We start from the raw sequence: 222,182 nt of genomic DNA on the forward strand, positions 1-222,182 counted from the left end.
ACTGTCTTTCATTCCCACCACAGTCCTGGGAGAGAGACGTTCTTATGTCTGTTTTATAGATGGGCATTTAACCCCAGCTTCCCAGCGCTAAATGACCTGTCTGAATGTCACAGTGAACAAGTTAGAATGGGAGACGTGGTCCAGACCTTTTCCAGCCATATCATGGCCAATTCCTTAATCTTTAGAGATTGGAAAGATTGGTAGGTATGCCTGGGAACAGATGTAAAACACGTCTGTAGCTTCCAGACCTTCAAAATTAGAAAGTGTGGTAGGGTTTTGGTTGAAGAATGGTATCCCTTTGACATATAATTTTTTGTCCATTTATATATTCTGGTATTTTTAACATGTATTTTTTTTAAAATACAAAGAAGCCCTCACTCTTTTGATGTTCTAGCAGGAGCAGGTTAGATCTGTAAACATTCCTTCTTTTGCCCAAAGAACCTTCACCTTTGAAATAATTGCCGGTGGCTCTGGTTTGGTCTGATGGTGGCCCAGGGCTACTGGGAGGAGTCACAGTCTTTAAAATTCTACTCATTTTGGCCATTTGGTGGCGAGAAGAGCTTAGTTTACCACTAGTGACTACCCTCCAGACCACTGCTCTGAGCCAGGGCTCAGTGTCCTGTAGGTGGTTTTGTGGCCATTTGTTTTCCTCCTGTTAGCGAGGAGCAACATGACCAGCCCCTCCTAAGTTGGCAGAGCCCCCCGTCAGTGTTTAGCATCTGTGCTGTCCTCGAGGTGCATTGTTTCAGCAGTTTGGACCGGGAGTCGGTCCGGGCCTGCGCCCAGCTCTCCATCTGTTCTAGAATTTGGGAAACCGCACAATTCACAATGAGAAAGGGTGAGGGAAGAGACTGCAGTAAATGCTGGGAGAAAACCCTAAGGAGAGCACCCCCCGGCGGAGTCTCTATGGGGTGTGGCCCACGGGCGCCTAACCTGTGGGGCACTGGCACGTTGGCCCTGGTGCACCTGCAAAACGCGGCCCAGGGCCTTTGCTGGTCACACAGACGGTGCAGTTGCTTGGCAAGGGGGTGTGTAAAGCAGCTTGTGCTTCAGGGATTATATCAGGCCTCCGCTACCCAGGAGAAAGAAACGCAGGGCAAACCTCACAGTCCTGGCCACGTTCCTCTGGGGAACGTCCCCTAGGAGGGAAGCAGGAAGGGAGGCTGGCGCAGTCTGTTGCCTTCCACTTGGAAGTTCTGATCAGGGGCTTTGCTGCAGAGAGAGTGTTTCCCCAGTGTCCCGCCTCCCACAGCCTCCTCCCCTGCAATGTGCAACCGGCAGAATGCCTTAAAATCAGAGAGAACAAGTGTGGCCTGTCCTTGCGTGTCATGTGGCCCTGATGGCGGCTTTGTTTTGTAACCCCTAGGTCCCGAAGATGGCATGGTCATAAAAGCACCTTCTGATGATTGTGAGCATCTTTACCCGCGGGTGCCAGCCCAGGCCATTGGATTCGTGTTGAGCCGAAGGAACTTGTCGACTGCTTTCCCGAAAACCTCTTTCTCTCCTAATTCATGAGCCAGCAGGATGCGGTCGCTGCGCTTTCTGAACGCCTTCTCATAGCTGCGTACAAAGGCCAAACAGAGAATGTGGTTCAACTCATCAACAAGGGTGCCAAGGTAGCGGTTACCAAGGTAACGAGAAAAAAAAAAAAAACCGCTGCAGCCATTCCCTGGGAACTAGCCTACCTCTTAACCATTGTCCGCAGAACTGTTGTGTTTGGTTTGAAGCTTTCAAAGAACTGGCTTTTCTTCTAGTGATGGAGGTTTGGGGAGAAGGAGGGAGGATTAAGAATGCTTTCATTGCCATCTTTTCAAATGGAGTAACTTGTAATTAGCATTTGACAGTCTTTCAAATCACAGTGTGGCTTTTCCCACCTATTTCTCTAACCAAATGGACAGGAGATCTCTTGGGAGAAGTTGGGACACAAAAGCTTACTGAGCAGTGTGTTTGTGCAGTAGTTAGGTTAGACGGGCCTCCTAGGGACGTGGACCAGCTTGTGGTCAGGGCAGCCCCCTCACAGCACGGAGTCTCCTGGTCCGCATCTGCACGGTGACTGGTGGCCTGGAGCAGATGACCACCACAGCCCCTGCAGGCCTTGATTTCACGGGGGTCAGTGCAAATGTGGGGAGGACACTGCTTACCCTTCACCCACAGATAGTACCGTGGTAGAGGAGAGACCATACTGGCCAAAGACTGTTTGTAGCAAAGCTGAGAAAAGGCAGGCTCTGCACAGTTAGATGACAGATTTAACTACACCAAAGTAACGCCAATGGCAAACCTCTAGAAGAGGTTCTCTTTTCATCCCCACTTTGGAGATGAGGAAACTGAGGCACAGAAAGACTTAACTAACTTGCCCAGGGTCCCTCAGCTGCTGAGTGGCAGGAGTGCAACTTGTACCTACAGAGTCTGGCTCCTCAGCCCACCTTCCAGACCTTCCCAGAGCGAGCTGTGAAGAGGGACAAAGTGTAATTGGCAGATAGTAATGTCTGTTAACTTCTGACCCCCTGTGGCAAAGATGGGCCAGCTGACATTTTCACAGTTACTCGTATGCGGTCTTTATATTCCGTGCCCATCTCTGGAGAGATCTTCAGCTGCTTGTAGGTGGCCCATGGAGCCTAACAGTGGTCTGCACATAAATGGTGACAGGGTTGTCCAGAATTGAGCCTGAAGGTGGCCTTAACCCAGGCCTTGTGTGATCTGCCCATAGCACTCTTCAGGGCTCAGACAATCACAGGGAAGAAGGTGCGAGGTGAGGTGCGTGAACTCTGTTTTAGGGCCCACAGATTTTAACTCTGCTTTGTTTGCTAATTGTGCAAGTTGCTTAACTTCTTTGAGCCTTGGTTTCCTTATTTGTAAAACAGGGATAATAATACCAACTTTTCAGGGTTGTTATAAAAACAATAACATTTAAAGTACTTAGCACAAGTCTGCAAGTTTTCTTTTACAAATGGACGTCATTGTTTACTTTTTCAAAAGCAGCTTTATTCTACATCTCTAACAGAACATAAAAAAATAAAAAATAAACAAAAAGAGCAGCTTTATTATGGTATAATTTACATGCATAAAATTCACCCATTTTCATTATACAATTCAATAATTTGTAGAGTACTTACAGAGTTGTGCAACCATCACCACTACTGTGGACTAACTAGTTTTTCCCCCAGATTCATATATTGAAACCCTACCCAATGCCCAATGTGATACTATTTGGAGATAGGGCCTTTGGGAGGCAATTAGGTTTAGCTGAGCTCATTGGGGTAGGGCCTTGGTGAAGGCATTAGTGCCTGTAGAAGAAGAAACACCAGAGCTCACACTCTCTCTCCCTCCCTGCCGTGTGAGGGCACAGTGAGAAAGTGGCCATCAGCAAGCTAGGAAGAGGGCCCTGACCAGAACCTGACCATGCTGGCACCCTGAACTTGGACTTTCTGGCCTCCAGAACTGTGAGAAATAAATCTGTTATTCTGGAGGCCTGAGCAGACTAATAACAACCAAGTTCTAATTTTAGAACATTTCCATCACCCCAATAAAAAGGTTCATACGTATCAGCTGTCACTCGCCATCCCCACCTCCAGCTCCTGGCAGCCATTAATCTATTAATACTTTTGTCTATAAATTTATCCTTTCTAGACATTTCATATAAATAGAATTATATAGTATGTGGTCTTTGGTGTCTGACTTCTCTCACTTGGCACTTTCAAGGTTTGTCTGTGTTGTAGCATGTATCAACACTTCATTCCTCTTTATGGCTGAATAATCCATTGTATGCATATATCATATTTTATTTATCCCTTTATCAGTTAATGGACATTTTGGGTTGTTTCCAGTTTGGGGCCATTATGAGTAATGCTATTTTGAACACTTGTACACAAGTTTTTATGTGGACATACATTTTCATTTCTCTTGGGTATATACCTAGGAGCAGGATTGTTGGTCATATGGTAAATCTAAGTTTAACGTTTTAACAAACATACCAAATTATTTTCCAAAGTGGTTGCACCATTTTACATTTCCCCCAGCAATGTATTAAGGGTTCTAATTTCTCTACCTTCTTGCCAATGCTTGTTATAGTCTATCTTTTTTACATCAGTTGCTTTTTATAGTTATCTTTATCAAAGTAGTACATGCACATTGGAATTTTAATACTGTTAGTTCAAATACTGCTGGAAGGCTTTTAACAAAAACATCTGCCCCCTGACCCATCCCCATTTGCTCCTCTGAAGAAACAATTTTCAAATATTCTAGTTCTTTTTCTGGTATTTATCTTCATATTTCTAATGAATATGCATGTACAACTAATTGATTCATCAGTTTAATTTGTTTACATTTTAAATTTTTAATTATGGGTACATAATAGTTATATATCTTTATAGGGTACATGTGATGTTTTGATACAGGCATACAGTGTGAATTACTCAAATCAGGGTAACTGAGGTATCCATCACTTCAGGCATTTATTATTTCTTTGTGTTAGGAACATTCCAATTCTACTCTTGTAGTTATTTTAAAGTATACCCTAACTTATTGTTGATTATAGTCACTTTGTTGTGCTTTCAAATATTGTTCATTCTATCTAACTATATTTTTGTACCCACTAACCATCCCCACTGTATCCCCCCCACCTGCTTGCTACCCTTCCTAGCCTCTGATAACCATCGTTCTCTGTCTCTGTGAAATGGATTGTTTTAATGTTTTGCTCCCACATATGAGTGAGAACATGTGAGATCTATCTTTCTGTGGTTGGCTTATTTCACATATAATGTTCTCCAGTTCCGTCCATGTTGTTGCAAATGGTAGGATTTCATTCTTTCTTATGACGGTTTAATTTTTTTAAATGAAGTCAAATTTACTAATTTGTGTTTTGTTCTTTTTTATATCTTTAAAATTTATTTATTGTGTTAAAAGATCCATAAAAAAATTACTACTTCAACCATTTTTAAGTGTATAGTTCAGTGGTATTAAATACATTCACATCATTGTGCAACCATTACCACCATCTGCCTCCAGAAATTTTTCATCTCCCCCAGCTGGAACTTTATACCTATTAAATACTAACTCGTCGTTTCCTCCTCTCAGTCCTTGGCATTGACCATTCTACTCCCTGTTTCTGTGAATTCAACTACTCTAGGTACCTCAAGTGAGTGGAATCATACCATACTGTCCTTTTGTGATTGGCTTATTTCACTTAGCATAATGTTTTCAAGGTTCATTCATGTTTTAGCATGTAGCAGAATTTTATTCCTTGTTAAGGCTGAATAATGGCCGGGCGCGGTGGCCATACAGGTGTGAGCCTGTAATCCTAGTACTCTGGGAGGCCGAGGCAGGAGGATCGCTCAAGGTCAGGAGTTTGAGACCAGCCTGAGCAAGAGCGAGACCCCGTCTCTACTAAAAATAGAAAGAAATTATCTGGACAACTAAAAATATGTATAGAAAAAAATTAGCCAGGCATGGTGGTGCATGCCTGTAGTCCCAGCTACTCGGGAGGCTGAGGCAGAAGGATTGTTTAAGCCCAGGAGTTTGAGGTTGCTGTGAGCTTGGGTGACACCATGGCACTCTAGCCAGGGCAACAGAACAAGACTGTCTCAAAAAAAAAAAAAAAAATTAAAAAAAAAAAAGCTGAATAATATTCCATTTTATGTATATAACACATTTATCCATTCATCTGCTGATGGACAGTTGGGTTGCTTCCACCTTTGGCTATTGTGTATAACGCTGTATTGACATGGATGTACATGGATATGGAGTCCTTGCTTTCATATCTTTTGGGTATATACTCAGAAGTGGAATTGCTGGATCATATCATAGTTCTATTTTTAATTTTTTGAGTAACTTCTACATGCAGTGCGCCACTTTACAATCCTACCAACAGTGTATAGGTGTTCCCATTTCCCCACATCCTTACTAACACTTGTTATTTTCTGTTTCTTTGATACTAACCTTCCTAATGAGTGCAAAGTGATAATCTCATTATGGTTTGGATTTGCATTTCTTTGATGACTAGTGATGTCGAGCACCTTTTCATATACTTGTTGGCTATTTGTATATCATCTTTGGAGAAATGTCTATTCAAGTCCTTTGCCCATTTAAGCGGGTTATTTGATTTTTTGTTGAATTGTAAGAGTTCTGTATATATTCTGGATATTAATCCCATATCAGATATATGATTTGCAATATTTTTTTTTCCCCATTCTGTGGTTTGCATTTTTAAAAGACTGTTTCCTGGAGAAGGTTCACAACAAAATTGAGAGGAAGGTACAGAGATTTCACACATACTCCCTGTCCCCACACATGCATAGCTTACCGCATTATCAACATACCCAACCAGAATGGTACTTTTGTTATAGTTGATGAACCTATCCATTCACGTACTGAAGGACATCTTGATTGCTTCCAACTTTTGGCAATTATGAATAATATAGTTTGGATATTTGTTCCCTCCAGATCTCATATTGAAATTTGGGCCCCAATGTTGGAGGTGGGGCTGAGTAGGAGGTGTTTGGGTCATGGGGACAGATCCCTGATGCATGGCTTGGTGCCCTCCCTATAGTAATGACTGAATTCTTGCTCTATTAGTTTGTGCAAGAGCTAATTGTTTTTTGTGTTTTTATTTTGTTTTGTTTTTTCTCTCAGAGAAAGGGGTCTTTCTGTGTCACCCAGGCTGGAGTGCAGTGGTGTGATCATAGCTCACTGAAATCTTGAACTCCTGGGCTCAGCTAATCTTCTTGCCTCCGCCTCCCAAGTAGCTGGGACTACAGGCACATGCCACCATGCCTGGCTAATTTTTTTATTTTTTGTAGTGACAGGGTCTCCCTTTGTAGCCCAGGCTGATCTCAAACTCCTGACCTCATGCAATCCTTCTGCCTCAGCCTCCCAAAGTGCTGGGATTACAGGTGTGAGCCGCCGGGCCCAGCCAAGAGCTGGTTGTTTAAAAAAGCATGGGCACCCCCATTCTCTCTCATGCTCCCTCTCGTGCCGTGTGACATGCCTGCTCCCCTTTGCCTTCTGCCTTGATTTGGAAGCTCCTTGAAGCCCTCACCAGAAGCAGATGCGGGCACCATGTTTCTTGTACAGTCTGCAGAACTGTGAGCCAAGTAAATCTGTTTTCTTTATATAATAAAGTACCCAGCCTCAGGCATTTTCCTTATAGCAATGCAAAACTAAGACAATGAATAAAGCTGCTATAAACACTCATGTTCAGGTTTTTAGGTGGACATGAGATTTCAGTTCCTATGGTTAGATACCAAGGAGTTCAATTGCTGGATCATATGGTAAGAGTATGCTTAGTTTTGTAAGAAATGGCCAAACTGTTTTCCAAAGTGGCTGTACCATTTGTGCGTTCCCATCAGCAGTGATGAGAGTTCCTGTAGTGCACATTCTCACCAGCATTTGCTGTCGTCAGTGTTCTGGATTTTGGCCATTCCGATCAGTGTGTAGTGGTATCTCATGTTTGTAAGTTGTCTTTTTACTCTGTCGATTGTATCCTTTTATGTACAAAAGTTTTTAAGCTTGCTGTAGTCCCATTTGTCTATTTTTGCTTTTGTTGCCCATGTTTTTGGTGTTATATCCAAGAAATCATTGGCAAATCCAATGTCATGGAGCTTTCCCCCTTTCTTCACAAAACTTTATAGCTTTGGATCTTAGGTTTAGGTCTTTATTCCATTTTGAGTTAATTTTTATATGTAGTGTAAGGTAAGAGTCCGTCTTCATTCTTTTGCATGAGGGTATCAGCTTGCCCAGCACTGCTTGTTGAGCAGACTGTCCTTTTCCCATTGAATGGTCTTGGTTCTTTGTTGAAGATAATTTGACCATATACATGCAGGTTTATTTCTAGGCTTTCTATTCTGTTTCGTTGGTCTATAAGTCTGTCTTTAGGCCAGTACCACACTGTTTTTTTTTAACTGTAGCTTTTGTAACATGTTTTAAAGTTAGAAAGTGAGTCCTTCAACTTTGTTCTTTTCAAAATTGTCTTGGCTATATCACATAATTTTCATCAGATAATCACACATAATTAGTGCATTTATACAAATCCTGCTCAGTGGTGAGCAAGAATGATTACATTTCCATTTTTTATATAGCTTAATGGTTTTCCTGGAGTTAATTTTTCATTTATTTAATTTGATTTAAACTTACTGTTAAATGTTTCCTCTACTATCCAATAACTGTGTAAAACAGTTCTTAGTACAATTTGAAACCTATTACATATTTACCATTCTTATTCTTTTCCTGGAGATTATCCTTCTATTCTGGTTCGATCTGGGTTGCTGTCTAGTTATGCTGCACAGAGTCCTCCTGAGAACTCGTTTCACCTCTCCCCTCCATTAGACTCCCTGTTTGCAGGAACCCTGTCCCTCTCACTTTGGTAGGGCATATTCTTTGGTACCTTCCTAAGAAAGGGATTATGGGAGATACATTTTTGAGAGTCTGCATGTCTGAAAATCCTTATTCTGCCCTCTTAGTTAGTTGACAAATTGGTATAGAAACCTAGGCAGAGAATTATTTTGCCTTAGGACTTTGAAGGCAATGACTTGTGATCTTTGTGATTACGGTGTTGCTATTGGAAAACTCAGCCTATAGAGTCTTCCTTGCAGCTGCCTCCTGAAAGGCCTTTGGCATTCACTTTGCCCCGTGAAGACCTGCCTATCTGAAACTCTGCTCAGGAGCTACCACCAATGTGAAGTCCACCCAGAGTGTGGCACCCTGCATGGAACTTGCTTGTCTCTCACCTGGTATTACCTTGTTCTCTGTGCACCCTGTGCCCTTCACTGCACACTGTGGGTGCTCAGAACTCCCCGCCACGTCATCACTCTGACCTGGCTCATGGTTTCTCTCTTACGTTTCTCTGCTCTTGACACAGCAGAAAAGCACCAGATTTGGGATCCAAAGGCCTTGGTAGAGGCACATGCTCCACTGCTTATTAACTGCTTGTTAATATGTAGCCAGGGTTTCTCAACCTCAGCGCCATGGACACTGTGGGCCAGATGACTCTTTGTTGTGAGGGCTGTCCTGTGCATTGTAGGACGTTCAGCAGCACCTCTGGCTTCTACCAGTAGATTCCAGTAGTGTACTCCCTTGTCCTGGGTTGTGACAACCAAAACTGTCTCTAGACATTACCAAACATCCCCCTGGGGGACAAAGTGACCCCTGGCTCGGAACCAGTGGTAACGCAAATGTCTTCACTTGGGGAGTCTCAGTTTCTTCACACACCTTCACACACTTAAGTGGGCACAGAATATTGGGTATTTTTTTAACCCTTCCAGTGCCTGGCACAGTACTCAGTACTCACATCATAGGCCCCAATGTGTGCTGAATGAGGGGAATAATGTTATTGCTTGTAAATTTCTTACACTTTGATAGTGATTGCCAGGTATCGGGTACTGAGCGCTACAATAATTAAATCTTTTAAACCTCATGACTATATGACCCTCATTTTACAGATGAGGAAACTGAGGCAAGGAGTGGTATGGTAACTCACCCTAAATTTCAGTTAGAAAGTGTCAGAACTGAGACTCAAACCCAGGCCATCTGGTTCCAGAGTCCTTGCTCTTAACCACCGTGTTTCCACTATGTGGTTTATAACTTTGGACTGTGAACTTCCTGCAGGCTGCTTATTAGAGTATTTTCCTTGGCATGTTACACACAGTAGATATAATCTGCAAATGTCTATTGTCTGGGAACTCATATGCCCAGGTACTTTAATAGAGCAATGTCCCAATAATGGGATTGTACATGTACATAACATTTTATACTTTCCAAGTCATTGTGACATATATGTTGCTCATCCCTAAAACCCTGTAAGGTATATGTATATAAATAATTTTCTTTTAGAACTGAGAAGAAGTAGCAGTTATAGCAGGAAAGGGACTTGTACAAGCTAGGACATGCCAGAGCTGAGACCAGAACCAGGATCTCCTGGCTCCCATGCAGATATCCTCTCTGTTATAGACAAAGGGAGTCTCTTCTGTCCTCATGGGAATTTTACTTAGCAGCTGATAGGGGATGGTTCCAATACTTTATCCACCAAGTAGGGATAGGGGTGAGGTTGCCATGCACAGGACAAGTGTTCAGAACAGTGGGGTTGGGAGCTGGGCATTGCTATAGGAACTACATGTAAGGATTTTTTTTTTTTTTTTTTCTGCGACAGGGTCTTGCTCTGTCACCCAGGCTAGAGTGTAGTGGCATCATCATAGCTCACTGCAACCCCCAACTCCTGGGCACCAGTGATCCTCCTGCCTCAGCCTCCCGAGTAGTTGGGATTACAGATGTGCACCACCACAATGGGCTAATTTTTCTTTTTCTTTCTTTTTTTTTTTTTTTTTGTAGAGATGGGGGTCTCATGCTCAGACTGGTCTCGAACTCGTGGCCTCAAGCAATTCTCCCTCCTCAGCCTTCCGAAGTGCTAGGATTACAGGCACAAGTCACGGTGCCCAGCCTATATGTAAGAATTTAAAACTCATGTTTTAAGAGAAAGGCTCACCGAGAACTATGATTTTTCCATTTGTACAACTTTTGTATTGAGACCAATTATATCTCATTGTATTGACCAACACATTTTCAGTTGGAACAGGTCATCTGACAGATGCGCCAGGTATCTTGCAAAACCCGACATATCCCTGGAGCAAATTGCCTGGATGTTAGAGATAACAACTCGGGGTCTCCCAGTGGTTTGGCGCTTGACTCCCTCACTTTTCTGCCACTGTTCTCACCAAGGTCACCTGTTCCTTCCCTCATCCGGCTGATATTTTTTGATCATCTGCTTTGTACCAGTGAACAATACAGAATAAGAAAAGCCTTGGCCCTTGGTGGAGCTTACATCCCATTGGTGGTACAGGCTAGAATGTGAGGTCGTTGCCTGTGCTCCTCTGCTCACAGCTCCCCTTGGCGCTGCCTCCTGGTTTTCCTCCCCAAGGTGCCTTCTCCATCTCCTTTTGCTCTTCCTGCCTCTAAAGCTGACTGTCCCCGGGGCCTTCAGCGCTCGTCTGCTCCCCTCTGGACAGCCACCTCGGCTTTGCCAGCTCTAGGCTGGCCACCATGTCTCCCTCTCTGCCCGGCCCTGTGTTCTGGCCCCATGTCCAGCTGCCCTCAGGCCACCTTGCCATGCATGATCCACAGGCGCTTCCACCCTAAATGTCCAGGTGGGAACCTGCCCCTCCGGTGCCCGGCGCGCGTCCCACGGCCTCTTTGTGGGTGGACGGCAGCCCCTCCCGCAGAAGCCCAAAGCCACCCTTTCCCCTTTTGGGTCCTTGACAGCCAGCCATTTGTACTCCTCCCAGTGCCCCAGTGCGGCTTGTCCTGCTCCTGATTTTTGCTCTTGACTTTGTGCCTTTTAGTTGACCCCACTGACACTGCTTAAGATGTATGATATTAAAACAGAAAAAATGAGATTTTTTTTCTTTGCAAGAAAGCCTTGGTTTTATAAATGAACATATTCTCTCCCCAGTTCCCTTATATCTTAGTTAAATATTTTCACATAGAGCTTAGTTTTGTTGCCTCAATGTCACCTGGATAAACCCTTTGTTTTGCTTCTTAATGCTAAGTATTGACCATAGAGTTAGAATTGGAAGCCTCTAGAAATCCTCAGGCAGAGTATCTTTCTCTAAAACTGTTAGGACTGGTCCTTGGGATGTTTCACTGCAGTTTTTGTTTTCTCCAACAGTAACCAGACAAAGGTTATTTGATAACAACTTTGGTTAAAAAAAAAACAAACGTAGTTTCATTCATAAAATTAATGTTTATCAAATCTGTTTGATTCCTACCCCTACCCCTGAGTACTGAAGTGGGGATTTAGATGATTAAGGAGTACAAACCACGGCCTCCAGGAGCGTGTTCATAGAGAGCCAGCCCTGAGCTCTCTGCAGAAAGCGCAGGAGTAGCAACGCGAGCGCGGGGAGAGGGGAGAGGGCGCCGAGGTTCCGGTTAGGGCTCCCAGCCTGATGGAGGGCGTCTTAAAGAAAGAAAGCGCCACAGTGTGGGGATTTGTGTCTTTTCACTGTCAAAAGTAGCATGGCGGGTGATCCAAAATCCACGTGATTATAAAAAGGAGTAAGTAGATATGCAACAGGAAGGAACATAGCATGGAGGTAGGAGGTGCCAGCTTTGAGGCTGACAGCCGGGGTTTGGATCCTTGGTCCAGTTGCAGCAGTGTGGACTCTACAAGTTGTTTGAGCTCACATTTCCTGGTGTCACATCTGTAGAGCAGGGATAATAGTACATGCCACACGGAGTTGGGAGGGGTTAGAAAGCCTTTAGAATAATGCCCGATAGATCAGCAGTCAGTTTGCCTTTGATAAAATTAAAAAGGATAATAGCAAGTGATAGGTACAGTATGATCTATTCTGGTTAAAAGAAAAAACAAATCTACTTCTCTGCAAAGGTGTGCTTGTATTTATGTGAGCCAAGAGAACCACGTGGAACACACGAGACTGCTAATGTTGGCTACCCAGCAGGGAAGATGATTAGCTTTGCTTTTATAGGTTTTTCCATTGTATTGTTTCACTTATTAAACTAAGCATATGTTAATTTTGTAACTTGCCAAAGATAAAATCAAGTTTAAATTTGTATTGAGTGCCTGCACCGGCACTGGGCCAGGTGCTTCGTGTATAGTATCTGCTTGAAATCCTCAGAACAGCTCTGAGAAGCTGGCACTCTGATCTCTGCAGTGCCAACGAGGAAAGGGAGGTGCCAGGCAGAAAGTGACTTGACCGTGACCAAATGACAGGTAGGTAGTAGACCTGGGGGAGAACCTGCTTTGTCTGGCTCTGAGACCCACGCGTGGGATACTTACCAGTATTTACAGCACCTCCACAGTCACCGGGCCCCCTTCCTGCTCCTCCTCCCCTGTCCTTGCCTCATGCATACCATTCCCAGAGTTTCGTAGCAAGTGCAGGATTTCCTGATGGAAGTCAGTGTAATGTAGAGGGTACGAACACGAATGTAGAACCAGACTGCCCTGGGTTCAAATGCCAGTGCTGTTTACCAGCTCTGTGATCTTGGGGACGTTACTTAATCTCTCTGTGCATCATATTGTCACCTCTAAAATGAAGGATTTAATAATAGTAGCTACCTCATTAGGTTGTTTAAGCACTAACTGAACCACTATATGCAAACTAGAATAGTGCTTAGCACATACTAAGTGTCAAAGGTGGTAGCCATGGTGAGGAGATTCTGAGGATGCAGCAGTGACCATCTTATGGCCTGAGAGCTGAGTCTGAGCACCAGGCAGGGAGTCCTGAGCGGAGGACACAAGGCCATTCAGTGTCCTCATCTGAAAAATGGGGATAATCCCACCTATGCCGGTTGCCGTGAAGACTAAATGAGATGACAAGTAAAGTGTTTAGCTCAATGTCCAGCATTTAATAAATGAAAACTATCAGCTTTTTTTGGTAGAAGTTGAGAACCTGATTCGAAATTTATGAAAATGCAAGTAGACCTAGAATAGCTAAAGCAATGTTGAAGAACAAAGTTGGAGGACTTTTGCTTCTTGATTTTTAGACTTATTATAAAGCTATTAAGACAGGGTGGTATTGGTGTAAAGACAGACAAATAGATCAAAGGAACAGAATAGGGAATCCAGAAACAGAATTACACAGATGTGGTCAATTGATTTTTGACAAAGGTACCAAGGCAATTCAATGGGAAAAGAACATTGTCTTTTTAGCAAATGGTGCCGGAACAATTGGACATCTGTATGCAAAATAAACCTTAACCATTACTTTGTACCACATATATATTAAAATAGATCACAGACCTAAATGGAGAAACTAAAACTATGAAAATTCTAGAAGAAAACAGGATAAAATCTTCATGATCCTCTGTGATGGTTAATTTTATGTGTCAACTTGGCTACAGTACTCAAATGTTTGGTCAAACATTCTAGACGTTTCTGTAAAGGTAGTTTTTAGATGAGATTAATATTTAAATCAGTAGACTGTGAGTAAAGCAGATTACACCCCCCATAATGTGAGTAGGCCTCATCCAATCTGTTGAAGGCCTTCAAATAAAAAGGACTGACCTTCCTTGAGCAAGAAGGAATTCCGCCAGCAGACTGCCTTCGGGCTCACACTGCAGCTCTTCCCTGGGATTCTAGCCTGCCGTCTACCCTGTAGGCTTTGGACTTGCCAAGCCTTTACAATTTTGTGAGCCAGTTCCTTGAGTCAATTAATTAATTAATTTCTCTCTCTCTCTCCCCCCCCTTCCCTCCTTCCCTCCCCTATATATACACACACACATTAAGTTCTCATTTAACATCATTGTCAGGTTCTTGGAAACTGCAACTTTAGGCAAAACAACATATAGTAAATAGGTCCTCAAATAATGTTTCATTCAACGTAGTTTGGTTATAAGGTTGATGAGAAAAAAAATTGCTTCATTTCGTTTAAAGTCACAGTTTCTAAGAACTTATCGATGACTTTAAGTGAGGGGAGATATATATATGTGTGTGTGTGTGTGTGTGTGTGTATATGTATGTTTCTTTGGAGAACACTGATTAATACACTCTAGATTAAGCAATGACTTCTCAAATAGGGCATGAAAACACAAATCATAAAGAAAAATTGAAATATTGAACTTCACCAAAATTACAAATTTTTTCAAAGACATTGTTGAGGTTACTAAAAGACAAGCCACAAAAACTGGGAGAAAATATTTATAAAACATATATCTGATAAGTGAGTTGTATTTTGAATATATAAAGAGCTCTGAAAATTCAATAAGATGACAAACAGCTCAGTTTTACAAATGAACCAATGATTCAAACAAACATACAAACAAATGTATGGATAGCAAATAAACCCATGAAAAGATACTCATCATTATTAGTCATTTGAGAAAAGTAAATTAAAACCACACATTCACTAGTATGCTAAGGTTAAAAAGACTAATAGTAATAAGGACGTAGTAAGCAACTAGAACTCTTGTACAGTATTGGTTGCAATGCAAAATTGTATAGCCAAAATATACACTTACCATATGACCCAGCAATTCTACTCCTAGGTGTCTATCCAAGAGAAACAAAGAGTTTGGACATCTGTCATATATGGCAAAGAAAAAAAGATGAACTTTTTCAAACAAAAACTTGAACACACCAAGATTTGGACATGAATGTTCATAATAGCTTTATTCAGAAATGTGAAAAAAAGTGGAAACAATCCAAATATCCATGAACTGCTGAATCGATAAATTATGGAACGCTATTCAACAGTAAAAAGCAATGAGATATAAAGATAGAAAACAACACGAATGAAGCTCAAAAGCATTGTGCATTTGAAGCCAGACACAAAGGGCTACATACAGTACATGATCCCATTTATAAGACATTCTAGAAGAGTCAAAACTTACAGGGACAAAAAATAGATGGAGATGGTGAGAGGCGATTGACTACAGAGGACCAGAAGGGGATTTTAGGAGAGGTAATGAAAATTATATATTTTGCTTGTGACGGTAGTTATATACATTTCTGAAAACACATCAAACTGAATACTTTAAAAGAGTGAATTTTATTGAATGTAAATTATACCTCAAGAAACTTAATTTTAAAAAAATAACTTCTGAATATAATAATTGTTACAGATAAGGAAACAGAAGCTTAAAGAAGCTAAGTGACTTTGCACAAGTTGTGTCCAGGTGGTTTGTGGTTCCCGTGGGGCTTTTGCACCGAGTTGTTTCCCATACTGGTGAATACTGTACTCCAATGCAAACTAAACTTTTAGAAAGAAAAATGCAGAGTTTGTAGCAAATTGACTTTCCCAACCATAAGCACTTGAGGGTGTTTGCAGAAATGAAGAAGATGCCAGACTGGTAGGTATTTTCTGGCAGCCAGTCCTAACAGAAGGCTGGAAATCAATCAATGATGAACATCCCTGGCCTCAAGAAACGCAGCAAGAACAGGCTCTGCACGGAGTGTCTTTCCTGCCGCTGCTTCCTGGGCTTCCTGCTTTTAAACCTGTTTCCAATTTGGGTAGAACCTCCAGGAGGGGTTTGCGATGCCGGCTTCCCAGGGTAGAGGGGAGTAGTGGAAACCTAGTATCTTTTTTATTACTGTTCATATGCTTTGATTCTTTGGTTTGCGTTTAATATTAGGACTTATTGGAATGGTGTGGGTCTGAACTCGTGCTTGCCAGTCTAATGGTTTGTACTCATTGCCTTTAAGCTCCCATTCCCTAGGAGGATAGGAGGTGGGAGAAAGGGATGCTTACAAGGTTGTTGGTCAGGTGAAAGAGAGAATGTATTGCATATAGCATGCCTATTCCAGAGGACTCCATATGCTAATTTAAAAAGACATGAAATTTTTCTTTCTTTCTTTCTTTTTTTTGAGATGGAGTCTTGCCCTGTCACCTGGGCTCTAGTGCCGTGGCATCAGCCTAGCTCATATCAACCTCAGACTCCTGAGATCAAGCGATCCTCCTGCCTAAGCCTCCTGAGTAGCTGGGACTACAAGCGCTCACCACTGTGCCCGGCTGATTTTTCTATTTTTAGTAGAGACGGGGTCTTGCTCATGCTCAGGTTGGTCTCGAACTCCTGAGCTCAAGCGATCCTTTCCCTCAGTCTCCCAGATTGCTAGGATTACAGGTGTGAGCCACCACGCCCGGCCAAAGATGAAATTTCTAAAAATGTTGGTTAGGTAATGATTCCAGCACAGAAGGCACAAAGTTTGACTAGTCTTTCTCCCATGCTGTCTCCCCGCCACTCAGTGTTTCCCTCTCTGAGGGCAACCTGTGTTACCTGTTTCTTACATTTTTCTCCCTGAAATATTTCATGCATATACACACAGGTAGATATATCTCTGCCCTTCCCCTTTTTATACAGATTTTTTAATACAGATCGTAGAATATTATACATATCCTTCTTCACTTTGCAATACTGTATGGACGAACCTTAATTGGCTTAACCAATCCCCTATTGATGGACATTTAGATTATGTTAATCTTCCACTCTTACAAATTACGCTGCAGGGACTTTGTTCTGAGGTCTTACTGCGCAGCATGATTATATTTGTGCGATAGATTCTCTGAGTGGTACTTCTGGGTCAGAGTGTGTGTGCCTTTGAAATTTTGACAGCTAGAGCCAAACTGCTCTGCAGAGAGGTGGTGCCAATTTATCCTCCATCCACCAGCAATGTGAGAGAGGCTTGTTAGGATTCATCTTTAAACACTGTGACCAGCTGGGCGTGGTGGATCACTCCTGTAATCCCAGCGCTTTGAGAGCTGAGGAGGGAGGATCGCTTGGGCCCAGGAGTTCAAGGCTGCAGTGAGCTGTGATCAGACTACTGCACCCCAGGCTGGGTGACAGAGTGAGTCTCTCTCTCTCTCTCTCTCTCTCTGTGACTGACACACACACCCCCATTGGTATACTGGCTGCTCTCTTCCTGACTGCTCCATCCTCCCTCTTCTCCTGGCCCCTCACTCTCTGAACTCTTCTTACCTTTCCATCACTCTCTGCGGAAGCTCTGGCCTCTGTTTGGCCTTTGTTCCTCTTCACTTCAGCGTGGGTTCCATAGAATTTTCTCTGGGTCCTGTCTAGGGCCAGCTGCCTGGGAATCGGAGGGAAAGCAAGGGAGTGGCTGACGGGAGGGATCCCCACTCCTCTCCTCCCCTTCCCTGCCCTCTGTTCACAACTGGAAAGTGGGTCCCCTCCCAGATAGCCTGGGACTTTTGGTCCCACACTGAGTACCGCGGTGCGCTCTCACATGCAGAGTGAGGGCACGGGCAGCTCCCTGGCCCTGGCCCTGCCCCGGGCTGGTGCACCACACGCTCCGGAGCAGGCGTGTTCTCTTTGAAATGAACAGGGCATGGAGGGTATATAGTTATGTGTCAGGTCAAACAGAAAACCCGCTTTTTGTGCTGCAACAGCTAGAAGCATCGCCCTGTGGGAAGCAAATCTCAACTGGGAAAACTTAGGTTTTTATAGTTTGTCATCAGAAATCACTGGGGAAATTGACACGTGGTGGTAATTCTGAGCAACAGTTATAAAATGAACAGGGGTTAAGATTTTGTTTAACTCATTAGTTAAAGAGGGAATCGGTAAGATGTTACAAGTGCTTCAAAGGAGAATTCAAAAATGACAAATGTGTAGGCCATCGGGAAAGGGAAATAAACCTGCCTGTTAGATGTAAAACTGGCCAGTATCCACTGAATCTCCCCTGGACACAGTACTGTGTTTGAATCCTCATCCATGTTCTATAACACACAGAGTTGTAAAACAGCTCAGAGATGATGAAAACAAGGAGATAATCTGGAGGTGCACTAGACAGGATACTTAGTTATATCTCACCCGTTTTTAATTCTAATTTTAATTTAAAAAATTGTGATAAAATATATGTAACATAAAATTCACCATTTTAACCGTTTTTAAGTATTCAATTCAGTGGCAGTACGTACATTCACGCTGCACTATCCATTTCCAGAACTTTTTTCATCTGCCCAAGCTGTAACTCTGTACCTATTAAACGCTAACTCCCATTTCCCCCTTACCCGCAGCCCCTGGCAACCACCCTTCCACGTTCTGTCTCTGTGAATTTGTTACTCCTTCTAGAGTCTGTCACAATTTTTCCTTCCTAAGAGTAGAGGCAGCGAATCCTTTGACCATCTCTGTGACCCTGGCCAGGTTACTAGCCGCCTTGAGCTTTCGTTTCCTGGCTGTGAAATCGGCATAGCAACACCTACCTCGGGGACTTGTGAGGATGAAATGAGGTAATCCTAGTGCCATGTAATTAAGGATGAGAAGGAGCTTGGTGGATGGTAGTTGCTGTTATTATAAAGACTGTTTCCCCACTTGAGTCAGTTGTCCTCAGGCACAGAATTTCCTTTGGGTCTGTGGTTCTCAGTATTAACTGCCTGTGTGAGCACCTGGAGAGCCTTAAATACTGATGCCCAGGCCCAGGGGCCCTGATTTGATTGGTGCAGGGTGTGGGCTGGGCTTGGGGATTTCTCAGAGCAGCCAGGGGGATATTTCCTCCTGATAGCTCGTAGTCTTCCACGTGGGGTAGGACAACACTGTCTGTTGAGCACTGGGCCAAGCCGGTCGTCAGACCTCTGGAAGCTGTGATGCTCTTTGTAAACTGCCATGAAATATTGATATTCTAAATGCCGTCACTCAAACTAAAAACAAGCCTACTAGCAGGAAATAACCTGGGGAATGCAAAGGCATGCTGTGAATTGTGTGGCTACTATGAGAAATTACTGAGACAGTAACAGGAAGGTCTCCATAAGAGTCGACGTACTATGAGAAAGATGTTAATGAGGCAGGCACCACGGGGACCCACGTTCCTAGCAAAGGCAGGTAGGTGCCCCCAGGAGACACTCTTTGGGGAAGGCGAGGGGGCCCCTCGGATTGAGAGGGGTGATGGAGGAACCAGTGTGGTGGGTCCGGCATGAGCCCTGCCGGGCCCGTGGGGAGACATGCTGCAGCTGAGGAGAACAAGCCTCAGAACTTCAGGGCTGGACCCCAAAGCTGACTCAAGCATCTCAGGAGAGGCTGCTAAGGCTGCTGCTAAAGAGTCTAGGAGTCAGCCCTGAGTTTATTAGATGTCCTCTCCTGTCCCCTCACTGCCAATGGGGAAGTCCTGGGAGTGTTGCCTTGCTCTGCAGTACCTGTTCTTGTCCCCTCTGCCCTCTGTAGAGGCCCAGCTTGTCTACACTGTGCTCAGTGGAGGAGCAGGCAGGCCCTGTTTGCCCTCCCCTCTTTCCTCAGCCCTGGGCTGGCGTGGGGGGTACTGGCCCGGAGGCCCAGCGGCACCTGAGTGTGCCGTCAGCAAGCCGCCCCGCACGCCCTGCTGCACGGTCTGTCTGTGCTGTCGTGTCTCGTCTGCGCTTAAAAGCAAAGTCTCTAACTACACAGCTGAGAGTTTTATAACTCAGATTAATGTGCCAGTAAAACTCCCTAAAACCATAAATTTAGTAGGTCTTAACCACTCTAGATGAGACATTACATGTTGTGGCACAGCTGGGTGTCATCATTTAAAAATCCTCCCAAAAAAAAAAAAAATCCTCCCTAAATACCTATATCTTTCCTGACCAAAATGCGCTGGAGGATTCCTGGTTTCCAGGCCAGTAATCAGCATGTTATAAGACTTCCAGAGCATCGATGCTTCTCTGCACGCACACTCTGGGAGTGCTGTGGAAGGGGGAAGCCAAGCAGGAAAGGAGCGCCGGGGGCTGCTGAGTTGCCCACTGGGGCCTCTGCTCAGTGCAGGTGCTCTGTTGCTAAGTCCTCTGAGTCCCTCTTCGTGGTTTCCTTCTTTTTTCTTTCTCTTAAGCTCTAATGACTTAGGTCTCTGAAAATAAATTAAGCCAGGAGCTTGTTTGGATGCTGTAAATTCTTTCTCGGCAGGCCTGTTGGTTTGTTTGCAGTGAGAGTTGGCTGCTATATGTTTAGATTGTTCTAAACCAATGATTTAGGGTGCAGGAGTGAGTAGGTAGCAATTACCCCATGTTTTCAATGAGTTGAGCAATGTTTAAGAAGAATTATACACCATGATCATAGGAAATTTATTCCAAGTATGCAAGGCTGGTTCAACATTAACGGTGTAATCCACCATATCAACAAGTGTCTCAGCTCAGGCTACTAAAACAAAATACCACATACTGGGTGGCTTAAACCACAGACATTTATTGCTCACAGTTCTGGGGGTGAGAAGACCAAAGGTCAAGGAGTCAGCAGAGTTGGTTCCCGGTGAGGGCTCTCTTCCTGGTTTGCAGATGTTCTCTCTGTTCTCACCCGACAGACAGAGAAATGAGGCTCTAGTCTCTCTTCTTCTTTACGAGTACACTAATCCCATCATGAGGGCCCCACCCTCATTTCCTCATCTAAACCTAATTACCTCCCAAAGGCCCCCATCTCCAAATACCATCACATTGTGGGTTGAGGATTCAACGTATGAAATTTGGAGAGAGACAAACATTTAGTCCATAGCAGGCTAAACAAAAAAATTTACATGATCATATTAACAGATGCAAGAAAAAGAATTTGACAAAATCCAGCTCTCATTAGTGATAAGAACTCTCAGCAAAGCAGAAATTGAGGGGAACTTTTTCAACATGATCAGAAGCATCTACAAAAAACCTACCACTGACATCATGCTTAATGGTGAGAGACTGAACACTTCGCTGCTGAGATGGGAGCAAGGCAGGGAGGTCTGCTCTTACCACTCTCATTCAGTATAGTACTGGACATTCTAGCCACTGCAATAAGGCAAGAAGAAGAATGAAAAGGTATTGAATCCAAAAAATGTTCTAGGGATGGATGGTGGTGATGGTTGTACAACAGTATGAACATACTTAATGTTGCTGAATTGTACACTTAAAAATGGTTAAAATTGTAAATTTTATGTATATTTTACCACAATAAAAAAATTGACCCAAAAAGAAGCAGAAAATTTAAATAGTCTACCATAGAAAATATTGGAAACATGATTAAAGATGCAACCTTTAAAGAAGCACTAGGACCAAAAGGTTTCCCGTCCTTGTTTTATGTTTTAACAACAACAGTAACAAAATTTCAATGTTGTTTAAACTATTGTAAAGCATAGAACAAAATGCAAGGCTGTATTTGTTTTATGAAGCCAGCACAACCTTAATACCAAAACCAGATACATATAAACACAAGAGAAAGAACAAGAACCATAGACTGATCTCAATGATGAATATTGATACAAACATTCTTAATAACATTACCTAATAGAATACAGCATTTATCAGAAGAAAAACACAGTGTGACCAAGTGGGTTTGTTCCAGGAATACAAGGATGGTTCCATAATTTGTTATACCAACAAATTACGGGAGAAAAAGCTCATGATTATGTTAATAGTTGCTGAAAAGGCAGTGATTCTTATTTTCTGGTTTTTATTAGAAACTAGGAAATAAGAGGACGTTCCTTATCTTCCAACCATAGTTCATGATGCCTTGGGCTACCATGGGTTCTGTCAGTTTGTCCACCCATTGAAAATGTAGTCTAAGCAGCTCCCTGTGGGGGGTGTGGGGGCTGTCAACTGATGCCTTGTCACTTAGGGGCAGTGCACTGTAGGAGCAGCTGATTAAGCTGCTTGAAGTATTTTGCTCCTTGTTGCTGGTGAACCTTTCTGGAAGCAGGCCCAGCCGTGGCAGTTACTGGGTCACCTCAAAAGAAATTCTCTTATTAGTCAAACTTCATTGTTAAGAATAATTAATTTCTAACAACACACATTTCAAATCACCTCTCCAAATTATTTGTGATTATTGCTATTTTATAGGCCCATCCCTTTTGCCCCATCCTTGTATTGATCAGACTGTTGGCCCCAGTGTAGGAATTACCGTCTGCCCCTTTGCATTTCGTCTTTTTAAAATCAGCCCATTTTTCCAATCTGAGGTTGTGTTGGATCCTGATTTTTGTCGGCCAAAGAATTTACTCCCTTGCTGCTGCTTGTCACCTATTGTCTGATTAAAATGCTAGTAGCAAAGCACATTTCCAACAAGGAAAGAAAGCTCTGAAAGCTTTTTAAACCATATATTATTTTTAAATGTAAAGTTTTATTTTCTTATTTTCCTTTGATTGATGGCATTTTTTCTTCCCCAGTTTTTTTCCTGAATGTCTTCATAACTTTGTCTTCATTGAATCCTAAGCCTGAGAAGGACTTAAAGTTTTCTGACCCAAATCCACACCAGTCCGGGCCTTTGATGCTGTTAAGGAATACTGTCTATGAGAAGAGGCTCCTTGGGGGGCCTGGGAAAGTTGGTGGGGGTCTTCTACCATTTAAAACCTAAACAAGAGGCCAAGCCACCTAGAGTCCAGCAACTGCAGCTCCTCCACAAACAAGATTTGAGCTCTTGAGAAATCATTTCATCTGTAAGCCTTATTATCTTCTTCCAAATTAAATTCTCAAAGACCCGTTTCAATCTGAATATTATTTTTTAAAAATATGTGCCACTCTTACTTTACTAGCATTATAAATTGCTGGCCTCTGACTACCTCTGTCTTAATGCAACAGATAACAGAGAGAGGCATTACTTGCCTCATAAAAGCCTGCAAGACCCTGATCTATTGTATTTCTCACAGTCTCCTGAAGAAAGGAAGCTTTGTCATTATGAAATCCCTGCACTAATTTACCCTGAATTCTTCCTGTTACACCATTTCCCTTTGTGTAGATCACTTCTACTCACCTGCCCTCCTTGTTACAACCCCCAGTTGAGATGGTTAAATTGTTTGTTTCTTCCAGTTAATGAAGAATCCAACCTCCCCCAACCCCTTCCTTCAGAGTTTCTGCCCTTTTATTCCTTTGGCTTCTGTGCGGGGTCTCTCTGTGACCCTGTCATGAGAATATCATTGAACAAGGATGGCATTTCAGGAGGAGCTCAGCCCAGCACCCTTCCTTCTCGCTTCCAGGTGCACTCTGTTTGACCTGTCATTCACGGGGCGGGTATTGTGGGTCTGAAAGGCCTGCCCTTCAGTAAGTGGGATGCAAGATACCGGAGCATTAGGGAGGAGCTGTGACCTGGCTTCTGGCCGGGTTGGAATTGTGAGGGCTGGAATTGTGAGGGCGCAGGCTCCAGGCCCCATAGAGTCTGCCGGGGGCAGAGTCATCCTGGCTTGTTTCTGTAGGTTGTGGTTCTCAAATGACCCCTGAGCCCCCTCCCTGGAGCCTGGCCCCTGCTAACGAGGTCTCTCTAATGTAAACACCTTGGTCTTCCCAGAAAGAGTCCAACAAGCAGGGTAAGCCTGTATCTGAACACATGCTAAATACCTCCACTTCCTTTCAAAGTTTATTTTAAGCTGATTACCTTTGTCTGGGCTCCCTTGTCATCCTCTTTGGTGGGAGATCGTTATCTTAACAGGGATCCTCCTCCTGGAATGCTCCCACCCTCTACCTGGGAGTTGGCCTCTTCAAAACACGTAGCAGGGACTGTTTAGTTCCGTGCATCGTTTATGATCACCTGTTAGTGTAATTTAGTGTAATTTATGGGTTGCCTGTTCGGATGGGAGTCTCTCTGATGTTCCCATGTGGCAGTTCTGCTGCAGTCTGGACCCACAGGGCTCAACCTGCCTGAACAAATCATCATCCCAGGCCAGTGCTCCAGAGTTGTTGGCAGTGGGGCCACTTCTTTGTGGTTGTTGCTTGGCAACATCTCAAGGCCCTTTCAGTTCCCTGGAAGTGAACCAGGCCCTGAGTCTCTGCGTCTCCCTGGTTGGATCAAAGGGAAATGCAAGGGAAGGAGGGGAGGCACTGCAGATGGCACCGCCTGATACCAGGGCCACTTGGAGGAACCAGCACCTGCAAAGGGTCCAAGGCAGTGGTCCATAACCTCTGGCTGCGCATTAGGGTCACCTGGAACTTTACAAACACACACATCAGACCCATCCTAGAATGATGGAATCCAACCCTTTGGGGGTAAAGTTGGGAATGGGTTTTTGTTTAGTTTTTTAAAAAAATTTTTTTTAGGTGACTTTAATGTACACTAGGCTAGAAAATCAGGGGTTTCAGTCAGTATCTCTTAAAGTGCAGTCCCCTAGCAGTATCCCTCTCCTAGGAGCTTGTTAGAAATGCAGATTCTTAGGCTCCACCCTTGACCGAATCAGAAACTCTGGAAATGGGGCCCAGCAATCTGTCTTTAACAAGCTCTCCTTACATTCTGCTGCCCAATAAAGTTTAAGAACCATTGGCGTAAGGCACAATATTGTTGCAAAAAAGCAAGATGTTTTTATGTTACCTGTGAATATAACTGTGCAAAAGCATCAATAGAGGAAATGCACTGAAAAAGATTAGATAAAAATGATGATGGTTGTATTGGGTTGTGGAATCATAGATGATTTTCTTTTACTTTCCAGGTGTTTAGTGATGTCACTATATTACTTATATATATTCTTTACAGGTATGGGAAGCTCTGGGTTGTTGGCAATGCAGTGTTTTAGGTGTTTTGTACTGACAGGTGGGGGGGAGAGCATCATGAAGAATGTAGCAAGAGGCATGGCTCTTGCCAGGGCAGGCCCAGAGGGGCGGGTTTACCCTGAGGGCCTGTAGCTGCTGGGGGAGGGGCTGGCCCGGCCCCTCCTCATCTCCTCTCATCTCATCCTGTGGTTCTCAGCCCAGCCACACATTGGGGTTACCTAGGAGGTTCTATAAAAACCGACACCTGGGCCCCACCACAGAGAGTTGATCAGAGAGGCTCAGGCATCAGTACAGATAGACAAACAGACCAACCTCCCTAGGCAATTCAGATGTACAGAGAAAATAGAAAACTTCTCCGTCCTTGAGATTTTAAGGAAACCAGATTATTTTTAAGCAACCCCAGAGATCAGTGGCCGGGCTGGTGTACAACACCCAAGAACTCCGAAGCTTCCTGTGAAAGTAAGACACAAAATATCTGCTGCCAGGGGAGACCCTCACCCCACAGCACAACCAGGGCAGGGTCAGTTGGCTTTAGGGGTAAATCCAGACTCCAGTTGCCTGTATGACAAGTGACAGAGTCTCTCCATGCCTCAGTTTCTCCATCTACAAAATGGGCTTAATAATAGTATCTACCTTGTAGAGTGGTTGGGAGGATAGAATGAGCTAATACATGTACAATTCTTTTGTTGTTGTTGTTGAATACAGGGACTTGCTCTGTCACCCAGGTTCAAGTACAGTGGCTTCATCATAGCTCACTACAGCCTTCAACTCCTGGGCTCAAGTGATCCTCCCGTCTCAGTCTCCCGAGTAGCTGGGACCACAGGCGCACACCGCCGTGCCCAGCTAATTTTTAAAATTTTTTGTAGAGATGGGATCTCCCCATGTTACCTAAGCTGGTCTCAAACTCCTGGGCTCAAGCAATCCTCCCACCTCAGCCTCCCAAAGTGCTGGGACTACAAGTGTGAGCCACCGTGCTGGCCTTTACATGTGCAGTTCTTAAGATAGCGCCTCCCATGCAGTCAATGGACCGAGCACCCAGTAAATGTCAGCTGCTATTGTCCCTCACTGTTGTCGTTATTATTGGTCTCCCTGGGCCCACTAGGGCCTGGGGTTGAGTTGGGCTGAACTGGTCTTTGAGGATAACTGGGGTAGAACTCAGGACAAATTGATGCTTCAAAACCTTTTCCTCTCATCATACACAATACATAGTCTTTTCTCCTGTTCCTATTTCTTCCACTGGCCCGTCCTAGGGGACATGGCGATGAGAACGGCTGCATCCTTAAGTCTAAGTCATTCAAAGGTGCCTCCCAGGGTCAGTTTTTATTTGCTCCCTCACACTTAGGGGCCTTTCAGGCTTCCCCATAAGTCAGGCATGACCTGGGGGTGTCCTTGTGTGCTGGGTGGGGGGCAGCCTCTCTTCTGAAGGGCTCTACTTTTGTTGCTTTTCACTGCAGAATGTTCTGGAAATCCAAGTACATTTCTGCTTCTGTCTTATTTTTCTGCTTTGGCAGGGGTGTGTGTGTGTGTGTGTGTGTGTGTGTGTGTATAAAAGAGGGTTGGTCTTATGCTAGGAAAGCCCAGGGACAGGAGTGGACAGCTTCAGGTTGTGTAGGAAACATAGCCTTTGCCATTGCTGTACTTCTACCAGATGCCAAAAAAGGAGCCAAGCATGTGAGGGGGACACAGGCTCTCCTCAGAGAAGCCCTATGTCACTGTTGTAGCTCCTCAAGCCCCCAGGATGTCTGCACCCCACGCTCTCCATTTATTTCCCTGAGAACAAGCCCGGGACTGTGGAATTTGCTCCAGGGTTCCTGTCCTGTGCTTGAGGAACACTGGAGCCTCTTTGATAGGCCCTCCTGCCCCCCCAGAGTCAACTCGATTCGTCATTTATGGAGTCTCCTGCCCTCAAGGAGATCATGGTCTCATCGGAAGAAGCCAGTGCCCAAGGTGACACTCAAACAGAATGTAGCAGGTTGTTTAACAGGGAGCCGGAGTGCTGTTGGGAGTGGGGAAGACGTGTCAGGAGCACTTTTTGGAGGATTAGACAAGACATAGTTTGGAGAAGGGGGTTGCTGGTGGGGAAGGCCCTTCCAAGCAGAGACACAGAGGTTGGGAACCCCAGACTGCTTTTCCAAAACGGCAGTGGACAAGCAGATCCGGACTGGCTGGGAGGAAGCCTGACCCTCCAGCCAGAGCCCCTCTGGCTGCCTGCATGATCTGAGATCCGACTCTTCACCCAGATCCATTGGATGTTGAAAATAGCTCCCTGGTCTTTGCTAAGGCACAGGTGTGGGGGTGTCCTCAAGGGTGGGGGCTAAGGACAGCTGGAGGGAAAGGAAACCCATGTTAGATGGTGGACATTACCTCAAACCCTTATTTGGAGCCTGTGAAGTGGGTAGTGGAGGCTGCTCCTGTTTACCGTGAGAAAGCAGGCTTAGCTTAGGCGGCTAAGCACCAAGTCACACAGGTGTGATCAGTCAGAGCCGGGATTTGAACTAGGCCCATCCGGCTCCAATACCTCTGGCATTTCATTTCTCCACAGAGGGACTCTTTGCTGATTTTGGATTAGAAAGGTGCCTAATTTATAGTTTCTAAAGTGCCCTCCCAGATGTGATCCAGTTTGAACGTGTCTTAGTGCATTTGGGCTTCTCTAGCAAGATACCGTCGACTGGGTAGCTTGAACAGCCATTTGTTTCTCACTGTTCTGGAAGCTGGGAATCCCGCGGTCAGAGTGCCAGGAGATCGGGTGTCTGGTGAGGGCCGCTTCCTGGTTCGCAGACGGTTACCTTCTTGCCGTGTCCTCACAGTGGAAAGAAGAAGTAAGCTCTCTCGTGTCTCTCCTTACGAGGGCACTGATCCCATACGAGGGCTCCCCTCTCATGATCTAGTCACCTCCCAAAGGCCCTGCCTCCAAATACCATCACCTTGAGGACCAGGCCTTCAGCATATGAATTTGGGGGGACACAAACACTTGGTCCACAGCAGCATTTCCTCCCCTGCTTCCCGACTATTTGTGTCACTTGGACAAACTGCTCCGCCTTCTTGGGCCTCAACTTCCTTACTAGTAATACCTGGTTGCTGACGAGACTGTTCCCCAGGGCTCCCCTGACCCCAGCACCCAGTGGCTTCTTGGTCTGCGGCCCCCTTTCCAGCAACTTCTCCCCACCACGGTCTATATTTTCCAGTTGCTCAGAAGCATTCGTGTCCCAACGCACTGTGACCTTCCTCGTGGCACACACATCTGTCTCCTCACACCTGTGATGGACTCTCCTGTGTTTCAGAATGCCCTAGAAAACTTTGTGAAGGTCGTTTATTCGATGTCAAGGCGTGAGGTCCTTGACAAGGACATGTGGTGACAGAACTGGGGACCAGGCTCAGCGAGTGGAATCTGGTTGGGTTGCGCTTTGTGATCAGCTGTGGACATTTCATTTACGCAGTCAAGGTTGAGGAGCTCAAGGCTGAGCATCGTCACCAGCAAAGAAAGGTCACTCCTCGTCTCCTCTCAGACTCTGCCTTTTTTATGAAGGCTTTTTATAGCCCACGTTCTCGGGAGTAACTTTGTCCTTAATTAAGAATTCTAATTTTAAAGTGAGCTCTGTCCTCTTTTTTTCCAGAATCCTTCTAGTGCATTTCATGAGTAGAAATTAAGATCTTGAAAGCAGGACACGAGGTCAGGTGAGACGCTGATCCTTAGGGCTGTGCTTCAGCATGGGTGGGGCCGAGGTTAAAGGGTGTTCGGACATTCCTCCACAGTGCAACCTGTGGGAGGAAGCGAAGGGAACACGATGTCTCCTTTAGAATTTGGAGAATTAGGAATTTGGCAAGGCAGGTCTCTGGACAGAAGCTGATTTACACTAAAAAGCGTATTTCTTCTGGATGTCACCTTCAGTGTGGAACCTGGAGCCTGCAGGCTTAGGTCAGTGAGGAGAACGATCTTCTCTGCGACCCTACTCAGGTGTCGAGGACACGTACACACAAATGTGTGCTGCAGACCACTGGAAACAGCCCAGGTGCCCCTCGGCCAAAGAATGGGTAAATAATAAGTAAACTAGAACTACATGTGACAGTATGAAAAAGGTTTCAAAAATATGATGTTGGACAAAAAATGCCAAACAGGATTGAACAGGTTAATACTCTTTATGTAAGGTTTGAAATAAGCAAACAATGTTTATATGGTGCCTATGGCTGCAGACAGGTAGTACAAATATAACGAAAGGCAAAGGAATGATGAATGTTAAATTTGAGAGACGGGGCACTGCTGGGGAGGCAGGGGAGCTGAGACCCGAGTGGTGTTCACAAGGAATGTCAATGGTTTTTCGAATGTTTTCTTGAAATGGTTGGTGGGTATGTGCATTTTAAAATACTACTTATATTTCTGAATGGCTGAAATACTTTGTAATGCTAAAATTGGTTTTTTTAAGAAGAGGGAGAACCTTTCCTAATCAGTTTGATCAGCAGTTTTAGTTATAAGGAGTTACTACCTGGATTTTTCTGGGCCTGATGAACTTGACATTTTGCTCTTCTCCGACCTCTTGTCTACATTGATTGTGGTCACTTTATCGTCCCTTTGTATTAGCACCAGAGAGAAGGCATGAAACCCCTCACTTTGCTACTTGTTAGCTTGATGAGTGGGGAGAAGAGATTAGGCACTAATGGAAATCTTCACATTTTGAGCAAATTTTTGTCATTTATTACAATGTTAATAGCCAAGGTTAACAGAGACAAACTTGAATTCTGGGTAAATCCATAAAAGTCTCCCGCCAAACCAATGGGCAGGAGGGAGTGATCTTCCTAAAGCCACTGTGCAAGACTTGCTCTAGGCCCCCTGACCAAGAGAGTGGTTTTGATGTCTTGTTCTGAAATCAGTGTTTGCTTTGCATTAACAGCATGGCCGGACCCCCCTGCATCTTGCTGCCAATAAGGGCCATCTTTCTGTGGTCCAGATCTTGCTGAAGGCTGGCTGCGACCTCGATGTCCAAGATGATGTGAGTAGAAGCCATCATTCTGTCAGGGGATGGATGGCAGGGGAGCTTGTCTGGCCCGAGATCCACAGCACAAAGTGTGAGCCCCTATGAGGTGGGAGGTAGTAGATGCTCTCCCAGCACTTTTTAGCTGCATCTTGGTCTGTGTGGTGACAAGAACTTCCTCTTGAAGACCTGCCCTGAGACCCATTCTCCGTAGCAAGTTTGGGAGTAAGGGGTGGTTCTCCCATCGTGCCATCATGGTTCATTTTCTATCTATTATCATTCAAGTGCAGAGCCTCCAAGGGCATTTTGCCTGCGTCCTGTCTCAGTATAAAGGAACACACGCACTCCAGTGAGTGTGGGCAAGGCCTGCTAGAAATGTGTGTCAATGCTCAAATTTACCATTGGAGAAAAGGTGGGGCTTAAAAACTTAATTTTTTTCCTTTTCATGCCTTGATTTCTCTTTGTCAGTGTGCATGTAGTTGAAAAGGACCTATTCAAAAAAAAAAAAAAAAAAAAGAAAAAAAAGGACACAGATCTCATTGAATCCAAGAAAAAGGAAGCCTCCAGAAGGAGCTTACTCTGGCACTGTACTGTTATTGAAAGATGGCTACCAACCGACTCAGCCCTGTCCATTCAAATTATCCAGAGAGGGACTCTGATTGGCTCCTCTGGGGTCAATGGCCAATTCTGTGTCTGTTAGCAGTGGCTGGCGTGGGCCCACATAGTACATTGAGTTGCCCTATTGGGTCTTTGCAAAAGGTGAATTCTCTAAAAAGGGATCATATAAATTGTCCTCCAATGAGTTCTTAGGAAAAGGTCCTATGATAATGTGATTGGAAACTATTTTCAGAAATGGTCTCAACTTCTAATTAGTGTGATGTAAGACTCTAAGAAATAAGAACTTATGTGAGGAACTCAGAATCTTGGAGAGTTTGCACTTACCCTAACCTCTTCCAGATTCAACTTTAATAACTGTATATATAGAATGCTATTCAGAATTTCAGACTTTCAGATATACTTTGGGGTATAGTTTGCTAAAGTGCTTCCAGTTTTCTTTGGGTTTCTGTGTAATGTCCTAAAACTTGGCAAACACATTTAGAAGTAAGAAGGACAGCATTTGCAAAAAAAACCAACTAAATATGACATTGTTTTATGCATGTGCAGAAGGCCATCCAGTGTCTATCATAAATCTCTGGTTATCTGGAACCTGTTGGGTCATCTAAGATGTTATTTTCAAAAGATGCTGATTTAGCTTTAAGCTGTTGATTTCTACTTTGGGTCATAATATTTTATTTTTCTGCACTGTAGCCATCACAACTTTCCTCACTGTATCATAGCCTCAGATGACAGGAGCAAAAATACAAGGAGAGAGAAGAGATTCTGACTACAGAAAAGGCAGGACATTGAGTTGCTGGTGCAAACACTTTGGGATGCACCCGTTCTTCTCTTGGAGTAATTGAAACCCTTGCTTGCCACGGTGGCAAGGCCACCGTGTCAGGCATGCTAACCCATTCCAACCCAACACCCCTGCCTCAGGTCCTGAGTATCATTGTGTTCTCATGCAGCAAAAGCCACGCTACTTTCCTAGAACTGCTGCTGTTTACGTTAGGCAAGGCAGGAAGTAAAACAGGCAGGAGTTCTCACAAGGTAGCCAAGATGAGACGTGTTGGCAGAAGGAAAGCCAACTCTACTTTTAGACAGGAACACTTTTATTTATTGGAATTATTTATTTTCTTGCATCTTTTCCTTGCCCTGGACAGACAACACATACATTGCTTCTCCCAGATAAATTAAAACAAAACAAAAGAAGTGTAAAAACAGTTGGGAATAGAAAAGGTAGAACTGACTGTCACTGGTTCTGCATTTGCCCGTGTATGGTCCGGGCCTGGCTTCTGCGTATTTGCCATGCCTGCTGATGATCAGCTTGGAATACATGCAAGAATTTCAGGAAGGAAACTCTTTATGTGTGCTCTTCAAAGAAGCTGGGAGATTAAGTATTGGAAAAACATCATTCCAGAAGGAACCTCTCTTGGATGGTGGGTAGAAATGGAGAATGTTAATGTTGTGAAGAATTTACTCCTAACTTCATATTCTACAGATACTGATCTTTATGGCATGGTAAGGACTGAGAATTAGTTGAAGAATGACCTCCAGTGGCCTGGAGTGGGATTATTATGAATTTCAACCTGTGGAAACCAGTTCTTTAGAATATGCTACTCCAGGAGCAAATTCTCTCTCGCTTCCTGCCAATCCTGTCAACTCTCATTGGAGCGCTGATGCCGTCTCTGATTGGTTCATGAGCAATCACACAGCCCCCACCTCAGACATAGTCCAGGACGTTGTGTCCACAGTAAAAGACATGAAGGAAGAAAAAAATAAGAAAAAACACAGAAGAAAGCATAGGAAGGACCCTAGAAGATCAGAGAGAGAAAAAGAGGTCAGCAACTTGCTTTGCACACCTACCCTGTCTTGAGCTTCCTTACAGCATGTCTGCCTGTGCCACCGGGGGGTGATTCCTCCTGAAGAGGGCACACTCACCCTTGCATGACGGGGGTTTCTTCCACAAGCTTGGCCTTGGAATCTGCCAACACTATGCTCACTCTTTTTCACCATGTAGGAAAGAAAAATGACAGTATTTCCAAACTAAGATTTAGACTTCAGAGGTACCCAAGCTCTTAAAATCCCAACGTGAGAAACACTGATGTATCAGAAACACTGAGAACTGGCAGTTCATGTACTTTTGCAAATGGGTCAGCATGTTCTAAATCAGAGCGCCAAATTGCAAGGTTGGTGGCTCTTCAAGTTTCCAGCTACAGCATTTTTCCTTCTTCTTTGTAGTTAATCATTCAACAGATACTTCTTGGGTGCCTGGAGTGGCTAAGGCACTGTGCTAAGCACTTAGCGTGATGACGCCATAGAGAGGCAGCTTCTGCCCCACAGAGGCCCGTCTTCAGGTCAATTGGCTTCACGGGTTGGAAGCAGCTTGGATTGAGTACAAACAGCCTTGACCATTTGAATTCTGGCCCAACCATGCTACCCGTGAATTAGCTAGTTATCCTGTGCTAGTCTAATCAATATAAAGAGGGAATTAGATGTCATGACACTTGGTACATAGTAGGGGCACAATAAATATTCACTGAATAAATATTGAGTAAATGCTGTTGACAGAGCTCCACATTTCCCAGTATTTTCTTTTCAAAATTTCAGAACTTCAGCCTAGTGTGGTGGCCTCACACCTGTAATCCTAGCACTCTAGGAGGCCGAGGAAGGAGGATCGCTTGAGCTCAGGAGTTTGAGACCAGCCTGAGGAAGAGCAAGACCCCGTCTCTACTAAATATAGAAATATTAGCCAGGCGTAGTGGCTCGCATCTGTAGTCCCAGCTACTCGGGAGGCTGAGGCAGGAGGATCACTTGAGCCCAGGAGTTTGAGGTTGCTGTGAGCTACGATGACACCACAGCATTCTAGCCTGGGTGACAGAGTGAGACTCTGTCTCAAAAAAAAAAAAAAAAAAAGCAACAAACTCAGAATTTCATGGTTGATTTAGATCACATTGTAAGGCTTATGTTAAAGTTACTACTTGGGTCTGTTAGTATATATTGAGGACATATCTTGTTCTTTTCTGTGTCATATTTCAAAAAGGAAATGTTTCAACAGTAAGTTTTATAGGAAGAGTCAATTCACAGGTAACTGGACCCTATTTCAGCTGAGGGTCTCAAGGTGTTAAATTGTTTGTGTTGTGTTCCAGGGAAGATTACTTCTCAGATGATAACCTGAGGCAGCCCTTTGTTGATGTGTTTTGTGTCTCAGAGCCTTCAGTTCTTGCCTTGGTAACTTAGGTGGCTGGCAGGTTTTTAAAAGCCAGAGAAAGCGTATTGCTCAGTGCTCCAGGGCCCTTCCAGCTGGCATAAGTAAGCAAAGCTCATGGTCCGGCAAAGGATGGCTGCTCTGGTGGGGAAAGGCTGCATTCGGCCTGACAGCAGGGTTTATCCCATGAGGAGTCCGGGACCCAGGCCCAGAATGAGGTCTCTGGCTGCGGGGAGCACAGTTGGAGGGGGAGTGGTGGCCCAAAGGTGGGCAGTGTGGCCAGAGGTCCCCCCAGAGGGAGGGACATGCAGGAGACACCTGTGCCAGCAGCTTAGCACAATTTATGTTCTTACTGCAACCTCACAAAAGTCATTAGTTCCCTTTGAGTCTTGATAATCCATCCGGAAATTTTCTCCTGAGGTCTGAACTGAAAGTTAGATTTAGCTGCTTGCCTTGAGCTAAAGTTTCGCTAAAGGAAAGTATCTTGAGAGAAGCAAATATAGTAGATTGATGGTGAAAGCAAATAATAAATTATGGTGCCATGCTGGCTCCAAAGCTGCCTCAATCATGATTTAGTGGGCAGCTTGTGAAACTCGATAAAACATTTGACCTAGACCAAGGCTTAGGTTAGACTGTGCCCTAACCAGCGAAGGCCCTTCGTGCGATCATTTGTACAGCAAGAGTGTGCTCAGGGCTAACGGCTTGGGGCTCACACTTTATAAACAGCACACAAAGAATGGTAAGTTTTGTTATATAAAAAGATGGTTCTGATGGGTCCAAAGAATGCCAGTTAGAGCACCGGCAGTTTGTGCGAATATTAAATATTAATTAGAAATCTGACCAAGCTAGTACTACCCTGAAAGAGTGGGCTGCGATCCCACGGTGCTTGCTGAGAAGGGAGTGCCGTCTTTCTCAGCGGGTCAGTAATAATAAAGTGCACTTGAGGCCCATTTTTGGAAAATCATCACCATTTAGTAGGGAAATGGGATGTCTTGGAAGTCTTATGAAAGTGTTAAAAAGTTAAGACTTGGGGAGTCTCTCATATGATTGCTTGCTTGGGTATCAAGGGTACCTCATCCGGAACTGCTTCCTGAGAGGGCTGAAGTGGCGAACATAGTGCTCAGCCCACCTCCTGCGGCCACTGACCCGGTGGCCCTGTTCTTCTTTTGGCCTTAACAAGGGTCCTCTTTGAATAAGGGGTTGGGAAAGATGGATGGGAAGAAAACCAGTAAGAGGCTAATTTACAATGGGAAGAATAGTTTGAGATTCTGAAGGGAGGGTTGGTGGTGGCAGTGCTGAGGGCAGTGGATGCAATGGGGCTGCATGGCCCGACCCTGTCACTGCAGAAATCCCTGAAACTCTGCAAATGAGCAGTGAGAAAAGATTGAGTCATGACAGTTCCATTTCTAGTATGTCGTCACTGTTCAGACTTTTAATAAGTAGAGGTTTTTCCTGATGCTAAAAGTTATATGTGTTAAATATGAAAGGTTGGAAAATTTTAAAAAGTATAAGGGAGAAAAAAATCTACTTTTGTATTTTTTAAAAATTTATCTATTTATTTATTTTTGAGACAAAGTCTTGCTCTGTTGCCCAGGCTCAAGTGCAGTGGCATAATCAGCTCACTGCATCTTTAAACTCCTGGGCTCAGCCTCCTGAGTAGCTAGGACTACAGGCATGCACCACGCCCGGCTAATTTTTTTTTTTTTTTTTTTTTTTGAGACAGAGTGTCGCTTTGTTGCCCAGGCTAGAGTGAGTGCCGTGGCGTCAGCCTAGCTCACAGCAACCTCAAACGCCTGGGCTTAAGCGATCCTACTGCCTCAGCCTCCCGAGTAGCTGGGACTACAGGCATGCGCCACCATGCCCGGCTAATTTTTTTTTTTTATATATATATTTTAGTTGGCCAGATAATTTCTTTCTATTTTTAGTAGAGATGAGGTCTCGCTCATTGCTCAGGCTGGTCTCGAACTCCTGACCTTGAGCGATCCACCCGCCTCGGCCTCCCAGAGTGCTAGGATTACAGGCGTGAGCCACCGCGCCCGGCCCCGGCTAATTTTTTAAAAAATTTTTTATAGAGGTGGGGTCTTGCTCCGTTGCTCAGGCTGGTCTCAAACTTTTGGCCTCGAGTGATCCTCCCACCTTGACCTCCCAAATTGCTAGGATTACAGGTGTGAGCCACTACTCCCAGCCGCTTGTGGATTTTTAAAGGGAGACTTCTTTAGTTTTAAGAAAGTAAATTTGAGTTTTAATTAGGATTGTTTTTGTGTGTGTGTGATAAAACATACATGAAATTTACCATCTTAATCATATTTAAGTGGGTTCAGTAGCATTAGGTACATTCACATTGCTGGGCAACCATCACCACCATCCATCTTCAGAACTTTTTTTCAGATTAAATGATTTTAATGTGCATTGTTGTTTGTTATAGATCCCAGGGGGGTTAGTAAGTAGAAGCAGCGTGTCATTAAGGTTGTGCTAAGGTAGCAGTGCATCCCTCTTTAAACAACGTGTTTTCTGTCTTCTGTGGTTTCCCTTTCCTCTCTTGGGCTAAGGATCAGGGATGCCCTGGAGTGTCCCCCTGGGGTTCTACCAGGAAACTTCACTTATGCAAAACTCCTACCAACCAAACCATGGACTCTAAGAAGGGAGGGAGGGAGGGATCCTGGGGACCCTCAGCCCCTTCTTTCACAGGTGAGGAACCTGAGACCCAGCCAGGTGACAGGTCCCTCCTAAAGCAGTGCCTACCCCAGGCCTCCTGAACCCCTTGCCTGTGCTCGTTCCTCTCCACCAGAAAATGTCCCCACTCCTCACGATCTCCCCTTCCCAGCCTGGACCACGGGCTCAACTTGATTTGCCTCAACTTGCCGAGTCCGTGTCAGATCAAATGTGCTCAGAGACTTCAGAGCACTCTCTTGTTACAGTCTTGACCCTCTTACCTCTGGGAGTGTTTCGTCCTCCTCTCAACTGCAGTTAGGAAAAGAGTCAAGTTCCCTTTGGCGCCTAAAGGAGAAAACGGTCACTAGTCCTGGGAAATCTGATCACAGAGAGAAGGGGTCAGAATGCAGCGTAAATCAGTGAGGATGTTGTCATGAAATACCAGAAGAGGCTTCTTAGAAATAAGCAGTGATGGGCTGCGGGCTCTCAGTCCTCTGACGAAAGAGCAAAACCTTACATTGCTCTTGGGTAGCACAAGTCAATGAACAAGTTACATGCCTGTCATCAAATCATGAGTGCTACTAAGTGACATAGCTGGGTAGTGACTCTACAAGCCAGGAACTCAGGGCCTCCGTATGTAGTAAAGATTCCAGGCATTACTGGTTTAATTGCATAGCACTTGCAGTCTGGCCCTCAGACCTGCTCTTCATACCTGTGACAGTCACATCCCCTGGGGTGGCAGGAGAAGGCGTGAGATCATTCAGAGATCAGCTCTGTGGCTGAGGGCCACGTAGGTTTGTGAACAAGATTGCTTTGCTGGTGTGCATTGTCTACTAACAAGACCACAAAGCCCGCCTTGCCTGTGGTCACCAGGCCCTGCTGCGGATACCCTCCTACTCCACATGGGGACGAGAGGGGTCCTTGGGCTGATCACTATTTCTGCCTTTGTGCCACTTTGTAGGGAGACCAGACTGCCTTGCACCGAGCCACGGTGGTGGGGAACACGGAGATCATCGCGGCGCTCATCCAGGAGGGCTGTGCCCTGGACAGACAGGACAAGGTGAAGTGGGGCGCTCAGCTTGCTCACTGCCCAAGGCGAGGGATGCAGCCGGCCGGGAGGAGCTGGAGGACCCTGCTCCAAAAGCTTTTGAGTGCTCAATATGTGATCTTTTCTACGTCTTACCACTCGTGACTTAACATGATGATATTAAGTTTCCTTTGAAAGAGTATCTGGTATCCCAGACAATTATATTTTTAAAAAAAATTCTTTCCCCTGTTCTTTGGCACCAATAACAACCACATAAATCTAAATGATAAAGAAAAAACCGCTAGAAATAAGGACCTATGGAGCCTGGATGCGGGTGGAGAAGGGATGTGTCCTCAGACCTTCTGTTTTCTTTTTGGTTTAAGTGCAATTCAGCCTCTGCTTATATTTTTAAAACAACTTTTCATTAAAGTATAATATGCATACTGAAAAGTGCAAAATCATAAGCTTGCAGCTCGATGAGTGTCATTGGCTGAACACACCTGTGTGAGGACCCAGGGCAAGAAACAGCATATTCTCCACACCCAGAACCTCCCCGCACCTCACGCCCTCTTCTGGTCAGTCCCCCCTTCCCTGTTGCTTCCTGCTGCTGCCGTGGGTCTCTCTGCCCGGGCCACACATAGCTGATACCATTGCCAGCACCGCCCGGCCCCCTGACCTTTGGGACCCTCGACTTTCCCTTGAGGGTGTCAGCAGCATTAGGCCTTGTCTCTTCTGTGCATATTTCAAGCTCTTTCCAGAAGTACAGGTGTGGTTGAGTAAAAGCCGAAGCCAGAGCCTGGGTGCGCTTGCAGAATGCACCTACACTGGCCCCAGCTGACTGACCTCCCAGAACCCTGGCCTGGAACAGCGGGACGGCCGGGGGTGGGGGGGGGCTCTACCTCCCCTCGCCATGCTCCTCCCCCTCTGCCCCACCCCACTCAATTCATTGCATTTAATATTTCTTTTTAAAAAATAATAAGTTGAGCAAATATGAGCTGTATTTGTTAATTGGTCTTTATTAAAGAGCTACACTTTGAGGACATTTGTTTATCTTACTTCCAAATCATTGTTTCCTCAGTGCCTGCTCATTAGTTGTTTGAGGCCCTGAGCCTTTTGGATTAAGCTGGATGAGATTAAATTTTGATGAAAAAAGTCAGGGGAGAGCTAGCTATCGTGCCCTTGGAACTTGTGAGGCTGCCTTCTTCCTTTGCCCGGTCATGGCAGGGTTTCTCTGGTGCCAGGAGCAGCGCAGACCCTGAGGGGTGGGGGTGGGAAGGAACAGACAGCATGCTGTCCTGATGTCGCTTACTGTAAACAGGAGCTCACAGAAATGCGGGTGGGCCTTGGAGTCTTCCTCACCTGGGGTTCCCAGAGAGACTTAGCCCTAATGCCTAAGGCATCCATTGGACATCATGAATTCATTTTTCTTTTATGCATCTAGAATGAATCTTTTTATGTACCATTCCTGGGAGAATGGGGAAATGACCACTCAAATCATTTTCTGCGCTCCGTGGTCCAGATGAGGAACCCTGCTTGAGAAAGGCCCTGGGGTGTACCGTAAAAATCCCCTGTGATGCTCAGTTACTGATTACAACGAGAAGAATTAGGCCTGGGGTAATGTGCTTCTCCCTCCTGTGTCCCTTAGGACGGGAATACGGCCCTGCATGAAGCATCCTGGCACGGTTTCAGCCAGTCAGTCAAGCTGCTTGTTAAAGCGGGAGCCAACGTGCTTGCCAGGAACAAGGTGAGGCCCGGCAGGCACTAGAACGCCTCGTTCGCAGGTGAGGACGGCTGTGGGTTTCCCTCCCTGTGGGAGCCGCCTCTCCGTGAGCAGAGGGAGAGCACAGAGGGTCACGTGGAAGCTGGCAAGGTCGATTCTACCCAGAAGTTTGATTTGCAGAGAAGGCTAGAAGCAGATGGACGTTCTAGGTCAGGAACGAGCCTACCAATAGCACTAAAACCCCACTGGTGTGAGAGGCCACCCTGACTGCTGCTGGGAACCCACATCAGATTACCGTCCCCATCGTTTTGACACTACTGAAAAAGTACAGCACTAGGGAGTGGATTTTTTTAAATAGCAAAAGAACTTTTTTTTTTTTTTTTTTTTTTGAGACAGTCTCGCTCTGTTGCCCTGGCTAGAGTGCCATGGTGTCAGCCTAGCTCACAGCAACCTCAGACTCCTGGACTTAAGCAATCCTACTGCCTCAGCCTCCCGAGTAGCTGGGACTACAAGCATGTACCACCATGCCTGGCTAATTTTTTCTATGTATGTTTTTAGTTGTCCACATAATTTCTTTCTATTTTTAGTAGAGACAGGGGTCTCACTCTTGCTCAGGCTGGTCTCGAACTCCTGACCTCAAGTGATCCACCTGCCTTGGCCTCCCAGAGTGCTAGGATTACAGACGTGAGCCACCGCGCCCGGCCACCATTCTTTCTTATAGCTGAGTAGTACTCCATGGTATACATATGCCACATTTTATTAATCCATTCATGCTGAGGGTCTTTCTAATATCAATAACTTTTAGAACTTTTTCTCTCCTTTTTTTTATCTGAAAAATTGCCCACTAAAATGCTAAAACCCAATATTAGCAAGAGTGCGGGGAAGTGGGCTCACTCTCTGATACTGCTGGGAGAAGTGTGACAGGAACAACCACCTTTGGGAGGCAACTTGGCAAAACAAATCAAGAGCCTTAAAAATGGTCCTATCTTTTTGCCCAATAACTATCCTTCTTGGACTCTTCTAAAAAAGCAATAAAACATGTTTGTAAAAATTTACCCATAAGGATGTTCATGATAGCAGTAGTTATAACATTAAAAAAATGTGGGGAGGGGGATTTAAAATTGTTCATTCATTCATATAATAGTATATAATTAATATTAAAAGCATAATTTTGAAGATAATGCTCTTGATTTGTTAAAGAACATGACAAAGGGATATAAAATCATATATACTACATGTCCCAATGCCTAATATAAATGTATATATTATTATAAAAAATGTAAGCATGGAAGGATAGCACCAGAATGGTAACAGTGGTTATCTCTGGGGATCGAGGCTATGATTTATTTTTATTTTGTTTTTATTAGTTTTGCACCGTTCCCAAATTTTCCAAACGAATAGATTATTTCTTTTACAGTTAGGAGAAGAGGCATATTTTATGTTAAAAATAACAAAGCATTGTCAGTACCTGTGGGATGTTTGCAGTAGAGGTAGGAAGGGACTACGGAAGGGCTCTTTTCTGTCCTTGGATGGCCAGGCTGGGTCTGTAGCAAGGGATGGGCTGGACCCGAGGGTTTCCCACAATGCAGAGGGTTTCCCCACATTGCACCTGTGCAGTTGGCATCAGGGGGTGCAGGGGTGGCTTCATCTGGTAGTGGTGGGGTAGCGAATCAGCCATGCTAGAATGGGACTCTAGGAGGCAGCCGTAGTAGCCTCCCTAACACACACACACACACACACACACACACACTCGCGCGCGCGCACAGTGTGTACAATTTTGTGTCCAAGTCGGATCTGAAACAATGGCATCTCTAGCTTACAACACCTACGCACAAGATCTTCAATAGCAATGTCAGGCAAAAGATGTAATATTAAACAATCTATTAGAAATATGCTCCATCATGAAGTGACTTCTCTGGAGCTTGCACGCTGCAGAAAATAGAAATGAAAGCTTGAACCTCCTCAGTGAACGTAATCTGCATGGGGAGCAAGAGGACCCATGTCGGTGGCTTTGACCCCCTGTGAAATCTCCTGGCTCTCACTGCTTTTCCACTGGCTCATTGAAGAGTATGGTGAAGCCATCCCTGTGCTCATGGAGACAGGAAAAGAGTAATAATGTTTCTTTTCCTTCTCTTCCTGCCGTCTCCCCTCTCCAGTCCCTCATCACTTCTTAGGATGTTTCCTTCAAGTATGACCCTGTCCCTCTCTTTTCATGCTCATTCTTAAGTGTCCCTGGGTTATTTCAAAAGCCTCAACGTAGACTGACTGGCTGGAGTCTAGTCCCTTCTCTATCCTGCTCTTCCTCTGCTCAGGAACTTTCCAGTAAAGCCCCCCTGCCTGACGTCGTCTGGAGGCCTCTCCCAGCCCACACCAGAGCTCTTCCCTGCCCCTTTCTCAGCATGCGCCTCTGTCACTCTCAGAGTGGGGCTCACCATCTCCTCGTGCCCACGCTCTCAGGGGTAGCGTATTCCTCCTTTCTGCCCATGGACCCCAACCCAGGCCCCCAGGGCCTCTCGCTCCCTAAAGGAACATCATGTTGTTTCTGCAGCTCTCTCGGCGCTGCACGCAGCTTTGTGCTGTCATTTATGGGTTGTTTCTTATGGTTCCCTCATGGGCCAAAGCTTGGGGGAAAAAAGCAAGCTATGCGTCGTGATATTGCAGTAGTGCGCGGCTCACCGCTTGGCGGGCTGGCGACTGCTCCATTTCTTCAAAGTGCTACATGGTCTGGAACCTGAGTTGGTGTGTAATTACATTTTCTTTTTATACCAACTCTGAGAAATAAATGGTCCCAATGAATGGATAAGTGAGTTTAAGGTGGGAGCCAGTAGAATACTTGACTAAGACAGGATTCACGTGTGACACAATTAGGGCCATAAACTGGCCCAGCTCTGTCAGTTCCACCATCCTGCCTCCTGTCCCATGGAGGGCCCCAAAATATTGTGGATAAGCCTTGGGAAGGGCAGGTCAGGTAACTCGTGCCATCTCAGAAGAGAGACTTCTACGTCCTGCACCAGCCACAGCCTCTAGGGAAGCCTTTAGAAAGATCCTTCTTATTCAGCAAATGTAGCTGCTCCTGTCTGGGAAACGTGGATCCCTATTCAGAATAGGGAAAAAATGCCTGCTGCATTCATCTACCCTAGGTCACCTTTTTTAATGTTAGATTTTGAGTATAATTTACATGCATAAAGTTCATCTTTCTTACGTATGGAATCATATTCTATGAATTTTGACAAATGTATACAGTTGTGTAACCATCACCACCAGATACAGAATGTTTCCATCACCCCAAAAAGTTCTTTAGTCACCATCTCCCAGCACAGGCAACCACAAATCTATTTTGCCTTCTCAAAAATGCCATGTAAATCAGTGGTCTCCAACCTTTTTGGCACCAGGGACTGGTTTTATGGAAGACAGTTTTTCCACGATGGAGGGGTGGGGATGGGGAGGTGGAGCTCAGACCATGATGCGACCCCATTCCTAAGAGTCCACGGACTGGTACCGGTCCACAGCCCAGAGGTTGGGGACTGCAGATGTAAATGGAATCATACAGTATGTAGTCTTTTGTGTCTGACTTCTTTTACTTAACATAATGTTTTTAAGATCGGTTTGTGTTGCATATATGAATAGTTCGCTCCTTTTTATCGCTGAGTAGTATTCCCTTATATGGATCTACCACAATATGTTTATCCAAACTTGTGGTCTTCCACTTTCTTGATCCAAATGCTCTTCTACATAACTGATGTTTTCTTACTGGCAAAATCATCTTTGGTATCCTTCTAGGACCACCAGCTTTCTTTTATTTCACTCATTTATTCAGGACATATATAATGACTGCCACGAAGCCGACAACTTGGAGACCACTTGGGAACAGAGTGTTTGAAACGTGGGCAGATCTCTTGTTGGGAACTAAGCTAGCAGTGGCTCTCCACCTGGCTGCACGTCGCACTCTCCTGGAAGACTTTAAGCAAAAACACAAAAAAGAAAAGAAAGAAAAAGAATCACACTTAAGAAAAACCCTGAAGACCAGGCCTAGAGTGACTGCCTGTCCCGGTTTGCCCCGGGCTGAGGGGTTTTCGGGAATGTAGGACTTTCAGTGTTAAAACTGGGACAGCCCAGACCCCCACCCCCAAGACCAAGTGAATGCAGGGCCCTAGAAGGGCTGCAGCTGTGACTGATGTTTCTTAACAGCCCCCAGGCGATTCTAAGGTGCAGCCAACGGGTGAGAACCAGTGAGCTCACTAAACCCTCAGGCTTACAATCCTCCACAGTCCTGGAGGTAACAGTAGGAAAAAGATCCGCCCAGGCCAGTTAGAGCTAAGGTTATGAGAAGAGGTAAGTGAGCTGGCCACATGCGGTCTTCCTCCATTAAGAAAACAAAACACGTCATTTCTCTTATTGAAAGATGGAGAACCTAACACCCTGGAGTGTCTGCAGCCAGTGCTGTGAGAGGCGGCGGTGGGAGGGAACTAGGGGAGGGGAGAGCGGGAGCGGCTCTGAGCCCTGGCAGCTGCAGGCCCAGCAGCGTCGAGCTCTGCGGAACACACTGAGCTGTGCGTGTGACCTCAGTGCTTGCAGGCTCTCGGACAACGCGAGATCTCCTGTCATGCTGCCCCCTTTTCTTGTTACTTTTCTAGGGTTTATCAGTGGCCTTGCGGGCCCTACTCTCATAGACTCAAAAATTCTGTTCACATCATGCATTTTTCCTGCAAGATTGCTGTGGACGTTATTCTGACCCTTGGTTGTCGCCGTGACGTGGCATGTTGAAGGTAGAGGCCAAAAAGCAAAAGGGTCTCAATCCGTATGCTAAGTGACAGGTGCAACTGTGTTGCCTGCTAAGTGGGGCACCTTGTTCATGGTTCAATTTTTTTAATTTCAAAATATTAAGGGGGTACAAATGTGTTCGGTTACACGGATCATTTTGTAATGCTTGAGTCACGACTATAGGTGTGTCCGTCACACAAATAGTCTTCATTGTACCCATTAGGTAGGTCTTTGCCCCTACCCCTCCTCCCTATAGTTCACATTTTGATGTTTCAAGAAACATACAAGAATGGATTCGAAATAATCCTCCATTGCACAGGTAAGGAATTCAAAGCTGAGCATTTGAAGGGCCTTGCCCGGTGGCTTTCAACTAGTAAGTGGCAGAGCCAGGACTTGGAACCAAAGTTTTATGATATGCAGGACTCTTCTGCCTGTTTGGATTCCAAATTAAATGTTCTTGCCTCTGAAGCACCCCTGCTGGGACCGCTGATCAGGAGGCAGAGACCGTGAGCGTTGACTTTTTTCCTCCTGAGTAAGTATTGCCCTTCTGCAGGGTGTATAGGTTTGTGCAGAAGCGGGTTACTAACATGTCCTCCCTTCTCTCTGCCTATTTCCAAGGCGGGAAACACAGCTTTGCACCTGGCCTGCCAGAACAGCCACTCCCAGAGCACGCGCGTCCTCCTGCTGGGCGGGTCCCGTGCCGACCTCAAAAATAATGTGGGTGAACAAAACTGGCTTCCCTGTCCCCGTGTTCCCCTGTCCCCCTCTTCTCCATCTCCCCCTCTCCCTCTCTTTCTCATCACTCCAGATAACCCCCACAGCATATTTGAGTATTAACATCTATTATAGAATTTAAAATATAAAAAGTATTTGAGGACTATCTCTAAAGTATTCATTTTTTGCTAATTTCCTAAGGGGTCATTTAGGTGCATGAGAAGAGAAATCAAAAGACTTGGAAATACTGTTTTTCTCCCATCCTTTTCCCTTCGCTCCTCAACTTTGGTTCATTTTATCATTTCTTAACTGTGTGTGTCTGGCCAGTGGCAGTCTAGGAAGCCTGTTAAATGTTCTAAGAAAGTCTCTACCCATGTAGAGTGTTGTATTATTATTATCAGCAAAAATGGGGCGATGCCGTTTACAGGGGCGGTCCTGCGAGGCCCCCGCCCAGTGTCTGCAGAGGGCGGGCCCTATTGACGGCTGAGGCATCCTTGGCACGAGCTGACCCGAAGGGTGGCAGGAGTATCCCTCCTTCCTCCCCAGCAATCTGTATGTCCTCTGTAAATCCCATGCCTTAGCCACTTTGGCAAGAAAATCTGGGGCTTCTCTCAAAAGTGGCTTCAGCTGGGAGTCTCCCTGTTTGAGGACAGGCTCATCTAAGACTATTCTAGAATGTTCTAAACCTCAGCTTTAAGCTTGGCTCCTTCTTAATCCAGGGGAGAAAGTGGAGCTGAATCGTTGCCATTCTGTAGACAGAGCTAGAATGAAAACTTCAAGAGGACACTGAGGGACATCACCACTTTCTGTCTCCAGTTTTGTTGTGTCTCTGGGAGCAGAATTCCCTCCGTGCCTGCTATGGAAGGTGCTGGCCCTGACTTTCTCTGAATGCCCTTTTTTGCTCCCATGATTATTTCCTCATCAGCTTCCCAGGCTACTTTGCTTTCTATGGGATTTTGGAGTCCTACCGAAATGGGATGCTTTTGAATTTTGAGAGACACATGTGCTCTTAAAATTTGACAACTTGGCCTGCTGCCTGTCCTCTCAGCCACAGTGGATCTGTGGGGAGAGAGGCTCATTTCCAAAGCAGTGCTGTTGGCCTTAGTTCACATTACTCCAGGCCCTTCGGGTTGTAGGGGAGGCCAGGGCCAGTGGAGCCTTATAGGGTGCTGGGTAAGCAGATCTGCCCCCCTTACCCTTTCTGAAGGTCCGAGGGGACCAGACATCTAGTTTCATAACCATGAAAGCAGAAGAGTCTGTTTGGCCACGTGGTGGTTCTGCGCAGGCAGAAAACAAGCAGAGCCGCCCGCAGTAGCAAAGGACTGCAAGTCTGGGAGTGGAATGTCAATGTTAAAAGAGATGCTTATAATTCAGATCAACATCCCCTAAAGACTATATGATTGTCTGCCAGCTTTGAAATGATACTTTGTTTTTATTTTTCTGTTTTGTAACTGTTCAGACTGTGCTTAGAGTTTGATTTCTGTCCGCAGGCAGGCGACACCTGTTTGCACGTGGCTGCGCGCTATAATCACTTGTCCATCATTAGGCTGCTCCTCAGTGCTTTCTGTTCTGTCCATGAAAAGAACCAGGTCAGTGCATGTATCCTCCTCATGGCCGCCAGCACCCTCCCACAGGGCCACCTGACAGGTGTGTGAGCGCAAACGGGAGCAGAGGCTGCTGGGAAGTGCTGCCCTCTGACCCCTCTGGGACTCCGCCAGCGCTGGTCTTTGCATGGGTATCCCACTGAGCTCCAGTGGCCCCGGTTTATCTGGCCTCCTAGAGAAAGCACCCTTATCATTCCCGTGCATATCACCACATTTGCACGTTGAACATTTTGTGGAGATCCTCGGGCGGGTTTTGTTTTTAATATGATTTTAAAAAGGAAACCCGCAAGGAAGAGTGTGGCTTGGTAAAGAAGCAAGGGAATTAGGAGCTCACGACTCCCTGAGTTCTGCTCCTTGCACTGCCACTTACTTTTATTTGAGCCAGCAGAGTCTCATTTCTGTAAAATTAGGTACACGATCTGTAGCTGTGCCATGTAATGGGGTTTTGAAATAAAGCGGTGATTATTACAGTCTTCCATGGACACGTGCATGCTTTTCCGTAGTCATTTGGATTTAAAAAAATAGATTGTCTTGGGATATATTGATGTCTAAGTGGTACATCGTTTGGCTATTCTGAGTCGGGGTGCATAAATCTGAAATTTTTGAAAAAAATCAGATCATGATTCGGATAAAATATACGGTGGTCTCTGACCTGGCTGCACATGGAATTAAAAATACCACTCCTGGATCCTGCTCCAGTTTAAAAGCGCCAGAGCCTTTGGGGGTGAGGGCCAGCCATTTAAAAAAACAACTCTATCTTAGTGTGCAGCCGGGATTGAGGACCACTGACCTAATGAAACAGCCAAGTCTGTTATTCTACAGCCTTCCCAGGGGATTCCAGTTCATCAGGTTACCCCTGCACAGCCCACCAACCATGCTTCTCAACCTTGCCAGCATGTTACAATCTCCTGGGAGCTTTTAAAAACCACCATGCCCCACCCCACATGGCAGATCAGTAAAATCAGAATATCTGGGGGTGGGACCCAGCGATAGTACTTTTTATTTATTTATTTTATTATTTTTTTTTTAACAATAGTGCACTCCAGAGGGGATAGGAGTGGGCACACGTCCCACTGGACAGTGGCCGGGGTCAGTAATTTATAAAGCTCCCAGCTGACTTCACTATGCAGCCAAGATTGGGAACCAGTGCTGGAGAGCTTCCCCCCAACGCACACAGCTAAGTGCCTCAGAAATGAAATAAACGTTCTCCTCCTCCTTACAGAGATGGCTAAATTTTCATGCTGCCCAGGAAAAATAGTATCGGGCCACTTTTTCTGATCACCTGACAGGGGAGAGAATGAATTGTTTCACTTCTCTTGTATTTGTCTGGTTTACTTGTATCTTTCTGTTTGGGAAATGACAGCATTTGCGTCTGGAATTGGCCCACAGCTGTACTTGTCCGTATCCTCCTTTCATAGTTGATTATGTGAAAATGTCTTTTTTGTATAAAGAAAATACGAAAGCTTGTTTATAGGCTGTATGGCAAGAGGTAGAAAACAGTCTTCAGTGAACACTGATTCTTGGTGTCTTGTCCCTGAGCCAGCCTATGGATTGGGTTTTAATGGCCCCTGCAGCTCCACCTGTGGCGGCTGACGGTGGGGCTGCTCCCCCTCCAGTGTGCAGAAGTTGCCATCTTCACAGCTGCTTCTGTTCAGTCCAGCACCAGACACCAAGGAGTTCTCTGACCTCCGACCTCCCTGGGCAAAGGAACAGCTCAGTAGCTCCAGAATGACGGGGCTGCCCAGGCTTCCTGCCCGTCCTCCTGCCTCTGCGAGGCTTCAGGTCCCACCATTCTCAGCAACCCCAGCCTAGCATTACTTTGCCCCTAAGCATTACTTAGTCCTATTGTGTGATTTCTGGTATCTCCACTCAGAAAGGAATGTGATATTGGTGCCTAGGTCATTTAGTTCCAAGATCTTTTTCTATAGAACCACCTAAGACTTCAACAAAGGGCCCCAGGTCAGTCTAAGGCAAATCTTAGTTTGACTTTGAAGGGCCACCCCTAGGCCAGGGGATGAAAAGCTGGAGGGCTGGAGGCCATGAGCAGATGGGGTTTAGCAGGCTTTCTTCTGATTAATTTCAGGCTGGAGACACAGCACTTCATATTGCTGCTGCCCTAAATCACAAGAAGGTGGCTAAAATCTTACTGGAAGCTGGAGCAGATGGGACCATTGTTAATAATGTAAGTTGAGTGGCAATGGTGGTTTCTAAAGCCATTCCCACCCTTTCCAGAATGGGGTGTGTTGTTACCACCCAAACCCCTGCAGACTCCAAAGGGCCCAGCTGCTCTCTGGAAGAGCAGGGAGCTCCCTCCACTGAGCCCCGGGGGCTCTCCGAGAGGACCTGAGGGGACCCCTGCCCTGAGCAGCCCCAGGAGTTGACAAGCCCTGAGGGCCCACCCTTAGACTCCTGGCTGCTGTGAGCACAGTCTTGTAAAGGACGCTCAGAGGTGTCCACAGAAACCGATAAGTGGGTGTTACCTAAAGTGAGTTCCAGGCCTGTAAGTGCGTGTGGCCCTCAGGAAAATGGCCACATGGCCATCAGATTAGTCAGCCTCAAAACTCTCACTCCTTCCTCTTCCAAATCACCTTGTTGCCCCCCTTTCCTCCCTTTCCCCGCTTTCCCTCTCCCCCTGCATCCCCCAGATCCTACAGCAGGCACCAGCCCAGGACCCCGTTCTTCCTTGAGGCTGCCGCATGGTCTCTGCCTTCCTGAAAGGCTCAGAGGGGCCTGGGGTGGGACAGCTGTGTGGCACGTCTAGGGTGTCCGTGGCTGCTGCAGCTGACAAAAACCCCGGGCCTTCCTTGGCTCCTGCCTCTGGTTCCCCCTTCCTCCTCCTGCCTTCTCGTAGCTCTGGAACCCGTACAGGGCTGGGGTGGGGCACAGTCGCCTCTTCCGTGATGCCTTGAATCCCTTCCCCTTCCTTTGGATCCACTGTTATCCACTGTTGTTTTTTGGCTTAATCTCCGTGGAACGTATGCTGTGGCCATAGCTTCATAACTGTTTCTCACAGCCCGGCTCCTGAGACTCTGGCCAGGCCCTGACCTGTGTCTGCAGGCGTCTTCCCCACTGTTCTCCAGGGAAGAGTCCTCACTGGGCTGGATTTCCTGGTCCTTTGTTCCCTCCACTGAAATGTCCTACCTCGATCCTGTCTGAGTGTTCCCTTCCCTGCTCTCTTGCAGGAGGCTTTCCTTGGCCGTGCCCCAGGCCTTGCCTCTGAAGCACTTAACTCGGCCCGCACGTGCCCTCTGGTGCTGTGTATTTTCATCATCGTGCCCTGAGTGTGACTTGGCTCCCTCACTGGAGCGGGTGAGGGTGACAAGCAGGGCCACGTCGCATACGTGGCTGTATTTTGCTGAGCACGTGTAGGTGCCGGGGTGACTGAGTGCAGAATTGCCCACTCCTGGCGGGCGCCATGCCCGCGAGGCTGTCGTGTGCCGGGTTTCTGGCCCTTTCTCACCTGCCCTCCCTGTGCCTTTCCCAGGCAGGCCAGACTCCGCTGGAGACTGCCCGCTACCACAATAACCCAGAGGTCGCTCTTCTCCTCACTAAAGCTCCCCAGGTAGGATTTTCTGCACTTTGCGTTGTATCGATTACGTGGGGCTACAAAGTTGTTGGGACTCCCCTGGTTGCAGTCTACTGAAGCCAGATCAAACTGACTTAAATAGGGAATTTAACCAGGCAGTGGAGAACACGGGAGTCCACGTGGGCCTCCAGGGAGATGGAACCAAAGCTTTGAGTACAGCTGTTCATGTGAGGGCATCGTCGTCTTCCTGGGGCTGGGTCATTGTCACAACCAGCTTCCTGGGTCATGGCTTCCCAGCTACTGAGCCAGGGAAGAGGTTCCAGTTTAAAGCATTGCAAGAGAGGACCACGACTGAAGAGCTTGGGGCAAATGACCACTTCTGAGCCAGTGGGACAGGGGCTTTCAGATGAGAAGGGCATTTCCCAGAGAAAGGTAGGAGGGAGGGGGCCATTCTGGGCAGACAAAGCAGTCAATGTCCACCAGAGCCAGATAAGCACAGTCTACTTTTCTTTCTTATTGAATAACGGTATTTTGACCATCATTCAATTTTAAAAAACGGTGGCTGATACCATTTGAGTTGAGGTTGACATTATCTAAGTAATAATAAATTTAATAATAATTTATAAGCTATCCATAATTCTAGCACCGTGAAATAGCTGTTTTTGTTTCTTCATATTACCTTCCACAAACATAATTTTTATATAATTGTACTCACTCTGTATATACTATTTTGCATTCTTCCTTGTATCCTAACCATAATAGGACAGTGTTCTGCAGCCTTCATAATTATTCATTATAATGGAAGCATAATATTCTTTTTTGTTGCCATCAGTATTTTATTAAACCATTTCCTTAATGTTGGACATTTAGGTTATTTCCAGATTGGAGCTATTCTGTATCACATTACAGCAAACACTGATTGGTTTTCTGTCTTATTCTGGCTACTGTTGCAAGACGACGACAAGGTCTCAGAGAGTCGAAGGAAGATTTCCAGCCCCACCTTGCTGTCTCACAGCCCCCCACCAGCCGAGCCCAGAGTCTTGCACGGCCATTATTTTATTTGGGTTTTAAAAACATGCCTAGTATAACTTGTGGTTTCTGGAAATGGTTAATATTTTTATCTTTTGCAAAATTGATCACCCTCTTGAGCACAGAGCTGGTCCTACGCAGTGGTCTCCGAAAGTCCACAGACCTGCTGACAGGAGGGAGTCATGTAGGAGAAGCTGCTAGGGCTGGAAGGTTCCACCTCTCCAGCTATTTGTAAAGAACTATCAGCAGAATCACATCCATGAATCGCGATAGAAAAATGCTGCTCTCTCATGGATCAAAAAGTACAGGGTGTTATATACACGTCACAATTCATCACATTTACCTGGCATTTTAGCATGGGGCAGTTTAATGACAGGCAGCCCCGTCCCCAGCCATACAGACAGCATCAAGTCTTGTGGGGCTGGAGAGTCCCCCGGGCACGTAAAGACTGCTGTGTCTTTAATCCATCCGTCATTTGTCTTCCAGAGCCCAAGGATCTTCACTTACAGGGAAAAAGCTTTACTGTGGACCATTTCCTGTGCAGCTCTCCCCTTGTAGTTTCCGTTAAAAAAAACGATGCTTATATTGAGTAGTAAATAAGTTGGATGAGATGTTATGAAAGTTTGTATTACACATAATTGTACATACTAAACCTTATTCTCAACAAAAACAAGGAAGTTTAGGATATGCATAAAATGTTATACATATTGTTCTGATGGTCTGTGGTTACAGGAATAGCCTTACTGTTTGTCTGAAAAGAGACAGCCCCTTGCCTTAGGCCCTTAGTTGGACATGGGTTTTAATGGGCCACAGCAGTACTAAGAGGACACTTCTTTTGGAGCCCTCAAGGTCACTGTTCCAGCTTTCTGTGGACTGGAAGAGATTAATGGTGTTCCACTTGGTAGATGATGCGGTTTGCTGAGAAAGGCCGTCAGCCATGCACAGTTCTTTCACTGGCTAATGACACAGTGAATGGAGGGAATTTTGCTGATGATTATTTTGGTCTTGGGTGACCTCTGAGTGTCACTTGTCATTTTTCATTGATTTATTTCACAAATGCTCTGAAAGTGACTTTCAGGCTGATTCTGGTACTGTGTTCTGTCCTGAGGGTCCGTAACCAGGTGAGCGGCGGGTAGTGGTAACTTCCTTTCATCGTGCTTGACTTCTGGTGAGTCTGAGTGTAGCTTTAGAAGTGGTTTAGGGCAGTGGTTCTCGGACTTTTTGGCCTGACAACTTCTTTATACTCTTAAATGTTACGGGCCATCGGCTGAAGGTTTCCACCAGCTCAAAGATCTGTACTCTGTAGTTCTCCATCCTCTCCCAGTTGAGCAACCCGAAGGCAGGAAGGGAGACGCCTGCCAGTGACTTGTTCCTCTGTGTGCCAGCCACCTGCTTTTTCTTGGTTAATCCCAACAACTCCCCGTTTCTGCATTTGAGAATATTGAACACACAGAGGTCAAATCACTTGCCTGAAGACCCTACCACCGCTGCTGTTGGGTTCAAACCCGCATCTGTCTGACCCCACAAGCATTTCCTGTCTGTATCCACTCTGCTGGTCTGCCCTGTAAGGGGCAGACTAACTGTTTGCTTTGGGGGAAGAGATTCCTGCCCCACGCTTGGTACCGTGACTCGCAGATACACCTGAATAATGTTTGACTCAAATTGAATATGACTTGGACACAGTTTGGCCAAGAGAAAATCTGATGGGCTAGTTCAGGTCCTGTGTACCAAGATGGAGAGTGAGACTGTGCTTGGCACAGGGCTGCCACATTGCCGAACTCCAGGGGTCACCATCCTGGCCTGGTTTATGTGAATGGTGCTCCCTGGAGCACAGCCTGTACCTTGGTAGTCCTGGCTCCGCACATTAATGCTTGTTGTTATTATCATCATAGACTTCGAGCTGCTTGAGGTCAGGGACAATGTCCTACCCATGTCTGGGTCCCCGGAGTGTGTAGCACAAGACCTAGGAGGCACTGCAGGTGGCCCTGAGGTGGTTGATGTGAATGCTTGGTCGCTCCCGCTGGGCTGGAAGTGCCCGCAGGTCTGAGGAGCGTTCTCGCACGCTGATGCCGCGCACCAGTGGTTTGTAACGATGCCATTTGCCTCCCTCAGGTCTTGCGCTTCAGTCGTGGGCGAAGCCTGAGGAAAAAGAGAGAGAGGCTCAAGGAAGAGAGGAGAGCCCAGTCTGTGCCGAGAGATGAGGTGGCACAGAGCAAGGTGGGGGCAGTCCTCCCGCCCGCGCCCACCTCTGCCCGCCTGCGGAGGGTGGGAGGCTAGCTCCCCGCTTCGGCTGCGCCGGGCGGCCGCTGCCGTGCCCTCCTCGGCCCCTCCTTCCCGCCACGGTTCCTCAAAGTGTTGCCAGTCTTGTCCCTTCGGCTCCATGTCCTCCTCTCCTCCGAGGTTTCAGACCGTCTGCCTGTGTGGGTGTCGCCCGTTCCCCATGAGCACCCTGTGGGGCGTATCTGCTAGCCCCAGGTGGCTGTGGCCTTTGTCCCTGCCGTGTGGGCAGCACTGTCTCTCTGACACCTGCCCTTTCTTGCGTAGAGCCATGGTTCTCAAAGTGTGGTATTCGGTGTGTCACCTGGAACCTTGTTAGAAATGCAGATTCTTGGGCCTCACCTCAGACCTACTGGATCAGAAACTCTGGGGTGGGGCCCAGCAATCTGTGTTTGAAGGAGCCCTCCAGGTGATCCTGATGTGGACTCAAGTTTGAGACCCACTGGCATAGGTTGTTTCCTCTCTTTCCATTTAGGAAATAGACAAAGCTATGGTAGCCCACATGGCTCCCTTTTGCGAATTAAAAAAGATGACCCCTGGGTAGACCAGCCTGGCACAGGACACACATGGTAAATAGAGCCTGAATTGATTTCAGCTTTTCTCTTGCCTCAGTTACCCCACCAGCTAAGTGCCCTTGTGCAGTGAACAGCTTGCACAACTGTACATGGTAGCCCTGGAATGAACTGAGCCTATCAGCTTTCTCAGGAGAAAGATGACTAGGATATAGAGAACTTTTGGCACATAAAATGCATCACCAATTACTTGCTCTTCTATCTGCTTTGTCAAAATTAATCAATTTCTAGGATTAAGGCATTGTGATTATGATTAAGCTTATATGTGTGAATTGTACATAAAAGTTGTAAAAGTTCTTACAAGGACCCAGAAATATGATATTTTTTTCATTTTAGAGAGTTCTTAACTCTTCTAATTGGGGGGGGGCCAAGTTCAAAGAATGAGTCAGTTATGTTTTGGTGAAATGCAAAAGACCAACAGTCTCTAATGCTGAGGTGTTTTGTGTGTGGCAGGTTCCAAGTGTTCTAGAATATAGAATTAGACCCAAAGATATATTTAGCTTGTGACCTAATAAATAAAATGAAAGCCAAATATTCAACCAACCAGGAAAAGCATCATCTGTTTAGTTAAGACCACCAAGCAGTGTTCCATGTCTGAATTTATGTCGTTGGCAAAGATTCCCACGGGCCCCTTACTAGGTGAAGTCTTGCAAATAGAATTTCACCCTATTAGTGAAAAAGGCTGAAGGATTAAGTAGAACAGGCTTCTGGGCTTTTTTTCTTTGTAGGGCAGTGTCTCAGCAGGAGACACCCCCAGCAGTGAGCAGGCTGTGCTCAGAAAAGAGGAGACCAGAGAAGATTATCTGTCAGCCTCCCCAGAGCCCAAAGCAAAGGATGACAGGAGGAGAAAGTCAAGGCCCAAGGTCAGGAGGCACAAGAAAGCAGCCGAGAGGGTGGCTGGGAGGTAGGGTGGTGGAGGGCACTGGTATATCGATATCATCATGCCCAGCAGCTAAAAAGCCGCCTTGCTTGGCTTGCTGGTTTGCAGCCTGAGCACAGAAATTAAATCTAGCTAACATCAGACGAAAGGTTAGCATGCTGGTATATTTCTTTTGACATACGTTGCTTGGAGTGGAACACTGTGAGGCAAAGCAAGGTGGGATTCTTTGCCCAAAAGTGGGTGAGATGGGAGCCGTTGGCTGGTGTCACTCTTGCAGTTGTCACAGGGCTCAGGGGCGTCGTCTCTTCCTCCCCGACAGGTGTCAGCATTTTCTGACCCCACCCCACCAGCAGACCAACAGCCTGGACACCAGAAGAACTTGCACGCTCACAATCACCCTAAAAAGAGGACCAGGCATCGGTGTTCATCCCCGCCCCCACCCCATGAGTTCAGAGCCTACCAGCTCTACACGCTGTACCGGGGCAAGGACGGGAAGGTGATGCAGGTACCTGTCAGGAGATGGGAGCGCAGCCCTTCAGCAGGGCTGTCTGCTTCACGCTACTCCTGGGGGCTGTTAGCCACTTTAGGCATTAGCAAAGCACGGGCTTTGAGGGTAGGCCAGATGGCCTCCCCCCTGCCAAACGGTGCAGATGTGCTCCTGCTGCTAAGGCCAAGGCAAGCAGAGGTGTAGTCACAGAGCTCTCTGCACCATCCTTAGGTGACTAGATATCTTGAGGCCCCAGAGTGGATAAAAGCAGCTTAAGGATGGGGAACCTCTCTTACCCTCTGAATCTTATCGGTGCCTTGCCTGCTGCACCCAAAGCTTGGCCTCTAGGATGTTCCAAAGTTATGACAGGGATGAGTCTGTCTCCTCCATCGTCTGTATCCCCTGATATGCCGCCTGGCACATAGTAGGTGCTCGAAACATAATTGTCAAAGGAACGAACAAAGGATTGATTGCTTTTCTGTTTCCCTCTCAGGCCCCAATCAATGGCTGTAGATGTGAACCTCTGATCAACAAGCTGGAGAACCAGCTGGAGGCCACCGTGGAGGAGATAAAAGCAGAACTGGGGGCGGTTCAGGATAAAATGAATACAAAGCTGGGGCACATGGAGAACAAGACCCAGCACCAAGTGAGTGGTCAGTTGCAAGGTGTTCTGGCAGAGCGTGAGCTCGGGGGGAGACTGGCTCTCGCACACCCTTCCGCCCCGAGAGTGCCCAGTGGGCTGTCAGGGAAGAAGCCTGCTTATGTAGTTTCGTTAAAGTGTGTTTATTTTTTTTAAGAACATGTTTAAATTACTTCTGATTATAAAAGTAAGATATCCCCATTTTAAAAATTAAAAAAATTAAAAAGGAAAATAAATCACCTATAAGCCCACTGTGATGAAAAAGGACTATTAATATTGGGACATATTTTCTTACAGTCTTTTTATATGTTGATGTTCCCTACACCCCTTCCCCATGGCATATAAAATTAGAATAATCATGTCTATAGTTTTTTTCTTTTCCCAACTTTTTACTTTGTTAAACATATAGGATAAGGTAATGAGTGCTTGTATACGCTCACCTAGATTTAACCAGTTGTTAATATATTGCTATATTTGCTTTGTCTCGCCCCTCTTTTTTTCCTCTTGAACTGTTTGAGATTTAGTTGCAAACTGCTCTGACAGGGGACTTCTACGGAGTGCTTAGAATTAGAATAAGGACTTTCTCCTTTGTAACCACAATACCATTATCACACCTGAAAATTAATAATTGCATAATATCCAGCCCATATTCAGATTTTCTCAATTGTTTTAAAATGTTTTATTTTCTTTTGATGGCTGGTTTTTGTTTTTAATCTCAGTCTAGGATCCAGTGAAGGTTCACTTTTGTGCATTGGACTGTTAGGTTTTAAACTAGAACAGCCCTGAGTCTGGCTTCTGCCTTCACCCCCATTATATTAACTTTGTCCAGTTTTTGGTTTTTGAAGGTGGTTGTCTCGCTGTGTTGCCACAGGCTGACCTTGAACTCCCAGGCTCAAATGATTCTCCCTCCTCGGCCTCCCAAGTAGCTGGGACCATAGGCACACACTGCCATGCCTGGCTGATATAAACTTTTTAAAGCATCCAGGCCAGCTGTTTCATGTTTTATTCTAGATTTGTCTAGTAGGGTTTTTATGGTGTTATTTAACTTGTTCCTCTATCCTTGTGTTTGTGTAAACTGAAAGTTAAGTTAGGTCTAGAACTGTGATTCTCAAATCATGGTCCCTGGACCAGCAGCATCCAATCACCTGGGGACTTGTAGGGGGAAAAAAGGGCAAATTCGTGGGCCTTATTCCAGATCTACTGCATTTAATTTAATTTAACTGTGAATAAAACTTTGGGGATGGGGTCCATCAACCTGTGTTTTAAGAAGAGTTCTAGGTGATGCTGGTATGTGCTAAAGTTTGAAAACTACTGGCCTAGATGTGTATTTAGGTTCAGGTTAAATATTTCTGATAAGAATGTTTCATAGGCTGGACGTGGTGGCTCATGCCTGTAATCCTAGCACGTTGGGAGGCTGACACGGGAGGATCTCTTGAGGTCAGGAGTTCAAAACCAGCCTGGGCAATGTAGCTAGACCCTGTCTCTGCAGAAAAATTAAAAAATTAGCCGGATGTAGTGGCACGTCACTGTAGTCCTAGCTACTAAGGAGGCTGAGATGGGAGGATTGCTTGAGCCTGGGAGTTTGAGGCTGCAGTGAGCTGTGATTGTGCCATTGCACTCCAGCCTAGGTGATAGAGCCAGACTCTGTCTCTTCCACACAAACACACACACACACACACACACACACACAAATACTTCATAGTTAATGGTATAAACTTCAAATTATCTCACATCAGGAGGCACAGAATGTCTCATTAATGATGTTAAGTTTGATCATTTAGCTAAGTTGGTGACCACCATATTCCTCCATTATAAAGGTACATTTTTCCCTTTGTAATTAGTAATAAATGCGTGATTGATATAGATTTTTTTTTTTTTTTTTTGAGACAGAGTCTCACTCTATTGCCCAGGCTAGAGTGCCGTGGCGTCAGCCTAGCTCACAGCAACTTCAAACTCCTGGGCTCAAGCAATCCTCCTGCCTCAGACTCTCTAGTAGTTAGGACTACACATACACACACACACACACACACACCCCACCACGCCTGGCTAATTTTTAAAATTTTTTGTAGAGAAAAGATCTCACTATGTTGGCCGGTCTCAAACTCTTGGCCTCAAGCGATCCTCCCCGCTCAGCCTCCTAAAGTGCTGGGATTACAGGCGTGAGCCACTGTGCCAGCCTGTGTAATTTTTAATGGTGGTGTACTCTTCCTACATGTAGAGAATAGTATTTTGCTTCTGCTTTTTTACTTAATTTTATGTAATGAGTATTTTCCTAGGTCCTTGGCTTCATAATATTTCAGCAAATTAATACAACATAATTAATTCCTTTTTGTTAGAATTTTAAAGTTGCTTATAGTTTTTCACTCTTATAAATAATGCTATGATGAACATTTATATGCATAAACTTTTGACTCCTCAGAATTAGAATTGGTCCAAAGTTATACATTTAAGGCTCTTGATAAATACTGGCAAATTATATCCCAGCAGCAGTGTCTGAGTTTCTGTCTCAAACCTTGCCATCATTTAATATTATTATTTTTAAAAAGTTTTTGCCATATTGATTAAGGACATATTACTATTCAAGTTTTATTTCCTTGTTTACTAGTGAAGTTGAACTTTTTTTGTTTTGTTTTTTTGAGACAGAGTCTCACTCTGTCTCCCCAGCTAGAGTGCAGTGGTATCATCATAGCTCACTGCAACCCCACCCTTGGGCTCAAGTGATCCTCCTGCCTCAGCCTCCTGAGTAGCTGGGACTACAGGTGCTCGACACCACACCTGGTTAATTTTTCCATATTTTGTACAGACAGGAACTTGCTCTTGTTCAGGCGGTCTTGAACTCTTAAGCTCAAGTGACCCTCCTGCCTCGGCCTCCCAGAGTGCTAAGATTACAGGTGTGAGCCAGCATGCCCAGCAAAAGTGGAGCCTTTTTAAGGTTTATTTGCTATATCTGTATTTTGTAGAAAGCCCATTTTAAAAAATCTTTTCTTGGGTCCGTAATATATTAGTTAAGACTGTTTTGTGTATTAAAAATCCATTTCAGCTAGCCTAAGCCCAAGGAGGAATGTGTTAGATGAATGCTGGGATACCTCAAGAACCTTGCTTTAGTTCAAGGAAGGTAACAGATTGGGATGCAAAATCTTGGTCCTAATTCCAAGTTGCAGGGAAGGGACTCTGGCCCAGTCTGAGTCAGGTGCTCAAGCCTGAGCCGATCAACCTTGACCTGTGAACATGGCAACGTATACACGTGTCTCTTCCTGAAATAGCTACCTGTAGGAAGGATGAGGAGGTAGATGAGAAGGCCAGTCCTGAAAAACAGGAGGAAAGCAGTTCACAGAAAAACACAGGACTGGAGAGACGTAACAGGAGGTGCTCATCACATCTCCAGAACTGATGTTTCTTTTTTTAAACATGTTTTGAACATCTGGGTGTCAAATGCCATGTATGTCCCTGACAGGGGAGGAGCTCACCAGGGAGCCCTCATGGGCTGGCTCCCGCTAACAACAGTTCCTTTCTTTTCTCTGGACCTCGTCAAAGCAGTGAAAGTTTGGCCCTGCCAGGTGTGAGGGCCTTCCGGGAACTGTCAAGATGAGGGGGCCCCAGAAGGGCATGCGATTAAAAGGTGACAATCACTTGTTCTCTGAAACAATCCTTTAAACTCCTTCCGTGGTCTTTTCACACATGCTTTGACTACTTCCAATGACACACCAAAAATATTTGCTTACTGGAAAAGCTGGATAAGAGCCCGGAGTGTTCAGCTTGTTTCACTGCCTCGTGGGTGATAGCTAACAGTTTTTAAGGTGAGTGGTGGGGAGGGAAGAGCTCCATTCTTTCAGATAGTTTTTCCTTACAGAGTCTTAGAGAGAATGTTTCAAGGCCTATAAAAATTGTTTTTCCTACAAGGTCTGCACGGGCTCAAGCTGTCTATTTACTACATATTCATAGTCTCTTAGACTCACTTGGACTTTAACAAATGAGAAAGAAACGTTGGCCTCATAGAACCATGCTCAGGAATTCTGAAAAAACAGAGTTCTGTGAATACTGTGTGAAAACAGACTAGAACGAGGAGTTGAAGTCTGCTTGTTTTCTGGCCCCTGCTGGGTACCCCTGAAGCCCTCCTCAGGCGTTGAGAGACCAGGGCCTGTCCTTAGGTCATCTCAGTCACGTGCTCTGTTCCCCTTGAATCCCAGATGCGAGTCCTGGACAAGCTGATGGTTGAGCGGCTCTCCGCAGAGAGGACGGAGTGCCTAACCCGCCTACAGCAGCACTCAGACCTGGAGAAGCACGAGGGAGAGAAACGACAGGTACAGACCAGCAGCTGCCGGTCACCACACCAAGAACCCAAAGCTGAGACTCCCTAGAAGTATCTGCATTACATGGCATATCATTGCCACAACCCTGAAATGAGGGTAATAGAAAGGAACCTAGAGTTGTGTCTGTGGTTGTGGCTGAATACGCTGAGTAGGTGGAGACTGAACATGCCGGGGAAAATGTCATCTCCGTCTGGAACCAATTCTGAGTATTGCCCATTGGTTGAGTTCCTCCCTCGGGGAGTTACTGTCTAACCAGGACCATAGACATGGAATGAGTACTTGTGAGTGAGTGAGAACTCATGCTTCTAAGCAGCCAGAAGTGCTTGGTTTGGAAGATTTGGGTGGCTCTGGATGTAGTTGAGGTGTTAAGGTAGCTGTAAGTCACTTAATGAAGATTATAGATAACTCTCTGCTTGGGTGCCTGCTGTGGCCTATGGGAGGGTGGATAATCTACAACTTTGGGGTTTGTCAAGATATCCTCAACTATTGTAATGGAAAAGTCCATCTTTGATGCTTTAATTCACAAACCATCTATCAAATTCACTTGATTCTTTTGTGTACTAATTTGCGTGTGTGTTTTTAGATGTCTTTGGTGGATGAATTAAAAACCTGGTGCATGTTAAAGATTCAGAATCTGGAGCTGAAGCTTTCTGGAGATTCTAGGGCCTCCAGGGCTAAATCCACACCATCTACTTGCGAGTCCTCTACAGGTAACCCACATACAGAGAGAGCCCTTCCGTCCAAAGGTAACGTGACCCCCAGATCTTGTTCTCTCCTGTGTCTGAGGGCAGTCAGGATTGTAGAGTACACTCTGTCGGGCAAAGGACCATGTGTTGCTCACAACTATATACCCAGTCCCTATACCGTAATAAATCATTCTTATTTAAATGCCCATATATATATATTTGAATGAGTAAAAAAATTGTTGATCGGTGATAACCTTGCCTTAGTTACAGTGTTAATGGTATCAGTGTGGACCCCAAAGATGAGAGGTGATGAGTGACCATCTCTCTCAGTGGGGCTCTTTCCCTTGCCTTTTGTGCCTTTTACCCCTTTCTTCTCCCTAATCAGCCTTTTACCTTTGTCCAACTATACAAATCCTCATTAAACAGCAGTTCACTATTGAACATGCCACAGGTGCTACATAAGAAATGCTTCAGGCAAAGCATCTTTACATTAGCCACAGTGATTACACTTGATAATTTTGAGAACATTCAGAGCCTTGGTAATTAGGCTGCAATGGGGAATTTTGATATGTTAGGTGTTTTGTGTTACCACAGGCACAGGCTGTCTCTGGAACATGGTTTTATATTCTTTGTGCCAACAACATTGGGAAACTCCCTGGGCAGATTTCCATGCAGGGACTAGTCGTGCTCATCCTGGGGCTCTGGGTGTGAGCAATAGGACGTCCTTTCCAAATTGGAGCAGGGGTCAAGCCACTAGTACACTGAGGCTGTGGCATAGAATGGGCCCAGAGATTAGAGAATGGGGATGTTCATTCTCATAGATAAATGTCCAGTTCTGCTTTGAGACACGTGGTGAGCTGTGTCACCCGTAGGCATCAGGAAATGGGACCCAGAGCCTTCTCAGGTAGATTGTGGCAGGCTAAAGGAAAGGCTGGTGACTTTTTTGGCTTAGATGGCACCGGTGTGGCTAACACAGAATTCATGAAAGCCCCAATAAACCAAAATGATAATCAGGGGAGATGAAGTGGAAGGCGGGAGGCACAGAAAGGTGAGGAAAACCACAGAGGAGAAGTTGTATGTTGGGTGGTTGGGGATGCCGGTGATTTACTGGGTTCCCACAACTCTCAAACGCACGCCGACCCACAGCCACGAGACTGTGTGAATGTGGATTTGCTCTGATGCTTGTTTTCCTTCTGAAACCAGGTGTGGATCAGTCAGTGGTGACTGCGGGTCCAGCGGCGGCCTCTGACAGCTCTCCTCAGGTGGTTCGGCCCAAGGAAAAGGCTGTCAACGCCACCGCTACCCACAGACTCCAGCAGGAGCTGTCCTCCTCCGACTGCACAGGCTCCCGTCTGAGGAATGTCAAGGTCCAGACAGCCTCGCTACCCTTGAACGAGGCAGCCAAGTGTGACCAGGCTGGGCCCTGCGTCAACAGAGGCACCCAAACTAAGAAGTCTGGGAAGAGTGGGCAGACAAGGCATCGAGCCCAGCAGCCAGCCGCCAGCAGCGCCTGTGGGCAGCCGCCACCAGCAGCAGGCAGTGAGCAGACTGCCCCTCACACTCGAGACACCTCCCAGGCTCTGGAGCTTACCCAGTATTTTTTTGAGGCTGTTTCTACCCAGATGGAAAAGTGGTATGAAAGGAAGATTGAGGAAGCACGAAGCCAAGCCAGTCAGAAAGCCCAGCAAGACAAGGCTACGCTGAAGGAACACATTAAAAGTTTAGAAGAGGAACTTGCTAAACTGAGGACTAGGGTGCAGAAGGAAAATTAGCACCTGGAAAGTGGAAGAAAGGGTTCCTGAGGATTTCTGATTTTGCAACTGTAGAATAGTATGCCCACGGAGTCAATTATTGTGTACATAGCAGACTTGCCTGTAAAAAAATGGCTAATTTCTAAAACGTGCCAGATACATGCTTCCTAAGCCCTGAAGTTATGAAGACTTCAACGGTTAACTAGAACCAGGGGAAGCTTGCTTAGTTTCAGGTTTCATTACAAACTCTAAACTTCAGTCCAGGTTCATCTGAAGTTCAAAAGCTCAGATTAAGCAAACTGCTCTAAGAAACTGAATCATGTGTAAGCCTAAACCCCAAAATTCAGGATGTATGTAATAATATAAGTCAAAAGTAAGAAAAAAATCAACCCTTTGTGAACTCCAGTAGTCATTCATATAAATGTGAAGACACCTGCTGTGCCTAGACAAGAGTCTTTGTGTAAGAGAGCTGCTAACTCTGAGGTGTGCTAAACCCTCTTTCTCAAATTCATTTCTTAAAATGCTGACATTTTAACCAGGAGAAAACTTACCAGATTTTGAGGAGAAAGAGATTTTCATGATGTCATAAAATCCACTGTATCTTAAAATTTTTTGAAAAGTCAGCTTATTTAATGAATAATTTGCTCACAGCACTGGAAATGTTAATAATGAGCTCCAATGAGAAAGGTTCAAGTCCTTTGATCATCATTTTTATATTTTTAGCCAAAAATCATAGTTATTTTAAAGCAGATTAATTGGAAAAACATTCATGTAACAATTACCTGGAATAACCTATTCCTAATCAAACCCAATTATCTTAGAGTACCTTTCTGAATTTGAGATTATTCGAAGTTTTATAAAGAAATAAGGCTATTTCTTGAAAGAATTAAGTATTATGAGTTCTATCCCTGAAGAACCTCAAAAGCTTTCCACTGCTCTGCAGTGAGTGACTATGTCAAGATAAATTATTCAATAACTTGACTTGGGCCCCACTGTTCCCCAGCTTCATGAAGCCCGGAAGACTTGACTTTGCCCCATAATGAAATATAAACACAGAAACAAAGTTGTAAAAGTAGCCTGGATATGTTGAAACTTTGGACAAACATCTTGTCTCTTGGAATGTGGGATTATATTCATCTTCTCAAAAGCCCATGTGTGCATAGAAATTTCAATTCTATTTCTCTAAAGACAGGAACCTAGTAACTATTGTCCACAATTGCAAATGAAATGCTGCTCATTGAGCCAAAGAGAAAATAATGACTTCTTAACATGGGAACACCAAGAAAAACAATGTTTTAGTCCCTTTGTCAAGCTCGCAGTTTTAGGTTTTTTTAGAGTGACAATCCACGGATACAGACATCCCCCCCCAAAAAGTAATTCAGTAGACGTATGCCATTGTTACAGAACCTGAATATGGAATAAATTTGATGTTATGTCAAGTTGATTTTTGTGTATTTGTGAGCTTGTCTTGTTACTCAGCTACTAGGTAGGTAGACAGTCCTTTTCCCGGAGACACTCATTGGATTGCTAATACAGAGGCACTTTCCTCTTTTCATTTTCCTGTTTGTTCCCATTGCAGAATCACAGAATTGTAGAGCTGGGGACAGTACCTTCAGTTTTCTAAATCTGTTCCCAAACAGGGTATCACTAACCTCTTTAGAATCATTCTGCAATATACGTCAATGTAATGAGAACTGCCTAAAGCTCAAAGAAGAGATGAAATCTTGAGAACTTCAGTAAGTCGTCTTCCAAGCAGGACATATTTTCACTTATCAAAATATCTCCTGTTACCTCAAGGTATCCTTGACAAGAATGCTGAACATGAAAACAAACTTTAATTACCAAGTCTAGACCATAGAGTGCTTTTAGGAATATTTTGATTATACCTCATACCCATCAGAAGCAAGCAGCTTATCATTGTGAACTGGATACTTTTGTGAAAATTCACAGTTAGGCTTTGGGAGACTGAGGCAGGAGGATAGTTTGAGCCCAGGAGTTTGAGACCAACCTGGGCACTAGCAAGACCCTGTCTCTACAAAAAATAAATTAGCAGGGCATGGTCGTGCATGATGCCTGTAGTCCCAGCTACTTGGGAGGCTGAGGCAGGAGGATCCTGAGTTCAGGAGTTAGAGGCTGCAGCAAGCTATGATGATATCACTGCACTCTAGCCTGGGCAACAGAGCGAGACCTCATCTCCAAAAAATAAATAAAAATAAAAAGTCACAATTAATAGACCAGAGAGGAAATAAGAAAGGTTGAATGGACCTAGTCTGACCGACTACGTGAATCTTGTCTCTTGGAGGTCTGTCTTCTGAAGAGAAAACCAATAGAGACAAAGAAATGGGACAGGGTCAGCCTCCTAACCCAGAGAGGTGGCCACATCTGAATTAAGACCAATGTAATAGCTTTTTACTTTCAACAACTGTGTTTTTGCTACTTGTCATTGTCAAAACTTAGCTACAGGTCAGTGTTATATTTTTCCCTTTTAACTATCTGCTAAAATAAATAAATGCCACAATTGTACTTTTCCAAAGAAACAGACCCATTAACAATTTATAGCCTGTCATGTTTCAAACTGAAGCTGAAACTTTCAATAGCTGTGGGAAAAGATGATGTAAAACACACAAAAGTTGTATAAATATTGCAGTGGTGTTTTTTTTAATTGTTAGTGCATTATTGCATTGAGTATACTATGTGATAGATTGAATATATTAGTTCCAGTCTTTTGACTTTGGGACCCCAAAATAAGTGATGTTTTCATGTTATACCTTCTTTTTTGAGTCAAATGTTGATATACTTGAGAGGCATGTTGTCTTCTATGTAATATTTTTATCGCCTTGAATTCGTGTTTCCTCCAAGGACTAAACATTGTTTGTTCTCTATGGATCTTAAATTCCTTATTAAAAAAATGAAAGTGTGAATACCTTGTTTAGTCTATAATTTCATTTGTTGTGGTTGATCAAATTTTCTGGCCCCTGAAAGAGTGCCTTCACCCAGCTATACTTTACTTTGTGTCTATAAAAGTATAATTTGAAGTAAATATATTTGCTCTGAAGTCGAGATCAGGTGCACTGCAACAAAACTGCTGTAGTGTGGCAAGATTTCTTGGATCAAGCTTAAACAAATGTTTAAACTGTTTACCATATGGAAAATACTTGATAAAGGGGAAGGACAGAATGCCATTTGTAATAGTTAAATGATAGGCAAAAGCCAGGATAACATGATACTTTTAGACTAATAAATGATTGTGAAGTGTGGATTATAAAAGCCAATCGAGTAAGTAAGACTTAAAAGACAAAACCACTTAAACTAATGACCTTTTAGGATATCTTTTATGAATAAAACAATTTGTTAATTTGTAATTTTAAGGGGAAATATTCTTTGCCTTTAATATTAAGTCAAATAGATGTGAAGATATTAACTTAAATCCATGAGACACCAAAGTAAGACACAGTACAGTGCTTTAATACAAATAAGAGTGGGTAAAAAGTGTTTTACTCTCTTCAGTAAACAAAAATAGTAAATTTAATGTAATTTTGATATAATTTATCAAATGCCTGGCTCAAGCAAGGAAACAGCCTGTGGAGATTTCTAGTTTGGCAGAGTGGCAATTTGCTTTTGATCTTGTTTGGTCCTTATTCAACATAACCTAATTTGTTTTCAAAGTACAGGTAGGCTACTTCCCTTTGTTTTTACTAGCATTTTCCTTACTGAGTCCACTAACAGAGATGATTTAGGTAAGCATGGGTCTCTCTCTCTCTCCAAGTGTCCACTGGTATGACTAATACAAATAGGGAATATGTTCTGCTTTCCACAATTATCAGAAAACCACCTGTCTCCCTGCATGCACATCCATGGCAGTGCTTGTACCATGAATTTAAAAATTCCAACCTGATGGCACAGGGACAATTAATGTTATATAATGAATAGCTTTAGCCACTTCTCTTATGCTATAAAGCTTTTGTACTTAAACCTTATATAAAGATTGTTCAAATACATAAACTGAACATCTGAAAATTAAGCTTTAGGAACAAAAGTTTTAACATTCAAACAGGAGTAGTTTTCAGGGAATACCCAGGAAGGTAATTTGTTGTCTAATCCAGAATACTGATAATCACTTCATGATGAATAAAATGTTTCACCAGCAGCTTTATTCTGGCCAACATCTTAATGACTGTGGGTTCTACACCTTAGAAGCAATTGCTAACTAAATCTTCTCTTAGGCTAAACAAGACTTTAGAGGGGATAATCAAAGCATATAAGGGAACAAAACAAACTGTTCTTTAGAGAAGAAGGTAAAAGTATGTCTATCCATCACACTAATCTTAGCCTCTGGAAGATAATTCAATTTTTAGTGTTTTACCTGCTTTAAAAAAACAAAAAACAAACCCCAACTTAGGTTTTCTTAGAGTCTGTGATACCTGCATCTTGCAAATTCAAACCACATACGCTCTTTAAAACTCCTCTATGTACACCACGGTCAGGAACAACATCACTAAGTCACCAACTTCCACACTCATAAAAGGATGATTTTTTTTAAGATTTTAGATTTACTAAACACAGCCTATATTAGAGTGTATCAATTATGTCACACAAAAATATTTCCAGAGTCGTCTATGTTCAAGTAAATGCTTGTTATCATAGATCATTTTGCAATAGAAGTTGACTAATACATATAAAAACCTGAAAATTGGCTCATGCAAGCATTGTGAATTAGTACACTACCCTCATGGAAGAGTACTCAGAATTAGTCTTGGAGGCTCTGAGAGGTGGGGGTGGACCCTGGCAATCTAGGTCGGCAGCATATGCCACCATCAGTTTATGCCTCTCTGCTGGCACATAGCCCAGTACTGGATACCATTTTATCATTCTGCAAAGTTTTGTCTGTCTTTCAGGTGCTGGTCAGATTCTTAGATTAGCCTTTTAGTTCTGTTGATGAACAGACAACTTCAGTTTGAGGGATTGCTGATCCCAGCATCTTCCATAAGCTCTGCTAAATGAATTATGGTATAAATTTGGTTTCTTTCAAAAGTGTCTTGAAGTCAGCTTTGGTTGTGATGTATTTGTCTGTCATGTATTCAAGTTCTCTATTTTTTCCTGTCACCAGAGGAGAACCAAACGCACTGAGGATCTTCCTTAAGGATTTTTTTTTTTTTCTTCTTTCCACATGGATGTTAAGGTATTCACAAAAGTTTCATCGAAAAGTTGCTTAAAGTCTTCCTTCTTCTTTTTGGTAAGTGTATCAATGTGTTCATTAAGCTTTGTCTTTTCTTTTCCCAATGAAGAGTCACATTCCCTGTAATGATCTTTCTGGAGAGTCTTTTATCAAACCATGACACATCTGAAAAACATAACAACCCTGATAGTGCAGAAGGATTTTTCAAGAAAGTTCCAGGGTATCTCCTGGGGTCAGTATACCCTCCCTCAGTCATACATCTTAAAGTTTTTTCAATAAAGCTTTATTTAGATATAATTCATATGCCATACATTAAAAATGTTCAGTGGATTTGAGTATATTCATAGTTGTGCAACCACCACCACAATCTAACCATAGGATATTCTCATCACCCTGAAAAGAAACCGCACGCCCATTACTAGTTATTCTTCATTCCACCTACAGCCACTAATTTTTCTGCTTATTCTGGATCATACAAATGGAATCATACAATTTGTGATATTTTGTGACTGGCTCCTTTTAGTGTTTTCAGAATTCATCCATATGTAGCATGTGTCAGTCCTTTATTTCTTTTTATTGCCAAATGATGGTTATAGACCTAGTAGAATTGCTAAATCATACAGCAACTCTATGTTTAACCTTTTGAGGAAATAAGTCTGTTTTCCAAAGTGGCTGCACCATTTTATGTTCTCACCAGAATGTACAAAGCTTCCAATTTCTTCAACATTTGTTATTTTTTTAATTATAGCCATTTTAGTGGATGTGAAGTGATATCCCATTGTGGTTTTGGTTTTCATTTCCCTGATGATTAATTGTGTTGAGCATCTTTTCATGTGTTAACTGGCCATTGTTATAGTGGTTTATGCTTCTTTCAAAAACTGCTGTCGTGTCAAAAATTTTCAAAACTCAGGGTGTTTTTCAGTTCTAAGGCAATTAATTGTTCTGATGTGCTTTGCTGTGTCATACCATGCTCCATCTTCTGATATTTTGCCCAAATACTGTACATACAAACAGCAAGACTTGGCTTCAGGCTGCCCACTGTTAAGCCCAAGTCAACAAAATGCATGGAAACTTTAAAATCCTTCAAAATGTTACAGCTGAGGTTTTGCTAAAGCAAGTGTTTTTTCTAACTCCTTGAGCTGCATATTGCCTTGAGTAATCATCATCCGGATGGTGTCCTGTAGAAGAAAGTGAAATCTGGTTACTATCTTACCTAAACAAGCTCTACCATTTTATTTGTTAAAATCAAGAACCAATACTGGGAATTTGAAATGTTGCGTATTAGGAAAGCCAAAAGCTTTCCAAATACATATGAAACGTACAGCATAAAAGTCAGGCGATGTTGTAGAGTGTAGATACAGCAATATTAAATTTTAAAACATAGGTGAGTGGAAAATCAGTAATTTTACAAGCAACGATCAAGATACACCAGCTCAGTGACATTTATGTTCCGAGATGTCTGGTGAATTTTTTTTTTTTTTTTTTTTAAGTTTAGCAATCAATACAGAGAAGTCAGGGTCTGTCCTCACCATGATCTTGTTTCTCACCTCTTCGGTGGCACTTTTGTTCCTTTTGAATTCTTCCCTTGCCCAGTCCTTCAGGTATTTGCGATCAGAATCATTTGGAACTTGCCGAATTGCCTGCAAAATCCTTCTGTAGAGAATGAGAACTTGTTGCCTTCTCATGAACTGCACAGGGGAGGAGAAATGGCAGTTACAAACTGTACACTCACCAGCCCGGAAAAGCAAATCAAATTATAACCAGGCGACTTCTCTTGCGTCATCAATTTTCAAAAAGGTAAAGTAAAACTTTTTAAAAGAAAGCATCAAGAAGTTCATTTGGACTGTTTGCTTACTCCTGTGTCAAACCTAAGACCCAGTAAAATCAAAAGCTGACTACCAGGCAGAAAAGGGGCTGTTGGTCTTCTAGAAGTTGTAATCACAATAACAGCACTTTTTCCAAATTAACGCAGTTGTTCAGATGCTTTGATAATCTCGTTTGCCCTTTACCACAGCTCTGTAGAACAGAGCGGTCCTCACCGTGGCCTGCGGGCAGCTGGGGCGTCGGGCTGAGAAATTCAAGCCTCTCGCTCCCGCGCCAAGTGGAGGAAGCCGCGCGCGCTTCCCGTCTGCCCAGCCGCGGGAAGCCCCACCCCCAGGCCCGGGGCCAATCACAGAGGCAGGAGCCCACGAGCTGCTCCGGTCGCCCCCGAGACCCACTCTGTAGGGTGGAGAGAGAGGTGGTGAATCGAGCAGCTCAGACCTCGGTAAGCTTCTCCATAAGGCTGAGAGAACCGCTGGTACCTGCTTTAGCGTTAGCGCCGCGGGGGGTAAACGAGAAGCAGCCATATCCGCCAGCGTCCCTCCGGAGCCTCAGTGCGCAGAAGCGGAAGTCGGGGAGCACCCGGAGGGGGCGGGACGAGCTCGGTTTCCTGGGAGACTGCCTGCGGTTTGTGTGCTGACAGCCGGGCTTTGGGACCGAGGCTCGGGTTTGGAGCGAGTTGACTGAGCTATGAGCTACGTAGCTCTGGGCTGGGAGTTTCTCCTGACTGTCTTGTTTTCTCCTAGGTAAAATGTGGTAACAGTGCATCATAGGGCTGCTCTGATAACGAAATAAGAATGGTAAGGCAGCATAGTTCTTGGCCTGGCCCATGGTTAAGAGTTCATTAAATGGAAGCCAAGTGTTTTGGGGGGTAGGGAGAAAAACTTAGTGTTCTTTCGAGTCTTTTAAAATGTGTGTAGTTGAAAATACTAAAGTTTAAAATGTTATTTTAACACATGAACTGCCATATGAGTTGTATTTAACTCATGCTAGTTTTGAGCCCCTGGCCTCATTGAAGCTTATGGAACTCTCACATGTCTCTTCAGCTGGGAACCACATGGGGAGCTGCCCTACTGTAGCCTACATGTTACATGGGTGGCCCCCTGGGGAAAATCCTGCAGTTGGTTTGTGAAACTCTTGTTGAGGTTCTTATTAAAATTAATATTGACAGTTGCATATAACTCACGCACAGAAAATAAACACAGTGGCCCCAAGGAAAAAGGTTTTCTTTCTAATGTGGTGGTCAATGTGTTAAAATTTCCATTCTTCTCTTTTTTTTACCCCTTGTTTTCATCCTGTTCGTATCTGTCACAAGCATTTTCTCCCAGTGGCAGTCTTCATGATTGTCATTTGTGACAAGGCTGCCCCACTGTGGTTTTAAGCATTTTTCATCACTAATAACCAGGAACTGAACACCCCTATGCCTCAAGCTTTTATTTCTTCATAGTTGTTTTATCCTCCCCACAATTCACACCCTTAGATTATATTACTAGAAAGTGGGGTTAGTGAATCTTTGCCTATTACTTTTCCAAATAGTACTAAGATAGAACCAAAAACGCCCATTCAATACGTGTTTACTGAGCATTTGCTGGATTCCTTGCCTGTTTGAATCTTGATGCTCCCTGTTCCTGTGTTCTGGTTATTTAGCCTCTCCTGGCCCATTTCCTTAACTGCAAATTGAAATAATAGCATCTACCTCAGTTGTATGTAATGTACTGAGACCAGAACTGGGCACATGAGAACCTAACTCTTTTGAACTTTACCAGGCATTGTATGAGTGATGCTAACTCCACATTGTCAATGATATATTTTTCAAATTTTGTCTAGTAGATTAGCAGCAATTGATTTATTTTCCTAAACATGAGTGAAGTAAAATATCCCTTGTCATTCTTAATTACACTGATTTTTGTGAATTGTTTGTGACTTGGGTCCATTTATGATGAAAAGGACTTATTCTAGTTTTATATGGACTATTTGCTCTATTTAATTTTTTGTTTATTTATACATGTAGAAGTTTTAAGTCTCTATACAATTACTTGTATTTTTTGAGGCTTTTCATCTCTTGTAACCAACTTTGTTTTTACTGTTTAATTTTTAAAATACTCCATACAGAAGCATGATGTGGATCTAAGTTCTTTTCCAGTCACTAAGCTATAATTTCAATACCATTTATTAAATAATTCATTCCTTCTTTTGGGCTTTGTGATGACTTTTTCACCACTGGGTAAATTCTTTTAGGGGCTCAACTGTTTAGGATTGTTTCATCTTGGACTAGTTATGTTTTGAATTTGTCTATGTTTTATTATCTGGCAGGACTGTAGTTTTTTTGTAAAAATCTATGTAGTGTTCTATATGACCTTTAGAAATGTTTTATATTATTTCTCTCTAAATCATCTTACAATCCTTATTGGAATTTTGAAATAGTGTTGAATCTTATAAATTAGTATGTGAGAACAGACAATTTTACACTATTTCTTCTTCCCATCCAGAAACATTCACTCATGCTAAACAATGATAATGCTGTGATGAGTTATGTTCTCTGTCCTCTAAAACTCCTGCTTTGGACAAGAAAACCTGTAAGTTCAATGTAGTGTGATAACAGTGTCAAGGTTCATACCCAGGGAGCTCATTCTTTCTGGAGGGCTTTTCCAAGCTAGGTGTTTGTCAGAAAGGCTGAGTCAGTAAGAGGATTCAAGACAACATTTAGAACTCTGACAGATTCCAGGAACTATGGTTTGCTGTGATCAGGACAGTGGTGGGGATGCTGGGAGAGAAGAAAAGAGTCAGTGTGACCTACGAGCATGTTCCCTAAGAAGTTTGAATAGTACCCTACTCACAACAGGGAAGCTTTGAAGAGATTTCCAGCTAGGCAGATTTTATAAAGAACTTGGATATTGTGAGTAGGATGAAGCAAACCAAGCAAAGACTCAGCAATTAGTTTAGGGATATTACTGAAGATTAAAAGGGCCCTTAGCTGCAGTGGAATCAGATGGGAAGGGAAGACAGGATAAATGTCCAGAACTGAGACTGGATGATTAATTTGATTAGCGTTTACATGCAGAAGGAAGTAAAGCAGATGTTATAGGTTAAGCTCCAGGTTTCTAAACAGGGTGGCTGGTGGAATGTTGAAGGAACAGGTTTGGGGGGAGTTAGACTCTTCAAATGCATCATGTTCAAAATGTCACTGTTCTATCACTCAAGTACAGCTCCAGTAGACATCTGAGTATAATTGAGAATACCAAAGATACTTTCTAGATGCGTAGATAGAGATTTTTGCAGGCTTTTTGCTTATGACTGGAACTCCTACTGTCCCAGACTCCATGAGCTAACCCAGGCCCAAGGTAATCATTCTGGGCCTACCCGTTGGGAAGCTCCATCTTAGACCTCTCAAAGATAGATATGATAAACTGCACCACTGACGTAATGTTGTCTTTCCCTACCAGATTCAACCGTGCTGGAAGATTAAACTTCCTGCCCCGTAGAAGGCTTTAGCCAATTTGAGTCATTGCATGGTTCCCGGATCTCACCCTTTTCCCTTTGTGACAAAGCCAGCATGTTACAACTCACCCACCATGGACATAAACACAAGTAAGAAACTGAAGTTACAGGATCATGTTAGCACAACATAAACTCCTGAGAGCTGACTGATCTAGCAGAGATCAATTCCCTAGCATACCTTTTATAGTCCTGTTGCATTTCATTAAGAATGGTCACAAATTACATAAACGGTGGTATATGTTTTAATAATTTTTAGAATATAAGCTGCATAGCTTTTCAGAATAAAAATAATGATATAACTTCAAGTACATGCTTTAGGACACTTGTTTAAACAAGCAATCTGTGTCTTTGATGACCACCTCAAAAGGGTGGCAAACTTCACAGTGTAACTTGAGAACAGACGCAGGAAAAGATGATTACATCATGGCATGTAAGCACATTGCCTACAAAAGGACATTATATAGAACACGGCACACAGTTTCAAGTATTCAAGCACTGCTTTCTGGCCAAGGAAAAATTGCTTAAAAACCTTTGATGTATTCTGACTGTAAAAAATAAGATGTAGCCACTTAGCTCTGGACATAGCATTTCTTCTCCAGAATGAGACTGGCTCAGTCCAGCTTGAAAGCAGTGTGAGGAATGTTTCTTCCTCTTAACTGTTAAGAAAAAAAAAAATGAACTAAAGGAATAAATTACTACAACAACAGGAACTATGGCACTGAATGAAATAAAGGGAAAATTATCTTTTCATCATTGCATAGTCTCCCGAAGCAGCAAATGTGAAAGAGAACACTGAAAAGCCACTTCGTTTTTACACGGCCCAAGGATCATTTCTGCAGATTACTTGGGCTCCCATAATGTCCACTTGCTTTATGAGAACACGCACCCCCACATACTTCCTACCTTCCAAGAAAAGGTAGTTCCTTTCATGAAAACACATCTTCTGACTCTCTAGCAAATTGCAGCTGTCTCAGCCACTTGACAGCTTTTGGGCACACCCTACGCAAGGCAGAGCTTAAAGCAGGGACAAAACGGCAGTTCCCTTCTGTCCTTTGTCCAAAGGCCCGGAATAGTCCCATGTTCCTGGCAGCATCTTCTCAAGGTACAGGTGTCCAAGGCCCCCTCTTGGGCCAGGGCTTCCAAGATAGGGAGGAACAGGGGCTCTTTCTCAGTTCAGACACTTGCTGCTACTGTTCCTTCACTGCCCCAGGTTTGTTATAAAACCTTAGCCCGGGCAAAGCAGGGAGCCCGAGAGCTTTCTCTAGGCTCTGAGATCATGTTGTAAGATACATACATTACAATAAACTTTTTGTACCTGTTAGATGACTTTGTAAGCCAGATCTAAGTAAAGATAAAGAATTATATTTTAGAGCTTAAGTTCTAAAACAGTTGTCCAAAAGGGAGCACCGGGGCGTAGGACATTCTGACCATAGTTTAAAGTCACTTTGGATTGCTCTTTCTGTTCTACAGGTGGTCAGACGCTGTCACTAACTCAAACCACTGTCTGAGGGCATCGCTCAGTGTCTCAGGAAGCGCATTCACGTCTCGAAGGATGATATAGAATGGGAATGGGAACTCCTCCATGTAGGATCGGATTTCAGGCATCTCTCCAGGTCCTTTAAATATTGGTACTTTAATGTCCAAGATAGAATCCTGTCAACAAAAAGACATTTTGAAATAAAAGGAAAACTAAATCAATGTCCGGGGCGAGCCTTCTGTGTCTTATTCCTGCATATGAAACTAGCTTTTATTACTAAGTAAAAGAAAATTTTCAGAACTCTCATTAAGGGGAGGGGGCAGATCCCTTTCTAAGCGCCCCTTCCAGGAGAATGAAATTGAAATTAAAAGCAAGGAAAGGGGGCAGACAAGAAAATCTACTTCCTCTACCATGGTTTCTTCCATTCTCTACTTGGAATAATTCACATTAAATCTTCACCTTGCTGTCAAGGCTTAATGTGACCTGCAGAGATAATGCTTCCCCTAGAACAGAACTGCCCTGCAGGCATATTTCACTAAGCTGATTGATGCTTCCTGCTGAGATGTAAGTGTGGAAAGAGCTGGTCTCCATTTCAAAGTGGTCATGGCCCATTGTCAAGGCTGCAGTGCCCCTACTGACTTTGCATAGAGGGGAACATTCTGAATCTTGGCTCTCCCTCTCTCACTACCTATAAGCTGTGTTGCAGACAACCTTCACTATAAGGTGGGATAATGACCCCTGCCTTGCTGGCTTATTGTGAAGATTGATGAGTAGATACAAAGTGCCTAGAACAGTGCCTGACAGAATACCACGAATGCTGGAAATTGCCAGTATGATGGTGCAACCCAGGCTGTACATATTCAGATGGAAAAGGTTAAAGGGAACCTCTACTTTATCTCCAGAAAAGGTGGCTTTTAGTAGTCACTCACCCGTGAACTGGGATTGTCCAACACGACAAAAATTACAAAAATGTTAGCATTCTGGGCAGCCCGAACTGCTGCCAGGACTCTTTCTTTGCCCTCAAGGAAAAGGCCTCGTCCATCGGAGACTACCAGGAGGAGTTGTGCGGTTTCTGTAGAACATGAGAGAAAGCAAGGAATAAAATGAAAATACTTTTTTTTTGGAGTCAGAGTCTGGCTCTGTCGCCCAGGCTGAGTGCAGTGTTGCCATCATAGCTCACTGCAACCTCAAACCCCTGGGCTCATGCAGTCCTCCTGCCTCAGCCTCCTATAGGCAAGTGCCACCATGCCTGGCTAATTTTTCTATTTTTTTGTAGAGGCAGGGCCTCGATCCTGCTTAGGCTGATCCTCCCTTGGCCTCCAAAAGTGCTAGGATTATGGGTGTGAGCCACTGCGCCCAGCCGAAAATACATTTTTAACAACTCAAAAACTACCTAAAGTAGGTCAAATTTAATGTAAGCTTTCTCTATACTATTAAAACTAAACATTTCTGCAACTGAAAATTCTTGGACACAAAAGGAGCCTCTAATTAGATCTATTACTTAGGATGCCTGAGTCAGAGACAAGACATAAATAAGAAACAGTCAGTTTCTGTCAATATAGCAGAATTTCCCTATAGAGCTTCGGGAAATGTCAAATTTAGATCAACTTCAGATGTAGAGCAGTGTACTGTATGAGAGAATTAAAACACTTCTCTAGGGCTATAAACTATAAAATGATAGTGCTGAGCAGGCCATCAATTCCATCTGTTTATGTCTTTTCCTATAGAGCATACATTTTAAAATTTGGTGACAGGTACAGTGAGATGAAGCAAGCAGCTTTTGAATACAGAAAACAGGAAAGTGTTTTGTTAACAAATGAAAGAACGCAGCTCACCTGGACTGATGTTTTGTGAGAGCTGCTGTGCAGCAACAAACATGTTGGCAACAGACTCTAGAAACTGAACCAGAAACAGACAATTAGAAAACTATTTAAACTCTCTTCCCATTGTCAAAGGGTCTGAAATTACTTCTGACACTGAAGTGATTATTATAAGATAACCATCTCAGGTTTACAGGCCATCAACTGTCCCTTCCAGCCACCTGTAGTACAGGCCTTGTATTGCATGGCATTTACCCTTGGAAACAGGCATTCTCAAGCACAGATGAAACGAAACATGTCTCTGGTATACAGCCCACTAGAGTTCTAGAAGATACCCCAAAGGAAAAGAAATACTCCCCCTGGGAGATAAGAAGCCAATAACCCCCTCAAACCAAACATCTGCTTTCTTTCAAGGAAATAACTGAGTAAAAAAGCGGCAAGAAAACACAAAATGTCCAATGCAAACTAAGGAAAGGAGATTATATTAGAGCAGGAACTAGGAGAAATGTCCTATCCTCTTTTTTAACTTGTTATATCATCCTGAGCAAGTCACTGGCTTTATTTTACATCATTTCTTCTCTAGGCTAAATGAGGGAAAGAAATAGGTCTTGGCCCATCTATCTTATAAGGGTACTGGAAGATGAGTATGTTTTTGCAAAATGTTCCTACAGCTTAGAAAAAAGTGGAAGCCAGAAAATCAACGATACAAAGTCAAATGATCTTTGAGGAACTGAGAAAAAGAAGTCTACACCTTGTTTTATAATGGATACCAACTAAGCTTCTATTTCCAGTAGTACACAGGCTGAAGTTTAGAACTATTCTTTATTGTAAATTTTACCCGTCCTTACCATATTGAGGGAGAGAGAGAGAGTTCAAAAAATTTTTCTCTCCTATATCAGCTTAAGAATAACTGTGCAGACATTTGATTTCATCTACATACCTGAGCAATCTTGGTTTTCTTTTGTTGGAATGTGCAGAGCCGTAGAATCTGGGCCCCCGAGTAATCACTGAACTGCTCATGGAATGGGTGTAACAGCTTTACAGACTCCCCAAAACTTAGGGGAGAAAAACCAAATACAAAAGGAGTTATTGTCATGTGATCAAAATAAGTTGTGAAAAAGGTTTTCCCAATGGCACTAAAAGGCAGCCTTACCTGCACACTGCAATCTGACCTACTTCCAGGAGGGTTAGTGCATTTCCAATCACAGCCAAAGATTCAAATGCAAGCTATGAAATAGAAAGTTAAGGATTTAAGGAATCAGAATGTCCTCTAAATCAGTGCCTTTCAATCGTTTTTTAAATCAAGATTCCCACAGAAAATGCTATTTTTTTGTTTGGCAGGAGAACAACATCAGTAAGGCTATTATAGTTCACAACCAACCCAGAGGCTTTGGCAGCCAAAATGTTGAAACCTAAAATCCATTACACTGGTAGGAATGGTCTGCTCTAGACAACAGCTAATAAAATTGCCCTTAAGAAATATGGTTCATAAATTTAAATTTTTCTTTCCTTGACTACATAAAAAGTAATCTCTTACGGGTAAGAAATTTAAAAAATCAATTTAAAACATTAATATGTAGTAAAATCACACTGTAGAACCATATTAGAAAATGTCATTACCACTTGCATAAATGACAGCATAGTTTTAGAATTTAAACTCGTCTAAAAAACACCAAACTGAATGTTCTAAATATATTATTTCATTTAATCTTCATAACAATTCTGAGTATGAGGTTATAATTATTGTTATAAGTATATATGCATATAAGTATATGAAAGTTGTATTGTTATAATCCTCAGTTTTCAGAAGATGAAAAATGAGGGCACTTAAGAAGTTGCCCAAAATTGTGGTAATAAGTAGGGAGCTGGGATATAAACCCAACTTCAGAAGTTACATTCTAACTTTTGCCAGCAGAACATACACGTTTTAGGTCGCTCATTAGTTCACACTGTATAATGCAAAAACACACACTCTTCAGTGTATATAATGATGGCATTATAAGTAATCCTATTCAGGCTCCTAAACACTGTTAAAACTGATAGAACACTGACTCTGGATAATTTCAGACTTACATGTATTCTGAATACATTTAGAAAAAAAAAAACAACAACAAAAAAAACGAAGGTTTCAGATATAACTGTGTTGTGCATAGTCTTAACAGTTTAAGAGTACGTTGTAGGCAGGGATGGTGGCTCAGGCCTGTAATCCTAGCACTTGGGGGAGGCTGAGGCCAGGAGTTTAACAACAGCCTGACCAAGAGCGAGACCTCCAAAAATAATAGGAAAATTAGCCAGGCTTGGTAGTGTGCGCCTGTAGCCACTTGGGAGGCTGAAGCAGGAGAATTGCTTGAGCCCAAAAGTTCGAGGTTGCAGTGAGCTAGGATGAGGCCACTGAACTCCAGGCTGGGTGACAGAGCAAGACCCTGTTCTCAAAAAAGTGGGGGAAAAAAGGTAAAAAGGAAAAAAAGAAGAAAGGAAGAAACCACATTGTTGCATTTTCTAGAAAATAAACACTGTCAGACTTACTTATTTTGTAACTAGACAGTAGAATAGAAGGATTAAGAAACAAAACAATTTAAAAGACTTAGAGTAGTAAGGGACTAAAATATCTGAGACATCCTGAATTGCCTTTTGAACTGTAAACCTTAGGTCTTCTTAAAGATAGTTATCACAGTCTCACAACAGGTAAAGTGTTTTTTTGTCATATCATATTTAAAACATTCAGATGGCCCATGAAATATGGTTTGGTATTAATTTCCCATCAAATTGCCACTACATTTCTATTCCTTACCTGCTTGGTGTGGTTGTCTACCATACTAGAAGAGTCATCGATAGCCAAACATATCTGATACTGGCGTTTACTGGGCTTGGTCCTTCGAAGCCAAATCTTGTCTTTCCGAAATTGACTAGCAATGTATGGAATGACCTTCCGCATGTTTAGTCGCTTCCCTGTTCGATAGTCTCCTCTATTAAATTTATCCAGAAAAGGGCAGAGATTAGTTAGTGACTGCTAATTCCTCAGAATTTTCCCTAAGGACAAAAATCATATTAATAAAATCTTAAAACCAACAATACCAAATAACCTATGCAAGGAATGTGACACAATGAAGCATTGTCAACTGAGGACCACGGACCAGGATTTTCTTGACCACTAGCCAGAAAAACTGGACATATATGTAGCAATAATAATTAGGTCCTTCCAGAAAAGCTAAGATACATTTTGAAAAATCAGAAAAAATGTTTGCATCGAATATGAAGTTTTGGATTCTCTCTTTTCTGTTCTAAAACTATGGTTCTGGACACATCTTTGAAAAGATCTAGGTGAGTGACACCTATAGCAAGTGAGGAACACAGTATGTAGCAAGGTGAGCCACACATATACCCAAAGTCTCAGCCAATTTTTCCATCAAGTAGTAATAAACAAAAGAAACTGCATTCATACCAAAAGGCACAGAAACTTTTGTGGCAGAGACAACAATAGGAAATTGGAGGAAGAACACCATACTGGTGCCTACACAGCAGAAGTGGCAACCTAGAATCCAGTACCGTAAGTGGCTAAGGTGCTGAGCTCAAGAAAATTGATGATGCTGCCATCTTTCCAGGGCACTGTGAGGGCTTCCAGTGGGGAAGACTTACTTCAGCTTGGCTGCCTGGGTAGGCTCTAATATGAGACGAAGCTGTTCACACAACTGTTGTGAAAGAGGCGCAGTTAAGACCAGGTAAGTCTGCCACATCTCAGCTGCAGCCTTCTCCTGTGACGACAAAATTTAAGTCACCCTTACAATGTCAGAGCCAACCAAGTCATTATAGGGAGAAGAAAGCCTGAAGCAAAGTAGCAGAAAATCACCTGCATGAACTTTCTCAAGGGAAGCACTTTAAAGCTTCTCTCAGCAAAGTGCTATCTAATTCGTGTGATTAAAAATATCTCCCCTTCCACCAAACCATAACCCACACTTCTAAGCGAGAAAGAAGGAAACAAAGCAGTGCATTATTGGATTTCATGACCAAATCACTGCCTTACTCACATCACCTACAGAGAGTATAACCTGTACCCTTCATATGGGGAGGGAGATGTGAATGGGTAATTCTGGTGTCAGCAGATCCAGCTACTCATTCATGGGCTCTCAGAATCAAGTTTTAAAAGTAAATGTGACAAGTGAGTGCAAATCCCTCAAGTAACACATTCAGCAATGTGCTTATTTCCTAGACAAAAAGCCCCATAATTTTTCGGCCAACTACAGCAGAGCATTCGATGCATATATGTGGTGGGAATGATGAGGACAACAGACACAACAGAAGTTAAAGGAACTAAATTTACCAGTTTCTGTTTTAATTAAGATATAAAGCTAGGGGCAAAGCAGACAGAAAGCAATGGATAGACTAAGGCTTTAGGATTCTAATTATGTTTTCCTTATACCTGGGTCCCTTTTACAAAGGTTACTGGAATTAAGAACCTATTAAGTTTGCTGTATCTTAAAAAAACAAAACAAAAAAGTCAAGATATTTTAGGAAAAAATCCAGTGACTTACTTCTTCTGGGTTTCCAGATTCATGTGGCTGCCACGTTTCCAGCTGTCTCTCCAGCTCCTGTCTTAGCTCACTGACATCTTTTAAAAAGGGCTAAGAAGAAAAAACCACAGATAAGAGACAGCCCACGTTGGAACCCACATCGGAACTCCCAACTTATTACCACTGGCTGCCTTCCTCCCTGCAGCGTGGCCTCAAAGTAAATATTCAAATGCCCCTGAGACTCAAAACTGAAGCAATTCATAAGCAAATTCAGTGGCACAATAAGAAGATGCAAGACAACCATTCTTCTGCTGCTTCCCGTCTTAGACAATATGGACAAAGGAAACTTTTAACATTTGGGAATCCACTCTACTTAAACAAAAACACCCTTAAGTCATCAATAATTGAAACATTCTTTGATCAAGCCAGACTGCCAGTCAGTCAAACTATTAAGGAAAAGAACTCATGTTAAATGGCTCTTCCTGCATACAGGCATTAAACCAAAGATTTTTTTTTTACTTAACCATCATAAACTGCTAATTGTTCTAAAGGTTCCTTACACAAAGATGGTAAGCAGAGTAGGACATGAGAGCCAGAGGCCAAGGACCGGACCCGCCATTATGGACAGGTCACTCTAACCCTGGAATTAACTGCTGGAACAGTGTCATCTGCTTAAAGAACACCTGTCACACCAATAGCACACCTAAAAATTTTTCAAGAACATGATATACCAAAACAACCAGATGTTCCTTCTGAAGGCAAAGATTTAAAGGCAATTTAAAATTATATTTTGGGCCGGGCGCGGTGGCTCACGCCTGTAATCCTAGCACTCTGGGAGGCTGAGGTGAGCGGATTGTTTGAGCTCAGGAGTTTGAGACCAGCCTGAGCAAGAGCGAAACCCCGTCTCTACTAAAAATAAAAAGAAATTATATGGACAGCTAAAAAAAATATATATATATATATATACACACACATATACATATAGAAAAATTAGCTGGGCATGGTGGCACATGCCTGTAGTCCCAGCTACTCGGGAGGCTGAGGCAGGAGGATCACTTGAGCCCAGGAGTTTGAGGCTGCTGTGAGCTAGGCTGATGCCACGGCACTCTAGCCTGGCCAACAGAGTAAGACTCTGTCTCAAAAAATAAATAAATAAATAAAATTATATTTTGTCAATTTTTACAGCAGTAATTTGTGAGTTTTAGTACCTGGAAAATGGTGTCCATGAAGAACTGATGGGCTGTATGAATGGTTGAATCTCGGCTTCTCTCTGGTTTCTCATTCTCTGTCTCCTTATGGGATTTGTCTGTCCTGGAGTCTTGGTCTTTCTCTGTTTCAACAGTTTGGGTCTCCATCTCATCATGGCCTATTTTCATATAAGGACATAGTTTTACTTATAATAATAACATAATGGCTTAGCCTTCGCTGTTGCCCATCAGTCCTATTAATAATAATCAAACCACTCACTCATTCACTCTCCAACACATTCCCACATATTGATTCCAAATATTCTTTCTCCATGAGTCATTGCCAGTTCTTACTCCCTAATTTCCCCTCCTCCCCACCCTGACGGTAAAGGCAGATGTTAATATTTGAGACTGTAGTTTATCCTAACAAGGCTTGTAAAACCATGTGATTCTTGAAACTAAGTGCATGTAGAACTTTGAAAAAATAAAAACTAAAATAAATAAATATAGTTCCATTTTACAGATGAGGAAACCGACACAAAGAAAAGATAAATAATTTGCCTGGACCCGTGAAGTGAGTGAGAGGCAAAGCCTGGATTTGCATCCAGGAAAGTAACCACAGAGCTCTGCTTCTCTCACTGTCATGTGACAGCAGGGCAGACGACCTTGTCTAACAACGCTCAGAGGACAGGAATGAAGCAGAAGAAGAAAAGTCTTTGAGTTTGGCAATTCCTTTTGAATTTGCATTTATCCCATTGCTAATGAAGTTATTTTTTAATGTGCTAAATGCATGTCCTTTATTTAAAAAAAAATAAACTGCCTAATAATAGAACTTGACTAGCTATGAAATGGAAGCTTGTTGTTTTCTCACATGTATTTTCCTCTATTTAATATTTTACTGCATTTTATGCTAATATTGTGTACTTTTATGTAATTGGAAACATTTCTTTAATAATCAAGAATATACCTTCTCATCCCAGCTGCAGTAAATGTACTATTCTGTTTTCTTCGACACATTTTAAAAAGACCAATGGGATTTTGCTGGAAATTCAAGTTTCAGGGGTCTCCTTGATGGATGGTATCCTGCAACACCACCCCTATACCTGTCCACCTTTTTGCTCCCAAATAAAATACAGTGAAATTACTATAGGTAAATTATTCATCTAAGCCACAGACTAGGATGTGGGACAAAACACCAGACTGACTACAGTATGAGAGAACAGAGTGCTCAGGAAGGGTCTGCTTAGTCCAGGACTCACTGAAGGTTGCTGTGGTGCCCGACTTGATCTCCTCTGGCTTCAGCTGCTCCGTGTCTGCTGCTTTGAGCTCCTCCTGCTCCTCTGTGTCCATGAGGATAGCCTCTGTCCCCTCCTCTTCCTGATCCCTGCCAGCGTCTTTTGCAGACTGTTGCTGCTCCTTGCTGGCCACGTCTGCCAACAAAATGCACACACACACCCACACAGCTTAGGTCTTTGCAGAACAAAGTAATGAGTGGGCTATGGTTTCAGTCATTTCTAGCTTCCAAAATTCTACTAATGCGCGTTCTGCCACTGACCAGCTACGTGGTCTGGACACTTGTCTGCACGCCTAAGATTTCCTACTGACCCTGATGAAGTAAGTACCTGCTCCTCACCTCCTACAGAAGTTATGAGGATTCTAGTGTAACTAACTACACATGTGACCACAGGATGTTTGACTGAGTTCTTACTGCTATGCCCAGAAAATGATCCAGAATAGACGCTTGAGCATGTGACTCAAAGCAGCTAATGGAAATCATCCGCCATTACTGACTTGTGGGTAGATAAACTGTTAAGAGCTGACTCTATAACACTATAGAGTGACCATAATTAACAATTTATTGTACACTTTGAAATAGCTAGAATAGCAGATTTCTTAATGTCCCCAACGCAAAGAGTGATAAATGTTTGCGGTGACAGATATATATGCTAGTTATCCTGATTTGATCATTAAATACTGAGTATACATATTGAAATACCACACTGTACCCTCTAAGTTTTTATGTGTCAATTAAAAATAATAATTTAAAAAAAGATTATAATACAAGGCACAGAAAGACCAATATGGGAATGGGAATCCCAGCATTGTGATCTTGGATGAGTTCTGAAACTTCTTTGGCCTCAGTGCACTCACGTATTGGATGGAGACAGTCTAGGTCACAGGATTGATTATTTGAGGAAGTCCATGATCATGCAGAAAAAGCTCAGAAAAGTTTTTGGCACAAAGCAAAAGCTCAATACATGGTAGCTATTATAGTACTGCTTGCATTACTTTTGTTTTTCAGGTGGGGACAGGGAGAGAAAACGGTAATTCACTGCAGAGCAATCATTTTCGTACCATCCTCATAGGTATCATCAACGCTACTTTATGTGTTAGTAATGAAACAGTGAAAAGTCACCAAGAGAACCAACCAGAAGGGAAGACTGTCCAATGACTGACTACCTACCACCTTCTTGTGCTTAGACTTCCTTCCTCCCCTTTTCACTTTTGGGGAAAACACGTATTTCAAGTTCACAGTGGCATGTCATTGCAGGGACCTCTCTGAAGGTGTCTATGAAGAAATCTCCAGTACTAAGAAACCTTGAGATCAACACTTGGTTTAGATGTGGCCAACTGTTATCAAGGATATTTAAAAGGCTTATACTGAGCCCAGATGGCTGGGCATGGTGGCTCATGCCTGCAATCCCAGCACTTTGGGGAGGCTGAGGTGGGAGGATTGCTTGAGGCCAGGAGTTGGAAACCAGCCTGGGCAACACAGTGAGACTCCACCGCTACAAAAAAGAGGTGTGGTGGCATGCACCTGTAGTCCCAGCTACTCAGGAGGCTGAGGCAGGAGGATCAGTTGAGCCCCGGAATCAGAGGTTTAAGAGAGCTATGATCATGCCACTGCACTCCAGCCTAGGTGACAGAGCAAAACCTTGTCTCTAAAAAAGAAGGTTTATACTGAGCCCAGAACCTTGAGCATCTTCACATGGCTATGGATACCATTGTACCAAAACCAAACCACACTTCTTACAGTTTAAAAAGCCTCTTCTTCTCTCTGCTAATGTACTAATGAATTTGCACTAACATCTGGCAGGCACACAGTCACAAAGCATAAGCTCTCACAGCAAGTACAGTGAGCAAAAGGAGTTTTCCCTGTAACATACCATAGGTCTGTGCGTCATATGTGTCGCTGCCTTGTTTAATGTGCTCAAATTCATCTGCGTCCTCCGCCTGGGCCTGGGCCTGGGCCTGGGCTGGGCTCTGCTCGGCATGGCTGTCTGTATCCACAGTCCTCAGCCTTTTGTGTACATGCTCATTGTGATCACCCATGGAGCGTTCATTGTCAGCCTCTCCAGGTTTCCTCTTAAAACTCTGTGGAGAAAGTCCATAAATAACCATGAAGTCCAGGGGACAGGTTAAGTAAATTAAGTACAGCCATACAATAATAGAATTCAAAATAGCTATCAAAAAGAATGGGGCTTCTGTATACTCATATAGAACAATCTCTGTATCTAAAATAAAGGCAAGGAAGCAAAGAAACATACCCTCACACACATACATCCACATGTTATATATGCAGAAAACATCTCTGAAAGAAGAAAAAACTGGTAGCATCAATTTGATCTGAGGAGGTCCCTTGCATTGCGTGGGGACAGGGATAGAATATGGAGGCTTTTTAGGGGATTGGTTTTTATATACTTATTTTTATCATGTTCATAAATTATACCCTGCTAAGCAAATGAATTTTAAAAAGCAAAGACAAGGAACAGTGACAAGAGTAAGACTGGTTGGCACTGGGCAGCAGCACACAGCACCTGGCTCTTAGGCTCCGCAGCAGGAACAGGGAGAGGGTGCAGGGAAGAAGCCCCAGCGAAGGATTCCATCGGGAAAACCCCGTGGTCCTGGTCTGCTCACCAAGGCTGCCATCACTTTTGGTAGGGCAGCTCTTTTTTTTTTTTTTTTTTACCACTACATTTAAAGCATCTTTTCCTATATGCAACCTTCACCTAAGTTTAGTTAAGGAGTGACAGAAACCTGTGTGTTTTTCCTGGTGTGTTTCTGGGAGGCCAACCGGGCGATGAAGTTGGATTCATGGCCTTCTGCCTGGTTTGCATCTGCAGCTCCACTCCCATGTTCCTAGGAAATAGAAGCCATGAAAGAATGAGGCGGAGGGAGCTGTCACAAGCACCTGGTTACAGTGCTGCACGGAGCACAACGTCTCTCATCATTATTCTCATCGCAGAGTCATATGATCACTTCTGCCTACTCTGGAACTCACCCATGGCTAAGGCCTGGCCTATGAGCAGAAATGGGAACATCTAGAAGTATAACTATGTTACCCTCTCAGTGGCCTTCACTTTGCAAGTGTCATTAGTCCTCTGTCTATGAAAAGCATGTATCACCCGACAAGGCAGGATAGACCTCTATTAGAAACCAAGCTCCATCAACAGGCTGTGCACACTTGAGGTCATCATTTAACATTACTAAGGCTTATTTTCCTCAAACATATAATGGAGAAAATAGAACAATATCATCTATCCCATGGGATATCGTGGGATATTGAGGACATCTGCTACAGTAACAAAAATGTTCAGTACTTAATGGGTGCTCAGTGAATGACTGTGGTGGTATATAAAAAGTATAGCTCAGGCCGGGCGCGGTGGCTCACGCCTGTAATCCTAGCACTCTGGGAGGCCGAGGTGGGCGGATCGTTTGAGCTCAGGAGTTCGAGATCAGCCTGAGCAAGAGCGAGACCCCATCTCTACTAAAAATAGAAAGAAATTATATGGACAGCTAAAAATATATATAGAAAAAATTAGCCGGGCATGGTGGTGCATGCCTGTAGTCCCAGCTACTCGGGAGGCTGAGACAGGAGGATCGCTTGAGCTCAGGAGTTTGAGGTTGCTGTGAGCTAGGCTGACGCCACGGCACTCACTCTAGCCTGAGCAACAGAGTGAGACAGTCTCAAAAAAAAAAAAAAAAAAAAAGTATAGCTCAGAGAAGCTACAGGAGTTGTCCAGAATCACCCAGGTAGCCAGCAGGTCCTCTCTGACATTCTGCTCTTTCTTTAGCACCCAGCAACCTGAATTATGGCCATATCAGAACACATCACCACCAGGTCAGTGAAAAAGTGCTTTACTTTTTAAATTAAAACGTTTAGAAGCCTGGTAATGAGCAAGGAAAAGCAAAGCACCATTAGAGGCATACACTGCATGAAGTCTAAATTCAACCTTTTCTTCCTTGGGAGCTTTCTGAAAAACATGAACCTGATTCTCTCATCGAGAACTACCAGTCTGATAACATTTTCTTATTACGCACAACACTTAAATACAGCCTGTGGCAAATATTCTGGGGTTTGTCTTGGGAGGCATATAAAAATAGATACACAGTCATGCACCACATAATGATGTTTCAGTCAATAACGGACTACATATACTCTCATACAACAGCAGTCCCATGAGATTATAGTACCATATTTTGACTGTACCTTTTCTATGCTCAGATGTGTTTAGATACACAAATACTTTCCACCGTGTTACAACTGCCTACAGTGTTCAGTAATGTGCAGGTTTGTAGCCTAGGAGCAATAGGCTATACCACCTGGGTTTATGTAAACACACTCTGATGTTCCCACGATGACGAAACTGCCTAACAAAGCATTTTTAAGAATGTATTTCCATCATTAACACATGACTGTACAATCATTTTCTCAAAGAATGGAGTACAATCTAAAAGTCAACAACAACAAAACAAAAAATCAAACATAAACCAACTACTGCTCAACAGAACGTGATTTCAGACAGGGAGAAGATGGCTCCTAGGAGGCGGCCATCCACTGCAGTGAGGGCCCATCACCTCTTTCCCCTGCTCCTTCTCGGGTGCAGCCCCAGCCAGCTCCACGGCCTGCGTGCTCTGCACGTTCTCCACTCCGGTCTGCCCGCAGGAGGCATGCTCCTTCCTCTCTGTAGCCTCTGGCACCTGCTCCTCTGTGTCAGAGCATTCCCCTTCTTCCTGCTTCCGCAGAGAAATCAAACACAGCATTAAATGCTCTGAGGGACGTGCATAAGGGGGGGGTATCCCTGCAGCAAGCAGGCCCCCCACTCCTCACTGAGGGGAGTCTGCAGGGAGGGCATCAGCCAGAGAGAGTCTTGAAACAGAAACTTAAAATTCCTTGGCAGCACCACCTGGTGATAGAGAAGTATCCTAAAAGAGATTCTAGTGAGAATAAGCTGCATTTCTCCTCCTCCTCATTATTTTTAACATAAGAAAAGCCAGACATCCCATAATACCTGGGGTTGGAAACCCTGGTCAACAGGGCCATCACTCTCTCCACCTTCCTCATCAGCTCCCCTGTCCTCTTCCTCCAGAGACTGCTGCTGCTCCTCTGAGTTTTCCTCAGGAAGTTCAGCAGTGTCTTTGTCTTGGTTGTCAGCTCCTGTGTCCATCTCCTCCTCCCCTTCCATCTTGTCATCTTCACCGGGGACGTCCTCAGGCTCATGTGGACCTTGACTTTCACTCTGGTCAGCCTCGGTCTCTTCGTTTCTTTCCTCAGCTTCATGACCTGCTTCTTGTGAATCCACCGATTTTTCTTTTATCTCCAAAGGATTTTCCTCTGGATAGATAAAAGAAGAAAGAACAGAGAATTTTAAAAACTTACAATAAGCTAGGAGGTAGTTAGGCAAGTTGTTTGTTTTTTTTTTTTATTATTCTCTAAACTAGGGTTTGACAAACTGTGACCCACAGGCCAAATCTGGCCCTCCACATGTATCTGTAAATAAAGTTTTACTGGAACATAGCTAGATATATACTCTTACCCCATCCATTTGTACTGCCTATGGCTGCTTTCACACTATAGCAGTAGAACCGAGCTTATGGCTTACAAAGCCTGAAATATTTGTTATTTGAGACTTTACAGAGTTTGCTTAGTGTTGTTTTAACCCATATTCATATATCACATACAATTATTTCAATGGCACATTTCATTAAAAAATAGTAAGTAATCCACTTAAAAAAAAAAAAACATAAACCAAAAAAAAAGAAAACAAAAAACCCTGCAATTGGAAAATTTTAGCCCAAAGACAGGAAGTGACAGTTTAAAGCTCAGTTATCACGGTGAATGATAATTGGTAGACATCATTATTTATCACACACTGAAAATACAGCACACATTCAAATAGAAACAATCTTATTTGAAAAGGTTTTATTAAAAGAGCTCTTCTATACTTTAGACACTTTGGAAATCAGTTGTTTTATGAGTAAGGTCTTTTAAGGGCTTTGTTATTATTTTATTAGTAAATTATTTAAAATAATTGCTCCTTAGCATATACAATAGCCTAAATGAGTCTAGATATTTAAAGGCAGATAGTTTACTACACTCTCAGTGAATTTTAATTTTCTTAACTTTATGCTTGCTTGCTTGTTGACTTTAAGGTTGAAATCAGATACTAAAATTTCACTTTTACATAAATGGTACCTTTTATTCTTTTGTTAACTTGCTATTTTTGTTCTAATATGGCATTATAAAAAGATACACACAAATATAGATTTTCTACATGTGTAACTGATTCCATAATCAGAGTGAGGCCAGCCGATATCTGTCTGGTTAACCAGCACAAATGGAGGCATCTATTACAGGGGAACCTCATGCACAATGCTTTCAATCAATACCAGAGGGCACTCCCTGGATGAGTCATGAAGGTTCAGAAATGGGTGACAGAGACTCTAGATTAACTGTCGTGTGCAATATGATTTCTCTTGGGATTATTCAATTTCATTCTCCACTATAAACATACAACAATCAATAACTGAAACTGGCTAGGCTTGGTGGCTCACACTTGTAATCCTAGCACTCTGGGGGGCCGAGGTGAGAGGATTGCATAAGGTCAGGAGTTCAACACCAGCCCGAGCAAGAGCGAGACCCTATCTCTACTAAAAATAGAAAAAATTAGCCAGGCGTGGTGGCATGCACCTATAGTCCCCAGCTACTTGGGAGGCTGAGGCTGGAGGATCCCTTGAGCCCAGGAGTTTAAAGTTGCTGTGAGCTAGGCTGATGCCACGGCACTCTAGCCCAGGTGACAGAGTGAGACTCTGTCTCAAGAAAAACAAACAAACAAACAACAAAAAAAATCTGAAACCATAATTTCCCTAAGAAAGCTGTACCTGGGCTCCATGAGAGGCCTGGGTACATCCAGACTGCACACTGTTTACATCAACCCAGGAGATGGTACACACAGCAATGGCTGTGGAGAGACTGCACTACGTGTGAAGCACCACCCTGTGCACAGAAGTGCCAAAACACAGGACAGGAAGTGACAGCAGTGAGACATACCTATAGGCCTACTTGCATGAGAAACAGTGCTAAGGAAAAGCAAACAATTTTCTCAAACTGGGGCTGACCTAACCAAACACAATTTATGCTATGGCCATGACACCGGGCTAGCTCTCTGAAGAGAAATCAGTTACTGCTCATTTTCAATGAGTTCCAACTTGGTCCTTTTGGGTTTCTGGAAGACGCACCTTCTCCTTCTTCATTGTCTGTGTCCTCACCACCATTCTTGTCTTCACTATCAAGGTTCAAGTCATCTGGAAGGTCCAAGGCCTCAGGTTCTGGCAGCTTTTCCTGATTGCCATGGTAAGGGTCCACCTCATTCTCATCATATTCACTCTGGGGCAATGGAGAGAACAGGGGAAAAAATAAACTTTTAAAAGCAGAATTCACATAGCTCTAAGCATTTATACTATGCTGAGAGAATACAATGTCTCTTCCCTAAAGTTACAAGCACACATTAGTATTTTAATAATATTTTTAGACCTTTCATGTTGGAATTTCAAACTTCATTTTCTGTACAGGTTTTTTAATCTCAAAGAAACTTACAAGATGCTTATAAGAATAAAGTACCACAGGTTTTAGCTTCCAAACTGCAGCATGAGCCCACATAACATATAGACCACCTCATCAGTAATGAACAGTTAGATATTTTATGTCCTATTAACAGCCTCTGTCGCACTTTCTTTTATGAGGCAATGGGAGAGCAATCAATGAACAGGGGGAAAATGCCTTGAGACGCCCCAGGAACTAGGCAGTGCAGTGGCCCTGGCCTAGAGTCGGGAGAGCCAATCAGTTGCAAAGCCTCATTACCTCATCTATTTGTTCATTAATTTTGTCTGGGTCTTGTCCACCATCATCAGCCTCTGCTTCTTCCTTTTGTTCCTTCTTATCTTGTTGGTTTTTATCTTTGTTCGAATTCCTAGCATCCAAGTTGTCATCTTTAGCAACAAGTTCAGAATCTGCCTAAATGTCAGGGGAATAAAAAACACAAAGTTGTCACACTCAATCCAAGAAACTGCTTCCACATGGGCTGACTAGCTAATGAAGCTCCTAGACATGTATAATTTCTGCCTATGGGGCCTATCCCATGGACGTATCTGCCAACGGGGTGCCGTCTGTGACCTGGAGAGCAGTCCCAGTCTCCCAGACAGCAGCAGTAACAGCAGGTCATGAATGGCGGGGGGCTGATAATTAGATGCATCACACTGTGCTGCCTCAGTGTTACACTCAGCCCTGGTGCTCTCTGGAGAAATTCAGTGGTCAATAGGAAAATCAGCATAGAGAACCTACACTGAGTCTTCTTAACCTCCTTCCTGTGTAACACATGAGATGACTGGGGTCAGGCTACTCATTTATAGGTCTGAATACAATCAATGAGGTAGGATAAAAAAAAAAAGAAAAAAGATGGAAGAAAGAGAAGAAGAAAAGGATGGAAAAAGAGGATCAGTAAATGACAGGGAGTGGTAGATGGGGAAGATTACCTCTTCTCAGCTTGGGGACTTTGGGATAGGGGGAATCTTTTAATTACCTCATCCATTCCTGGTCCTGTTTCTTCAGTTTTACTGTCTTCTTCCTCCTCACCTTCCTCATCGTCGTCACCCCAAAGCCTCTCATCTAGTTTGTCAGCTTCCTCACCATTGAGATCGCCCATCTGTTTGTCCAGGTCTCCGCCCTCACTATCTGATTTCTCATCATCCTGTTCTGAAAGGGAAGGCACTGAGCTTAGTTAGGCAGATCTGCAAACCGACCCAGTCCTGTGCATGTAAGAGAGGCGTGGACGCACTTCCCCAGCAAGGGCCCACCTGGGATTTACTCCCAATTTCTACGGAACACCCTGTGGGCAGATGCCTTTAAATCTACTGAAGTAGTCCTACTGTGTTTTGCAAATTGTTTGGAGGAAGAATGAAGTCTATAATGTGTAAACAGATAGTAGATGGTAAAATAGCTGTCAGGATGTTTGGTTCTGGTGCTGGGGGAAATACCAATATATGGGACTCAGCAACACCTCCCTGGGCTTTAGTTTCATACTGGTGAAATGATGGGGTTGGACGAGGTGATCTCCAAGGGTCTTCTTCCCCCATCTCCAATGTACTGACTTCTATGATTTCATCCAACATTGAAAATCAGGTCTAGAACAATTAACCAGAATTTTCTTGCCTTTGTCTTTACTTGATGTCTACTTTGCTAAAGGTTAAGCAAGTGTACATTCTTCTCTAAGGTCAGCTTTCATTTCTGCAAGATCTTCACTGAGAATAAGATGCTGTAACTCAAATTAAACTTCGGACAGAAATGTAGGGCAAAAGCTGAATTATGGTACAAACATATGACAGATGATGATGTGCCATGAGAAATTATATTCTTAATTTTTAATGACAAAGGAAATGTTCATAAGATGTTAAATGAGAAAAGCAGACTACAGAACTGTGCATGGTCTCTGTGTGAATATGTATGCAATAAATAGAACTATACCAAAATTTATTAAGCGGTTTGGGTGGCAGGCCTAAGGGGGGATCTATTTCTTTCCTACATTTTTATTCCAAATAATCTGTTCCAAATAACTATTATATCTAGTTAGATATAACAAATATCTACTGTTTTTATAATTAGGGGGAAAAGTTATTTTTAAAAAATGACCCAGAACAATTTGCTCTTCGTTGAGAACCTAGTTCTGATAGAGATCATCACTTTGTTCTTTCAGGGTTCCCTCAAGGGCACCACTGAGCCCCTGCACCCAGCACAGGAGGCAGCAAGAACACCAGTCCGCGTCTCCATCTAGTCAGAGGAGAAGAACCGCTGTAACACATTATGGATTCTGCCTTGGTGCACATGGTGACAGCACACACAGCTGCTGAGGTTTTCATCTGCAGTTAAGCAGACTAACAAACTTGTTTCAAAAGATTACAATAGCTCCCTATTGGGAACATGTAATTTCCTAGATAAAGCCATTTATGTTTTTAAAAACAAGAATGAAGTGACGATTATAATCTCAAACCTTGTTCTTCAAGCTCCCCATCATGCATTTTTCCATCAAAGTCTTCTGACATCTCAATGGCATTATCTTCTCCCTTAATATCCGATTTTGAGTCAGGATCCTCTTTGTCTTTTTCCTGACCCTTCTGAAATGTGTCTTCCACCTATATCAAAACAGAAAATGTAAATGAATGTTATAACTTCACTAATGTTTACTTTTGCTCTGGAATATAAATGTCAAGGTTAATAGTGTAAAAATACTTCTTTCTGGGGACAAGAAAAAAGGAGAACTAACAGTGACAGCCACATGGAATAATTTATATAAGTTTGTTTTACATTTCTGCAGTTAATTCCCACTTTATTGCATTTGTAATCAGAGAATATGGAATTTTGTTCAGGTTTTTGAAATTCTTGGACACTGTAATAAAAAAATTTCCAGAGACATTTAAAAAGTATATTCTCTGTAGAATAAAAAATTCATCATCAATCTTATTATATTATCTAAATCTTTAATATCTACTTTTGTCACTATGATCTCTGAAAGACAGTGCCCCATTGTGAATCTAATTTTGCTCATTTGTCCTTAATTTATATATTTCTATATAATCAATGAAATATTTGGGGCAAAAAGATTCATTGTTATCTCTTTCGTTATGGTTGATTTTTGAAAGTCCTTTTTCTAAAATACGAAAGTACTAAAATCCCATTAAAAGAATCCTAAGCAAACATCAAGAGCGAGTTTCCCACAGCATTCTCATCTTCCAAAACTCCCATAGAAATGACCACCAGTGACATTCCAGTACATCTTTGACCTTTATCCATGAACACACCAACACATACTTAGTAATACAGAGGATATGTATCAATGTCTGCCTCCCAACATCCTTTTAAACAAAAAAAGATCATGCTTTTACACACTGTTATACAATCCCCTTTTCTTTAACTTAAAAAACATACCTTAGATATATTTCCATGTTGATACATACAAATCCATCTCATTCTATTTAATTACTATTATGGTATTGTTCTGTAGATGACATAATTTAAGTAATTTCTTTCTGATGAATATTTGGATTGTTTCATAATTTACACCATTAAAAATAATGCTGTAGTGACTATCCTTGTATAGATATACATATATCCTCACATACCTATTTATCTTTGACCCTTACTAGCATTTATATAAAACATGGCCAGGCATGGTGGCTCATGCCTGTAATCTCAACACTTTGAGAGGCAGAGGCAGGAGGCTCACTTGAGGCCAAGACTTCAAGATCAGCCTGGTAACATAGTGAGACTCTGTCTCTACAAAAATATTAAAAATTAGCTGTGCATGGTGACAGGTGCTTGTAGTTACAGCTACAAGATATGGAAGGCTGCAGTAAGCTATGATCACTGCCATTCAGCCTGGGTGACAAACTGAGACCCTGTCACAAAAAAATTATTTTTAGACTTGTTGGCAAATGAATATATATATAATTTAAAATTCAGCAGATACTGCCAAATTGTTCTAGTAGGTTTTTTATCCCACTTAATGTTTTATGTGTGGACTGTACTTTTCTATTAGGTTTTGCATGTTTTTTTTACTTTAATTTTTCTCCCCAATTAAAAAAAAAAAGAGTGTTAAGTTAAATTTGAGAAACACAAAGAGGCCAAAATAATAAAAAAGAAAATGACATAAACACTGGCATTACTCTTTGGTTTATTTCTTTCCAGTTTTCTCTGCCAGGAAAGAGAGAGACTTTGAACTGGTTTGCTCCTTTATTTTTAATAGCTATAAAATTACCTTAAATACAAATTTCTGATCTAACTTTGAATATAAGTGACAAAAAGAAATTCCACTACATTTTATTTCCTCAAGTCACAACTGATTAGTATAAATGACCAAGAGTAGTATGTACACACACACACACACACACACACACACACAAATCACTCCCAATGACAGGCATTTTAAAAAAAGCAATGCAACAACCTCAGCCCACAGCATCTGAATATTTCAAAAGCATTCTTGATTCCAACCAAAAAAGGATATACAGGAAAAAGAAAAAAAAATCTCAGTATGTGTTAAAGATATACAACAAAACCTATTAATAGCAAACTTTGGCATAACTGTTTAATGCAATCATCAATTAAATGCTAACAAAAAATACTCTGTAGAAAATCATCCAGTATCTCCTCATTTTAAAAAAATGGTAAAAATCATTGTGAGGTGCAAGGTGCCTTCCTGTGGTTTTTATTGGCACCCACTGCCCAAGCTGCAATATATCCAGGCTCTGTAGATCACAGTAACCTAATAAAAACCATCATACTGAAAAGAAAGGGAGTCAGCTTCTGTAAACCGTGTACCTATTTCACACATACATGAGAAAACATACCTGTTCTTCATTTTCTATCTGGTCACTCACATCCCTCATGCCCTCGCCTTCTCCAATTCCGCCTCCCTCATAGTCATGGAACTCAGTTGCTCCCTCTCCTGCTGAATCTTCCATGAATTCTTTGGGCAAGCAAAATCCCTTGGGGAAAAAAAAAAAAAAAAAAAAAAAGGAAGTGAACTGTTACACATGAAAGCAATTAAAAAAAAAAAAAAAAAGGATTTCCAATCCTGCCACAGGGGAAAAAAAGCAATTTAAATAAACACTTAATTCTTTTTCTAGCTTAGTACCTTAAGTCTGTTGGAATTACAGTAGATCTTTGAATTTATCTTCTAGATATGAAGCACCAGGCTTGCCTCCCACTTTTTAAAACTTTGCAGTATTTTAGACACTCAGAAAAAAGAACTCTTGAGTGTTTACAAGAAATTCAAACCCCATCAGTTTGTAAATTCATATCCTCCTCAAGTGCATCTCATCTGTATTATACTTAGATCTGGAGAAAATCTTAGTGTATCAAGGAAGAAACAAAACTTACAGACGCAAAGGAAGACGGTTTTCACAAAAATGCTAATGAGTATAGGCGGACGTCATTATGCAAATGTGGAAAACGAGGCTCAGAGAGGTTAAGTGATGGACTCAGAGTCCAAGAACTAAATACCCTCTATGACTAGACCTACCACACCATGTTGGATCTGCTAGATTTCACTTACTCTTCCTGCCCCTGAATTCCAAGGGCAGTGTCTACAATCTCTGCAACCTTAGTGCTTTTCACAGTAATGGGGACATGGCTGAATGAACAAATGACTTTCCTATGAAAGAAAAACTCTCCTTCTAATACTAAAAGCCCCATTATCATTTAATCATAATTAAATATAAATGGTTTAAAGGGAATTTAATAGCTTGAAGAGTTTATCTTACAAGTCCAGCTCAGGAGTTATCTATAGATTCCAAATTGGGGATGGGGAAGAAGAGTGTGTTAACAGAAAACAGCAACTGTGAGACAGCCTCTGGAGTGCAGGGAACTCATCAGTGGGGTGTCTGCCAATTTGCAGACTTTAGTGGAAACAGGGTTAGCAAAAGGGTGCCAGTCAAAGCCCTCAAGAATCCACAGGGAGAACAAATCACCTCCTGGTAGTTGTACAGTCCAAAATAAAAGCCCATCAAACCAAAGACTAATGGATGTGGAATATCTGGGTTCCTGTTGCCCCGCAGTCCTTCGTGTGAACAGTCCTTACCTTCTGGGCAAGCTCCGTAAAGACCTGGGCAAGCACAGAGAGCAGCTTCGCAGTACTACGGTGAGTTGCCAAAGACATGGTCAGGAAGAAGAGGATGAGGTCTGAGTAGCTGGAGAGCATGGGCACCAGGCGCACCAGCAAGCAGCAGGACTGGCTGAAGAACTGAGGGCGAAACGAAACAAAACAAAAAGCCTGCTCACACTGTTTAGTGGGTACCAGGTTTCCTTTGGGGTGATAGAAACATTCAGGAATTAGATAATGGCAATGGTTGTACAGTATCGTGAATGTGCTAAATGTCATTAATGGGAAGTTGTATGTGTTTTTACCAACCTCCACCCAACCCCAAGCCATATGCTCTGAGATTTCTTCATTCACACAAACCCTCACATAAGTGCACTTTAAATTCTCAGTTACTGAAATTCATTTAGCTAACAATTTGGTTTTTAAAATTAAAATGTTTATGAATAAATTCTACTGCCAATTCAAAGTTGGCACTGGAGGTGATGCTACAGAACATACAATGTCCTATCAAGTAAGTTGCTTCTCTGGAAACTTATTACAGAGACTACAACTTCCTATTCTGCTGGCTTATTGCGGAGGGAATGCTGTCAATAGAGAATGGCCTTTCAAGCCTCAGTTGACAGCAGTAACATCTATCACTAACATCAAATACTTGGGAGTATGTGATTAGAATATGAAAGAATCCTAAAGTAATGGATATCCTGGATTGTTAGCATTTTTGCACCTACACATCTTATCCCTGGAACCTGCAGCTAGCAAATGCTAAGCTTTTCATAGCTTCTCAATGACATTTACATACATAATGGATCAAACTCTTAGCAATTTGGCACTGAGGTCTGCGTTGGGACCCAATCACGTGGAATGAAGTGAAGCCCACTCTGCCTATGTTCAGCCCACTCTGAAGAGCAAGCAGCTTGTAAAAAACACTTGGTTTTCAGCTTTTAGATGTTTGTGGGGGGGAAAAAAAACCAGTTGGTTACCGTGTGCTTTGCTGCTGTGCCATCTTCACCATACGATTTCAGCCTCTCCAACAGCTCAGAAATGGCAGAAATTATTTTCTGCACATGCAAAGTGCTCACGTCGGCCCAAAAGTCATCCTCTAAGAGTTTTGTTAGATGTCCTGTTTGCAGTCTTTCGAAGCCGGCTACCTCTTTCATTCAAAGGAAATAACACCATTGTTGAGTACCAGAAAACCAATCCCTGCATCTCTATTCATGCAGTCACCTATTTCTGGTTTTTTTTTTTTTTTAAACTGAGACAGGGTCTCACTCTATTGCCCAGGCTAGAGTGCAACTGCCTCATTACAGCTCACAGCAACCTCAAACTCCTGGGCTCAAGTGATCCCTCTGCCTCAGCCTCCCAAGTAGCTGGGACTACAAGCACGTACCACCACACCCAGCTAATTTTTTTATTTTTTGTAGAGATGGAGTCTCGCTCTTGCTCAGGCTGGTCTGAACTCCTGGCCTCAAACGACTCTCCCAAAGTGTTAGGATTACAGGTATGAGCCAGCATGCCTGGCCAACAGTCACCTATTTCTAACATCTGTTCTTAACTATTCAGCCACAGTAATAAATCAAATACAAAAATTAAATCAGGTATGAAACTAATTTTTGCCTGATTTCAGACATACCATCCTCTTTTTGTGGTCTTGCTTGGTCAGTGTTCTCCTCTGCTTTTTTACTGTTTCTTTCTGCTAAGTTCTGGATGGCACAGAGGATGGCTCGGATGGCAGTTTCCATTTGCTCTGAAAAATCTTCCACAAACCTTTCATCCGACATTTGGTTTCCTAGTAAGTAACGTGGCAGAAAACAAATAAACAACAGACACCAATCGTTTGCTTCAGAGCATCTGAAAATCATTAACAATACTTGGCTGTAATTTTAACAAGTGGCCACCCATTAAGCACCCAGTATGGATGAACCACTGTGTCAACTTATGCTGGATACAAAGAAGACTAAGACAAATTCCTTTCCTGGATAAACCTACAACTTTATCACTTTGTATTAAAACACTTTCACTAAAAGAATGGCAAAAATATGAAAATAACAGTAAGAGGGTGTACAAAAACACCAACTTAGTCCAAATATCAGCCCCAAACTTCTCTGTCCCAGGGGAAACTTTAACAGCCTGTGCTGCCTTCCTAAGCGTGCTACAAAGTGTGTGACATGATGATGATCCACAGGCAAGGCATTCAAAGGAATGAGGCAAAAAAAAGTTAAGGAGCTGTGGATTCCAACTATACCTCCCTAGCTCAGAACCCTAGACAGGTAAATCTAGAACAAAATATAACGTGTCCTTAGGATAACTAGACTTACATCTACAGGACATCATTTCTACACTGGGCTTTTACTCTCTTACTGAACAACACTCCTTACCTCCTTGGCTGTCTGAAGTAAACAGATGTGTCTTCCAGGCGGTAAAGTCATTAGTGGCTTTATCGATTTCTCCTCTTACATATTCCAGGCTCTCAACTAATGCTATCTGTGGGTCTCTTTCCTCAACCTCCATCCCTGGAAGAATGAACAAGGACTCTAGGCCTTGTAAATGAACTGACACCTGGGACAGGCAACTCAGCGCAGAGGAACAAACTTCAAAATCTCTCCTGCAACAGAAATACCACAACGCTGAAAGGAAGGGGCTAAAAAACACACACAACCACTAAAATGTATGTGAGGCAAAACTCACTGTATCTGAAGGTTTACAGCTACACATATGCCACAAAATGCTATACAGGTCCACTGAAGAACAGAGGACTGAAACACAATTCTTTTTGTAATTGTATCCATTTAAACTCTGATAAGGACCCAAGCACACAGAGGAAGAGGAAAGACAGATACACTCACCAAGAATGAAAGAGAGTCTCACAAGACTGCTGTCTAATTTTGTCAATGTCTGCTTTCACCATTTTAATGTTTTTCAGCATCTCGGTTAATCTTGTAGTTGACTGTTGCCAAAGCTGGTCCTTTTTCCGCATTTGGTAACCAGACGGCAGCTGACTTCTAGGTACTGGAGATGGGTAGCTCAGATCGGAGGGAATCAGGTCCTGTACTGCTCCGGGAGGCTGTTCCTTGTTGAGTTCTTGTCCTTCTAGGTGGAGAGGAGGTGGCTGAACCTGTGCCTGGGCACCAGCGTGGCCTAGAGCTCTCCCCACACCAGGGCAGCACTGCAGGAACCAGGAGAGCTGCTCTAGCAGGATCTGGCTCTGCATGGCCAGGTGCTGCAGCCGCTCTGTCCACTGCTGCACGCCATCCTGAGGGGGGAAGGCCACAGGGTAGGCCAGGGGCCCTGCCAGCCTGCTGTGAATCTCTTGCAAACAGCTGAGGAGGTTCCTGAGCAGAAAAATGTGCAGGGAAAAACAATGACATCTTAAACCATGTCACCATATTGTTTTTAACAATAAATTTACTTGTGTTTCTCAACAAGTATGGGCTTTATTATGTAACCAAGAAGGAAGGATCCCTCAGATAGGTAAGAAGTCTGTTAAAATGCCTCCGCTCAAGGTACTTAGACATACCCTTACAGTCTTTTCAGAAGTATTGAAACTCCCTGCTTATCACCTGACCCTTAGAGCCCTCTCACTTCCAACACAATCATAGCACTGCAACGACTTCAACTATTACTACCTAGTAAAGGCACTGTACTTTCCTACATAAACCCCAATGAATGGAGCAGAAAATGGCTGAAGCCAAAGTGAATGCAATCTGGAAATACTATCTCTCAGCCAAGAATCAACTCAACAGATGATGACAGGCTTCCTAACTGTCCTCACCTTTTAATTCTGTTTTCACTGAGGAGTATCCACGTATGGCTCAGCAAATTGCCACTTTGGAATCCAAAAGCCTAACTAACAGAAGCAAACGCAAATCTGATCTACACCTAGAGATCAGGATGCCCCAATACCATGAACACAACCCCATCAGCCCACTTGGACTTTTGGCAATGATGTCTTCATTCCAGACCCAGGTACAGTTCACCCATGATAATTTTCATCATCAGCCTCCAAATCCCCCAGGCGCCATTCTCCAAGGACGCACAGTCCAAACACACAGGGAGAGGAGGACCAGAGGCATATCACCGAAAGCAAGGGGCAGAGCCCGGAGAAACCCCACCTGCCTCTCTGTGCTCCACTGGCCTCAAATGCATATTTACAATTGAGAGTAGGTCATATTCCTCTCCTCTCCCCATGTGTCAGCAAGTCTGAGCTGACTTACACAATTCTTCCTAATGTATGCCACACACCCAACTAGTCAGCTGATACCTGAGGATGATCCACTGCTCAGTCAGCACGGTCAGGGAGCGCCGCTGTCGGGTAAGCATCTTCATCAAATGTGCTGAGAATCCTTTACACCGCTCAATGTTGCCCATGCCCATCTCCTAGCAGAGGGAGAAGGAAAAAGCATGGTTAAGTGCTGCTAGCAAACACCACTCACAACGACTCTACTAGAGAGCTGTTTCATAAACGATACAGAAACTCTTTTCTGGGGAAGAGCCCTTGCTTGTATAAGCTTCAGATGTGCTGCATTCTAGAGGTGACACGTTCATCTTTTGGAGCGGTGGTTCTCAAATTATGCCTCCACAGAGTAATATGCCATCGATAGGAATTACAGTTAACATCAGAAATGGATGTTAATGGTCTTTTCTCAATTCACAAGGGGAAGAAAGATCTGAAGATGGCATTCTCAATTTGAAGTTGTTCTTCCGTAATTTCTTATACATCTGGTCCTCCTGGCAAGTGTGTGAAATGAAATTTATTATAGGCTGGGCGTTGTGGCTCATGACTATCTATAATTCTAGCACTTTGGGAGTCCAAGGCAGGAGGATCGCTTGAGGCCAAGAGTTCAAGACCAGCCTGGGCAACAGCAAGACCCCATCTCTACAAAAAGTAAAAGGCTGGGCATGATGGTGCATTCCTATAGCCCCAGCTACTCAGAAGGCTGAGGTAGGAAGATCGCCTGAGCCAGCAAGTTTGTGGTTGCAGTGAGCTATAGTGATGACAGGCAACACAGACCCTATCTCCAAAAAAAAAAAAAAAGTGTGTCTGTATGTATATATAAAGAAATAAGATGCGCTCTGATTTAGCACAAAATTATACTGATTTATATTTTAAATTTAAGGATGCTCTGGAAAAAGCTCAGTCACTTTCACTAACGAGCTATTATCACTTCAAAAGGTCTGAGAACACTGCCCTGGGATGAACAGAATAGGAGCTTTCCCTGGGCCCCTGCAATTCTCATGGTCTGTCATTGTACCTTGGTAGGAGTTGCTAGGGCTGCGTTAAGCCTGGCATGCCGTGCAAGGGAGCGATAAAAATACTTCTGGCACCCATCCCAAGAAGACGAGATTTCTGCAAGCAGCCTGGAAAAGATATCAACATGATTTACTCTTCATTAAAACCGCAATCTCCCATCCAACATCTTGAAGACTCAGATTGGTGTATCTGGCCACAGCCAAAAGCTAACAGACTTATTTCTATGAAGACTCATTCAGTCAGGCACTCATTAGTCCTTCATAGAAGGGGTGTATTATATACTCAGCACTGGAAGTCTCATGGAAAAATAAATTATGACAGTATGGCTTCCTCAATCAAATCGTTATAACTACCTTGGCAGTGGAGGCTGGGGGGTCATAAATTCTGATGCTTTCAAGGCAGGTAACATAAATGATTAAGGACAGCCAAGCACAAAATGACACACGGCAGTGACAGCTGACCTCAATGTGTGGGAGCAATAGGGTTGTTTAGGACTGAAGTAAACTGGAGAAAGCATGTGTCCTAAGGAGAGCCTCATAAAAAATAAAACTGAAAACTAAAACAAAAGAAGGAAGCCAGTACTAAGCTACAGCCAACTGTTGACCAAATGGGAATGCAAGGCCACTTGGCAAACTTTCCTGAAAAACCGAAAAACCAGAATGCTTATGTAAAACCCCCCTTGTTACAATGTTGTTCTGAATTCAAATTTAAAGTCCTAGGAGGGCCACTGAGCAAACAAAACACAAATGTGTACTGTACCCAGCTTGCGCGAATCTCATTTACAGCACCACTGCTGTGGGTCTTCACAAAGACGTGGTGCTTGCCGCAAGAGTTTATAGGCTCTCAAATTTAAAAATATATTAGAACTTATAAAGGGTGTATATATGGAGCAGCTAAAAATGTGGCCAATCTCTCCCAGATTTCCACCTGTATGTTCAAATCAAGTGAGCAGACCTCAGGAAAATCAAAGGATAAAAGAAGAAAAAAAGAAGAATGGAGAAGTGAATACAAAGAGGATAGAAAAAGAAGAAAAGTTACACCTATATTTGAACGTTCACCAGATGCCACAGCCTGACCCAGGCTAATCTTTACACCGACTGTGCCAGAGAGGTATTGCTATGCCCATTTTGGGAAATGAGGATGTGGAGTCTCAGATGACCTGCTCCTTTATAATTAAAAACAAAAACAAACCTAGAATCAGCCTCCTGAGTGCTGCTGACTATGGATAGTGCGCTCCGGAGATCTAACGGGTGAAGATGAAGCATCTCTTGAGGATTTTTTGAACGGGCCCAAGCAAGACCTTTACGATATGACAAACCTAGGAAATAAATGCATTCATTTAAGCAAAGAAACGGGGGTGAGAATGGATGTGTCCCCCTTTCCCCTACTACTCAAAGTCAGTCCTCTGAACAGTATGACCAGGATCGTGTCAGAAATGCAGTCTCTCACCCACACTGACTCCAGCAGGACCTGCACCTGCACTTTAACAAGATTCCCCAGGTGATTCGTGTGCTCATTCATGTTTGAAAAGCACTGCTCTCTATGCTACACTGTAAGGGTGGGTGTTGCATAGTATACTGTGATGAAAAGAAAAAATATGCATCCTGAGAAACTTCATTACAAAAATGAAAACATTTGGGAATCATAAATGGTTGATCGTAAGATTTTCCTGCAGGTGACTGGAACTCTTAGAATGACATTTCAAAACTTTGCCACCTGTTGTCCATCATCTTAGTTGTCTCTGGAGTTTCCCTAAAATCACCCATGTTGTTTTCCTTCCTAAAAGTTGGTGATTGTATTTCACCGGGTTTCAACAGAGAACCTTACCAGTTTTTGCAAGGTGTTTAAAGAGGTCCGATAAAGCACGCTGCTTTTGCATGAGAATGTGCTTGGCTTCTGACCGCTGCTTCTCCTTCTCTGCAGAAGGATCTACCTTTAAACTCTGCAGCTCACTCACAGAGGATATCACTTCACCTGTAGGGGAAAACAAGGGGGAAATGGAAATACAAAAATCCCACGGGCTTAGTAATGTGTTTAAATTACTCAATACCAGGAACTTCTAGGGGAACAAGGACCAGGAACCATTCATCTTTATGTCTTAGGTACTTAACAGTCCCTACCATTTGGTAAATTCTCATTAAGTGTTTGAACTAAAGTGGTCAATATGCAAGAAACAGAAAAATAAGAACACATGGATTTCTCATCTCTTGACAAACAACTAAAATAAAATGGTCATTCTTTTTTATTTAGGGGTTTGTAATCAAGCAAAAAGCAATTAATGAGCACCAACTACGTGCAGTGTATTCTATTAGGAATTTTTAATCACTTGAGAGCAATTTCTGATAAATACATTATATGTACTGGGTTCTTACACTGTAGCTGGTACTTCGTAAATGCTCTTTTAATCTGCACTTATTTGTAGCTCTATTTTCAGACTTTAGTAAACAAAGGCTCAGAGGGGTCTAGTGACCTTATAAAGGCCATTCCGTGGATGCTACCTGGCTACCTTCTTGAATACACACGAGTACCTGTAACACAAGGGTGCTGCCTACCTGCTACAGGCAGTGTCACAGGCTGAACTGTGTGTGCTTCCCACCCCCAAATCATGTTAAACTTCCAACCCCCAGTACCTCAGAATGTGACCATATTTGGAGACAGGGCCTTTAAAGAGGTAATTATGATAAAATGAGAGTGGACCCTAATCTAGTATGTCTGACGTCCTTAAAGAAGAGATTAGGTCACAGAGAACCCACAGATTGAAAAGTGATCATGTGAGGACACAGAAGGTGGCCATCTGTAAGCGAAGGAGAGAAGAAACCAACTTTGCTGACACTTTCACCTTGGACTTCTAGACTCTGGAACTGAGAGACAATAAATTTCTGTTGTTCAAGCCACCCAGTCTGGTACTTAATTAAGGTAGGCCCAACAGACAAATACAGGCCATCACCACGACTACAGGAGCACCACACACGGTATACTGACACTGTTGGAGAGTGAGAAGCATGTCCCCTTTCCAGGAGACGCACATGGATCTGTATTCCACTCACCCTCGTCCTCAGTCTCAGGACAAGTCACCTTGAGCAATGGACAGTATGCTATATTATCCTGACAAGTCTTAAAAATACAGAGTTCCCTGAGATCAGGCAGCAGCCTCATTAAAGGCAGGCCAGCCCCACACTCACTAGGGGTGGGGGTGAATAGGGAGGAAGATGGTAAAAAGCTGCCAAGGGCCCAAACTATTAAGCTCTAGATTCCCTTCTGCAGCTATTGCTCCATTATGCTATAGAGCAGATCTTGGCTCTCATCTTCCCTGAGCAAGGACAGCCAGAGAAATGAAACCACTACGCCACTGTGAATTGAAGAGGTGTAGTGAAGCAAGTCTGTGGATGAGCCTTCCCTTTCCTTTTACTTAAGGGAGACAACATTTTGAAAGGTGGGGACAGCTTGAAATTCAGGAAAACCCATCTCTGTGCCCCGTTACCCATACCCCCAACCAACAAGAACTGGTGTAGACAGGGCTCTTATAGAAAACGGCATGTAACATCACTGGTTTAACATGAAAGGATGACAAGATGACAGTCTGTGTGTTCTCAGTTGGCTCCTGTGTCTAGGCTCTGCTGGTTTTTAGTCTACTTGCTTCTTCAATTACTGTTCACTATATAAGATGTCAAAAAAGGGACATAGGTACCACATCCCCAGGCCTCCTGGGCCACTGGGGAAAACAGAGAGTAAGTCCCACCCTTGCTCCTGGCACCCACCAGTGAACTGATCAAGGCCCTCTACTATGTCAGGCAAAGGACTCTCCTTCATGAATGTCACGCATATCTTCTTCATTCGTTTCAAGAGCTTCGGCAAACGACACAGAAGCTCTCCTTCTAAGGGGAAAGGCGCAGCACCCTGATACTGTTCTGGAATCATGACCTGTGAGACAAAGCACAGATTACTCTCACTACCAAGAATGATAGAAATGGTTTTTTTTTTAACCTGCACGGGGACAAAATTTAACTGTTGCACACACACGTACACATACCCCTAGCTCAGCAAATATTATCACTATCTCTGCTAGTCTCATAAGCAGGGACAGCCAGATTAGCATCACTAATACTGATACAGATGTACTGTTTTACAGCACAGTAACAGAAGGACACCCCCCACCCCACCTCTATATCCAGCAGTGCTTTCTATACGAACTGCAAGGAAATTCCAGTTCTGATCTATGCATGGAGCCAAATGATTAATGTAACTGCTGCCCTTAAGTTGCTGAGCCATACTGTTTCTCTCAGATACAAACGCAAGGCAAAACTGGTCCACCAAATCCTTCTTCTATTACCATTTTCCTTACCCTCCAATCTCTGATTAACAGTTCAAATATCAGGAATACAGATACTACATAAAGGGAAGAGCTTTTATCTATCAGGGGCATATTTCAATCATTTTGTTTCCTGAAGAATCCCTGAAATTCCTATGCTGTCATCATTAGCAAATCAAACTCTTTTATCAGAATGACAGAAGCAGTGAGCTGACAAATACAATCAAAAGAAAATAAATTTGGCAGCCATATCTTGGCTATATGCTCAGTCCCCCCCCCACCCCCCCCCTTTTTAGAGATAGGGTCTCACTCTGTTTCCCAGGCTGGAGTGCAGTGACAGGATCACAGCTCATAGCAGCCATGAGCTCCTGGGGTTAAGCAATCCTCCTACCTCAGACTCTAAAGTAGCTAAGACTACAGGTGTGAGCCACCTTGCCCAGCTAGTTTTTCTTATTTCTTGAGGAAATGGGGGTCTCACTGTGTTACCCAGGCTGGTCTTAAACTCCTGGCCTCATGTAATCCTCCCACCTCAGCCTTCCAAAGTTCTGGGATTACAGTCATGAGCCAACATATCTGATCTATGCTCAGTTTCTAACATACGTTTTGACCTACTAAAATATTAAAAATAATTTGGACTTCCATTACTAACTCTATGAATCCCAGGTGGGAAGTACAGTAAGAAAGCAAAAGTAATTATTCTCTTGATGTGTGCTCCTCAAACCCAAGGACATGAAGCAGAAACACACATCCTATAATAGACCTGCTCACTCAAGATCTCTTCCACTGTTAAGCTTTCAGGAATTTTGCAACCCAAATCTTAACTGCTGGTGCTTGAAATGATGGGAGTATTTATACCACAGTAATCAGCAACCACTACAAACCAGCACACCACTGCATATATATTCATTCTTGTGTGGTAGCCCAGAGACAGCTTCAATGGCATATTCTTAAACCTATGCTTCAAATCTTCCCTCATAAGTAGATGAAATGTTCACAGGTGAATACAACAGTTATTTCCTACAGACTAATGTTAAACTTTTAGCAATAGTATCAACATTTTTTTGCCTTATTCAGCAGTGGTGTCGGGCAGATAAACAAATGCTATATGTGTCCAAACAACAAGATTTCAAAGGCACTTCCTTGTCTAGTACCCAGGGTACCCCTTGCACACAAAACATCTGTTACAAGCACTGTCCCAGAAGCTGTACCTGTCCAGCTGCTGGCTGGGCTAACAGAGCCTCTCTCAGTGCCCTGTTTAGACTCTGAAGGGGAGGTGCCTCACTCAAAGCTGTCTCTGTAGGCCTGGGAAAAAAGTCAAGCTTTTCCTCCTTGTCACTCTCCACCAGGGATGACCGGCAGGGTTCACTCAGAACAGCCTCAAATTTCTTCATGAATTTAAACAGGGTCCTGGCCCCAGGCAATGGCAGAGGTACGAAGAAAAAAATGGATTAAAAGTGAAGAAATATAAAAAACAGATTATAATGCATGCACATAACTTAATAACCTATACCTTTTGTATACAATTATCTACTTAGATAGTCATAGTCATTTTGTTTTTTTAAAGAGAAAAAGTATGGCAGGTATTAGCATCCCACTTTCTAGCAAAGAAAATGGAAGCCAGGAAGGGTGGGATTGCTTTGCTCAAGGTAAACAGCTAGAAGGAGGCAGAAGACTTGAGACACAGCCTGCTTTGCCTCAAGGCACACCAATTCTTCCTGCAGGGAAACTTTATTCTGGGTATCAGGGTGGTGTTGGAAAACCACATCAAAATAATCCAGTGGGTTGTTTTTTATTTTTCCCCTACAAGTTCAAGGCATTTGTATTAAGTCAGGCTACAGTAACTATGTAATTTCGCTCCCTACCATACAAAATTCTGAGATTTGGTCCCACCAGTTTTAAAAGATGAATTACCTGTGTGTCTTTTCCACAGATTGTTTAATGGACCAGAAGCTGACATCATTCCACTTGGATATCTTAACAAATTCCTGTAAGATAATTAAAGCCCAAGAAACAGCTCTACAAGGCTACTATCACTCTGTTTCTTTCTAGATTATATGTGTTTGCCAAAGACAAGAGCCCCCTCCATCCCAAACACAGGACTATGTGTCAGTGAACAAGTAAAACAAAAAAGAACCATGTGTTTGCTTCAAAGTGATAAAAAAGAGTGCTGCTACAATCAATGTCACTTGATATGTACTCCAGCTTAGATACCACCAAGTTAGTGGCATCTGTTGTACCAGGATTGGCTCCACAGCCCGTGAGAGTATCAAAAAGAGAGGGCCCTCCTTACCCCATGGCACGTCTGTGGTGCCTGGAACACCAGGGCACGGAGCACCTCTGAGGTGGAAGATGAGCCGGGTGAGACCAGGGGGCACAGACAAACAGACTTCTGTGCCAGTCCTCTGAGGAATCTGCAACACGGGCACTCCACTGACCCCTAGCACACTCGGCCAGGTCAGCAATGGAGCCAAAGCCACAAACCGTAAATCCTACCATCCTACTCAGAAGCTGCAACGCTTGCCTCTGTTCCCCTTAGACCCTGCCTCTTTATTAAATGGATGACAGAACAAAACTACAGAAAAAGAATTTGCCGATTTTGTTCTCCCAAGAGTGATCATGACAGCTGTTCATCTTACTTTAAGTTCTTTTTCTAGGGGGGAACGAAGTTCCACAATTTTGGCCTGGACCCGGTCAAAGAATTGCTTGTAATAATGGTACAAATTCCATAGAACACTGCAAAGTGAATCTGGAAGAAATGAAAAGGAAACAAAAAAACACCACACTTGCTGCATGTGCTACTGGTGCCACCTGTGGGCTTCACATTTCAGTGACGGTCCTTCCTCCTTACTCCATGCCGTGAGACTACAAGGCATCCCAGCGGCCGGTAATGTAGGGGTCCCTAGCTGGCTGTAGCAGTTCCTAGAGACGCAGGCTGTCAACACTCCCCTTTTTGTCATTTCTGCTTGTAAGAATGTGCTTTCTCTGCGCTACTGCTCTTGAAGATCATGTACTCAGAAGTCCTGCTAAAGTCACAATTTCAAACTCACTGAATCTTATTGTAAAATCAGCAGAAACTGAGCTTGTCCTCAGAGATGGCAAATTAAGCAGTTCACCTCAAATACTCAATCATGTACAATCTATACTCATTCTGCAGTGACATTTTTATCCCAACTGCTGTGGCCAGCGGTAGTAACTGGGAGCAGGCAGTTTTATGTGCAGTTCCTTGATATATGGTAGTGCTCTCACTAGATCAAAGCAGCTAATAATGGCCAGGATCAAGCGGCAGCTTAGCAGGACATTTACAGTGTCTAGACAGAGAGATGTGCTGCCGCAACACGCCAGTCCCCGACATCTTCATCTGGCAATTTACTTCTGCTAGAGTTCACTAGTCAATGCTTCATTTATAACCAGTCTGCACTTTACTTTGACATGTTCTTCTCTATAGCTAATGTGAATTAAACATTAAAGTTAAAGATGACTAAAAGTGTCTTGTTTAAAACCTGGTGTGTAACAAGATAACCTGTCTCATGTGGAGAATTCAAAGCCTAGCCCATTTAACAGTGTAGTGTGAAAGTAAAGAAAAAAAATTCCTCACCCTTTCCTTCAACTTGTGGCATCAGCAAGACATGACAGTGGAAAACCAGTAACATTTGAAGTCGCACATGGAATTCTCCCAGCGAGGATCCTTCAATAAATGCTTGTAATGTACTGACCAGCAACATCAAGGTCATCTGTTTGTCATCTTTAGAGATTCAAAGAAGAAAATATATATGTGTGCTTTCAACCATCCCTCCCCATTCCTAATGTAAATGCAATCTACTATGGGATACACTGAGGGATGGCCAACAGGTAGAGACCAAAATTGAAGCAGAGCTTTCAAGCAAGCACCGCAGCCAAATTCTAAGCTGACTTAAAAGTAATAGCTACGCACAGAGTATGTGTTAAATGTACTCAAAGCAAATTATGAAACCGAATTATAAGGTGCTTGTCGTAAGTATGAAATGAAACACTTAAGCATGTTAACTACAACCTACCAAAAAGGAAACTTTTATTTTGACTTGTTTCATGGACACAGGAACTAAGGAAACCTTATCATATGACTGGTTCTCTGGACTTTGGACAAGTCACTTAAACCTTTCTGACTTTTGTCATTAATATTATTCTCTCAGTAAGAAAAACACTACACAGCTTTTTTGCCTGACCTCCCAGAAATACCGAGAAGTTAAATGACATCTCCTACATAAAAGCAGTGGGGGTGCGGGGGAGTGGGAGCAGGTAGACCCCCACTGTGCAGCACGCCACTGAGCTGGGAGCCTCTCCGTGGGCACACAGTGCCCTGCCAGACGTTACCTTCCTGCTCCTCTGTTTGTTCCTGCATGTGCTTCTCAAGCATCTGATAGATGGAGAACCAGTGCTTGGTGGATTTCTCAGTGTGGCGCTTCATGGTATTATCCAAACTCATCGACCAGCAGCTGAAACATGAGAGAAGAAGCCAAGGAGGCATTTAATATGTTTGAAATACATAAAATGTATGTTTGAAATATGTGAAACCACAGAAAGAGAAGCTGAATGCTCCACATTCTCCCATCCTAAATGGAGATGGTGAAGCCACCCAGCGTGCTGCCTCAAGAATGTATGGTGTTGTCTGGCCTGCACTGAGGTCATTTCAATGTCTTGCTTTTAACTCTGTGATTAATGGCTGAAAAGCACATTCTCTAACTACCATACTACATAAACCCTGATGTAACTCAAAAGACAAAAGTCCTTACGACCTAAGTTCAGGAGAGGGAAGGAGTCACTTACTTCAGCTCCAGTTTTCGCCACCGAATGATCATCTGACTGACCAAATCGAGATGTTTTCGCAGAGACAAAGCTCGGCTTGCATTCTCCTCCCAATCCTAAAGAAATAAAGATAAAATTTATTATGGCCATTATTCAATCCCTTAATCACCTCCTCCCTCAAAAATATCTTAGACTTTTCTTGAGTGAAGACTACTGGGCCCTTAAACAACTTTTACCAATATCAGTCATGAATTTACAAATAGCATATCCAGCTTCAAGTTTTTTCTGGTCATATGACAGAATTCCAGCACAGCCAAGCTTAGAAGCTGGCAAAAAGCACAAGGTTTATAGGCTGGAGTCTGAATTCCTGCTGTTAGCCATGTGACCTTGATCAAAGTCATGTGGCTCCTTCTGTCATATGGCGAGGCACTAGCTACCTCAGAAGCTGTGAGGAGATTAAGGGGGATGACATGCATAAGCACTCAGCTGGACTGAAGGCCCGCCTGGAAGTCCTGAAGAGTGAGACCTCATTACTGGTGGACACTGTACCCCGCCCTGAAAAGGAGATAAGGCAACTCACCCCAGCCACCGGGACCAGCGCCTCACTTGCACTGATCTCACTCATGCCAGAAAAACCAAGGATGTTTATCTTTCTCCAACCTAAACTATGACTTTCTGTCCCTCTAATAACCAGCACAAGATAAATCTTTTGTCAACTGGCTAAAAACTAAAACAAGGAAGAGGGAATTTTCTTACCTGTGCCTTTGCCAGAAGGATCTCTAAGCCATTCAGAAACTTTGAGATGGGACTGGAAAGTGGGAAGCTACGAATTCTGTCCATTACAACCAGTAGCTACAAAAAACAAAACAAATAAATAAATAAATAAATAAGATATGGGTATCTCAGAAGAATACGGGTGACCCAAAGTCACAGGGTACTAAGGAGTTTCACCTAAATCTTCCATTTCAAAAGCACGTCTGAAAACTGTGGATGCAAACCTCCAGGGCAATTAATCCTGACCAAGATAAGCACTTTATCTGCTGCATTACTCTGGAAATAAGATTGAATTTGATAAGATAATTACTCTTACTACTCTCTAGTAAGAGTTATAAAATTGGCTGAAGACCACAGAGCAGAGCAATGTGTGAGTTAAAATTGCCAATCTTAAAAAAGTAAACCCTATTTCTAACACAGTTAAGAAAACCATGAAGCCTTGGTAGCATGTGTCTAAATAAACACAACATCATGGCAACATTTTAATATGTGGACAGTAACCCCTGAAAAACAAACACAATTAACAGAATCCCCAAACATCCTTCATACTACAGCAATATGAAACTGGCACGCTCATGCTGCAGTTAGCAAAGAGCATCTCACTGAATTGGGGTTCTGTAACCCTGTGTTTATACGTATAACTGTGCAAGTGAATGCCTCCAGGGATGACATGAGGCACAGCCTCAGTGCAGATTAAGTAACTTACGCAGCCCATCCCCTCCTCACCAGCTACCTTACCTGCTTAAGTGCTGGGTGGTCCGGCCAATCCTGCAGCAACTGACTGACAGCCTCTGAGAAACCCTGAAGCACGGGCTGACACTGTTGTGCTTCTGGAACATTGGGGTGCTGGTAGAAGTCATAGGGCCCGTCAGGCTTCACCATGAGGTCTGAGGTGGCCTCCCCAAAGAGAGTGTTATGGGAGAGGGTACAGGCCAAAAGCTGGCTGCCCAAGAGTTGATCATTCAGCTCAACTCCTGTGAAGTTAACAGTATCATGGTAAACTCAGTGAACTCAGTAAGTTATCTAACAACATGTTAGAAAGATGTCAAAACAATAAACTAACTAGGACTAATGAAGCATATGTTTCATTGCCATTCTCCATGAAAGCGACACTGGCCCAGAAGACTATGATCCTAATACCACCATTCTCAAGTTTCTGGGATACACAGAGGAAGTCAGATACTACCCTAGATATAAACAAGAAGGTGCAGGTTTAATTCGATGCATTCAATTTCCTAGTTTTTGTAATAATCATGGCTAAGTAGAAAGGAAATTTAAAGCCTCCTTTCTAATTGTATGGAATAATTCATGAAGTCATGTAGGAAACTACATCAAACCAACTGCTATCAAACCATATACTATGAGATTCATTTCTGAATTCCCAGGTTGCCCCTACGATTATATTATTTCATTTGAAAAGCATTGAGGCTATTAGAGGGAAAGCAGAAATAATGCTGAGGAAAAAAACCCAATTAAATTAAGTTTATATCCTTAATTTTTTAATCTCTTACCCCAAAGGATTCAAATAATGAAAATCCATCTTATTGCAGAGTTCTATTAATAAATCAATTTTTTTGCATTAGCTCCAAGTTCTTTAAGCTAAGGAAACGCCATCAATAAGGAATTCATTGGGGAATTCATGATTTCAATTATTCTAGAAGTAGTGATTGCATTTATTCACTTTGATTTCCCAAAGGCATAACAAAAGTAAACTACCATACCCATGAAGGGGTAGAAATCTGTCACAAGAGATGCGCCGGTCTGATAGCAAGACAGAAACAGGCTGAGGTAATGCTTTGCTTCATGTGGTGGCAGAGTCTGCTGGTACCAGAGGGATCGAGCAAAGTTGAGGCACAACTGCTGGTGTATCAGCATCACTGCTTGCATTGAACTCTGGGAGAGGAGCGCTGGGTTTGTGGCTGCTTCCTCTTCTTGTCCATCTGAAGTTTCTCTGTTCTCCTCCAGTGTTGGCTGTACCAAAATATCTGCAAAGTCCTAAAAATAGCAATAGAGCAATTAAAGTTTTAAAACTCAGAATCTGGGCTGAGCGTGGTGGTGAGCATCTGTAGTCCCTGCTACTCAGGAGGCTGAGGCAGGAGGTTGCGTGAGCCCAGGAGTTTCAGGCTGCAGTGAATTATGATGACGCCACTGCATTCTAGCCTGGGAAACAGACTGTCTTTAAAAAAAAAAAAAAATCAGAATCTGCTCATGGGTCAGGCACAGTGGCTCACATCTGTAATCCTAGCACTCTGGGAGGTCGAGGTGGGAAAATCACTTGAGCTCAGGAGTTCAAGACCAGCCTTAGCAAGAGTAAGACCCCGCCTCTATAAAAAAAATAAAAAATAAATAAATAAAAACAATCTGCTCCTGATCAGACTAAAGAGTAAAAAAGGAGTTTGAAAAATTGAGAAAATGAAGTAGAACTTATGTGTGCATTAAGATATATTAAGAAGACTATGTAGCCATTCAGAGGGAATGTGTGTGGCATCAAGGGAATTCATTTCAAAACAAACGCTTCCGCCACCGCTCTACCTTTTCATGCAGTGGGAACTGTTTTCTGAATTCCCGTTCTTCCTCCTCCTCCTCACTCAGGGCTGTCCTGGAGTTTCTGCTCCTGTATCGGTACAGGCTGCTTTCCTGCTCAGCCTTCTCTTGGGCTATGCGTTCCTGCTCGTCCCACTCATTGATGATTTCCTGAAAAGTCACACACACAGATGGAAGCTGATCTGCCTTTGCTGAGGCACTCGCAATGAACAAAGGCAAGATCTGCTCTTAGTTTTTCATGAAAACTAAAGTATCATGGCTGAAAAACAAATAAAAGCCAACATCCAAGAAACTAAATTGTAGGTAATAGAGAGCAAATGGGTTTTGTTTTCAAATAGTGTAAGTTTAGCAACCACAGTTTGCTAAATTCCCCCTTACTGTGTTATAATTTCAAAGGTGTGAAAACTTGCTACAGTACAGCTCTTGGGAACTTCCTGTCGTGAGCTAATGGTGCTTGGTACCAAGGACAAGCTCAGGAAGTGCTATGAGGAGGCTGTGACTCCCAGACTGCACTTCGCTGGCCCTCAAGGAGCTAGCCCAGGGGTTCAGTAAAGAAACACTCAGACCAGGAGCTGGGTGGTCAGAAGGCACCAATCAGGCAAAACTGGATTGTGTCTTCCCAGACACTGCCTGAATCCTCTGTTACCTCTAAGATTTTAAGTCCTTAAATTGGCAAAAACTGTAAATTAAAGAAACCATACAGTATTGCTAAGGGTTGGGGAAATAAGCATCCACCATCTAGGAAGGTAATTTGCATTAAAAGCCTAAAAAGTGTGTTTAATCATTGTCTTCGTAATTCTGATCTGCAAAAGTTGTACCTAGAGACAGTAAGACTGTAAGACAATTTACGAGGCATTGCCTTTTCCAAAATAGTAAAAAAATATATATATATGTATAAATGTAAATGTTCAATTACAGGAAATTTGTTAAATTACTTATGTATGACTCTAGCAGAGGATGGTTTCGATCCATCGACCTCTGGGTTATGGGCCCAGCATGCTTCCACTGCGCCACTCTGCCGGCACTAAATTACTTACGGCATAAACATAAAATAGAAAATTTGGCAGTCACTAAATATGATGCAGGTGAATACATAATAACGGGAAAATAATCACTATATGTTGAATTTAAAAAGCAAATTGGAAAACAGAATAAACTATATGTAGTGGTTTGTTATACATTTTGGAGAGCTCCAGCAGTTTCAGGACACGTCTCAGGGGACACAGAAGGGACTGGAATTGACCTCAACAGAGCAACTCTTTTTTCTGTTAAATGTTGGGTCACTATGGTAAAATCTGTATTTTTTAAAAGGTGCTGCTACTTTAAAAAAAAAAAAAAAAATCTGTAAACCATTAAAATGAATTACTTTAAAAAATTTAGAGTGTTAAACACATACATTGGGCAGATGTATATATACATGTACGTAAGCAAGCCTAAAATGGAATATACCAATATATTAACTGGGTTTATATAGCTTTAAGTGGTAGGATTATTAGAAATTGTTATTTATATTTATTCTCTTAATTATGAGAACAAATTATGCTAATAAGGGAAAAGAGTAGTACAAGTTGATTCAATTACAAGGCAAAAATCACCATAAACAAAGTCAAAAGATAACTGACAAACTCGGAGAAAATACTTGCAGTGTATATCACAAATGAAGGTCTAATTATCACTAATTTTTTTAATCTCTTAAAACTGAAGGACAGAGGCCCCAAAACCTCTGTTAAATGGGGGGAAAGAAGGAACAGAAAACAGACTTGCCACTCCCCAACCGCACTGGGTACTGCAAATGTCCTGCAGGCCACCCTGCCATGCTCCCAGAGACGGCTCACCTGACACACGTGTCTGAAGAGCTGCAGAGCCCTCTGGTCCAGCTCTCCCTTGCACAGCACGTGGGAGCGCAGGTAAAGGAGGGCGTTCAGCAGCAGCTGCTCCTGGGTGGGGCAGGGTCTCTGGCCCTTGCCTTCCAGCTCCTTTCCTCCTGATCGCTTGAGGATCAGCTTCCCAAGGCCTCGTAGAAGCTCCTCCGACTTCACTGAGCACAAAGCGTCTGCATGAGCAAAGTAGGTGGGGAAGGCGGGGCCCAATGATGGGAAAGCCAGCAAGGCTGTAGCCAGGGTCCCTAGCTCGTCTGCAGACACCATACTGCTGTGGAGGGAGGCATGGACCTCAGAGGCCACCAGCCTCATGCCATGCTGCAACTGCAAGATGGATGCCTGCAATGGGGTCACCAGGTCTGGATACAGGGCATACTCCTCTGCCAGTCGCTTCCTGAACTGGTGGTGTGACTGTTGCCAAGAGGCCTCCTCCTTCAGAAGGCTCTGGGCTACTTGGGCAGATCGAGGCCCATCCATATGGAGGGCCTGCAGGAGCCGTGAGAGCAGATCCTGAACAGCAGAGGCCTTGGCGATGCTGGTGACGTAGTGATGGATCTCCTGCACCAGGGACTCATAGGCAGGCAGCTGGGGTCTGAAGGCCTGCTTCTTCAACAGGCTGCAGATTAAATTCTCCAGCTGACCAATCCTTTGGCGAAGCGACCTAAAAGTAAATTAACACCATATACAGGTCGGGCGCAGTGGCTCACGCCTGTAATCCCAGCACTCCGGGAGGCCGAGGCGGGCGGATCGTTTGAGCTCAGGAGTTCGAGACCAGCCTGTGCAAGAGCGAGACCCCGTCTCTACTAAAAATAGAAAGAAATTAGCTGGACAACTAAAATATATACAAAAAATTAGCCAGGCATGGTGGCACATGCCTGTAGTCCCAGCTACTCGGGAGGCTGAGGCAGGAGGATCACTTGAGCCCAGGAGTTTGAGGTTGCTGTGAGCTAGGCTGACGCCACGACACTCTAGCCTGGGGAATAGAGTGAGACTCTGCCTCAAAAACAAAAACAAAAACAAAACAAAACAAAAAAACACCATATGCAAATTTTGTCAGAAGAACAATGAACCTAGATTGGCCCTCAGCTAGGAAAATAAAATGAAGACATACAGGCTGCTGAGAAATAGTGTGATAGTACTGACAATCATAATAAAGATGGATAACATTTATAGAGTACTTACTCTGTATCACACATGATACTGGTGCTTTAGACATATATCTTATCAAAGCCTCACTATGGCTTATTCAAGTAGGTAAGTACAATTATCCTCATACCAACATGGACGCTGAGGCTTAAAGTGATCGACCCAATGTCTAAATCTGAAGGTCAGGAAAAGGACTAGAACTCAACCTACGATATTATCCAGTCTGCGCATCTCAAATCCAAAAACCCAAAATCCAAAATGGTCCACGCTTTTTGAGTGCCAACATGACACTCAAATGAAATGCTCACTGAAGCACTGTGGATTTCAGATTTTCAGATTTGGGATGCTTAACTGGTATAATACTAACATTCCAAAATCCAAAAAACTTTCAGTCCCAAGTATTTCAGATAAGGGACCCTCAACCTATACAGTATTTCCTAAGGTAACAGACATTCTTCCACATTAAGAATAGGTTTTGGCTTCAACCACTTTGGCCCCATGTAGATTCACAACTTGAATATCCTCTCCCTCCTTTCAAAGCATATATTTTTCTGACTATAACCAAGGCTTTGGGATCTAATTGCTAATGTATTAATAATTCAGGTATATATTATTAATATTACTTCTATTAACACTATAGCTAAATCGCAAAGACCAACTTCATAATCTCTTTTTCAAAAGGAGAATAAATAACCCCAACACAAATAATCATTCTGCTGCATTACCTGACATGAGGATGAGAGTAACTGAGAATGACTTCATCTTCCAGATCTCTTCCAGTTTGTAGCTGGGAAAACAGGTTCCGGGTCTTCCACTCACATTGCAGTTGGTGTAACTAATGGAAAAGAGAGAAACTGGACTGCTGGGTCTCAGCTATGACCATGCATTTAATGAAAATGCCCTGGGGTGGGTAGAGCAACAAGACTGAAAGAACCCAGGTCCCTGAACAACCCAAGGACAGGTGGCTCTGATCCATTAACTTGGACCACTCACATCAGAGATGCTAGGTGAAATAAACTATTTACACCATTGAACTTTTGAGTCTCCTTGCTATAACAGCTTAGCCTTTACTCCAACTAATATAATTTTCCTTCTTTAAAATATAGTGCTAGTATATCACTATCTTAATGTATTCAGCTCCTGAATTTGGTTGGAAGTTCAAAGAGCAAGGGATACCACATTATCTGAATCTACTTGGTTCTTTTTTTTTTTCCTTTTTGATTCTTCAGTTTTAGACAACAAACACCAAAAGTTCAAAATTCCTAGAACATAGGGATACTATCCAAACTTCAGGCAGAGGGAGTCTAGAAAAATATCACAGTTTCCCTGACAATGCCTCAGGTATTCTACCTACTTGCCCTCTGCACCTATTGGCAGATAGGTCAGAACCTTAAAAAGGATCCCTCTCAAATCCTGAGTCTAGTCAGAGGAACACTTAGAAAAGAAAATGCCAGTCCTGGGAAATGACAAGGCAGCTCATGCCAAATCCCCCTATTGATAATTTGAGCACCCAAAAGGGAAAGTAAACGGAGTGATACATTAAGCCAATCCAGCGAGCCAGGGAAGGGGCCCATGCTCCAAGCTCTTGCTTCCCATACATACCTCTTCCTTGGCATACTTGAGCTCGTATTCCCTTTTCACAGCAGGGTCAAAACGTGCGTGGGGGAGCCACGTCTGTATCTGCAGCAAGCCAAGGCTCACCCAGAGGCTCCCACGCTGGGCTGGCTCAGGCAGGTTCCTCTTACTCTCCACTTCCCCAAAAAAGTGGTGCAGGGAGCTGAGCAAGAGGCAAAGCAGTTCCTTGGGTAGCACCTCCTGACCGGCCACGTCCTTAAGAACCTGGCCTACGTACTGGAAGGCCTGGCTGTTGCCAAGCAGCAGCTGCTCACAGTTCTGCATGTACTCCTGCTGCCGGGGCTCTGGGAGCAGCTCTGCTAGGCCTGTCAAGTGCCGACACAGTACCAGTCCCTGGAGCTGGGAATCCGTGCGCCTGTGGGGACAAAGTAGGAGCACTTAAGGGCTCCCATTGTAGCAACAGCATTCTTTTGTATACACTATCAGCATTCTGTCAAGAAATGATACTACAGAATGCACTGTCAGTACCTAGATGTAAATTTCTGTTCTCGTAACTTTTTTTTTTTTTTTTGAGACAGGGTCCTGCTCTGTCACCCAGGCTGGAATACAGTGGCATAATTATACCTTATGATAGCCTCAAATGCCTGGGCTCAAGAGATCCTGTTGCCAAAGCTACTGAGTAGGTGGGACAACAGGTGTGCACCACCATGACCAGCTAGTTTTTTTTATAGAGACGGGATCTTGCTGTGTTGCCCAGGCTGGTCTCCAACCCCTGGCCTCAAGCGATTCTCTCCCACCTTGGCCTCTCAAAGTGCTGGGATTACAGGTGTTGAGCCACCACACCCAGCCCTCATATTTTAAATGGTTTACTAAGCATCACCCTCTTGATCACAATACCCTAAAAACTGACAGAGGAACCAGCAAGCTCACAGTAACCTAAAAACATGCTAATCCAGGCCGAAAACACCTTTCACCCACCGGAACTGGCTACTACAGAAGCACACTCTGACTGGGTCCTTGCTGAATGCTCTGGAGAAAAGACAGGAGCTTTGGAGTCTGCTCTCAGGCGGAGAGAATACCTGAACTCGGCTACTGAAGGGACAGCCATGTTGGTCCAAAGCACCGAGCTGATGTCCTGGAGCTGCTGGGCTCTCTCAACCCATTCTCCCAGGGTGACATGGGAGGAGGACAGGATGGGGAGGCCACTCACATCCCAAGGACTTGCTCTGCAGCTGCTGGTCAAGACTTCAAAGCAGCACTTGGAGAATACGGGCCTACTGAGACTGCCAGGGCCCTGAGGGACAAAGAGAAGAGCCAAGTAATTCTTAGAAATTAACAAAAATGATTTCAACAAGTAGCATTAGGGCACTTAGAAAGAAGAAAGAGATAAGAAAAGGAGGTCCAGGTTTCTTGGAACAGGCAACCACCAGGCAGCGATGGGACCAGAAAAGCAGAATGGGTTGGGTGTTAGTATGTATTAAAGGAATGTAGATCCATTCTCTAGGAAATGAGGAGCAATGGGTGCTTTAATTATGCATGAGAAAATTCCTCAAACCTGGGAATCGGTGAGACCATTCTTACAGAAGAGAAAGCATCACACTGGAGGAGGATGAGAATTGGAGGTAGGGAAAGGAGAAGACAAATGTAAGAGCCAGGGGCAAAGTGTGACAAGCTTGTGTTCCTTGGCCTGTTAATCTGGGACACACTGTCCACAACAAAGGATTAGGTTACCAAATACATATGATTGCTAAGTTTGTATACCCCCTGGAACTCTTAGGGATCCACAAGTTTATCACTAAAGGCTTTGAGAGATGTTTTACAACAAAGAAAGCAATTTTGATAGAGCACCAGAACAGAGTCCAAATAAATCCATAAACACTTGTGGGAATAAGGTATATAAAGGGGGCATTTCAAGTAAGAGTTGAAAGCATGAATTCGTCACAACAGTATAAACCGTAATGCTTTTGGGTCTCCTATCTGTATAAAAGAAAAAATATGCATCCCTACCTTCACAAAACAAGATATATAGATGAAATTGATTTAAATGTAAAACGAAAAACATAGGAGAAAATATCAGGAAATAGTTTTTAACTCTTGGCGTGGTAAAGGAAGTCTTTTTTAAAAGCATGACACTAAAATTAGAAGGTAGAAGATACTGGCGTATCTTTTTTAAAAATTAAAAAACTGTGACATAAGAAAACAAATTTGGGAGACAACAGAAAACTAGAAATATGCTTCCAACCACATGTTGGGCAAAGGTTTAATATCCATAATATATAAAGAGATCTTTGATAATAAAATGATTCTCAACAACCAAATTTTATTTTATTTTATTTATTTTTTTTTAATTTAAGCCCCAAATTTTAAAAAATAGATAATGAACATGACTGGAAAATTCAGAGAACTAGAAAGGATCAATAAACATAGGAAAAGATGTTCAATCTTAAAAATAATCAAAGAAGTACAAATTAAAATGGTGGTTTTTAAATTGTATGACTGGCAACAATTAGAAATGTTGGTAACACCTAGTATGGCAAGCATATGGAGAACTAGGCCTTCATATATATATATATATATATAAGTGAAAATGCTTTGGTCCTAAACCTAAACCTTCCTGTGGTCATCCAGGGCTTTGGGACCTCCCTTTTAACTGGCTCCTGGCATGTTTAAAAAAGTAAAAACCAAAAACCATCTTTCTTGTCTAGTAATAGCAATAATATTTTTTTATGTGCAGAAACTTTGACCAAGAATTAAATTCTAATAAATTACCCACAGACAGATGGGCAAAGATTTATGCAAGGATAGTCAATGCAGCTATGCTTGTTACAAGAAGGCGGGGGAGGGAAAGGCAAGAAACCTTAACATTTATCACTAAGAAAGTGATTAAATAAGTTCTGCCACATCAGTACAATGGAATATCTTAAAAAGAATAAGCTAGAATGACACACATTTCCATGATACATTTGCATACTTATTTTTATTTATGTATGCATTTAATATAAAAATATATATAAACAGAAGGATACAAAAAGTGATTATTTCTAATGAATTCTATATTATACATACACACATATACTGTTTAAATATGCTGTAATTAGCAAAAATGTTTTAACTAGAAAAAAATTAAAGACCTTTTAAATGAAATATTTTTACTCATCTGATAAAGCATTGAACAATGGAACACCTTTATTAACAGTACACTTATTAATATCCTGCAAAAATTAAAGTATTGCAATAACCTATCTAGTCATCACTCTATGCTAGGAATAAATGTTTATTGTTAGATCCACTAAGAATTTTTTTTCCTACTGTCATCAAACATTTTTATGATTTTAGGCCAACAAACCTTCAACGTAGAGTCCAAAAGAGACTTGGGCATCTCCTTCTGCTGCGTATCAGGCAGAGGGTACCAAGTTAGCCAGTACTCTGGATTTGTGGTCACAGTACTGCTCCAGAAAGACATAAACATGGAATTAAATAGCTCGGACCACAAAGAAACAATTTCTTCAGTAGACACCTAGAGAGAAAGGAATAATTACATAAGAGAATATTTGAGAAAGACTCCATAAATCAAGTTATTAAATCTCTTTCTTCTAAGACTCATCTAAAACTAACATGGGTTTAAACGTATTAGTCTTAATTTTCCTGATTCTCTGTGACCTGGGTCAACGTCAAGGTACATAACCTGTTTATAATTTGATAAAACTATGAGATCTGCTTTTATGAGGTTGCATGAGAGTGTTAAGTAAAACAGTTCACACACTTACAATATCAGCAAAAGAGATAAATATTATTTAAAAATTTTAAAGTTGTATTCATGAAATTATATCAACCAAAGTTTAACAGTATCATATTCAATAGTTATTTAGGGGAAGAGTAAAAATACTCTCACAATGTATTTTTGACAAATTGGGCAATTTAAAAAAGCAAATATCTTTGCCTTATCTAAATAGAAACCAAATGAACACTCCTGTGATAAAAGTTGTAATATAATCTCATAATTACTGCAAAAGAACATTCAAAATTCTCCCCTTTAGGAGGTAATTCAAATAAGAATGGGGTTTGGGTCGGGCACAGTGGCTCATGCCTATAATCTTAGCACTCTGGGAGACCAAGGCCAGAGGATTACTTGAGCTCAGGAGTTCAAGATCAGCCTAAGTAACATAGCAAGACCCTATCTCAACCAGGAAAAAAAAAAAAAAAAATAGAAAAATCAGCCGGGCATGGTGATGTGCACCGGTAGTTCCAGCTACTCGGTAGGCTGAGACAGGAAGATTGCTTGAGCCCAGGAGTTTGAGGTTGCAGTGAGCTATGATGACGCCACGGCTCTAACCAGGGTGACAGAGTAAAACTCTGTCTTAAAACAAAAAAAACCTGGGGTTTGTAACATGGAATTTCGAGAATAACTAAAACATTCCACAACCAATCTGTCATAGAAAATCTAATCGACTCATAACGTAAAGGAGGCTTATCTCTCTTTTTGATTTTGGTTTTTACCTTGCGATGATGCAGCAAGGACCAAAGGTCTCGAAGCTCTTGAGGAGCAACTGGTGTGTGCTTAAGACAAAATGTGACATGATGACTTAGCTCTTCATCTATCTGGGGCTGTTGATTTTTGCTGGACCTGCTCCAAAAGTAAAGAGGGAGAAGGTGAGGTATTGATTATCAATGAACTGCTAGAAAATTGCTACACAAGGGAAGATGAAACACACAGAACTTATACAGTACATTTAAAAACGAACAACCCTAGTGATAAAACGTCTAGTGACTTTCAGGGTGCGGTCAAAACTGGCACAGAATCCTCAGGAAGTTTTGGCTTTCCACAGTGGCAAATGATCTCCTTCTGCTTCAGCAACCACTCCCCTCAAGTCTATGCCTTCTTTATACCCATAACATACAGAAAATAACAAGCAAAAAAGTTCCCACAAGAAAAATAAGTGAGAGAATGGCTTACCTTCTGAGACAAGCCTGTGTCATAAAATCAGCTGTCACTTTATACTGCCAAAGGATAGCCAGATACTCCATTGCAGGCCACAACTGAACACGCCTGGTAAGTTGGATTAAGGAGGTAAAGTCTGGCTGGGACAGGGAGGAAGCTTCACCATGCTTTTTCTCCAGAAAACCAAGTGAAAGTCCTTTGGCTTTTAGTTCTAAACACTGAGCATGCACAAGATTCTTTAATTCATCTGGACAAAATGACAAATACTGTATTAGAGCACAGTGGTAAAGAGTATAGGCTCTAGATTCTTAACAGCCGGCTATGTGACTGTGAGCTTAACCTGAGTTAAGCTACTTAACCTGGGCTTTGAGTTTTTTATTTGTTAAGTGATAATATCTGCATGATTCTAATTATGGAATTAAAATGTATGTAAAGTTTAGCCCTGTGCCCGATACTTATTTAATGGTATTTATACTACATCCAAAAAAAAGGAAAAACCTACTTGACTACAGGGGAGAGGATATTCTCAGAACATTTGTCTGCTAGACAAATGCTAGACTGTATTACCTAATTTGACATCTTCCAGCATATTAGCTCTGCGGATCAATCCCCAGGCCTGTAGGAGACTTTTCTTTAATGTCCATTCAGAAGCAGCCACTTGGAGACGACCAATATCTTCCTGCCATCCACTCTCCCCAACAGCAGGCATCCACTCCCTGATGGCAAGGACTTTGTTAAGGACCTTCAATTGTGAAAAGCAATCCACCACCACCTTGTCCTGAAAGAATAAAACCCAGGAGAGTCTACTATAGAGTAAAACTGTGGTTCTTTTTAGTGGCCTAAAAGAAATTTAATTTCCTTAATGCTTCTAGAAAACAAAGGCTTTGCTTACTCCTGTTGCTCTCAGGAAATTTTTACAGTAATGAAGTAAAAACTCTACCCAGCCTTAATAGTCTCACGAGTAAGTTAAATGATAACGCTTAACAAATTAGCTAACAGTATTCATGGAATACAGTATGCCCTCCACATCTGTGAGTCCCACATCCATGGATTCAATCCAAATGCAGATTAAAAATACATGGGGGAAAAAAATGTATGGTTGTGTCTGTACTGAACATGTACAGACTCTTTTCTTGTCATTATTACCTAAACAATACAGTATTAACAACTATTTACACAGAATTTACATTGTATTAGGTATTGCAAACAATCTAGAGATGGTTTAAGTATATGGCAGGATGTGCATGGGCTGTATGCAAACATTGTGCTGTTTTATATAAAAGTCTTGAGCGTCCTTGGACTTTGGAGTCTGAGGGGGGTCTTGGAACGAATCCCCCACAGATATCAAGGGAAAACTATATTTAAGAGTTGAAGTTCAGCTTTGCAGACAAGAATAAGACAAGAATGTCAGTTCCCAAGTTCAAGGAGAACTTCAGAAGTCGTCGTCAAATCGTTTTATTCACTGCATGCTTCCAGGCATACCTTAAAAGGAAATGGTCGTCCCAGGAACTTCTGCAACTTCTTTATACCAGTGAAGCCACCAGTCGGGCTCCCCAAATAATTCTGAATATGTTCTGATACGCTCTGAATCTCTTTGTAGTATCTTTAAAGGAGAACAAGGGCAGAGGGGAAATGATGGACAGTAAGAGAAGTCATCTACATTTTACATTTTATTTACATTCATGAGTATGCCAAGCGAATAAACCAAGAAGTACTTTTAATTCCAAACCCTCTCATCTTTAACATCATCTATCTGTACTTACTGACATTATTACTCTAAATATGAGCCTTACTTGTCTTCATGATTCACCAGGAGTTCGGGGATCTGACGGATCAAATGTTTTAAAACCCAGTGCCAATGGAGGGCAAGCAAGGCCAGCCCTGGGGCATCCACTGTTACCGTGTCGGCCACAGTCCACAACCGGTCCCGCCACCGCACGGAACCTAAGATCTAAAAACAAAGTAAACCAAGACTGCTCACAAACATCTCCCAGTAAAATACACATGACATAAACTTTAATTATTAATCAATACTCAACAGACATAATGAAAGGTCTAAGGCTAGACTGGAGTATTTGTAGGAACATTAAGGCAGATACCTTTTCTCCTAGTACTTGAAGTACAAAGTTATTAGAGAAAATGGAATTATTGGGTCACAAAATATATGTGTTATTTCATAAGAAACAGCCAACTGTCATACAAAGCAACTGTACTATTTTGTATTCCAACAAGAACTAGAGGAGAGTCCCAGGGGTCCATTTCTTTGCCAATACTTACAACTATTAGTGATTCTAATTTTAGCTATTCTGATCAGTGGCACCTCCCTGTGGTTTCAATTTACATCTCCTTGAGAACTAATGAGGTTGCAATTTTTCAAGTTATTACTGAACATTGACATTATCTTCTGAGAAGCATCTAGTCAAGTCTATTGCTCATTTTAAAAACTGGGTTGTTGGCTGGGGGTGGTAGCTCACACGTATAATCCCAGCACTTTGGGAGGCTGAGGTGGGAGGATTGCTTAAGGCAGGAGTTCAAGACCAGCCTGGACAATATACCAAGACTTCGTCTCTTAAAAAAAAAAAAAAAAAATTTTTTTTTTTTTTTTTTTTTTTTTTAAATAGCAGGGCAAAGTGGTGTGGCACCTATAGTCCCAGCTCCTAGGGAGGCTAAGGCAGAAGGACCACTTGAGCCCAAGAATTCAAGGCTGCAGTGAGCTATGACTGAGCCACTGTACTCCAAGCCTAGGCAACAGAGCGAGACCTTGTCTCTATTTAAAAAACAAAACATAAAACTAGGCTGTCTTATCATTATTAGCTAGTTTATGTGACTGAATGTATGCTTTATAAACAGTTTCTCCATTCTCCCAATGTGTTCATAAAGGTGACTATGAAGAATAGAAGTTTTTAATTTAGATGAAATCCAATGTGTCGGTTTTTTCCTTTTATGAAAAATCCTAAAAAATCTTTTCCTATCCTAAGATTGTAAAGATTTTCTCCTATTTTTTTTTTTAAAGTCAGTTCATAGTTTCAGCTTTTATATGTAGGTCTCATCCATTTTGAAACTAGAACTTGACCACTTCCCAGAACTTAAAGATGAGATTTGTGTGACTTTCACAAGTATGACTTTTTATTTATATTAAAGGATGAAATGTGCCCAGTCAGTGAACAACATTTTCCAAATCACTAATGCATGAGCTACAAACTCATGTAAAAAGTCCATTCAAAAAGTCCAAACTACACCAATGGATTTTAATGCATGACAACTTCAGTGATTTATTTCAGATTCCCCATTGCAAATAACCTTTACGAAACTACTTAACACATTTGTGGTGTGCCATCAAAGAAGAGTGTTCACAATTATATGAAATGGCTACTAAAATATTCCTCCCTTTTCCATCCTCATTAACTATAGGAAGCCAGTTTTTTGTTTTTTTTTTACAAACTTCCACCCAAACAACATACTGCAAGAGACTCAATATAGAAGCAGAATTAAAAGTCCAGCTTTCTTCTCTTAAGCCAGACATAAAAAGACTTACAGGAATGTAAAGCAGTTCTGTTCTTTTAATTTTTATTTTGGAAAATAGCTATTTTTTATTAAAAACATAATATTTGTACAGACCTTAAATGGACCTGCTACTGTATTTTTAAACAAATTTATAAATATTATTTATATTTCTCAGATTTAGGTCCTAATATGGCAAATATTATCAGGTATAACCACATAAACAAAAGCTTTTTTGGTCTTTGATAACTTGTAAGATTATAAAGAGGCCCTGAGACCAAAAACTTTGAGACAGGCTACACTATTTTACTACACTTACTAGAATAATTTAGATTGAAAACTCCATGTAACCCACACGTGACAATGATGTCTAAAAGGATGTAAGTAAATTAAAACATAACAACTGAAATCCACATGTCCATCAACAGGACAATGGATAGCAAACTGTAGAAGATCCATACAATGGAATATTCCTCAGCAAAAAGAAATTAACTACTGATACTTTAAACCACATGGATGCATCACAAAATAACTGTGCTAAGTGAAAGTAGACAAAAAAGTATATACTACATAATTCCATTTAGAGAAAATAAAACTGACCTATAGTAACAGAAAGCAGATCAACGGCTACTTGGTTAGGGATGGGAGGAGAGAAAAAGGTAAAACAAAAACAAAAAAGGAATGAAGTAACTTTTGGTGGTGATGGTTATGTTCACTATCTTGATTGTGATAATGGTTTCACAGGTATATCCATGTCAAAACTTACATTGTATACTTTAAATATATATGGTTTATACGTCAGTTATACCTCCACAAAGATTTTAAATAGGTATATATATTTAAAACCGTTAAAAACAGTTACATTTCTCAAATAATACTGGCCATGTCATAACACTGAAAGTTAGTCTTATCACTAAGAATCTTTGTGCCAAGCAAGACAAATCTTGCTTAAAATACAAACAGATACATTTCCTCACCTCATTCACAATGGCATCAGACGCTGTTACCTGGGAGGATTGTACCCAGAGCAGGATTAGTGCATCACAAAGTTCGAAAAATGCAGCAAGATTGACCACAATTTCATGGGGCAGGCTGTGATAGCTCTCTGGATCTTAGAGTTGACATAAATAAAGAATATTTTGTCAGATTTAAATTAGCATCTGAACATTTTCAAAATAAACTGTAATCTGGAACTTAACATTATCCCCATTACAAAGGTTAATTTTTAAAGGCCAAAATCAAAAGCAATTTGTTTGCCTGCTATAGGTTGAGTGTCCCTTATCTGAAATGATTGGGATCTGAAGTCTTTTGAATTTTGGGTTTTTTAATCAAATTTTGGAATCTTTGCATAGACATAATAAGACACCTTTGGGATGGGACCTACATCTAAATATGAAATTCGCTTACGTTTCATATACACCTTAAACACATAGCCCGAAAGTAATTTTATAAAATATTTTTAACAATTTTGCACACGAAGCTAAGTTTTGACTGCTTTTTGACCATGATTCATCACATGATGTCAGGTGTAAAATTTTGTACTTATGGCATCATGTCAGCATTCAAAGGCTTTAGATTTTAAAGCATTTCAGACTTCAAACTTCCAGATTAAGGATGCTCAACCTGTATCACAAAACCTGGCAAATGAGACATCTATGCCTATAGATGTAAAGAATGTCTTAATAAAAAATGCAAATTAGAGAGTATTTTATACAGGAGTTTAAGTACAAAATGAAAACTATATATATGTTTAGAGGACAGTTAACACAAAGATGAAAAGATACAAAAGAAACTACTAACAGTAGTTACTTCAAGGATGAACTTTCTCAACTTTTATCCTTTTACGGTTTGAATTTTTGCCAACAAGTACAACTATCTTTTTAATTAAACAAAATAAAGAATGGAGAAAGACATGCTCCCTCCTATAACAAGTACTTATGAATATGTATTTTTTGAGCCAATGACCTAGTTTTCAAGTTCTGGCTCTGCTACTTGCTAGAGATGCGACCTTGAGCACTCTCTCCCTTTCCTCATTCAATTTAAAAAAAATTTTTTTTCTTTTTAAAATTTTATAATTTTTTTATTTCAATAGATTTAAGGGGTACAAGTGGTTTTTTTGTTACATGGAGGAATTGTATACTGGCGAAATCAGCATTTTTAGTGTTCCCATCACCTAAATAATATACATTGTACCCGAGAGGTTATTTTTGATTCCTCACCACCTTCCCCCACGCCTTCTGAGTCTCCAAAGTCTATTACACCACCTCTGTGTGACCTTTCCTCATTCATAACATAGGGACCTATTTCACAAGGTTGCTATAAAAAGTAAATGAGATTAAGGACATGTACGAACCATTTAGGTAAGCACCTGACACGGAGTAAGTGCTCAGTAAATGTTAGTCATTGCTATTCAATAAGAGGACATGACTAAAATCAGGCCAGCAAATCAAAAGGAATCAATAAAAACAGCAGCTGCTGAATATATCTCTCAACTTTAGTAGTATTATGCAATCAAATTCATAATTAAATACAAAAGATACATGCTCTTACCTTTCTGGAATTCCAAGGACATTCTCAAAACACTGTTTCTTAGCTTTTTGCCACCAACAGAAATCAAATTTGCTTCAGTAAAAATCCGTTTTTCCCGGTCAAGATATATGATTGTCCTAGGATGAGATTCAAAAACATAACAAATAGTTTTATCAGTTAATATTACTTTTCAATAATATCCTCTATGTGCTGAATCCTGGAAACACCTGGAACATCAGTCTCCTTTATCCTGCCATTCTTCTCCTGTCTCTGCAAATTCTGGACTAGACAGATGGAGACGAAAGCGATGACTACTGAGGTGCGGGGACAAGGATGGATGGATGGAGACAGTTGGGTCAGTCTAGGCAGTCTGCCAGGCTTTGCTTTGTTGCTTTGCATGCTCTGACAAACTGCCCTGTGAATGCTTCAGAGTGGTCATCAACAAATTAATCTTTGGTGTCAGAAGTTACAGGGGAAGGGGGTGGCCCCCACAAGGCAACCTCTGAGGTACATACCACGTTAAGTTCACCAAAATCACATACTCATTATTGTTGTGCTTTTCTGTAATGAGTGCTATACTTCAATTATAAAATTATTTTTAAAAATTTGTTATACTCACGGCCAATGAAAGAATTCTATTGATCATTAAAGAATGAGGGAAGATAGGCTCATACATAAATTGTGTAAATTTATATGTGAGTGTGTACGTAAGTATGCAGGTGCTGTGTACATCTCCAACGTTTGAAGATGGGCAATGATGTGGACAGAGAGCTGAGGAAAGGATATGTGAGAATGAGTAAGGGGAAAATGGCAGGAGCTATTGGGAATCAAACAGAAAATAGCAAAAACATGACTATACTATGATAGAGGATTAACTTTAAAATAGTAAATCCCACCCATCAATGCTAAGATTGAGGGCAATCATGTCTAACATCCCCCACCACTTCTCAGGTTCACAAAATTAAACACACATATTTGACGGTTTTAGGAAAGGTATAATCTGTGAAGTTAGTGAGGCAAAAAGTGGCCACAGCACCAGGTTTCACCTACTTGTTTGCGACTGATTCTACAAGAGCAAAGAGCTGCTCAGGATGGTCTGTTTGCGGGTCGAAATCCATTGAATTTCTAATGATGTCCAGGGCCTGCATATTCCATCGGGGGTCCAAAGGGATCACAAATTCATCTAGTTTAAAAATAAAGCAAAAAATAGAATTTTGGAGTTAAACTCCTTGCCTGGCAAGTTTCAGTTGAATATTTTCATTGTTACTTTGATCGCGCTGAGTCCTGACAGAGAAGAGGAAAAAGAGGGAAATACTGTGAGTTTCAGCCCATGATAGTAGAAAAGCAGGGTTTGACAGCTTTTACACTATTTCCTTTCCAAATGCAATACCTCTACCAGTATATATGAATACATATACACTGACAATTAATCCCACTGCAGGATATAAATATAAGGCAATCTCTACTAGAACATAACATTCCAAACAATGAATTCGTTTCCTCAGATCTCACTACTGGTCTAAAAAGAATCCATGGGCTTAATTACCCCATCTGTCACCATCAGCTATTTAAAAAAAAAAAAAAAAAAAAAAAAATTTTAAATTTCATAGCAGAAAATGAATGAATACATTTCATCTCCTTTCAATAAGAAAACTAAAGATTATTTCACTTTAATTAAAAACAATTTCTCTACAACCATAGAGTATAGCTGCTGCTGCTGCTATTGCCTCACAATCCTTTGGCTCACACTTGCTACATCTGCTGTAAAGTAGCAGCGAGGAGACTCTGGCACTCTCTAGAGGTTGTGAAAACTCAAATAGGATAGGCAAGACACACCAAAGGGTAACATTCATTTGAAGGTGGCTAGCAGAGTGGTTCAGTTAAGTACTTTAAGTTTTAAAAGCATCCACCACATAGTAGAGTATCAAGGACATACTATGAACAGCAAGGTATATTAAGGAAACCCATATTCCAACACCCAAGAAGACAGGTTAAGATTACACAATTGAAAAAGAAAGTTAGAGCTAATTAAAGCTAATGTATTCCAACAGAAGACAAGCAGTATTTGCTGAAAACGGAACGTGCTACTCTATAACTATGTTCTTAAAGACTATAACCCTTTCATAATGGAAAGCCATGATTTAGTTCACCAGGGCCTGACTACTACTAGTTTTCTCTATTGTTTGATTTTTTTTTCCCCCCCAACATTCACTCCATGACCTTTAATGTACATAAGGTGACTGATTTTAGCACAAAAGCATCATGCATATTTTCCACAAACCAAATGGCCAAAGGTGTATTTTGATCAATACGAAATGAAGATAGAAATGGAAAAGAATCTGGTTTTTTGAAAATGCCCCTATTTTTCTTATTAATGCTTATATTCAATCAACTTTATATTATTCTGTTTCAAGAAATAACTTTGTACTCTCACTCCTTATTTAAAAAATCCTCTTGAATACTTTTACTAAAAAATTTCAAAATACTAAAGGGGGTACAAATGTTTTTGTTACATGGCCTCATTATATAATGTTGAAGTCAGAGCTTTTAGTGTGCCTATCACCAGTGTTCATGGTACCAGACAGGTAAGTTTTTATCCCCCACCCGCTTTCCCACTCTCCCTGCTTCTTGGTTTCCAATGTTATTTAAATCTCTTTGTGCCTATACGTACCCATCACTTAGCTCCCACTTATTAGTGAGAACATGTGGAGTTTGACTTTCCATTCCTGAGACCCATCACTTAGGATAATGGTCTCCAGTTCCATCTGAGTTGCTGAGAAAGACATTATTTCATGCCTTTTATGGCTAAGCAGTACTGCCTGGCGTGTGTGTGTGGTGTGTGTGTGCATGTGTTTGTGTGTATACATATATACACATACCACATTTTCTTTTTCCACTCATGAATTCTGAATACTTCCTTTGATTAGATAGCTTTGATGTCTATTTCTTTTATCATTGTGGTTTTTATAACTTTGTAATTAAGACTTATATTTTTTACCACTAAGATTTTATATTTTCTGAAGTAACTGATTCTGTGTAGCTTTCCCTTTAAAGGTCAAATATCTCATGGTTTGAAACTATTCCTACTAACAGTGCTAGCAAACAACACAATGTTAAAAATCGAGGGGACTTCACAGAAATAACAATTCCTCCAGTTTTCAAACATAGGTAGAGACGGTGAACGATGAGCTGAGAATCAACAAGCCAGTTTGTGGCAGAGTTGGGGCCAGAGTCCACTCTATGAACTCCAGGTTCTTTCCTCTACATTGTGTTTTCATCAGCCTCCTTCAGAAGCTGAAGGATAAATGGATACCTTAAACAAAGAAGCAGAATTTGCTCCTGCATATTGTGAGCCTTCGAAAAAAAATACTGCGTCTTCTTCCCATGAACTCAATAGACAAGATTACAAAACAATACTGTATTCTTTAATACAGTATTACAAAACAATACTGAGCTAGAAATCAAAAGTAAGTGCATACCTGTTATATTTGGTTGTAATATTTTGATAACATTACTGACCCCAGCTGGGAGGGAACTTGAGTAAAACTTCCTAAGAGATGTAGCACTGGCTTCCAAATGAATCTGTATTGCCTCTGTGGAAGGAGAAGCAAATGTTAGAATCTAAGACAGTGCTGTCTAAGAAAACTTTCTGCATTGCTGAAAATGTTCTATAGCTGCGTTGTCAGACAGAGAAGCCACTAATTACATGTGACAGAACTGGAAATGTGGCTAGTGCAACTAAAGGAAACTTTAGATTTTATTTAATTTTAACTAATTTATACTTGTATTTGTGTTTTAGTTCTCTGTGGCTGGCTAGTGGCTATCGTGCAGCACAACGCAGATACAAATATTTAGACAGACTAGCACATGTGTCACAGAATAATATACACATCCATTGGCTTATCTACAAGTTCTCATGGCATAGAAATAGTCTTATAAACTCAATTACTTTAGTTAATTTCCACCAACAAATTCCATGTCCTGTACTTTACAATCTAGGCAATGTTATTGTTGATTGCCCCCCTCTTACATGAAAAACATACAAAGAAAGTATAGTTGGCCCTCCATAACCAAGGACCATGTCAAAAATATACAAAAATTTAAAAACTAATTTAAAAAACAAAACAAAAATATTACAGTATAACAACTATCTACATAGCATTTACATTGCATTAGGTATTATAAGTAATCTAGAGATGATTTTAACACGTTGACTAGGAAAAAAAATTTTTGTTGGGGCCAGTGTTTTATCATGAAAATATAATAAAAATTTCAAAGACAAAATGATCCTTTTTAATGAAAAATTTGTTATTTTTTTTGTTTTCTGTGCATGAGTTATATGCAACTTAAAAAACAGTTCACATGGCTCCCAAGGTGAGTTACATGTTTCACAAGGCCCAGGGCTCAAAACTAGCATGAGTTAAATATAACTCACATGGCAGTTAACATGTTAAACATACAGGAGGATGTACATAGGTTATATGCAAATACTACGACATTTTATATGTGGGGTCTTAGCACCCAACTATGTTGGTATTCACAGGGGATACTGGAACCAATCCCTCCCAAGGATACCAACGGACAACTCTAAATATGACAACTTGGAGCACTGGAACTAAAATAAGATCAGAATCTTACGTACCTTTAGGGGAAATGAATTTATCAAAAGTAACACTTTTCCCAGACAGAATGGTTATAAAGCAAAAAAAAAAAGTTGTTCAAAACAAAAAAAATATAGTACACTTTCTTTTTGAATTTGATACAAAGGCGGACGGACATAACCCTAAAATGCTATGGATTATATGTGAATAAAAGTTTCTCGTGTGCTACATCTAAGGGCGGACTTACTCCTTAATTTTTTAACAGCTACACATACAGTAATGCTAGGTCACAAACTTCTTTCTAGGAGGCCTCCCAGCTGTAATTTCAACAGTGTATGCACAGAATAAAAAGCTGCTGAGCCACTTAAATGGGATAAGTATATATAAATCCCCCCATTGGACAAATTAAGCTTTCTACTCACCAAGCCCCTGAGGTATGTTCTTGGCTAAATGATAAAGCCATTTAACTCTGAGCATCCAATCTTGATTAGTTGCTCTTTCTATGAGCAATTTCACAGCCACGGTCAACACATCTGGTTCATCAATCCAGTTAGTATCCACTTCGACTGCACTGAATTTCAGGTTCTCAGGGCTGGAAGACTGCATAATTTTCCCTAAGTCTTGCCAAGTAAGAGGCTGACTCCTGAAATTCATTGGAATGGGCAAAGTTAATACTAACATAACCTTTTATTTCACATTTCAAAGAAGTGAGAAAACTATTTTATAAATATTGGACCAAAGATGGTAAGGAGGTAAAAGATGAGTCTCCCACAAAGGAAGATAATTAAAACACAGACCTAATAAATAATAGAGAGTGACATCACAATAAATAACAACATTATAACAGCTAGAGAATAAATGGCCATATAATGCTCTGATTGAATATGCTGTGTCCTGATCATTTCCACAAAAGGCAAAAACTAGTGAAGCAGCCAGACACACACACAAGTTGAACACTCCGCTGACCTTGCCCAGCTGCTGGTTTTCATGCTCATCCTATTGAGGCAATATGCTAAGATCTGTCCATCGATTCGGACTACAGAGAGGTGAGAATCTTCAGTAGCAAAGAGAACTGAGGGCACAGAATCTGGCCACAGTCCCATGGCAAGAATGGAGTTTCCCCAGGTTTCATGTGCTCGCAGAGTAGAAATATGTTTCTCCAGTAAAGCCTGCGCAATCTGGTAGGAGATTAAAAACACATGGTACAGAGGCACCAACATGTAAGTGCTACACTCAAAAAAACTAGTGAAGTGTTAACAGTTTTCTCGGATCCATGTGACCATCTCATAACAACTATCATGCACATTCTTCAATGCAAAATGCCACAAGTTAAATTCTACTTTTGCTGATGACATAAGTTGCAAGAAAGGAAACATTTACTCTATTTTCCAGAAAAGTATCTAGGTACCAGATCCTATTAGAACAGAACTACAATGGGCAACTCTTTCAGATCATTAAGATTACCACCTTTAAATAATTCCCTCCTACTCAATAACATAGGGCGTTACAACTTAGAAACTGTGTGAAACACTTCATAGTACCTTCTGGTTTGTTGGTGAATGCTGGGAGCGGACATACACTTCCCAACATGCTTCAGAAAAGGCTCTGTCTAAACTCAGCCCTCGCTGCAGGTACTGGACAATGAGTACGACTGTCTGGATCAGAGTTGACACTGAAGACGTTGGAGAACCTATAAAAAACATTGCCACCTATGAGCAATAGATTCTTCAAAATCTCTGATGAAAACAGATAAATTCTGCCCTCACACCAAACATCCTTCCAATCACCCCCACCCAGATGGTTACTTTATAAAGCCTAAGTAGACTCTATGGGTATAATGCACTGGTGAGAGCATTTATATTCCTACCTCCTAGCTCTCCTCTTTCCTCTCCCCCCCTCACCCCCGCTCCCCGGCTGTCTGCAGTATACCATTGGGGACCCATTTACATATGTGATAAATCCTGGTCACAAATACCCTCAATCTAATGCTGACACACACTGAATGTGGCAAAGGAGTGCTCTCATAAAGGACCATGGGCTTTGAAATACAACAGACCTATTGTCAAATCTCAGTTGTCATTATTAACTATCTAACTTTGACAAGTTAGGTACTCACTCAAACACTGAGCCTTATAGGTAAAATGGAAACGTGCCTTGCAGAACCAATTTAAGGACTAAATAGGTAACCAGCATTGTACCTAACACACAGTAGTTATTCAACTAACAAGATTGCATTTATTATTATGACCCCTTTTTGTATAATTGAACATTTGGAAAAAAAATCAGATTTGTCTGTTTTAAGTAACTCAAACTTTCCTCTTTATTCCACCTTCAAGTACCACTACTGACCTGGGAGATATGATGGGCCAACTTCATAAATCCCAGTGCCTCAAGCAGTATTACTCAAAGTGTTGGCCTCTGCATGCATCAGAATCACCTGGGAGGCTTCATTAAAATACTAATTCCTGTGCCTCGCCCTGACCTGCAGAACCCCATCTCTTGGGGTATCTGAACATTTACATTTTTAACAGGCTTTCCTGGTAATTTCTATTTCTATGTACACTAAATGTAAGAACTCTTAGATGAACAGTCCAATGGAATAACATACATTTCTACAAGACTAAAACTCTGCAGAGGCCCAGAAGTCAAGCACCTCACCTGCAACAGTATTCCGGATCTCTGTGTGTAGAGCCAAGAGGATGTCACACACACTGTCCCCCACCAAACCAAGACTGTGCAGCAGAACTTTCAAATCCAGGTTGTCTAGGAAGCTCTCATCACCTTCTCCTGATATGTAGATTTCAAGTCCACGATTCCTCATAGCTCGGGATATTTCTCCATGAACAGGATCCATTGAGAGAAAAAGCCTAGAAAAACAGCAATTCAAAGAAAAGAAATATTTTAAGTGCAACCAATGGTACAGCTCTGCAACAAATTATGAGAACAAATTGTATGTGGCTCATCTTCAGAGAGTTCACTGAGGCAAACACCACTACCTCAGTATGTGCTACTATCACCTGCATTCTATCTTCTACTTTTAACATGCATCAATACAGCAAATCACTTTATCCAAACCTACTCTCTAAAAGAACCATGTACTGTTTATCCACTACACCTTTAGCACTACTGGAAAACTTCAAAGATCTTACTTCCACATATTCCCAAATCAGACAGTGCTGACTGACTTTCTAACTCACCAACAGAGAGCAGAAAAGGGAGCAATGTAGTCTCCTGAAACAACTGCAATGCTATTGTTTGAAATCTCGTCTAGGAGTGCCTGGTAAATATTAGAGCCTCAATAAGTATTTAACTGAATTAACGAATGAGTGAACTACTTCATGACTCAGGTTTATGGAATATAACATATAAGGAGGTCCTACAAAACGTCTACCTCTGCTGAGACTGTCAGATTCCTAAGCAGTAACTTGAGAGATAAATACCTGAAATTGGGATTTGGTGTTATTGTGGGAGTGGATCCATCTATCATTCCTCTCTCACTAACAGTAAGGACACCTCCAGGTTCAAGTAAAGCATTCAAACGATCCAGCACTGATGGGCTGCAGAGAGAAAAGGCAAATTGTGGACATGCTGACATGCTACTTTCCTTATACAAGCCTCCAACTGCTTCTGACCCACATTTTACTTTCGGCACGGATCACTCCCCACCACCCCCAGATAGAACTGTGATCTCTTTCAAGAGTGGATTCCCCACCAATTCCCCTTCACGTTCCCCAAAGAACATAGCCCAGACCTTTCTAAATAGTAAATATACAAAATATTTGTTGAATAAATAAATGAAATTAAGGAAAATAATAGTAAGTTTTCTACACTATAACTCTTTCGGTTTCCACTTTCCCATCCCTCATCTCTCAACATTATCAAATGCATTTAAGGATTTCAATTTGCAACGTTCAGAAAAAAGTCCACAAAAAGACCCATCATCTTACCTGCAGTGGCTTCTACTATGCTAACTGTGTATGTACGGTAGTGTTTTACTTGTCCTTTTCCTTACTCTAGGATCAAGTGATACACAGTTGAACTGTTGTCATCACTGATATACATTTACTAAATGTCTGCCCTGTGTCAGGTCCCCCATTTCAAAAATCTGCACTTAAAAATGACTCTGGGGCCGGGCGCGGTGGCTCACGCCTGTAATCCTAGCACTCTGGGAGGCCGAGGTGGGCGGATCGTTTGAGCTCAGGAGTTCGAGACCAGCCTGAGCAAGAGCGAGACCCCATCTCTACTAAAAATAGAAAGAAATTATATGGACAGCTAAAAATATATATAGAAAAAATTAGCCGGGCATGGTGGTGCATGCCTGTAGTCCCAGCTACTTGGGAGGCTGAGACAGGAGGATCCCTTGAGCTCAGGAGTTTGAGGTTGCTGTGAGCTAGGCTGATGCCACGGCACTCACTCTAGCCTGGGCAACAGAGTGAGACTTTGTCTCAAAAAAAAAAAAAAAAAAAAAATGACTCTGACAAGCTAGGCATGGTAGCACATGTCTGGAGTCCCATTTACAAGACGGAGGAAGGAGGATTGCTTGAGCCCTGGAATTTGATGCTGCAGTGAGCTATGACTGCATTACGGCACTCCAGCCTGGGCAACAGAGCAAAACACCATCTCTAAAATAATAAAAATTAAAAAAAAGAAAAGACCCTAACAAAACAAAGACTTGTGATATTAAATAAAAAGACCTAACTCAAAGGATGTTGCCTGGAAAAGTAATCCAGTTTTGTTAGCCTTCAATTCAGTTTGAATTATAATACAGAACTGAAATCCTGCAGATATCTACTGACAACCTACCATTGCTCACCACAGGGAGAAGTCTAAAGAATATGGCTGAGGATGTGTATCCAGTCAAGATAAATAATGTATTAAAAATACCAGAGCTTCCACTTGGGTTTCTACTTTAACAAGCATATCCCAAACTTCAAGTAGGCCCATTCATGATCAGGGGTGAGGTTCTTACTTGCAGAAGTTAACATTGTCCATCAGAAGCCAGTCTCCAGACTTCAGGGCCTGAACCAACATGCTGTCAACCCACTCAAATGTGCCGTGGCTGAGGCCACTGGATGATTGCATAAGCTTAACTCCAAAGCTTCGGAACTCTTCCACAAGTTTGGCAAACTCTGAAATGCCACAGGCAAGAATCACCATGCATAGCACTTAATTTCAAACCAAGAACTAAGAGTTTATGGGAAAAAAAGTTGAAACTTCCAGCCCAATTATTTTAAGAGTTCATAACAGAATAAATGGGAAGGTTTCTTTGCTTCTCTTTAAATACACGTAGGAAAATTAGGTTTGAAATGGAAAATATGTCTTAATGGCTTTCTGACTTAATGGCTTGATACTCAGAGTTGACTCTAGGGTGACGGACAAGGTAAATAATTTTTTTGTATTACAATTTCTCAAATGGCATGAAGGAGGATAACGTTTCCCACCTACTACTGCATTTATACTATCAGAAAGTACTACAAGTTGGCAAGTGCAATGAATGTCATTAAACTTGGCTTCCTTGACAATGACTATTATCACGTGGTTACTACAACTGGTATTTATCTGCTAAGTATAATATATACTTTGTCCAGCCCTTCCCCAGAAAATTTTCTATTGATTTTACTTAGAAATTGTTTTATGACCCTTGTTCACATCAAAATGTAATATACATTAGATTCCCACTTCTAACCATAAGGGAGAAAAACATGCAACTTGACCTCCCCCTGTTGTCAGCTAGAAAACTGGGCAAAACACATGAAAACAACAGCTTTTAATTAGTGGATAACAGGCAGCACAGGACTATGATATCTGCGGGAGAGAGAAAAAAAATTAAGCAAAGCCCCTTTATGGCCCTGGCCATTCTGCCTGGAAGCAATTTCTGGATTGCAAACCAGGGAGGGGGAACCCAAAAAGATTGCAGAAGTTTCATGGAATTGAACAGATAGAGTGGGGTTCAGAGAGGCCAAAGCAACTAGAATGAAAAACAGAGTGCTTAAAAGGAGGGACCTATTCAGAGAAAAGAGCTCCAAAAATCTAGATAAAGGACCTTGGAGTCCTTGGCTAAACATCCACCTGCATGTGCATATAAAAGGTAAAGCTCTACAAGCACGAGCAAAAACTTCCAAGGAAAGGACAATTACTGGGGAAATGTGAGGCCAGAGTTCACGCAGGGCTGAGTATCATTCCAGTTCCCGCTAGCCAAAGTGAAGAGCCAGTAGAAATGGTTTAAGAGTCATGCCTCAACAGTGGGGCTAAGCTAGCCCTAGAGTGAAGGTTTCTAGGCCTGACCTTAAAAGCAATCTTGAAAAAATCAAAATGATCCATAAGCAACTTAACTGTCCACCAAAAAACGTTCTAGTCTTTAAAGAAATATAACAAAATGCAGTACTCAGCAACTTAAATTCACAATGGCTGGCAGCCAATCAAAATTACTAAATATACAAAGAAAAAAAAGAAAATATAACCCATATCCCATACTGCAGCCAGCCTGAAATGCTCAATTTCTTGAGGCATTAGTAATAAGTAAAAAATAGCCAATGGCCAGGCACAGTGGCTCACGCCTGTAATCCTAGCACTCTGGGAAGCTGATCCAGGAGGTTCCCTCGAGGCCAGGCATTCGAGAAGCGTTCTCAGCTTGAGCAAGATCGAGACCCTGTCTTTACAAATATTTTAAAAATTAGCTGGGCATGGTGGCGCGCACCTGTAGTCCCAGCTATTTAGGAGGCTGAGGCAGGAAGATTGCTTGAGCCTAGGAGTTTGAGGTTGCAGTGAGCTATGAAGATGCCACTGCACTCTAGCCAGGGCGTCAGAGCGAGACTGTCTCCAAAAAGGGGGGTGGGGGACACCAAGAATAAAAAAGCTTTATATGTTATTTTATCATTATAGCTGATAACACACAAAATGAACCATAAAGCTTATAAACCAATTTCTTTCCTGTTTGATTTTTTTTCTTTTTTAGGATCACCAATTCAGAATACTTTATCTCAGCTTCATTTTACTTTGTAGGCCAAATACTTCCAACTTCTGATTGTTAATCATTAAATTGCTAAAAAAAAAAAAAAATACGTCCAGGCACAGTGGCTGACACCTGTAATCTGGAACTCTGGGAGGCCAAGGCAGGAGGATGGCTTGAGGCTAGGAGTTTGAGACCAGCCTCAGCAACAGAGTGAGACCCCTGTCTCTATAAAAAAAATTTAAAAATTAGCTGGGCTTGGCGGTGCATGCCTGTAGTCCCAGTGACTCAAGAGGCAGAGGCAGGAAGATCACTGGAGCCCAGGAATTCAAAATTGCAACGAGGTATAATCATGCCACTGCACTCCAGCCTGGGCGACAGAGCAAGACCATCTTAATCAATCAATAAAAATATGACCATTATATTTGTAAATGTATTTCCTGTAAATGAACACAATATGGGCAACAATGAGTGCCTGATATATACATCGAAATATACATACCCGCCTTGGAGTATGAGTTGATTTTGTTGTTCAGTCGCTGTATAAGCAACAGTACTGCTTCCAGCTTATTGAAAATCTCCATAGTGATACCTTTACCACCTTCTCCAAGACACTTGGGCTTATATGTCAGAAGAAAATGACTCCAGGCTCGCAGTACTACTTCTGCATCATCAGCATTGACAAGGAGGCTGTCCCTTAACAGTGTCCTTACAGTACACTCCACCTTCTCTAGCAGCCACCTCCAAGGTCGTATAAGATCAACCTGCAATTTCCAGACCACATGAACTCATCATGGCCTTGGCCAGGGTCAGAGAATAGTTATCTGTAGTCACCACCAACACAGAAGATCCTCAAATCAGACCACGGGGTTTATTACGTCTTGCCAGAAAATGTGAAGGCAGACTGGTTACCTGCTCAAATCCACCCAGAAGCTCAGTAGTATCCATTGCACTGTTCATAGCCATGATCTTTAATGTGTGGCCAGTAAGGTGTGCCAGAAGCTGGACAAGGCTGGTCTTGCCCACAGAGGCTGGTCCTACGAGGATGACCATCCAGCTCATCTGCACACACTTCATGATTGACTCCAAAGCCTGGAAAGACTGGTGCAGGAGCAACAGGGGTCGGCGGGACGGGTGAGGAACATAGCTGCCTCGGGAAAGGACTGAGTAGCCCAGCTGAAAAGACATGCCAGTGAGATTTCACAAGCACACCTGGTAGTGGGAGTAGAAGAAACCAAAGAAAATTGTAAAAGAAGAGAAGATTATCCTAGTCTCCTCACCTGAACACCGTAGGGAGTGATATGAAACAGTCTGGTTCCCAGATATGGGTTAGAATTTGAACCAAACATATCCTTGAATACAGTAATGACCTAAAGGAAGAAAATAATGCAATCAAAACATAAATCACTCCAACAAAATCTTAGGCAAACCTTCTAGAATGAGTATTTCTAGAAAACATACACAGTGATGAGAGTCCCTATCCTGGGAACACTAGCCACAATTTTCTCATCCTTTTGAATTTTCTCTTATAAAAATGATAGACCGCATTTATTCAATTCTTTGGACTTCAAGTAAGCTTGAGCCTAAGAACAGAGTAGTCACATATCCCAAACTATTTGATATTCCAGTAAGAATGCACCATAAATTAAAATGAAGCCCCAAACACCGTGACAAATCTAAAAACGCAAAAGGAACTTGCTGTAATCATTCCACATACCACCAATAAAGAGGATAAAAAAGAATAGTAATTCAAAGATTATGAAGAATAATGACCATTTATTGACCATCTACTATGTACCAAACACTGTATCAGGTACTTTAACAGATTATTTCACATCCTCGTGACCCTGCAAAATACGTATCATTTCCATTTTATAAATACAAATAACAGCATTCACAAAAATTATAGAATTTGCCCATAATTGGTAACGATTTTAAATCTAAGCCAGTCTGCCTCCAAAACATATTATCCCTCCAATATTTATGTAGATATGAAAATCACAGTTATTCCTCTGACCAATTATTTACATTCAGTTACCCCATCTTTAGTAGTAAAGCTGTTAGAAAATATTAACTCTATTTGTTTTTTAATTTCCTTTAAAATTTAAGTCTAAGGAGTAGGAAAGAGGTGATAGAGGTATGTTTAAAAAACCACTAATTTAGTCCACAGCAAGAGAAAAAATTAGAGCCACTCCAGAAAATATTTATAACCTATCTTTCTAAAAAAGCAATACTTATATAATAGTTGTATACTGCACTGAAAATAAATATAATAAAGGTAATATCATAATCAGTGTCAAATATCTGACTATGAAACGAAAAGCAGCACAGGCGATTGTTCCCGTCACCTACCTGAGTCCAGGCAATTTCTGACCTCACGCTCCACTCTAAAGCAGCGGTCCCCAATCTTTCTGGCACCAGGGACTGGTTTCACAGAAGACAACTTTTCCACGGACCGGGGGTGAGGGTAGGGGGAAGGTGAGGAGCTCAGGCATTGATGAGCGGCTTGTTTCCTAAGGCCACAGACCGGTACCAGGCCGCAGCCCAGGGGTTGCAGGTTGGGGACTACATATCCCTGATGTTTTACCAGAAGGTTAAAATTATAAATATTTTCACAATCTAGCTGGTTTGGTTTTATAAAATTAGATTCAATTCACCTGGACACTTCTCCAGCTTTTACAGCCTTTCTCCTTCTATTATTATTTTTCTTGGCCTTCTTTCCATCAGAAAACACGTATTTGGTGTTAACCTTGAATTGGAGGAGTGATCGAAACCTTCCACACCCCACAGTGGCCTACCATCTAACATCAATCATTCAACACCTTGCCAATATCTTTCTCACAATTATTATGATATACTATAACTAATATACTATAGTAAGTGAATAAGAAAATACTAGCTGATGGTAGGTGAACTATGTATCAATAAAGAAGTTAAAAAAACTAACTGAACATTTCCTCCTAAAAAGAATGACTGAAAGCCACTTGCACATAATAAACGAGTTATTAACTTTTGGCTAGCTCTGAATACCACATAAAAATGACCTGTAGGACATTATGACAGTACCTCCTGCCTATAGCTGTTGTGAGCATTCAGCAAGACAGGACTTTAAATAACACAAACCAAAACACACCATTAGTTCCTTAAGCTGAGAATTTAAGTGTTATTTTCTATTTACAAACAGACATTTCTATTTTCATTTATATACAGAATATCCTCTCTCCCTCTCTCTTAATACTTTCCATATTAAACACTTTGTAATTGGATATTTATTTTAAAACAAAACAGAAAGCCGGACGCGGTGGCTCACGCCTGTAATCCTGGCACTCTGGGAGGCTGAAGCAGGAGGATCACTCAAGGTCAGGAGTTTGAGACCAGCCTGAACAAGAGCAAGACCCCGTCTCTACTAAAAATAGAAAGAAATTATTAGGACAGCTAAAAATATATATAGAAAAAATTAGCCGGGCATGGTGGTGCATGCCTGTAGTCCCAGCTACTCGAGAGGCTGAGGCAGAAGGACTGCTTCAGCCTGGGAGTTGGAGGTTGCTGTGAACTAGGCTGACGCCATGGCACTCTAGCCCAGGCAACAGAGCAAGACTCTGTCTCAAAAAAAAAAACAAAAAACAAAAAAACAAAACCAAACCAAACCCAGAAAACTATCCTCTTCTACTGGGTATCACCTGTCTCCTCCTGCTTCTCACCGTTGTGCTTGGAAAGATGTTACAAACTCAGTTCTTTATTACTAGAGGGCAATACTGTTTTAAGAAAGTTTGTGGTCATGGAGATTTAGATGGATAATCAAATTGTGTCCTCCTAAGCAAACTATTCTATACTGTGAAACTCCAAGATAAGCAAATATTTAATCTGTTCCCTTAAGTTCTAAATTTTGAAACAGCTTTAAGAGGCTTGGTATTATTAGGGTATGCTCTTTCTCTCCCTTAGGAAGAAATCAACTTTCAGATGGAAGAAATGCAAAGAACAATTATGAAATTCACCTTTTCTTTGTCTTCCCTGGTTCTCATCCGTTCACCGTAGACCAAAAACACATGCTGACCAGGGTCATAACACCCAGGTGACTGGTCAACCAGCATCAACTGACACCAGCGGAAAAGGTCCCGGAGGTTGAATTCCCAGGGTCCTCCTTTTTGCCCCCACTTCTTCTCAACAGTCACTTCATGATCAATCTAGAAAGAAAACATCCTTATTGGGAAACACATCCTGCTTCAGGCCATACGTAATCCAAAACAAAAATGAACAAGCTCGATTCAGATGCCTCCTTCCCCAGACTTAAAAACGCCAGAGATCCTGTTTAAGACATTCACAATACAGAAATGAGTTACTGTAAAACTCCAATAAATAGCTTGCCTTCCACTAGAAACTGACAGAATTCTAAGTGGTTTATTTTAGAGATCCTGAAAATTTGGTACAGTACCATGCATGTTGAAAAATGATGGTTCATATACGGCCAGAAAAAATAAAGAACAATTAATGCAAGTAGGTACTTACTTGGTTATTGAAAGCAACCATTTTCTTAACAATATTTTTGTCAATGGCTGGGAACAAAGTACTAGTAATAAACTCCATGTCAATTACTGTAAGGGGATCCACAAAGACCTATCAAATACAAAAATAAGAGGGAAAAATCCCTTTATTTCTCTTTACCAAATACTAGAAATGACTACCATGTCTTGTTATGTGAAATCTTTACTTAACACCAACTGACAATGCCTGAGTAATACATATAATTTTCATTAGAAATTTTTCTTTGCATTTTTAGGATAAGGAAAATCTAAATGTAACATAAAATCTAAATGTAACACAGGTTTTTTTTTTAAGCTCTACTCTAGTGAACCAAAGGAAAGAAAAAAGATACATGCAATTTCTTTTTTTAAACTGTCTTTGTTTTTAAACATTTCTTACGTATAATATAAAGTGCTTTCAAAATTCTGGATGGCAGGTATATTCGTGTTTACTGTAAAATTCATTCAACTTTTCAATGTTTGAAAATTTTCACAATAAAACATTCTTAGAAGATATTCAATCAACTCTTAATTATTGGCCGGGCGCGGTGGCTCACGCCTGTAATCCTAGCACTCTGGGAGGCCGAGGCGGGTGGATTGCTCAAGGTCAGGAGTTCGAGACCAGCCTGAGCGAGACCCCGTCTCTACTAAAAATAGAAAGACATTATATGGACAACTAAAAATCTATATAGAAAAAATTAGCCGGGCATAGTGGCGCATGCCTGTAGTCCCAGCTACTCGGGAGGCAGAGGCAGTAGGATCGCTTAAGCCCAGGAGTCTGAGGTTGCTGTGAGCTAAGCTGACGCCACGGCACTCACTCTAGCCTGGGCAACAAAGTGAGACTCTGTCTCAACAAAAAAAAAAAAAAAAAAAAAACTCTTAATTATTAAGGAACTAGAACATTAAGGAAAGCTAACATTTAGAAGTATGTGCAAATCTCTAGATTAACCAAACTAACAAAGAGCTGTTATTGAGTAAGTAAGCATACACATACACACACTCCTCTGCAAAAAGGAATAAAGGCATAAGATATCAAAATGTTAGTAAAGATTGAAGTGGACTGAGGAGCTATTTAAAAAAATGTTAGGAAAGATTGACTGAGGACTACTAGATTTTTATATTCTCCATGGTAGTTTTCTGTTCCTTCTTACTTTAAATAAAATGCATCCCCTTCATTATAGAATTTTCCTAAGTGTTTTAGCACATCACATAGACAACTGAGAAGGTCAAAGATTGGCCTTCTTCCCTGAGCACAGTAAGAGAATTCTGAAGAAGGTGGTGACCTCACTCTCTTCCAACTGATGTTATACCAAGTTCTCTAGGGCATAGGATAAAGTGATTAAACCAGGAGAAAAGCAATGATGACATCAGTCACATTAATATTCACCATATAAGGACAAGAAGGAGGATCATTAAGCTGGTCCTCGCTCATTCTCATAGTGAGCATCCTAACAGCTCTGTGATAGCAGTCTTATCATCCCCTGACACTCTACCTCTGGTGTCAATGGCAACAGCAAATCTTACCTGAGTGAATCTGTTAAGGAAAGACCTTGGCAAGCCCTTCCTCCCGCCTCCTTGTCTAAAAGGATTCTGACACCCAAAGATCTTCGTCTTTTCATGCTGCACTTGAAAGCTCATTCCTAACTCAGGCACGTAGATTTCTCCTCGGTGGTCAAAACAAGCATTGAGTCCTTCTAATACAGACTGAGAAGCCAGGTTAAGCTATTTGGAGAAGAAGGTGCATATATTTGTTTCATTATACATGTTGTATAACTACAACAAAAGGCAAGGAAATAATATACGGCAAAGTAAGATGAATTATCTTCAGAAGGGAGAGGCTCAAATATTGATAACTCTCTATTCTTAAGCTGAGTGATGGGTTCATATGTAGTCCTTCTATTATTCTTTATTTCACATATGCTAGAGATTTTGCATGTGTAACATATATATATATCTCAATAGTTTCTGTTAAAGTCATCTCTAAAGTTAAATTGCATCCATTATATGCACCTACATTAACTTACTATGTAAACAATAACACACAAAAAGACTTGCCAATATACAGATATTTCATTTCCACACTGAGTTTTTAGAAATGTAATAATTGTAGAAGGTAAAGTTTAATAACATTTTACACATTTTCCCAGCTCAAATACTGAACAAAATCTCTAAATGGGTTTCAAAGTCCAAGATATAAAAACCATAAAGTGGATCTACACAAATAGCTTCTACCAACAGTTTAACAAACAAGAACAATTAAGAGGAGTGCTTGTGCCAGAAAAGAAAAGAGCTAAATGGAGATCTTCAGATGCTGAGTTCAGAGCTCAGAGATGTGAACCATGGGTGGGTTTTCAGTAACACAGAAAGAGCAGATTTGGAAAATGCAAATAAACAAAAATCAGACCAGATTATATTAGAATTTCAAGTGTCACGTTTACATAAGCACTACAAAGCACAAACTCCTCTGTTATCCTCAAACAGAAAGGTGCTCTTAAGTGTGTTTCCAAGCCCAGAATGTCTTGGAGTCCCTGAATGTATTTCCACTAAATATGAGTACAGTCAGTTAAGTTTCAAGACGAAGATTTCTCTTTTTCTGGCTAATGAATATTCTTTCAGACATCTTTTTACAAAATATTGTGGGGGGGGCGGGGAGATTCCCTCCCCTTGATATCTCAAGAATTACAGCAGGAAGCAGCTCAGCAGATATGAATCCCACAGCACTCTCTCTGATGTTCAGACCCAAAGGAGTCTGAATCTAAGGAACCCGCTGGGGTCTATGTTTAAAGTCTCATCTGTAACACTTACCTCACTCTAGTCATTTCAGCTCCACAAATACTTCTAGCCTTTTCCTGAATTAACATTGCACATCCCAAACTGATCTGACTCCTCATCTCCAGCTGTCTGTCAGAGATTCAGTAGTTTTGTCTCTCTCGTAATGTGCTTTCTTCTGATTAACAATTTACCCAACAGGCACATGTAACACTGATCATTTTATCATTTCCATACGTCATTTTGTATGTCTTTCCCCAATCTCTCTGGTGCACTAATAAAACATAAGGTGACTGACACTATTTGTAAAACATCTCTGAAATAAATGCAAACACAACAAGTCTGCCAGAGACCAGAGAATAAACTAGCCAAGACACAGTTTTCCTATGAAGGAAAACATGGAAAAGTAGGAGAATTTGTAGGTTATATGTACAGGTGCTCCTGTATGTACATTCTGTCAAGTGACCTTCCTTATTCTTAAAAAAAAAAAACCAAGATCACTTCCTTAAAGAATCTGCCTTTACCAGCCATCAGCATGATCATCCTCTAAAAAATGCCCTAGAGCTATGAAAAGTAGGACTGCTCCTCACACATTTGATCCCATCCTGGGCATGATGGACAAGCTCCTCACCTCATCCAGCACAACCCAATGGCCTGCCTTCAAAGCTGCCAGAAGAGGACCATCACGCCAGGCAAACTCTCCTCCCTTGCCACCTTCAACAGGTAGGTCTGCTCCAAACAGGTCTGTGATGTCCTTTAAGGGGGGGAAGAAATAGTGAAAAGCCAACAATATTTAAAAAGAAATTAACCAGATCCTAAGACTCTACATCTGAAATGATAAATACTTGGGCCTGGTACCACTAGTCTTCCTACACCCAAGATATAACTAACCAATCCCAGCAGTAACCTACTCATGCCCCAAGAACCTTCTCATCACAATGCTGCAAGTATCAATTTCAGTTGGCACTCTAGATTAATAGCTCTCAACCTTGGTTGTACTTGGAAATTAATCGGTGAGCTTTAAAAAAAATTTTTTAAAAGCCAAAAAAACCCATTCTCTCTCACACACACACACACACACACACACACGCACACGCACACGCACCCCATAACAATGCCCAGGCCCTACTCCTAGACCCCATTCTAAAAGATATTCATTTAGTTTGTCATCTCCTTCCTGTATTTTCATAAGCTTGTTTAAAAGTCATTTTATTTCTATTGCTTTATTTTATTAATAGAAAGTAAAAAAATTAAACGGGGCTATATTACAGTAACGACTAAAGTGGGTAATTCTCCCTCAAAAGAGAATTAGAATAAAGCATCCAGAGAAAATAAGTGTCAGCTACTAACAAATGCAGAAGTAGAATTAGTTTGGAAGGTCATGTTGCTGTGCACTTTATTATCATATGAAATATTTGGGAGTCCTAATAATGTAACCATTTCTGAAAGGAAACTATAAATTGGCACAACTATTATCATCTACACATATCCCCATCAGCTGTAGGAGACTAAGCTTACCGTCTGCTCTGACAAGTTGATTCGAACAAGGGTATTTCCTGAAGCCTTTGCTAATGCTCCCACCAAACTTGTCTTGCCAACGCCAGGGGAGCCTTCCAGCAGAATAGGTTTGTTCAGTTTCGTAGCTCTTAGGAGCCTCTGGGCATTCATAGCTGTGGTCCCTGCACTGAGTGCATAGTCAGCAATATTATTCCTAGGCAGGACAGGTCCTTAAGTGGAGAAAAACAAAACCACATATAAGCTAGACATCACCAAATCATTTAAACATGTTAACTCAAGATTTTAAGAATCCTGTATGTAGGCTATCAGTGAAGTAACACCTGCAGTGAAAATACCAATCCCTATTTCAATACATCCCCACTTTTGGATCCAGAAAATGCTTTACAGGAACAGTCAATAGAATAGCATACCTTCTTCCACTGCACCTACTACACAGATCTCTCCATCTCCTATATACATACATGTACATATGTACATAAGTCTGACTGCAAGCACACATCTCTCCTTTCACAACCTACACCTCAAATTACTTTATGTATTTGCACAACTTACCATTATAAATAGGTATTTTCCTAACAGCCAAATGTAAGCTACGTGTATACACGTAAACAATTTCATCCAAGGATTTTAGACCACCAGGTCAGTTCAGGATACATCCTTAACCCATTAGGTAACTGAAGTGCAGGACTTATAATAAATGCAGGACTAAAAGGGCGTAACATTTGTGCCACTATATGTCTCTTGGAAGAAGCTTTTGCTACACCAGTTTGGAGGGAGTAGAGCTAGGAAAACATCTATTTCATCATCCTCACAACCAAAACCACCCCAATTCCAGACCACTGTCATACAGCTCCTACACAGGAGCACTGAATACTATGGCAGGCAAGTGGTTTAAGGGAGAGATTTCATGGTTAGACCATACAGGAAAAGAATATTCATTTATTTAAAATCCTTCTTACCCCTTGGTATAAAAAATGGGTGAATTCCCCAAAGGTTATCTATCCCAGTGAATTCTTTGGCTTTGACTCTGTCATAAATCTTCAATTCCTTTTTCTGACATTCTGTAAGTCGGACTGCCTTGGCAAGTTTCTTGATTAGGAATTTCAGACATTCTTTTCGAGCCAAGAGGGCTGTACCAAACCCAGAAGTAGTTACCCCTAAAAGACAAGAGGATTAGTCCATCAACCAGCAGCACAACACCAAGCTTCAACACCATTCAGCATAAACTCTAGAGCAGGTTCCTGGGGGAAAGATGCCTTATGAATTACAGCCTAAATATGATTTCAAGTGTAAGCAGTTTTTTTTTTTTTTTTTTTTTTTGGTGACAGAGTCTCACTCTGTTGCCCGGGTAGAGTGCTATGGCATCAGCCTGGCTCACAGCAACCTCCAACTCCTGGGCTTAGGCAATCCTTCTGCCTCAGCCTCCTGAATAGGTGGGACTACAGGCATGTGCCACTATGCCTAGCTGATTTTTTCTATATATTTTTAGTTGTCCAACTAATTTCTTGTAGAGGCAGGGTCTCACTCTTGCTCAGGCTGGTTTTGAACTCCTGACCTTGAGCGATCCTCCCGCCTCGGCCTCCCAGAATGCTAAGATTACAGGTGTGAGCCACCGCGCCTGGCTCTAGTGTAAGCAGTTTTAACAAAGGAGTCTGACCTCCTTTCTCCCCAGTCCACGGATCCACAATTAAGCAGCAACTTATTCTGTAAAGTACTCCAGCCACTCAGTGATAAATCAACTTGTATAAAGCATAACTAACAGGACTATTCGATTTATATTTTGAGGCTAAAAACCCAGAACCTAAATATTGAATTTTATGAAATTATAGTGAACTTAAAATAAAATAAAGGACTCAGGTGTATCAACTAAAAATGACCGCTCACGGTAAGAATTATCCCTTGCTTCGAAAGTAAAGACATTTTCAACAGCCTTCTCTCTACTCACAATTACCTCTTGATGTTTATTAAGTACCTGGTCTATGAGCTTTGAGAAGTTTCAGTATATCCTTTAATACCAACCACTTTTTAAAGAGTATAAAGAAAAGAAAAGCCATTCTCAGTTTTGGAAATGTTAGACTAAATGATTCTGTCAAACATTTGGATCAGAGGCCTGGGCTTGCTCCTTTTCCTACTACCCTCTACCCGAGCCCCTTGGCCCCACCAGCTAACAGACGACATACCTGAACCTATTCCATCGATGTACACCAGGCATGCGGCATGGACAAAAGATGTCACAGTGGAGATGGTCTCTGGCCTTTTCAAAGCAACTTCCTCCCCCATTGTGTTCATGAAGTTAACCCAGGACAGGATATCCCTGATACTGACCACACACTGTCGGCCAAACTCCTGTTGAGTCAGCCAATCAATGAAATCCAGCATCATCTCAGCTATGTCAGCCCCTAAGACACAGGATGAGAAAAGCATTTTGTGTTTATGGGAGTTCCCAGAACAAGAGTTCATAACCTGGGGCCCACAGATGGCCCAGAAGGGGTCTATGCTCCTTAGATTAAAAGCAAAGTTTTGTGAATGTACACAAATGCTTTTTCTAAGGAAAGGGGTCCACAGCTTTTACCATATTCAAGGGATTCATGAATAGCATTCCATCCCATTGAAAAAAAAAAAAAAAAAAAAAAAACAACCTTGAGAATTACAGCAGCCCTGAAAACTGCTAAAAGAAATAAAGTATTCAGACACAACTGTGAACTCAGGGCATAACAATTTTAGAAAACATACAATTTAGTATCATGTTATAATTTTGTTTATACTTATTTATATAACTTATTATACACACTGAAATGGGGAATGACACCTTTTCAGTGGCACTTAGTTCAGGTTTTTTGTTTGTTTTTTTGAAGCTATGCATCAGCCAAAATTCAGCAAATTGGGGGGGTTCATAAATTTTTTTTCATGATTCAAGGTGAATGACTTCTATCACATTTTATGTAATAAAGAGTATCACCCAAAATACTTAGTAAATACCAATATGTAAATCGATTATGTTATTAAAAATAAATCACAAAGAATGCTCCATTGTCATTAGTAATTAAACAAAAATTTTAAATTTCCATTAAATTAATAAGGATAAAATAATGGATTTCTTTATATTAAAAGAAGAAAACTCCCTGTTTGGAGGGACTAGCGCAATAGGCACATCCACTAAGCTACTGGCAGCATTGTAAATGGTACCATCTTGCTCGAGAGCAATCTGATCAAGGGGAGCTATGGAGTTCCTTATTTACTTTTAGAATATAACTCAAGGAAATAATTCTATTTTAATGAAACAGATTGTTTTGAGAAGTATTGATTACAAAAATGTGAGACTGGAAAAAGCAGTCCACAATGCCCTTCATAGGTCAACATTTTTATTTTAAAAATACACCAATTTCATACAATCATTTCTGCTTTGTTCATACAATGAATAAATATATCGATAATACTATTATAGAGATTTGTGAAACTAAAAATACTACAGAAATTAAGTAGAGCTCATAGTGGCATTTATATTGATTAAAATAATGTAATAAATATATGTACTATGATTAGGATCAGAATTCAATTTAGAATGACATAATTAGTTGAAATATTAAATTCACTAAATCTTAGATATCTTTAAAGAAAATCTTTTAAAAGGTCTTTGATATTTCATTATTTTATAAAAATATTTTTATGCTGTGGCTCCCTGATTAATTTCCATACAATAAAACGGCTGTGAATTATTAACCCGCTTTTCCCTTACTCTCTCTGTTCCCTCAAAGTCTCTAATGCCTCCCCCTGGGGAAGCCTGCTGCTGTGTAGCCTGGAACAATTAGCTGCCAAAGGACAAGCTGTGAGGCTCTGAGGCAAGTCCTCAGGGCTACTACGCAGCACACTGGTGACTGAGCAAGTATGGCAATGTAACAGCAGTCACACCCTCGGCCATCTCATCCCAATCCAAATAACTTAACAAAGGAATAAGCAACCCACAGATAATTTGGAAGTTACTTCCTGAGGGGACCCAGCCCCAGCACAGAGCCTAAAAACAAATCACATTTGTTTAACTATTTTTGTCTTCTCCTCCTCCTCCTTTTATTGGAATTCTCACAATAAATGTGCCATCACAAACAGCACACAACCTAGGAAGTCAGCGGTTCTGAGTATGGTTTTTGTACCGATCTTTGTGGCATCACCTGAGAACTTGTCAGAAAAGCAAATTCTCACGTCCCACACCGGCACTACTGAACCAGAAACAGAAATGCTGGGTGAGGGGCCCAGCAAGCTGTATTTCCCCAAGTCCTATAGATGAGTCTGACAATCACAGGCTTGGTCAATTCTTGTGTCACTGGGTAACTGTCATACTGATAGGAACTCGAGAGAGAGCAGCAAGTTCAAGGAAGCATGGGGACCTCCAGCTGTTCAGGTGTATACATGTGAATGCTGCAGTTTGGTGTGGACTCTTCCTAGAGCGAAGTCTTTGCTCAGATGACTAGAGTCTATCTTTCCTAAAATACCAGAGGTGAGAATGGGTTCCATGCAGATGTTTTCACAGCTTTCCTACCTATTTTTGAAACTGTGCTTTAGGACACCTTCAAAAAGTCGAACCTATCCATGAATCCCAATCTCAAAGAAGCAGATGTCCATGCTCTTTAATATAAAAATGATCCAAAAAACTACATATTTAGTCTTGCAATCTGATCTAGGTTCTAAATTTACGCCATTCATTATCTAAGATGAATATAAATACATCAAACTAATACAGGCTTAAAAAAAAAGAAATATATAATAAACGTGTTGATTCTTACTGGATATTTTAAGAATTATTAAATTTAGGTTATGGGTATATGGGTTTTGGTTTTTGTTTTTTAATCAGGCAATCCCCAGGTTACAGACAAGATACATTCCTGAGAACATCTTTAGGTCAGAATTGTATGTAACTCAGATCTGATGAACAGTGCATATATGGTAATAATAATAATACTGTAATGGCTCATATGTGGTAATAATACAGTGTAGTACTATAATACTAATTATACCCATACTGTAATAAGTTACAGAAACTATTGTGCTTTCTTTTAATTCAAACAAAGAAACTATACAAACTTATACAAAAAGTTTAGTAAGAGAAGAAATTTCGAAAAAGAATATTAAAGGTTAACCTTTACCTAATGTTGCATCAATGCTAACAGGAATGTTACACTTATTTTGATCTTCTAACCAAATCAATAATAATCTTTCCATTTCAATAATTAATCCACTATGCTGCTCAGTAATACTTGATGTTGTCATTGGAACACTGCCTTTGACATGTTCCATTATTCTCATTTCATAATTATTCGACAGTCAAATGACTAAAGCCTAATGCTTCACCAGGGAACGATGGCATCTGGCCTTTCTCAGGACACTTAATTATTTCTACTTCCTTTCCGTTGTAATCGCCTGTCTCTTCACTACAGGCTCACCTGGTGACCCACAATGGACTTTTGCTTTGTAGGCCTGGTCATAAGAGTAAGCACAGACTCACTAAATTAAATTAAAAATTAAGACAAAAGTGATGCTGTACGTAAGCAAGTGTATCAAGATGAGACTAGCTGCTAGCGTAAAGATGAAACTGCTTACAACACACGGGTTTGTTTAAATGCACAGAAGAAACTAGTTCCCAAATTGTTAATTATTTAATTATAAATTATCCTTACAAGGTACCTCGGGAGTCCATTTGTAAGTACAGAACACTGTAAGTTGGGTCATCCATAACCCGGGGAATGCCTGTATTCTATTTTCCATATGCTTGAAATGTTTCATAATAAATTTTTTAAATAAAGTGGAAGAAAAATACATAAGTTGATGACAACTAAAGAAATGCAGTTTAAATTCTATAAACACTTTCTCAAATTGGTAACAACTAAAATATGAAGAATGAACAATTTAACAGAGGGTAACAAATAGGCTACTACCATATTTCCCTTAGATCTAATTTGTTCCCATTTCTCTATCTCCTTTCTCCTTGTAACACACCATACACATTAATACTAATACATACAGCTAATGCCCTGTAACACACCCGACTTTCCCAAACGCCCCCTCAGACCAATTACTAGTACCACTCGCAAACTCTCACCTTTATGATCTATTCTGCTCAGAGACAATCCTGGACGAAGATTATGACTGATTATCTGAATTAAGTCTTCACGGCTTCTACTTTGAGGACACCATATTTCCGTAAACCGGTTTCTTAAGGCAGGAGACAGCTATAAGAAACATAAACTCCAATGTGAACTTAAAACCACTGAGGAACACTAGAAAGCAAGTCCTTTGAAAGAATATTAGCTGTTGAATCCAGCAAATACTACAAGCTTCTTTTTACCTCTACTACTAAATACAATTAATTGAAGGCCTACTGTGTCGTAGCTCCTTACATAATGTCATACCGTGAATCTCCTCCACATGCTCCAGTCTCATCATCACTCTACAGACATGATACAGAGCTCTGAGGCCTTACAGAGGAAGGCGTACAAGCAGAATTCCAGGCCCAGTCAAATCTGAACTCTAAGTAAAGATTCTTCCTTTTACTTTGCATTCAGTTATAACTAATAAAGAAAATAAAGACCTAACTTCCCTTAAGAAGGCTGTCTGAAGTAGAAGGAGAAAATTTATGTGGCTCAAAGGGAGTAAATTACAAGGAGTTTTGTATTTCACCACTTGTATAGCAAAGAATCGTTTGTCCCCTCAAGTGTTAGGGCCTTGGCCCTCTGTTTAGATTTCTCTTTCCCTTCTCCAAGGTTAAATAACCCTCTTCACAACTGTTTGCAATGCCACGTGTGCATATTATTACTTTGTCATGACTTTGCTTTTATTTGACAATTGTCTATCTAGTCTATCACTGAGGGACCAGTATCAATGCCTGCACTCAAGAGAAGCTCAAGAAAGACCCAGTGAATGCATGAGTATTCCTCATCGCTATCCTAGCCAAGCAATGCCTCTGGTGTTCAGGATCCTACCTTACTCTGCTCGTCAGACATGCAAGAACCGAAAGTAGCTTTCCCTTAGGTAAAAGCTGGCAACCTTTATCTGAAGGAAAACTTAAGCTAACCTGACAGGCAAGTTAACACACACAACCTTGAAATCAGGTATCTCTGTGGTATTTCCACTTGTCAATGAGCCAATTTATATATTTTCAGTCTGAAACAGTAATGTATTTTGTCCCTTATCTTTACAGCACTTCTTGAAACACAGTGATAATCTTTCTTCACATGTTACTGAAGAAAACTGGGCCCAAAATATCACATTAACATATCAAGTACTCACCAAATTATTAGAAATCTTAGATGCCTTCATTTAAGATCAACCTATTTCTTCTTCTCCCTGACCTGCTACTACACATCACCCTCTTACTAATTTTCACACACTGAGATCCAGCACATAGTGCTGACTTCTCCAGTGAAAGGCTTTGTAAGCATAAAAGCGATAGTGTTGCTGGTTCCTGGCTGTATCTAAAAACAACTCTAGAAGGAACTGCCACCTGCCCTTTATTTTAGCAACTATCTGACAGTGACTCACATAGCCCTTAAGAGAACAGATATACTTAGCCTGCAAATCAAAAGAGGTTCCTGGCTGTGACATTTTTGCCACTTTAAAATCACTCATAAAGCCAGAGGAGTGGCCGGGTGCAGTAGCTCACGCCTATAATCCCAATACTTTGGGAAGCCGAGAAGGCGGAATCACTTCATGCCAGGAGCTCAAGACCAGCTTGGGCAACATAGTGAGACCCCATTCTCTACAAAAAATTTAAAAATCAGCTGGGTATCATGGTGTACATCTGTAGTCTCAGCTACTCAGGAGGCTGAGGCAAGAGGCTCACCTGAACTCAGCAGTTCAAGGCCACAGTGACCTAAGATTGTGCCACTGCACCCCAGCCTGGGTGACAGAGTGAGACTCTGTCTCTTAACCACAAAATTGAATTAAATTTCTTTAAAAATTTTTAAAAGCCAGAGGAGTGTTTAGGAAAATGAACTCTAAAAGCAGATCATGAGTAAATTTCGGATCCAACTTTTCATATCCATAAAACTAGGATAATAACTTTCACATAAAGCTCTTGTGAGCATTTGTTAGGATAACATATATAAAAGGGTAGGAAAAGTGACTGAAACAATGACATTTCAGGCACACACATACACAAAATGAGACATCAAATAAGGAAATGTCTATCTGTTCAGAATTATTTCTCAACTGAATGATGATTCTAAAATAACTTTTTGGAATTTTACCTTTTACCCACAGTTTGATCCAACATAAAGTTCCAAATGCATTATTACATACTATATTTATGATTATCAGTATGCTGAAGTCAAAAACTAGAGAGAAATTACAGAATTTATTCAGGAAACAGTTTTACCTCTTTTTTTCCAAAGTCGCCCCCAGGGTTCATGGTTGCTAAGATACGGAATTGTTTCCCAGCAGTCAAAAGCTCTACCTCCTCATCCTTGTCCTCTGGGCTGCCTTTTTCAGCTAATACTAGAGACTTTTCCACTTCAAGGACACTAAAAGAAAAATTGGAGAAGATCGGAAAAAGCTTATATGTTCTTTCTATTTTGTGGTCTTTGATTTTTTTTTTTTTTTTTAATTAAATAAGACACAGGGTCTCACTGCATCATGCCGGCTGGAGTACAGTGGCACAATCATAGCTCACTGCAACCTACAACTCCTAGGCTCAAGTAATCCTCCTGCCTCAGTCTCCCAAGTGGGTAGGACTATAGGTACACACCACCATACCCAGCTAATCTGTTAATTTTCTTATAGAGACATGGTCTCACCATGTTGCCCAGGCTGGTCTCAAACTGCTGGCCTCAATCAAACCTCCTGCCTCTTCAGCCTACCAAAGTGCCATGATTACAGGTGTGTGCCACAATGCCTGCCTTTCGATGTTCTTAAAAAAAAAAAAAAAAAAAAGTTATCCGTTCTGCTGAGCTTTCACTTTACTTGTATCACAAATTTTAAAATGACTCACTATCCCAGTTTGTGTATTAGAACAGTATTTCTAATCAAGAGAAAAGGAACTCATTTTTCCACTTATGCCCTATTAAGGCATTTGTCTTAAAATGGTATCTTGGCTGGGTATAGTAAAAAAAAAAAAATTGGGTATCTTCCATGCAAGTGTTCATGGCTGCACTATTCATAATAGCCAAAAAGTGGGAGAAGTCCAGATACCGTCAACTGGTGAACAGATAAACAAAATGTGCTATATCCAATTAGGAATAAAAAGGAACAAACTAATGATATGTGCTGCAATATGGATGAACCTCAAAACATTAATGCAAAGTGAGAGAAGAGACTGTTTATATGAACTATCCAGAAAATTAATCTACAGAGGCAGAAAGTAGACTAGTGTTTGCCAGCAGCAGGCAGTGAACCCAGAAATTAAGTAGGACATGAGAGATCTTACCGAATGATGCAAATGTTGTAAAACTGGATTGTGATGGTTACGAACTCAGTAAATTTACTAAAACTCATTGAATTGTACATTTTAGGGTATGTATACTATACCACAATACAGAGGGGGAAAAAATGGGTATTACTATATCAAGACTATATTGCTTTAAGGTTTTGAGAAGCTTTGTAGCCATAAGATCTAGGATTCTGATTCCAGTTCCTTTTAAAAATTAAAGAGTAGACATGTAATTTGCCTTAGAAAAGAATTTTAGTTTAAGTTCGTTTGTTTTAGCATTGCCATCCTACAGTCCCACCTTTCTGGTTACTGACAGCAGAAACAAAAAAACTCAGTTTCTTAAAGGAGACCCTGAGTGCTGAAGCCAAAAGAAGTGGTAAGTCATCAACATTTTCAGTCATCTACTGTGCACCTATGAGGAGCATTACTGTGCACAGGATTTAATACTTACAAAAATCACATCAACAATAACATCAAACACAGGGCAAACCTCTCAGGCATGTACCTGTTGAGTCTTTCTAGGACAGAGTCATCAGCCAGTGAGATCTCATCCAAGAGGAAAAAGCCATCTTCCTTCATGGCCAGAACAAGAGGTCCATCATGCCATTCAAAAAGTTTTGGTGTGTCCATTTCTTCCTACAATTTGGAAAAGAAGTCAGAGGAATTAAAGGGCACTTGGCTCCACAAGACAGAACATGTATAGTTGGCTGGTGTCTACTATAGTGTAGTCGTCATTCTACAGAGGAAGTGAGGGTCTGAGAATAGGGGACGGAATCTGTAGACCAGGATGCTTACAAGGCCACCATAGACCAGCAAAATTCTGAAGATATAAATATATAACCAAACCAGAACCTAGATCCAGAAACCCCACTGTGAACAAAATCCCACAGCTGACTCATGTCCAGAGCCAACTGTAGTTCTTCAAATGAATGAACACATCAACATTCACGACTCGACAAAACAAACCTTGTCCTTTGGCTTCTGTCTCACTGGCCGCAGCCCACCCAGGAAGTCTGATGTCTCCATGTGTAAGTGGCAATTGACTGAGTATAATTTCTGATTTGCCAAGGCTGCAAACAACTGACAGATAGTAGTTTTCCCACACCTGTTAGAGACACACAACAGATTAACAAGGCATGTGTTCCAAATACAAATCCATAAGCAGCACCCCCAGCAACAAATGGGGAACAGTGAGAGCCTCACTGCAGCAGCAGATAGCACTGGCCAATGCAAGACCTCTGCACCCCAGGCTCAAGGCACACTCTGTAGAACAGCACTGCACTCCCATGTTCCTTATACAGAAAGGGCATGCACTGCACAAATTCCATCCTTTCTAGATATACCAACAACCACTAAAGGATGGGAAAGAAATCCAATCCTTACAGACGTTCCAGAAACACTAGTTTACCTGCTCTTCTCTATATAACTACAGAATTACTGTTTAAAAGAATTAAACAGACAAAAGCAGCCCCCAATGATAATGATGCAAGAAATCATTCTTGTCCACAAAGAAGCTAGTCAGAAGGTAGAAGAAAGTAAACAATGGTAGATCTCTTCCTTGCTTCTTTAAAGTAAAAAGAAAACAGGAAAAGAGGAAGGAAGAGAGAAAAGAAAGCAAAGGGGAGAAAATCATGAAATATTTTCATGAGTCCTTCAGAGATAATTCAAATAATCCTATGGAATTGGAACGAACCCTCACAAGTTACTGTGACAGAATTTTACCCAGTGTCACAATCCTGGGCAGGGAACTTCCCGGCCCACATCACAGCCAGGGGAAATCCGCTGGCTTGAGGTCCTGCCTGTTGGCACAGGCCCGTGAGAAACCACTGAATGGGGGAGGGTTAAAAAAGGGGGGCAAAAAAAAAATTTTACCCAGTGTCTCCAACCAGCAGCACTGGTTCACCAAATTCCAACGCCCGTCCCACAAGCATTGCCAGTCTCCGCATGCCCTCTGTCCACACAATGTGGGTGAACTTAGAGTCCAGTGTGGATATCTCAGTAGACAATTTACCTATCCAAGACAGAGCAAATATTTATGTTTTAATGATTACAACTCAATTCATACTCCTCTGGGGTGTTTAGCCTACTCACCTAGCAATTTTAGGACATTTTCTTTGGAGAAAAGAGACTGAGGATGCAATTTTTTCTTAAAATGTTTCTCAAGGACTTCTTGAATCACATCAACCTCCTCTTGTTTCCTGACTCGACCTGCCAGAAGCATAAAACCTGGGAAGGGGGGGACAGGGGGTAGAAAAAGAGAAATCATCAAGGGTCTAGCGCAAGAAATGTTGAGAATAGCACACCTCTCATATGATGCTGGTGGAATGGAAATCTGAAGAACTACTTTGGAAAGAGTCTATTACAACCAACCATACGCCCACCCTATGCCCCAGCAACATGACCTCTAGGTATCCCTAAACACAAATGAACACATTTGTGCACCAAAACATACACAGGAATATTCAGAGTAGCTATATTCATAACAGCTAAAAAGTGGAAATGATCTAAATATCCACAACAAAAGAACAAAATATATTATCTCCATTCAACGAATTACAAAAAAAAAAAAAAAAAAAAAGAGAATGAAGTCCCAATACACAGAAGAGCATGGCTGAATGTCACATCAGGTTGAGTGAAAAAGCCAAAACCAAGAGGACACACTACATAGTCCCCATTTAGCTGCAACTCAAGTACAGGCAAAATCAGTAAATGGTGACAGAAGTCAGAGTAGTGAAGTGGTTACCTCCACTGGCAAGAGACATGAAGGAACCTTCTGAGATGTTGGAAATATTCTAAATCTTGCTCTACGTGGTGATTTACACGGGTATACACATTTTACTGTATGCTATACCTCAATTTAAAAGTTCTTAAAATACGTACTCCTCTCTCTATTCTTTTCAAGAAGAGAAAATAAAATTCCCCTGCGCTAGTTTTAGTCTCATTAACTAGTGCATTAATGAGTCATCAGCACTTTTCAAATCTGAAGATTCTAATATGCTTTTTATCCTATCATGAAGAATACCCAATTCTTCCCATGGATTAAATCAAAAAGACCAAACATGAATCTCAGATGGCATAACTGCCTTTTCTCATAACTCTAATACTTTCTGACACATCAGCTTTCTGTATGTCTCTAAGGCACAAGCCAGATTGTGGTGACCACACTGCAGATAAATGGCCCACAAAGCTGCTGCCAACCACCTGTCTAAACCCATACCCTAACTCTCACACGTGGCCACCTAAAGCAAAGATTAAGAAAACCTTAGCAATCAATCCTTATTAGCATAGAGACCTGCAGGAATAGGATTGCTTAAAAAAGCAGTTAGCACTGGAGGAAGACAGGCTTTCTGAAATACCTAGTCAAATGTACATATCAAGCACTATTTGAGGCAAGTTTTGTTTTAACAAAAAAAGCTGGACATAGGACATAACTTTATACTGTGAGAGCATCTGATTAAAAACATACCGTCATTGGCTAAATGCTGCAGCCAGTCATATTCCTTCTCGGTGTGCTCAGCCAATCTGTATCTTTCAGCCCATCGAAATAGATCACGAAGGGTGATAAAGCCCTGCTTTCCAGCAAACACTGAAGAACTTCTGCGATAAGACTATTAAAGTACCAAAATAAATAAAAAGGGGCATTACTTACAGTAAATGGTAAGCTTGTAGTACAACTTATAATTCCTAACAAATTTATGCTCCCCTTAAAATGATTTCATTCCACTGAATCAGATCAATTTTTTGGAATGTAAATGCACTATTAGCTGAAGAAAAATGTTCAAACACACGTTAATGAATAGTACAAAGAATGGAAGTCCATATCTCATATGCCATATAGAAAAATATTACAAATAATAATATAAATGGCGTCAAAAATGCAGGAAGATTAGTCCCACAATGTGAGACTATAAGAGTGTTAATTATCATTAGCTTTTTGAAAAGTAATTTGATAACATATACTTTCTGACAAAGAACACTTTTAGTCCCATAAAACAAATGGCATTTTTTTAAAAATCAGCTGTAGCTTTGCAGTTGACAAGGGAGAGCCACAAAAAAAAGTCTCTTTAATTATGTCCATTCAGGGACCGTATCCAGGCAGGACGTGGTGGCTCACATCTGTAATCACAGTACTTTGGGAGGCTCGGGTGGGAGAATCACTTGAGGCCAAGAGTTCAAGATCAGCCTGGGAAACACAGCAACTTTCTGTCTCCACAAAAATTTTTAAAATTAGGTGTGGTGGCACACACCTATAGTCCCAGCTACTCAAGAGGCAAAGGCAGTTGACTGCTTGAGCCCAGGATTTGAGGCTGCAGTGAGCTATGATCACCGTACTCTAAGCCTGGGAGACACAGCAAGACCCTAATTCTTTTAAAAAAAAGGACTATATCTATTAAAAAAACAAAAATTACAGTATGCTTGTGCTATTCCATCCTAAACAAAATACTCCAATATTAAACACAAATAGGGAAACATCATCATATATATAAATGTCAAAAAAATTATGATATAAAGTTGATTTATAAAAGAAAACCAAAAATAGATATTAATGAAATGCATTTAAAAGACCTGTATTCTGAAAAACAAATGGACAGACCCCTATTTCTATTCAAAAATGCTATCAAAGTAGCACCAAATCTAATCAACACATCCATCTGAACCTAAGTTCAATAACATGGAAGTAAAATACCTGAAGGTCCAACATCACTTTAACCAACTTGCTGCAATAGGAGGGTGGCAAATGGCACCGCTTGTGCAAGATTGTTTCCAACTCAGAACTAGGCAATTCATCAAAGTGTAATTCCACAAACCGATTCCTGAAGGCTCTAGAAAGCACCTAAGCACAGAAAGAATATGGTAAAAGGCACCTTTTCATCTCATTTCCAAAATGGAGGCCCTGCCATTCACCAAAAAAAAAGAATAATCCTTCAACAGAGGTAAAAGCAATCTCATTCCTACCAAGAAAAATTTCTAGTATCTGACGCGGTAACAAACTGAAGGAAGGGGGCAAATGCTACAGACCTTTCTGCCTCCATAAAGTCCTGGGGGATTTTGGGTAGCAAAAAGCATGAAGCGGGGGTGTGCTTTCACAACTTCTTGTGTTTCCGTTATGAGCAATTCACGGTTATCATCCAACAGCCTGTTAAGTGCCTCTAAAACATCAGTGGGGGCCAAATTTAATTCATCCAAAATAATCCAATAGCCCTTTCTCATGGCGTCAATGAGAACACCTGGGAGGAAACAAACACTGAGAATTAGTGAATAAATCAGTCTAAAGTTTTAAAATGTGTCATGTACACATCAACAAATCCTAGGTTATCATTACATTTCAAAGCCAATTACTCGCTGCAGCTAGTCTTACCCCAAAATAATCTGGGACACTATAGACAAAGGAAGTACAATTTTCAATTAAAATATTCCCTTTTCCCTCTACTGAAGAGTAGCCAGGGCTGACGAGTATTATAGCTCATTTCCAACTTGTTTAATTTTTCCTTTATAGTCTGATTTCATTTAAATCACCACATTCTCATATCTGTTTCCAACTTCCCTCTAACACTTACCCTATTCTTTGAATCCCTAGGAAATGAAGTAGCAGTTCAACAGCCCTCTTCAAAATGTGGCCCTAATCCTGTATACAGCCAGCAAGATTAACAGGATCTAAAGAAAGCCAGCCCCCTAAACATCATCCCGTAACTATCTGCATCTCAAGGGCAAACAAAAACCTGCTGTTATGGCACAGGTCCATGTGCCTCAATTGGAAAGGATGAAGAATATTACTGAGGGAAATGAGTCTAAAAAAAATGAACATCTACTATATGTAGAGTGGAATATTAACTGTACCTTCTTTAAATACAAGCTTCCCTGAGGAGTTAGATGTGTAGCAACCAATGTATTCCTGAATATCTGTGTGTTCATGGTTATTAATGCGCACACAGTGGTTGCCAGTAGCTGCGGCCAGCCACCGGATCAGGCTTGTTTTACCAACTGATGTCTCTCCCTGAATAAGCACCGGATAGGTTCTGTAAAAGATCAGCCAACAAAGTAATTTTTAAACAAAGAAAACAAAACAGAGAAATCAGAATTTTGGTGTTAAAAAGAGAATACATCAGTTAACATCATCATAAAAGAACATTTTATATATACCTATGCACCGAGAAAAGTTTCTATATAAAAACTGCTCCTCAGAAAACACTGAGGAAAGCAATTCCAACCTCTCCAGCAATACCTGGGAGAAACAGTAAGTGGAACTAAATTACTCACTTACCAAATACTAAGCAGTTAAGTATTGATCAGCAAAATACCACAACAAAACAAAAAACACAACTTGAAAGATGGCCAAAGGCATCTGTACCCGTATCACTACTACCACCAAAGGTGCAACTAGAAACAATGTTTTGTGCCAGGAGAAAAGTCATAGTACCAACTTTAGAAAATTATCATTCTGTTGTCCAGTTAGTAAGAATAAAAGCTCTTTGAAAGTTAAGTTAGACTAGAATGTCATCAATGTCTATCATGTACTTATAGAAACTTCAGAGCAGTGAGAGACAAGACCCACACACCCTGAAGAGACCACTCGGACTGTATCTCTCAGGTTCAGCTTCACAGAAGATGTCAGAATGTATGTCTCATCTATTGTAGGCTCTTTGTCTCCCACTGAAATCCAGTAACCTTCAACCTGGATAAGACGGCCTCCTTTTGGCTCTGGAATAGGCTGAAAGACACAAAAGTTAGAGAAATAATCCACAGTCTCATGACTACTATTTTTGCAGAGAAGGGATTAAAGTAGGAAAGAAAGTTATCACCAAGAATGCTGTGTTCTGGGTGCTTTCAACATTAAAACCCATGGGTGAAATATGAGCATAAAATTAAGCTGAGAAATGAGAACAAAATGGTGACACGTATTGGTTTTAAAACTTGGGTGGGGCCGGGCGTGGTGGCTCACGCCTGTAATCCTAGCACTCTGGGAGGCCGAGGTGGGCGGATCGTTTGAGCTCAGGAGTTTGAGACCAGCCTGAGCAAGAGCGAGACCCCATCTCTACTAAAAATAGAAAGAAATTATATGGACAGCTAAAAATATATATAGAAAAAATTAGCCGGGCATGGTGGTGCATGCCTGTAGTCCCAGCTACTTGGGAGGCAGAGGCAGGAGGATTGCTTGAGCCCGGGAGTTTGAGGTTGCTGTGAGCTAGGCTGACGCCACGGCACTCACTCTAGCCTGGGCAACAGAGTGAGACTCTGTCTCAAAAAACAAACAAACAAACAAACAAACAAACAAACAAACTTGGGTGGGATAGGTGGGTTTGGGAAAAAACTTGAATCATAGCAATTGCTCAGGGCCAGGTGTGGGAGCTCACACCTGTAGTCCCAATGCTTTGGGAGTCTGAGGCCAGAGGATCACTTAGGGCCAAGAATTCAAGACCAGACTGGGCAACATAGCAAGAACCCCATTTCTATAAAACAATTTCCCAGATGGTTTATGATTCAGTTCTCTCACCTATCAAAATGCCCACTGATTATTTTTATCAAATATATGAATTTCATTTCATATAATAAACCATGTTCCCCAAAAAAGGGAGAGTGCTGTACTTAAGGAGGAGGGTTTGCATTATTATACTCTGGATCCCCTAGAAGACCTTTCATCAGAGCACTCAATCCACTAGAGATAATACTGTGGATGATGGCATAATCCTTCTGATATATGGAATAAGTTATTAGGTTGAATTATGCAAATTGTCATTTTTATTGATCAAAAATGGTCAAACAGTAGTCAAATCTATAACAATGAAAAAGTACTCTTTTACAACATTTGGTCCCCAGACTTCCAAGCTACAATTCTAGGCCCTGCTTTTAAGGGCTCCTTAGCAGAGGTGAGGAGCAATGGGAGTGAACAGGATCTTTAAGCTTCAATCACACCATGAGGAACCAGAGGAGACTGGTATTTGACTACAATAATCAAAGCAAATTTGAGTCTTTTCTCAATGTTTTTACAGTTTACCAGAAGCATTTATTCATGTGTTACTTGTCTAATTTTTAGAAAGGTTGGATCCAATGTAACTACAGGTCCCAATGGCTCTCTCTTCCTAATGAACAAGCAATCAACACAGAAACTAGTCAACTGCTGAGCCAGTTTCTCTCCGCCTCTTTTAGTCCCATGCTATTCTATTAATATCATTTCCTCTGTCAAACTCAAATGGTTGTTTATAATCATATGCCCTCCCTCCAACAAAAAGCCAAACCATCAATCAGAAGGTATAGATCGTAGATAACTATGTGTAACTATATAGTTTAGATAAACTATAGTACAACCATCCAATGAAATGCTATATGACCCTTACAAAGTGTGTCATGATCTCTGGCGCAAAAGCAAAATTCTATTCAAGATACAGTTGAATATTCTTGTGAGATGGTACCACTCACATAACCTATATTTAAATACATATTAGAATTTTCCTCAATAAATCAACACAAAGAATTTGAATATATAATAAAATACATATATTACAATTTGGCTGGAAAGGGTTATCTGCAGGATTTAAATCTCGAAAGAGTATGATTACTGGAAACTTTCGCCTTCTAAAACATACATTTCTGTAATGTTTACACTTCTTGCAACAGGTTACTTTTACAATTAGAAAGACGATACATTAAAAAAAATCTGAAAATTTGATAACTCAGCGACCTATTTCTGTTACACAGTAAAAAAATCAAAAAAGAACATACCTGTTTCAGCAGACTTTTGACATTGCCAGAGATAATGTATTGACAAATGAGCTTCTGAACTATTGGGTGTGATGCCCTGTCAAGCTGTGTTAAGAAACCCAAACAAAAGCCCTAGAGAGAAAACAAAAATATGCTTAACACTAATTACCCTTCTGCAATACCAGCCCAACTTATTTCAGAAACAAAACTTAACCTCTTGGGTGGTGCTGCTTCCCAACTTCACATGTGATAAGGTGGTAGGTAGAGGATAGGGCAGCTCTGGTACAAACCGTTCTCAGCTAATCTTATTAACTGGAAAGCATAGGCAAACCTGGCATACACATCCCCATTCCCTCCTTCCCATGGTGAGCCTATCCTTTAAGCTCCTAAGGTAAACAGACTTTACAAAGACCTCATAGAGTGAGCGCTGGATGTTGCCACATGGATTGGAGGCTGCAAATCGCAGGGCCCTGCAGAGAGTCCGAAGGCTGTAGTGAGGTCTATGGCCGGTCCCATCCACCAATTTAGTCCCAACCTCTTTCCGTAAAGCTATATAGAAGCTATGAAGAAGATAAAGTTTAGGTGATTTTATTTACTAACAAGTATTCATTATTTTCACTTCTCTACAAAAGAACCAAAGAAGATTTTTTGCATCAGAAACATTCAAGCTTACATGTACTCACCATCAAATTGGTTTTAACTGATCAACACTTAAGTGCACCTATAGCAATAACATTCATTGGGTGTGGGCCGATGGGAGGGGGAGGAGTGGATGGGTATACACACACATAATGAGTGCGATGCGCACAGTCTGGGGAATGGACATGCTTGAAGCTCTGACTTGGGTGGCAAGGGCAAATACGTAACCTAAACATTTGTACCCCCATAATATGCTGAAATAAAAAAGACAAAAAAAATGTTCAAATGTTCAAGCTTACATACAACTTCCTAGAACATGTGTCAAAAATTCTCAGTCTCTTTTAAATCTATTGTTCACATATTCAGAAGCTATCTTCAAAATAAAATGAAAAGCTGTTGATTTCCTTTGGCAACTGGGAAGTGCACAGCGCAATTCCTATAGCAAAAAGGTACTGATAGAGAAAGGTAAGAAGCTTCTGTGTTAGAGAGTTGGCTTTAACTTGGGCAAAATGAGTTCCTGTTAAATCTATAATGGTGATGAATAAACACAGAAAACAAAAGGTATAGATATGGTTATAATCAGTAAAGACACAACGTATTAAAAATATTCATTTAAAAAACAAGGAACAAAGCACAAAATGCACAGTAAAACACTGATGATCCTATTTCAACCCCTGTATATATTGTATTTCTTTCTAGAGGACACAAAGTTAAGTGACTTGCCCAGAATGACACAATTACCTTCTTATAGAATCAGTACTAGAAATGAGGTGGTCTGACAAAAAAGATCACGTTCTTTCCATATGGCATACAAAAAACCAAGAAGATAGTCTCAAATCAAGACAGATCATATACAAACCATTTACATTTATAGCTCCTCCAGGAATTCAAACTCTTAGCTATGAATACACAGGTAATCAGAAGAGGGTTATCTGAGTGTTTACATATTCTCATAAATAGTGATTCACAGCTTTCTATATAGTTTCCTTAGGAAAATCTGAGGGAGTTCATATAAGATTCCAACTTTAAAAGATAATCTAAATCACAATCTTTCCATCAGTGTTCTCGAGTAGAAGCAAAAAAGGAAAAAAAGTGTCTATGTGTGTGCATTAGGTACACATTTTTATGCTCAGAGGAGGGGTTTATGAGGATACACCAAAGAGAACCTACTTTATGATTCCTTGCACTGTGCTCTTGTTCACACTCAATCCTTTCAGATAATCCACAATAAGAATTTGTAAGTCTTCTTTAGTTTCTAATTCTTCTACATAAAGTTCTGTGAATCTGTAATAATTACATAATAACCATATTTTAGGAAGTTAGTCCAGCTAGGCTAACGACAGAAAAAAATATAAACAGAAGAACTTATGTCAGCTCATTTTAACAGCTTATATTATAAAATGTAAAAGTCTTTTCAACTTGCGATACAAACTGACAATAATGAAATAAAAGGTAATGTAACTGTTACCAAAATTATACCATTATTCCTTCTATGCAATACGTCTTCTATGTATAGTCCTTCTAAGAAAGTTACAAAAACAAAACTTATGTATCATTTTCAAAAGGTGTTTTTTATCATAACTATATTTAAAAAAAACAGCAATAAAAAATAAGCTTCCTCAACATCAAAAATAAAATGATTAAATAAGATAAAATAGTTACTTATTTCTAAAATTTCCCTAAGAAGCTTTTATTACTTTTATGACGGGGGGGGGGGGGGGGGGGGAGGGGGTGGAGAGAAGGATTTAATAATATTGTAACACTATTTTAAAATTCCAAATAAAATGTTATCAAAAATAAATTTTTCTTTTCCCAAATGTTACAAACATAAAACACCAACAACTAAGTACTTTGTTCATACATAAGTGCTTAATGATGAAAAATGAAAGAAACTTAAAAGGTCTTTTACATATCATTAGCCTCGTCCAAGAGGACTGTGTTCCTAAAATGCACTTATACTGTTATATGCTATCCTGTTGTATCATATATTAAGTTTTTCTAATACCTAAAAAGATATCTGAGGAAGGAAAGGTTTTTGTCAACATCTATGAGCCACACTAAGTGTCATACTAACAACCCAAAGGAAAAATTCTTCAGTGTTCCAGAATTTCCCATATGCCTACCACCTATAGAAAGGAGAGGAATATGACAAATAAAAAAATCAAGATTTCTCTACCAGAGGCCAAAAAATCTCAAGGATTGCTCTAAAGTATTCGTTACATTAATAGTACCAATTGATGAAGAGAATTTTTAATCCCCAAGAATCACATCCTCACCTGTTTCTTATTCCTGGTGGGAGATTTCTTTTGCCTACATCAGTTGCTGGATTCATGCAGGCAAATAAACGGAAGTCAGGGTGACGAACCAGTGGCTCTGTTAAAAGAAAATTATAAATTCCCAACAACTTGTAATAATCAAGTGATCAGCCACAATTCCCCAGGGGAAGACTATCTAACTCCACAGAACCCCAGTCCCAGCAACCCTGCCTGAGGCTCAGCCAGCCTGGTGCTGGCTGCTCACACCATCCTTGCCATTTCTGAAACCTCACTGGCATCACCTTCCAGACCTACCTATGCAACTTTATCTTATGCCGCAGTTCCACAGTTTTTTATCGTATATGTTTATTCATTGTTATCTTGTATCACCCATTCACCCATGTATATTTTATCTCAGTGTGTGTCTATTACCCACAACCTAAACATCTTAACAAATTATCTTACTCTTCTTTGCATTCTTCATTTCACCTAACAACAGTTCGATGTACTTTGCAGAAACTAAGTATCTAAGAAATGGGCCGGGCATGGTGGCTCAAGCTTGTAATCCTAGCACTCTGGGAGGCGGAGGCGGGAGGATTACTTGAGGTCAGGAGTTTGAAACCAGCCTCAACAAGAGTGAGACCCCATCTCTACTAAAAATACAAAGAAATCAGCCCGGCAACTAAAAATTAAAAAAATTATTTGGGCACAGTAGTGCATACCTGTAGTCCCACCTGCTCAGGAGGCTGAGGCAGGAGGATTGCTTGAGCCCAGGGAGTTTGAGGTTGCTGTGAGCTAGACTGACGCCACAGCACTCTACCTGGGCAATACAACGAGACTCTGTCTAAATAGAAAAATAAATAAATATCTAAGAAATGGACAAATTTCACTGGGAGGCCCATGCTATCCACCTAACCGAAAGAATCTTTCTCTAAAGTGGCCAAAGGTTAATACTGAGTCAAGCCAAGAGGTGCAAGTGCTACCTGTGTCTCCTCGATCCAGCAACACCAGGGATCCAGAAGACCCTTCAAGTAAACCACTCAGACATTCTAATACTTCTGGAGCAGCCAGATTAATCTCATCCAACAAGATCCACTCTCCTTTCTTTACAGCCTGAGCTAATGTACCCTAAAAGAAAATACAGTAAAATGTTAAAAATCCATGTCAAATGAAGACACACTCACCAAGAACAGTTATGCAAGCAGGGTTAGAAACAGAGGCAAAGGCTAATCCTTCATACTCGTCCTATTCCATGAGCTTACACTGTAACTACCAAATGACCATCAGCTGATCGGTAGTTAAGACCAAGTTAACTTTTTAAATGTCCAAAAGAGTCAAGGAAGTACCTTTGAGTGTAACAGTGAGATGCAATAAACTAGATCCTATCATTATATGGATCGTCAAGTAAACAACTGACATCATATTCAGATGTTTAAAGACACCCAAGTGGCTACTAAAAGAACTCGAAATAAACATATGGTCAGGCTATGAGTATACCAAGATTAGACAAATGACTAAATCAAGAGTGTGTAGTGGTTAACATACACAGCCTTTTACACTGGCTGAAGATCAAAAGGAATCTTTCCTTGGCTCTAGTCCACTGATTTTATTCCTCAAATTCTATTTCCAAGAGCAATAAAAACAATCTTACAATCCACTCAATTGACAAAACATCAAAAACTGCTTTATTATTATTAAACTGCTTTATATTTTTCTTTTAATGCTGATCCTAACAAAGAATCTAGCATATATTTAAATGAAAAAAAAAGAACAAATGTATTAACTCCAGTGTGATGCTAAGTCATAAAATGTAAGCTTTACTTTGAGAGCACTTGACATTTTAATTGGTTATTTCAGAAATAACCGTATTAAGATCAAACACTGATGACCAAATCTCTCACACCCATGAACTTAACAAAGCAAAATCTCAAGTAATACCCCCTACCTCCTCTATGGCATGAACTAGAGAGTACTGCAAAACAAACAAAAAAACCGAAGTCATGAATGTTTAATCAAGTTGCTCCTTCTTACAGGGTCATAGGACAGCGCCAGTACACTGAAATGTCCATGCTCTGGAATCAAAAATGAGGCACTAAAGTGAACGAACCCAAATGTCTCTCACATACACACGCATACTCTCACGCTCTAGTACATACACAGGTGTGCGTACGCACTCTCTCATGAGTGCACGCACACATGGTTTCCTAGTTGTCATCAATTTGCATCTTTAAAAATAACAACAGATCCAGTGATCTCACGTCTGGGTATTTACCCAAAAGATCTGAAATTAGTATGTCGAAGAGATGTCTGCAATTTCAGGTTCATTAGACTACTATTCACAATAGCCAAGATGTAGAATCGACCTAAGTGTCCATCAACAGATGAATGGATAAAGAAAATGTTGCATATATACGTATATACACAATGGAATGCTATTTAGCTTGAAAAAGGAAAAAAATTTGTCATTGCAACAACATAAATGGAATTGGAGAACATTATGTTAAGTTAAACAAGCAAGGAACAGAAAGACAAATACTACATGTTCTCACTTATAAGTAGAATCTAAAACAATACAACTAAAAAAAGCAGAGAGTAGAATAGTGGTTACCAGAAATTGCGGGGAGTAGGAGGAATGTGGAGATGACAGTCAAAAGGTACAAAGCCTCAATTAGACAGAAAAAATGAGTGTTTTTTTTTAATCTTTGCAAGATATATGCACAGCTTGGAGAATATAATACATAATGACATACTGTATATTTCAAAATTGCCAAGACAGCAAATTTCAAATGTTCTCACCACAAAATATAAGTATTTGAGGTAATGGATATATTAATTAGTTTAATGTAGTTATTCCATATTTTATTCACAAATTATATCATTTTGTACCCCACAAATATATAAAACTACAATCTGTCAATTTATAATTATATCAACACAAATATAAAACTGCCCAAAACATGTATTTTGTATCACATCAACATTTCCTTAACCTAAATAACTAAAACAAAATACCTCTACAAATGCAAATAATAGGACATTTTCAGTCATCTTCATCTGTTGTTGGGCATGGTTGAGTCTAAGACCAAACGCTTCCCATTTCTCCTTTATGAGTAACCCTGAAAAAGAATAAAGGTAAGAATTTAGCGCACATTTTGAGTTGTAATATGTACAACTTTTAAATACAAAAAATATACAATTAACAAAACTCACACAAAAATTAAGAACCTTGGACAAAAGTGTAAAAACACTAAAGTCTAAACACTTAGATAATGCTAACTATATTCCAGACACTACATTAATTAGCTCACTTGTATGCATATGTATATGTGTTAGTTAACTCATTTGTCCCTCATAGCAACCCTGTAAAGTAGCTACTCTAGATGAAGGAGCACACTGAAGTTAACTAAGCTACCAAAAGCCCAGCCTTGGGCTGTGGAATCTGGCTTTTTAGAAATTAGGTATTTTGAAGGAAATGTGATTGACCACTAAGCAGTACAAGAGCACATCAGTATTACTAGGCATTTGTTTTTGTGGGAATCATACCGAGCAATCATTGTATTGCTTTATTCTTCCCCCCAACTCTTCTCTTAACTCTGCTGAGTTGCAGCCTCATGCCCTCCCACCAGCAGCCTGGGTCACATCCTTACCAGTTTTGCTCTCTTTTCCATCCTTGTTAACAGCAGACTTGTATACATGTTGCATTAGTCTGAGAAGATCATGCCAGCGTTTTTGCCTGTAACAGGTCTGAATGTGCCCCAAGAATGTAAAGTTTTGTTTCTTGGAAAATGTCTGGGCAAAGAGTTCTTCAAATGCCTCCCGTAAGGGTAGCCAAATAAGCTTATGGTCCACTGGTTTATAACTGAAACAAAAAGTAAACGTGACTCACAAACTTCTGAAGTTAATAGAAATTAGAAAGCACAGCTCAGAAAATAGGAGCAGGTCTAAAATTTCATTCAATCGAAATCATAAATTCTACCAAAATATTTAAAAATCTATGTTAGTTTTAAATTATAATCTATTTTCCCCTATCCCAACTGTTTCAAAGGCCTAAAGGTTAAAACTATTATTAAACAGTGTTCTGAAAATATTTGAATTTCCTAGTTGGGTAGTAAAAGGCATGTCGTTTCTTTTGCTAACAGGTTTAAATAAATATGTATAGGACATAATAATAAGCCACATTTAATTATGATTGACCAAAATATTTTCAGGACATTTTAGAAGAAAAATACTATAGTATCTGAAAATGAACTCAGTCCATGCATTCTCACTTAGGGGAGGGGAGGAAAGGAGAGAATGACGATGATATTGCTTTCAAGGGAAAAAAATTAGTTGGAGGATATGCAAAAATCTTAGAAATTGCAATGGTTTGTGGCCCTCCAAAGCTCACTCAACTTTTACTTCTCAATATTTAGATGCTTTCTTATTCCTTAGTGTTAAATTTCTCTGGGTGAGGAACCAGAAAATTCATTAAATTTAATATTTGGGGGAGGAAGGGGATAATTTTTTTTACAAGTTGAGAAACACTGCTCTAGCTTAAAGATAAGTTGCCCAAGCAGTGCTAACTGTCCCTGGAAAATCTTAAATATATAATTTTCTGTAGCCTAAGACATTAAATATTATATAATTCAAGGACAATGAGATAAATTTTATTTCCAAGAAAAAATAAGTTGAGAACTGAAAAGATACCAAATATGTTTCACAACTGTCAAGCATAATCAGAGAACTCATGGATGACTACCGAATCATCGGCCTGGTGAGGGAGGGACAATGAGATGAGTAAAACCCAATGGCCTGATACTAAGCATTGGTAGCAAAGAGTCTGGGGTTCCAGAGAGAAAAAGTATAGGCCTTTCAAACCCACTTTTACTTACCCATAGGCACAAACACAGTAAGGGCATTTCTTTACTCCATTTATTCAACAAAAATTTATTAAGCACCTACTATATGTGGTTAGGCACTGAGTCAACAAGACCCACAAGGTCCTGTCTCTATGTAGCTTGCAATCTAATGAAATACACAATAAAGAAATACTCTGCTATAAAAATATCAAGTAGTGCCATAAATATAAATAAAGTAGGGTAAAAGGAGAATGGGTGATGGAGGCGTTGGTAATTTGAATATTACAGTCAGAAAACGCTTTGTTGAAGAGAGAACATTTGAAGGACACCTAAATCAAGCAAGGAAGTGAGCTAAGCAGACATCTGTAGGTGACAGGGGATGCCACACAAAGACAATAGCAAGCATCTAGGTACAACACGGAAGAGAGTGGCTGGAGCTCAGCAGCACAGGCCAAGGAGGGAGACAATGCCAGAGAAGTGGCAGTACCAAATTATGAAGGACCTTAAAGGACAAAATAAGCCTTTGGGTTTTATTCTAAATGGACTGAGAAGTCAGTGGAGGAGTATGAGTAAGAGAATGATGGAATCTGATTACACTTAAAAAGGATCAAAAAAGAGACTGCAGGGAGGTCAGGACTAGAGGCAAAGATAAGAGACCAATGCAGTAAGACCAGGCAAAAGATAATGAACCAGAATGACAAGGGAAGCAGTGAGAAATTAAACAAAACATACATATTACTTACATAAAATTACCAGTCCTAGAAATAACAGTATAAAGGGAATCCAAAGCTAACCTAAGCAGCAGAGTAACCATTAAGAACAGAAACATTCACGACTTTCTGTTCTGCTTGGGTTCAAATCTTGGATCCACCACTATCTTGAACAAGTGACTTGATCTGTCTGTGCCTCAGTTTTCTCAAGTGTAAAATAGGGGGAATAATTGTGGGAAATTAGCTACACTCCCAGCAAAAAATCAGGTCCCTTTGGTAGGGATCGTCACAAGGGATAAGGAAATAACAAATAGAAAATAGAGAATATAGAAATAAAAGAATACACAGAGACAAAAGTACAGTTTTATAAAGATGGGGAGCCAGGGGACCTCCAGCATTCCCGTGAGATGTGAGGCCACGAGTGAAGTCCCGCATCAATTATTGCTACAGCGATTCGTTGCCAGGGGTAACAGATTTACATAATAACAGGTAGTTAGTTTAGGTTAAAAGTCTCCCCAAAAGCTTCTAGAGATCCCTTAATAAACTCGATTTACATGAGCAAACGGTTACAAAATCTTTCTAAGACAACTTCTAAATTCTAAGATAAAATTATCACTTAGCAGAAAGGCTAAATAGAAATATAGTGGCTCTATATTTCTTTATCTAGTTTTTTGTTGATTGAGACAGGTAGTCAGGAGTGAAGCAGGAACTGTCCCTTAGGCTAATTGCTTTTAGTAGCAAGTGTCTGTCGGATCAGGGGGGCACTCTTTGATCAGTTCTCAACCCATGGCATAAGTAGCCTTCAGGTCTGAGAAAGCGTCACCATGGAAAGCGCTACTGATCGGTGAGATGCCCTCCTGAGGCGAGGCAACTTCTAACACGTTCACATATTCCTTCAGGGCAAAGCCCTGCAAAACTCCTGAAATCTTGTATGTCTCTAGAGGGCAACATCTCTATAGGGCAACAAATAATGAATGGTATGCTCAGAAGTTAGTAGTTACAATTATTATTATTAATAACTGGCTCTGTTATTATTGATCTGTTGAATTTATAAAAGGAGTGGCTTAAAATTTCAAATTAGACCAAGTTCCTTAAAAGAAAAGTTCATTCATTTAAAGGTGAACATAGTAGCTAAGGCAGTGAAGTCAATACATGTTGCAATTGATGAAAAAAATGAAAAAGCATACATTTCAGGGAAAAAAAAATCAACTGCAACACAAATACTCAATGGGAACCAACCTGACACCTGGGAGAACTGGGGGAATGAACTCTGAACCATGACAGAGCAAGGTTTTCAAAAGCATCTTCCACAGAAAAGGCAGCTCAGAAGCGACTGAAATGCCATGGGGGGTGGGTCCAGAACACCTGCCCCATGCAGAATAATTCAGCGTCTACCTATTACACACACTGGAACTATGCAAGAGATCATATGATAACAGCTACAACAAAAGAAAAATTATAACACATGAAAGAACAGGAAGTGTAAAAGGGACATAAAACAGCACCTGCTAATTAAAATGATAAAGAAATACTGTATCTTCACTTCATGGTCAGAGTTCTAAGTTCAAAAGTGTATGCTTCTGCCCAGTTTCTTTCACAGACTGTTCTACGGGGTTACAAGGAAGGTAAGGATTGGCTGTTTTATTTCCGTTTCTATGATATCTTTAATTTTCCTCTACTTTTTTTCTTTCCTTCATTGCCAAGTTCTCCAAGGAGCACCTCCCCCTTTCTATGTTTCCGTTTCTCCCTCAGAGGCTGCCCCTCCCCAGCCCCTTCCCTATAGTCAGTGCTATGAACCTGTGCTCTATATTTTAACATTTAGTGCTACACTTTCTTTTTCTGGATGATTCCATCTGTTATGTCTCAGTCCTCAGTGCCCTCTACATTTTTTCTTAGAGTCTCTTAAGCTAACCTCACTCCCAACTCTGTTGGAAATTGGTTTATTTCTCTATCCACAGGTAATGTGAAGGTCTATGTGCTGTCCACCAGAAGCCCACTTTAAATATAATGAAAAAAATTACTTAAAAATTAAGAAAAAGACATATCATGCCAACATTAATCAAAAGGCAAGGAGGACCAAAAGAAATAAAAGAAAAAAAAAAAGCAAGGAGGGGAGGGTAATACACACTAACAAAAATAACAATCTGGAGCAATGTAAATAATTTGATGGGCTTTAAGCCCCTATTTTTTTTTTTTGGAGACAGAGTCTCACTCTGTTGCTTGGGCCAGAGTGCTACAGTGTTAGCATAGCTCACAGCAACCTCTAACTCCTGGGCTTAAGCAATCCTCCTGCCTCAGCCTCCCAAGTAGCTGGGAGTACAGGTATGCACCACCATGCGCGGCTAATTAAGGCCCTTAGTTTTATGAAGTATCTTTATCCATAATACTAATTTTATTAAAAATCAATCTAAAGGATCCAGATTTGCAAACCAGACTAATTAAGTCTATATTTCTATTATTAAATATTTGATACATGCAAAATATATTTAACCTAAGTTATAAAACTGGAAATTAATCACATATCCTAAGAATAGGAATATTACCTCTTCCCTATCACATCTTCTTGCCTCTTCCTAAACTTTGTCTCCATTCCTTTCTTTGTTGTTGGGGTTTTTTTTTTCTTTTTTTTTTTTTTTCCTTGAGACAGGGTCTCGCTCTGTCACCCAGGCTCCAGCCACCACACCAGACTAATTTTTCTATTTTTTGTAGAGACACAGTCTACATTTTTACTCAGGCTGGTCTCGAGCTCCTGGACTCAAGCAATCCTACCATTTTGGTCTCCCCAAAGTGCTAGGATTACAGGTTTGAACCACCAAGCCCAGCTACATGATTCTTAAACAAGGGAGTCACTCATTCGTCTACAATATATGTTAAAAGATTTTATTTAGAGCACTTTCTAGTAATAAGAGTATAGAAAACAAAGCTTATTTCCAACTATACAAAAATTGAAAAGTAAAGTTCTCTTTTGATACTGATACTAACCAAAAAGGCAAAATGGATATATGAGGTCTGTCCAGAAAGTATCCAGCCATGTAACATGAAAAAGAGAGACATATATTGAAGAAGATACAGGAAACAAGAAACATTGTACTCAGGCCAATGATGCCTCAGTCCCCTTCAGAGTAGGCACTTTGGGACCTCACACAGTTCTCCCAGTGTTTAACCTAACCCATACACATTCAACATTCTCAGGTGTTCTACTTGTTACAGACCTTCCAGAACATGGATCACTTTCAACAGATTCTCAACCATCTTTGAAACATTTGTGTTCACTTTTATTCGCGCTGCACTCATTGCACTATCCCCAAAAACCTTCTGAATCGTCCGAATATAGTTTCCAGGGAGGAATGTTCAAGCTTAATGCAAAATTTGATGCAGATTTGCTCTACTCGCTCAGTCATTTGGAATGCAATGGCCACACAGTACACATGCTCACTCAATGGCATCTAGCACCCCACTGACTAGCACAGTGATGTCATCATTGTTCATGCTCGAGCATTACAGCCCACTCTCCTTGGCTGCCAGGTTACATCAATTTCGCACATACCATTCTCCTTACATTAACAGTGGCTGGATACTTTCCGGACAGACCTCCTATTCTATTCACCAAGTTCCAACCAATGCAAAATTCTAGTTAATCGTATTTTGATTCTAACCTTTTTGTATTATCAATTGCATCAGGGCCCAAATGGACTCCTGTGCACCCACTATACTTAAAATGACTTGCATGGCTGACGTAACACTTCAAATTCTTAGAAGAGTTGGACCCAGTCCATTGTCAGTTAGTACAAGATTAATGCCATTTGTGTTAGGAATACTTAATAGTAAGAAATTACTGAAGACACACATAGATACAGAACAGACATACACATTACCATAGTCATGCCTGGTACAATAACAAATCACATATATTAGTAAGAACAAATTACCAAGTGCTTCACTGAGAATGAAGAGATTATGTATCAATGAACTAAACAGAAGTAAAAGGAGATAGAAAGATCATCTGGGAAAAATAAGTGACTACAGAATTACAGTAAGAGAGATAAGCCTCAGCTAATGGATTTTAAGACAGAAGATAACTGTAAAAGCTTTAATTAGTATATAATATGTGTAGAGCAGAATATAAGTAATGGGTAAGAAAAGGAAAGGCACCAAAAGGAAGGATTTCAAAGTAGCATTCTATCTGATCTGCAGATTTTTCAAAAAAAAAAAAAAAAACAAAACCCCACAACAAAGTAACAAAGTAGGATCTGAAACAAGAGTAAAAATAAAAATACTACACATAATATGATCCTCAAAGAAAGGGATAAATGAAGAGCTTTTTGGTGGACTCCATAAAGAATAAAAATCACTGTAAGTTCTATTATTTTATGTCTTTAAGGATTTTTTTAAGCAACAGCTCAATATAAGATATCTTACAGCATGCATCAGTTTTACAGGCTTCAGCACAAACCAAAATTGTTTGTAAAACTAACATATTGAAAAACACCAACATGGAAGAGCATTTTATTGACCACAGTGAGTACAATGGCAACATTTAACCAAGCCGAGGCGCTGACACTTCCTTCCCTTAGTGTTTCAGAGAGATGACTGAACTGCAAAAGGGTCTAGATTTAAATAGTGTGACTCAGAACTTATTCTTCAGATAAACTGCATACACAAATATTAGTCGATTACATACTTGTCTGGTTTTTCTTCCCCTTCCACAGTAATCTTTAAGACCAAAGACATCCCCGAAAAGAAAAAACAGAAAGAACTCAACTGTACTTTAAAGAAAAATATCTACACACCCAATAGCGCCCCAGTAAATCCAAATAAATACCCTGCTTGGGTGGGGAAGATGTGCAAGTGTTTGGACATTTTTCCACGGCTATTTTTGAGCTCTATAAGAAAACAGTATTTCTTACCTCAAGTAATAAACACAAATAACAAGAAAAAAATTTTTAAGTCACACTTACCCTCCAAGCAAGTCTGCAGTGTCACTTTGTTGATTCATATTGACAACCCTCAAACGGTGGCCTTTAAGAAAGAAAGGGCAAAAGAATTACTCCAAACACGTAAAGACTAATCATATCCAGTGTGTGCCTTAAGGAAGTGGGGACAGAGCAGAGGTCAAATTTTTAAATGTGTATTTCCTCTGATCCTCATTTTACTTTCAGGAATCTTAACTGTCCAAAATTTTCATATAACCCTCAGAGAGAGAGAGAGAAAAGAAGATTCACTATGGCATTATTGTTCTAGCATCAAATAACTGAGAACAAAAAGATCCTTCAGTAGGTCAATGTCTATAAATTAGAACTAAATAAATATCCAGTATGTAATACTATTCAGCCATTAGAAAGAATGAGGCATTTTGTTTATAAAGTTGTCCAACTTGCTTAACTAAATGCAACATGTAGAATATAATCCCGTATCTGTTTTGAAACAAAATCTAGCACAGGTATTTGCAGAACATATATTAGAAATGAAGATAATAATCTGTAAACAGTAGTTATTTCTGGAGAAAGAGATTCCATGTGGTGTGGTGGCACTTTTTAAACTCTAGTGGTCTTTGGACTTTTTTTTTTTTAAGTAGTCAGTGTAAAGTGTCTGGGGGCACAGCGCTGTCCCCCTAGGGGTTACCTGTGATGTGAGCCAAGTACTGAACAGTAGAGGTTTTGCCGGTCCCTGTCTCCCCCACCAGCAACACAGGCTCCCCTTTGCTGACACACACTGCAAGCTGTTCAATGAGAACAGAGGATGGCCGTGTAGCAGCAAAAGTGAACTTCTCCCTGGGAAGGGTAAAAAGGAGTATAAAAACCAGGCTGCAAGCTTCTTTTAGTGTTGTTCTGAGGAATCAGATTTTCTAGATTTAACAAACAAGAATAAGAAAACAGCTCAGAGAAATTATCTTCATGCTGTAACAGATAATCTTACAACATATATAGAATTTAGTCACTCTCCAAACACTGACTATTCATATACCTAGTACTATGCTAGGCTCCAGAGATTGAAAACACCAATTAAGACACTACATGTACTAGTTATGTCATCTTGGGCAAATTACTCAACCTACCTTAGTCTCAATTTCCTTACCTAGAAGATGTGGACAGTAACAGTACCTAGTTGTAACGGGTTGAATAGTCTTTCCCCAAAATTCATGTCCACCCAGAACCTGTGAATGTAACCTTACTCCAAAATAAGGTCTGTAGATTTAATCAAGTTAAGATAAGGTAAAACTGCATTACAGAAGGCCTTAAATGCAATGACTAGTGTCCTTTTAATAGAGAGATTTGGAGACACAGAAACATAACCAGGGAAGAAGGCTGGATGACAACAGGGAGAGATGGAAGTGATACAGGTACAAGCCAAGGAAAACCAAGGACTGCTGGGAGCCAAGAGAAACCAGGAATAGGCAAGAAAGTATTCTTCTTTAGACCCTTCAGAGGGAGAACCATGGTCCTGCTGACACCTTGAGTTCAGACTTTTAGCCTCTAGAACTGTGAAGGAATGTTGTTTAAAGCCATCAAGTTTATGGTAATTTGTTATGGTAGCCCTATGACACAAAAATACTAGTTCACAGGATTATTGTAACCACTAAGAAGTCAGGCATATAGTAAGTATTTAATGACCATTACCTAGATCTCAGAATCTTATATAACCCCAGACTTCAAGAAGTTTACAGACTAATGTTAGATATAGCCTCTCAATTGAGGCTTACTTCACTAAACACGGTGAATAAAATCAAGGACTGATCTCTACTGACATTCATCACCTCCTTCACCTATTAACACCTAGTTTCACAGAACATACTTTGGGAAAACACTGCTCCTTACCACGAAGCACACTGGAGCGATCACGGTTCAGATAGGTGTTCTGTGCTAGACTACACCTTCTATCAAGCTCCTAGTAACCCCACAGCCCACAGGTTAGTTTAGAACCTTACCTCTGTATGTGAACAGCCTCACTTTGTTTCCGCAGAAGCCGCACTCGACCCACTTGCACATCTAGTTCGTTGATCACAATTTCTGGCTTATAAAGTTGACAGAAGAATTCAGTCTATGGGAGGGAAAGATTTTACCTGAGTAGATATGCACATACTCTTCGAACATTTCTTCACCCAAGGTGGTTTATTGTGCCCCTCTAATTAGCTCTCTACCAACAATCACTCTAAGACAGGCGAGTTAATCAAGGAATCTTTTTCATTTTCCAAATTTCTAATACTATGTTTTTAAAAACATTGATCATGTTTCCCTGAAATGGTACTTTTTACCCATTCAAATAAGCCTCTGACTATATCTGAAGTGAACACTTTATCCCAATAAAGAGAGTGAAAAGTATGCTCTACACCTGAAAAAAAATCAAAGTAGTCTTTCTCCAGCCAAGCTTTCCTCTTCTTTAAATCTCTAACATAATGCAGTAAACTATGGTCCATGTGACTACAGCCAAAGCAAAAAGAGAAGCTGTGGTAGACACTCCTAGATGTCTGCTCAACAGCCATTCCTCTTTTGTCTGCCTCACTAATCCAAAGAACCCAGATTTCGTTCAGGTTTGGGACAGAAGTAAAATGAACAAAGTACTCTGGGAAAGTGAGCCCCTCCCAAAGCAAAGAAGATGAATATTGATCAGTCAAAGCCAATCATGGTGGTTTCATTTCTCTCACCTAATACAGTTAATATATTTTATTGTTTAAGTCACTTTCATTAAGGTGCTCTATTGTCTCCAGCCAAAACCATCCCAACTATTTCAGAAGCTTAAGAAAAATCTCTAGTATTGTAGTTCTCAACATAAGGCTTTTTACAGTCGCCATTCTTGTGGGAAAGCCAGATAAATGCCTCAAGATGAGCCCCTGAGTGAAAGGCTCTCTCCTCCAAAAATATCTATTTTGATATAAAACAAGAATGGAAATATATTAACGTCAGCAAAGAACCTAAGTAATACGTATACAGGCATTCATTGGTACTATTCTTTGCAACTTTTCTGATGATGGAATATAATAATAAAAAGGTGGGGGCAAAATCTGTGCACTAAACCACACGAAGGTGTTACTAAGACATAGTTACAGTCCTGGGTCTATGACCTACAGAATAAAATGTTCATTGAAACACCGGAGGAGAGTAAGGTATACATATGATAATAGGACATGGGGAAGCTTACTTTAAGACTGTGGCACACATGGAGAACTATTTGACATGGGAATACTGGAAGTTTTATGCCCATGATAGCTGTCAATAAAACTGCCAAATTTTATAGAGTTAACGTTGCAAAAGGTACTCCAAGTAATGATCAGAGACCAGCAAGCAAGCTAAATATCTCAGCTTTCTTTCAACAGTGAAATAAAAATAGCACTACATACCTTTTTCTTAGAAATGTTCAATTTGCTTCCAATAACTTCTGCCATTTTCAGCTTGCTTGTACGCTCAGAAAGCATTGCTGTGAAACAGTCCAGAGCCTATTAAAATAACCAAAGTAAATGACAACTGATTTTAAATATAATAATCACAGAGCTTCACTTTCCTGGCCACAAGAAAGAGGAACATAAATATAGCAAGAACATTTCTGCAGGACTACAGAGATCGCAAAAAGGTACCCAAACCCAGATTCAGGACCTTACCATAATGGAGAGAGACAGGTCACCAACAAATGTGAAGGATTTACTACTGAAATACTAGCAAAATTAAAAAACAAACAAACAAGAGACCTCAATTGGCAAATCCTAACTTCAGGCGAAGCATAGCAATTAGGGTTAATCATTGGATACATGGTTCATGTGAAAACTGACCCCATATAATGCCAAAGTAACACTCCAAAAGATTGCTTTCTAGCTTTGAGGGGAAACACGTGGTATACAAATCACTTGTATACCTTTACCCTAACCCAGTACTCAGTCTTAACAACTACCAATAGGCCAACCAGGTATGTCTTCTGAAGTAATGAAATACAAAGTACCACCAAAAATAGATTCTACCCCAAAAAAAGTTAAACTTGAATCCATCAAACATTTTGTTAAACTTCTATTTAGAGAAAATACAAGGGAGAATATAAGGTAAAGGACACCATGAGTGTCCTTTACATATGAGAATGTATAAAGAATATATCTAGTCTCTGCCCCCAATCCCTGGCATGGAGCTTCAAAAGACCCTTGGAATTACTCCAGTGAAGAGCATTTTTTATTATTCACAATGAATTCCTTTGGACCATGCCTGAGTTTCTACTAACACAGCAATTCATGGTGGATCCTTAGATAGTTTCAAGGGAAGGGCAGGCCAAGGCAGAAAGAGCAAGCTCATGATTAGGAGTTGAAACTTTCAGCACCAATCTCTGGAGATTGAGTTCAACCACATGGCCAATGACATAAGACCCCAATTAAACTCAAGATATACAAAGACCAGAGAGCTTCCTAGTTGGTGAACATACTGATGTGTCTGGCGGGTAGCATACCTTGACTCCATGGGAACAGATCCCTGGCTCTTGGGACCAGACCCCTGGCTCTTGGGACCCTCTCAAACCTTGCCCTTAGGTGTCTCTTCCATTTGGCTATTTCTAAGTTGTAACCTGTATAACAAGACTGTAATTGAAAGTATACCACTTTCAGTGAACTCTGTGAGTCATTCTATCAAATTATTGAACCTGAGGGGGTCACAAGAACCCCCAAATTTATAACTAGTCGACCATAAGTGTCAGTGCCCAATCCCCTAGACTTGCAGCTGGGGTCCGAAATAAGATAGTTTTGTGGAAGACTCAGTCTTTAAACCTGTGGGGTCTATACTAACTCTGAGTAAAGCCAAAATTGGACTGAATTCATTTCAAGACACCAGTTGGTATTACAGCAATACAGAATCAACCAGATAAGCCCAGAAGGTAAAATATTTTGTAAAATGAGGGATGTCTTCAACAAAGTAGTGTCTTTAAAAGGAGACTCTGAAATAGTAAAAGAGGTCTTAAGCCTAAATGCACAGAAAAATATCTGGAAGGACACATATTAAGGTGTTAGTGCCAGGGAATCTCTGGATGTGGGGATATTTTTATCATTTTGCTTTGCTATGTTGTTCTATTTTCAACAATACACACATATTGCTTCTCTCTTTTCTTTTTTTTGAGACAGAGTCTTGTTCTGTTGCCCAGGTTAGAGTGCCATGGCATCAGTCCAGCTCACAGCAACCTCAAACTCCTAGGTTAAGCAATCCTTCTGCCTCAGCCTCCCGAGTAGCTGGGACTACAGGCATGTGCCACCATGCCCGGCTAATTTTTTCTATATATTTTTAGTTGTCTGACTAGTTTCTTTTTATTTTTAGTAGAGACAGGGTCTCACTCTTGCCCAGCCTGGTCTCAAACCCCTGACCTCAAGCGATCCTCCCACTTCGGCCTCCCAGAGTGCTAGGATACAGGCAAGAGCCACCGCGCCCTGCCCATATTGCTTTTCTATTTATAAAATACTTGCATATGAATGTTCACAGCAGCATTAGTCACAGTAGCCAAAAGGTAGAAACAACACAAATGTCCATCAATAGATGAATTTATAAGATAAAATGTGTTCTGTCAATACAATGGAATATTCTTCAGCCTTAGAAAGAATGAAGTACTGATTCATGCTACAACATAGGTAAACCATGAAAATATGCTGAGTGAAGCAGCTAGATTAAAAAAGGCCACATATTATATGATTCCACTTATATGAAACATCCAGAATGAACGAATCTCTATAGAGAGAAGGTAGGTTAGCCCACTGCCAGGGGCTGCAGAGAGAAAAAAATGGAAATGAAGCAATTGGTATGGGATTTCTTCCTGGGGTGATAAAAATGTTCTATTATACAATTAGACAGTGACGATGGTTGTGTAATTCTGTGTACAGTCTAAAAAAAGCCATTGAATTGTATACTTTAAAAGGGTAAATGTTACAGTAAGGGATTATATCTCAATAAAGTGGTTTTATAACACACACACAATAACATTTCAAAATAGAGAATAAAAAAGAGAAATCAATACTACCATTGCCTCAATTTTATTAGAAAAGTACAAAACAAGGTTATCTGCAAGAAATGAGAAACCTAGCAAAATGGAAAGGAGAGTTCACTGGAGAACAAGGAATGAGGATAAAGACCACCGTAGCATTTCAGGATTTAGCTGAGCATTAAGGGTGCATTCCAAAGGTGTTTTTTCCTCTGCTCAAAGTAACCACCAAACACAAAGAGATAACTGAAAACCAAACTGGGTCACTATTCTCTCCTCAATCCCAAAAGAAAACACAATGCTTTTTAATCAAAACCCACCGATCTTTAGGTAGTACCAATTTTATTCTTAAGCTGGGAGGAATAAGTGTCTCTTTCTTCTTATTGAATACGGCAGAGCTGTAATTCAATAGGGCTTCCCTCACACCCAACACATTGTCCCCCCAATGTTATACTTTATAGCTTCCACATAATTTCTCTTGACTAAAGATAAAAAGCCCTACTGAGGCAAGTGGGGAGGGGAGGGAGCCTGACAAATACAAATTTATCAAATAGACTAGGAAATTATACATAGGAATAACTACTACATATCTTAGAAACACCGTATCTTACAGCATTATGTTTACCTGGTAGATTGTCTTTTCATTTTACCTTTAATTTTTATCTATTTTACTCTATCTCATACTATACTTCTTCTGAAGTTAGAATCACAAAATGTTTACTACACCCAATTAGTTTTAAGGCAACTTTAGTTCAGTGTTAACTAGCTAAGGATAATACGCCAGACCTAGACTACAGAAAAACTCTGATAGCAATCCAGAGACAGCAAATAACAATGGAAATTATAGAGCAAAGAGAAAACAAACAGGAAGATGGTATCTTACCTCTTGAAAAATATTTAGCGATGCTGATGAAGATGAACTGTCAAAGCTATGGGCAATCCTATTACACCAATTCAGTAGATCCCTTAAAAAAAAAATAATAATAAAATAAATAAAACACCCTAGGCCGAAGACTTCAGAGGCATGAGAATTTATTCAACCCACGTAAGTCTGGGGACATCTAACAACTCTCCCCTTTTGGGGAGGAATGTGAAGATAAAAAGTGTTCGAGGAAAGAATAAGTGAAGGGTCCCAGTCTTTACTCCTACCAGCAAGTGAACTAGCACTCATTTCTCCCCCACTGATGCCAGACTAGGTAGTGGAAAAGGTGGGAAGCAACTAACTCAGATCAAAATGAGGAGCTGCCCATTTCTAATTCTCACCTCACACAGGGAAAGTCAACCATGAAGAACGGAGGGCAATGGCACAGACCTCATTATACATAACAGAATCCAGGTCGATTTATTTAAGACCCCAAGGGTCAGAAAAGGACATCTAGTAAAAGAATTATGTTAATAACCATTCCCAAATTTGTCTTTAGAAGTTATTTTATTTTAATTTTTTTTAAAAACAGGGTCTCACTCTGTCACCCAGGTGGAGTGCAGTGGCGTCAGAGCTCACTGTAGCCTCAAAGTCCTGGGCTCAAGCGATTCTCCCATCTCATTAGCTAGGACTACAGGCATGCGCCACCACACCCAGCTAATTTTTTTTTAAGTTTTCTGTAGAGCTGGGGTCTCACTATATTGCCCAGGTTGGTCTCGAACTCCTGAGCTCAAGCAATCCTCCACCTTGGCCACCCAAAGTGCTGGGATTATAAGGCATGAGCCACCACACCCAGCCAAAAGTTATTTTTTAAAACCAAAAAGAACATTACCTTAATCAAGCCTTCCCAATCAGTAACTATAGATCTGAAATGGGGATCTGACACTATGAAGCCCCCTGGAAGTTTAATTCCAAAACCTGACCTCTCATAACAACCATTTACTTCTAGCTGGTAAGAAATTCTGAGGGAAGCATTTTTAAAATCTCAACTCAAAAATGTGTTTAGTCCAGTACCTTAGAGACAATTCTCTTCCCTCAAGGACTGGTCTTTTGTTTTCTCTTAGGGCTTCTGAAACTTCCATAGACGCCTGTTCACATCCAATGGAACTATCATTCCGAGAGTGATGTTTGTCTCCAGTAAGTTGGATATAAATGTCAAGCAGGTGATCAGCTGCTGCTGAGAGGCTGGGATATCTGCTCTGAAGAACCTGACAGAAGAATAAAAAAAGAAAGAAAATTTAGCAGGAGACATAATGATTTTTAAAAGCACACATAAACTGCTGCTAAAACCAATTAGACAAAAAATAGATTTTTCTATGAAATTTGTTATCTTTACCAAGTGTAAGAACTTGCAACCGGCCAAGCACCATGACTCATGCCTATAATCCTAGCACTCTGGGAGGCCAAGGAGGGAAGATTGCTTGAGCTCAGGAGTTCAAGACCAGCCTGAGCAAGGGCAAAAGCCATCTCTATTAAAAACAGAAAAATGAGCCAGGTGATGTGGCAGGCACCTGTAGTCCCAGCTACTCCAGAGGCTGAGGCAGAAGGATCACTTGAGATCAGGAGTCGGAGGTCGCAGTGAGCTATGATGACTCCACTACACTCTACCTGAGTTGACAGAATGAGATTCTGTCCCCAAAAAAAAAAAAAAAGAAAAAGAAATTGCACCCTTATCCACTCTTGCTCCCACGCCCACCCACCTACCACAAAGAAATACCATGATTTCTTCTACTCTAAACTCAGTTATCTGGCAATCCCACCATCTATAACACAGCTTAGCAGGTAGAAGTTAAATTGTAAAAGGGTCTCCTGGCAATCCAAACAAAGGCATCCTGGGCTACAGTGCCATGGCCTCAGTCTAGCTCACAGCAACCTCAAATTCCTGGCCTCAAGCGATCCTTCTGCCTCAGCCTCCCGAGACTACAAGCATGCATCACCATACCCAGCTAATTTTTTTCTATTTTTAGTTGCCTTGCTAATTTCATTCTATTTTTTAATAGAGATGGGGGGTCTCGCTCTTGCTGAGGCTGGTCTTGAACTCCTGACCTCAAGCAATCCTCCCACCCTGGCCTCCCAGAATGCCAGGATTATAGGGGTGAGCCACCATGCCCGTTAAAGAATCCCTTGAGTACTATTTCTCAAAACATAATTCTATATTCTAGTAAGAGTCATTACGTAAAAATGCAAAAGCAAATCAGAAGCAGTTAACAGAAAGAGGAAAAATAAATTGCTAAAACCACACCACAATGAAAGAAAATAATGTTAAGTACTAATAAAAACCAGCTGATCTTTTGACACACAATAGTTGTACAAATGTAAGGATAAGCAGTTGATCTTTTAAAAGCAGGCAGTAGAATTTAAAAGGCAAAAAAGCTAGTCTTATTCACTTCAATAGCTATTGAATTTACTGCAATATAATACAAAGTGTCCATAATATTGGTTCCAACGCTTTATAAGATGGATTTTTTTTTTTTTACTCAAGTCTGTTTGAGAAGGCAGGGAAATACATATATATTAGAAACACTTGGCCGGGCGTGGTGGCTCACGCCTGTAATCCTAGCACTCTGGGAGGCCGAGGCGGGTGGATTGCTCAAGGTCAGGAGTTCGAAACCAGCCTGAGCGAGACCCCGTCTCTACTAAAAATAGAAAGACATTATATGGACAACTAAAAATCTATATAGAAAAAAATTAGCCGGGCATAGTGGCGCATGCCTGTAGTCCCAGCTACTCGGGAGGCTGAGGCAGTAGGATCGCTTAAGCCGAGGAGTCTGAGGTTGCTGTGAGCTAAGCTGACGCCACGGCACTCACTCTAGCCTTGGCAACAAAGTGAGACGCTGTCTCAACAAAAAAAAAAAAAAAAAAAGAAACACTAATCATCAAATACAGTTAAATTAGCTTGAAAAGAATTACATGTGATTCCAATTTTTATATGTAATATTCACGTTTTGTATACATGTCCACATATTTACAAAAGATATGGAACTAAAACGTTAACAGTGTCATCTCAAGTGGCAGATCTTATAGATTGTATTTCTCTGTACTGAAGGATTTTACGACAAATTGGTTAACATATATATTTCAAATGCAGTAAAAAATAAGCACAAAGAAGAAGAGAATGAAATCAACAAATTCAATCAATAGATCTTTCGTATACGTTTTGGGGTATGGGGAAAACATTTACAAAATGGGTCACATACTTAGGCACAAAGAAAGCCTTGATAAGTTTATTTTTTTATAAGTCAGGTTTACTAAGCTATAATTTACATACTGGAAAATTCACTGTTTTAGATGTAGAGTTTTGACAAATGTACTATACAATTACATAATCACCATCACAGATAAGATATAGATTATTTCCATCATTCCCTTATGCCCTTTTGTAATAATCAATCCCTTCCCTATACTCGTGCCCCTGGGAATCATGAACCCGATTCCCATAACCACGGTTTTGTCTTTCAGGTCTGTCATATACGTGGACTCCTACAGGACATAGTCTATAGTTTGGTTTCTTTTACTTAGCATGTTTTTAAGATTCATCTAGACATTAGTGTATGTATCAAAAGCTCATTTGTTTTTACTGCTGAGTAGGAATTCCATTATATAAGCATGTGTTGTATTTATGATGGGGGGAGCTATTTTTACATGGAAAAATACTTTATCAAGTTTAACACTTCAGTAAAGGCCAAGCTATTTGGAAAAAGGGTTCTGAATAGAAAAGATTTTTATGTACTCTCTACGTAGTCATTTTCTATCTTAGGCAAAAAATATCTTTTATTATTACCTTAAATGTCAACATAAAACACATTATCACTTAAAAACTAATCTGACATGAAATGGGTCTATTACCAATTTGATACATATTTGGGAATTCATTCCTTTAATAAGCATATATTAAATACTTATTTTTATCAGACAGTACTGCAGGGATGGGGGAACAAAATAAATAAGGAATGAAGTCCACCCTCAAAAAGCTCTACCTGGTGTGAGAAGCAGATATGCAAGCAATATGATCAGCCCTGCTTGGGAGACCCAGGAAAGTCTCACAGAGCACCTGTTAGAGGTCACCAATGGCTGTAAGTGGGCACTACCAGCAGAGAGAGCAGGCCACCTAAGACTTAAGACTCTTAAGACACTTCAGACACTCGGGCACATTCAAGGTATATGGGGAAGACAAGGTTTGAAAAAAATGCCAGGGGCGAGTTTCTGGCACTTACTATGTATGAGAATAGCACTCTGTAAATCGCTTATTTTTTTTTAAGTACAGTTTATTATTTCAGTAAGAAGTCAAAGACAGTATCTTTCTAGGCACAAGAGATCTGGGAATAGCAGCAACAGAAATGTAGTTGCTTGTGTTTTCCATGAATTCAACATAGGAGACTTTTTATTATAATCAGCAATACTACAAAGTCAATCAATGTATAAAATCTGTAAAATAATTCACCTCAATTCTCATTAATGCCCAGATCAAAATGTGCATTAAGTTGTTAAGTGTGAAAGACGTTAGTTACAAATCAACTTAGTAAAAAGATTGTAGAGACAACTGGGAAAATTTAAATATAATCTAAGAATTAAATAATACTAAGAAACTACTGTTCATTTTATTGGGTATAATATTATTGTGGTTATATATGAAAATGCTCTTAAATTTTTAGAAATGCATGCTTTAGTATTTAAGGGTGAAATGTTAGGGGGCTTGCATTCAAACATTAACAAAAAATAATAGATGAAGCAACTACAGTAAAATGTTAGAACATATAGTGTTAAAATTTAGGTTGGTGAGAATTTTGGTGGTTCATTATACTATTTCCTTTATTTTCATATAAATTTGGAACTTTTAATAAAAAAAAGTAAAGAAGAAATGCATTGATACTTTCTATTGCCCACATACCTCATTCAGTTCTGTCTTATCCAGGTTATCTAGGTGAATTTTGGTCCAATATTTGTTCAGCAAAGCAGCATGACTATTTAGTGGTCGATACCAATTTCCTCCACAGCTCAAGAGTCTGCATTTCAAAATAAAAAATAAAGTCACACAAAATTCCCAATTATAATCCGCAATTATACCCCTAGATATTACTTGTACATTATCTCACATTTGTACACATATATGAATAACACTCATAATCCCTTCTGGTCCCAGATACCCCTTTGTTGGGCTTACAGGGCAGATGACAAATGAAAGGCTCACAGTTAACCCACATTTGACTCTTCTCCTAGGAAGGAGTGACAGAGCTTTAACCAAGTATTTTCAAATCACTGAAAATGATTCTATGAAGTAAACATTTTGATCTAAATGACATGTTCCATGATCCTCTTCCTTAAAGCATAAATAAATTCAGGAAGGAGAAAACATAATCCAATGCCCATAGTATTAAGTTCACTGCTTATTACTAGAAGTTAATAGTATATAAAAGCATTAAAAATTTCCAGAACAAAGTAGAGAAGGAATATACATTAAATATACACTCTGGGGAAGCTACATGCTTACACATAAGCCACCTGATATTCAAAACAACTGCTCTAAGAAGAAAGTGCCATTCTTTTCTTTTAATGCATAAGGACAGTAATGTCCCTTAGTCACTCAACTATGACCACAAATTGCAGAGTCAAAAACTGAATTCAAGTTTGTCTGATCTCAAGTTTGTCTGACATCTTTCCATGATGTCCCAGGACTTTCCGGGAAACGTCTAAATCTAGCAGGAAAGAACTTCACTATCTTTGTAAATAAAATCAAGGTCTATTAAAAGGAACACAGTCTAGCAAGGTGTCCCTTGATAACTGTTAGGTTAGTTCCACAGTCCATCTCACAGTGAATGTCTACTGAAATAAATACTAATGCAATCATTAAATATACTATGATGTTAGTTTCACTTGTGGGCATTTTAAAACCTTGGAGAAGCTATACAGGTATAGGCTAACAGTAAGAAATAAACCACTGAGGCCGGTCATGGTGGCTCACGGTTATAATCCTAGCACTTTGGGAGACCGAGGCAAGAGGATCGCTTGAGCCCAGGATTTTTAGGAGGAAGAGAGAGTAGCGGGGGAAGAAAAAGGGAAAGGGGAGAGGGGAGAGGGGAGTAAGAAGAAGGGGAGAGGGAAGTGGGGAGGAGTAAGGGGGAGGGAAGGAATAAACCAATAAACCACTGCCTTCAAGTTACTATAAAATGTTGATGGGGCATATACAAAGTCTGCTCAAGTTTTATTCCTTTGTTCAGGCTTATAGTTAATTAATTTAATTATTTGAAATCTACATATAATCATCACCACAGCCATTAATTAGGTACTTACCATGTAACATGTCTTCAATGCAAGTCATTTCACTTAATCTTTACAGCTACCATTTGACAGGATTCAAATCCAGGGTTATTTAACAATAATCTCACCTCTGATTATTTTTGAAAACATGAAAATAAGAATGTTTTTAACCGGTTATTTATTTTTAATTTGGAAAAAAAACCCTTTTGTAAATTGAGATAAGGCTAGACCTATCATGAGCTCCAATTAATCTTGCTTCAAGTTGCCCCGGAGAACTGTATTCCAGGATTCCTGGATTTGGCATGCAGACTTAGTGGCTCCAGAGTGGGAAGAGAATCATAAATAGGACATACCTCCTGGTGGCAAAAAACTGAAATCCAGGAGCCACTTTCAGGCAGTCTCCTCGGCCAGGAATCAAGAGCTCTCCATTTTCCAAAAGAGGGATCAGTACAGAAACCTAAATCACAAAACCCCACTGATAAAGTAAAGCTCTTTAGACAGAAGTAACAAAAAACAAGCAACTCTCTCTCCAAATGACACACCCTTGGAAGAAACATCACCTCTCCTAGTGCAAACTGGGGTCAAAATGCAGATGGGGATGTCTGCACCATCTTCACTCTAGCACAGAGATTTAGTCATTCAGCATTCCCTGCGTGTCTTCTGCGGACCACAACTAAGGAAGTAAAGCCTAGAGTTTGAAGTGAGATGATAGGGATGCACACCACACAACACAATCAGTGTGGCCCTAGGGGTATAGAGAGCCATATGTGAAGAGAGGAAGGCTCTAGATCAGAATAGAGTGATTGAGAAACAAGGCAGTGAAGCCTTCCCTAAGGTATGCCATTCACTGAGTCTTACAGGATGAGCAGAAATTAGCCAGGTTTGGTGGGAGAAAAATAGCACATATACTCCAGACAGAGGTATTCAAATGCATAAAAAAACTGATATGCCTAAGAGTATGACATGAACAAATTCTGTTATGGTAGCATAGAATATGCATGTTAAGCAGAAGAAAGAGGCAAGGCTTAGAGATAAAGGAAAAAAGGCTTCCTGCTGAGACAAGGACTGTGAGCTTTTCTGTAAGACTTATTGAGAGGATTTTAGGCTGAGGAAAAAAACCCAATTATATACTTTAGAAAATCAACTGTGCAGCAATATGGAAGACAAACTGAAAGGGAGCTAGACTACAGAAAAGGAGACAGGAAAGGACACTATTCAGGTAACAAAGGCAAGATGGATTGGTAGGTGGATAAAATAGGAAAGTCAGTGCTAAGGCAGTAAGATTGGAAAGAACAGAATAACCAGAGAAGGAAAAGGCAATAAGCGATATGGAGACTAACTGAATGAGAGGGAAGAAGAAAGAGGCATCTAGGTTGCGGCTTGGTAACCATGTAGGAAAAAAGGCTGTTCTGAAAAAAATAAGTACTAATTTGGACATCTTGTTGTACTGGTTATGTGACATCCAAGCAGAGATTTTTTTTTTTTTAAAGTGTGGACTAGACATATGGATCTAAGACTTGAGTTTATGGAGAAGTTTGAAAAAGAAAAAACAAAATGAGAAGAGCAGAGAGCCAAGGAAGAGGGTTCTAAAATATCAGACATAACTTTTTTAGGCATCATTATTTCATACATGGCCAGGAGCTGAAAGAGAAGCCCAAAATAATATAGGAGCAACTCCAGGATACTCCAAAACTTGAAATTAAAGAAAATGATCCTGAATGAGATCTGTAAAAGCTACTTTAAAATGGTAATGGGTCAACTAGTAGCTGAGAAGTTCTGAAAATAAAATAATAATCAAGGAGATCTGTATATGTTCTTTAGTAAATGTAACTTCACTATAATAATTAAGTGATACACACATTTGAAATAAATGTGTTATCAGAAGGGGAATATTCTGCACAAAATAGAACTCAAAGTACAAAAATTTTCTGATGTTTATCAGGCACTGCCAAAGAGAGACAAAGATAGAAATTGTCAGTTTGGTCTTTAATCAGGACTTGGTCACCAGAGAAATATACTTAGCTATGGGACAGGGTTAGATCCCTAGGCTCCATCATGGCCTGGAGAGAACATCCCTTATATTTATCTACCTTCTTTGGTTCTAATTCCACAATCCATAAGCCAGCTAACCTGATATCTGAAAAACTGCCCAGGAAGGAGGACACTACAAAAGGAAAAAAGCAAGTACTTTAAACCGGCCTTATGGTTCATATTTCAATTTTATTTTTAAAATTGAGTCAGTTTCATTAAGAAAACTGAGTTTCCAGCCTTATAAAACTAAACATTAAGACCTAAAACACAATGATAAAATTGTGAGGCCCTGTTTGGACCAATATCCCCAAACATCGTCACACTCTAAAAACACTGACACAAGATACACTTATTTTCAGCCACTCCTTCCCCCTCATGTCCCTAAACTTATACATGCCCACATACATACTTTCATTTTCTCTCTTGTGTCTAAGAGGAAAAAGTCCGTATACAGTTAATCTGAGGGTTCACCTTAAAAGAAAATTTAATCTCAGGAAAATCTGTCCAAAGGAAGAATTTTTCATCCTGTAATACATTTCTCTGGTCAGCCTTCAGAAAATAGAGGAAACACAGACTGCCTCAATGGCTAAATTTCATATACAAGAAGTGGTCTTTCTGAAAACCAAAATACACATCCAGTATATTTTTCCTAATGGAACAAAGACAGGGCCACTCTTACTACATCATCTCCTCCTTCATTTATCTCTCCTCAGTCCAATGCTCTATAGCTGCCATAGCTCGGACACAGGATCTCAACGTACTCACAACACAGTTAAGATGTTCCTCACCAGACCTATTACTGGAAAAGCTGTGAAGCTAATCACATACTCAATAAGAGGAGGGAAAACTATTGTGAAACTGGTCACATATGTAACTACTACAAGAAATAGCACAGGCAAAATTTTATAAATTCTCTATCAAACAAGAAACCAGTAAAGTAATCAAGACCTCAAATCAGATCAGTAGGTAACCATGAATAAGCTTCCTATAACATATCATGACTAATCAATACTTCTATTGTTTAAATCATCCCTAGACTAACAAAATACTCTTTAAAGATAGAAAAGATGTTAGGAGGCAAGGATTTAGCAAGACAACATACCACATCTAAAGGAGCATAGTCAATATCCTCCAGAAGGATCCAGTGGCCCATTGTGGCTGCCTGTGTCAGGGTGCCAGGCTGCCACACAAACTCTCCAGGGACATCTGTGCAGCGATACATCCCCAACAACATCTGTAGAAAAAGGATAAAGTAATTACTGAAACCACACACTCTGAGGTGTCAATGCTACATCTTTTCATTAATTGTTAAACTTCTATAGGGATATAGATAGGTAAACACTTATGGTTTACTCAGTTTGGCCCAACAGTATGAACAAGACCAATAACTCTTCTTATATTCCCTTAGCAAAAACAATACTTGAATGCAAATGTTCATAATCATGCCAACCCACCAAAACTCACCATTTCTTTATTACCTTACTGTCAGTCTGATCTCCAAGCTGGACTTTGAGAAGCTGAGGAGGCTTCCTTCTACCTGTAACTGCGGCTAAATATTCAACTAAGGAAGTTTTGCCACATCCTATTGGTCCTTCCAACAACACAGCATTCTGGGAAGCCACTGCCACAGCCATGGTCTGAAGATTTTTGCAGACAGATTCCACCAGCACATAAGACCGAAGGGCCAGCTCATGTTCACGCGAAGAACTCCTATTACTAGCCTAAGGAGGCACGTGAGAAACAAAAGGCATGTCAAGAGGAGTCCTTCCTGGCTGGGCACAGTGCCTTGGGCCTATAATTCCAGCACTTTGGAAGGCTGAGGCAGGAGGATCGCTTCAGCCCAGGAGTTCCAGGCTGCAGTGAGCCATGATCGTGCCCACTGCACTCCTCTAGCCTGGGTGACAGAGGAAGACCTTGTCTCCAGGATTGAGAGGAAAAAAAAACGAGTCCTGCCCCTCAAAGAACATAGGTTAATTTCTACAACAATGCTTCCACTGACCTTACATAAACCTCTGCCAATAAATTAGTACTACCAAAACTATAACATCATGTATGTTATCCAAAGTAAGGATCTGACATTTTTTCCTTTACTTTCCATTTTTTGGTGGGATGGGGAGTAGGAAAGCAGAATTTGTTAAGAATTTAAGAAAACATCTCCCAAAGTTTTAAGTAGACAAAAAAATTCACACACAGGGGTAGAGAACAAATCTCATCTCTTACTGTTGGATTTTTAAAACTTTTTTTCCTCTTCCCATATTTTTCACATCTAAGATCAAGAATGCACACAATAAATTTCTGAGACAACAACTGAAAATGGACACTGAGAGGATATTTTATATTATAAAACTATTAATTTCTTAGGTGTAATAAGAGTACAGGAGCTATTTTTTAAGTATCTTTCTTTTAGAGATACATACTGAAGTATTTAGGTATAAAATAATATGATGCCTGAGATTTGCTTCAAAATAATACAGTGAGAAGAAATCATGCAGAAATATAAATAAAACATAATTGATCATATATTGGTAATTACTGAAGCTATGTGATAGGTACATAGGTATTCATTACACCATTCTTTCTACTTTGGAATATGTTTGACATTTTCCATACCAAAAAGTTAAAAATAACATTAACGCACCCAATAAGTTTAATGGATATAGTTTTCAGTTTTGCAAGATGAAAAAGTTCTGGAGAATGGTTGCACAACAATGTGAACTGAAGTATAAACTTTAAAATGTTAAGATAGTAAATATCATGTGTACATTACTACAAAGTTTAATAGTAATGCATCCAATACACATGGGGGAAAAGATTTCTTGGGAAAGAGGAATGATTAATAACTTTTAAGGGGTAGTAAATTCTTAAACATGACAAGTCCCCTAGAGATGTGAGAGGACAAAATGAGAAATTCAGGACTGAAGCTCTTAACTTTCTTAGGGCTATCACTCTCAGCAATCTGGCAGGCAGGGTGGGACATAGCACCACTCGCACTTCTGCCCCCTTGGCCCCACCACCAGGCCCATCCCCACCAGAAGCCTTCCCTATGTTAAATTCTAATGCCCCAAACCTAATTTGTTAGGATAGTGGTTACAGGATTGGGGGCAGGGGGAAGAGAGGTGAGCACTGTAGGAAATAGGTCTTAGTCACTACAAGGAAACTCAAAGAGCTTTGGAGGTGCTGGTTTTTTGGTGCTATTTACACAGATACATTCAATTTATGAATAACCACTGAGCTATAATACTTATGACATGCACAGTTTCCTATACATATATTATACATTAATTCAACATTTTGTTAACACTGCTACCCAGGGACCAAGTGATGGTTCACGAAATGACCCACTGGCTCACATCTGTAATCCCAATATGTTGGGAGGCTGAGACAGGAGGACTGCTTGAAGCCAGGAGTTTGAGGGCAGCCTGGGCAACACAGCGAGACCCTGTCTCTACAAATAAAAAATAAAATTTAAAAAGAAAAAAACCAGAAATAATCCAGGACTTGTTCCAAGAAGAAAAGGGGTGTATCCGACCAGTGATAACTGAGTAAAGGCTGCTGGGGGAAAAAAGACTGGTTCCCAATGGTTCCAGATTTATGATCTGTAAGCCTAAGTGTGGTCTAGAGCCAAATGACCTGGAAAGGTCATTTCATGACAGGAAGGCAGTACGTTACAAATACTCACCTCTCATACAACTGACAGAATATTCTGGTAGAAAAGAGACTGCTGGGAGTTATCACTAGGCCTCACCCTGTCTTTGCCACAGAGCAATCCAAAGGCCTCCAAGCAAGTCATTCGGCCTTTGAATTACATTAATATGGGATCACAACCTGTGCAACCCAACTTCACACAGTTGTCCTAACAAACAAACAAGAAGATAAATGGTCCAGGCACGGTGCAGTGGCTCACGCCTATAATCCTAGCACTTTGGGAGGCTGAGGCAGGAGGATTACCTGAGCTCCTGAGTTCAAGACTAGCCTGATCGGCCGGGCGCGGTGGCTCACGCCTGTAATCCTAGCACTCTGGGAGGCCGAGGCGGGTGGATTGCTCAAGGTCAGGAGTTCGAGACCAGCCTGAGCGAGACCCCGTCTCTACTAAAAATAGAAACACATTATATGGACACCTAAAAATCTATATAGAAAAAAAATTAGCCGGGCATAGTGGCGCATGCCTGTAGTCCCAGCTACTCGGGAGGCTGAGGCAGTAGGATCGCTTGAGCCCAGGAGTTTGAGGTTGCTGTGAGCTAAGCTGACGCCACGGCACTCACTCTAGCCTGGGCAACAAAGTGAGACTCTGTCTCAACAAAAAAAAAAAAAAAAAAAAAAAAAAAAAAAAAAAAAAAAAAAAAAAAAGACTAGCCTGATCAAGAGCAAGACCCCGTTCTCAACTAAAAATAGAAAAATTAGCCTGGCGACATGGCATGCACCTGTAGTCCCAGCTACTCGGGAGGCTGAGGCAAGACGATCACTTCAGCCCAGGAGTTTGAGGTTACAGTCAGCTACAATGATGCCACCACACTCTGCCCAGGGCAACAGAGCAAGACTGTCTCAAAAGGGAAAAAAAAAAAAAAAAAGATATATGGAAGAGAGAGCTTTGCTAGAGTTAAAGGCATCACATAAGCCATCATTATAGTTTCTAATTTTACATTAAACGCAGACAAAGGGAATACCAAGGAAAGTCCAAGGTGAATTTCTCTTAAATTTCTCCCTGAACACTTCCAAAATTGGAGTGGCAATTAAACAAACTCAACTTGGCTTATGTCTTGTACACAGAGCTCAGCCAACGAAAGAGCACAGTTGTGTTTAGGAGGGAGAAGGGGGCACACCCCCTACTGATGCCAACATACCTGCTCACCAAGGGCTGGTGGCTGCCTGGGCAGCACCACACCACAGACAGCTGTCACCTTGGAGGAGAGGTCAGCTGAAGTAAGATGTCCCTGTAAGTACTCCTGTTCCTTCTTACTCCAAAGGGAGGCTTCTGGATTGGCCAAAACCAAGGCCTTCTCCAAGTCCTGCAATTGGGCCTCTTCTAATAACCTAAGGGAAAGGAGAATCTCAACAATTATTTTATTGCACATAAAACCCACAGTAGAACTTCTAGGAAGGCTCCTGCTTACCTCAACCTGAAATGGATCAATTCATCACTATTAAAAATCTTCTTAAGGAATGATAACTTGTGCTCTTCATTCATACAGGTGACCAATGCAAGACAATTAGCTGTGTACCTGGAGAAAAAATATATAAATTCAGCTGATTATGAAGAATAAAGAAAATTTACTAGCCAACACTAGAAAAGGAAACCTTAAAGAATTATTACAATACACTTTTAAGAGTAGAAAAGGCAAGTCAGTCACAATGAATTCACTTTTTGGAACTTGAAAAAATCATATCCTCTGAAATGACACATGATTAAGATGGAATTCAAAAATCTAAGAATGTAACAAACTTAAAATGGTTTCCTTTCCCTCCTCGCACACGCACACAGAACTCCACATACACCCTCTACCATCCCCACACTAGAAGTACAAGAAAAGTCTAACAGTTACACACCAGCGGACCAAGGTATCATGGCTTCTGAGGAGAGGAACACACACACTCCAATCCCAGAGCTCCCGGAACACAGACTGCTCTTGCTGCAAAAACTTGTAGGCTGCTTCCATTAGGTCCCGGAGCTTCATCCGCCTGCGCCCATAGCGGACTGGATTAGCGTCTGAACTCTCTAGAAATAGTCTTTGAAAGACTGGAGAAGTATCCTTGAAATACCTCAGGGCAAATCTTCAAAAAGAAAGAAAGTTAGAATGCAGATGTCCCTGACTTCCAAAGATTCGACTTATGATTTTTTGACTTTACAATGGGTTTATCACAGTAATAAATGCATTTTCAACTTACAATTTTTTTTTTTGAGACAAAGTCTCACTCTGTTTCCTGGACTAGAGTGCAGTGGCACCATCATAGCTCACTGCAACCTCAAACTCCTGAGCTCAAGGCATCCTCCTGCCTTAGCCTCTCCAGTAGCTAGGACTATGGGTGTGTGCCACCAAGCCCAGGTAATTTTTTTTAAAATTTTTTGTAGCAACTAAGTCTCCCTATTGTTGCTTAGGCTGGACTTGAACTCCTGGCCTCAACTGATCTTCCCGCTTCGGCCTCCCAAAGTGCCAGGATTACAGGTGTGAGCCAGCACGGCTGACCAATTTTCAACTTAATATTTTCCACAAAGAGTATCTTTTATTTCTTTAGTTGGTGAGAGAATCAAAGAACACATGTCTGCTAATACAGGACCACAGAACAAAACAGAACTCCCAAGGATCTCAGAACACAGGGAGACAAATGCTAACCACCTAGTCCTCAAATTGTATTCTGTTCAATTTTAGAAACCAGGACCATGGCATAAGATATGTAACTACAATATAAAAAACATAATTACCCACAAAAACAGAGGTACTTGTAAGAGTTTACTACTGAAAATGCACTTACTTCCAATGAACATTTTATTGAACACTATGAGCCAGCCAGACAATGTGTTAATACCTAGGGATTCAACAGGTATTTTTCTTGAGGAGCCTGCTGTCTAATAATGACGACAGCCAATTACAGAAACAATAAGAGGCACAAAGAAAAAAGAGTCAAGTGAACCTGGGCATGGGGAGCAGGAAGAGATGCTTAGGTTGCATCCTAAAGGATGAAGAGGAGATCCACATGAAGGTATGAAGAAAAAAAAACATTCCACGCAGATGAAACAAAAAGTTCACTAAGACAGCATTAGGAAACAGCGTGGTATGCAGAAGCAACCACAAGCAGTGTGTTATGACTAGATATCTCCTGGCAGAAAATGAGATGAAGGGGAAGAGAAGGCAGTGGCCAGAATATATGAAGCTTATGAAGCCCTAGTAAAGACGCTGAGGCTTCATTGTACTGTCTTAGTTTTCCACACAGATCTATTCGTCTACAATAAATTCTAAGAGACTTAATGAGAAACACTGGTGTAAACTGAGTTATAAAGGCTTCTTTATACACTCAGAAAAAGCTTGAGTAGTCCTAGAATCTCTAGATTGCTTGTTCAGTGAAGGTATTCCCCAGTACAATGCTAGTCTGTAAAGACTGGGAGAGGTGGCTGTTTTTTCAAATGCCCAAGTCTTAATTACAACAACAAAAAAAATTGCAAAGAACACAAAGAAGCAGGGAAACAGAGCCCAAAAAGGGAAAAAATAAAACTCCAGAAACCAACTCTACAAAAACACAGATATATAAACTACGTGACAAATAATTGAAAATAAATAACTTTCATAAAGATGCTCAATGAGCTAAAAGCTAACACAGGTAAACAACTAAATGAAATCAGGAAAACAATGTACAAACAAAAGAACAAAGAGACAGAAGCTACAAAAAGAAACACATAAATTCTGTGCCTGAAATATACAATAATTAAACTGAAGGAAAACATCACTAGAGAGTTCAACAACCTACTTGACCTGGCAGAAAAAAGAATCAGCAAACCTGAAGACAATTCATTTGAAATTATCAAGTCAGAGGAACAGAAACAAAAAAGAATGAAGAAGAATGAGAAGAGTCTAAAAGATGTACGAGACACTAACAAGAGGACCAAACATACATTCTGAGAGTCTCAGAAGCGGGAGAGATAAAGGGACAGGACAGCCCATTTGAAAAACTAATGGTCAAAAACTTCCCAAATCTGAAGAAAGAAACGGACACATAAATTCAAGTTCAAAGAATTTCAACCACAGTAAATCCAAAGAGACTCACACTGAGCACCTTATAAGCAAACTGTAAAGTCAAAGACAGTCATGAAAGCAGCAAGAGAAAAGCAACTTATCACATTCAGTGAAACTTCCATAACATTATCAGTGGATTTCTTGGTGAAATCCAGTGGGCCAAAAGAGAATAGGATGATATATTCAAAGTGCTGAAAAGAAAAAAAATTTAAAAAAATAATAAAAAAAAACCCCCTGTAAACCAACAATACTATATCCAGCAACAACGTCCTTCAAAAAAGAAGAAGAAAAAATTAAGACTTTCCCAGGTAAAAGCTGATATCTGATAGCATTTTAAATGACAAGATCAAGATATGATCATTTTGATTTGTAACTTTTTCTCTTTTCATTTTAATTGATTTAGAGGGTACAAGTTGAATTCCATTACATGTCTATATATAGTATGATCATGAAGTCTGGGCTTTTAGTGGGCTTTCAGGTGGCTCAAGCTTGTAATCCCAGTGACTTGGGAGGCTGAGGTGGGAGGATCGCTTGAGGCCAGGAGGTCGATGGTGGTGCATGCCTATAGTCTCAGCTACCCAGGAGGCTGAGGCAGGAGAATTGCTTGAGCTCAGGCTACAGTGAGCTATGATCACACCACTGCACACTCCAGACTGGGTGACAGCGTGAGACCCCATCTCTGAGGGAAAAAAAGAAAAAAATTAAATGACAAAAATATTTTTTAAAATCTATGAATCTGTTAATGGGTATACAGTATATAAAGATTTAATGTGATGTCAGTAACATAAAATGGGAAGGGTAGAGCTATATAGGAATATAGCTTTTGTATGCTTTAAACTTAAGTTGTTAATAGTGTAAAATACAATGTTTTAACTTTAGCATATTTTATGCAATTGCAATAACCACAAAGAAAATATATAGAGAATATGCACAAAAGAAATGAGAACAGATCAAAGCATGCATTGGAAAAAATCAAAAAAACATAAAGGAAGGCAGTAAAAAAGGAAAGGAAGGGCAAAAAGTTACAGGACATACAGAAAATAACTAACAAAATGGCAACTGCTAATTTTTACATATCACTAATTACTTTAAATGTAAATAGATTAAACTCTGCAGTCAAAAGACAGATCAGCTGAATACAGAAAAAAACAGGATCCAAGTATATGTTGCCTACAAGAAACTCACTTTACATCTAAGGACACACACATAATCTGAAAGCAAAAATATGGTAACAAAATATTCCATGCAAATGATAACAAAAAGAGAGCAAGGGTGGCTAACCTAATAAAAGACAACAGACTTTAAATCAAAAACTGTTACAAGAAACAGAGAAGAAAAAAATAACAAAGAAAAAAAAGAAACAAAGGACATTATACAAGGGTAAAAGGGTCAATTCATGAAGAAGATATAATAATTTAAAACATTTATGCACCCAGCATCAGAGCTCCTAAATGTATAAAGCAAACTTTTAAAAGAATTACAAGGAGAAATAACACAGTAATGCTAGAAGACTTCAATATTCCACTTCCAATAATGGATAGAACAACCAGACAGAACCTACATAAGGAAACAAAAAACTAGAACAAGACTACAGACCAACTGAACCAAAGAGACCTATGTAGAATGTTCCACCAAACAAGAACAGAATATACATTCTTCTCCAGTGCATTCAGAACATTCGAGGACAGACTACATATTAGGAAAGCACACAAGTCTGAACAAGTTTTAAAAGACTGAAATTATACAAAAAAATCTTTTCCTATCACAATAAAATGAAACAAATCAATAGAAGAAAAACTGGAAAATGCACATATATGGAAACAACATACTCTAAAACAACTAAACAGGTCAAAAAATAAGTCACAAGGGGAATTAGAAAACCTTCAGACAAATGAAAACCAAAACATATGGTATGCAGTAAAAGTAGTATTAACAGAGAGGTTTATAAACACATACATTAAAAAAGAAGAAAGATCTCAAGTTAATAACCTATCTTTACACCTTAAGGAACCAGAATAAGAACCACTAAACCTAAAGATAACAGAAGAAAACAATAAAGATTGAAGCAGAGATTAATGAAATAGAGAATAGAAAAATAAAAACTCAATGAAACTAAGAGTTGGTTTTGTTTTTTTTGGTTTTTTTTTTTTTGAGACAGAGTCTCACTCTGTTGCCCAGGCTAGAGTGAGTGCCGTGGCGTCAGCCTAGCTCACAGAAACCTCAAACTCCTGAGCTCAAGGGATCCTCCTGTCTCAGCCTCCCGAGTAGCTGGGACTACAGGCATGTGCCACCATGCCCGGCTAATTTTTTCTATATATATTTTTAGCTGTCTATATAATTTCTTTCTATTTTTAGTAGAGATGGGGTCTCGCTCTTGCTCAGGCTGGTCTCGAACTCCTGAGCTCAAACAATCCACCCACCTCGGCCTCCCAGAGTGCTAGGATTACAGGCGTGAGCCACCGCGCCCGGCCAAGAGTTGGTTTTTGAAAGATCAACAAAACTGCAAATCTTTTCCTAGACTAACAAAAAAGAAGACTCAGATAACTAAAATCAGAAATGAAAGAGGAGACATTACAACCAATGCCACAGAAACAAAAAGTAGTATGAGAGAAAGCTCTGAACAATTGTATGCCAACCTAGAATAGATAAACTTCTAGAAACACATAACCTGCCAAGACTGAATCGTGGGCCGGGCACGGTGGCTCACGCCTGTAATCCTAGCACTTTGGGAGGCCGAGGTGGGTGGATTGTTTGAGCTCAGGAGTTCAAGACCACCCTGAGCCAGAGCGAGACCCCCGTCTCACTAAAAATAGAAAGAAATGATTTGGACAGCTAAAAATATATATATATATATGTATATATACACACACACACACATATATATATATATATATATATAGAAAAAATTAGCCGGGCATGGTGGCACATGCCTGTAGTCCCAGCTACTCGGGAGGCTGAGGCATGAGGATTGCTTGAGCCCAGGAGTTTGAGGTTGCTTTGAGCGAGGCAGACACCACGGCACTCTAGCCTGGGCAACAGAGTGAGACTCTGTCTCAAAAAAGAAAAAGACTGAATCATGGGTGAGTGCAGTGATCCTAGCACTTTGGGAGGCCCAGACAGGAGGACTGCTTAAGCCCAGGAGTTTGAGGTTGCAGTGGGCTATCATCACACCACTGCACTCCAGCCTCAGTGACACTTTAAAAGACAAATACGTTAAAATCCAATTCTAACAAAATTTCCTGCCAAACTGATTCAGCTAGATTTACAGAAAGCTGGAAGGGACACTACAGCCAGCACTTCAAATCCACCCCCTCAGCTGCTCCAACAAGGAAGAAATCTCACCCATCTGAGGTGGATGCTATAAGAGCCTTACCAAAACCTCATTCAAATCTGTCTCATATGCATGTTTCGCCACATAATGCAATTCTTGAGCGGACTGGGGACAGATCTTGGCCATTTTTCCAAACTGTTTTCATGGCCAAGATTTAAAAGAAACCTAGTAAATGCTCATTGAACTGAGCTGGATGTATGGATTCTGCTGTGATTATTTTTATAAAACAGTACTACTTATCTCTCTCTTTGCTGTATTTCCCGTTTTCCTTCTCAGTTCAGATTCCTCCTTATTTCCCAAGAGGGATCAGGTTCTATTACCTCAAGGAGAAACATGGAGAATAAAACTCCTACTCACGGGAGGACATCAGGATGGTTACCAATGAGTTTGCTCATTGACACACAGAGCCTTTCATGTAGATCATGGTTAACCTGGCCTCCAGCTTTAATGGCTTCAGCATTCCTTTCCAGCAAATCCAAAAGGAGAGGGCGCAGCTGGTGACCAACCAGAACAGTACAATCCTTATCCAGGAGTAAGTGTGCTAAGGTACTCAGGATACACTGGCGATCTTGAGGTGTCCACACCTGAGGAAAAGGCAAAACAAAATATCTATGTAAACAATATTCATTTGCACTGCTGGAGAAGAACATAAAAGAGTCCTATCTTGGAATCAAAATATCCAATTTCCAGACTTCAGAAGTGAGTTTCTCCTATAAAAAAAATACAGTGGGATTTTTTGGGAACAGAGGATTAGAGTCAATTTATTGTAAAGGCTGTTGCAAATAAGTTTCAGTCCACTGGAATTTGAGGTAAAAGGGATTCCACTTTAACGCTACACAGCTTCCCTGAAAAATAATCTGTTTCAGCGTCTCCACATTCTCCAGGGAATCCAAAACCTGAGTATTCCTTAACTCCTGAAGGAAATAGGAATTTTGCAGTTAGTATGCAAAACTGCCAGCTCTCTTGAGGAAAGAACAGAGGTGGGAAATTAATTCCTAGAAACAAATGATATCCCTAATCAAGGCTATCAAGGTTTCAGCCTCTATTTAATAAACAAAAGAGATCCAAAGTAGACAGCTACACTTTGTTTAAGATGAAATAAAACACAAAATTCTAGTGCCTGGGCTCAGAATATCCATAAGCATAAAAAGGAATTCTAAAAATTACGTAGAAGGTATTATATCGCTAGTGTGTACTCAGCTTTGCAAAACCCTTTCTGCCTGGCAATGTGACAGCAGATTTAAATTACCAAAGAAGGGCCGGGCGCAGTGGCTCACGCCTGTAATCCCAGCACTCTGGGAGGCTGAGGCGGGCAGATTGAGCTCGGGAGTTCCAGACCAGCCTGAGCAAGAGCGAGACCCCCGTCTCTACTAAAAATAGAAAGAAATTATATGGACAGCTAAAAATATATATAGAAAACTTAGCCAGGCATGGTAGTACATGCCTGTGGTCCCAGCTACTCGGGAGGCTGAGGTAGGAGGATCGCTTGAGCCCAGGAGTTTGAGGTTGCTGTGAGCAAGGCTGATGCCACAGCACTCTAGCCAGGGCAACAGAGTGAGACTTTGTCTCAAAAAAAAAAAAAAAAAAAAGTTAAAAAAAATAAAATAAAATAAAAAAATTACCAAAGAGGTACATGCCCTCCAACCCTGCAAGTCCAATGCCATGACATGATCTTAAGGAGTTTCATGCTAAATAGTTATCTACCAAGTGCACCTTGAACACATCCTAAATACCATGTGCAAAAATATAACAAGTTTGTCCAAAATTGTTTCTCAGAAAACAAGATGTCACTTTATACATGAGCTCTAACAAAGTCTTCCATGTTACAAGGCACTCTCTCATGAAAACACCTGCTTCAGAACAAAGCACTGACTGGGGAAAGATGTTACATTGAAACAATTTCTGTCAATATTATTTCTGTAGCTCATGGGAGGTGAAGTGAAGGATTGCACAAAAATGGAGGCAAAGCAATTTAACAGATTTGGCCAGAATTCACAAGGGCATGCATGACCTTACATTTTCAACTGATGAATGTCCCTATAAACAAGCCCTCTAAAGATACAATTTTTAAAATAATAAAGTGGTTATGTGGAGAAAAGAAATGTCCAAACAAAACAAACCCAACTGTGCTTAAACATGTTACACAAATGGATACTTGTAGACTGAGAAAAAACTTCCAGAGAGAACATAATAAATTTTCTCTTCAGTGTCCTCCCAGTGGTTCACGCCTGCAGTCCCAGCTATTTGGGGAGGCTAAGGCCAGAGAATCATTTGAGCCCAGGTGTTCAAGGCATGCCTGGGCAACACAGTGAGGCCTTGTTTCTTAAAAAAATTTTTTTCTTCAAAGCATAATCTGGAAAACTGTGTCAGAAGAAACATTTTTTAAAAATCATCTTTTTGAGATAGAATTTATGTATGACAAAGTGCACCCATTTAAGTATACAGTTTTTAACAAAAGTACACACCTATGTAAGCACCATCTCAATTAAGGCACCAAAGCAAAAGTTCCTTCAAGTTCAGTTGCAGTGAACCCCTCACCCCAGGCAACCACTGATTGATTTTTATTACCACAGATTAGATTTGCCTGCTCTAAAACTTTATATAAATTAAATCATACAGTATGTACTGTTTTCCATCTGGCTTCTTTACTCAGCATAATGCTTTTGGCAATCATCCATGTAGTTGTCACGCATCAACAATTTATTCCATTTTATTACTAAGTACTATTTCACTGTATGAATTTACCATAATTTATTCACATGCTGATAGACATTTCCACTGTTCTCAGCTATCATCAAGAAAGCAACTATAAACATTTACGTACAAGAGATTTATGAACATACATTCATTACTTACTCTTTTTCATTTCCCAAGAGTCGGACTGCTGGATTATGCATATGGTAACTATATGCTCAACTTAAAAATAAATTTTAACATTTTAAAACTTTTAAAGAAATTCTTTAATGTTTAACTGTAATTTTTAAATTAGGGCTGGGCCACTTAGCTCATGCCTATAATCCTAGCACTCTGGGAGGCTGAGGTAGGAAGATCATTTAGCTCAGGAGTTTAAGACCAGCCTCAGCAAGAGCTAGATCGCATCTTTACTAAAAATAGAAAAAATTAGCGGGTGTGGTGACGGCACACCTGTAGTCTCAGCTACACAGGAGGCTGAGGCAGGAGGATTGCTTGAGCCCAGGAGTGTGAGGTTGCAGTGAGCTATGATGACACCACCGCACTCTACGGGGGGGGGGGGGTGACAGAGTGAGACTGTCTCCAAAAAAAAAAAAGGTGGGGGGGAGGAAAAATAAATTTTAATTTTTAAATTAGGGTATCTAATTAGTCATTTGTACAAGTTCTTAATATTTGACAGTCCTTTAACAACCAGTCTAAGAAACCTTTCTCTACCCCAATCTCATGAAGATTTTTCCCCTATTTTTTCCTAGAGGCTTTAAATTTTAGTTTTATGTACACAACAATGGATTTCAAGTTAATTTATGGGTTTGATATAAGGTGGGGTAAAAGTTCATTTTCTTTCCCTATGAATATCCTTCAGTCCAGCAAAAATTGTTAAAAAAAACTATCCATTCCCTGTTTAATTATTTGATGATTTTATCAAAAATCAATTGACCTTATCATAGGTGGGTATTTTTGGATGCTCTATTCTCTATGTTTATCATTACACAAATACCACACAGTCTTGATAACTGCAGCTTTATGTGTCTTGAAATCAGGCAGTTTAAGTCTTCCAACTTTTTCCAAAATTATTTTGGCTATTCTACTTAACTTGCTTCTCCATTTAAACTTTGGGATTATTTTGTGAGTTTCTCTATACACACACACACAAAAAAAAAGAATGCTGAGATTTTGACTGAGATTGTTTCAATTTGTAGATCAATTTGGGAGAAATCTTATCCTAACAACATTGAGTCTCTCAATTCATGAACATTTTTCCATTTATTTAGGTCTTATTTACCTTACCAATGGTTTACAGTTTTATAGTTTCCAGTGTACAGATCTTGCATATATTTTGTTAAATTTAAATTTATCACAGTATTCTATTGTTTTTGGAAGCTGTTCTAAACACTGTTTTAAAATTCATTTCTCAATTATCTTAAATATAAATACAACTAACTTTTATATATTGGCCTTGTATCCTGTGACCTTACAAAATTTACATTATTGTGAATATTCCTTTCTATATACAAAATTTTGTACTTTGCAAACACACACTTTTATTTTTTACTTCTCAATCCCAAACACCTTTTCGTATTCTTGTCATATAGGGCACTGGCTAGGAACTGCGATACATCATTCAACACAAGTGATGAGTGCAGACATCCCTGCTCTATTCCTGTATTAACTATGATCTAGTTATAGGTTTTTGAAGTTGATCTTTACCAGCTTTAGTAAATTTTGTACTAGCCCCAGCTTGTTTTGTCTATTTTTTGAGTGGGCTTTGGTAGTTTATAATCTTTAAATGCTCCTTTCATCTAAGGATTGGCATAAAATTGTTCATATTAGTCACTCATCTTTTTAATGTTTTCAGAATATGTAATGGTGGTCTTCTGTATTTCCTGAATTTTCCAAATTTTCTGCCATGAACAATATTATTAATACCAGTTAATGAGGCTTAGAAAAACAAATACACATTTTACTAAAAGCCAAAAAAGTGTAAATGCCAGGCCAACAAGAAAAGGGGCCAGGTAGACGAGGATACCTGTGAGCATTTGAGGGCGGGGGTTACAGGAAAACTACACAACCAGCTTTCTCCTCTGCAAGCCCAGGGCCTTTGCTAGCCAAAGTATCTTTGATTGTATCAGTTGACCTGCTGCTGTAGGCAAGAAAAATAAAGCAATAAATGCTAAAGGATTTACTTCTTAAACCTGTGACTACTCCTATAACATCAAGGTAATTGTATTCTTAGAAAATCCTGCCTTTCTCCTTATAAACTGAGATCCACTGGAAAAGGGAAAGGGCTACATTCCTCATGGTTACCCTTCCTATTTTCTCACTTCTCTAATTTTCTGTGATGCTTAAATGGGTTTTATTTATGTGGTTGGGCTACAGGCAAGTATGAGGGAAGCTGAAGAATGCTGATTACTTAAGGGAAGAAAAAACACTTTAAGGTGGGGCTCAGCTAATCTCTTCCCACTCAAAATATCCACCAATTCAGTCCCTTTGCTATAATGACAACAAAATTAACCAAATTTACCAAAATTAGCCTAGGAAAATAGAAAAAGAGAGAACATTTTTTCATAGTTGTGTTAGTACACTGAGAATATACTGTGGTAATTAAACTACAATGTTCTCATATTCAAATGCTAACTGGCTGGGAGGCCGAGGTGGGCGGATCCTTTGAGCTCAGGATTTCGAGACCAACCTGAGCAAGAGCGAGACCCCATCTCTACTAAAAATAGAAAGAAATTATCTGGACAGCTAAAAATATATATAGAAAAAATTAGCCGGGCATGGTGGTGCATGCCTGTAGTCCCAGCTACTCGGGAGGCTGAGACAGGAGGATCCCTTGAGCCCAGGAGTTTGAGGTTGCTGTGAGCTAGGCTGACGCCACGGCACTCACTCTAGCCTGGGCAACAGAGTGAGACTCTGTCTCAAAAACAAAACAAAACAAAAAAAACAAATGCTAACTGGTCAGTTAGCCCTCCTCAAAACAGAGTTAATTAAAGGTATAAAGCAAGTTTTTCTTTGAAAATTTATCTCACCTCAGAGTTTTTATTTCTAATTGCATGTATCAGCTGAAATGAGTAATTCAGCTAGTGAGAGACAATACCTAGGGTACCCTACAAAACCCAAGCGATCGAGAAAACCAGAATTTTTCCTACTTCTAATTATTTTCATAATTACACTACAAAGTTGCTTTTCCACTTGAACCTGAGTTAAAAATAGCATTGAAAAGTCATCATTTGCTTAAAACATTGAAAGTTTTTCAAAGCTGCCTTCTGCCAAAAATAAGTATCCCGATTTGTGAGTACATTAATCTGCTCATTCAGTCAATAAACATTACTTCTTACTACATGTCAGACTCTGTACTGGACACTAGAGCAAAACCTCGGACCACTACTTTTCGTTGCCTGTTAGGGACCAGGCCGCAGAGTTCCATAGTGTCCACACCACCAATATCTGTGGAAAAACTGACTTCCATGAAACCAGTCCCTGGTGACAAAAAGGTTGGGGACCGCTGTCTTAAGGTACTCTCAACTAACTGGTTTGAGCTAGTTGAAGGTACTCTCAACTAACTGGTCAGTTAATGGAAACAAAGGGGTAAGTAGGAAAAATAAAGGAGAAAATCAAAGCAGTCATCTGGAGAAGGTAATTGCAAAAGTGGTCTTCCAGAACAAATAGAATTTAATTGAGCAAGGGGCACAGAAGACAGAAGCATTCTAAGGAAAGGAAATGCAAAGTCAACCAGGCAAGAAATAGCAAGGGAAGACCCAGACAATAATAGCTGAGTATAACAGGAGGTGACTCCAGTCACCAACAGCAGGGAGAAACGACCTGTGGTCATTCCAAGAATCTTAGCATTGCTGCAGTACCAAGCCCTAGGCAGAGAGTGGAAAATCAGGCTGGGGCAGAGTTTCCTTCTTAATTTTGCACTACTGCCATTTGGGGCTGCATAATTCCTTGTTGTGGGGAGTTGTCCTGTGCATTATAGGATGTTTAGCAGCATCCCTGGCCTTGATGCACTAGTAGCACCCCCACCATAAACAGTTGTGATGCCAAACAATGTCTCCAGACTTGCCCCGGGGGCATTATTGCCCCTTCCCCCTCCCCCCAACCATTGGGATGGAGGGATATGCTGGAGATGCACCAAAAGAACACATCATATACCATTTTAGAAAGCTTGGGGGTTGATTCTGGAGACAATGGGGAGCTTTATGCAAAATGGTGACAGATTCAGATTTGTCTCATTAATGATTACATTAAGTGACCAGAACAGGGAATCTATAGAGTAAAAAAGTAGGTAATTGTTGTTTGGGATGAAGAATGATGTCTAAACCGTATGAAGGTTTCTTTTTGAGGTAATGAAAATGTCCTAAAACTGACTGGTGACAGCGGCACATATCTGTGAATACAGTAGTCCTTCTCCTTATCCCAAGAAGATACATTCCAAGACCCCCAGTGGAAGTCCTGATAGTACCAACCCCTATATATAGTATGGTTTTTCCTATATATACACCTATGATAAAGTTTCATTTATCAACTAGGCACAGTAAGAGAATAATAAAACAGAACAATTATATACTATAATAAAAGTTATGTGAATGTGATCTTTTTCTCTTAAAATGCCTTATTGTACTGTACTCACCCTTTTTCATGTTCTGATGTGAGATGATAACATGACTATGAAGTGGGGTGAATGACACAGGCATTTAGATGTAGAGTTAGGCTACTGTTGATCTTTGGACAATACATCAGGAGGATCATTTGCTTCCAGTGATCCTGGATCATTGAGCCTCAATGATGTCAATGACTAGCAGATGGGCAACATACACAGTGTGGATATACTGGCCAAAGGGATGATTCACGTCCTTACAGGGACAGGGAGGGACAGGGTAGGACAGGTGGGACATCAAGAGATTTCTTAACACTACTCAGAATGGCACAAAATTGAAAACATAAATTTATTTCTGGAATTCTCCATTTAATATTTTCGGATCTCAGTTGACTGCGGTAACTGACACCATGGAAAGCAAAACCATGGGTTGAGGAGACACTACTGTATAATAACAAAAACCTCTGAACTGTACATCTGAAATAGATGGATTATATGGCTGTTTTAAAATAAGTATTATTACCGTTCACATTTACTGATTACTTACCATGTGCCTGGCACTATGGTAAGCTCCTCACACATGTTATCTAGTCCTCTTAATGGCCTCATTTATAGCAATAGTAAAGGCAACCACTCTTACAGAGAGCACTTACTATATTCTAGGCATTTATTCCTCATAGCAACCCATAAATTAAATATCATCCCCATATTACAGACAGGGAAACTGGAAAAAAAAAAAGTTAAGGTCACAAACCTGGAATCCATGTCACAGAGCCTGGTTCCAGAGTCCCTGCTTTTAACCACTCCCTGTAACTCTCTAGCAGCTACCATATGTAACATAAACTTAATCTAGAAACAGATTTAGGAGAGTTAACTTGCCCAAGGGCATGAAAGCAATTAAGTAAAAGAAAATGGACCTAAATCTTCAGTTTTACTTCAGAACCAGTGCCCTAGCATGCTCTTAATCACTCTGCTCTTCTTGAACACAGTGATAAAGGAGGTAGGAATGGTAGCGGTAGTAGGGACAAAGAGAAAGGAACAGATTCAATACTTAAAGCAAGAATCAGGAGGACTTTCTTCTCATATGTCTAGAAGAAGGAATAATTGCAGACAGTTCTCTATGCTCAGTGACTAGACAGAGGATAGTATCACCAGTTGAGATAAAAAACAGTGAAAGCAGCACAATCCCCAAAAAACTCCTACTTCAGATCCCAAATATCTTGAAAATCAATATTTAAAAAAAGTCTTTTGCTGCTTTCCAATAAAAATATTTTGTTTCCAAAAATAGGGGAAAAAAATAGAACGGCAATACAATCAACTCTTCTCTGAGTGAAAGGCTTCAAATTGTTCCCCAAAATGGAAAGGAACAAGCCTGAAAGACAATTCTAAGATTAAATAGAATTTGACAATGTGAGGCAAAGGAAGGGGAGAAGCAATTATATCCCAACCTCCTTATATCAACTGAAATTTCTAGTAGCTTTCTAGTTCAGTAGCATTACCATTAAATTTCTAAAATCTACCTGTTTCTTACACTTCAACGTCAGATTCCCCTAATACCTTACCTAATAAAGGTTACAAATCATTTTTCCACTCCATCCCAATACATAAACACTAATTTGGCCTCCAGTTACAGTGGGAATCATAAATCCCCTGGAGCTAGTGCAAAACATTAAGTCCAGAAACTGCGATCTAAATTCTATGACCACTTGTAGAAAAACAGCCCTAGTAACAATAAACAATTAAAGAGGCTTTCACAAACTCGGATCATCTAAACTGATTATCTCCTTCCCTGGCCAAACCTACCAAAAATCAGTTTTCTTTCTAGAACACCTCATTTGTGTTAGTAATTCCCTTCATTCCATCTTCACAGGAGGCCTGCAGGCCAGAAATTCAGAAGACGTACTCTACTCGCCTTTGGTTCTCATGATTTTTTTGTCACTATACAGAAATGCCTCTCCTGTTAGTTCCCGGCCGCTCCAGACTGCCCAGGTCCCTCAGTCTCTCACCCAAAATATTGCTGTTGCTTCCTAAGCAATGGAATATATGTGTGGGCAATGCATTTGTGACTGGGTTAGCGAGTTCTAGATACTGGAGTTACAGAAATAAAAACGCATTTTCTATTCTCAATAAGTTTACAGATATTGGGGGTGGGTAAGCATAAAATATGAAATTAAAATGCAACGTGAAAAGATGCGTAACAAGAGTCCTCAACTCAAGCAAAAGGAGTCAACGAGAGAAGGCTCTTGGAAACCCAAAGACTTATTTCCCAGAAAACCCTGGTTCACTTCATAATTCCTACGGTTAATTTAAAACAGTTGGCAATAGCTGCCGTGGTTTGTCCTTCAGTTGTTTTAATTGTTTATGAACTGTCTCCAAAATTAGCTGCAAAATTCCCTTAGGGCAGAGACCGCAACGGATTTATCTACTTCCTTACACTGCCACATTCCGCCTTACGCACAGCAGGAAAGCGATCAACACTTGTCAATCAGCTGAAAAGGAACCAGGCAAAAGGGAACAAGAGTCACATAAGATAACAGGAGTGGCCGGACTACGCGCACTTAGGTAATATGTTCACAATCAAAAGGGCAGAGGCGCACTCTCAATTTCAGAAAAACAAACCACATTTCTTTCCTAAGGCCATGTCTGCCACACGCAGCTAGAGCGCTGCATAGGGGTGGGAGGCGGTGGGAAACGGACTGGAAGGGTCCCCCCCAGATAAAAACAGGCTCCTTCCAATCGCCTCAAACACGCGCAGACGCCTCCGCTACCCGCCAGCCCCCGGGAAGTAGACGGAATAGTAAGACGCCGCTTCTCTCTCCCTTTAAAGAAGCGCGCCTCCGCGGAGGAGCGCAGGGCGAGCGCGAGGGGGACGACCAGGGTCTGTCTGGAGCTTTCTTTTTCTCTCCTTCTCTTACCTGCTTGGCCAAGAACCTGCCCAGCTCGCTGCGGCTCTTCTCGTTCTTGGCTGCGATTAACCGCAGCGGGGCAGCCGCCACCTCTAGCAAGAGGTGCTCCATGACCCCAGGCCCACCGTCCAGGCGGCCACCTGCGCTCCCTGCCTCGTGCTCAGCGTCCCAAGCCGCCGAGGTCCCAGCGCCGGAGCCGCCACCGACTACGCCCCCACGGAAAGCGCCTGCCGCTGCTCGGCCGACACAGGGAAATCTGCACCACACGTGGGTGAGCACACGGCGTCATGCGTCATCAGCCGGCGACGGCAATGAATGCGGGGCGCTCCCGACCCCGACCCCGCCCCCTCAGAGACGGAAATGCCTGGCGTCGCTATTGCGTCAGTTCCGATAGGGGAATCAAAGTAGAAAGGATTTTTCTGAGTCGGTTCCCTTCCGCTAGTAATGCGACCTCCCGGACTCAGCACGTGGCTGGACTGAGAGAAGATTCGGCTAGGCCAGGGTACACCAGGGAGGGGCGTGTGATCTAGCCCACCCGGCCTCCCTCTGCCTCAACACACGAAAAGATCAGATGTGAAAGAAAAGCAGATTCGCCCCTTTGACCCAGCAATTCCCCTTCAGGGACTTTAGCCTATGGAAATTCTTACATAAGTGTGACAAGGACACGCCTTGCAGTTTTTTTTAATAAAAATAGTTGGAAGTAAATGTTCAATTTGGGAATATTCAACTAGAGTATGGTATACACATTTTAGGATATCCTGAAGACGTTAAGAATACAGTACATAAAATCAAAAGTGCATTTACTTGTGTATGAAGGTCAAGAACAAGCCAAACTAATCCGTGATTACGAAGTGAAACTAATGGTTGTCTTTGAGGGGTACTGACTGCATACGTGGCTGAGGATATCTCCTAGGGTGATGGAAATGCTTCATCATTTTCATCTGGGTGGGGGTTAGAGTCAGAGAAGCCTACACCTAAGATTTGTGCACTTTGTGTAAATTATATTCTAAAAAATGTTTTGAAAGCGAGTAGATCTTTTGGTACTGACATGGGCAAATCTCCAATGACAAGCGTATAGTATGATTCAACTTGTTAAAAGTGCCGTCCTTTATCTCTGGCCAAAAAAAAAACCTGTTAAAAATGTATTTGAATTTGAATTTTTGTCGTAGGATTTCAATGTTTCCTTCTGGGGGAATTCAAACAACCGCAAAACTGCCAGACCGAATGAACTGTAAAAATGGAGCGTAATGCGTTTGCTAACGGAAAAAGACCCGAGCTCTGTACCAAACTGAAGCACATGGCCTCAAGAGATCCTGAGAGAATGTGATTTGTGCATTCATGGCGGGGTGGGGGGCGCGCGATTAACAGGTAATAGGTGAGTTTAAAGATTCTTTGATTTGTAATTGGTTAAAGAAACGAAGCTTTGTCTAAAGGTTTGGAGTGTTTTAATTTAAGGATGTCTGTTAATCAGAGACAAGCCACCAGACCTTTACTGAAACTCAAATGATCTGTTAAGTAAATTGATGGCCAGCAGGTGTGGCCTAAGCTTTATCTTGTATACCCTTAGGCCTGTTAATGATTTAGCATCATATTGTTAGAAAATATGTCTCCAAGAAGGGAGGAGCTATGACCTCCTTTCTCAGGAACAACTCAGCTTTATGGTTTTTTGGGGTCCCCTTGGCCAAGAGGGAGTCCATTCATTCAGCTGGGGGACTTAAGATTTTATTTAAGTTCACATATTTCCAAATAAATAATATAAAAAAATTCCAGGAAGATTGAGAGGGTTCCATGAAGGCATAGCACAATGAATTGTGGGGGTGAGGGGAAACTTCCCCGTCACCCTGGAAGGTTCGCTGGAAGATCAATTCACTCACAATAAGGCAGATTAATAAGAGAAAGACCCATTTTTATTTACCGTGGGCATGGGGAGAATCACAAAGTGATTACTCAATATCCCAATGGGGTCCAGAAATTTATATACCCTCATTTTAGAGGAGAGGGGGAGATGAGTAATATAGGTAATTCTGTTTCGGGGCAATAAATGGTTACTAAATAGGATGAATAGATACTTGGGAGAATGAGTGGATGGGGAAAACAGATTGACTTATAAATGATTCTCATTGGAAATTAAATTAACCTGAGATACAGCTATTATATTTAAAATGATTTGGGCCAAGTCTGGTTGCATTCTTGATCTTCTTTCCTGCAATACATTGAAATAACAGGGAGGGGAAGGAAAGTTGATTGTTTTTTTGATGGGTCTGGTTTTTTATATGAAGAAAGAGGGAAACCCCTTCCAAGCCTGTTGATCTCTAAGGACCTTTAGTTCAAAATACTCTTTATACCAAAGAGTCATATTTTGGGATGAAATTTCCTGAGCTCCTTCAGAATGAAAACAACTAACACCTACGCACAGGATCTTTAAAGAGGTCTAGGGTCTAGAAGCTTCCAAGAATCAGGGAAAAGGAGGGGAAGCTGAGGGAAGAGGGGAGTGGAAAGAGAGAAGGGGGAGAGGGAGAAGGGAGAGTGAAGAGGGAGAACTAAAGAAGGTTCAAAAATCAGATTGGCATTAAACTTAACAGCAATACTGGAAGTTGGAAATCTGTGGGAGAATCACTTCCAGTGTAGAATTCAATGCTTTGTTAGCTATCAAAAATTGTGACATTTCATAAGAAATGAAAGACCTCAGAAATGTGGTCAAGTAGTTATAATGCACCCTTGTGCCTATTCTCAGGAATCTGTTGGAAAGAGGTGCCCCTGAAACAGAGGGTATAAACCAAGAAAGAGGAATATATGAGATCTAGGAAATGAGATTTAGCACAGAAAGAAAAAGTAAAACAATTCCCAGAATGAATGTTAAGGGAAATCCAGAACTTTCAGCTGGGCAGCAGCAGGAAAATTAACAGCTCTCAAGTAACTAAATTAACAGATCAGATCAGTAGTTTCCTGGATTTGGGAATGGAAGGGAAGATTCCCAGGAAACAACATTTTGGGGAAACGGAAATGTTCTAAGACTGGATTATGGTAATGGTGGCAAAATTGTATAAATTTATTAAAATTATTGAATTGTACACTAAAATGGATGGATTTTATGGCATGTAAATAATACCTCATGAAAGCTCTAAAAATAATAATAAAGAAGGAATAAGGCATACGTAGTATAGAAGAAACAAGATTGGCAATGTGTTAATTATTGAAACTGGATGTTAGGTAATTGTTGTACTCATCTTTTCTACTTTTGTGTATGTTTGAAATTTTTCATTTAAAAAGTTAATATTTTTTAAAAAGACTGTGAGTGAGTAAAAAGGACTCGGGTGTCAACCTGAAGAGGTTAGCATTGACCAAGATGATGTAATCTGAGCGTTAATAAAGATAACCATTGCAGTGAATTGAAAGTCATTATTTAAAACCATGAATATATAATAATAATTTTCAAAATTAGTTACCTTTGTACTGTAAGAAATCCATGTTGAAAGTTGGTAAATAAAGGGAAAAAATTTTTTAAATGCATCCTGCATTTCATATATGAATTATACCACTAAAGATGATGATAAGTGTCTCTTCCTAAAAATATTCCAGCTAACATAAAAAAGAATTGACAGAATTAGAATATCACTATTTTGCCACCCCAATTAATCAATTGATATAGCCATTAAGCATCAGTGGCTGCTAACATCTCAAAAGGAACAAAAAACCAGACTTTAGGCGGCTCTTGATATAAGAACATGATACTACCTAAAGTCTTGCCAAAAGGATCAAACCTCTGATCAACCTGTCAATTTCAAAAAAAAGAGAGGGGAAGATGGAAGAATATGTTAAACTGCACCACTGTGAATTTGTAATGAGAAAAACTCAAACTGTGGGAGATTCGACAGAACAAAAGCTCAGCTTTTTCAAGATATAAATTTAAAGTAAAAGAAAAGTATGGGAGGGAAAACTGTGGATTGTAAGATACAATAAAATGGATTGAATATGTGCC

The 222,182-nt window shown here is 41.1% G+C and overlaps 3 protein-coding genes and 1 non-coding gene across 8 annotated transcripts; 1 reads left to right on the forward strand and 3 right to left on the reverse strand.

Moving 5' to 3' along the window:
- Positions 1-1,511: 1,511 nt before the first annotated feature.
- ANKRD6 (ankyrin repeat domain 6) lies at positions 1,512-62,284 on the forward strand. Of its 4 annotated transcripts, none has more exons than XM_069488211.1 (15): positions 1,512-1,631; positions 29,735-29,833; positions 37,234-37,332; positions 38,945-39,043; positions 44,399-44,497; positions 45,985-46,083; positions 48,182-48,280; positions 49,583-49,660; positions 52,766-52,870; positions 54,231-54,365; positions 54,702-54,887; positions 55,363-55,515; positions 59,697-59,810; positions 60,403-60,529; positions 61,709-62,284. In XM_069488211.1, exons 1-15 carry the CDS (start codon positions 1,512-1,514, stop codon positions 62,275-62,277), a joined length of 2,181 nt encoding a protein of 726 aa, XP_069344312.1. In that variant the 3' UTR covers positions 62,278-62,284. The 4 variants fall into 4 exon arrangements, with proteins under 4 accessions (XP_069344312.1, XP_069344313.1, XP_069344314.1 ...); XM_069488212.1 differs by having other exon boundaries at positions 60,403-60,514; XM_069488213.1 differs by lacking the exon at positions 52,766-52,870.
- A 5,173-nt stretch (positions 62,285-67,457) lies between these two features.
- LYRM2 (LYR motif containing 2) lies at positions 67,458-69,780 on the reverse strand. Its single transcript, XM_069488331.1, has 3 exons — positions 69,736-69,780; positions 68,980-69,120; positions 67,458-68,610 (listed from the first exon to the last, which is right to left on the reverse strand). The coding sequence occupies exons 1-3, from the start codon at positions 69,778-69,780 to the stop codon at positions 68,524-68,526; spliced, it is 273 nt and encodes a 90-aa protein (XP_069344432.1). The 3' UTR covers positions 67,458-68,523.
- A 3,238-nt stretch (positions 69,781-73,018) lies between these two features.
- MDN1 (midasin AAA ATPase 1) lies at positions 73,019-218,469 on the reverse strand. Of its 2 annotated transcripts, none has more exons than XM_069488449.1 (102): positions 218,213-218,469; positions 208,364-208,590; positions 202,496-202,720; positions 202,063-202,170; positions 201,793-201,982; positions 198,430-198,672; positions 198,054-198,185; positions 195,274-195,377; positions 193,554-193,668; positions 189,680-189,873; positions 188,627-188,708; positions 185,150-185,245; positions 183,740-183,852; positions 182,437-182,585; positions 181,773-181,833; positions 174,914-175,125; positions 174,279-174,382; positions 172,250-172,394; positions 171,288-171,384; positions 170,182-170,295; positions 168,785-168,932; positions 168,394-168,504; positions 166,233-166,384; positions 165,514-165,692; positions 164,695-164,903; positions 164,363-164,509; positions 163,142-163,283; positions 161,767-161,901; positions 161,548-161,686; positions 160,642-160,780; positions 160,181-160,311; positions 158,626-158,770; positions 156,352-156,481; positions 152,441-152,659; positions 151,220-151,417; positions 150,261-150,469; positions 149,374-149,496; positions 147,498-147,695; positions 145,960-146,067; positions 145,449-145,637; positions 142,734-142,823; positions 142,366-142,629; positions 141,956-142,217; positions 139,474-139,633; positions 137,945-138,061; positions 137,163-137,371; positions 136,046-136,194; positions 135,471-135,682; positions 134,927-135,147; positions 133,383-133,496; positions 130,954-131,086; positions 129,925-130,040; positions 128,352-128,485; positions 125,667-125,824; positions 125,356-125,476; positions 124,441-124,651; positions 123,889-124,120; positions 123,432-123,558; positions 122,281-122,451; positions 120,014-120,228; positions 118,962-119,349; positions 118,085-118,194; positions 116,169-116,874; positions 114,322-114,483; positions 113,511-113,784; positions 112,528-112,763; positions 111,772-111,867; positions 111,037-111,131; positions 110,584-110,705; positions 109,829-109,975; positions 108,870-108,979; positions 108,145-108,218; positions 107,442-107,640; positions 105,683-105,845; positions 103,752-103,898; positions 103,116-103,242; positions 101,926-102,031; positions 100,935-101,050; positions 99,520-100,005; positions 99,052-99,278; positions 98,307-98,462; positions 97,657-97,820; positions 96,656-96,817; positions 95,424-95,561; positions 93,068-93,209; positions 91,604-91,776; positions 90,886-91,038; positions 90,264-90,411; positions 88,025-88,359; positions 87,603-87,761; positions 85,782-85,883; positions 84,911-85,118; positions 83,003-83,173; positions 81,765-81,922; positions 80,578-80,667; positions 79,685-79,800; positions 78,840-79,014; positions 77,202-77,275; positions 76,989-77,103; positions 76,064-76,127; positions 75,158-75,300; positions 73,019-74,404 (listed from the first exon to the last, which is right to left on the reverse strand). In XM_069488449.1, exons 1-102 carry the CDS (start codon positions 218,312-218,314, stop codon positions 74,216-74,218), a joined length of 16,806 nt encoding a protein of 5,601 aa, XP_069344550.1. In that variant the 5' UTR covers positions 218,315-218,469; the 3' UTR covers positions 73,019-74,215. The 2 variants fall into 2 exon arrangements, with proteins under 2 accessions (XP_069344550.1, XP_069344549.1); XM_069488448.1 differs by having other exon boundaries at positions 88,037-88,359; positions 97,657-97,826.
- Positions 115,282-115,353, reverse strand: TRNAM-CAU (transfer RNA methionine (anticodon CAU)). Its single transcript has one exon. It is a non-coding gene; the product is annotated as a tRNA-Met (tRNA).
- Positions 218,470-222,182: the final 3,713 nt, after the last annotated feature.

Source organism: Eulemur rufifrons, chromosome 15 (genome assembly GCF_041146395.1).
Source record: "Eulemur rufifrons isolate Redbay chromosome 15, OSU_ERuf_1, whole genome shotgun sequence".
NCBI classification, from domain to species: Eukaryota; Metazoa; Chordata; class Mammalia; order Primates; family Lemuridae; genus Eulemur; species Eulemur rufifrons.

Excerpts from the sequence above, each read along its gene's own strand:
- LYRM2 (XM_069488331.1), bottom strand. The coding sequence starts at position 69,780 with ATGGCTGCTTCTCGTTTACCCCCCGCGGCGCTAACGCTAAAGCAG. Across the intron at positions 69,121-69,735 it reads CGGCGCTAACGCTAAAGCAG|TTCATGAGAAGGCAACAAGT; the intron begins GTACCAGCGGTT and ends TCCCCTGTGCAG. Across the intron at positions 68,611-68,979 it reads ACAAAAGTGCCACCGAAGAG|GACACCATCCGGATGATGAT; the intron begins GTGAGAAACAAG and ends TTTCTTCTACAG.
- ANKRD6 (XM_069488211.1), top strand. The coding sequence starts at position 1,512 with ATGAGCCAGCAGGATGCGGTCGCTGCGCTTTCTGAACGCCTTCTCATA. Across the intron at positions 54,366-54,701 it reads GGAGAAAGTCAAGGCCCAAG|GTGTCAGCATTTTCTGACCC; the intron begins GTCAGGAGGCAC and ends CCTCCCCGACAG. Across the intron at positions 59,811-60,402 it reads ACGAGGGAGAGAAACGACAG|ATGTCTTTGGTGGATGAATT; the intron begins GTACAGACCAGC and ends GTGTGTTTTTAG.
- MDN1 (XM_069488449.1), bottom strand. The coding sequence starts at position 218,314 with ATGGAGCACCTCTTGCTAGAGGTGGCGGCTGCCCCGCTGCGGTTAATC. Across the intron at positions 201,983-202,062 it reads TTGATCCATTTCAGGTTGAG|GTTATTAGAAGAGGCCCAAT; the intron begins GTAAGCAGGAGC and ends CCTTTCCCTTAG. Across the intron at positions 168,933-170,181 it reads ACAGTGCAAGGAATCATAAA|CTTCTATATAGCTTTACGGA; the intron begins GTAGGTTCTCTT and ends TCTTCTTCATAG.